Source organism: Megascapheus bottae, chromosome 21 (assembly GCF_031878675.1).
Source record: "Megascapheus bottae isolate mThoBot1 chromosome 21, mThoBot2.hap1, whole genome shotgun sequence".
Taxonomy (NCBI): domain Eukaryota; kingdom Metazoa; phylum Chordata; class Mammalia; order Rodentia; family Geomyidae; genus Megascapheus; species Megascapheus bottae.
In genome coordinates, this window is record NC_143529.1 from 34,744,356 (window position 1) to 35,023,492 (window position 279,137).

Here is a 279,137-nt window from a genome sequence, read left to right on the forward strand (position 1 = left end):
CGCCGGGTAACAGCTGCCGCGGCCGACAGCTGCCCCGGGCCGGCCCCCCGGGAGCTGGCTTTCCCCACCCCGGCATCTGCACGACCGAGGCGCGGGGGGGGGGGGGAAGGCTGCTTCCGTGGTGAGCGGACTGGGTCTGGACCAGGCCCCGAGGCCAGGTTGGAGCCATGATGGGATCCTAGGACAAGCGGGGAGCGTCGAGCCCCCCCCCCCCCCCCGCCCGGACGCTCCGGGGATCCGAACGTCCTCGGCAGGTTGAAGCGGGGCCTTATGGTCAGCCGGAGGTGTAAAAGCAGTTTCCCACGAAGCACCCTGAGCACTTCAGTCTCGTGTGGCTGGAACAGAGATGGAGCGGGCACGGAAGTCCGGCGGGTGTGAAACAGATTGGATGCCCGTGTCTGGGAAGCAGTGACTCTGCTTTGCATTTACCTGGTCCTGCTCCCTCCCTCCTCCTGCCCGCCCCCCCACCCCTCTGCCCATCAGTTTCCTGAAAGTCAAAGCACTTGAACACACTTAGTCTCTCTGTAAGAAAGGTGGTAAGTATATCCAGTATGAGTTGCAAGAAACGAACGGTCTCGAACCTCCAAGTGGCTTCTCTCCAGTGCTGTATCACTTGGATTACAAACAATTTTAGTTCACCGTGTTGTATTCTAGGAAGGTGTTTTTTTTCCCTTATGTAGTGTCTTCCTTTTTTTTTTTTTTTTTTTTTAGATCGGAATGACTACCTAGATTAGGAAGGAGATTTTTTTTTTATTATTTATTTATGATCACCCACTCTGTTCCTTAACTTTAATGGTATTGGCTTCAAGAGCTTGGCCTTTTGGTTGGGACACAAATGCTCTCATTCATTGATGTGTTTTTTAAAAAAAATTTTTTTTTATGTGTTTTACCAGTCAGTGTAGCAGCTTTTGGATTGCTTAAATTGGAATATGTACTTTTTGTTACATCAGATGTTACATCAGAGGAGGACATTGGAAAAATAATTGAAAAGCGACATGTAGTTGGGGAAATGGCACTTGATCCTTTGACAACATAGGGATACACAGGTGATGATAGTAATTTACTAGAAAGGAAAAAGACTTCGCACTCTTTTAGTACTTGACAAAGCACATTAGAGCTTTGAGGTTTGGGAGAGAGAAGGGACTGTGTTTCCATTCTTTCATTCACTTCTTTGATAGACATTTAGTTCTTATCAATACAGAACTGTTGAGTGAGGAAACAAAAAAAAAATCCTGTCTCCTTGAAGTTTATTTCTAGAAAGGTAAATTCCTAGGTAAGGTGCTCATTGACAAAATGATGAGGCTATGTTCCAGGGAGTTCCAGGGAGGCTTTTTTTCCCCCTGCCAAGGGCCATTGGAATATTCATAACATCATTATGGACTGTACAAAATTATCAATATAGGCAGATGGACCTTGGGCAGCCAGGGAAAAGCATTATGTGTGTGTCTTGTCATGTAACCAAATGACTTTTCAGGTCTTCTATGGTTTCCTACCCCTGAACCCATTTTGAGTTGAAAATATTGTATTAGTTGAAAGCAACACACTCTACTGTAGAATCTTGGCTATTTCTTATGATAATTGTATATACTGTCATTGGCCGTCATTACCAAGGAATATTGTACTACATATTGCTAGCCTGGGAAAGTATCAAAATTCAAAGAATGGTTTCTGTGGAGCACATAAAGTTCTAAATTGAACAATTGGAAGTTGGTGGTGGTGGTGGGGAAATAGGATAGGGAGTTGTGGGAGGGTTTTTGTTTTTTTTTTTTTTTTTTTTAATTGGCACAGTACTGTGGTTTGAACTTAAGGCATTCTGCTGGCTAAGCAAGTACTGGCCTGGACCACAGTCCTGTCTATGCTTCCTGCTATAGCGGAAGGTACACTTTGCCATACCTTTTTCTGTTGAGGTGGGATCTTGAGAATTTTTATGCCTGGGCTGTCCTGGAACCTAGATCCTCAAAATCTCAGCATCTGGAAGTACCTAGGATATAGTTGTGATACCAGTATCCAGCCCAGGAGGGATTAATTTTAAGTTGAGGCCCAAGTCCCTGAAAGGGTAAAAAGGTGACTTTTTATTTTGATGATGGTGGTATTGGGGTTTAACTCTTAACTTGCTAGATAGATGCTGTACCACTTGAGCTATACTGCCTGCCTGGAAGCTAACATTTAGAAAGAACCGGAGGCTTCTTCTGAGGCTAGTCTAGGCAGAAGAGCAGGAATGAAAGGGAATCGAATGGGAAATATGTGTACACACTTGTTTAGTATAAAGATGAGATGGCTCATTCACTGTCCCTTATGAAATTTGTATCTTTTTCTCTTAGGACTTTTGGTTTGAAACAAGGTCTTGCTGTGTGGCCAAGGCCTTGTACTGCCTTGATTTGTAGACTAGGCTGGTTTGAAACTTGGAACTTGTGATTCTTCTGCCTCTAGCTACTGAGTACTGAGATTTCATTTTGACTCACAGAAAATCAGCATTCCCCACCCCATTTGGAAAAATTCAGGATGTTCATAAGAACTTTCTCAGAAGTGGATTTTAAAATGAGATTTCTGCTGGACTGCAAGTATTTTTCAAAAGGAACATTTTTTGTTTTTGTTTTTTGGTTGGTTGTGGGGCTTGAACTCTGGGCCTGAGTGCTGTCCCTGAGCTCTTCAGCTTAAGGTTAGTGCTCTACCCTTGAGCCACAGCCCCATTTCCCGTTTTCTGGTGGTTAATTGGAGATAAGAGTCTCATGGACTTTGGTGCCCGATGAGGCTTTGAACCGTAATCCTCAGATCTCAGGCTCCTGAGTAGCTAGGATTACAGGCATGAGCCATCAGTGCTTCTTTAAAAACCATTCCTGGTTCTTAGTAGAGTGCCTCATGCCTGTAGTCCTAGTTACTCAGATAGATCAGGAGGATCATGGTTTGAAATCAGCATGAGCAAGAAGTCCACCAAACTCGGTCTACAAAATAATCAGCAAAAAGGCAGGCTGAAAATGTGGCTTTAGTGGTAGAGTAGGCAAGCTGAGTGAGGTTCTGAGTTCAAACCCCATTATGGCTTTAAAAAAAAAAAAGGATACCTTCAGAAATTCTAGAATATTTGGAAACGTAAGGAAATGCGGAATTCCTATTGAAGTGTTTAGACATAGGAATTCAATTAGGTAATACCATCAGTGTGTTAAGTTATTAACCGTTTAGTCGTTTCTTTTTCTGTCTTTCTTTTGTGTGTGTGTGTCATGGGGCTTGACCTTGGCCTTGGCACTGTCGTTGAGCTCTTTAGCTCAAGGCCTACCTCTGGGCCTGGGTATTGTCCCTGAGCTCTTCAGCTCAAGGCTACCACCCTACCCTTGAGCCAAGCTCCACTTCCCAATTTTCTAGAGGTTAATTAGAGATACGAGTCTTAGGTCCTTTTGTGCTTGGGCTGGCTTTGAACCTTGATCCTCAGATCTCAGCCTCCTGAGTAGCTAGGATTACAGCCGTGAGCCACGTAGCAGTTTCTTGTAGTAGTTTCTTTTAATTCTGTATTGTCTCGTTTTTAATACTTCAGGGACTTTCCTAATTTTGTGTAAATATCCTTTATAGAATTTTATATGTTTAAAACTTTTTCTGCTTTTCATTCTTCCACTGTTGCCTTTTAGACTAATTCTTAGATTCATCTCCTGTTTAATAAACCAGGGAATTATTTTTTATTCTATTTTATCTCCAGTTTCTTTTAAGCATTCTCTTTCATTTTAGTTTACTTGAGGAATTTAACATTTTGGTTTTGAAGCATTTTTGCTGAATAAATTGTCTATATGGAAAATAATTTGTAGCAGACTTGCCTCAAAATCAGGTGAAGATGGGAATTACAAGGTCAAGATATGAATGGAGCTTCTGGCTTGTAGAGGACATTGATGGTAGTGATGAGGTAGTGTTTGAACTAATTACATTTCTTCCTCATGTTTCTTCGTTGGAATTTTGAAATGATATTTCCAATTTATGATCTCAATGTCATATCAGCTTGTGATTCTGCATTTTAATATTCCATATGTCTATTCTGTTTGTTAACCTTAACGATACAAGATTACACTATTGAAAGTTGCTATTTGGGAGGTCTTTCTGGGTAAAAAAGTACTACTGTTCCTAGTCCTTCTAATCTTTGATGTGTGTTGTTTTTAAAAACTGACTTTGTAACTAATAGCCTCTACTGATTAAATTTTCCATACTTTGTTTTCTTCTATAGTGGGACCAGTCTCATTAGGTTGAATCTACGGCCTACGTTGGTGTTAATCCACATAACTTAGAGGCAAGTTGTATGTCCATTTTTCTTTGACAATTTAAATTGCCTTAACATTATTTAGTCATTGTTATGAAATTCTGAACCTGAACTTTTTTTCTTCTCCTTGAACTCTCACTAGCTCTGAAGATGTGTGCGTGCGTGTGTGTGTGTGTGTGTGTGTGTGTAAGTGTGTGTAAGCAAGTGTGTGTGTGAGTGCACGCTCCTGATACTGGGGCTTAAACTCAGGATTTCATGTTCTTCCTTAGCTTTTTTGCTCATGGCTAAGTGTGCTGCTACTTGAGCAACAATTCCAGTTTAGCATTTTGCTGGTTAATTGCTAATGAAGTCTCATGGGCTTTTCTGCTTGAGTTAACTTTGAGCTGTGATGCTCTCGGGCCTGGCCTCTTGAGTAGTTAGCATTATAGGCATTAGACACTGGTTTCTAGTTCCAGAATTTCACTATTCTTGACTGTATTATTATTCTTTTTAAATTTTATCACTAGTGGGAAATATACTAGGTTAGTTTTTTTTTTTTTGGGTCAGTTCTGGGCCTTGAACTCAGGGCCTGAGCACTGTCCTTGGGCTTTCTCAAAGCTAGAGCTGTACTACTTGAGCCACAGCACCCACCACTTCCAGCTTTTTTCTATGCATGTGGTATGGAAGAATCGAATCCGGGTCTTCGTGCATGTTAGGTAAGCACTGTTAACATTAGGCCAAACTCCTGGCCCATACTAGGTTAGTTCTGCAGGAACAGAAAATTATAATGTTGAATTGCCTTTAATTTTATGTAACGTTGGGAGAAGAGGAAGGGATTTGAAAAACAAAAGATTATTCCCTTTAGTGGCCAACTTCATTTTATAAAAAACGTTTTCCAGGTATTTCCCTAACTGAAGTGATTTAGAAATACAATTTTAGATTGCTTTATTAACTATAAGGTTTTATTAACTTGTGTTTTGTAATAGGAAGTACCCTGGAGCTAGTTCTCTTAGGCCCATGGGAGAATTTTTCTAATCTACCCACTTTTCCTTCTGTTGTAATTGGATGAACTTTTAGAAAACATGACTGCTTTTTGCAAAATTAAATCAAAGGTATAAGTGGCTGTGTGTGTGTGTGTGTGTGTGTGTGTGTGTGTGTTAGTCTTGGTGCTTGCACTCTGGCCCTAGGCACTGTTTTTGAGTTTTTGTGCATAAGAGTAGTGTTCTACCTTGAGCCACCACTTCACTTCTGACTTTTCTGGCAGTTAATTGGAGATAAAAGTCTCCTGGGTTTTCCTACCCTAGGGTTGGCTTTTGAACAGTGATCCTCAGATCTCAGCCTCCTGAGTAGCTAGGATTATAGGCATGGGTCTAAAATTGTCAACTTGTAATTGTTTACTTAGTAAAAAAATAAAAAATAAACAATATTTAAAAGTGAAAGGAAAACCTTCATAGGGAAAGGGGCCCCCAAGTGTCCAATTTTTTTTTTTTTTTGAGATAGGGTGTTGTGACACCTGTTTCAAACTCACTATCCTACCTTTTCTTCCCCAGTGTTGGTATATGTCATCATGCCTAACTTGCTATTTTAAAAATAGCATTTAACACATTATTTGATTCTGGCTAAGAAACCACTTGAAGTTATTATACTTGAGCCTTGTCATTTGAAGTATCGTCTTGAAGAAATAAATCCTTCCCGTCTTTCCTCCTCTCTCCACCTTTCTCCCCTCCCCTACTTTTGGTACCTAGTACTAGAGCTTGAACTTGTGTATTGGTGCTAGATTTTTTTGCTTGAGTTTTGCACTCTACCAGTTGAGCCACAGCTCCCAATTCTGGCTGTTTACTGCCTAGGCTAGCTTTGAACTTCAGTTCTCAGCTCTCATCTGTCTCAGTATCTGGGGTTATGGGCACGAACCACTGTGCCTGGTTTCCTTCGCCACCGCCCCCTCCCCCCCCCCTTTTTTTTTTTGTTGATTCCTGGTCCTGTATTCAGGCTTCATTCTTGCTCAGCTTGCTTGCTCATAGTTGGCACTCTACTTCTTGAGCCACACCTTCACCCTGGTGTTTTGCTTGTTAATTGGATATGGGAGTCTGGCAACTTTTTGGCCCAAGGTTGTCTCCAACCTTCATCCTTAAAGCTCAGTATCGTGAGTGGTTAGGATTGCAGACAAGTGCCACTAGCATCTGTCTATCTTAGGTTTTTTTTTTTTTGCGCCAGTCCTGGGGCTTGAACTCAGGGTTTGAGCACTGTCCCTGGGCTTTCTCAAAGCTACCACTTGAGCCACAGTGCCACTTCTGGCCTTTTCTATGTATTTATACCAAGGAATCAAACTTGGGTCTTGGTGCATGCTAGGCAAGTACTCTACCCTAGACCAAACTCTTGGCCCCTATCTTAGATGATTCTTATCAACCTAACATGAACAGGTTGTGATTTTGCAGCAGGAAGCACATCTGGAGCTTTGTTCCTTGGATAATTTGATAGTGGCCAAATTTCTGGGTACTTGATATTTGTATAGGACTTACATTGCTGTGATGCTACTGTCTTTTGGTTTTCTATCATATCTTTTAAGAGTTAATGACATGCACTGCTGGCTCATGCCTGTAATCCTAACTGTGCAGGAGTCTGAGATCTGAGAATTGTGGTTTGAAGCCAGCACAGCAGGAAAGTCCATGAGACTTTTTTTTTTGCCAGTCCTGGGCTTGAGCTCAGGGCCTGAGCACTGCCCTTAGGCTTTCTCAAGGCTAGAGCTCTACCAGATGAGTCTCAGCACTACTTCTGGCCTTTTCTATGTATGTGGTACTGAGGAATGTATGCCTATGTATGCTGGGCAAGCACTCTAGCACTGGGAAACTCTTGGCCCCATGAGACTCTTCATTTCCAGTAAATTACCAGAAAAGCTGGAGGTGGAACTGAGGTTCAGGTGGTATCTCTGAGCAGAAAAGCTCAGAGACAGCGTCCAGGTCCTGAATTCAAGTCCTATGACTGGAACAAAAAGTTTATAATGCAGTGGTAATGAAGTCCTATAATACATGATTTTGAATAAAAATCCCAAACAGCAATCTCTCCAAGGCACTATAATGCTCAGAATCACTTAAGACTTGGAAAAGAAAAGAAAAAGAACAATACATTTTTCATCCCTCTTCTGCCTCTTGATGAGAGTGAATCTAGGCCTCCCTGCCTCCCTGCCTCCCTGCCTGCCTGCCTGCCTGCCTGCCTGCCTGCCTGCCTGCCTCCCTGCCTCCCTGCCTCCCTGCCTCCCTGCCTCCCTCCCTCCCTCCCTCCCTCCCTCCCTCCCTCCCTGCTTCCCTCCCTCCCTCCCTGCCTCCCTCCCTCCCTCCCTCCCTGCCTGCCTCCCTCCCTCCCTCCCTGCCTCCCTCCCTGCCTCCTTGCCTCCTTTTCCAGTCCCCCCTTATTTTCTTTCTTCATTCCTCTCTCCTCCCCTCTCTCCTCCCACTTCCTCCCCCCTCCCCCCAGGTCTTGAACTTTTTTTTTTTTTGGCCAATCTTGGCTTGAGCTCAGGGCCTGAGCACTGTCGTTGGGCTTTCTCAAGGCCACAGCTCTACCACTTGAGCCTCAGCACCACTTCTGGCTTTTTTCTATGTATGTGGTACTGAGGAATTGAACTCAGGTCTTTGTGCCTGCTAGGCAAGCACTCTACCACTAGACCAAACTCCTGGCCCCAGTCTTGAACTTCTAGGCTCAAAGGATCTTCCTGCCTTAGTTTCCCAAGTAGCTGGAATTACTGACATGTGCTACTATGATTCAAATAATCTAATTTATAAACATACTAGGTGATTCTAGTATTTTAACAAAGTTTGAAAACCAATTCCTTTAAAATTCATGCTGAAAAGCTTTCAAAGTTTCCTAAAAGAGTGCTAGGGACCTGCTGGGTATGATGGCTGACACCTGTAATCCTAGCTACTCAAGAGGCTGAGATCTGGGGATTGCATTTCAAAGCCAGCCCAGCCACTAAAGGACTAAAGACTGTGAGACTTATCTCCAGTTAACCACTAGAGAACTGGAAGTGGCACTGTGGCTCAAGGGGTAGGATGGTAACCTTGAGCTGAAGAGCCCAGGGACATCAACCAGGCCCAGAGTTCAAGCCTCATGGCCAACCAAAGAAAAAAAAAAGTGCTAGGTGATTTACATTAATGCTTTTTATTATTTACAGTGTTAAAAGAACCTGAACAGTCTACTCAAACCTCTTGCTGTGAACCAGCAGAGCTTTTGAACAGGTAAGTTGGAAGAAAAGCACAAAGTTGGAGACATATGCAAATAGATGATTTGAAATAACATTTTTACAAATTTTGGTAGAGCTACAGATTGAATCCAGGACTTTGCACAAACAAGGCAAGAACTTTTGAGTTGCACTCCAATTCTCACCTAGAGATAATTTGCTTTTATTTTTGTCCTATTATTGCTGTGAGGTTATAGGTAGTAGAAACTTCTTTTCTTGTGTCTCAGCAGAAGCAGCAGTCGCTGCTCCTCCTTTTATATTTATTTATTTATTTATTTATTTATTTATTTATTTTTGCCAGTCCTGGGCCTTGAACTCAGGGACTGAGCACTGTCTTTGGGCTTTCTCTAGATTAGCGCTATACCACTTGAGCCACAGCACCACTTCGGTCTTTTTTCTGTGTATGTGGTATGGAGGACTCAAGCCTGGGCCTTCATTCATGCTAGGCAAGCACTCTACTAACTAGGCTATACTCCTGGCCCTCTCAGCTTCTTTATGAACCAAATAGTCAACCTTTCTGCATTTATAGTGGTATGAATTTGTGTCAGCCTGATGCTGTGACTTCTGTTTTTGTTGCTGGTCCTAGGTGTTGAATTTAGAGCCTGAACACTGTCTCTAAGCTTTTGTGCTCAAGACTAGTATTCCACCACTTTAAGCTACAGCTTCATTTCTGGCTTTAGTAGTTATTGGAGATTAGAGTCTCAAGGACTTTCCTGCCCAGAGTGGCTTTAAACCGTGATCCTCAGTTCTCAGCCTCTTGAGTAGCTAGGATTATGGGCTTGAGCCGCTGGCATCTAGACTGGAATGGTGCTTTTTGAAGGCAAGGAACAGGAAGAGGAGTGCCTTGAGGGCAGGTAGGCAAAATATTAGAAGAGAACCCTAGAGCAGTTGACTGTATGATGGACATGAATAGGATGGTAGACGTATTCTCAAGGTAAGCTAAGTTAGGTAGGTGTGTTCTTGCTTTCTTTTTGGTGCCTGTCTTTGTTATCTTTATTTCTGTATGTGTGTGTGGTCTTTTGCACTTTAACAAACATGTGGAAGAAAATGGATGCTTCATTTCTGAAGCCTCATATGAAGCCGAGCTCTCGTGTTACTAGCCAGCTCGGTATTCATATTTCTGATCAGTTGTACTTGGCTCAAATTTTTCTTAGTATTTTACTTCATTTTAACATGAGTTTGGGGTCTAGTTGTGCAAACAGCTGAAAAGGTCTTCCTCCAAAGTGGTAAAAACAGGTAGAGTTATGGCTATTAAAAGATTTCTGTAGAAGTTTATAGGTATTTTTTGTTGTTGTTTCTAGCATTCTGTATGTATAATTTTGCAGTTTTATGTTTCCTGAAAAGTTAACATGTGCATATTTTACCAAGCATCCTTAGGACTTCTCAGTTTTTTTTGTTTTTAATTGTAATTACAGTGGTTCCTAGTATAATCTGGGCTTCTCTGGACTCTCAGATTGTGAGGATTGTGGTTTGAGGCCAACCTGGACAAAAAGTTCACAAGACTCTTCAACCAATAATGAGGTGTGGTGGCATGTACTGTAGTCCTAGCTACACAGGAGTTTAGATCAGGAGTGTCTCCATTCTAGATCGGCCTGGGTACAAAACTGGTTTCCCAGATGGTTTCCGTCAAAACAGGTGGGCATGATGATGGGCTCCTGGGCCTACCATTTTGGGTACAGCTCAAAAATTGGGATTGCTCCTGCCTGTTGCAATATTGCAAAAAGAAAACCAAAACCCAAAATAGTTGAAAGTAACTTATTTGAAGCTCTTGGTGACTTTTCCCTGTACGGGCTACTTAGGAGGCTGAACTCCAGAGGATTGTGGTTTGAAAAAAGGGCTGTAGGTATGGCTCAGGTAGTTTGCCTGCCTGGCAAGTGTAAGACTCTGAGTTCAAGGCCCATTACTGCTAAAACGTGTAGTTAAAGATGTTTTTGTGGTGTGGGGGATTAGAGTCTCCAGTATGCTAGGTCAAGTATGTTCTGTCAGTAAGCTGAAATCTCCCTTCTCTCTAGCTCTTTTTATTTTGATATAGTCTTACTGAGCCAGGCTGCTTTTGAATTTGGGATCCTCCTTCCTAGCCTTCTGAGTTAGTGGGATTACAGATATGTGCCACCAGTGCCAGGTTTGGGGTTGGTTGATTATTTATTTAGTCCATCATGGGGCTTGAACTGTGGGCCTGGGCACTGTCTCTTACTCTTCAGCTCAAGGCTAGTACTCTACCACTTGGGCCACAGTACCACTTCTGGTTTTCTGGTGGTTTTAATAGTCTCATCTTTGGAGTTTAGAAGACATACAATTTAAAGGGTGGATTTTGTAGACTGTATTCACATTATTGGAATTAGAGTGAGGACCTTTACTGTTGGAGTAAGGTCCTTGACATAGTATGAACTTTTGAAATTATCTCTCTCTCCCTTTCCTCTTTCTCCCTCCCCCCCCATCTCTATCTCTCTATGTTTTTTTGTTGGTCATGGCGTTTAAACACAGGGCTTGGGTGCTGTTCCTGAGCTATTTCGCTCAACATTAATGCTTTGTCACTTTGAACCACAGCTTCACTTCCACTTTTCTGGTGAAGATAAGAGTCAGATAAACTTGCATGCCTAGGCTGGCTTCAAACTACAGTCCTCAGATCTCAGCCTCCTGGGCAGTTAGAATTATAGGAATGAGCTGCCATGGCCTGGCTTAATTAATTAATTAATTGCTTGCCAGTCCTGGGCTTGAGCTCAGGGCCTGAGCATTGTCCTTGGACTTTCTCAAGGCTAGACCTCTACCATTTGGGCCTCAGCACCTCTCTGGCTTTTTTCTATGTATGTGGTACAGAGGAATCGAACCCAGGCCTTCATGCATGCACTCTACCACTAGGCCAAATTCCTGATCCTAAATTTTTTATTTTTATTAAAGAATCTATTAACGTTGATTTTTACATCATATTTCAAATGATGTGTTTAACAAACAAGTATTCAGGAAGGGAATCTATATATATAATCACTGGTACTTAGATTTTAGAACATAATTAAAATTAGGCCGAGGGTTGGTATGTCATAGATACATATTAATCTATGTAATAAAATACTATGTCTGTAGAGTCGTAAATCTTTTTGTCTATGTAGTTGTGTTTATATTTCCAATACTATGTCCATAGCATCGAGTATGCAAATATTGAGTCATTGTTCTTATATTGTTTGGGGTAATAGCCACATATTAAGGATATGTGCTTTTTGTTAATTTGGTCTTGACTTAATCTCACTCAACATGATTCACTCTAGATTCACCTACTTCCCTGTGAATGCCATTATTTTATCTTGTCTATTAGCTATGTAGAATTCTATTGTATATATATACTACATTTTTTGTACCCATTCATCTGCAGTAAGGGCATCTGGATTGTTTCCATCGCTTGGCTATTGTGAGTAGTGCAGAGATAAACATAGCTGAGCAGGTGTCCTTATCACATCCTGGGTTATGATGTTCAGGATAGATGCCCAGGAGTGGTATGGCGGGACCATACGGAAGGTCTGTTTTCAGTTCTTTAAGAAACCTCCACACTGCTTTCCAGAGTGGCTGAACCAGCAGTGCAATAGGGTTCAACCCCGCCAGCATCTGTTATTGTCTGCATTCAGAATCTTGGCCATGCTAATTGGGGTAAGGTAGTATCTTAGGGTTGTTTTTATTTGCACTAAATTTTTATATTCTGGAATTATTATATAGTGGTAGAGATTGAATCCAGAGCACTGTCCATGTAACACATATTATTTACTATTGAGCTCTGTTCCTAGTCCCTAAAGTAGACTTTTTTTGGGGGGGTGGGTTGGGTTGTCCAGGGCACTTGAACTCTGGGCCTGGTTGCTGTCCCTGAGCTCTTTTTTAGAAGGGTTACATTATATTCACCAGATAGAAGATGCATTACTTCACAAACATTGATACCCTTTCTCATGTCTTGGTCCCCATTTCCCTCCCCCCACCCCTCATCTTATTTTCCCCACTTCCCTATCCTATTTCAAATAACCAAATAAGCATATATACACTATATCAGATAACAAGGTAAAATACTGTAACAATGTGAGATAACCAAGATTCCCTGAGCTCTTTAGCTCAAGGCTAGCAGTCTAGCCCTTGAGCCACGGTGTCATTTCTGGTTTTCTGGTGGTAGACTTTAGTGCCCAAGCTGGCTTTGAACTGCAATCCTCAAATCTCAGCCCTTCTGAGTAGCTAGACTTACAGGTGTGAGCCACTGGTGCCCAGCTTAGACTTTCTTTTTTGAGGCAGGATCTTTTTCCTTGTACCTCAGGCTCACCTGAAACTTGACATCATCTTTTCTTTCCCTCCTAAATGCTGGGATTATTGATGTGCCCCATCATGCCTCATTATATACTTTTAAAAAGTTTATAGATGTGTGGTGTATATGTTTTTATGCATATATATACACATATGCATATACGCATACACAAGACACAATACATATATATATACATACATATTTATGTATGTGTAATATATGTGTGTGTGTGGGCAGGGGTGTGGGTGTGGGTATGGTGGTAGTCCTGGGTTTGATCTCAGGGCCTGGGTGCTGTCTTTGAGCTTCTTCTGCTCAAATATAGTGCTTTACTACTTGACCCATAGCTCCACATCCAACTTTTTTTTGGTTTGCCAATCCTGAGGTTTGAACTCAGGGCGTAGGCACTGTCCTTGGGCTTTCTCAAGACTAGCACTCTACCTCTTGAGCCACAGCACCAATTCTGCCTTTTTCTGTGTATGTGGTACCAAGGAATCGAACTCGGGGGTTAGTGCCAGGGGTTAGCACTCTACCTGGTGCCCTAACTTTTTTTTTTGTTGTTTTGGTAGTTTAAGGGAGATAAGAGTCACAGATTTTGCTTCCTGGATTGGCTTTGAACTGTGATACTTAGTGATACTGTGATTGTTTTTTTGTTTTGTTTTGTTTTGTTTTTTTGCCAGTTCTGGGGCTTGAACTCAGGGCCTGAGCACCATCCTTGGGCTTTCCTAAAGGCTAGAGTTCTACCACTTGAGCTGCAGCACTTCCGGCTTTTTTCAGTGTATGTGATACTGATAGATTGAACCCAGAGTGTTGTGCATGATAGGCAAGCATTCTACCACTAGGCCAAACTCCTGGCCCTAGATACTGTGATTTTTAGTGGATAGGGTTGCAAGTGTGAATCACAATACCCAGCAAAAATTTGTATTTTTCTTTCTTTCTTTTTTTTTTTTTGCCAGTCCTGGGGCTTGAACTCAGCGCCTGAGCACTGTTCTTGGGCTTTTTGAGGCTAGCACTCTACCACTTGAGCCACGGCACTTCTAGCTTTTTCCATGTATGTGGTACTGAGGAATCGAACTCAGATCTTTGTGCATGCTAGGCAAGCACTGTACCACTAGGCCAAACTCCTGGCCAGAAAGCTTTTATATTTATTTATTTTTGTGGGTGGGCTCGAACTCAGCCTGGGCACTGTCCCTGAGCTCTTCAGCTCAAGGCTAAGGCCCTGGGCCTAGGCCTGGGCCTTGTCCCTGAGCTCTTCAGCTGGAGGCTACCGCCCTACTCTTGAGCCAAGCCTCACTTCTAGTTTTTTCTAGAGGTTAAGTGAGATAAGAGTCTCTGGTCCTTTTGTGCTTGGGCTGGCTTAGAACCTTGATCCTCAGATCTTAGCCTCCTGAGTAGCTAGGATTATAGGTGTGAACCACTGTAGCTGTCAAAAGTTTGTTATTTCTGAAGTGTTATTTATTTTGTTTGTAGTGTCATGGGTACATGTTCTGTATATATTTTTTTTCTAGTTCTGGTGCTTGAACTTAGAGCCTCAGTATTGCCCTTGAGCTTTCTTTCGAGGCTGGTGCCCTACCACTTGAACCACAGCACTACTTCTGATTTTTTCTGAGTATGTAGTACTGAGGAATCAAACCCAGGGTTTTGTGTATACTAGGCAAGCAAACTACTATGAGGCCATACTTCCAGCCCCTGTATAATTTTTTTGATGGTTTATTGAATTTTTATTTTATGTACAAATATGGTCTTTCATTGGGCTTGATGTCTTAGATAATCCACTCAAGAAACAAGATTGCTTAGTCCAGCTTAATGAAGTCCTTGGCATACTGGTGGAAACACTGCTAGCCCATGTTGAGCCCATACTTCTGGATCAGGCCATTAGCATACACATGGCAAGAGCAAGATCCCTGGCCGAATTTTCAGGGGTGATTCCAGTAGAGCTGCTGGGTCATGGGGCTTGAAATGTGGGCCTGGGCACTGACTGAGGTTTTCAGCTCAAGGCTAGTGCTGGTTTTCTGGTAGTTAGTTGGAGATAAGGGTCTCAGGGGTCTTTAGTGCCTGGGCTGGCTCTGAACCTTGATCCTCAGATCTCAGCCTCCTGAGTAGCTAGGATTACAGGTGTGAGCCACTGTGCCTGACTGGTTACTGATCTTGCTTCCACAGGTCCAATGAGGGAAAAGCCTCCTGTATAATTTTTTTGGGGGGGTCAGTTGTGGGGCTTGAACTCTGGGGCTTGGTGCTGTCCCCTGATCTCTTCAGCTCAAGACTATCAACCTACCCCTGGGTCTGGGACTTGTCCTTGGGCTCTTCAGCTCAAGGCCTTACCCCTTGAGCCATAGTGGCACTCCCATTTTCTGGTGCTTAATTGACGATTGAGAGTCTCACAGTGTTTAGTGCTCGGACTGTCTTTGAACTGTGATCCTCAGATCTTAGCCTCCTGAGTACCTAGGATTACAGTGTGAGCCGCAGCGCCTGGCTAAAAAAAATTCATTTTTACCCAACAAATATTTGACTGTTTACTTCAGGCCAGGTTCTAGACTGGCACAAGTGGTGAGCAAAACACACAAACACACACTGTCCTATCTTCCTAAGCTCCAGTGGGAGAAGATACAATTATTCACATGATAAGTCTTCAGCTTTGAAGCCTTTCTGCTCTTTGAAAAGATACAGTATCAAACCCTACCCTACATACTTTGTGTCAAGTTTTAGACCTGTGTGTTTATGTGTGTGTATGTGTATGAGTATGTTGGGCTTGAACTCAGGGCCTGGGCACTGAATTCTTTTTTTTTTTTTTTAAGTGTGGGTCATGGGGCTTGACTCTGGGCCCTGTCATTGTCCCTGAGCTCTTCAGCCCTACTCCTTGAGCTACAGCTCCACTCATTTCGATAGGAGTCGCTTGTCCATCAATGCCTGGTCTGTCAGTGTCCAGCCTGTCAGTGCCTGGTCTTGCTTTGAACCTCGATCCTCAGATCTCAGCTTCCTGAGTAGCTAGCTGTGCCCGGCTTGTCCCTGAATTCTTTGCTCAAAGTTACTGCTCTACCACCTTTTTTTTTTTTTTTTTTGAGTGGGTCATAGGGCTTGAACTTGGCCTGGGCACTGTCCCTGAGCTCTTCAGCTCAAGGCCACCACCCTACCCTTGAGCCAAGCCTTACTTGCCACCTGGAGATAAGAGTCTTAGCTCCTTTTGTGCTGGGCTTGCTTTGAACCTTGATCCTTAGATCTCAGCCTCCTGAGTAGCTAGGATTACAGGCATGAGCCACCATACCGGCTACTGCTCTTCCACTTGGAGCCATAGCTCCACTTCAGATTTTTGAGTGGTTCATTGGAGTTAAGAGTCTCAGGGGGCCTTCAATGTGACCTAGTGGTAGAGTGCTTGCCTAGCATGCATGAAGCTCTGGGTGCCACATACATGAAAAACCAGAAGTGGTGCTGTGGCTCAAGTGATAGAGTGCTATAGCGCCTTGACAATGCTCAAGGTCAGTCCTCACGCCCTAAGTTCAACCCCCCCCAGGCCTGGCCCCCCCAAAAAAAAGTCTCACAGGGATTTTTTTTTCTGCCTGAGTTGGTTTTGAACCCCAATCCTGAGATCTCAGAAGCTAGGATTCTTTTTTTTTTTGGTGGGTCATGGGGCTTGAACTGGGCCTGGGCACTGTCCCTGAGCTTTTCAGCTCAAGGCTAACAACCTTTCCATAGGCCTGGGTGTTGTCCCTGAGCTCTTCAGCTCAAGTCTTGAGCCACACCCCATTTCCTTGATGTTAATTGGAGATAAGAGTCTCAGGTCCTTTTGTGCCTGGGCTGGCTTTGAACCTTGAGCCTCAGATCTCAGCCTCCTGAATAGCTAGGATTATAGGCGTGAGCCACTGTACCTGGCGAAAGTTTGTATTTCTGAAGTGCTATTTTTTTTTAAAGTGAAACCTAATCTTCATCAGTGAATTTTCTTGATTTGTAATTTTGTGTGTGTGCGTATGTGTATATGTGTGTGCCAGTCCTTGGTCTTGAACTCAGGGCTTGAGCACTGTCCTTGGTCTTTTTCCATGAGGCTAGTGCTCTGTCACTTGAGCTACAGCACCACTTCCGGCTTGTCTATGTATGTGATACCAAGGAATTGAAACCAAACTTCCAATCTGATGTTTCTTTTTTCTTTTTGCCAGTCCTGGCTTGAACTCATGGCCTGAGTATTGTTCTTGGACTTTCTCAAGGCTAGAGCTCTACCACTTTCTAGGTATGTGTTACCGAGGAATAGAACCTGGCTCTTAGTGCATGCTAGGTAAGCATTCCCCCACTAGGCCAAACTCCCGGCCCTGTTGTTTCTTTTGTAAAATTTTACTTATCACAAAGGTGACATACAAAGGAGTTAGAATTACATAAGTCAGGTAATGAGTGTGTTTCTTTCTGGACAGTATCACTCCTTCCCTTCTAGTTTTTCCCTCCTGTCCCTATGCATAAGTTGTATAGTTCATTTTCACCATAGCATATAGTAAGGTTTATTATATTGTTATTATTATTTTTTGCCAGTCCTGGGCTTGAACTCAGGGCCTGAACACTGGCCTTGGACTTTCTCAAGGCTAGAACTCTACCACTTGAGCCTCAGTATCAATTTCAGCTTTTTCCTATGTATGTGGTACTGAGGAATCGAACTTGGGTCTTTGTGCATGCTTGACAAGCATTCTACCACTAGGACAAACTCCTGCCCATGATGTTTATTATTTTTTAAATATCATTTTATTACTAAGGTGTGGTACAGAGGGTTTGCCATTTTATAAGTCAGCTACTGAGTACATTTCTTTTTTTTTTTGGACAGTGTCATTCCTTTTCCCTATCTAGTACCCCATCCCCACGTTACATAGTTCATTTTCCAGAGTGTATAATGAATAGCATGATTGTATTTGTTCACCATTTTTCCCTCCCTTTGTGTGCTCCCTTTGACCCTCCCCCTAAAGAATCCCCAAAGTGAAAACAATGCTACCAACAATAACAAAAAAACCTGTATGTTTCTATTTCCTGAAGTTTGTATTAGGCAGCAGTTTTAGAAACGCATTTGTCTCGGCCCAGAATTTGGCCTAGTGGTAGAGTGCTTGCCTAGCGTGCAAGAAGACCCCAGTTCGATTAGTGGTACCACATACATAGAAAAAGGCCAGAAATGATACAGTGTAGCCTTGAGAAAGCCCAAGGACTGCACTAAGGCGCTGAGGTTAATAAGCCCAGGACTGGCAAAACAAACCAACAAACTCATTTGTCTTGGGTATTCTGTGGCTACTGCATAGAGCATTAAGAAAATACTCTGAATGTCAACTTCCATCAGACAAGATTTTTAAAATATTTTGTATTAATTGTAGTAAGTGTCTGAGTATTAGAGAACTGTCAGACTGGTAGTGGTGAATAGAAATTTTCTAAGATTTTAACTTTTTTCTGAAATAGTCTGTTGCCTTTTCTTTCTTTTTTCTGGTCTTTGGGCTTGAACTCTGAGCCTGAGTTTTTCAGCTCAAGACCAGCGCTCTGCCACTTGGAGTTACAGTGCTACCACTTCTGGTTTTCTGGTGATTAATTGGAGATAAGAGTCTCAAGGACTTCTGTGCCTAGGTTGGCTTTGATCCTCATCTCTCAGCCTCCTGAGTAGCTAGGATTACAAGTGTGAGCCACCAGTACCTAGGTTTATATTGATTTTATTTATTTAATTTTAAAGTAACAGTTTTGAAAAAATTGCTAAAGACCCGAGTCTGATAATCCTATTTGTGTGTCTGCTGTTCTTTCAAGAGAAAATGATTTTCCGTGGAAAAAAGTTGCTAGGTCACAATTCTGAACTGTGGCATGTTCCCATGATTTGGTATGTAGCAGAAGTTCTGCCTGCTTCCCATTGGAAATGTGTATGTACAGGTAACAAGATTAATGCAGTTTATACTGTTCACTGAGTTGCCAAGTGCATTCTTTTTTTGGTTGGCGGGGGGAGTGAGTCACAGAAGGGTGCTGGTACTGAGGCTTGAATTCAGGGCTGGATTGCTCTCCCTGGGCTTTTTGGCTCAATGCTAGTCCTCAGCCATTTGGCTTTTTTGTTTGTTAGTTGGAAATAAGTCTCTGGGCTGGGTTTGGACTGTGATCCTCAGATTTCAGCCTCCTGAACTGTTAGGATTGCAGGTGTAAGCCTCCAATGCCTGGTACCAAGGGCTCCTTTTTTTTTTGGGCGCATCATGAGGCTTGAACTAAGAGCCTGAGCACTGTCCTTGGGCTTTCTCAATGCTAGTGGTCTGCCATTTGAGACACAGTACCACTTCTGGCTTTTTCTATGGATGTTGTATCAAGGAATTGACCCTGGGTCTTCATGCAAGCACTCTACCAGTAGGCCAAACTCTTGGCCCCTGTTTTATTTTTTGTAATTGGTTCTTTTTTCCTTCCTTCCCTCCATCCCCCCCCCCTTTTTTTTTTTTTTTGCCAATCCTGGGGCTTGAACTCAGGGTCTGGGCACTGTCCTTGGACACTTTTTGTTCAAGGCTAGCACTCTGCCACTTGAGCCACAGTGCCATTTCTGGCTTTTTCTGTATGTGTGGTACCCAGGACTCAAACCTAGGGCTTCATGCATGCTAGGTGAGCACTGTACCACTAGGCTATGCTCCCTGCCCACCAAAGACATTCTTAAATGTCCTTTTTTCTTTTTGTGAGTACATAGCACTAATAGAATAACTTCCAGTAAAAATGTGGTGTCATTAACTTGAGGATGTTATCAGTAGTTTTACCCATCATTATATGATCACTACAAGAGCCATAATGAAAAAGGCAGGAATTTCTTAATAGGATTAGGATGAAAATCTTTTGAGCACTACAGAAGTTCTGAAAGAGTTTGTAGGCCATACTTTGTGAATAACTACTTGGGGGAGTTGAACAGTTCTTTTTTAAAATTTTTTCCTGTGATTAGAACTTATACTCAGTGCTTTCTCTCATTGGCTTGTGTTCTACAAACTGAGTCATGCCTCCAACCCCTAGAATAATTCTTAGCATTACAATATATATGCTATATGCATTTTGTTTGTGTGTATGATACTGGGAATACACCCAGGGCCTCATGCATACTAGGTAAACTGTTTACAACTGATCATATCTAGTCTAGAATGAGTTTTTAGAGTTAATTTAAAAATTGAAATTGGATGAACATATCTTTGAGGTTTAAGAATAATTTTGGTTCTGGGGATTGAGCTACATGCCTTATAGATAAGCACTTCCTCTGCCACCAATTGAGAGGGCCTTTTAGTGCTTAAGAGATAAAGATTTGAGGTAGTCCTGATCTGTTATAATTCCTTTAGAAGTAATTTATACCAGTACTGTCTCAACCAAACTTGTACCTAGGTTAAAATGTCCTCTCAGTTTACACCATCTTAAATATTATAGCTATGTACACAGGTACATTGTTGAACATATGAAATATGGCTAGTATGATTAAGGAACTTCCTTTTTTTTTTTTTTTTCCAGTCCTGGGCTTGAGCTCAGGGCCTGAGCACTGTCCTTGGACTTCCTCAAGGCTAGAGCTCTACCACTTGAGCTTCAGCACCTACTTCTGGCTTTTTTTCCCCCTATGTATGTGGTACCTACTGAGGAATTGAACCTGGGTCTTGGTGCATGCTAGGCAAGCACGCTACCATTAGACCAAACTCCTGGCCCCTTGAACTTTTTTTTACAACAAGTTCTTGTTATGTAGTCCAGACTAGATTTGAATTTGTGATCCTCCAGCCTCAGCTTCTTGAATATTATGATTGCAAGCTTGAGTTACCATGCCTGGCTTACATTTCTTTAGATTTGCCTAGTGTCTTTTTTTTTTTGAAGATCTCATCTAGGATATATTACATTTAGTCATGTATCCTTGGCTTTTCTTGAGTCAGCTAGTTCCCTTAAGACTTTACCTTGTTTGATACCCTTGAGTTCAAAGACTTTTGCAAGTTACGTATTTTGTAGAATACCTCTTTCTTTCTTAGAGTTTATTTGATGTTTTTCTCATAATTTGATTGGGGTTGTCAATTTTTGGATAGCTCCTAGATGAGGCAAAGGGCATTTCTGCCATGTCATATCAAATTCATGGCTTTGTCCGTGCTAGGCGAGCACTCTACCACTAGGCTATGTGTCTAGCTCCTGTTACTGAACTTTTGTGCTCAAGGTTTGTGTTCTACCACTTGAGACACAACTTGCTGTGGGTTTTTGGTGGCTAATTGAAGAGTGTCCCAAGTAGTTGGGATTGTGGGCTTGATCCACTGGTACCTGGTTCTCACTTCTTTTTTTAAGACTGATTCTCACCGTTTGCTATCTTTACTCTGGTTGGCTTCAAACTTGATATCTTTCCTCTAGAGTAGTTTGGATTATAGGTGTGTACCTGTAGTCTCTTTTCTTCTCTCTTTTTTGTGGCTTATAGGGCTCTTTTTTTTCCTTTGAGGTCACCAGTGACTCCCATTATTAAAACCAATGAAGACTTTGTAGCATTTTCTCACTTAAATATTTGATTTTTTTTGCATTTTTATTAAAATTATGACTGATCTTTATTTTACACATTGATATATTTCAAACCAATTAGGAAAAGTGTTACCTATGGTTCATTCAGAAGTGAAGGTTAGCTGGGCTTGGTGGCTCACTCCTGTAATCCTAGATGCATTAACAGGTAATCTGGTTAGGTAGTAGCGGATAATGTTACTAGCATCCATCAGATTTTTTTTTTTTTTTTTTTTTTTTTTGCACCAGTCCTGGGCTTGAGCTCAGGGCCTGAGCACTGTCCTTGGACTTTCTCAAGGCTAGCACTCTACCACTTGAGCCTTAGCACCACTTCTGGCTTTTTTCTATATGTGGTACCGAGGAATCGAACCCGGGTCTTTGTGCATGCTAGGCAAGCACTTTAACCACTAGGCCAAACTCCAGGCCCCATCCATCAGATTTTTATGTTGGATCAAAGAAAATATTTTAGCACAGGATTTCCTTTAGAAATCCTATTCTTAGATATTTTGGTATGTGAAATGTGTTATGGAAAATGTTAGGGTAAACCCTTGAGTATTAGAGAACTTGCAGGCAGCTTGATCTTTAACTGCTTTGTGTGGTTGTGCATGTGAATAGGTATGCATGTATATATTTGTATGTGCTAGTCCAGTGTCTTGAATCTGTCCCTTAACTCTCTCACTGAAATTGTTAGAATTGGAGCTCTACACTGGAGCCATGTCTCCACTTCCAGCTTTTTACTAGTGAATTGGAGATAAGTGTCTGAGTGCACTAGCTTCAAACAACAATCCTCAGATTTTAGGCTCTTGAGAAGCCAAAATGCCTAGGATTGTAGGCATGAGCTACCTGTGTGTGGCGTTTTAGTAGTGTTTAATATTCTTCACTCTTGTACTTGGGATTTAAGATCAAGACTTGATAATTGCTGAGTAGCTCTACCATTTAAGTCACAACTCCAGCTCCTTCTTCCTAGTTTGTTTGTTTCCTCCTCTTCCTCCTCCTCTTCCTCATCTTCTTCTTCCTCCCTGCCCCTCCCTCTCTCCCTCCTTTCCTCCCTCCTTTCCTCCCTCCCTCCCTTCCTTCCTTCTTTCCTTCCTTCCTTCCTTCCTTCCTTCCTTCCTTCCTTCCTTCCTTCCTTCCTTCCTTCCTTCCTTCCGCCCTACCCTTGAGCCAAGCCTCACTTCCTGTTTTCTAGAGGTTGATTGGAGATGAGAGTCTCAGGTCCTTTTGTGCTCAGGCTGGCTTTGAACCTTGATCCGTGAGGTCAGCTTCCTGAGCAGTTTGGAATTCCTGTAGTTTTTTTTTTTAACTTCTGTTTTTAAAAATATAGAATGTTTAATTGTAGTTGGTAACCTAATTTTATAGATCATTAGGAAAATTCAATTCTTTTCTCTTTGCAACCATAACCGGTTAGGAATAATAAATTAAAAATGTTACAAAACAGGGCTGGGAGTTTAGTCTAGTGGTACAGTGCTTGACTAGCATTCCTTGGTACCACATACATAGAAAAAAGCCAGAAATGGTGCTGTGGCTCAAATGGTAGAGTTCTAACCAGCCTGTGATTGTACTGTGTACCTTAAGAAAAAGAAGTTGAAACAAATGATGGTGGGATCTGGAGAAAGAAGAACCCTAGTGCACTGCTGGTGGAAATGTAAACTAGTACAACCACTCGAAGGCAGTTTGGAGGTTCCTGAAAAAACTAAAAATAGACCTTCCCTATGACCCAGCCATACCACTCCTGAGCATCTACCCTGAGCATCATAACCCAGGATGTGATAAGGACACCTGCTCATCCATGTCCACTCTGCACTATTCACAATAGCCAAGTGATGGAAACAACCCAGATGTCCCACTGCAGTTGAATGGATACAAAAAATACATATATACAATGGAATTCTATATAGCCAACAGTCAAGATAAAATAATGGCATTCACTTGGCAGTGTATGAAGCTAGAGTAAATCCTGTTGAGTGAGATAAGCCAAGACCAAAGGAACAAAAGGTGCATGGTCTCCTTGGTATGTGGATATTAGATCCAAAGAGTACAGGAGTGATGACTCAGTACTCAGATACTCAAGGTCGTTGACATGAACTTGGAGATATAAATATAATTATATATATGTATAAATCTATGATGGGATATATATTCTATAGACATTGTTATATAGATTGATATGTATCTCTGACATACAAATTCTCAGCTTAATTTTAATTTTGTTCTTAAAATTTATGTTCCAATGATTGCATAAATTCCATTCTATGCAATCTTTTAATAAAAAAGACAATTAGGCCAAAAGAATTAAATAAATGTATGAGTTCTACAGTGAGGGTAAAAAAATGTTGAAGCTGGTGAGGTGGCTCACAGTTGTAATCCTAGCTACTCAGGAGGCTGAGATCTGAGGATCAAGATTCCAAGTCAGCCCAGGCACTAAAGTCTGTGAGACTCATCTCCAGTTACGCAGCAGAAAACTGGAAGTGGCGCTGTGGCTCAAGTGGTAGAGCAGTACTCTTGAGATGAAGAGCTCATGGATAGCGCCCAGGCCCAGACAGAGTTCAAGCCCCATAACTGACCAAAAACAGAAAGAAAAGAAAAATAAGTTGATAATGTGCTATGATTACACTGCAGATAACCTATTTACCTTGTGTCATACTTAGGTTCTGTCATACAAAATTGATCAAGGTAGTGCCTGAATTTATAAATGCTCATGGAGCCAGATATTTAAACTTAAATATATTATTTAGCATGCTAAAACATGAACATTCAACTGAATTTTTTTTTTTTTTTGCCAGTCCTGGGCATGAGTTCAGGGTCTGAGCACTGTCCTTGGACTTTCTCAAGGCTAGAGCTCTACCACTTGAGCCTCAGCACCATTTCTGGCTGTTTTCTATGTATGTGGTACGGAGGAATCGAACCTGGGTCTTTGTGCATGCTAGGCAAGCACTCCACCTCTAAGCCAAACTACTGGCCCCTCAACTGAATTCTTACGGTTAATTTTCTGAGTTTGGACCATCCTTTTCTTTGAAGTAATTTACATAATAATTGCAGAAATGAATTTTTGTAAATATTTTAGAAACTAAATTGACATTCTGTTTTTTTGGGGGGGGTCGGTCGTGGGTCTTGAACTCTGGGCCCTCTATTGCCCTACCCCTTGAGCTACAGTGCCACTTCCAGTTTCCTTGTGGTTAATTGGAGATATGAATCTCAAGGTCTTCAGTACCCAGGCTGGCTTGGAATCTTGATCCTCAGCTCTCAGCCTCCTGAGTAGCTAGGATTACAGGCGTGAGCCACCACCCCTGGCTTTTATTTATTAATATTTTTGTAGCTCTTCTAAATATGTTAATTGTGGTAACAACTTTAAAAGTTGGGCTGGGAGCATGGCCTAGTTAGTAGAGTGCCTGCCTTGCATACATGAAGCCCTCGGTTTGATTCCTTGGTAGCACATATTTAGAAAAAAACTGGAAGTAGTACTGTGGTTCAAGTGGAAGAGCTCTAGCCTTCTAGCCTCGAGAAAGCCCAAAGATATAGTGCTCAGGCCCCGAGTTCAAGCCCCAGAACTGGCCAAAAAAAAAAAAAAAAAATTGGGCACCAGTGGCTCATGCCTGTAATTCTAACTACTAAGAAGGTTGAGATCTAAGGATTGAGGTTCAAAGCCACCCAGACAGAAAAGTTTGTGAGTCTTATCTCCGGTTACTAGCCAAAGTTGGAAGTGGAGGCTTGGCCCAAGTGGGAAATAAGTATTTTTGGACTAAGTGGTTTCAGTAGATTCTTGGTGTTGTACAGACCGTTCCAGTGGTTGGCTTCTGTGAGAAAGGAATGGTGTGAGTACCTACGAAACAAGTTAGAAATGCAGAGGATGACAATAGAAAGTTCTTATTGGTGTTGAGTTGGTAGGTAAAGAATAGATTGAGTTGGGAGGCATAGATTGTTACTGGAGTCTTGATTATGCATAAAATATTTTTAAGAAAGCAGGATAGGCTGTTGCAGACTGGGACTTCATGGAAAGAAGTTGGGGCTGGAGGTATGGCCCATTTAGTAGAGCAGTAGCCAGTGAGCAAATGCATCAGGTATGGAGTTTGAGTCTCGGTCTTGGACCTTGAAAAAAGAAAACAAAAGAAAAGGATAGAAAGAATAGAGAATGAAGTTGATTTTGAGGCTGAGTCAGAGAAAGTAATAGGATTTAGTTCCCCCTCCCCCAAAGGTCTCACTGTATAGACCAAACTGGCTTTAACTGAATGTGTGTGTAGCCCAGGCTGAGCTGAATTCAGTATCTTCTCCTCAGTGCTGGGATTATAGACATGTATCACCTATCATTCCTGGTAGACATGAGATGAAAGAGTTGAGAACTATAATGAATCACGCAAGAAGAATCTTCAGGATTTAACCAGATCTCAGGGAAAATGACTAGACGAAGGATAGAGAACTCTGGGGAGGAGTTTCAGTTGACTGGCCTTTTGATCGTGGCTGACCAGTATAATGGTGAAATATGTTTCCTTCAATATTTATTACCTTTCTTCCCCTTCAGAGGGTCATTTGGAAGTTAGTGGGAGAATTTTTCATTGCTCTCATTAATATTTTCCCATTTCCTCCATGCTCTTTCTGCTACTCCACAATTTTTTAAGTTGCTATTATAAGGGTGATGTATAGAGGGGTTATAGTTATGTAAGTCAGGCGGTTTTTCTTTGTTTGGTGGGTTGTGGGCTTGAATTCTGAACCTGGGTGTTGTCCTTCAACTCTTCAGCTCAAGGATACCCGCTGCCCCTTGAGCCACAACGCCATTTCCAGTTTTCTGGTAGTTAATTGGAGATAAAAGTCTCACAGACTTTAGTGCCCAGGCTGGCTTTGAACCTTGATTCTCAGATCTCAGCCTCCTGAGAAGCTAGGATTACAGCCATGAGCCACTGCACCTGGCTCCCTCTTATCCTCTTGACTAATGAAGATTATAGCTGTTACCAAGCCTCATAAATTGCTTTAACCCCTTTAAATACTTCCGTGCAGCTACATGTGACTATTTGGATTGTATAGTGTCATATGAGTAGTATCCATAAGTCTTCATTATACTTTCCCTCACCGTCTTCTTTGCCTCCTCTCCCTTCCTCTTTTCATTTTTATTATTTTTTCCCCTCACCCTCCCTCGTTTCTTTGCTTTCCTTCTCTTCCTCCCTCTCCTCCCCTTTCCCTTTTCTTTTTCTTTTTCTCTGCACTTGGGATTATTCTGCCCTATGCCATTAATATCCCTTTGCTTCCCCCTCCCCTTTGTGTCATATAATAAATTTCCTTTTTCTTTTTAAATATGATCTTTTTGGGGTGGGACAGGCACGTCCTAAGCTTTGAACTCAGGGCCTGGGATCTGTCCTTGAGCCTTTCCGTGGTCAAGGCTACAGCTCTAACCACTTGAACCACAGCACCCCTTCTTCCTTTTTCTTCTGTAGGGGGTACTGAGAAATCAACTCAGGGCTGCTTGCATGCCACTAAGCCGTATTCCTAGCCCTTATATATAACCTTATTGTTAATATTGAGGTATTGTATAGAGAGTTACCATTCATAAGTCAGGTAGTGAGTACAATTCTTTGAGGACAATGTTACCCTTCCTTAGATTATAAAGTTTATTTCAGTGCAATCTTCTAGTAATTTTTGAAGCTATTTAGGCAGTAGTTAGAACCAGAATTGCTCATGTGCAGACAGCTTAGCCAACTATACCCCAGCAGTGACAATTGTAACATGATATTTAAGAGGCAATCTAACTTCAAAGAAATTAAAATTAAGAAAGAAAGCATCAGGTTGTTTTTTTGTTGTTGTTTGTTTGTTTTTTGTCAATCATGGGACTTGAACTCTGAGTCTGGACATTGTCCCTGAGCTCTACAGCTCAAGCCTACTGCCCTACCCCTTGAGCCACAGCATCACTTCCCAATATCTATGGTGAATTTGAGTCTCAAAGGATTTTAGTGCCTGGGCTGGCTTTGAACCGCAATCCTCAGATCTTAGCCTCCTGAGTAGCTAGGGTTACAGTTGATTATGGAGATTAACATACCTTGACTTTTATTCCATTCCCTCCTTCCCTTTTTCTTCCCCTCTTTTGGTACTCTGGTATGAACAGAAGGAATTATGTTCTTGGTGTGTGTGTGTGTGCGCGTGTGTGTACATGCGTGTACACATACACACGTGCACAGGTTGTGGAGCTAACTCCAGGCCTGGCAACTGTCCATGTGTTTTTATGCTCCAGTCTAACACTCTGCCAATTGAACCACATCTCCACTTCTGACTTTTTCACTGGAGATAAGAATCTCGCAGACTTTCCTGCCCAATCTGGCTTTGCACTACGATCCTTAGATCTCAGCCACCTTTGTAGTTAAGAGTATAGGTGTAAGCCATTGGCCCCCAGCTCTTGCTTAGCTTATCATTTCCTGACTTTTTGGTGGCTGATTGTACATATTCATCTCTTGGATTTGCCTGCCTGAGCTGGCTTTGAATCTTATCTGCAGATCTCATTCTCCTGAGTAGATAGAATTATAGGTGTGAGCTACTGGTCGTTGACAGCTTCCTTTTTAGAGTCTTGTACATACTAGGCAGGCACTCTATATCTCTGGCCTACATGTCCAGCCTCCTCCCCTATATTTATTATTTGTCACTTTTTTATTTGTTGTTTTTGCTTTATAAGGTCTCACTATGTTGCCCAAGTTGTTACTAGACTTGGCATCATCATGCCTCAGGTTTCTAAGAAGCTAGGATTATAGGTGTATGCCACTACACGTGGTTTATAATTGCTTCTGAAATGTCACTTTTGATTTTTTTTTTTCTTTTTTTTGTCTGTTTTGGGTCTTGAACTCAGGGTCTGGACACTTGAGCCACAGCACTACTTCCAACTTTTTCTGTTGATTGTTATTGAGGAACGGAACCCAGGACTTCAAACATGCTCGGCAAGCACTCTACTTACTGCTGAGCCACAGTCCCAGCTTGGCTTTATCATTTTAACCCAGATACCCAAGATGATATTTTAAAAGCATCTGCAAGGTGCAAATTGGTAACCAGTAAGTGAGAATGAATACAGCAGATACTGTTGAGATAGGTGAGGAGGTCCTTAATAATAAAGTGGCACATGCCTATAATAAGCAGGGAGGTGAATCCCCTTGTCTCTCAGGGTAACATGGGGATATTCCAAGTCAATAAGAGGAACTTAAATGTGTTTTATTCATGTCCGCTGCTCTAAAGCTAATAGAGAAGATCCTTAATTTGTCTGCTTCTGCTTGCTTCACTAGTTGCTGCTATGTAATGCCTTCTTTCTCAGATAAAAATAAGAAGATGATTAGTTTGGAGAGTAGGGTAGATTTATTAATTTCAATTTTCTTGCTATATTGCTATAAGTAGGAATTAAAAAAAATCTGATTCTTATGATTTCAGTTGAGAAAAAAAACTATAAATATGTACTCTGCTGCACATTCTGGCATTTTCTGGAATTTCGCACTTAATCTTGATTAATTGTATGGAGCTATTTTTTCTCTTCAGCAGGTTTCTTCACATATAGAATTCTTTGTAAAAGTACAGAGAAGAATGGCAGCGGAAACTCAGACACTGAACTTTGGACCTGAATGGTGAGTTTTCAGTCTCATTCTACTTGCTAGTACAGTATATAGTAAGTTAATGATACAGGTACTGGGTAGTCTATATATGTGCATGTTTTTGAAGTTTTGCTTTATGTGCCTAGTTGAAAACAGTGTGGCTAGGTCAGTAATAAAATTATATTTGGCAAATGACTACATTCCATATTTTATTGATTTTTCTTTTTCTTGGTCTGGTTATGTGTTGATAATGGAATTAAAACTCACCATAATACACCATCCTAGAACATTATATTTTGAGTCTTTGTCTAGGTACATATACAAGTTTATATAAGTAAAATGTAACAATTTAATATCTATATGTTTTCTGCTACAGTTCTGTTTCATAATTGCTATTCATAGACTTGTTTGAGAAAGTAGTTTTAATGAAGGTGTTGAATTTTATTTTATTGGTGGGCTAGACAGGTGGTCCAGAATTATACTGGCTATTAGCAATAGCCCATCTAGTATTGAGTTAGCACTTGCCATAATAACAATTAATTGACCTTTGAGTCTCTTACAGATTATTTGGACCCGAATATGGAATTCTCATGGAATTTTGAGATCCATCACATTGTAGTGTGACTTTCCCCCCCTCTTCTTCCTTTTCCCCAAAAGTTGGTGATTGAAGATCCTCTCTTCAGTGGCGTGAATAATGATAGTTACTTTTTCCATTCATACTTCGAACAACCCTTGGGGTAATGTCAGAGACAGTATTTATAATATACAAGTTGGATTAGTGCCTTAAACATTCATGGTAATCTAGGTGATTTGATAAGACTTTCTGTAGTAGTTCCTGATTTGAGGATTCTTATGACAACTTACCCAATGGTATACATTTCTCTTTATCTGTAATTCCTTGATTTCCTTAACCTTTATAGCTATCATTTAGAGACTGAGGAGAAATTACTTTTTGTAGTTTTGAGGATTGATGCAACTTCTGAAGTTTTAAGAGTTTTATTTTTTAAAATGCTGACCCCAATGATGCTGCACTTGTTTTAGTACTTTCTATTTTAGAAAGCATTTTATTACCAAATTAATTTTTACCAAAAAAAGCAGACATTATAAGATAGAAGAGAAGGTATAATAGCTAAATGTCACCATCTTTGGTAATCTCTGTAAATATCTTGGTGTATTTTTCCAGGTGGTTTTATGTATCTTATTTGTGTATATGTACACTTATTTTCACAGAAATGGGATTATACTGTAACTCAATTTTGTAACTTTAAAAGATATCTAAGTCAAAGCCATCATTAAAAAAAATCAATAAATATTTCTGTTCTGTTAAATAGTTTCATTGTATGGTTGTACTATCATTTGTTTAACTAGTCCTCCAGATATAGTATGCAGAGGCTGTTGTCACTTTTGCATTATAAAAATATTTTTAATGGTTTTTTTTATAGTTAAATCTTGATTCATGCCTTACTAACTTGTTTTAACAGGTGGATTTAAATTCATGTAGTTCACGTTGCAAATTACTTTGTGTGCAGCTCTTCTGTTATTTGAATTTATAATTTTCTTACATAATATAATTTTCTTATATAACCTTATATCTTTTTCTTTATTAAAACATAGTTAAAATCCTTAAGTAGTTTAAGAAGGTTTTTTTTTTTTTTAAATTAAAAAAGTCTTTTAGGATGGGCGCATGTAATCCTAGCTACTCAGGAAGCTGAGATCTGAGGATCAAGGTTCAAAGCCAGCCTGGGCACAAAAAGACCTGAGACTCTTATCTCAAGCCTCATGACCCACCAAAAAAAAAAATCCTTTAGGAAGTGGGGCTGTGCCTCAAGGGTAGGGCCCTAGCCTTGAGCTGAAATGCTCAGAGACAGTACCCAAGCCCAGAGTTCAGGCCCCATGACCCACCAAAAATAAATAATCATAATAAAAAAGTATCCCACTATCTAGATAAAATAGCAATAGCAGGCACTAACAAAACCGAAACGAACTGATAATACTGTTGTTATCTGACATTTAGCTTGATGTTTTATATCATAGGTTGCCAAACTGCAGTCCATGGGGCTGTGAAGCTTTTGTAAAGTTTTGTAAAATTTTATTGCAATACAACCATACTTATTTGTTTCTATCTTCCCTGGTTACTTTTATGTTAGTTTGAAAGGTCTAGTAGTTACATTAGTTTTTCAGGGCTTAAAAAATTTCTCTGCCCCTGCACAGAATAATTTGGCTGGCCCCTGTCCTGTAGTATATATTCCTAAACAGTAAATCACTTCTAGGTATTTCTGTGTCTTTGAACCATTTGTCAGTAGTCCCTCTGCACCCTCATTTTCATTGGTATTCTGAAGTTTTGTTTGATGGTGTTTTGTTGTGTTTTAAACCAAAGCTCAATTGAGATAGTTTTAGCAGTGGGCAGTAACTAGTCCCATCCTAAAGCCAGTTGTGTTATCAGGTTGTGATTTCTCTTACCCTGCAGGAGTTGGAGCTTAGCAGCTTACTTTAAGTCACAGACATTGCTAATAAAGTGAGGGACGAAGGTTTAAGTTGGCACTATCTTATTGGTATCATTTATCAAAATCCTTGAAGCTTTTAAAGCAGCGATCTGACCCTGAGCTAGAAAGCACAGAATGAATAGGGACTACTGTCACATTTTCTACATGTAATGTATTCATTCTGGATCCCGAGGAAAGGAGTGTTCCAAACCATCAGAAAATGAAGGGTTGCAGTGATTGCACTGAATTGATATGTATCTCCACTGGTACAGAAACATTTAGTGGTGTTCTCTTCAGGAAGGTCTTCATTCTTGTAATGAACAATGTAAAATATGTTCAATAAGAGATTTATAAAATAAAGAGATTTATTTGTATCTGGGGGCAGTTGTGAAGATGGGAGAGCTTTGAAAATTGTGGGGATAGAATACACCTGTAGGCTTGGACTTGACAATTTATAAAATCAGTAGGCTGCAGATTATATTTGGATAAAGACATTTATTACAGAACCATCAAAACAACTTAAAAGCATGTGATAGATTTAATGGACAAGTAAATCATTTCTAGGTATAAAATAGTCACCTTTTAAAGCCTTTTTAAAATTCTACTACCTTAGAACTTTCCTAACCATCTGTACAACTTGCCCCCTGTCCCTCCTACTTTCTATCTCTAATTCCTTCAGTAGTCTATATAAAATGTTACATGCCAAAAACCCTGTGCACGTATTTTCTTTATTATTGATAGCTCATCCTCTAATTCCCACTAGACTGTGAGCTCCAATGAGGGCAGATATCTGGACTGGATTTTTGTATAGCTTGTTCATTGTATCTTCAGTGCCTGGCACATAGTTAGGCACTCAATAAATGTTTATTAAATGAATGAGTGAATTGTTGGAAAGTAAACTTATTTTTAATGTTTTGCTATTGTAAGTAATATGTACATATACACATCTGAATGGTTTTGTTTGTATTCTGATCCTTTTCCTTAGACATGCCTTGGAGGTAGAATTGTTAAGTCAAAAGTTTCATTTTTAGGGTTTTTGGATGGTATTTGTGCAGATCCTGTGTCTTTATCTTTGATGAAATACTTAAGTGCTGTCTTATTAACAACTTTTTTGTGTATATGTGTGCTAAATCCCTTTGGGAGTTGTTTATAGTAACAAACATACCCATTCCCAAAATCTGGAGGAAATAGTAAGAAGAAAACAAAATCTAAATTACCCTTAATACTATACCCCCAAGAGCCTTTGCTAGGGTTTTGTTTTTTTATATCACTCTTGTTTCTTTTCAAATGTATATTTTAAGGCATATAAGAAACCAGCCAATAGTTCTTGTTTAATAATGTGTTTTTGAGAATCAGAAATCTCAGTTTTAGTCGAGGTGAGGACTTTGGAGATATTGCTGTGTTATGTAGCTTAGGCTGGCCTAAAACTCCCTGCTCCAACCTTAGCCTCTGAATGCTGGGATTAGAAACATGTACCACAACATGTGATCTAGACAAAGATTTTATTGTAGAAAGAATTATTATAGTTACTTGCCTACAAAAGAATGTTTCTTTTTGAGGTTTCTTGTGTCATATCTCTGTGGTCTTCAAGAATTCTTTCCAGATCTTTCTTTGCAAAAGAGAGATTTTCTTTTTCCCCAGAGCACTTTGTTTATACCTCTGTTAAAACAGTCACCTTTTTGTGGTTTATGTCTTTTGTATATGTATTTGCATTAGGAAAACTAATTACATTGTTAAAAAACATAGTATTTCTCCATTTAGTAAGCTGGTAGTTTATTTTAGTGCTTTAGTCAGAGGTAGACACAATATGTTTGGTTGAATGTATTTGGTAGAGTGTGCTTGGGGGAAAGAGCATGTAAACCTGAGATTGATGGTTTATTATCTGGGATTTTTGTGGAGAAAATGGGAGATGTTTTGGAGGGTAGAATATATAATTCTTAGTTTACAAAAGAAGTGAAAGGGTAGTAAGCTTAATGAGGCAGCAAAGGAGATATTATCCAAGAGTATGTTAGAAGAGAATATTAAGACTGGTTCAGATAAACATTTTACCAAAATGCTTGCTACATTCTGTATATCTAGATCTTACTCTGTCCTGCCACACTCCTACTTTACTTCTCTGTTCTTCCCATTTAACCTTTCTTCTCCCTAGCATCTCCTCCACATTGTTGAAGAAGGTTTGGAAAATATTTCTGCAGCAAAAAGGGCATGTTTAAAGATTAAAGTGTCAAGAAATTGCAAATTTAAGAGAAGTACTCAGATGTTTGCCTTTACAATACTATGAAGTGTAGGAGAAATGTGATTGGGAGCTGGCCTTTTATGTGAAGTCTTTGAGTTTTATTTGGTCATTGTGTGTCAGTGAAGTATTGGAGAGATTTTTTTAAAAATTCATATTTGCATTTTAAGTAAGTAATTTGCTGTAACGTGGAGGATGGACTAAGACTAGTTATGCAATTGAGGATACTGTTACTATAATAAAAGCATTAACAACAATAAAGTTGCTGGATCAAGAGATTTAGATTTAGTGAATGGGTATAGGAAAAGTAAAGGATGAATCCCTTTAATTTAATGTCCTTTAATTTAAACCCTTTAATTTAGTGTTCTTAACTCTGTGACTAGAAGGAGTAAAGAGTTTGGGATGAATAGACGGGTAAGAACAAGATTTGGGGCATTTGGGGTTTGGTTGACTGTATGTATGAATACTTGTCACCGTGTCAAAAGTCATCTGGATTTGAAAATCATGTAGAAAAAAAATTTTTTTTTTGGTTGTTTATCTTGTCCTGGGGCTTGAATTAAAGGACACTGTCCCTGAGCTTATTTTTGCTCAAGGCTATCACTCTACAATTTGTGCCACTGTTCCACTTCTGGAGTTTTCTAGGTAGTTTATTGAAGAGTCACATGGACATTTCTGCCTGGGCTGGCTTTGAACTGTGATCCTCAGATCTCAGCTTCCTAAGTAGTTAGGATTACTGTTGTGAGCCACTGTTGCCTACTTCTTTGCTCAAGTTGGGAGCTTATCACTTGAGCCACAGCTTCATTTCTGGCTTTTTTGTTGGTTAATTGGAGATAGGAATCTCCACCTTTTTTGCCTGGGCTAGCTTTGACCTTGGTTGTGAGATCTCGGCCTTCTCAGCAGCATGAGCTACCAGTAAGTAGTATATCCAGATTGCTTAAGCTGATGTCTGTGCCTTGAGCAGCACTCAAGTGAAAATTTGAGGGATGTCATGAGGTTTTTAAGATGGTTGGTGGTACCATTCATTGCTACTTAAAAGTAGAACTGGGCCTTCAACAGTGCAGGTCAGGGAGATGATGACCTTGAAGACAGAAAATTTCTCTTGGTTTTAGCACTGGGTTTTGAAATGACAGGAAATTGAAGATACAGAAATGAGGAGGAAAGTTAAGCATAGTTGGAAGTAGAATGTTGCACTAAACAAGTCACTAAGGTATGTTTAGAGTTTGAGGGGAAAATATATGGTGAGAAAATGACTGTTTGGAGGTGAACGTTGTATGGAGGCTTTTAGCTTTCCTAAGTTTGTGTAGGTAAGGGGCTTTGAGGAGAATTTGTTGCCTGTTGAGTCAGCACACCCGTCATTCTAACATAGGCACTCTTGATTGGCTTGGTCTCTTCAAAAAAGCAGGAGAAATCTTTGATCATGTTACTCAGTAGATCTGGTTCTGGTAGAAAGTGTTCAGTCCTGGATATTGGTAAGCCATTGGGAGTCTGTCTGTTGGATGGGACTGGTAAGATGAGTTTAAAATCTTGATGTGAGGAGTAATTCAATCTAGAATAATTTTTGAGAGCGCTTGTATACAACCTTCAGTAGTAGAAACTATGGGGAGCATATTAGCTTAAAGAAGATACTTCTGAATAATTTCTGATAAAAAATAAATGAACATCTTCAAGTTAATGTTTGACAATCAGTAGCTCTTTTAAATATAATGTTGAGATCAGTCCTTTTAGCCATAAAAACCTAGATTTGAATTTTAGATTTTTGGGTATGACCAGTAAGCAAGTTATTTATTAACCCCTCAGCTTCTAGTTTTTTCTTAGCTTTCTTCTCCTTTCCCTTCTTTTCTTTCTTGTGTGTGTGTGTGTGTGTGTGTGTGTGTGTGTGTGTGTGTTCACATATACATTGAACCACTGAGCTTACCTTCTCAGTCCTTTACATTTCACTATTCATGTCTGTTATATTGGAGTTTTTATGAAGTTGAAGTGAGATGAAACAAGCTAACATATGTATAAGATTCCCTTGAGTTCTCAAGAGATGTCAATTCTACTTTTCCTGAAAAGAGTCTAACTTTACAGGATTGATGACAGTTTCCTGGAAGATTCTTCAGCAGTGATTGAATAGCTCAACATGTTTTCTAATCTCCTTGTTGAACTTGGTTTAACCTCTTAGCCTAGGAGACATTTGAAATGAAATAAAGGTGAAGCCAGTAGTAATAAACACTTCTAGCACCATAACGTGATCTTTGTGTATACTAGAGAGAATCAGGGCTCCTTGGAAAAACGGTGGATTCTAGATCTGAGGCAAAAAATAGCATAAGACGAACCTGGGACATTTTGACATACCAGAAAGAAAAGATGTCTAAGGCAACTAGGATCATGTCAGAAGGAACTGGAGCCAGTCCAGTTTTCCTCAGGTCAATAATGATACAGTTTGAAGATTGTTAGGAATAATTGCTGAGGACTGGAACATATTAATAAATTGTTACTATTGAAAGATGCCAGTGAGCCAAGCTGCTGTTTTGAAAATGAATAAATAAGCTATTTTTCTTCCTTTCCTGTATAAACTGTATTACTTGGTAACTGTACCAAATAATATGAGAGGTAAGTTTCTCTTTGCAGAAATGCTCCAGCAAGAAAAAAGAATGATAGAATAGAATCACTTTACCACTTTAGTGAACTTAGTCATCCAAGCATTGATTGTCATTAACTAGGGTAGTAGCATTACAGCCAAGCACTATGTGCCTTTGATGGAATAATATACCACTCTCTGGGAAGTATTAAGATAACCCACATCTTATCAAGAATCTACACCCAGTTACCAATTTGCATGAAATACAGAGGACAAAGAAGCATTTTAAATTACACTATGATAAAACCAGCAAATCCAGATTCTAAAAATATCCATGTTAGTGAAAATATTTAAAAATTTGTATTGATGGAATAATAAGCCAAAATTTTCTTTCGAATAGTACCAAGAGAGGCTTAGCTAGGGTACTAAATAATATATATATATGTATATATATGTGTATATATATATATATATATGGGTTTCTTAATGTTTTTTAAATATGTTCCAAATTGTTTATAATATGCTAACATTGATGATTTAGAAGATAGAAATATTGGAAAAAAATCTAGCCTCATGTATATTCTTACACATTTTTGTACTAGTCACATACCATTTTTTTCTTAAATTTTACAATAATTTGCAAGTATTTACTGTGCTTTAGCTGACCTTCATACTCCTTTTTATTTTGTGTTGGTACTGGGGCTTGAACTCAGGCCATCAAGCTCTCGTTTGGCTTTTTTACTTATAACTGGTTCGCTCTCATTTGAGCCACACTACCATTCCATCATTTTGCTAGTTAATTGAAGGTAAGAATTTTTCATATTTGTCATCCAAGGCAGGCTTCACGCCTTGATCTTTAGATCTTTGCTTCCTGAGTAGCAATTATATAAGCATGACTTATGTAAGCTGGGCCATACCAGCTTTTCTATGTGTTACAATTTAGTACATCTTTCCTATCCTCTTGATTTTTGGAATAAATATTTTAGTGCTTTTATTGAATTTTCCCTAGGAAATTCCCTAGACTTAAGGGGAAATTCAGTGAATCAGAATTAAGCTCTGTCCAACTGAATTAAGGTACTGCAATCTCTGTTAGCCTTGGTATTACAGAAATTCTAGCAGCACTAGACTCTGCTAATCTCAGTATTAGTTCTCCCAGTATTAGTTTTTTGGTATAGTCCTGCAAACAGGCTACTTAATTTTTTTTCCCCTCTGCTTTTTTCTTTTAATGTCTTTTTTTTTTTTTGTAGTAATGGGGTTTGGCCCCAGATCTTTGCTTATGCCAGATAAGCATAAAATTAAAGGAGATCAGGCACTGTGACTCACATTGTAATCCTAGCAACACAGGATGCTGAGATATGAGGATCATGGTTTGTTTGAAGCCTGCCCAGTCGGAAAGTTCATGAGATTATCTCCAATTAATTACCAAAAAGCTGAAACTGGAGCGATGGTTTAAGTTGTAGAGCACTAAGCCTTGAGCACAAAAGCTTAAGGGGCCAGTTCGCAGGTCTTGAGTTCAAGCCCCAGAACTGGGAACCAGCCAGGTGCGGGTGGCTCAAACCTGTAATCCCAGTTACTTAGGAGGCTCAGGATTGGGGTTTGAAGCCAATTGGGGCAGTAATGGTCCTGAAACTCTTCTCTCTAACCACCAAAAAAGCTGGAAGTGGACTTATTAAGGTCCAAGTAGTAGAGTCAGACAAGCTAGTACCAAGACCCTGAGTTCAAGTCCCAGGACGGGCACACAAACCAAACAGTTCCTTTACCCCCAATTCTTTTCTTGGATGTGCCTTGTTAGCTTGGAGTACATTTAAAGTTTTTTCTTTTGAGTAATAATTAGTTTGTCCCATACTTTATTGCTGCCTTTAATTCTTCATACTGATTTTTTATTAAATTATAAAATAATGCAATTATTTAACACCTGTCCACTTATGGCCAAGCTGAAAAAGGTATTATAGATGCAAGTATTATAGGTACAATTGAAGTCCCTTTCATACTTCCCCTTGGAGATGATAAAACCTTATCCTTGATGGTGTCTTTGTTATTCCATGATTCTTTCTGCTTTCACCTCTTTTTGTATGTCTATAAAGAGTTAAAACCTAGATGTGATTTATACATTTTATTATGTATAAGCTTTTAAACGTTGCTTATTTTATGAGATACATATTACCAAATACCCGATTAGTTTTTATATAATTACCTATTACCTATTACCAAATTATTTTTGAAGTGTTCTGATTCATAATATAAACAGTACTTTAGACTTTTCGTTGTTTTACATCCTTACTGATAAGTAGTAGTGACACTACTTTTTAAATCAGCCTCGTAGATAAAAAGTACCTCACTTTTCTATATTGTTCTTCCCCCATCCTGGGGACTGGGGGATGTCCTTGAGCTCTTTTTTGCTCAAGGCTAGCTCTCTATCATGTGAGCCATAGCACCATTTCCAGATTTTTCTGTGATTAGTTGGAGACGAGAGTCTTAATGGACTCTGCTGTCTGGGCTGGCTTCAAACTACAATCAAACCTCAGATGTAAGCATCCATTGGCATGAGCCAGTGGCACCTGGCACACTTTTCTCTGATTTGATACAAGAACATCCCCTTCCTAGCTCCCAAGCTTTTAGGGATATACTATGAGACCTTAAGTTGAAAGATTGCCACAGAGTTGAGTACCACACAGTGAACTTGTCATATAGTGTGCCATGACACATAAAATCTTTACTCCCTTAAGATAATCGGGGCTCTTCCTGGTTGTCTCAAGAACTAAAACCATTTTTTCCTTACAGTTTATCATATGAAAAGTTCATAGTGCTAGGATATCTGCCATTTTATATTGTCTTCTTTCCTCTTCTAGGCTCCGAGCTCTGTCCAGTGGCGGGAGTATCACATCCCCTCCTCTTTCTCCAGCACTGCCGAAGTATAAATTAGCTGATTATCGCTATGGGAGAGAAGAAATGTTAGCACTTTTCCTTAAAGACAACAAGGTAAAACAGTAGAAAAAGAGTTTAGAATTTTGGCTGAGACTTTAGGGTGGTATTTACAATGATACATTGATAAAATGAATATATATTTCAAATATACGTTCTATCTATATGTTGATTCATGTTTTTTTCTTTTTTCCCTTTTCCGTGCACTGAAACATACTGTAGTTAACAATGGGTCTAAGTGTAATGCCTCCTCCTTAAAGAAAGCCGATGATGTCATTATAGAAGCAGGTGGCTTCCTGGCAACAGGACAGTCAGCACTTCGTTTCTTCCTCCCCTTCCCCTCTTTGCTTTCTGTCCCTGTTGGTTAGCTGACAAATGAAGGATTTCTTTCTTTTGGTGTGTGTGTGTTCCAGTTGTAGGGCTTGAACTCAAGGGATGGGGTCTGTCCCTGAGCTTTTGTGCTCAAGGCTAGTGCTCTATCACTTGAGCCACAGCTCCCTGTCTCTTTGCTGGTTAATTGGAAACCAGAGTCTTTCAGACTTTTCTACCCAGTTGGCCTCAAACTATGATCCTCAGATCTCAGCCTCCTTGAGTAGCTAAGATAACAGGTGTGAGCCATCAGTTCTTGGCTTCCAGTCTCTTTATTACACCTTTTATTTTGCTGAGAAGGAAAAATGAGAGTAACTTCCCCTTTTTTCTCTTTTAAGTTAAATATGAAGTTGTCATTAGAGAGAAGTCTTAAAGATATAATACGGTTGTTTCACTTATAAATGGTCAAACTGGAAAATATAAGGTAGTCGTATCTGGCTAGGGAGACATTTTCTGTTTTTATTTTTTCTTCTTTTTTTTCTTTTTGGTTGGCCGTGGGGCTTGAACTCTGGGCCTGGGCACTGTCCCTTTTCTGTCTTACTCCATATACTTCGTTCTTAATTTATTAACAGAGAATCTTGAGTTTTAGGCATGGTTGCTGAGGACAGATAATTGCTTTTGAAACTCTCTTACCATCTGCACTGAGTTAAACATGGAGATTTTTACTCCACGTGTTTTCTGGAAATAGAGTTAATGCTGAATCTAAAAAGGGTGGACTGATAGGAGGAGAGTGGCTTTAGTTTTTAACATTTGCCTATCTTCAAATAAGTATATACCAGATAATCAGCACAAGTTAATTGTAGCAAGATAAGTTTAAATTAAATATTCACACAAATCAGTTACATATGAACAAAGAAAATATTTTTTCTTGGTTTTGTCTTTTTGTAATTGGAGGAATAATATTAATCTTTGCATCATGTGTTTGCTGTACAGATACCTTCAGATCTTCTGGATAAAGAATTTCTACCTATTCTACAGGAGGAGCCCCTGCCACCATTGGCTCTAGTACCCTTTACAGAAGAAGAACAGGTAAATGCCTAGCTCTAGATCTCAGATCAAACTCTTTTTTTTTTTTTTTTTAATTTTTTATTTTACCTCTGAGGGATGAAATCAAGAAGCTACTACTTAGACCCTAAAGATTATGTTGAGTTCTCTTAAATCTTCTTTCTTCATGGTATTTCTTGGTATATAGATGCATCTGAGTGGCTCTATTAAGAACTTAAAAAGATTTTACAAAAATTTGTGCTGATTTTCAGCATCTTTCATATAACTAGTTTTGTTCATAGGCTCTTCTAAGTCACTCTAGTTCCATTAAGGGGCTGCTGAGCTGTACCTTGAAACTTGTTTCACTGATTATTTTTAGGATAAGTTTTACTTCTCTCCCATCATGCCCCTGAGCTGAGATCTGCTATCTTTTAGGCTTCCTATTATTGCTTGTGTTTCACAAGTGTGAGCTACTATCTCCAGCTTTCCTTACATAAAATGGAGACTTGTGGACTTTTCTGCGGCTTGGCACCATGATCTTCCCAGGTTCAGCCTCCCCGTGTAGCTTGGGATAGCAGGCATCTGCCAGTGTACCCAGGTGTGAGTTGAGAAGGGTTCCCACAAACTATTCAGATTTCAAAAAATCTAAGATTATAAACGTGAACCATCAGCACTTAGATCAGACTGGCTCTTTTTTTTATTCATAAAATCCAGAATATTGTAGTGTCATTAGCAGATATTTTTATGTAAATTTATGTGTCTATGTATGTGTGTGTGTGTGTGTGTGTGTGTGTGTGTGTATTTTGATACCCCTCCTGGGGCTTGAACTCAGAGCCTGGATGTTGTCCCCAAGCATTTTTTGCTTAAGGCTAGCACCCCACCACTTTGAGATCCATAGCTTCACTTCTAGTTTTTTCAGTCACATAGACCTTTTGCCTGGGCAGCCTTCTAACCTCAATCCTCAGAGCTCAGCCTCCTAAGTAGCTAGGAATAATACTGGCACTTACTTTCTCTTTAGCTTTCTCAACCCCCTATTGATTCCTTATGCCTTCATACATAGTTGCTAATTATTTCTAAATTTTCACCCTTCATTGTTTTTCTTCCTTTTTTCTCTCTCTGTCTCTCACTTTTGTGCCAGTGCTGGGGTTTGAGCTCAGGGTCTGGGCAATGACCCTGAACTTCTTCTGCTCAAAGCTAGTATTCTATCACTTGAGCCATAGCTCTACTTCCAGCTTTTTTAGTAATTTATTGGACATAAGAGTCCCACAGACTTTCCTCTCTGGGCTGGCTTCAAACGTGATTCTCAGTTCTCAGCCTCCTTATTAGGTAGCATTACAGGCATGCCACTGGCACCTAGCTCTTCTCTCTTTTTTAAAAAATGTGTTTTATTAAAAGAGTGTATTATACGCACTGAGATGGGTGTTTCTTTCATCCAACATGAGCAAGAGTGGTTCCTTTTCTGAAATGTTGCTGTCCCAGAAACAGTAATACAATAGATAGGTAGATGGATAAATAGATAGATCGATCGATCCAACAATTTTCAGTTGGAACAGCATACATGTCACATGCATAAACAAGCATAATAAATATATATATATATATATACACATGCATATGGATTTGGATAGATAATGTGTTTAGAGACATTTATGGGCATGCATGCATTATCATCGAGAAATACACACATACAAGCACATATCACAGCCATAATTATGCCTGCCTACAGATACTGGCATTAATATGCACATGGCATACATAGTCACACACTCAGCTACTCAGTCACATTGTTATATACAACTGTCACATATATCTGTATATCAGCTCATGCATACAAATTTGTTTATACATTCACAAACAAAAAACATTCACAAGCTCACATCCACAATTGTATACGTATGCACACACTTATATAAGTGCATATACATTGGGGGGGGGTGCTGGTCCTGGATACTATCCCTAAGCTTCTTTTGCTCAAGGAGAACACTCTACCTCTTGAGCCATAAGGCCACTTCCAGTCTTTTTGAATAGTTTATAACTATGTCTGAACAAAACCTGTTGACATATGTGGGAATACTATGAATATGATCAATTATGGCATAAAAGTTGTGACATAATGCACTGCTGATAGAATGTTGCTGAGACCATTGAACATATTCATATGAGTATAAAAGTAAGCATATTGTAAGATATATTATTAGAGGAATAGTTGAAGGTGGAAAAGATATAGGATTAGGGATGTATAACACCTTTCTGTTTCTCCATGAACCTAAAATAAAATAATAGCGGCATATTAGTATCAGGTGGTATGCAATGGCAAGCAAGTCAAGGGAGCAATAAACAATAGAGCCAGAGAAATATTGAACTTCAGATTTATAAAAGAAATAAAAAAAAATTTAAAAGAGTTCTAAGCAAATTCAGTGGGGAAGTAATAGTCCTCCAGCAGGGCTGCAGGAGAGAAAGAAATTGGAAAACCTAGGAAGCTTCATGGGCCCACACACTGGGACTGGGACTGTTTAAGGCAGATTAACCAAGTAGATAGACACTGAGCTGTGAAGGGCAATCACCCTAGAGTGAGGGTTGGCTTATGGTGCTCGACAGGATCATCGTCAGTTCCAACCTTTTTTTTTTTTTTGCCAGTCCTGGGCCTTGAGCTTTCCTTAAGACTAGTGCGCTACCATTTGAGCCACAGCGTCACTTCCAGCTTTCTCTGTGTATGTGGTACTGAGGAATCAAACCCAGGGCTTCATGCATGCTACGCAAACACTCTACCAACTAGGCCATGCTCCCAGCCTTGCTTCTGTTTTTTTTGTGGTTAGTTAGAGACAAGAGTTACAGACTTTCCTCTCTGGGCTGTCTTTGAACTGTGATCCTCAGATCTCAGCCTCCTGTGTAATATTTATTTTTTATTGTTATTATAAAGATGATGTACAGGTAAAAGAGTACATTTCTTTTTAGACAATGTCACCTCTTTCTTCACTGTCTCCAGTTTTTCCCTCCTGTTCCCTCCCACAAGTTATGTAGTTCATTTTCAACTGAGTATCATCATTGTTGCATTTGTTCACCCTCTGTCCCTCCATTAGCTTAATATAGTTTTAATTTGCATTTTATTTATGGCTAAGGATGTTGAACATTTCTTTACATATCTATTAGTGATTTCTACTTTTAAGAACTCTGTTCAGTTTCCTTTCCATTTAACTGGTTGAATTATTTGTTCTTTTGCTGGTTGAGTGCTTTGAATTCTTATTATATTCAGGATATTCATCCTTTATATATTGATTAGGATTTCCTCTTATTTTGTGGGTTGTCTCTTGATTCTGGTCATTGTTTCTTTTGCTGTGAAGGAAGTTTTCAATTTGGTGCAATTCCATTTGTCAGTTCTTAATCTTTTCTGGGCAATTAAACTCCTATTAGAAAATAATTACTTATGCCTTTAACTGTCAGAGTTTTGTGTATGTTTTTCTATAATAAATTTAAAGTTTAGGTGTTACTTGGAGTTCTTTCATCTATTTGGAGTTTTTTTCCCCCCCAGTCCTGGGCTTGAGCCTCAGCACCACTTCCAACTTTTTTTCTATGTATGTGGTAGCGAGGAATCGAACTCAGGTCTTCATGCATGCTAGGCAAGCACTCTACCATTAGGTCAAATTACCCCCCCTCCCTTTTTTTTTAAACAGAGTAATTGATTGGCTTCACATTTCAGTCTTCTACCATGGGCCAGGTTATAGATGTATATCTATAATCCTAGATATACTAGAGACTGAGATCTGAGGATCAAGTTCAAAGCTATGTTTGGCAGAAAAGTCTATGAGACTCTTGTCTCCAGTTACCAACCAAAAAGCTGGAAATGGATTGGCCTGAAAAAGGTAAAAGACAGCACCTTGGCCTAGTATTGGCATATGGACACACATAAGGTTTTAATCAAGATGCTATTTTTCTCAAGTAAATGTATATTTGAGGCTCTTTGTTGAAAATTAGCTGAGTGTAATTGTGGTTTTATTTCTAGACCATTCGTTCCATACCATTCCACTGGTCTTGGTACTTTTTTCCTCCTCCTATCGTGCTGTTTTGTTCCCATAGCTCTGTGGTATTATATGAAGGCTGGTATGGTGATATAGGTCCAGTGTTACTTTTTTTTTTAATGGAGATTTGCTTTGGTTGTGTCGTCTATGGCTCCATGTGAATGTTTTGGTTGTGTTTCCCTTTCTGTGAGGAATGAATGACATTGGGATTTTGATGAACATTGTAGTGAATTGGTACATGGCTTTTAGCAGAATGGTCATTTTCACACTATTGATTGTTCCAACCCATGAGCACGGGAGGTCTCTCCATTTTCTGGCTGTTCCTCAAGCATTTATAGGTATGATTATAAAGGGCTTTTACTTCCTTGCCTCAGTCTAGTACTGTTGTATTTTTTTTTTGTTGTTGTTGTATTGTTTTGAGGCTGTTATGAATGGATTTTTTCCCGATTGCTTCAGCGTCTTCATTACCAGTATATAGTACTGAACATTTTTCTTTTCTTTTCCTTTCTTTTTTTTGCCAGTCCTGGGCTTGTGCTGAGGGCCTGAGCACTGTCCTTGGGCCTTCTCAAGGCTAGTGCTCTACCACTTGAGCCACAGCACCACTTCTGGTTTCTTTTCTATGTATGTGGTATCAAGGAATGGAACCCAGGTCTTCGTGCATGCTAGAGAAGCACTACCACTTGGCCAAACTCCTGGCCCCATTTTTTTTTCTTAAAAAATTTTTTTTTGTTATAAAGGTGATGACTTATAGTTATATAAGTTAGGTAAAGCCTTAAATGTCCAAAATTTCTTTTGAACATTGTTACCCCTTCCCTCATTCTCAGTTTTCCCCTTCCCTCCCTGCCTACAAGTTGTATAGTTGCATAGTTAGTGTCTAGTGAGAATTACTGCTGCATTTGTTCATCCTTTGTCCCTTCATTTTTGTGCCCCATCCGTGACCTCTTAAAGGCAGGCAAATGCACAAACAATATACAACACAGAAAACAGAAACAGCAATGAAGTACAAGCCTCTTGTTCTCATTTATTAGAGTTCATTTAGAGAGATACTGTTTTATATAATGAGATGTACATAGACATTGTGCCTTGGTGTTCATCTGCTACGACTATCCTCCTTTGGTCTCACTGTGTGTGAATGCCTAGAATCCTGTAAAAATACAGTATGTTTTAGATATAAATTCTGCACATGACAGAAAACATGTGCAGTTTGTATCTTAGCTAACCTCACTTAACATTATTTGTTTTAAGTCCATCAATTTCCCTGCAAATGCACAATAATATTCTTTGTAATGCTTGTATAAAGTGCCATTGTGTCTAGGTATGATATTTTTTGGATCTATTCATCTGTTGTAGAGCATCCGGACTGTTTTCATTATATGGCTAGTGTGAAGAGTGCAGCAGTGAACATAGGTGTATAAATGTCTTTATGGTATCCTGGTTTTTGATGTTCTAGGTAGATGCCCAGGAGTGGTATGTCTGGGTCATGAGAAAGACTCCTTCTTTCCTCCCTCCCTCCCTCCCTCCCTCCCTCTCTCCCTCTCTCCCTCTCTCCCTCTCCTCCCCCCCCCCCCTTTCTTGACAATCCTGGGGCTTGAACTCAGGGCCTGGGCACTGTCTCCAAGCTTCTTTTGCTCAAGGCTAGCACTGCTACTTGAGCCACAGCGCCACTTGTAGCCTTTTCTGTTTATGTGGTGTTGAGGAATTGAACCCAGGCTTTTCATGATTGCTATGCAAGCACTTTACCACTAGGCTACCACTCCTGGCCCTGATCATGTGTTTTTTAGTCCCTCCTTTTTTCTCTCCCCACATGCTTCCTTCCTGCTGGTCCTGGGGCTTGACTTCAGGGTCTGTGTGCTATGTCTGAGCTTCTTTTGCTTAAGGCGGTACCACATGAGTTATATAGGGCCACTTCCAGCCTTTCTGAGTAGTTTATTGGTGATAGAGTCTCATGGAGTTCCCACTACCAGGCCCACTTTGAACTATGATCTTCAGATCTCAGCCTTCTTAGAAGCTAGGATTATGGGTATGAACCACTGGCACCTAGTATTTTTGTTCTTTTGTGTGTGTGCCAGTACCAGGGCTCTGTCTTTTAGCTTTTTTTGTTTTAGCCTGACCCTCTACCACTTTTGAGGTTTTGATGGTTAATTGAAGTTAGGAGTCTCATGGACTTTATTACTCAACTGGCTTTGCACCGCAGTCTTCAGATCTTAGTCTCCTGAGTAGCTAGGCTTATAGATGTGAGCCATTGGTATCTATAGCTACAAAATTAGTTTCAAAATCAGAATGATGCCTCAAGTTAAGCAGACTTGTTTATATAAATTTGGGCTCTCACCTCAATGTTTCTATCATTCTTTATGATTTGCCTCTTTTCCTTTGCTGTTTTTGACAAGTGTTTTGTGTATTTGGTCTGTTAACTAACTATAATATGTCTAGGTGTCTCTTCTTTGACCTTGTTTGGTGTCCTGTAAGCTACCTTCACTTTTGAATATTCTCAAGTTAAAGGGATTTTTTGTTCCTCCCGCCCTTCCTTCTCCCTTCCTCATTCTTCCTTTCTCTCTCCTTCCTTCCTTCCTTCCTTCCTTCCTTCCTTCCTTCCTTCCTTCCTTCCTTCTTCCTTCTTCCTTCTTCCTTCTTCCTTCTTCCTTCTGTCTTCTTCTTTGCTGGTCCTGGGCCTTGAACTTAGGACCTGGGTGCTGACATGGGTTCTTGTGCTCAAGGCTAGTATTCTACCTCTTGAGCCACAACTTTATTTCTGGCTTTTGGTGGTTGATTACAGGTAAGAGTCTCACAGACTTTCTTGCTTGGCTGGCTTTGAACTGTCCTCAGATCTCAGCCTTCTGAGTAGCTAGAATTATGGATGTGAGCCTGGCTGAAAGAAGTTTTTAATGAGGTACGTTTTTAGAGAACAATGTATAGATGTCATATATCAACTAATTTAAGGTCAAAATAAAAAATTAGAGCCAGGCATGGTGGCTCACGCCTGTAAACCTAGCTATTCAGGAGGCTGAGATCTGAGGATCACAGTTCAAAGCCAATCTGGGCACTAAAGACTGTGAGATTCTTTTTTTTTTTTTTGCCAGTCCTGGGCTTGAGCTCAGGGCCTGAGCACTGTCCTTGGACTTTCTCAAGGCTAGAGCTCTACCACTTGAGCCTCAGCACCACTTCTGGCTTTTTTTTCTATATGTGGTACTGAGGAATTGAACCCGGGTCTTCATGCATGCTAGGCAAGCACTTTAACCACTAGGCCAAACTCCCAGCCCTGACTGTGAGATTCTTATCTCCATTTAACCACCAGGAAGTGGCACTGTGGCCCAAGGGGTAGGGCAGTAGCCTTGAGCTGAAGAGCTCAGGGACAAGTTGTAGGTCTAGAATTCAAGTTTCACAAGTGAACTCCCCCCCCCCAAATAGTGGAAAATGTTTAGGACTAAGAAACATGAATTGATTTGCAAGATTGTTACTCATCTCAACTCTGAATGTTCTATTCTTCTGCCAGGAGGGAGCATAGCTTATCTAGGCCCAATCTTTCTTTTTGTTTTCATACTTTTCCTGTGTATTTTTGTGGCTGACCTTATGTAGATTCTTACCTTTCCCCGTGCACTTAGAAACTTCTTTGTACTATGTATTGAATCTATGGCTTTGTGCTTGCTAGCAACCACTTACACTTGAGTCATTCCCCGTCCTCCCTTCCACACCCCAGTCCCGTTCACTTTTAGTGTTTTAAGGTAGGTCTTTGCTTTTGCTCAGGCTGGCTTTGGACCTTCATCTTCTGCCTCTGCTTCCTGAGTCGCTGGCTCTTCATGTATGTACCACCGTGCTTGGCCATCACTAGTTGCTTTGATCCCCATCATTCTGTCAAGTACTGCTTGGAGTTTCTAATTCATAATTGTTTAGGCTGAACATTTTCCTCCTCATGCTGCTCTTAGACCTTTTTATGACTCCCTGTGATTTTTCACTAAAGGCTTAAAGGACTAAACCAATTCTCTTTTACAATTTGGGGTTGTTGCCTATTTACTTTATCAGCATAGCAGTTTGTTTGTTTGTTTTGCATGTGTATTTCCTCAATAAACATAGTATTGTATAAGGTATTGGTTGCCAGTTTTGTTGATCTGAAATAATCATAAGACCAAGTTTTGGCTGAAGTCTGTGTCAGTGGTTCCCTATTGCTGGAAGTGAACAGACACTGTTTAATAGCCAGAGGAAGATTAGGAGAAGTGTACAGTTTTATACATGTTTTATCCTTTCTTTTTTATGTTTTGGCAGAGAAACTTTTCCATGTCTGTAAATAGTGCTGCTGTCCTCCGATTGACAGGACGAGGAGGAGGAGGAACAGTGGTGGGGGCTCCTCGAGGTAGAAGTTCTTCAAGAGGCCGAGGTGAGCTTTCACTTGAAAAAAGTAATCACAGAGGAGGCTAGGGAATCTTAACGACATATTTTAATGATTTTATTTTTAAAACCTGGTCTTTGGTGTTAACTGAATACTAAATGTTTTTGTTTTTGTTTTTGTTTTTTTTTAACCATTTCTTAAAGGTATCTTCATCACAACTCCTGATTAGGAGCAGAGGCTTATAATTCTCGCTGAACAGATTGAGTTTCAGGAAATCTACACAGTTCTACTAAAATTATCAAATTCTTACATTCCCTTTCCATAAGAAGCCTTGAAGAAGCTCTAGAGAGCTAGAGCATTCTGACTCATAGAGAAGCAGTAACGTCCCTAGTGACCTTCAGTTTCTGTGTAAGGGCTGTGAGCCAAAAGGGACCCCAGTCATAGAGGATTAGAGTCGAAACCATATCATTAATACTTTGGAGGGACTAGAACAAGAAATAGTTAGGCAGTATTTACTTATAAATATATAGTTTTACAGTTTTATGAATTTGAATTCATAATTGCTTGGAGATTGCTCCCTATTTTGGGTTGATTTTGTGTGTGTGTGTGTGTGTGTGTGTGTGTGTGTGTGTGTGTGTGTGTGTTTGCTAACTGAAGAATATTTTTGCAGTTTACAGTATACCTACTTGAGTATTTTACATTAGTATAAGCATGCCTTAAAATTTTCTCTTAAGAGTTGCTTAAGAAGAATTGGATCGTTTCTGGGATAGAGGCCATCATCTTCACATCTCATACAAGCAGACTGGTGTGACTGAATAATTTTTTTTCAACTTTATTTTTAAGGTTGTATCTTATGAGTACAGTGATTTTTATAGAATCTTTATAGAGAAAATTGCCAAATAGGTTTCTTTCAGTAGTAGTTAAAATGTGTGTTATGATTAATGAAGAAGAGATAATTAATCCCTCTTCACCTGTTTTCCTAGGTATTATTGTTAGCTAGTTGTATTTTTCCCCCTTTTATTTATTTATCATTAAAGCAGTAGTTTTAAGCTAGGCACTGTGGCTCATGCCTGTCATTTTAGCCACTCAGGAAGTTGAGAACTGAGGATCATGGTTTGGAGCTAGTCTGGGGCACGATCGTCAATAAACTACCAAAAAAAGCTAAAAGTGGAGTTGTAGCTCAAGTGATAGAGCACTTTCTTTGAGCACAAAAACCTGAGGGACAGTGTCTAGGCCCTGAGTGTAAGCCATAGGACTAGAGAAAACAGCAATAACAACAGCAAAAACTAAAGCAGTAGTTTGGTGGTTTTTTTTTTTTTTTTTTGGTGGGTCATGGGGCTTGAACTTGACCTGGGCACTGTCCCTGAGCTCTTCAGCTCAAGGCTACCTCCCTACCCTTGGGCTACAGCCCCACTTCCTGTTTTCTAGAGGTTCATTGGAGATAAGAGTCTCAGGTTCTTTTGTGTCCGGGCTGGCTTTGAACCTTGATCTTCAGATCTCAGCCTCCTGAGTAGTTAGGATTATAGGCGTGAGCCACTGTGCCTGGCTGAACCAGTATTAATGTAAGGAGTAAACATTGTAAAACATGTACTTAATGCTAGAGATATTTGTATGGTGACATCTCAGTATATCTGCGTGTCAAAAGATTTTTAGATGGCTTAGCTTCGCACACTTGGTTAGCTTCAGTAGTATAGAATTTTTCCAGGATTTGTGCATCTCAGTGATACAAAAAGCTATAAGTAGAGTTTTGGGCTCAAGTGGTAGAGTGCTAGCTAGCCTTGAACGAAAAGGTCACATATGGCAGTCAGTTTCTATATAAAGGCTCTGAGCCAAGCCCCAGCCTTTGAGTTCAAGCCCCAGTACTGGCACCCCCCCAAAAAAAAATGGAGAAAAACCCCAACAACAGCAACAACAAAACCAAATTAAAACCAGATATGATGGCGTGTGCTTGTAACAATAGTACTTCAGTAGATTATACAGGAAGGCAATGAGAGAGGCACAAACTGGACTACCTAGTGAGATTCTTTCTCAGAAACCCCCAAAATTAAAAAGCAAAGCAAATCCCTGTAACTGTCACCCACGCCTTCAGCTTTTTTGTAAAGTAAGCATGTCTGTATATATCAATATGCAGTTTTGGTAGTACTGGAGTTTTGAACTCAGGACTTCATGCTAAGGCTCCACCATTAAAAGTTTCACCAAATTGAGCTATACCTTCAGCCTGTTTTGCCTTGGTCATTTTTGAGGTAAGATCTAGTTCTCCTTGCCTCATCTGGCCTTGTTCCCTTGTTCATGCTTCCTGCCATAGGTGGAATGACAGGTCCACACTCCCATGTCCAACTACTGGTAGAGATATGGGTGTCACTAACAGTTTTGCCTGGGCTGGCCTTGAACTGCAGTTCTGATATCCAGCTTCTGAGTAAGTAGGCATAGGTGTGAGTTACTAGCACACAAATATACATGCATACACACATGTGCGTATACATATACATATGTATGTATGTATATTACAATGTGTGTATGTATATATACATATACACACATGTATCTTTTTGGGGGGGCGGATTTTTACTGACTGTTTTGGGAAAGTTTTTTTTGCTTTGGACCATAGTCCTCCTGTTAACGCATCCCTCTGTAGCCAGGATTGACTAGCGATTACAACTAGACATAATCTTTTATGTTGATGGGGTCTTGGGCACTTTTTTGCTCCATGCTGCCTCCAACTGAAATCCTCTTGAGCTTAGGCTGCCATAGCTGGGACGACAGACACACACCACTGTGGCCACCTGATGGTTGCGAAGGGTGGTCAGGTGACCTTTCTGTATGGGCAAACTTGAATTATATCTTCCAGACTCTTGTCTCTTCAGTCGCCCACTAGTGTGTTGTAATCCCCCAGAGTGAGTTGAAATCTGAGACTATAGAATACTCCTTTACATATTTTTAGTGTTAAGAAAAGTACATCATGCTGAAAGTTGTTGTTTATCCAAATTTGTTTTGCTGGGAGGTTTTAAAATATAATCTTTTAATATATTCCACCAGTAAACATTAGCAGTTTCATAAGCAGAACCACTGCTTGCCATATTGGCAGAAAACTATTTTTACATGTGTTTTCCTTTTTTTATGGCATACTTTTTTTGTATTCATGTTTCTAGAATTTGTTATCTTTAAGATGATACTCATGTAATGAGTTCTGAAAATATTTAGTACTCAAGACATTATGTTAAAAAATGTGAGTGGGGATAGGAACTGGAAAAACTGGGGTAGGGGGGAAGCAGGGGGAAGGAGGGAGGAAAAGGGGAGACATTGTCCATAAAGAAATGTACTCTTTCCATAACCCCTCTCTCTGTATATCACCTTTATAATAACAATAAAAATTATAAAAGTGATATTGACACTATGGAAGATAGTTTTAGGATTGAAGTTGTTCCACTGGGGTCCTTACTCCCATTTCATAGACATGTTTCTGACATTACCCACATCCAATTCTGTGCACTATTTCCAGATTTTATACTATGGTTACCAAAATACCGCTATATTTGGAGTCATTTCTTGATGTAGAAATAATGACTGGGTATTTGATATGACTTTTCCTTTGATTGTATTTGGTTTTGGAATGCATTCATGTTTTTGCTGAAAGCCCATCATTGGAGGTACAGATACAGTTTATAGATAGAGCATTTGCCTAGCACATGCAAGTCTTGGGTTTAGTTCTCAGAACTATATTTAAAAAAAAAAAAAAAAAAAAAGAGCAGGGCTTGGTGCCACACGCCTGTAACCCTAGCTACCAGGAGGCTGGGATCTGAGGGTCAAGGTTCAAAGCCAGCACAAAAGGACCTGAGACTCTTATCTCCAATTAACCTCTAGAAAATGGGAAGTAGGGCTTGGCTTGAGGATAGAGCAATAGCCTTGAGCTGAAGAGCTCAGGGACAACGCCCAGTCCCAGTCCAAGCCCCTTGACCCACCAAAAAAAGTAAAATGAAGATGAATAATTTTCCTTTGAGTTGTTTTATACTATGGGAGAAGTTGAACTAGGGATGATGGCTAAGATTTCTCTTTCTTCTTCTTCTTTCTTTCTCTCTTTCTCTTTCTCTGTTTTTCTCTTTCTTTTGTTGGTTGTGGGGCTTCAACTCTGGACCTGGTCGCTGTCCCTGAGCTCTTTAGCTCAAGAGTAGGACTCTACCACTTGACCCACAGCGCCACTTCCGGTTTTCTGGTGGTTAATTAATTGGAGATACAAATCTCATAGACTTTCCTGCTCGGCTGGCTTTGAACCATCATCCTCAGATCTCAGTCTCCTGAATAGATAGGATTACAGGCGTGAACCACCTGCACCCAGCTTTCTTCTAGGTTTCTAATATACTAATGTGTTGGTTATAAATTGTGTGCCTTATCTAGGAAAGCTATACAGAAAGTTTAAAGCTAAAAGTACAAATAGCTTTCTGCCTTCAGATCTCACAATGTGCAAGTTTGTCCTTTTTGACCCTAACTGTTCGGTGATATTTATATAAATGGAATACTTCTAATGTTTTATGGTATATTATCATTCAATAGCATGATCTAAAGATTTCAGTTAAATATGCTTCCTAATGGTCTACATATTCATATAATTGTTTATGTATGTGTGTTCGTATACATGCATGAGCATGTGTTTGGGCATGCATGATATACCAGTCCTGGGGTGTAAGCTCAGTTTCTGGGCACTATCCCTGAGATTTAATTTATTCAAGGTTAGAGCTCTACCACTTGAGCAATAACTCATTTTCTGGCTTTTTGGTGGTTAATTGGAGATGAGAATCCTATGGACTTTTCTACCTGGGCTGGCTTTGAACTGTGATCCTCAGACCTCATTCTCCTGAGTAGCTAGGATTACAGATGTGAGCCATCAGAATCCAGTTTATAAGTTGTTTTAATCAATTACAGCTTACGTAGCCAATTAGAGTATTAATTTTTTAAATTGCTGGGAACCTTTCTTATAGAAAATCATACTTATTTAACAGTGGAATACATTGAGAAATGCATCATTGATTTCAATTTCATTGTTGTGTGAATGTATATTTACATAAACATAGACAGCATAGGTCAGTTACTTGACTTACGGATGTATGGTGATGCTTCCTATCTAATATGGTATACTGCTTTCCAGTAAAATTCTTTTTTTTTTTCTATCAGCATAAGTAAGCTATACAGGAGGTAGTATCATTGTGACATTTCCACATATGTATATGATGTATTCTAGTCATCTGGCATCTCCTTCATTGCTTTCTCTTACCTCCCTTTCTTTTACAGTTTCAGTAGGTTTCATTGTTCTGTTTTCATACATGTTGACCATCTATTTTTACCATATTCACCCTTTTTCATCCTCATTAATCCAGCCCTCTCTTGCTTTGTCCTTATCTGAGCATAGTTTTTTATCTCCTCATACCCCAATTAATTAACAGCTTTCATTGAGGTTCTTAAACGGTTTGTCTATATAGTTGAATTTATCTCAAAATTATTCACCATCTTTTCTTTCCATTCTTCTAAGTTCCTTAGATTCATGTAAACTTAGGGAAAAAAAAGAGTAATTTAGATAAAAATGGCATATGGTAAACATGTGAATCAGTAACATTGTCATTCTAATCAAATACTGTGTATGGTTGTTTGTGTCACATTTTTTTTTTTTTTTTTTTTTTGCCAGTCCTGGGCTTGAGCTCAGTGCCTGAGCAATATCCTTGGACTTTCTCAAGGCTAGAGCTCTACCACTTGAGCCTCAGCACCACTTCCGGCTTTTTTTCTATGTATGTGGTACCAAGGAATCGAACCCGGGTCTTCATGCATGCTAGGCAAGCACTTTAACCACTAGGCCAAACTCCCGGCCCCATTGTTTCACATTTTTATATGACTGGTGATACAGTAAGTTTGTACAGTACCATCACAAACGTCTTGGTAATGTTTCTAAGTGATAGATGTTTTCATTTCCATTGTTATCTAATGGAACTATGAATGTATAAGCAATCTATCATTGAAGTGTTATGCATTGCATAGCTATGTTTGCATATTTTTGCAAGTACTGTTGGTTTAAATTCTGAGTAGAATTATTTAGTAAGGACTTGTGTATTTTACAAAATAGCAAGGGTTGATTTATTTTTGAACTATCAGTGTCTCTAAACCCCTACATCTGTTCATGTCTGTCAACTATTTAGTTCTGATACTTTTCTTACTTCAAAATTTGAGTAGAGGACAAAGGATGTGTTTTATCTTATAAGGAGATAGTTGGATATTGGAGGTTTTAGAATCAATTAAGTTACCTCTTTATGGGATTAGAGTACTTTATCATTTGTGGATAACTTTTTATTGTTTCTTTTTACAAACTTCAAATTAAAAATTTTCCATTTTATTGAAAATATCTAGTTTAATATTATTTATTTACCCCTTAGTGATATAGTATTGGGCTTTTAAAACCAAGCTTAATTTTGATTCTGTGTATTGTTCACCATTGAGACTCTTCGATTTGTTTTTAAATTTTTTTCTTTCAACCTGTGTTCCAGCTACTTCAGTGCCATCATTGATCTCACAGGTAAATTCTTCAGGCCTTGCCAAGCATTTAAATGTAGATATTACGTTTTATATGGAGGCAGAAGTTTAGAGATGAATCTTTCATGTTGAATATGTGCTAGATCATTTTTTTTTCTGTTTTCTTATTTTTAGGTAGAGGTAGAGGTGAATGTGGTTTCTACCAAAGAAGTTTTGATGAAGTAGAGGGTGTGTTTGGTCGAGGAGGTGGCAGAGAAATGCATAGATCACAGAGCTGGGAGGAAAGGTAATTAAAGGATCCAGATGTTGGTGTGAAGCTATCTTGGCATATAAAACAAGTCAGACACAGTGGTACATACTTCCACCCAGATACTTGGGGAGACCAAGGCAGATGTTTGCAAGTTCGAGGCCAGTCTAGGCAAACTTAGCAAGACTTCATATCAAAAAAAGGACTTTTTTTTGTTGTTTGTTTCTTTTTGAAAGGAGTGGGACTATAACTCAACAGTAAAGTCCTTGCCCGGCACCCAAGAAGCCGTGGTTTTAATCCTATAATAGACCAACGAACAATGGAATTAACTTATTTTCTGCTTTTTTGCAGAGAAACCTCTATGTATTGTTGTGGCATTTCATTTTTTTTTCAAGTGCTGTTAGTGAATATTAAATAGTATGTTGGCATTTTTTTTTTGTTAATATAGAAAGGGGGCAAAAGTTTTACCAAAACAGGTTAAATTCCATGTTTATCAGGTATTGAATATTAGGAGCTGGTGGTGAGCATGTATAATCTTAGCTACTCAGGAGGCTGAGATCTGAGGATTGTGGTTTGAAGCCAGCCTGGGCAGAAAAGTCTATTAGACTTTTATCTCCAATTAACCATAAAGAACTGGCAGTGGAGATGTGGCTCAATTGGTAGAACAACAGTATATAAAAGGCTAAGTAAGAGCTTGAGGCCAAGTTCAACCTCTAGTACTGGTGCACGCACACACACACACACACACACACACAGAGACAAGAGAAAAGAAAAAAGTGATTCTTATTTAAAGTTTAAAGCATTATAGAGAAATAGACTAAAATGTTTCTGTCATTATGGATAATGGAGTTTGCTATCACTTAGCATTTCAGGAGAAGCATTAAGCCATTTTATTTGTTGTTTTTAGAAGTATCCTCTCATTGTTTGTGACTTTTGTGAAGTCTGTCCAGATGAATGAAGGCAGTTGCACAAAGATGGATGTTTACAAGGCTGTTTACTGTATTGATACTTATAAAAAATTGGAAACAGAGTCTGGAGTGTGGCCTAGTGGTGGAGTGTTCACCTAGCATGCACAATGCCCTGGGTTTGATTCCTCAGTATCACATAGACAGAAAAAGCCAGAAGTAGCACTGTTGCTCAAGTGGTAGAGCGCTAGTCTTGGGCAAAAAGTGTCCAAGGACAGTGCCCAGACCCTGAGTTCAAGCCCCAGGACTGACCTGCCTCCCCCCCCAAAGAGGGGGGTGGTGAACAAACTATGCAGACTGATAACTGCATATTGTAGAATACCAGATAACCATTAAAGTTAAGGCTAATTTTGATCATATTTAGTAGAAGCTAGCTTTTCACAGTGTGATAGAGTTTTTGTTGTCTTTCAACTTTTTCTGTAGTTTCCAAAATAGTAGGCAGTGACTATGTCTTTTTTATATAACTTGAAAACCCCAATATTAAAGGAAATATAGCAGAGTGGGTGACATGGGAAATTGGTATTATTTTTCAATCCTTGTTTGAAACTTATTTTGTCTTTTTTAGGGGTGATAGACGTTTTGAAAAACCAGGGCGAAAAGATATAGGTAAGGTTCTTGTTTTGAAATATTGCCTGGATCTCTGTTGTGGTATTGCTTAATTAATAAGGCTCACATATATGGATACTTATAAAACTTTCAGTTACCTACACTTCTCCAGTAGATGGGGTTGTAGTGTTACTTTCACTTAGGACTCCATGGTTCTTTAAGGCTTCCATTGTATGAAACTAGGGGTGATCCAAAGTAATTACTATGATTTATCTCAACAGTTTTGATTCATATATTCTCTGAAAGATAAATGTTCTCCATTAGGGTCCCTGAACTGAGTTAGAAATCAATTTGTTAGCTCCTTTTCCAGCATGAATTCCTTCTTGGAGGCCACAAGGCCTAGGGAAAATCTCAAGCCTTTGTTTTGGTATTAGAAGCTAAAACTGGTTTTATTGTAATCATGTAATCAATCTATTTTAGCGCTTCCTCTCCCTTCCCCTCTCCCTTCCCCTCTCCTTACACCCCTTCCCCCCAGAGCTTGAACTCAGGGTCTGAGCACTGTCCCTGAGCTTTATTAAAGCTCAAGGCCAGCACTTTACTACTTAAGCCACAGCTCCAGTTTTGGCTTTTAGTGGTCAATTGGAGATAAGTCTCATGAACTTTCCTGTCTGTGCTGGCTTTATCCTTAGATCTCAGCCTCCTGAGTGGCTAGGATTATAAGTGTGAGCCAACAGTGCCACTCACTTGGTTTTTTACATCAAATAAGCATGTTATCAAATACTGGGGCTAGAACCTTGTGCTCTTCCTTTCCTTTTTGCTTGTGGCTGGTATGCATTCTACCACTTGAGCCACACCTCTCGTCCAGCTTTTTTTTTTTGGTTAATTAATTGGAGATGGAATCTTGTGAATTTGCTTCTCAGACTGACTTTAAGCATCCATTCTCTAGGTCTTAGCAGCCTGAGAGGCTAACGGGTGTAAGTCACCAGCACTTAGCTATCTTTGCTATGTACTTCTCTTTCACTGTGAGATGTTAGTGAGGAACATAATAAGGGAAGTAGATTTCAGTGTTCGAGAAAAATAAATCATAATTTATGTAAAAGAATTAATGTGTTATTGTAGTCATAAAAATGATAATTTCTAACTTATTAAAAGTTCAAAAATGTTCATCAGAGTGTAATTAAATGTGACAATAATAAACATTTCTTATAAACATATGTGAAGTATATAAATACCATTTACGTAGGCAGATTGTAACAACCATTTTAATATATCAATAATTCAGGTTCATCACTCATCATTGATCAACACAATGTTGGGAAATCTTGGTTTTTTTACATTAATAAGATAATAAATGAGTATAGTGTGCAGAAACTTGAGTCAGTCTAGGTTGATCAATAATTGTAATCTTTTGTTTCTGTACTGGGGCTTGAACTCAGAGCCTCATATTTTCACTTAGCTTTTTGCACTCAAAAATAGAGCTCTACCAGTTGAGTCACCCCTCTACTTTTAACTTTGCTGATTAATTGTAGGTAAAAATCTCAGATTTGTCTGCCCAGGCTGGCTTCAAACAGTGATCTGCAAATCACAGCCTCCTGAGTAACTAGAATTACACATGTGAGCCACAGGTACCCAGCCAATTTATTGTAATCTTTACCCACATGGCAGTATAATCTTGAGGCTCTTGTTAGGACCTCTGCTCCCATTTTTGACTGATTCAGGAGTTTACCAGAATATATAGAGAGATACTGACCACTAAAATAAGTTTACAGGGTTTGAATTGGAAGATCCTAAGTATTCTGAGCTCTTAAGTATTAATTAGATTCAAAATAAAGTGAGTTGCCTTCTGGAATTTATAGTGTTAAATAATACTGACTTTGCTTATTAGTTTATTCAATAAATACTGAAATTTGAATTTTCTGACCTTATGCTAGGTACTAAGTCTAGGTGCGGGGCCTTTTATGGAAGGACATTGTTGGGTACTTTCAGACTTTCATATCAGTCTGTGTTGAAAGGTATATTATGGAATAGGAAAGTTTGGAGTTGATCAGATTTAAGTTGGAACTTAAAAGACTGAATCTAATTAAATGAAAATTTAACAGCAGAAAATACAGTCTTATATAAGCATAATACAGAATTTAGAGTATAAAGTAGCCATGTGTAACAGCAGCTGGGGAAAGATTTTGCTCTTGCTCACTGGCTCTCACTCCCCCCCGCCCCACTGTGAGCTTCATGTCATATAGTAGTATAATGGTTTCCTCAGAACATAGTCACATTTGCTAAGATTTAGTATCCTTAGGAGTCAAGTGATGAAGAGTCACATTATTTTTATGTTGTCACACGATAGCCTAAGCATCTTGTGCACTTCTGGGGCTACATTGTGAAAGAGTCCCAAATACTAGTGGTCAAGGCACTTGAAGCCTGTGATAAAGACTATATAATGGAATTGATGCAGTATAGATGGGAGAGAAGATTGTGGACAGGATGAAGATTTATAGTATCATTATTTGCAATTATTTCCTTAATTATTATATAAAAGAAATATTAGATTTGGCATAGATGAATTTCAAGGGCAGAAAGGGGTGAAATGATAGAAGATTTTGGGAAGCAAGTAGTATTCTTAAAAAAGATGTAATAATTAGAGTTATCTGAAATGATTGGGTTGCCTTGGAAAGTGGGTTAGTTCCCTGGTAGAATGCCTTGATTCTGACTGGACATGTATTTACATGTTGAGTAGATGAGTATAAAGTTAAATTTTCATCATTATTTTTGGTATGTTAATTCAATTTATTTTCCTAGCCAGATTCTATTAGGAGTAAAGACTGTTTCATTACAATCTGTATTCTTGAAACACTGAGCTCCATAAAAGTAATTTGGCATGACATGTAAAAATATTAAGGAGGTCAATACACCAACTACAATTGTATTGAAATGATGGGGCTTGCTTGCCTGGTACTGCCCCTGAGCCCTTCTGCTCAAGGCTACCACCCTACCCCTGGGCCTGAGCATTGTCCTTGAGCTAATCAGCTTGAGACTGCTGACCTACCCTTGAGCCAAGCCCCATTTCCCATTTTCTAGAGGTTAATTGGAAATAAGAGTCTCAGGTTCTTTTGTGCCTGGGCTGGCTTTGAACCTTGATCCTCAGATCTCAGCCTTCTGAGTAGCTAGGATTACAGGCATGAGCCATCTTGCCCTGCAAAATGACAGAACAGTTTGTACAATGTGTGTGTGTGTGGGGAGGTCTGAATTTTTTTTTTTTTTTTTTTTTTTTTGTCAGTCATGGGGCTTAAACTCTGGGCCTGGGTACTGTCCCTGAGCTCTTCAGCTCAGGGTTATCACTCTGCCCATTGAGCCACAGTGCCACTTCTGGTTTTCTGGTAGTTAATTGGAGAAAAGGTCTTTTGGAATTTTGTACCTGGGCTGGCTTTTTGAACCACAATACATTTGGCTCAAATTAAATACTTTTTGATAAGATGACTTCAGGTTAACTGCCAAGGGTTGTGGTGTGTTTGTTTGTTTGGCCAGCCCTGGGCTTGAACTCAGGGCCTAAGCCCTGTCCTTGGACTTTTTTAAGGCTAGAGCTTTACCACTTGAGCCTCAGCACCACTATTGGCTTTTTTTTCTGTGTATGTGGTACCAAGGAATCGAACCTGGGTTTTCATGCATGCTAGGCAAGCACTCTACCACTAGGCCAAACTCCCGGCCCAGGGTTGTGGTTTTTTGTTTTTATTAGCTTCATTTTTTGAAAGTAATATAGATTAAAAATGCTTATAATTATATCTCAGCACAGTACAAGAATAATGGCACTGATACATTGATCAACTGCAATACCAGATGTACAGTATCGAATTAGGAAAAAGAATGTTTTTTGTTTTGTTTTGTTTTGTTTTTGCGAAGTGCTGGTGGCTTGTGCCTATAATCCTAGCTACTCAGGAGGCTAAGGGCTGAAGATAAAGATTTGAAGCCATCTTGGGCAGGAAAGTCTGCAAGACTCTCATCTCCACTAGTAAACTGGAAGTAGAGCTGTGGTTCAGAGTGGTAGAATGTTAGCCTTGAGCAGAAAAGCTCAGGGATAGTGCCTAGGCCTTGAGTTCAAGCCCCATGACCGGCGACGAAAAATAGAATGTTTTTGTTCATTTTTAAAATGAGAGATTGTTCATGCCATGTTTTTTTGTTTTTTTTAAATTCATGAGGATCAAATCCAAGGCCTTGCTCATGTTCTCTACTACAGAGTTGCGCCACCCCCCCTCCCCTCCCCACGCGCGCCTATGTGTACTTCCATTATATGTGAAGGAAAGTAGAATTACAAATCTGAATAAGACTTATACATAACCCCTGGGAAATTTATGGGATAATGTAGAGATAGCAACAGCCTCTGATACTGAATTTCAAATTCCTGTTCAGTAAACTTGATTAATGTACAAAGGAGATCAGTTTCTATGATCATCTTGTAGTTAGTTTCCATGAAGATGAAGAGTAATATTAATAACTGATCAAGGTGAGCACTGATTATTCATTCCTGTAATCCTAGCTACTCTGGAGATTGATATTGATTAGATTGTGGTTCAAGGCCAGCCTGGGCAAAAAGAAAAAAGTTTATTAGCTTCCCTATCAGTAGAAGATGCTAAATCCGGTATAGTACACGTACATGCCTGTCATCCTAGCCACTGTATGGACAACATTCATGTAGAGGATGGGGAGGAGGTGTAAGACAATGTTGGACACAGAACCTATCTGTGCATCGGGAATGGGGCCTAGTGGTAGAGAGAGCACTTGCCTACAGTGCATGAAGCCCTGGGTTTGATTCCTTGGTACCATATACACAGAAAAGGTACCACATACACAGAAAAAGCCAGAAGTAGTGCTGTGGCTCAAATGGTAGAGTGCTAGCCTTGAGAAAGGATAGTGTCCAGACCCCAAGCCCCTGGACAGAGAGAGAGAGAGAGAGAGAGAGAGAGAGAGAGAGAGAGAGAGAGAGAGAGAGAGAGAGAGAGAGAGAGAGAGAGAGAGAGAAATTAAAAAGGAACCTAACATAAGTTGGGTACTGGTGACTCCTACCTATTACCCTAACTATTCAGGAGGCTGAGACTTGAGGATTGAGGTTCCAAGTCAGCCCAACTAGAAAATTCCACAAAGACTCTGACCTCCAGTTAACTACCAGAAAACCACAAGTGGTGCTGTGGCTCAAGTTGTAGAGCAGTAGCCTTGAGCTGAAGAGCTCAGGGATAGTGCCCAGACCCAGAGTTCAAGCCCTACAGCCAAAAGAAAAGAAAAAAAAAAGAATTGAGTAATTGCCTATCAAATACAAGGGCTTGAACTTAAATCCCAAGACTACCACCATAAATAACAACTAAATCGACATATATACACAGTACACCATTATATTATGTCACACACATTATATAATGCATATATAGTGAGTATGATCCAGGTATAATCTGGAATATCGCAATTTGTGTTGTGTCTAGGCAAAATAAAACAACAATAAAAGTGCTGAACCTGGTGGCCTTTGCCACCATGCAGCTAGGATAAAGCTGTATAGAAGCATAAATTCAAGAATCGTGGTCCAGGCTGGCCTGGGAATTAACACACCACTGTATTTTTAAAAAAAGCTAAAATAAAAAGGGCTCAGGGCATAATTTAAATAGTGGAATCCACTTGACAAGAATAATTCCCATTACCACTCACAAAGTATCCATGTTCATATAGCATCAGCCATTAGGCTGATCCAAGCTGGATATTGATGGATACATTTACATTTTGAAATGAAATACTTGGAAAACTTTAGGCAATTTGATTACAGACTTTCTGGAAGTTGGTAATATAGGCCATTATAAACAAAAATACAGGCTCTTAAGATTCTTTTCTTTTCTTTTTTTGGCCAGTCTTGGACTTGAGCTCAGGGCCTGAGCACTGTCCTAGAGTTTTCTCAAGGCTAGAGCTCTTCCACTTGAGCCATAGTACCACTTCTGGATTTTTCTATGTATGTGGTACCAAGGAATTGAACCTGGGTCTTCGTGCATGCCAGGCAAGCACTCTACCACTAGGCCAAACTCCCAGCCCAAGGCTCTTAAGATTTTTAAGAATGATTTGTCTTTAGTGTGTTAAAATGTCATGTCTATATTGGTGTCCAAGAGTACGTTACATTATTTCTGAAATGATCTTCCTGATCACATATATGAGCTCTGTGGTGGCCAAGTTAGGAAATGCATAGCGCAGGAAGGCAGACTTGACATTCTTCTCAGTCATTTTCTTTTTTCATAATACTCTTGTTTTCTTGAGGGGATAATGGTCTTTCAGGAGTGTTTTTATCCTATCAACTTATTCTTTGAATAAGGGAAAGTATTACTGAACAGTGCTCCCACAAGCTTTCAATTCTCTAGACAAAAGTTTTGGGTTACATTTCTCATATGGAAATGATTAAATAGCAGTAGATTACTGAGAGATTTTCATTGTTGTTGGTTTTGTTTTTTTGGCACGTAGAAGGAAGTTATAGTTAGTTTCCACATTTACTTAATTTTCAGATTAATTTTAGTTTTTATGTTCACCCAAAACAGTAAATATGAGAGTCATCTGGCCTGAGTAGGGAACATGAAGCATCTACAGGGAGATCTAAGTTCCATGTCTCTTAACACATTCACTTGCATTACCTTGAGCAGTTTCATTTAACTGTCGAAACTATAATCTGTGTAATTGACATAGCAATCCTAGGAAGAAACATACCATGTGAATCTTTGATACTACTTTTATTTTCACAAGTTATGTGACTTGTTCTTTTATTATAGGTAAAAGAACTTCGTCTGTCTTCATGTGTTACAGCAATCTTGGGTTGGAAAAAATGTGTTTACTAATTAAGAATAAATGTTAAGATTTTCAACATTAAGTTCTCACAATAATTAGGCATCTGTGTTCTTGATATTCTTCTGCTTTATCAGTCTTAGACCTTGCCAAGATTCTTCTTTACTTTCCTTTTGGTCAAACAGTAGAAAAATTTAACTTGCAGCTATCTTCTGCTCTTTAAAACTTCTGCCTTTACTCAGCTAGTGTTTCAAGAGATGATTCCTGCTTGGGTCACCCAGCAGTGGGGAAGCTTAGTCTGTCATTCTTCCCACATTATCCTGAATAAGGGAAATTTCAGGAAAGCCGAACAGCTACAGATCTGTTTGAAACCTGATAGGGTTCTTGTTTTGCTAGCAGCCAGTCTCGATTTTTTAATTGAAGTAAGAATTATTCACCAAACTATATTAAGTTAAGCTGGATGTAAGCGAAAATGTTTGTCTTATTTTATATAGAAAACAGGCAGAGAAGGATAATTTTCATGAAGCGTTAGAGTTGGAAAGAAATAATAGAGATCATTTAGTCCAACCTCCTACTGGTGAATAAACACCCATTTTGTGTTTACAGAAAAAAAGACTATTTGATGTTGGGAACAAGAATTTGAGTTTGAAAATACTTCGTTGTCTAATTATTTTTCCCCTAGTTGACTTATATCTAGCCTTTGATTCTAAAAAACTTAAATATATTTGTATATATGTAGTATTTAGAGCCACCATGATTTTTAAAGTCATTGAATGGGTCATAAATAAGAGAAAAATTTTCCTTAAATTGTAAATAATTCAGGTGACTATGTAATTATAGTTTTTAAATCACTAATTAGGTACTAATAAAATAAGTCTAATTATTAATTATTATACTACTAATAGTTTTAAAACAGATGTAATTTTGGATATTTTTACCAAAAATATCCTGCAGGTTGGTGCAGAGCTTTACTTAATTGCTCTGATCACTTTCTACTGTGGGCATAGGAACACACACATGCATTTAGGTGTCATGCTCAAATGCTTTTAGGGTCTCGTGTAAATTTTTGCTGGGTGAGTTTCTTTTGGGGGTTTTTGGGTTTAGTTGTTAAAAAATTAAGGCGATAATACTTACCCTAGTTTTGCAGTATAAAGAGCCAAAAGAATGATCTTTTCTCTCTTGAAAAAATAAAAGTTTTTAAAGGTTGTTCACTAAATATTGTGAAATCATCTTTCCACCCAGGGAGCTATGTTTGAAACTAGACTGTTGCTTCAGTTTGCAGATGAAAATGAGAGACTTGTAGTTGATATTCTTGGAATTCAACTATGTTATTAAACTTCACTGTCCATTTTGCCTTCATTACTGGTATTATACCAAATCGTTATAAATTCATGAGCAACATTTCTATTAGGAATATCTGTCAAGTTGAGTTGTATTGATTTCAGTAGATAACCATAGATTAAAAATTTTGTAAGGATGTTTTCAGTATGTGTATTCTGTTCTGAGTATCTGTCAAGTTGAGTTGTTTTGATGTCAGTAGATAAAACGTTACAAGAATGTTTTCAGAATGTGTATTGATAGTGCAGCCATTTTTTGTGGACAGAGGCATGATTACCTTGATGTAATCAGCATTGAAAAAAGAAAACATGAGATACATTGAAGGAAAAGTAACTGTATAACTGTCTGGGATATATTTAATACATTAAAAAATAGGATGGCGTGGTTAAGTCTTACTCTGTTAGTCCTGTTTCAGAGATCTGAAAATTGTCAATGCTTTGTCCATTGATACGGATGTCAAGGTCAGTCCTGTGTGGGCTCTTAGGGACCAGAGGAGTTGGAAGTTCAGGAACAGTCTTGTCAAAATTCTCCATCTTGACTTGGTGTTCACCTTTGGAACCTCGGGTCATCAGAGGTGCAAAACAGTGGTGTAACATGATCTCGGAGGGTAGGTAGGATGTCCTCCTTTGGCAGATTTCACCAGTACCTTCCTGCATTGCTGATAGGAACACAACTAATTCGAAGTGGTGAGGGTTTTCATGCTGGAGTAGAGTTGCCAGAGGACTTGATGGTGTAATAGAATGGTAGTAGGTTAGTGGAAAAATAAAGAATGGACATTCTTCAGAACTGATGCCATCAAGGTGAAAGTCCACACTGGTCTGGTAGAGTTTGCTGTTTTCCCTTTCCTGATAGAGTACAGCTGAGACTCGGACACTGGTCAGAGGGCTGGGCCGGATGTTAGCCACTTGGAAGATAAGATTAGGTTTGCCATCTATGTGAGCTACTACCGCTAAGTCAGTAAAGCGAATTGAGAAAGCTCGATTTTTTGGCCGGGCAATCTTCGCCACAAAGGCACCTAAATTAGAAACCATTGAATTTTTTTTTAGAATGATGTCACTATATATCCCTTTTCTAAACGAGAACACTATATCAAGTTCCTGTACATATACCTAAAATTTATCTTCTTTCATGTGAAGTCAACACACATACACATATAAAGACCCGTGTTTTTTTTTTTGTGGGTCATGGGGCTTGAATTCAACCTGGGCACCATCCCTGAGCTCTTCAGCTCAAGGCTACTACCCTACCCTTGAGCCCAGCCCCACTTTCTATTTTCTAGAGGTTAATTAGAGATAAGAGTCTCAGGTCCTTTTGTGCCTGGGCTGGCTGTGAACCTTGATCCTCAGATCTCAGCCTCCGGAGTAGTTGGGTTACAGGTGTGAGCCACTGCACCAGGCAAACACCAGTTTTTTTACATATATATTACCTTACTTTTTAAAAAATGTTTGGCCTAGTGGTAGAGTGCTTGCCTAGCATGCACGAAGACCCGGGTTCAATTCCTTGGTACCACATACTTAGAAAAAGCCAGAAGTGGTGCTGAGGCTCAAGTGGTAGAGCTCTAGCCTTGAGAAAGTCCAAGGACAGAGCTTAGGCCCTGAGCTCAAGTCCAGGACTGGCCAAAAAAAAATGATAGGAGCTGAGTGCCAGTGGCTCATGCCTCTAGCTAATCCAGAAGGCTGAAGTATGAAGATCACAGTTCAAAGCCATCCTGGGCAGGAAAGGTTGTGAGCCTCTTATCTCCAATTAACTACCAGAAAACTGGAAATGGAGCTGTGGCTCAAAGTGGTAGAGAGCTAGCCTTAACCAAGAGCTCAGGAGCAGTGAACGCCCAGGCCTTGAGTTCAAGCCCCATGAACAACAAAAAAATAAAATTTAAGGACAACATCCAGGCCCTGAGTCCAAGCCCTAGGACTGGCACATACGCACAAAAAAGTTATAGATGATGAATGCAATGTAGTTATAATTAGATAACGAGAATCTTAGTTTAATTAGAGATTCAACTGACAATAGGATGATTTGGGGGGAGGGGACTTGCAGAAAGGAATGATACACTGAATTTTTTTGGGGGGAGGGTGGTCCTGGGGCTTGAACTCAGGGTCTGGGCACTGTCTCTGGGCACTTTTGCTCAAGGCTAGCTCTCTGCCAATTGAGCCACTGCGCTGATCCTGGCTTTTTCTGAGCATGTAGTCTGTTCTTGGGTATCAAACCCAGGGTTTTGTGCATGCTAGGTGAGCACTCTACGCCTGGGCTACACTCCAACCACAATGAAAGATTTTTTTTAAACTTTGAAAGTTAGGTACACTTTACTCTTTTTGGGGAACACTAGCTATAAGTTGATTTCTTTTTGCTTTGCGAGCACCTCCCCCTCGTTCCCAGCTGTGGAGGAAGGTTTTCTAACCGTGCACACACTGCAGAACTTGCTGGAAAGCTGGTGGGGCCTGTGGGGCCCTTTCCACAATTACATTTTAAATGCCAATATATAAATGGGAACTGAGGAAAACAGATATTTTCAAATTCAGTTGAACATTTAAAAAATAATATATAGCAGCATATTGCTTTATTAGTGCATTAAATAGCAAAACCTAATACTGTGTTTAATTTTGTGATTTTTGCATTATTGTGATTTGATAAGAAAATAGTTCATTTCTAATTGGACCAAGATACTGGCAGTGCTAATCTATAATTGTTGTTATAGTTGTATTCATTTTAGGAAATTCAAATTAAGTTAGGGGTGGTTAGTATATAACATTTTTCCCCACCTAATTTAAGAGCTTCCCTCAGTTTCATAAGAAGTGACACTATATATCTTTTTTTTTTTTTTTTTTTTTTTGCCAGTTGTGGGGGCTTAAACTCCAGGTCTGGGCACTGTCCTTGGGCTTTCTCAACTTTAGCTTGCCCTCTACAACTTGAGCCACAGCACCACTTCTGGCCTTTTCTGTGTATGTGGTGCTGAGGAATCAAACCCAGGGCTTTTAACATGCTAGGCAAGCACTCTACCACTCGCCACACTCCCACAAGTAGATACCTTGTAGATGGAAAGTTGTAGAGCTAGTTGAGAGCACACTGGGATTTCATTCCAGATTACTTGTTATGTGGTCTAAAGCTTACACTCTTAGACTGTTACTGAATATACATTAAAGCCAAGGTTTCTACTTATTTTTCTTTTCAGCTTTATATCTCACATAACATGAAGACTAACTCTATTAGAGGCTTAGATATTATCAGTTATATAGCAAAATTCCATAATCTTGGTGGCTGTATTTTTAATGCATTTTACTAACACATACTGCTATCCATGGTCCTTGTGTGTTTGCTTGTATTCAACGGCTACTGACTGTATGGTTTCAGAGGAGAAAATGGTAGTAGCACATCAGAAAAAAAAAAATGGAATTCCTATTTGTAGCATGATAGGTGGTTAAGACATACCTTGAACTTATTCACTAAGTGTTAAACAAAATACTAATTTTAGAACAACTGTAGAGTTAATATCTTAAGGAGTTTCAGTAGTAGTAATTAAACAATAAGTCTTAGATTCCTTTTATGTTTCTATTGTTTGTCCCTAGAATTTTTTTCTTCTTCTTTATGTATGTATGTCACCGTCCTTCCTTAGGCATCACCTCATAATAATACAAATAGATTAGAACAGTGCTGCTTATAATTAAATATACCCTTGTCAAAGTTTTTGCATTGTTTTTTGAAAGAACAAAGACAATTACCTGTGATAAAAGCTTCTAGCATGAGGCCTAGCAGCATTTGTATGGCAAGTAAGGCGATTGCACTTGGACAGTCACCACTGGGGAACATGGTACCATAACCAATTGTGAGTTGCGTCTCCAGGGAGAAGGAGAATGCAGCTGTAAAACTGGTGATGTACTTGACACAGATAGTGTGGTTTTCAGGTGGGGCATCATGATCTAGTTCCAGATCACCATTCATCTCAGCTAGAACATACCAGAGCACTGCAAAGACAAGCCAGTGGACAACAAAAGAAGCAGAAAAGACCAGCATCATCCAACGCCAGCGCATGTCCATTAGGATTCCCCAGGCATCTCGAAGATAGGCAAGGCCTCTTTGAGCACCATCCATCTGAAGTGTGCTGTGGCCATCTTTGGTGACCATCCTCCGGTATCTCTGACTTAGGAGAGGTGTGATAACTTTGCAGTTACTGCTGTCCATCCTCTGCTTTGATTCTCTGTAATCAGAAGTAAATTAGTTAGCCATTAATTGCCTTAGTATTCATGAACTCTGAAGCTATCTTTTCTGCTTTTTTGAAAATGTTCTGTGACTATAATTTAGGCAGGCCTTTTCTCAAACTACTTATATAAAAGGGCAATTATCATCCAAGTCATCCATTTGTTGGCTAATTACCTTGTTCTAATAGGCTGTCATTTTTCTGACTGCCAAAATATTATTTGGTATTTTAACATCTTCTAAGTATATTTTAGAATTCCCAACGAGGAGGTGAGGGTTATGATTACTGTTTGTTTAACATATCTGTATCATCTTTGCCCAAGTCCAGGTATTACTTATTTGATTAAATGTTATATGTAAATAATAGCTTTTAGCAATTAACTTATGAATAGTTAAAAAGGAATAAGTTTTAAGTTTACCATATAAATAAATATACATCATTTGGAACTTAGCCTTAAACACTGTTATACTTGACACTTGCTGCTTACTTCACAAGTAGTGAAAAAGTGCTGCATACTTTTTCATGCTTTTTAAGATGGTCTCACTGGGTAACTAAGGCTGGCTTCTAGCTCATGATCTTCCTGCCTCAACCTACAAAGTGCTGTGATTACAGATGTGCCCTATCTTCCATCCTGTCTATTTAATGACACTTAAGTATGGCACTGGATTTATATGCAACAAAGTTGTTGCTTGGTATTTCTGGATCCTTTGTGGTTTAGGGATTGGAGATTGCTTTTCTGGCTTTGACCAGTGCGTTATATGCAACTTGAAGTAGTCTCAGGACAAAAAAGAAAGTTGCGTACAACCATTATTAACTTTATTTATGACTCTTAGGATGACAATCATTGTTTGTTATTTGCTAGAAATCATACCAAATATTTCACAAATATTCACTCATGAGAAGTCAATAGATTACCTGGCGAGAGTAAGTGCTCAGTAAATAGTAGTTGCTTTTCTGTGACTTCTAACTTTTATATTAATAAGTACATATGGAGAATGAAACTGAGGCACAGTGACTTTTCTATGATTACAAAGATAGTTGATTTCATGCTTTCCAAGTCCAGAGCCAGCCTTATGTTGCTTCAAAAATGAGACCTTTGAGCCTCATCAGAATATTTGTTCTTCAGTGATACTTATGAGGTTATTTCCATGTTTTTCAATTAAGGAAGACTTCATACAAGACTCTGAGGTTAGTACAATCAGAAGTATTGGTCTGTATTTTGCAGTACAGAATTTTTGGCAGTAAGGTTGGACCTCAGAGCTTCGTGTTTGTTTGGCAAGAGCTCTACTACCAAGCCACATCTCTTATTACTTATGTAGTATTCATAAACCTAGGTGCCAAGAACATAATTAAAATACAAAATACTATCAGCATAATTTTACCAAAGGAAAAATGCTGACACTGAAAAAAGGATGTGAGAACGACAGGATATAAAAAAATAATAAAAAGGACATTTGTTTTCTTTCCTAAAGATGTGTGAACATCTTTGTTTCTTGCTTCCTGCCTATGTGAAGTGTATCCTAATGACTGCTGCTGTTCAGTGTTTCACAAAGCTTGGGGAAGAAACAGCTGCATGGTCTCGTCTTGATTTCAACCTGATTTCAATTTATAAATGCCTAAACTTCCTTTCTTTGTTTCTCGATAGACTTGCAGATTTCTCATTTGAGCCTTTTCAGCATCCTTACTTGTTACAGGAACACTAAGATCAGAAAGAGAGTGAATAGCGTTCTTATTCATAGCGTTCTTCCTCCATGAAGCTTTGTAGTTTGCTGAATTTATTTGGATAATGTTGGCAAGTGGTTGAAAGAAGTTACATTTTTATACTTAATGGATTACCCAGACTATTTTTTTTTTTAATTCACGTAGTCAGTGTACAAGATAGGGGAAACTAGACATCTGCTACCATCTAGTCCAATTGAACAGATTTTCTTAGCTTTAAAATAGATGGAGAGGAGGAGAGAGAGAAAAAATAAATAGGGTGAGCCACTGGGTGTGGTAGCTTAGGCCTGTAATCCTAGCTACTCAGGAGGCTGAGATCTGAGGATAGCAGTTCAAAGCCAGCCGGGCACTAAAGAACATGAGACTCTTATCTCCAGTTAATCACTAGAAAATGGGAAGTGGGCTGTGTCTCCGGGGTAGGGCAATAGCCTTGAGCTGAAGAGCTCAGAACAGTGCCCAGGCCCAGAGTTCAATCCCCATGACCTCCCCCCCTCCCAAAAAAAAAAAAAAAAAGATAAATTGATCCATTAAAGCCCTGCAACGTTGTTATTTTCAGTTCCCTCAGCCGATAAAGCTTTCCTATGAAAATTTATTTTTTAAAGTAATTTATATCTGCTTCCTTTAAAATGATTTTAGGTCTGCTTCTTTCTAAATAATTTTATGACTTCTTTAATAAAAGTTATATTGGCCGGGAGTTTGACATACTGGTACAGTGCATGCCCAAAGAACCAGGTTCAATTCCTCAGTACCACATACATAAAAAAAGCCAGAAAGTGGTGTTGTAGCTCAAGTGGTAGAGCTCTAGCCTTGAGGAAGCCCAAGGACAGTGCTCAGGCCCTGAGTTCAAGCCCCAGGACTGCCCCCCCAAAAAAAAGTATATATCTTATTGCCTTATACTTAGGATCTTTGTCTATCAAATGTAAAAGTGTCTAACAGACATTGTATACATACCATTACCAAATAATTTTTAAATGTTAAATCCCCACAGATACAAGAGTATTTTTCAATGTACTTGTCTTGATTTGGATTTATATTATTCTTGTCAGCTGATCCTAACACAAAGTAGAAAAGAAAATCAGCAAAATTTGCATGGTTTTTTTTTATGTGGGCTCTAATGGATAGAAAAAGTAGAATTAACTACTAAAATGTTTGTTTCTAGTAAAAGTAACTGATTTTATTCTACTCATTAAGTTGTCGCCCTCAGTTATTTCTTTTGTATTGTTATTTTAGAGTAGTACTATAGTACATGTTAAAATTAAGATTCAGGTTGTATTTACAAGGATTAAATTAGTACAGTATTTCTCCACATCTGATGTAAAAGTCTTTCAGACTAAGAGTCATCTCTCCTGCTCTCCGTAATTAGGTCAAATGATGTGGATTCTAACCCTGTTATGTAAGCTCAGATTCTTTCGTATTTTAATTTTTTTTTTACTACTATTTGTACTTACTACTGATTTCAGTAGTAATTCTATGCTTGAAAAGAAGTTAAATTTGAATACTGATTCTTTTTCTTGAGAAAAACATTGTAATTCATTTTACATTTATTTTCATATGTCTATTATAAATTCATTTATTCTCTCCCAATAGACACTTTCAAAATTTTATCTTAAAGCCTTTCTGCTGTATGCATTTATGTATTATAATGGTGAATAAGTGTACATTAAGAGTCACAGTAATGCTTTTGGTAGTGCTATTGTTCAAGTTCTAAAATTTAAGGAAAAAGAATAAGACATCTTGATTGAAGAGCCTATAAATAGGTGTTGGAAGTTGGCTTGGTTGGTAAGTGCCAGCCAGTGTCAGGTATAGAGTGTGAATCCTAGTCTTGAAACAAGATAAAGGAAAATAAAGTCATATATATTACATCTTCTATTTAAAGTAATCAAGCCCTGGCCCTGTTAACTGGTTAATTTTTTCCCTGTTCCCCTTAAGGAAGGAAAAATAAAAATATTATTTCATGTACTCACCTCTTCTTTTGCAAGTTCAGCCTGAAATGTAGGTTCCTAAGGAAGCCTGCAGATGTCTTTTTGATCAGGTAGTTTTAACCTACAAGTCTAGTTCATAGGTTTTCTTCTTGGACTGGCTTTACAGCTTACATTCCTGTGTTTATAATGTCCTGGGAGCTGGTTTCAGCTGAAGATGATGTGATTGGTCACTTAGTCTGCAGGGGGGCCAATTAGCTCTGATCATGTGGAAAAGAATGCTGGTTTGTTAGGAGGTCTTTCTTTACCCAACACAAACCTTAACAACTCTGGAGAAAGCCTCCAGAGCTGACTTGGAGAACGGGTGCATTTTTTCCTCTAATCAGGACCGGTTTTTAGTAAGTTTGCATAATCTTACTTAAGAGTTTATTTGAAAGTTCAAAGGGATAAAATTCCCTGAAAGATTTCCTTTCAGCCATCTTTCCTTATATAGCATGTTGAAGTGTGAGATATCTCCTTCACTAATCTTTTTTCCACCATTTCTTGGGGGAAGATTAATTTGGATAAGGTTGTTTAGATATAAATTATAGATCTGATTTTCTTCATTTTCTTTTCATTTCCCATCTCATTAGAATGACTAGTAAGTAAAGGTGATTTAGTTACCTGAAGTCATTCTCTTTTTTTTTAATTGCAAAGGGACAGACTTTTGTAAGAAGCTATGAGAAAAGGCCTCAAATAGGAGTAAAATTAGTTGTACTTGTACTGTTTCTGCATCATACACCTCTGTGAAAAAGCTGAAGAACTTTCTTAAATCTTGCTTTAGTGTTATTTAAAGGAAGATTCCTTTAGTGTGATGAAATAGAATAGAATAAAACATAGTGTTTAGAACACATAGAACTAAACATTTAAGTCATGTTTTACTGGAAAATGTCTGTAATACATAATGAGCTGAGATATGGCTTTGTATAATGCTTTAGTGAGCAGTATTTTCCTTATTTTAGCTGTTAATTTTAACGTTTTGATCAAATGTCACATGTAAGAGGATCTGAGAAACAAAGGCTGTAATTGTTCAAAGTATAATCATGGAACGCCTGCTGGGAAACTTATTAATGTAGACCAATATAATGCTACTTAGAAAGGGAAATCCGCCTTGTAGATACTTCTCCCCCCCATCCCCCTAACTTAAAAAAATACATTAATTCCTTCTTTGTTTTATTAATGCCAAACATTTCAGTACAAGTTCAGACACAGCCATCTAAACTTTGACTTTTAAAACTGGAGAAGGTAAGGATTAATGATGGGCTTCTATCCAGCCTAAGATGGGTCAACAAATAATTCTGATCTTTAACTTACCACCAAACTCTAGAGGTAATTCGGAAAACTACTCTTGGGACAGTGACTCAGCCCCATGGACTGACCCTGGGGAGAGACTTTATAGTGTTCCCAAGCCGATCTTTTTGTAGTCATTTTGCAGCCATCTCAGAAGGGCCTGACTAACTTACCAGCCCCTGAACTTTCATTGAACCTATGAGGCCAGTGATTCTCATGAAAACAAGGCCTTGTCTGACCAATTCTGAGAACATGGACTATCAGACTACCTAATACCACCTCTAAATCTGCTTGTGACTGTGATTGCTTTAACTATGCATCTCTCACACCTGACCCTAGTTCTTCCTGTTTATCATAAAGCCAATGCCTGTGTCCCCGAAGAGAGAAGAATATGATTGAGGATGAACAAGGTGCTCATGGCATCATGCCATATAATATTTCTTGCTGTGTTTCTTTTCTAATTAACTTTCCTGTTATTTCAAAGGAAAACAAAAAACCAAAACTAGAGAGAGTAAAAGCTCCAAGGAGGAACTTGTGGTTTGAGGCTGATTTCCTGCATGTGCTAATAGAAATTAGACTTTCTATTAGCTGATTGGGGAGGGAAAAAAAATCCAAACCAACCAAAATGCCTTCCAGAAAGCTGAAACACTTGAATGGCTCTGCTGGTGGCAGATATGTTCAAGACACATGTCTTGAGTGGTTACTGAGTAGATGATATGTAAGAAAGAACATAGAGGCTACAGTTTGGCATGGTGGTGTATCACTACAGTTCTAGCATTAGAGGAAAGGCAGGCAGGCAAATTAGAAAAGGATTTTACTCAACTTAGAGTCTTCTTTCTGCAAGATGCTCCATTACAGAACGTATGTAAATATCCTTAGTTGAGCTGGTCACCTATGGCTCACGCCTGTAATCCTAGCTGATCAAGAGACCACCTGGAGAATCCAAGTATGAAGACATCTCAGGCAGGATCTGTTTTCTGTGTTTGCTTCCCCTTATTTACTTAAGGTGTTTTTTCTTTTCTCCTTCAAATTTCCTACAGCTTCTTATGTGTAAGTAGTTGCAAATGCCCATTTAGATTTGCTGATGAACTTAGAAACGTATTAGTCCTTCTACTCTGAGATTTATTCTTGATGATATCCCAGGAGAACTACTTTATTTTTACTTTCCAGAGTAAATACCCCAAAGAGGTGTATTGTGTGTTTTCTCTCCCTTCCTCCCTCCCTCCCTCCCTCCCTCCTTCCCTCTCCCCTCCCCTCCCCCCTCCCTCTCTTCCTCCCTCTCTCTCTCTCTCTCTCTGTTAAGAATGAAATATATTTTTTTCTCTGAAAAAGTTTTTGACTGCTTAGATTTTTCCAGCTCGATAGTATGCCCTACACAGTTTTGTTTTGTTTTTTTGGTGGGGGACAGTCCTGGGGCTTGAACTCAGGGTCTGGGTACTGTGCTTAAACTTTCTCAAGGCTAGCACTTCACCACTTAAGCCACAGCACCACTTCTGGCATTTTCTGTGTATGTGGTACTGAGGAATTGAACTCAGGGCTTCATGCATGCTGGGCAAACACTCTACCACTAGGCCATGCTCCTGGGTGTAGACAACAATTTCTAATTGCTAACTGCAGATATGATGGAACAGCTCTGAAGCACCCACCCTGTGATGCAAACACAGTATTCCCTTGCTAGTAGTCTGAACCTCTAAGCTCTTTCTGGTTCAAGTTGCCAGGTTATCTTAATATTGGCACAGATCATATGCCAGCTTCACCTTAAATGTACAGGCTTCCAATCTAAATGTAATCTTCGATTTCTATTTAAGATAGCACAGTAAGGTTAATTGGAAATAGCTCTAAAACTTATTTTTTCTGAGTGAATATCAATATATATCAGATACTTTTTCATTAATTGATTTTTTAAAATTCAGGATTACGCTGATTAAATCAGATGCTTATTGTATGTAAATGATTCCTCATTAAATCCATTTTTCTGTCCCTAAAAATATTTTCTCTTTTCAGCTGTAATCTAGCCCACGATCCACAAACAATTCTAACTTTTTGAACTGTGCTCTCCTGCCTATGTATATAGGTGCTCGTTGATTTGGTCTCCCCCCTCCCCCCCCACACGCACACACGCTTTTTTTTTTCTAAGCAGGATTGTGGTTTGCAGCCAGGGTGGGCCTGGAATTCAATCCTTCTGCCTCTGCAAATGTTAGCATTATAGGCATGGACCACATATCAGGCTGTGGCTTCCATGTTCTTTTTTGGCCAGTCTTGGGCTTGAGCTCAGGGCATGAGCACTGTCCTTGGAGTTTCTCAAGGCTAGAGCTCTACCACTTGAGCCTCAGCCCCACTTCTGGCTTTTTGCTATGTATGTGGGGTACCGAGGAATCGAACCCGGGTCTTCGTGCATGTTAGGCAAGCACTCTACCACTAAGCCACACTCCTGACCCTTCCATGTTCTTCCTTACATAGCTTTGTACTTAGCTTTCTTTTGAAAAGATCTAGTTTTCTGGCTTTGCATGTTCAAGCCTTCCCAGTGATTGCCTTCCTGGAAGATTTCAAGTGCTCCTGAGTATGTGGCAGCAGACAGTATGCATGGGAGCGGGGCTGGAGCAGCGCTGTGGGAGGTGATGTGCACAAATGAAGTGTGGTTTTCTTTAAAGAGATTCTGACATGCCATAGCCTTTCCCGTCCCCGAACCAGGCACTGCTGTTTTCTGGACTGTGATCACCAGCAGGGCAAGTATCTCCTCAGGGGTTAGGGTGGGAGAAAACTTGCAAATCAATGGATATAGAACTTAAGTTTATGATCCTAGCCACTGTTTTATTTGTAAGTATTTTTTATTTGTAAGTAGAGGCATTTGACAATAAATAGCAATAGTGGGGCGGGATTCCCTTTCAGTGTTTGAGGAATAGAAAGTTACTTGTTACAAAAATTTGCACATAAACAAGCTTCAAAGTCTGTCCCATAATTCCACTTTTGCTTTTGGAGATTGGGCACTTGGAAGCTGCAGGTCTCACAGCTGTAGATTTTGTTGGCTGAGTGCCTCTCTGCTCCATTTGAAGTTTTCCATAAACACCATTTTTGGCTGTGAGTCAAACATGCACGCAGGTGCCCTTTTACTGCTCTTTCTCCTTAGGAAGTCCATTCAGTCAGACCAAGCAAAAACCAGCACTGCATTTCAATTTCATTTTAGTTTTAGAAAAATTCTTTTTTAGTTTAATATACTGAGGCGGAAACATGTATCTACTATCATTGGAGACACTAAACATACTATGTATGTTTGTTTGTTTGTCAGTTAGTCCTTGGGCTTGAACTCAGGGCCTGGGCTCTGTCCTTGGACACTTTTTGCTCAAGGCTAGCACCCTGCCACTTGAGCCACAGGATCACTTCCGGCATTTTCTGTAGTAACAAAGAATTGGACCCAGAGCTTTGTGCATTCTAGGCGAGCAGTCTGCCACCATGCTATGCTCTCAGCCCTAAATATACTGTTTGTTTAGCACTTACAGTGATGCAAAAATACAAAGTATATAGTTTCTCAAAAAATACTGCTTCATTGAACAAAAAATAGTGCATTTTATGTTTGTAGGTGTTGTTTTGGTTTTTGTTTTTCTCTTTCGAAAGCCCTAGATAAACTTAAGGCTCTGATGAAAGCCTTTAAAACCCTTTTCCTAAAGAAACAATAAGCATTCTGTCTTATAATGCATCTCTAGTTTAGAGATGAGTCCTAAGATCATTCATTGATTGTATTTGGTTCAGTTATGAATTTGCAAATTGTTCAATTAGATTTATTTTTAAATCATCTTGTCGATTTGTTAAAAATTTTAAAATAAGCTAAAGTGTTTTAGTTGACCGTGTTGTGCAGGTATATTATATAAAACAGACTTGGAAATAGCTTGATATCATATTTAAATTGCTCATGAAGAACTTAAATATTTAGCATTTATTGTTGAAACTTTTGGAAAGGAGAAAGGGAGGTAGCCTGGTAGAGGGAATGAGATTGATTGTAACATATTGTAAATAAATATGGAGCTGTAACAATGAAATTTCTGTATAACTAATGTAAGCTAATGGAAATTTTAAAATAGCATTTATTTGAAGATTGCAGTATGTTTTATTCTATCTCTCCCTTTTTAGAGATAATAACAAACTGTATCCTCAAGTAACACTCTGCATGGCGTATCTACTGCCTATTTGAAGCCTGTGATGCTTAGATCTTCTTCCTAGTTATTTTCTTTTTTCTAAAATTTCTGGCTTCCTTCACTGGTTCTAATTTGTGAGTAAACCACTTAGAATAATGTAGAGGTGGGCTAGGAAGTTGAATGACGGTGTTTTTTTGGGGGGGAAGGGAATCATGGGGTTTGAACTCTGGGCCTGAGGGCTGTCCCAGGACTACCCTGCCCTTGTGCTGGGGCGTTGTCTCTGAGCTCTTCATCTCAAGACTATGCCCTACCCCTGGAGCCATGCTCTCAGCCCCCAAATCACAAATTGTAAGTTGTGATTTGTGCACTTTTGTAAGATGTATTTCAATTAAAAGGGTTTTTGGGGTCAGGAGTTTGGCCTAGTGGTAGAGTGTTTACCTAGCATGCATGAAGTCCTGGGTTCAATTCCTTGATACCACATACACAGAAAAAGCCAGAAGAGCTGCTGTTACTTAAGTGGTAGAGCTCTAGTCTTGAGAAAGTCCAAGGCCCTGAGTAAAAGCCCCAGGACTGGCCAAAAAAGCAAAAACAACCAAAGGTTTTTTTTTGAAGAAGTTAAATCCATTTCTAAATTGAGGCTTTTCACCCATTTCTAATGAAAATGACTGATCCCCCAAAGGGAAAAACTAAAACTCTCCTACCTGTGTAATTAATGTAAGAACTATTTATGTTTTCTTGGTTTACCAGGGAAAGCAATCTAAATCGATTATACTTATGTAATGTTTGATATGTAAAGAAGTGCAATTTAGGGATTTCTTTTGTGAAACTGCTCACTTCTGTTCCAAAATTTTTACTGGTTTGTTGATGTAAAGTCATGCAACCTTAACCAAACCCTCCTTCCATATAAGAAGTTAGAAGATTTGTTTTCTAGTCATTGTAATATGAATTGGACTTAAATTTAAAACCTTAAGTTTAGATTTCATTCATTCATTTATTGCTGTGCAACTAGAGCTTGAATTCAGGGCCTCATACCCTTACTTGTCTTTTTTTGCTCAAGATTAGTGTTTTACGACTTCTCAGCTTATGCTTTAATTATGACTCCAAGCTTATTTTTTGTTTGTAGTTGAGCTCCTTTTTATATGCAAATTTCTGTGTTCAACATTTCGTTTTTGCATCAGGAACTGCATAAGTGGATATTCCAGTGTGATTTTCCAGCAGTTTAAGAATTACAAGATAATTTTTCTATGAGTAAGAAAACCAGTGAGGTACCAGTGGCTTAGCACTGTAATCTTAGCTACTCAGGAGTCTGAGATCAAGGTTTGAAGTCAACTCAGGCTGGAAAGTCCATGAGTCTCTTATCTCTAGTTAGCCACTAAAGAGTTGAACATGGAGCTGGGACAGTGCCCAGGCCCTTTGTTCAAGCTTTAGTACACACACTAGTGTGTACTGGTTTGTAGTGTGTACTAGTTTGTTTGTTTTAAGTTTACTTCTTTTTACCTTTTCCAATCATTTGTATTAATATATTTTTCTTACGTATTAATAGAAAATAATTTTCAGGACTTGACAGTTACAAAGATGAACCTGTGGCTGGGAGCGTAGCCTAGTGGTAGAATGCTCGCCTAGCATATATGAAGCCCTGGGTTTGATTCCCTGGTACCACATGCTCAGAAAAAGCTGGAAGTGGTGCTGTGGCTCAAGTGGCAGAGCTCTAGCCTTGAATAAAAAGTGTCCAAGGACAGTGAGTGCCCAGGCCCTGAGTTCGAGCCCCAGGACTGGCCCCCCCCCCCCAAAAAAAAAGGAAGAGAGAAAGAATGAAAAAAGAAAAAAAGAAACTTTTAGGTAAAATATGACATGAGAGATTTTTAAAAATTAATAATTTTATTTTTAATATTTAATTATTATAAAGATAATGTATAGAGAGGGGTTATTGTTATATAAGTCAGATAATGAGAACAGAAGTAATTTTTAAAATAATCTTAAGGAAAAAAAATCCAGCCAGGTGCCATTGGCTCATGCCTATAACCCTAGTTACCTAGGAAACTAAGATATAAGGATTACAGTTCAAAGCCAGCCCTAGTATAAAAGTCAGTGACACTCTTTTCTCCAATTACCTACCAGAAAATTGGAAGTGATGCTAGTTAGCCTTGAGCTAAAGAGCCCAGGGACAAGCTCAGGTCCAGAATTCAAGCCCCATGACACCTCCCCCCCCCCCCCAAAAAAAATCAGACTTGAGCCACATTGATGTGGCTTTAAGGTAATGTCGTATCAAGGTATTGAGAGTTTAAAAATAGTTGGGATTGTTGCTCAAGTGATAGAATTACCTGCTAGAGTTGTGGCTGTTTGGAACTAAGGTCTCAGTCTGGTAGAAGAATTTACCAAGGGGCCCTGGAGCATGGCCTTGTGGTAGAATCCTTGCCTAGCATGCACAAAGCTCTGGGTTAGATTCCTTGGTAACACATACACAGAGAAAGCCAGAAGTCATGCTGTGGCTCAAATGGTGGAGTGCTAGCTTTGAGAAGTCTTGTGTGGGTCACTGTGGTAACTGGAAGTCACTGAGTCTGGATGGAGGTATTGTCTTGATCCTGGAGAGAGGAATCCATGGGAAAATACTGTTAAAAGTGAGGTAGTGTGATTAAAAGTACCCGATGGGGACCTGTCCAAATAGCCTTTGAAATTCTTTTTTTTTTTTTTTTTTTTTTGCCAGTCCTGGGCTTGAGCTCAGAGCCTGAGCACTGTCCTTGGACTTTCTCAAGGCTAGAGCGCTACCACTTGAGCCTCAGCACCACTTCTGGCTTTTTTTTATGTATGTGGTACCGAGGAATCGAACCCGGGTCTTTGTGCATGCTAGGCAAGCACTCTACCACTAGGCCAAACTCCTGGCCCCCGCCTTTAAAATGCTTTACCTCCAAAAAGGATTTTAAGATATGTCTAATCTCTAGGCTCGAAAGGTAGGTTTTAGCCAGTATTGGGACAGCCTTTGTATTGGGGCTTGAAATTGGGGTCAGTGTGCTCTTCCTTAGCTTTTTCTACTCAAGGCTAGCGCAGTGCCACTTGCAGATAAGTCTCAGAGAATTTTCTCCCTTGCTACCCTGAGACAATGATCCTTGGATCTCAGTCTCCTGAGTAGGTAGGATTACAGGCATGAGTTACTGGCCCCCAACTATAATTGTTGTTTGTTGACAGAGGTGCCCATGTTTAGAATTAATTTCAGTTAAATGTATTAATACAAGGGTTAGAATCAGTCTCAGTACTTTCTTATTATATCCTCATGTTGCCAGAGTCCATACTACTTGATAGTATTTAAAGCAAGAGACCTTTTTGTTAGGATTACAAATAAGAATGTCACGTGCTGGGCTGGGCATTTAGCCTAGGGGTAGAGTGCTTGCCTAGCATGCACAAAGACTTGGGTTTGATTCTTTGGTACCATATACATAGAAAAAAAAAAGCCGGAAATGATGCTGTGGCTCTAGTGATAGAACTGTAGCCTGGAGAAAGACCAAGGACAGTGCTCAGGCCCCGAGTTCAAGCCCCAGAAATGGCAAAAAAAAAAAAAAAAAAAAAGTCATTAAAAAAAAAAAGCATGTCATGAGCATGTAGTAGAAGGACAGACTGAAGAGGATCTTTGTTTGAAAGATCCTTTGCCTAGGGCCTGACCAAAATCTAAGGGTTATCTGTGGCAAGATTTCCCTTCCAGGGCAATCTGACTATCCAGTTTTGTCCACTTTGAAGCAGATAGGAAGTGAGAGATTCAGTATACTGGAATGCAAAAGAAGGCATCCTTCAAATTGAACACTATAAACCAGGAAGCTCTTATGAAGTTGTGACTTAATAGAGTAGAGTGTCTGTGGATTAGGGATCATTGGGTAGATGGTGATAATTGCCTTAGTAATAGTACTGAGATTTTGTAGTGTAAGAACTATTTCTTTGCTGCCAGCCAGTGTGTTAAAGGGGGAGATCTAAGCACATAGTAAGCCAGTGGATAAGAATTTAGAAATAAAGGCTGAAGTTTTCTTTCTACCTCTGGTGTAAAGGGGATATTGGAGGTGCTGAGGGAAGAAGTTGGGATCGTCTAGACATATTTTAACTGGAGGTATAGAAAGTGAGAGTAGTGTTCCAGACCTCAGGAAGAACTTAGCGAAGTATGGAGTTTATTCTTTCCTGGACACTAAGGCTAGTGCTCTGCTTCAATAAGACAGACACTACAGCCTAGGAGTAGGATAGAATTGCAAGACAGTAGCAAGACAGAGTGAGTAAAGACAGCGGTTTCTGGTAAGCTAACAGGCTGGGGAAGTAAAACATCCCTGTCAAAAGTTTTCTTTGAGGATAGGGGATTGAAAAGAGGGGCCATAGAAGTAATTATGGAAGAATATGAAGCACTTTTTTCTGCCGTGAGGGTGGTTTTTAATATCCTGCCACACCTAGGGCTGCCCAGGACTAGAGATGAAGAACTTGGGTACCATTAGACCCCATCAGTTGAGCTATTGGAAGTGTCTCCTGTCTCGGTTTCTCATGGTCCAGAAATTGGGTCATTGTCCATAGAAGTCCTGGGCTTGGGATGACCTCTCCTTTTGTTGAGGGGACAGTCCTGTCTGTAGTGTGAACACAGGCCTGATGGAAGACACGGATTTTGACAGTTGTGCGTCAAATGTTCCAGCTGGCAGCAATTACAGCTTTCCGTTGAGAGTCCTTAGAGAGCTTGTGGTTATTGGCAACCCTTAATCAGTCCAATAGGGTGGATATGCCGAGCCTGACATACCCTGCATAGGAATAGAGTTGGCGGTTGTTAAGGCCATCGACTCAGCCTGCCCACATCCCCCCCCCCCCTTTTCTTTTTGTTTAATTGTTCCTAGTGAAGAGTTGTACAAAGGGGTTACAGTTCCATAGGTCAGGTAATAAATACAGTGCTTTTGGACAGTGTCATCACATCACCACATCCTTCAGTTTCCCCCATTTTTCTCCTCCTGATGCTGTCCACAAATTGCATAGTTCATTTTTTTACATAGTGTATATCGAATACAATGACTACATTTGGATACCCTTATTTCCTCCATTCATGTGCCCCTCATTTGTCCCCCTAAAAAATGAAGAACAATAAGAAAACAAAAATGTTTCCATTTCCTGGAATTTGTTTTGATAAATAGTACTTTGGATGTTGAGAGGAGTTTTGCCATTCCTCCCCTGAGGGTATTCTCCTTTAGTCAGTTTATGTCTAAATACATAGAGCCCTTTATAAGTTCTATCCAGTTGCAGTTTTGATCTGCCTTTACATATGCTTTGTTTGTCTCACTGAGTTTGGCTTACCTCAATTAACATGATTTGATCTAGATGCATCCATTTCCCTACAGATAACATAATATTCTTTTTTTTTTCACATTGGTCAGGAATTTTTATTTTATTTTTTTCATATATTTTTAATTGTAATTAATAGAAGGGTTACATAATATTTGCCAGATAGATGGTGCATTAATTCCCATACATTGATACCCTTTCATAATATTCTTTCTTATGGACAAGTAAAATTCTATTGTGTATATGTACCACTTTTTTTGGATCCACTCATTGTAGGTCTGTTAGGGGCATCTGGGGTGTTTCTATAACTTGCCTAAGTTGAACATGGACCAGTAAGTGTGTGTGTGTGTGTGTGTGTGTGTGTGTGTGTGTGTGTGTGTGTTGTTTTTACTAGTCCCTGGACTTGAACTCAGGGCCTGGGCACTGTCCGTGGGCTTTCTCAAGGCTAGCACTCTACCATTTGAGTCACAGAACCTTTTCTGGGTATATGGTACAATTGAACCCAGGGCTCCATGCATGCTATTCCCATGTTCCCAGTCAAAGCAGATGTTTTTCCTGCATCCTGACTTGTAATGTTCTGGGTAGATGCTCAAGAGTAGTATGTCAACCTACCTATTTATTATTATTTTTTGTGGGGGAAGTCCTGAGGCTTGAACTCTGGGCCTGGGCACTGTCCTGAGCCCCTTAGCTCAAGGCTACCACCCTACCCTTGAGCCACAGCTCCACTTCCCATTTTTTAGTGATTAATTGGAGATAAGGGTGTCAGGGGTCTTTAGCACCGGGTGGCTTTGAACCAGGATCCTCAGATCTCAGCCTCCTGAGTAGCTAGGATTGTAGGTGTGGGCTACCACACCCAGCTAGGCCTGCCTATTTTAAAGGTGGTTTCTAGTTAGGTTGGGAAAGGAATTTGGGGGTTTAATGAAATCATTTGGGGGTCTCCTTTTGGCATTTTTTTTTAATATTTAGTGAGGACTGGCTAGTAAAATGCTTGGTTGATACTGCTAGACCTTCTGATACCTCCAGGTTTAAGGTGATATATTTGTATATACTCTTTTTGCCCTGGAGTAAAATTTATTTTCAGCAGAACCTTGAGTAATTTCCAAAAGTTGTTAACAGGTCCCCCTACCTGCCCTTCAAGGAACAAGTAATCATCTGATTTCCTTGATCTCTGCACCTCAATCCTACCTCCTAGTCCCATGTAGCCCTTCTTGGGAAGGCATTTCTTCTAGGAGCATTTTAGGTGTGAGCCTCACCAGCCCAAGTGTCAGCTAGTGATTGACTTTTCCTCATAGATGCAGCAAAAGTTAAAAATGACTCAAATGTCATTCCAGGAAAGATCAGAGGAAACTCTTAGAGCTGAAAGAGCCATGCCTAGCTGAGACTTTTATCTAGGTTGGACATGGGAAAGGAGACATGCACACATGTCCCCTTGACTGAGAGGGTAAAGACCTTTCTTAGCTTATCTTAGAATGTCTTATATTCAGGTATTAAATGTTCGACATGACCTCGTGTTCTGAGGAGGCCAGCAGGCCAGAGTTTTCTGCATGAGCAATAAGGGCAGATGGCCTCCAAGGAATTGAAAGAAGTTTAAAGAAAGGGCAAAGGCTGTGAGGAGCTGGGGGTAGGGATGGGATTCAGCTACCCTTGAGATCTTGGAAGAAGAGGGAGGAGGAGAGATCCATTTTAGACTGTGTAGGAGATACAGAGGAAGAGAATAATCATTTAGAATATGTGAGTCTTCAGCTTTAGAGAATAAGGTCAGACATAACCACCGTGTGGTCTAGATCCCGAGAGACAGACAGACAGACAGACAGACAGACATGAAGGACCTGTCAGGAGTTACAGCAAAATAGATCAAGTTGCAGAATGGTCTTATGGTTAAGAGTGTTGTTTTGGAACTGAGTGTTGGTGATTCATACCTATAATCCTCTAGTCAGGAGGCAGAGATATACAAATCGTACTTCTATGACAACTAGGCAGACAAATCTCTGAGATCTTTATCTCCAATTAACCTGCAAAAAGCCGAGCCTGGAAGCATGGCTCAATTTATAGTTTACTAGCCATAAGTGAAAACCCTGAGCCCAAAGCGCAAGGCCCTGATTTCAAGTCCCAAATACCAGCATCCCTTTCACCCCCACCCCTCCCAAAAAAACCCCAACAACATTGTTTTGTGACTAGAACTTTCTACCTAGCAGTTTGTTGTAAGCTGGCCAGGCCACATTACATAGAAGTATTGTTTCTTTTTAACAAGGGTAGTCTAGGGGGTGAGAAAGGAATAAAGAGATTTGTTCCATATTGAGGAGGGGTTTCCAGTGCTCTGAGTCTTCTATAGGTGTCTTAGCAAGGGTACAGAATTGGGGAAATCTGCTTTGATGGATATTTGCCAATGAGAGGGTCCCCAAAATTGGGGCACAACTTCAAGGATGGAGGGACTCCTGGAATGCAATTCTTAAAGTTGGAAAACCCTAAGTCGGGGTGCTATTCTGGCCAGGACAGTGGAAACTTACTTCTGGCACCAAGTCTCCTTCCACAGGTCAAGAATAATCCTTTCCCAGAATATAAGAGGATTTGGAAGTAAAAGTAGGAGAGAGAGATAAGTCCTCTTGCAGATTGGAAATGGGAGCTTGAAATGAAGTTGACAGGCTCTTTTACCTTAGAGACTGTAAGCAGACCCTCTTTTTGCTGGTTTTGATTGTGGGGGGAGGAGGATTGTCATTAATGTTGTTGTTTCACCAGAATTGCCCTGATCCAGAAATCTGTAGGTTATTCACCCCTAAGATCACTCATCCCTTAGAGCTATGAATTCCTACCAGCTTAGTGCAGTACTAGTGATGGTCCTGATAGAAGGCTAGAAGCAATCTCAAGTATCCATGTGTAGACTTAGATGTGGGTAGGGAGCTGAGGTTGAGGATAGTAAAAGTGATTTACCAAGACAGGACGATAGGAAAAACAAAGGTTTATTAGGATGCCAGTTGGGAGTGGGGTTTTGTCTTTGGTTGGATGGGCCATTTTTGATGGACCATTGCATTTTGTGGAACCAATTGATTAACTTTCTCTTATACCATGACATATTTCATGTGAGCAGGAATGGCTTGATCTTTGTTCCATCTGGCCTACTTCCTGGCTTTGACTCACTTCCGCATTCCATCTGGATCTTTTTAAAATTGATTTATTTTTATTGTTATTAGAAAGGTGATATACAGAGCCATTAGTTACATAAGTCAGGTAATGAGGACATTTCTCTTTGGACAATGTCCCCCCCACCCCCACTAGTCGGACAGTTCATTTTCAACAGACTGTCTAGTGAATACCACTGTTGTGTTTTTCATTTCTGTCTTCCCAAAGACAGATAAACAAGAAAGAAAAAAAGTAAAAAAACCTTTTGTTTCCATTTGGATCTTGAGAGTTCTTTGTCCACCATGTCCTCATTGTAGAAGTAGTCGCCTTCCTTCTTTCTTTTTTCTTTGCCAGTCTTGGGGCTTGAACTCAGGGCCTGAGCACTGTCCTTGAGCTTTCTCAAGGCTAGCACTGCTACTTGAGCCACAGCACCACTTGTAACTTTTTCTGTGTATGTGGTACCAAGGAATTGAACCCAGGGCTTCGTGCATGCTAGGCAAGCACTCTGCCACTGGGCCACACTCCTGGCCCCACCAGGTCTTCTTAATTGAGGTCTCTTTTGACCCAGGAAGCTTAAGGCCACGAGTGTTAAATCCTAATACTTCCAAAACCAAACAAAAATAGCATCATTCAGTGTTAAGAATGCTACTAGTAAAATGTTTGGGTCCTTTTTTTTTCTTTTCTCCCCCCTTTTTAATGTAGAGGTATGTTAGTACATTAAGCCTGTCATTTAGCCTAGTAGTTTCACAGAAAGTAATTGAAAAAATGCAAAGTACACATGGTGGTAATACTTTTTGTTCATTGTCTGTAACTGGCAAAAAAAAAAAAGTTACAATGTACAAGAACCCAGTTCATTATGGTATAGTAGCAGGATATAACTGGCATGCCCCTATTTGCATTAGTAGAAAGCTTATATAATCATAGATAAGTATTTGCTATCATAAGTGAAAAGTAGATATATAGTAGATATATAGAGGCAACTATATAAAAATGTTATACTGGGCATGGTGGCATGTACTTGTACACTTCAGGCCTGTCTGTGCAACATAAGGAGATTTCTCTAAAGGAAGGAAGATGGGGAGCTATCTCTGATTAGCTTTCACATAAGCTCCCTTCCCCTTTTTTTGAAATGAAATGTCACTGGGTACCTTAGATTGGCTAAAACTCTGTATGTATCCCAGGTATGTACCACCATGCACGGGTAGATTTCTATTTTCAATATTCATACATCAGTTACCAATATAATAATTTGAACCTTTTAATATTAACTTTTAATTTAACTTTAATATGTTAGGAGAAGTGCTAATAACTGGTTTTAATGAATTATGCATTTTCCATTAGTGCTGTTGTTTACTTTGGTACAGTTAGTACTTTTCTAGAAGCTTGGGGTGAAAGTAGATGATGGAAGTGAGTGGTTCAACTAGCTTAATAATCATGTGATTAGCATTGTGTGGCCAAATTGCAATTCAGCCCTTGAGTGGACTTCTCTGTGACTGATTGATTATAGTGGTAAAAAGCCATTCTTCATTATTTTCCAATTTATATATGTTGAGGTTTCTTCCTACCCCTGTTTGTCCTCTACTATCCATTCCTACCACACCCTCACATTATAAGTTTCTTTGTTTGAAATTTCTCCTGCAAATGTAGCTGCATTTTTCTTAAAGTCATATAATGAAAGTAGTGCTTTATGGAAAAAGATTATCTCCTTTAAAAATTTTTGAAAATATTTTTTGTTTTAAAATCACAACTTTTTTTTTTTTTTGCCAGTAACAAGGCTTGAACTCAGGGCCTGAGCACTGTCCTTGAGCTTTCTCAAGGCTAAAGCTCTACCACTTGAGCCACAATGCCACTTCTGACTTTTTTCTATGTATATGGTACCAAGGAATGGAACCCAAGGCTTCGTGCATGCTAGGCAAGCACTCTTACCCTTAGGCCAAATCCTGGCCCTAAAATCACAACTTTATTATCATATAATTCACCTACCATAAAATTGAACCATTGTAGATGTGCAGACCATTGGGTTTAAGTCAGTTTTCAATTGTGCATCCATTAGCATAACATAATTCTAGACCCACATCAGCCCCATAAGAAGGTCTCATGCCCATCTCTACTCGCCACCTTCACCTTCAACAACTGAGAATGCTGTAGGTATTAGCTTTTGTGTACGGGCTCTGCTGTCGTCTGTTAAGGCTCTGTTAGGGTTAGGTCCACTTTTTAAACTTACCTTGTGGTGGCAGGCTTCAGTTCTTGGTAATGTAAGATTCTCCCCTGGGCTATGCCATGGCTCTGTGGCTGGCTCTCCTTAGAGAAGGTCTCTAAGATGCAAGTCAATGTCTTTAAATTTAGTATCAGAATAGCACTTCACCACGCTTTAGTTGGATTGTCAGGGGTAAGTTTTACACAATGACCTGAACTCAAAAAGAATTTGCTGGGGCATTCTTAGTCTCTACAGACCACTATACAAAAGCAGGTAGGGTTGTGTGCCAGTGACTTATGCCTATAATTCTACCTACTAAGGAGGTTGAAATCTCAGGATAAAAGTATAAAGCCAGCCTGCTGGGGAAAGTCTGTGATTTCCAGTCTTTTATCTTCAGTTAATGAAAAGCTAGAAGTGGAGCTGTGGCTCAAGTGGTAGAGTTTTGGGCAACAAAGGTTAGTGATAGAAACCAAGGCCTGAGTTCAAGCCCCGGATTGTGGCATACACTTTAGTTTGCTTGGTAAAACTAATAGGTTACACTGATGTAACTTTTAGGGGGAGAGGGGATATTGGAAGTGATAGGAAAGTTTATTAGAAAACATACACTTTCAGTGAACTGAAAGCAATTGCTTTTACTTTGGCACAAGTTTTTGTTGAAGTGTAAGGGTCTTAGAGATTTAGTTGACCCATCATAGGCTAGATTGAAGCCTTTCATTAATTCTTTTTCTTTTTAATTGTAATATATAGAGGGGTGACATTTACATTCGCCCGACAGAAGGTGCATTACTTCTCACACATTGATACCCCTTCTCATGTTTTTGTCCCAATTTCCCTCCCCCCACCTGCCTTTCATTAATTCTTAGATAAGTGGAATGCTCAGAGAACCCATCTTATAGCCTGGTGCTGGATTACAACTCATACCTGTAATCCTAGATACTCAGTGAGATATTCTTATCACCGATTAAGCATTAAAAAAGCCAGAAGTGGAGCTATGGCTTAAGTGATAGAGAACATTGGCCTTGAGCACTAAAAGCTAAACGACATGTGTGGGGCCCCTGAGTTCAAACCCCTGGACCAGGTGGGGTGGGTAGTACCACATCTTATGAAGTTCCAGAACCTTGGTTACCTTTAAGTTGAAATGCTTGTTTCCTTTGCATTTTCCCATTGCTCATGCTTAACTGCTACCTCTCATTCCCCTTCAAAGCCTTGAGACCCTGAAATCTTTGTGGGGTGATAAATTGGAGTCACTCTGGCTGCTTAGGCTGCCAGGTCTCTTGCCCTCAGTTTCTGTGGAGAGCAGTAGTCCCAGTTGGGAATTATCCAGAAGGCTCTTTGATGGGCAGGCAGGGGGTTCAGTCCTATGGCTTAAACTCAGGATTTGGGCACTGTCTCTGAGCTTCAGTTGTTCAAGGATAGCCACGTGTGACTTTTTTCTGTGTATGTGTTACTGAGGAATTGAACCCAGGCTAAGCAAGCACTCTACCACTAAGCCACATTTCCCGCCCAGCACACTTATTTTAGTAATACTTCATGAACATTAAAATGGGCAGGCTTGGGCCGGGAGTTTGGCCTAGTGATAGAGTGCTTGCCTAGCATGCACGAGGACCCTGATTCAATGCCTCGGTACCACATACATAGAAAAAAGTCGAAAGTGGTGCTGTGGCTCAAGTGGTAGAGCTCTAGCCTTGAGAAAGTCCCAGGACTGGCAAAAATAAAATGGGCAGGTTTGAGGGAAGCATACTATGAGCTGATGTATTTGTTCTTTAGAATCTTTACTTCAAGGGCTTACGTTTATTTACCATTTTCTTGTTTTGTTATAGTGAGACCAAATTTTGAGGAAAGTGGACCAACATCAGTGGGAAGAAAGCATGAATTTATACGGTCAGAAAGTGAAAATTGGAGAATCTTTAGAGAGGAACAAAATGGAGAAGATGAAGATGGAGGCTGGAGATTAGCTGGATCAAGAAGAGATGGAGAGCGGTGGCGGCCCCACAGCCCTGGTAAGTATTGTGTTATAAAGCACATGGGAGCTCGGAATTAAGGGAGAATTTGATGGAATTGCTCAACATTAAAAGGAAAATGCAGATTGTTAAAAACAAAACTAAACAGAAGAGGGTTATCTATGCCAATATATTCAGCCTACTGTTATTATGTGAAAAAAATTCAGTTAACTCCTCAGTACATGCAATTCAGTTGATTGAAATCACTTTTATTTCCTGGGATATATAATACAGTTTAATAGACGCACCTGTCTGCAACTCAGAAAAAAAAGATAGGAGGTGTATTGAGTTTTATCTCATTCTGAATCTTTAATCCATCTTTAGCATTGTTTATAGCATTATGGGGAAACACTTTAAATATAAACTTGGGAATATAGATTCTCTCTATTAGTATTTTTCCTGAATAAGAAAGGATTTATTCTTCTACATTTTTTTCTTTCTGAAAATAACATTTGTCCTTATTTGAAGAATGAACTTTAAACCTGAGTCAGAGACAATCACAAATTTGTTCATTTGTCATTTTGACTTTAGGAAAGGGAGAGAGAATAATAGTGATCAGTAGTGTTTTAAGTTCTTCTGTTGGATTGTTAAGAATGCTTCATACTGTTCTTCTCGGACGTTAGATGTGCTGGTAGTTAAGGACACTGTGCCTTGTGGTCCCATGCCTCATGGTAATCACATGCAACTGTAGCTCATGCTGAGGGGTCAGTGAATGTGTACACCTTATGCGTTTTATGTGCATAGTCATATGTTCTAAATATGCCAGATAAGCTTACTTTTAGTGGAGGAAACCACAGTGTAATTTCCTTTTACTTTTTAAAATTGTTTTATTAAACCAGTAGCCTGTGTCTTAGGAAAGAGTATAATAGGCATTCAGACTATTTTATGGAGTTGTAAGTAGGTAGAAATATACAAAAGATAGTCTTGGTGTAAGGTTATGATGTATTTACACCAGGTCTTTGTGGTTGCCTCTTGGGCAAGTTTTCAGTCATTAGTAGGCATTGTTTACATCATAGGATCCTAGGCAGTTTTCATCAGTCTGTGTCCTGGGCAACCAAATGCTAATAGTTCTCTTCAAGGCATTGCAGCATTTTGTGCTGAGCTTGCCTGTAAGCAGAAGGGATTGTAGACTATGTTCCCAACAAGTCGTCAGTGAAGAATGGACCGGATTTGGGCTGAGCAAGAAGAGAAATTCCAGCTAGTCAAAAACAAACAAGGTGAATGTTTTGGAAGATGAACAGTGTTTCTGAGACCAAATGTGTGATGTTGATTCTATTAAAAGGAGTTAAACAAGTCAAGTCCACTTTTAGTGTTCTACTATTGCTTTTCCCCCACAACCCATCTACAATTTAGAATTTGGTTATAGATTGTCTTTCTCACCGTTTTAAAACGTTATTCCTTAATTTGACTTTTATATTTTGTCATGAACTTGACAGTCTTCCAAATTTTTTATCAATATATTTAATTATGTTTTGAGGAGTCTAAAGATACAGAAAGTTTGAAAAAAGTAGGTACATTTTGAAAAGCAGAAAGCCATTTGCTTTTTAATGTAGTATAATGGAAATTTAGTCTTAATTATATCCGTTGTTATTAGGTTAACTATTAACTCTTAGATGATTATCTTGTAGAATTATTAAACATTTTGACTAATTTATGAACATAGAGCATCTTAAGCTTAGATGTAAAACAATGTTAAGCCTTAATAAGCTGTCTGCCTTACCTGCTATATTTAGTTTCATGAGTAATGTTTTATTAGCTTTTGATAAGACAGTAATAGAATTATGGGATGTAGTTTTATTAAAGTAGGACTTATAGCTGGAGATAGGGCATGGAGGACAGTGAAGCATCTACTCTGGGAACTGAATTTAGGAAACTCAGGAAGCTGGGGTTAGTGGAGGGAGTAGAGGGTGATACTAGAAAGATAGATTCCTATCATAGTACATATACTTAGACTATTTAGAAATGATAGGTATAGCTGGGCTTGCAGTGGCTCACGCCTGTAATCTTAGCTACTCAGAAGGCTGAGATCTGAGGATTGTGGTTCAAAGCCAGCCCTGGCACTAAGAAGTCCATGAGACTCTTATCTCCAATTAATTACCTGAAAACTGAAAATGGCGCTGTGGCTCAAGGGATGATGTGGTAGCCTTGAGCTGAAGAGCTCAAGGACAATGCCTAGGCCCAGAGTTCAAGCCCATGATCGATCAAAAAAAAAAAAAGAAAAGAAAAGATAGGTATAGACAGAAAACTTGGGAATTCAGCATTTAATATAAGATTCCTTTTAAGTAATAGTTCTAGGTTTACCTTTAAGTAATCTGCGTATAACAATTTTTTTTTTGGTATCTTATAAGATGCTACTAGTGTTTGGCATCATACTGTTTTACCCTTTGTTCTTTAGATTGCTGGCTAATTGGGTTTTAATAGTAAGACCACTTCACTTTTTCATTATTAATTTGTGTTATCTCCCAGTAGAGTAAGCCATGGAAAATTCTCATAGGTTAAAACTTCCTTTTAAAGAATGTTTTACTCTTAGATTTGAAAGATTTTTGACAAGAATTTCTTTCTTTTTAAATAAAATAGCTTAAGTAGAATCCTTCATTCTTAGGCAGTCTTTTTTTTTGATGGAACATAGATGCAGTAAATAGTACGCTAGCTTAGATTTAGGAATGCCCCTGAGGGTGGTACACAGAAAGGAGGAATTAAAAGATGAGAAAACGGAAAAGGAGAGTAGGCATGTTATTGTGGAAAAAGCAGCAGAGGATGTAAAATTAGATTCAACTTTACTTTGTCATTGTGCCAGTTACATCTGTTGTCAGGGTTTTAGTTTCTGCTTAATCTATAAAATTAGGATAGTGAGTTATATATCTCTTCCAGCATATAATCTGCTGCAATTTTGTAACGGTTGCAAATAAAAATTACAAGAGCAAACTAGTAAGTAGACACAGTGTGTTTGATGGTAAGAATTAATATGGGAAGCTAGTGTTATCCATAAAGACTAATATTTTCATGGGAACAAAGTTTCTTCTGACCAAGGGAAGGCTTAAACTTCAGTTTCTGAAGATATTAAATGCTTTAAGTCTTGGCTAGGAGTAGAATATATGTGTAGCTAATTGCTTTACTTTCTACAGCTTTGAGTATATGGGTATGTATACTGTGAGCTCTGGACTTTCTCTTTAGGCCAGTTCATCCATTTGCATGTGCTGTCAATTAAAAGTTTGTTCCTTTATTTTCTATCTATAATTTTGTTTTTCAAATAGTATTATAAAACTTTTCTAAAAGTTATGTCCTTTCTCACCTTAGATGGCCCTCGCTCTTCAGGCTGGCGGGAGCACATGGAACGCCGTCGGAGGTTTGAGTTTGATTTTCGAGACCGAGATGATGAGCGGGGTTACCGAAGAGTGCGCTCTGGCAGTGGGAGCATAGATGATGACAGGGATAGCTTGCCCGAATGGTGCTTAGAGGATGCTGAAGAAGAAATGGGGACATTTGATTCATCTGGAGCATTCCTTTCTCTAAAAGTAAGCGATTTGTTTTTTGTTTTTGTGTTTGCTTTGTTTCATTTGTGCTGGAACTAGGGCTTTGGACTCAAGGCATCGTGCTCTTAGATAGCTTTTTTTGTCCAAGGCTGGCCCTCTGCTACTTGTGCCAGTTTTTTCACTTCTTGCTTTTTGCTGACGATTGGGGATAAGTCTTTTGGATTTGTCTGGGTAGGCTGACTTTGACTTTTGAGATCTTCATATCTCAGCCTCCTGAGCTGGAATTACAGGCATGAGCTACTAGTTCCTGGCAAGAAATTTATTTTAAATGTCAGGACAGGCACCGACATGATACCAAAGCCAAATACGTTTGTTGACTTGGCTTTATTTTCTTGCTATAGAAAGTACAGAAAGAACCTATTCCTGAAGAACAGGAGATGGACTTCCGGCCTGTGGAAGAAGGGGAGGAGTGCTCTGACTCTGAGGGTAGCCATAATGAAGAGGCCAAAGAACCTGATAAGACAAATAAGAAAGAGGGAGAGAAAACAGACAGGGCAGCAGTCGGTAAGACCCGTTTTGTCTTTTATCTTCCCCCCCACACCCCCCATCAAACCAAACTTCACAGAATTAATTTAAGATTAATTCGTGTTCCAGAAGCTAGTGAGGAAACACCCCAAACTCCATCTGCTAGATCAGGGTCTCCTTCAGACCATCAGCCTCAGGAAGCACCACAGTGTGAGAGGAAAGATGAACCAACAACGGAGCAGATGGAAGAAGCTGAAGAGGAGAGCCGGACAGAAAGTAGTTTACCAGCCAAGGTGCCCAGCAGAGGGGATGGTATGTATTTGTGAGAGTAGACAAGCTAAGTTTTTATCCATTCCTCTTGGAACTTCTTCTTGGGGGTCAGTTTTTAGAATAGATTCTTTTACCAGTACCCTCAGTCAAGTACATTGTATCTGTCTTAGAATTCACTGTATCAGGGTTAGGATCTGCGAGGACACTGTTGTAGATTCTCACTTCCTAAGGTCTTATGATATAGCTGCCTTGACAGCACCTGAAGGTTCAGATCAGATCCTCTGCATTAGTTTGACTCCCCTAGCAAACAGTTAACTTCCTTTCTTGTAACAGTATTTCTGTAACTGTCATCACACTAAAATGTCATTGTTTCAAAACTGGCTAAAAAGAATACGTAGAATAATCTAGAAGTCAATCACCTTTGCTACAAAATATGCTTATGCATTATATAGCTCCTCCAGTATTACCTTATTTGGTCCAAAATCTTTTTTTCAGGCAATATACTGTTCATTTCTTTTTCTTAGGGAATGAGTACATCTTCATGGGTTTCATCATGACATTTCCATACATGTATAAGATGCTCCATGATTAAGTATCTTTAAAAAACTGCATAACACTTGATATTAACAGATTAGTTGATAAATTCATCATGAAAATTTATACCTTGTGATGCCTTGTATTATCTTGCATCTGTGTTTCTTTGTGCAGTTTGTGACAGTCTTATATAACCCTTGCTTACACTCCACTCATTGGCCTCAAAACCTTTCAGATCCTGATTTTTACTGTTTTCTGTGTTTATGCTTCTTCTCTTTCTCCCCTCACTTCTATGTTTATGCTTCTTCTTCTCTCTCTCCCCTCATGTGCCCCCTCTGGTCCCCCACCCCCACCCCAGGCTATGGAACCTGAACTCTAGGCCTGAGCACTGTCCCTGAGCTCTTCAGCTCAAGGCTACAACCCTACTCCTTGGCCTAGATGCTGTCCCTGAGCGGTTCACTCAGGGCTACCACCCTACTCCTGGAGCCACAGCACCACTTCCAGTTTTCTGGTGATTAATTAGAGATAACATTCTTACGAGTTTTTAGTGCCTGAGCTGGCTTTGAACCATGATCCTTAGATCTCGGCCTCCTGAGTAGCTAGGATTACAGGCGTGAACTACCTGCCCAGCTTATGCTTCTATTGGAATTTTCTTTATCTAAATCATCTAATTTGTGTTACCATATTTTCCTGTTTCCTAAACAACTAGCATTATTTCTTCTTTTTCTCTTTTCTTTCCTCCTCCTCCTCCTCCTCCTCTTCTTCTTCTTCTTCTTCCCTCCTCCTCCTCCTCTTCTTCTTCTTCCCTCCTCCTCCTCCTCCTTCTTCTTCCTTCTTCTTCCTTCTTCTTCCTCTTCTTCTTCTTCCTTCTTCCTTCTTCCTTCTTCCTTCTTCTTCTTCTTCTCCTCCTCCTCCTCCTCCTCCTCCTCCTCCTCCTCCTCCTCCTCCTCCTCCTCCTCCTCCTCCTCCTCCTCCTCCTCCTCCTCCTTCTCCTCCTTCTCCTCCTTCTCCTCCTTCTCCTCCTTCTCCTCCTTCTCCCCCAACTAGCACTTTTTCTAACACAGAATGACAAAGAATGATTTCTTTTCCCCAGTAGACAATGTTGAAAACTTAAACCAAAAATTTCTTCTCAGCATTTTATGCTTAGAATAGAGTTGAGGAGCTGTGAGTTTTTCCTAGTGGTAGAGTGCATGCCTAGCATGCATAAAGGCCTGGGTTCCATTCCTCAGCATCAGATACATAGAAAAGGCTGGAACTGGCAGTATGGCTCAAGTAGTGGAACTCTAGCCTTAAGAAACCCCAAGGACAGTGCTCAGGCCTTGCCCAGGACTGCGGGGTGGGGCGGGGCTATCTCCACTTACCTTGTTATTAATACCTCAAAGCAAACATTCAGAACTGAGTTTATTCTCTCCTCTCCCAGTGGGCACTTCAGTTTCCTGTGAAGGGCACCATAACCTTCTCAAGCACCTCAGTCATCTTTGACTCTTCTCTTCCCTGACCAAATCCAAGTTGCAACCTCCCGTGCCAGTCCTAGGGCTTGAGCTCAGGGCATGAACATTGTCTTTGGACTTTTTCAGTGTCCGCCAGTAGTGAACTATCATTATTCTTTGCCCTTGGGACCTCCCCGTAATCTTAACTCTCAGGAGGCTAAGATAGGTGGGTTGCAAGTTTGAGGCTAGCTTATATACTACATTATAAGATCCTGTTTCAATAGATACGAAACAAATATAATCAGTAGACTGATTAGAACAACAGATAATTCCAGTTGTAGTTGAAGGGAGAGGAAGGGAAAAAAGAATAATGCAAATAGTGCAGTCAGGAGAATAGAGTGCAAGAAAATAGGAAAGGAGAAGTTGTTATTAACCCAATTCTAAGGTGACATCAGATGTGACAAAGAGATTGGATCATGAGGATGAAGAAGAGTCTCTGCTTTGCATCACCGTATTATCTTTGAGAGAGCTGGGAATTCAGGTCAGTTGGCAGTTAGGTAGTAGTAAAATGAACATTGTCCATTAAAGTCTGATGTAGAGTGAGAAGAACAAGAATTTGGAGAGGCTATTTGTAATATAACAAAGTCTTCAAAGGAGAAACAGCAATTGTATCTAGTTACTTCTGCCTCCCTATTTCCACCCTCCTCCTTAAGTTCTGCCTGTGATATATAGACATGTTGTAGAAAACCTTTGAACTTACTTTTTGTCCTATTGACATAATTCTGTCATTCTTGGAGAGGAAGATTATACTTCTCAAAGAATGGCTTCAGTGCTCATGGCAGGGTGCACATTTCAGTTTGGCTCATCTTTTGCAGCTTAATAATGTAAAGTTCAAATCTGCATATTTCCAAAGATCTTTATCGGTCTCACTTCTTTCCCCCCTGTAGAAATGGTTCCTGATGTCCAGCAGCCCCGGACACAGCTCCCTCCAGACACAGCCTCTTCTCTTCTTATCCTTCCACCTCCTGTTTCCACTCCTAGTCCTGCCCTGCAGCCAGTTGAGCAGCCTGCTGTCGATGCTCCTGGTGTGGGGAGTGTTTCCACAGAGCCAGATGATGAAGAGGGCCTCAAACACTTGGAACAGGTAGATCACCTTCATTCTTGTCTCCCCCAAACTGCCGTTAAAAACTGGAAAGGCTCTAATGAATATTCACTTAAAGAACTTTTATACACTGGATTTTTAATTTCCTAAAAGTTGGGCTATTTAGTATTTTTGTGAGTAATTGTCTTTCAAATAATTTCATGCTTATAAGTTTCTGCTATGTAGTAGCCATTATGTTAGGCTATTTTTTGCTCTTCTGAGGTTGCCCTTAGCTGTTTTCTTTTTTCTTTTGGACATGAAGGAATGCCAAAAATGGTGAATACAGCAGCTGTGGATGGTAACTGATTTCTAAGGGTGTTGCTATTCTCATTGTTGGCGCTTTTGTTATTTTCATTGTATTTTTACTAAAATACAGCAGGGAAAATAGTTCTAAGGTTATCAATATCTTAATGTCTCTAGATTTCTCTCCTGTATACTATTGTTGTAGCTAAAATGATAGCTTGCTTTTTAAAACAAAAAACAGAACTTTATATTTTGTGGTACTGGGGTTTGAACCCAGAGCTTCAAACAGTAGCTTGGTTTTTTTTGTTTGTTTTTTTGTGATAAAATTCTTTTAATAAATCTTAACCAGGGCCCATTCAGCATCCCCAGCACTACAAGATCTTACATTTAGAAAGCATCTAGATTGACAGCCCAAGAAGCTGAGGGAGTTTTTGTACCTATACACACTGCTTGGCACTCAATCAATAGTTGGCTCTTGTAGAAGTTGAGATTTCAAATCTCTGACGATTCCATTTCATGGAAGTCTGTAATAGATGCTATCTCTGTATATTACCTAATGCTCACCTTCACTCACCTGCTGTGCCTTTTAGAAGGGACCTTATCTTCCTCCAAATACATGGCAAGTTCATCCCACATTGCAAGTGCCCGATCAATGCAACTTTCCCTTACTATTTCCTTAGCCGGGCACTGGTGGCTCATGCCTATAGTAGCTTGCTTTTGTACAGAACAATTTCCCTTCCTGTGGGATAAGAGGATTAGAAGTAGGATATGCTGAGGAATGGAAAGGGTTATTATTACCTTACTAAAACTCGTTAAAGATTTTATTTATGATTGTGTTGGTTGAGGCTTTTGTATTATTAACCATCCTGACTAAACATATAGGGTTTGTTTACACTGTTTAGAATTGGCCGGCAGCTTAATAATTTAGAAGCTTTTTAATGTATTGATTAGAAGTCTGGGTTTAAATCCATAAACAGTTTTCATTTGAGTCTCAGTTAGCTTAATTATTTTGAGATCTTGATGAAAACTTAATGCCTTTGACTGTAGTTTCTTTCTGTATAGAATGGGTTCTCCTATTGTATATTTTGTGCTACTTTTTCAGAGTTAAATTGTTACCTGCTGTGTTCCTTAGACAGTGCCTGTCTAAGCAAGCAAGTAGTCTTAAGAAGAGACTGTTATTATTACTACATGTCTGAGTATTAATTTAGGATTATTTCTTTCTTTTTTGTTGTTGTTACTGTTCCTAGCAAGCTGAGAAGATGGTGGCTTATCTCCAAGACAGTGCACTAGATGATGAGAGACTAGCATCAAAACTGCAAGAACACAGAACTAAGGGAGTGTCAATTCCATTGATGCATGAAGCAATGCAGAAGTGGTATTATAAAGATCCTCAGGGAGAAATTCAAGGTAAGTTACTACTTTTTCCTTGATCACAATGTCTGCCATTGCCTCTAAAATGTCTTGGGAAGGAGATCTGTTGTTGTTTAAACTACAGTTCAACAAGCTTTCCTTATACATATGAAGAAAAAGTATTTGGAAATGGAAGTAATTTAACAGTGTTATACTCTCTCTTAGCTCCAACATCTAGTTGGAGGTGGTAAGTTACTCATCTTTGTTCATTAGTCTTCAAGACCATTGCAAGGGGATGGAAGCCACGAATGGTAGTACAGGAGTGCCAACCTATAATCACACACTCAGAAAGCTGAGGCAAGAGGATTAAGACTTCCAGGCCAGCCTGAGCAATATAAGTGAGACAGTGTCTCACAATAAAACAGAAACTTGGTGGCAGCAGTGTTGGAGGACTTGAATATTTTACTTAAGTGAAATTAATATAAATAATGGAGAATACTACAAATATGCAATAAGCCACTATTATATTACAAACGAATCTTAAACTTTTCAGATTATAAGATAGAGTGGGAAGAAAATCTTATAAAGGACACTTGTATATTCTTCAATTCTGCTTTTAAGATCTTTGCTTATAACCTGAAATTGGTTGCTGACTCTCTCTCCCTGCCCCCTTCAGTGTGCAATGCTTTCTGAATTTTCATATCATCCATGCTACTCTCCTCTGTATTGTTCCAATTTTAGTATATGTGTTGCCAAAGCAAGTGTGCTTGTTAACTCTCTTTAGTGTCAGTTTCATGATAAAATATGTGACCAAGTGGATCTTGTGAGCCCTCTCAGCCTTATAACCTCCTTTCGTTCTCTTATCTGCCTTAGGCCTTTGTAGCAATTATTACTATCTGGCATTGTGTTTATTTGTTCATTGTTTACATCCTTGCATACGATATCGGAGAATAGGGCTTCATGTGTATGCTTGCTTGTTAATTAAATTCTTTGGGGATAGTTACAGCTTATATGTAAATTTCACCCAACAGTAAACTCTTAAAAAACTGTAAGTCAGTATCATAACCAGGATATGGTTGTCTATACAACCCGCAATGATTTCCTTTTTATACACACTCTCTTACTAATCCCTGGCAACCACTAATCTGTCTTATATGTGTGCAGTTTATAATTTTAGAAATGTTATATAAGTGAAGCCTTAAAATATGTGACCTTTCAAAGTTGGCTGTATTCATTTAGTATAATGCCCTGGAGATCCAGGTGGCCATGTATATTAGTATTGTCAATGAGTAATACTAGATGATATCAGTGTGTTGTAGTTTCTGTTGAAGGACACATGAGTTGTTTAGTTTTTGCCTACTGTGAATAAAGCTTTGTTCTGATGTTACAGAAAAAAGTTTTGTTCTTAGTTCTGATGTTAGAGGAAAATCATTGTTTTTCACCTTCAATATAATATTTGCTGTGAGAGGTTCATATGGTTTTTATTATTTGAGAGTAGATCTATTTCTTTTCTATTGTAAGTGTTGAATTCTGTAAATATTTCTTCTATATTGAAATGATTATGTAGTTCTTCTTTATTCTATAACACAGTTATCATCTACCCTCCCTCTGTCTTTCACTTCTTTGTCTTTCCCTCCCTCCTCCCTGTTCCCCTCTTTCCTTCTATCTCCACCCCACTTCTCTTTAGTTTGTTATGATATAGTCTGGTGATACTCCTCCTTCACTTTCCTGAGGCTAGAATTGCAGGCAGTTATCACCAAGTTTGGTTTCCATTGATAAATCTTAATTTTTGATCATCCTTGCATTCTAGGAGTCTCATTTAGTCAAAGTATATAATCCTTTTCATATGCTCCTGATTTTTGCTTGTTTTTATTTTATTCAAAATTTTTATGTTATTTTTTGCAAGGGATTTTGGACTTGGGTTTGTTTTGCAGCACTGGGGATTGAATTTACAGTGATCACAGAAGTTACACCTATCACAGAAGTTATATTTCAGAGACCCCTGCAATAGGTGAAAATCCTTGAGGTAGCAATGTGTTTTATTTATTTATTTACTTGTTTATCTATTTATATTTAAGAGCTTTATAAACCCTTCCCACTCTCTTATAAAACTTTTTCACACTTTTATAAACACTTCCTGTGCTCTCAAACACTTTAAACACTTAATTTTAATTTTTTTAATTTTTTTTTTTTTTTTTTTTTTTTGCCAGGCGTGGGGCTTGATCTCAGGGCCTGAGCACAGTCCTTGGCCTTTTTCTCAAAGCTAGAGCTCTACCACTTGAGACACAGCACCACTTCCAGCTTTTTTTTTTTTTTCCTATGTATGTGGTATGGAGGAATCGAACCTGGATCTTTGTGCATGCTAGGCAAGCACTCTACCACTAGGCCAAACTCCTGGCCACTTAATTTTAATTTTAACAACATGTAGAATTCTACAATATAGTCTTCTGGCTACTGGGGAAGCTTAAACCTTGAGCCATGTCTCCAGACCTGATTCCTCTTTTTTCATATCAGGATTTGATACTGTAACTTTTTCTCTCAGTATCTTTGTCTCCAAAATTTGGTGTATATTTCATTCATTTCTGTATATTTGAAATTTTTTTTTCCTTTTTGGTCATATGAGGTATTTTTAGTTGGCAAGTGTGTGGAGATTTTCCTTTTATCTTTTGTTGATATCTAGTTTGTGTTTTCTGTTGCAGTTAAAAAAAAAAAAACAAGCTGGGTCCAGTTGGCTTACACACGTATAATCCTAGCTACTCAGGAGACTGACATCTGAAGATCACGGTTCAAAGTCAGCCAAGGGCTTTTGAGACTCTATCTCCAATTAACCACCCAAAAACCGGAAGTGGTAGAGCGCTAGCCTTCAGCTGAATAGCTCAAGAACAGGACCCAGGCCCAGAGTTCAAGCCCCAGGACCAATCTCAAAGCAAACAACCCAACCTAGTCTGCATGATTTCAATCTTGTGTGGTGTATGCATGCACCAGTCTTAGGGTTAGGGTTGAACTCAGGGCCTAGACATTGTTCCTGAGCTTTTTTGGTCCAAGGCTGGTAATCTACCACTTAATCCATAGCTCCACTCCTGCTTTCTGGTGGTTAATTGGATATAAAAATCTCACATACTGACTTGGAACCATGATCCTTAGATGTTAACCTCCTGAGTAGCAAGGATTATGGACTGCTTGCATTACAGAACTGCAAATGAAAAACCAATAAGTGAGACCTATTTCAATATTGTTTTTGTTTTGTTTATAATTGTTTCTGTTGTAATTTGCCTTCAGAGATAAATTAAGACACTATGAATTTTTTTCTTAATGTATTTGCTGACTTAGGCCCTCCTTAGTTTTTTTCACTCAAGCCTACTTCTCTGTTACTTGAGTCACAAGTGCTATTTCCTGTCTTTTGCTTGCTAATTGGAGGTAAGCGTCTCAGATTTTTGCTTGGGCTGGCTGTTTCTATCCTAATATCCCACCCTTTTAAGTAGCTAGGATTACAGATGTAAGCCACCAGCACCCGGCACTATAAAATTTTGTAAGAAGATCAGACCCAGACTTTTTTTCCCCTTCTTTCTTTGTGACTGAAAGGATTCTTATTGCCCTGTTGTTTCATTGGTGCTCTCATAGGTCCCTTCAATAATCAGGAGATGGCAGAATGGTTTCAGGCGGGCTATTTTACAATGTCTTTGCTTGTGAAGAGAGCATGTGATGAAAGCTTCCAGCCTCTTGGTGACATAATGAAAATGTGGGGAAGGGTGCCTTTCTCCCCAGGTCCAGCTCCCCCTCCTCACATGGTAAGTACCTCCAACTGCCATTTCTTTTAAATACAGCAGCACTCGTTTCTCTTTGAAACACAACCACATAATTTTATCTATGGAGAAAGCAGTGTTAGTTTTTTTGAAATTAATTCATTCTCTCTCACTGAGAGGCTGAATACTAAGCTATAATGAGCCTTTGACGTGTGTGTGTGTGTATGTGTGTGTGTGTGTGTGTGTGTATGCTTGTGTATGCCCACGTATGCCCGCGTATGCACGTGCTTGTCCTGGGCTTGGACTCAGCGTCTGTGCACAGGGGCTTTTCTCAAGGCTAGGGCTCTACCGTTAAGCCACAGCACCATTTTCTGTGTATATGATATGGAGGAATCGAACCAGGGCTTCATGCACGGTAGGCCATGTTCCTGGACCCTATACCAGAGCTTTTTTACTCAATACTAGCATTCTACCACTTGAACCATAGTTCTATTCCTGGCTTTAGGGGGGGGGGGGGCGGGGTGGTGTCAGTCGTGGGGTTTGTGCTCTGGGCCTGGGCGCTGTCCCTGAGTTTTTCAGCTCAAGGCTAGCGCTCTACCACTTGAGCCACAGTTCCACTTCTGATTTCCTGGGGGTTAATTGGAGTTAAAAGTCTCATGGACTTTCATGACTTGGCTGGCTTTGAACCTTGATCCTCAGATCTCAGCCTCCTGAGTAGCTAGGAGTAGCACCTGGCTCACTTCTGGCTTTTTAGCTGGTTAACTGGAGATAAAAGTCTCAGGGACTTTCTGTCCAGACTGGCTTTGAACCACAATCCTCATATCTTAACCTCCTGAGTAGTTAGTATTACAGACATGAGCCACTGGTTCCCAGCATTGTAATGACCTTTTCAATACATGGCTGTTGTCAGGAATGCAAGCAAGCACACATGTACAAATGTGGACATGTGTGTGTACTCACACACAGTAAAACATACCCCATTGGCTGAGATCTGAGGATCACAATTCAAAGCTAGTCCACGCACCAAAGTCTGTGAGACTCCAATTAACCACCAGTAACTATAAGTGGTGCTGTGGCTGAAGGTGTGAGACAGTAGCCTTGAGTTGAAGAGCTCAGGGACAACACCCAGGCCCAGAGTTCAAGTCCCATAACTGACGCGCCTTCTCCCTCCCCCCACCCCAAAAAGGTGACCTTTAGTCAGAAATATTTCGTGTGAACTCTGATTTTTATAGTCACACACTGTAGTTGATGGCCTATCATTAATTATATATTGAGGTCCTTTGTGATAAGTTCTTTTATTTTTACAAAGTTGATGTACAGAGGGGTTATAGTTATGTAAGTCAGGTAAAGAATACATTTATTTCTTTTTGGACAGTGTTACTTCTTTCCTTCCTCTCTGCCAGTGTGGTAAGTTCTTAACGAGATGAAGATTAGTATTACATAACCTCTGTAATGTAGAGAATTTGTAGGTAAGCACAGTGGATCTCATACCTTGCCTTGCCTGAGACTCACCGATGAAGAGAATTAATCTAGTTGTTTTGGTCTAAAGAAAAACTATACTATATATTGTTGTTTATAGACTTACACACCAAATTTGAGGCTTATTTCTTGTCTCTGAAGTTGGGTTTGCCTATGTAAGAAGCTAAAAGTTCTCACTTGGACCTTGCTTGTTCCCATTCATTTCCAACTTACGGCACACACGGGCTGAGCCCCAACAGAGTCTCTACTCACATAGGAAAATTTTGGAAAGCTCTACTTCCCATTGAATACTGCCTTTCTTTGATTTAAGTAGTACTGATATGAGAGCCTTTTTGATCAATGGTCCTTGAAATTTCAGGTTTCATGTGTAAGTTTTAGTTTGACCCAGAGTAGCTTCTGTTCTGTGGTATTTAATGAGGAAGAAAAATCTTCCTAAAGTTCAGGTTATCCCTGCTTTAAGATAATGTGTATCACCTTAGCATTTTATTTCAAGCTATCATCAGCTTACTAGAAAGACACCAACTATTCATTCATAATTTACCTAGGTTTAGACTGTTTGGCTGTGTGCTTTTATTTCTTTTATGATTCATATTTTTTTCCATTTTGAATTTTTCAGAATCAAAACTGAGTTTACCACAGGTTATTTTTTGTAACTCATGATGTATTGATAGCAGTAGAAACACCTGGGTTTTTTGGGTTTTTTTGCTACAGTGTTCAAACTTCCTTTCATATTCTCAACATTATAAAGATATTCATATACTAGCTTATGTCTTGATCATATGCTATTGCAAAATTCCTAACATAATATTTCCTTTATTCTTTATGTACTCTCTCCTTTGCCTTAATTGCACACGACTCCAAATTTAGAATTTTTAAAAAAAATTTTGCCAGTCCTGGGGCTTGAACTCAGGGCACTGTCCTTGAATACTTTTTGCTCATGGCTAGCACTCTGCCACTTTCTGCTTTTTCCATGTATGTGGTATGAGGACTCGAACCCAGGGCTTCGTGCATGCTAGGCAAGTCTCTAGCACCAGGCGATGCTCCTGGCCCTAAAATCACTTTTAAGACTGGGTGTAATGTGTCATTTTTTCGGATGGAGGACAGTTCAACATTCAGCATGAAGGGTAGGAGTGGGGAAGAGCAGATGAACAAGGAAGGACCCATCCTTCCCTTGCCTTAGGGAATCTCTTACACTGTCAAATTCATTTTATCCCACTAGATGGCATTGTTTAGTTGTGTGGAGGGTAGGGGCGGAGGGGTCTAGGTTGTTTTGTTGTTTTGTTTTTCCAGTCATGGAGCTTGAATTCAGTGCCTGGACACTGTCTCTGAACTAGCTTTGTTGTTGTTGTTAATCCTGGAGCTTGAATTCAAGGCATTAGAACTGTACTTGGGCTTTCTCAAGGCTAGCCCTCTACCCCTTGAGCCTCAGCACCCCTTCTGGCTTTTTCTATGTATGTGGTACCAAGGAATTAACCCAGGTCTTTGTGCATGCTAGGCAAGCACTCTACCACTAGGCCAAACTCCCGGCCCAATTCTTGGACTTTGTGTGTGAGTGTGTGTGTGTGTGTGTGTGTGTGTGTGTGTGTGTGTGTGTGTGTGCGTGCGTGCGCGTGTGTGCCAGTCCTGGGCTTGTGTTCAGGGCCTGAGCACTGTCCTTAGTCTTTCTCAGAGTTAGAGCTCTACCACTTGAGCCTCAGCACCACTTCTGGCTTTTTTCCCCCTATGTATGTGGTACCAAGGAATGGAACCCAGATCTTCTTGCATGCTAGGCAAGCACTCTACCACTAGGCGAAACTCCCGGCCCTAGTACTTGGGCTTTCTTTCTTTTTTTTTTTTTTAATATTTCTTTTTTTTATTATAATTAATAAAAGGGTTACATGATATTTGCCATATAGAAGGTGCATTAATTCACATACATTGATACCCTTTCACATGTCTTGGTATCCTTTACCCTCCCCTCCACCCCCCCCCCCCCCGTCTTGGTTTTCCCCCCTTCCCTATCAAATTTCAAATAATCAAATACAAATAAATTCAATATATCAGATAACAAAGTGAGGTATTGTAACAATATGAGATACCCAAGGGACAGCAAAGGAGATGAGAGATAACATAGTACATTAAGAACAACAATCATTCGTTATATGGCTTTTGTTTCAATATCCTGGAGGTCCTTTCAATTAGCTTCATACTATATGGCCTTATGTATCAAGGTTTTGCTCTATTGCAGATCTCTGCTAGTAGAGCCCCTAAGATTCCACCTCACTCCAGTTAGAATGGCCAGGATCAGGAAAACGAATAATAACAGATGCTGGAGGGGATGTGGCCAGGAGGGATCACTACTACACTGTTGGTAGGAGTGCAAACTCATTCAACCACTATGGAAAGCAGTATGGCAGTGCCTCAAAAGGCTAAACATAGAACTCCCCTATGACCCAGCAATTCCACTACTTGGCATTTACCCAACCATCCAGAATCTAGGGCATACTAAATCCACTAGCACAACAATGTTCATTGCAGCATTATTCACCATAGCAAAGATATGGAACCAACCTAGATGTCCCTCAGTTGATGAGTGGATCAACAAATTGTGGTATTTGTACACAATGGAATTCTATGCTGCTGTCAGAAAAAACGATATCGACCCATTTGTTAGGAAATGGAAAGACTTAGAAAAAATCATATTAAGTGAAGTAAGCCAGACTCAAAGGAACTTAGGCTCAATGGTTTCCCTCATTTGTCATAACCAGTAGAATACTTGGGCTTTCTTAAGGCTAGTGTTCTACCACTTGAGCCACAACACCACTTCTGTCGTTTTCCTGTGTCTGTGATATGGAGGAATCAAACCCAGGGCCAACCACCAACACTAGGCCATGCTCCCAACCCCTGAGATAGCCTTTCAGTAAAGGTTAGTGCTCTATCACTTTGAGTCACAGCCCCACTTCCTGTTTTCTGAATTAAAGCTGAGTCTCCTAGACTCCTGCTTGAGCTGACTTTCAACTGTTGTCCTCGAATCTCAGTCTCCTGAGTAGCTGGTAAGCCACCAGCACCCAGCTTGTTTATGTTTTAAATGTGCTAGTTTCTAGTTTGGGGAAAAGGATTGAGTAAGAAGGAGTTGAAAGTGTTGGATTTATTTTACTTTCAGATAAGCAGACCAGGTAACTTTTATGCCCTTTGCCATTTACTTACTGGTGTTTCTTTCTCTACCTCTTTATTACCAGGGGGAACTGGACCAGGAACGCCTGACCAGGCAACAGGAACTCAGCGCCTTGTACCACATGCAGCACCTTCAGTACCAGCAGTTCTTAATACAGTAAGGACAATAGTGATGCAGTATTACATATGGCAGCACCAAAGGAGCCTGAGATAGATCCGCTCAAGTCTTTCATGGCGAGATGTGACGGCTTCCATGACTTTCTAGTTAGCCTATTAGTGATATATTTACCACAGGACATCTTTACATTTATTTCATCTGACACAACAAAAAACAAAGTTCAGGAAAGCACCCCCAAGTAGCACCATTGGAAATAGCAATCAAGGCTGGGAGCATGGCCTAGTAGTGGAGTGACACATATTTGTAATTTTCAAGATCTTTCATAACTAAAGAACCAACAATCACTTTAAGAACTTAAGTGCTTTCTGAGAGGCTCAACTTTAAAGGACACAGAGAAAAAATAGTGGTGGATGGGAAGAAGTGAAACTTTATCATATTAGGAATGGCGAAATCACTCAGGTTCTTTGTCCCTTTTTAGTCCTTACCCCTTGATTTTATCACAGATATTATAATACTGTGTCTGTGTTTTCTCTGTGTGTGTCCTCTGCCTGAATACTTGCATATGAATTGAGTTCTATGTGGAGTAAATCACAGAATTTTCTGTGTGGCTACTGTTACAAAAAATGGTAAGATATGTTTGATTGGGCCTGTCCCCAGGCTCTTCAGCGCAAGGCTAGAGCTCTCCCACTTGAGCCATAGCACCATTTCTGGTCTTTTCTGTGTGTGTGGTACCAGGGAATTGAACCTAGGGCTGGACAAGCACTCCACTATTAGGCCATGCTCCCAGCCTTGATTGCTATTTCCAATAGTGCTATTTGGGGGTGCTTTCCTGAACTTTGTTTTTTGTTGTGTCAGATGAAATAAATGTAAAGTCATGCCTCCATTTGTTTTTGTTTTTGTTTTTTTTCAACTTTCTGAAGACAACAGTATGCACAGGTTTTGACTCAACAACAGAAAGCAGCTTTGTCATCCCAGCAACAGCAACAGCTAGCTCTACTTCTCCAGCAGTTCCAGGCTCTGAAGATGAGGTTGGTGGTCATTCCATACTGTTGCTGCATTGTGTGTGTGTGTGTGTGTGTGTGTGTGTGTGTGTGTGTGTACGCGTGCGTGCATGCCTTTGCCTAAAAAAGGCAAAAGGAAATTTTGTATAACATGTAGATTCTATCAGACTATCCACACGTAACATACCACATACTGCATGTAAAAACAATAGATAAAGGTAGACATTTATTCATTGTTTTTCCTCACAGATGATACTTTTTTGTGTGCCAGTTCTGGGGCACCGTCAAGGACGCTTTTGTTTTTCTTTGGGGCGGGGCAGCTCAAGGCTAGTGCTCTACAACTTGAGCCACCCCTCTATTCCGCCTTTTGGGGGGTTAACCGGATGAGTCTCACGGACCTTACTGCCTGGGCTGGCGCATTTCATGCTCCTGGGTACCTAGGATTACAGGGGTGAGCTGCTTGCACGGGGCCTAGAGAATGCATTTGGAATACTAACCAAAAAGTAGTAAGAACACTTGAGAAGCATTAGGGACTCATAGAGCCTGTAGCAGAAGAATTATACCCTGAGTTTAATTGCTTAAATAAGCAGTTATGCTGTTAATCTGAAAAAAGACTGCATAGGATGCTACATAGGATGTGGTCTTCACAACATTTTTAAATCTTCAGAAAAGGTAGATATGATAATAGTGTCAAGTTTCTGTTGTTTCAGACCATACGGCTTATGTGCCTTAGCTCCTGAATATGTATATTACTGCTCCCGAAGTATACTGTGTGTTCCCTTTAATCAAAAGTGACTTCTATTTCTCCTTTGAGCTCTAACCCATGTAGCAAGTAGACAGTGGAGAGACCTCTGTTTTAAAGTTATGCACACTCTGATTCTTCAAGGCAAAAGGACTTAATGAACCTAATATAAGCAAAATTCCAGAGGAAACTAATACAGTGCACCCTGTTTCCTATAACTTTCATTGACCTAATTGGGATTTCTGTAAGAAGTGGGTATGCCCATCAATTAGAAGTATTTGGGCATTGGAGGCCTGGCTCAGGTGGTAGAGTACCAGCCAGTAAGTGAGCCTATCAGGTAGATAGGTTCCTCTCCCAATTCCTTTTGTCGTGTTAGGTTTTATTTAGGGTAATGAAAGTTTTCTGACCAAATAATCTGGAAGACTGGCCCTCAAGTAACATAGAGAATCTCTTTGTCTTATTTTTGCAAGTAACCAGAACATATTCTTGTTCATTTTCCATTTTACAGAATATCTGATCAGAACATCATTCCCTCAGTAACTAGGTCTGTGTCAGTGCCAGATACTGGCTCTATATGGGAGCTTCAGCCAGCTGCTTCACAACCCACAGGTAAAAACAAGGATTTAGACCTTAATAATAGTTTTATGATTCAATTGAAAATAAATTTTTAATAAATCCGAGAAAAAGATTGCATACATATGTTGAAAATATACTTTGCAATTGTTAGAAATGATTTGCTATATTTTTATTAAATATTTTGAGTCAGATTTTAAAAATGTTATTTTAAAGCAATGTGGAAATGTCTTTTCTTCCTGCAGTATTGGAATTAAATGAAGGTCTTAGTGAAAGCTAGACAAGTGCTTTATCTCCAGCCATAGAAAAGTCTTTAGTCATGACGTGATGGGATGAGAGGAAACAGAAATGAAAACCTAAGTAACAGTGATCTCCACTTTTGTGCTGGTACTGGGACTTAACTTGGGCCTAGCCATCTTGCTTGGCTTTTCCACTCAAAGCTAACGCCTTATCACCAGGAGCCAAATTTTCACTTCAATGGTCTCTACTTTTGAATTAAAGATTGTAACATATGTTAATTAATACTACATATTTTCAATAATTTGAGGGCGAGAAAAGCCTGTTTTGAAATGAGTACCTTTCTTGATTATCTAATCTTTGGAAATTTTGAAAAATTAGAAGTCATTAAGAAGACATAATTGAGTTTGGAGATTGTCAGACTTTCCTGAGGTATTGGGCCAACAAGCTGTAATTCTCTTAACAATGATTCTGAAGGTTGTGAGAGTAGTCTCCAATGGAAACTATGTATAAATTATTTTTTTCCTAGTATTGATTTCTAGTTAAGATGTTATAGAAATTCTAAAGTAGTTTATTAAATAATTTTTTTGAGCTTGTATTCGTCCAAGGTCCTTAATAGAGTCCATAGATTTTGTTTTTATTTACTTATTTTAGTTGGTTGTGTGGCTTGAACTCACGGCCTAGTCACTGCCTCTGAGCTTCTCTGCTCAAGGATAGTACTCTACCACTTTGAGCCACAATTAGACTTCTGGTTTTCTGGTAGTTAATTGGAAATAAAAGTCTCCAGTTAAAGCCTGCTTCAGCAGGCTTTGTACCTTGATCCTCACATCTTGGCCTCCTGAGTACCTAGGATTACAGATGTGAGCTACCAGTACTGGGCCATAGATTTACTAGATAACATTTAATAGTCCCATCAATAGATTATTGTAGAAATTTAGAAGAGACTTTCAAAAGTCCAATGGAAATAAGAAAAGTATCCTTAGAAGCCTTTGTTTATTACTTCTTGATCTGATCCTGTGTTGACTTTTAAGCCAGCCACACCAAATGTTTTCTGTAGGACCTAGCCACTCTTTCCAGTTTCAGCTGTAGTATACTTACTGTCTTCTCATTAGGATGAAATTTACACTTTTAATTATTTTTTAATGAATTAACAATTACAGTGGAAGTTAATATGTTAGAGCAACTACCCAGTATGCTGGAGTTGAAATCCTGGAATTGTGACATGTTCAGCAGGTGCCCTAATTGTTTTAATTTTGTGTTACTGTTGTTTATCAGTTAAGATGTGCAAATGAACCCACTGTTGGACTTTTCAAGGATGAAATCAGTTTCCCATTAAAGTTCTCATATTTCCTTCCCCCCCCCCAGTCCTAGGCTTGAGCTCAGGGCCTGAGCACTGTCCTTGGATTTTTCTCAAGGCTAGAGCTCTACCACTTGAGCCTCAGCACCACTTCTGGCTTTTTTCTATGTATGTGGTACCGAGGAATCGAACCCAGGTCTTTGTGCATGCTAGACAAGCACTTAACCACTAGGCCAAACTCCTGGCCCCATATTTCCTTTCTTATAGATGTATTTATATAGGTAGAAACCATAGCCTACTTATAGTTCAGTGTACTTAAAAGAATAACAGCTGGGCACAGTGACTCAGGCCCTTAATCCCAGCTATTCAGTAAGCTGAGATCTGAGGATTGTAGTTCAAAGTCAGCCCAGGCAGGAAAGTGTGTGAGACTCCAATTAACAGCTGAATGACACATCTCTGTAATCCCAGCACTCAAAGACGCTGAAGCTAGAAAATCTTAAGGTTAATGCTAATCGGGGCTACATAGGAAGAATCTGTTTCAAATGAAAAAGCAAAATGCTGGTTGCTAATACTTAACAGCTACAATCCTAGCTACTCAGGGGCTGAGATCTGAGTAATGTGACTTGAAGTTAGCTGAGCAGTAAAATCCACGAGACTCTTATGTCCAAAAAGCCTCAGGTGGAGCTGTGGCTCATAGTGTTAGAGCCACAAAAGCTCAGGGTCAGGACCAGCACACAAAAAGACCAAGTCAAAACACCAACATGAGCCAGATAACAGCGGCTCACACTTCTCTCTAACACTAGCTACTCGAAGCTGTGACCCTATCGTGCCCAGGCAGGAAAGTCTGTGAGTCTCTAATCTCCAGTTAACCACCCAACAGCCAGAAGTAGACCTATGCCTCTTTTGCCTCGGCCCTGAGTTAAAGTCCTAGAACTTGTGTGTGCACACATACACATAACATACAAAACCAATGTGTGTCATGTGGCTTATTCAAGCCCAGAGAAGGCTTTTTTCAGTATGTTAGTATGTAACCTCTTGTTTCCATCACTTGTACACTTGTTTACAGTTTGGGAAGGCAGTAGCGTGTGGGATCTTCCCCTGGACACTACAGCACCAAGCCCCGCCCTGGAACAGCTTCAGCAGCTAGAAAAGGCCAAAGCTGCAAAGGTCTGAAGCGCATTCTTTCATGTTGGGGTACAACTCACAGTTGCAAAAATAGCATGTGTGTTTACTAACTTCTTATCCTCTTCCTCTCCCCCCCTCCCAACCCCTTCCTTTCTCCCCTCTTTCTTTCTTTCTCCCCCTCTCTTTTGCTCTGGTCAGCTGTAAATTTCCTTTTGGTTAACTTCTGTTGTATAAGTACATTTAAAATGTATCATTCTTCCATTTTTTTTTTCTAAAAAGACCTTAAACAATAAAATTAATGTGTAAATGTTGGTTGACATATATATTGATCATGATCATATAAATAGTTGTATTATTTGTGTTATGAACATTTTGTAACTGCTAACACTGAGAAAATTGTTTATTAGACTCATGATCTGACATGAACCTTCCCACATTGAACCTTTATAGTCATTTTCTAGGATCTCCCGTGTATGAAACCATTCATTGTCTGGAGTAGCTAGAATCTTTTATTTCGGTTTTAATATTTGCCAGAAGACAATGTCTAAATTTGCTTGGTATAATTATAATGATTTCTGGATTCTCATCCTTTTGAGAAAGTCTGTTATAATTTTACACTCAGTGTGTTTATTCCCTAAGGTAGTGACAATCCCTTTGGAGTACTCAGAATGGAAAGGTCCATGGTTAGGCCATCTCATTAATGATTCATAACTTTGGAGTGTCAGCGCATTAGAAACAAAGATAATAAAAGACTGGCTCATTCAGGCAGTTTTCGGTCTGGGGGAGAAGCATGGCGGACATAGATCCACAGCAGTCACAGTTGCAGAGTGATGAAGACTGTGCAGTCCAGCTAGCCACTGACACTTTCGACAGACAGCACTTCCTAAGTTAATTTTCATTGGAACACCAGTAGGGTTTGGGATAACAAGGTGAAATAATGAGGTGAAAATTAAATTACATTTGAAGGTAATAGTACCAATAAAGTCTTAGACGTGTGAGAACAAATTGAACTCATAAAACAGCTAGATTCAGGAATGCTGGGGCTGATAATTACTTCCTGACATTTACTGCATAGGTACTAATACCTTGTAGCCACCACTGCTAGATCTTCTGTCAGAAAAATCTTTTGTAATAATGAGTAAAATAATACCAATCAAACCATCCCACGAGAATTCTGATGTTGCTGTCACTGGACACTTGTGGTCACACACACACATACATGATGTGATAGAGTGTGAAGGGAGGAGGTGAGCAAAGTGAGAAGCATTAAATGTAGAAGAATGTACAGTACAGTGCAGTTATTTAACATGGTGTTTGATCACCCACTTGTAGGACAAATAGCTAAGCGAATGACAGTACCTGTATATCCTAGCTTCTGTGATAATTTGACTCAGTGATTTTTGGGTTGTTCCTCTCCTGGCTTTCATGTGTTTAAGAATGCTCTTCTACAATCCCAGCTAGAGCAGGAGAGAAGAGAAGCAGAAATGAGGGCAAAACGGGAAGAGGAGGAACGAAAGAGGCAAGAAGAGCTCCGGAGGCAACAGGAAGAAATGCTTCGGAGGCAGCAGGAGGAAGAGAGGAAAAGGCGAGAGGAGGAAGAGCTGGCCCGAAGAAAACAGGTAAATCTCTGCGACCTCAGAGTAGCTCTCGGTGAGAACTGCAGTAGTCTGCACAGCACATACCACATCCATGAGATAATAGTCCCAGCACCCACTGCAATACTATTCCTTGTTCTTGGAATTGATGTTCTTTGCATAATTTCTTGCATTTTATAAATGAGTTAAATTTCGACTCTAATTCTGCATTCCATGTTAAAAAAAATTTGACATAGGAAGTGGCACTGTGGCTCAAGTGGTAGAGTGCTAGTCTTGAGCTTAAGAGCTTAGGGACAGCACCCAGGCCCAGAGTTCAAGGCCCCCCCCCTACCCCCCCCCCAAAAAAAATTGGTATAACTAGGGTTTTATACTTAGGGCTTTTTTTCTTGCTGTGTGTAAGCACACTGTCATTTGAGGCATGCTTCAAACCCATTTTACTTTGGCCGATATCAGACTGTGATCCTCTTATAGGTAGGAATACACACGTGAACCACTATACCTGGCTTGTTTGTTGTGATGACTCCTGCTAACTTTTTGCCCTGTTGGGCCTTGAACCATGATCCTTTTGATCTCTGCCTCATGAGTAGTTAGAATTATAGGCATGCATCACCGTGATTTATTCTTAGTACTAAAAACATAATAATATAATATCTGGCACATAACATTAAATTTTATGTTATTTATAAGGGTAAATGGCCTTTTAAAAAACTGTCGTAGGCCAGGAGTATGGCTTAGTGGTAGAGTGCTTGCCTAGCATCCACAAAGACCCGGGTTTGATTCCTTGGACCACATATATAGAAAAAAGCCGGAAATGGTGCTGTGGCTCAAGTGGTAAAGCTCTAGCCTTGAGGAAAAAGAAAAGCCCAAGGACAGTGCTCAAGCCCTGAGTTCAAGGCCCAGGACTGGCAAAAAACAAAACAACAAAAAAACCCCTGTATGAATGGCATGAGCCTGGGGCTTACACCTATAATCCTATCTACTCAGGCTGAGCTATGAGACTAGAGGTTCAAAATCAGCCCAGAAAACTTACTGATAATCTCCAGATGACCACCAAAAAGCTGGGTGTGGAACTGTGGCTCAGTTGGTAGAGTGCTAGCCTTAAGCAGAGAAGCTCAGGGAGAGCGCCAAAGCCCTAAGTTCAAGCCCCAGATCACACACACACACACACACACACACACACACTAAAATGTATCCCTCCTTCACTCCCTACCTCGTTTTTCTGTCTGGCAATGAACTGCAGGCCTTATTCTGACACTTATATTTTCATTACTGAGATCCCTCCTTAGTCTCCTTTATGAAAACATTACCATCTTAAGCACCCTCTATCCACCCCTAGTATTGGGTTTGTACTCAGGGCTTCACACTTGGTAGGCAGGTATTCTGCCACTTGAACTACACCCCTGATCCTTTTGCTTTTGTTTCCCTGCTTACCTCAAGATAGGGCTCAACTTGCTTTGTGTAGGCCAGCCTCTACTGTGATCTTTATACATCCCACTTAGCTGAAATGGCAGATGTGTACCATCACACCTACTTCTTTTCACTAATACTTCTCAAAAACTTTTTGCCCGGGCTAATAAGCTTTAACCACAATTCTCCAGTTTCTGCCTCCTTAAGTAGCTGGTATTATAGTCATGAACCCTGTTCCTGGCTGGTCTTAAGGGCTTGAAGCCACATTCAGTGACATTACATACATTTATGTTGGTTGTATAACCCTCACCAGTATCACTTCATCTTTCCATCTGCAACTCTGTATCCATTAAACAAGGAGTCCCACTTCTTCCTGCTGCTTCTGGTAACCACCATTCTGCATTTTGTTTCTATGCATCTGACCATTCTGGTATCCCTTGTAAGTGGAATTAAACAAGTAATTTGTCTTTTTGTATGACTTTTTACACTTAACCATAAAACAAACCATAAAAGTGTTTTTTTATTTTTAGGGCATAATAAGAAATTTTAAAAAGTATATACACATTCAGTTTAAATATAATTTTTGTTTCCCAAATATTTTCAGTCCATAGTTGATTGAGGACCAGTCATGTGCCTTTCTCTCCCTCTCCCTCCCTCTGTCTCTCTCCCTCTCCCCCTCCGCCTCCCTCTCTGTGTCGGTTGTGACGCCTGAACTCTGGACCAGGGTGCTGTCCCTAAGCTCTTCAGCTGAATGCTTCTGCCCTACCCCTTGAGCCACAGCACCACACTCCAGTTTTCTAGGGGTTAATTGGAGATAAAAGTCTCTCTAACTTTAGTGCCCCGGCTGGCTTTGAACCATGACTCTCAGATCTCAGCCTCCTGAGTAGCTAGTACTGCAGGTGTGAACATCTCACCTTGCTCCATGTGCTTCTTTAAGAGTTATGTATCAGTGGTAGTGGTTTTTGTTTGTTTTTGGTCATGTGGCTTGAACTCAGCCTGGGTGCTGTCCCTGAGCTCTCTTCAGCTCAAGGCTATTGCCCTATCCTTGAGCCAAGTCCCACTTCCCGTTTCCTAGAGTTTAACTGGAGATGAGTTTCAGGTCCTTTTGGGCCCAGGCTGGCTTTGACCCTTAATCTTCTGATCTCAGCCTCTTGAGTAGCTAGGATTACAGGCATGGGCCACCAAGCCTGGCTCTTATCATAGTGTTTCAGAACCTACTTTTTTGACATTGATGAGTTTTGTTATTTTCATGTCATAATGTACATCTACAAATTTATATCATATTTACTAAGTGGAACTGCATCTAAGTTTATATTGTAGTCATTCCCTAATATCATAATGCTTGTTCCTAAGTTTTCACTTACATCAGAGTGCTTGAAGGTCCTTTTTGCTAAGTCTTCATGTATTTGTCACAGTGAGGTTTAATATTTTTCATGAATTTTCACTGCACTTCATTTTGGGAAATTCTGTTCACTCACCTAGTCCATTTTCTTTTTTTCTTTTTTCTCCCCCCAGTCCTGGGTTTGAACTCAGGGCCTGAGCACTGTCCTTGGCCTTTTCCTCAAGGCTGGAGCTCTATCATTTGAGCCACAGCACCACTTCTGGCTCTTTCTATGTATGTGGTATCGAGGAATTGAACCCCAGGTTTTCATGCATGCTAGACAAGCACTCTACCACTAGTCCCTTGGTCCATTTTTCTGTTGGGGTTTTGATGACTCTAGTTCAATGAATCTCCTCTCTAGTGGTCCCAAAGTCTAGCCCTTGCTGAACATTTCACACTTGTCAGCTTCAAGAAGTGCACGTAAGAACAAAGGGGACTGTGTTAAGATGAGAACTACTGTCACGTTTTAGTTACCCTATGTGTCAGTATAAAAGAGTGACAAAGAAGTATTATCAGTAAGGAAATGCACTTAATTCTGTAGTATTCAGTGTTCCTGAAATGATACAAATAGGATCCCTTTCCCTGTTGTACTTTCATAATGGGGGTGGGGGGAAATGGGAGAGTGTTCTTCAGAAAATGTTTTGGGACACATTCTCTCAGTACTTCTGACTAGGAGAGTAGTCAGGACTACTCTGGGACTTTTGCCTGGATTGTTGATTTGATCTTTGGTTTCTAGTTGATTAAAAGAGACCAAAGGGGCATGGAGTTTGACCTAGTGGTAGAGTGCTTGCCTAGCATGCACAAAGACCATGGTTTGATTCCTCGGTAGCACGTACATAGAAAAATGCTGGAAATGGTGCTGAGGCTCAAGTGGTAAGAGCTTTAGCCTTGACAGAGTCTAAGGACAGTGCTCAGGCCCCGAGCTCAAGCCCAGGAATGGGGCGGGGAGAGAGCAGGGGAGCACACTCTAACCGAGAGACCAACCAACCAACCACAGGAACCAGTGGACAAACCAAAGGCAGAGCTCTAGTGTAGTCTTCTATAGGCTATAGAGTTAATGAATAAATAGTGTAACTGCTTTTTTTTTTTTTTGGTGCCAGTCTTGGGTTTGAGCTCAGGGACTGAGCAATGTCTTGGGACTTTCTCAAGGCTAGAGCTCTACCACTTAAGCCTCAGCACCACTTCTGCCTTTTTCTTTTTCTATGTATGTGGTACCAAGGAACCGAACTTGGATCTTCGTGTATGCTAGGCAAGCACTCCACCACTAGGCCAAACTCCCAGCCGGTGTAACTGATTTTTAAATCAGATTAGACTTCCTGATGTCTTGCAGTCTACTAGCATTCTAAATGTAGGACTTGTTTGTTTGTTTGGGGATTTTTTTTTTTTTTTTTTGTGGGGGTGGTGGTGCTAGTCGTAGAATCACAGCTCCACTTGCCACATTTTGCTGGTTAATTGGAGATAGAATCTTGTGGACTTTACTCTGAGATCTTAGCTTTCTGAATAGCTAGGATTACAGGCATAGACACCTAGCTTTTGTTTGGCTTTTTATTCTTTTTTTTTTTTTTTTCCCAGTCCTGGGCTTGAGCTCAGGGCCGGAGCACTGTCCTTGGACTTTCTCAAAGCTAGAGCTCTACCACTTGAGCCTCAGCACTACTTCTGGCTTTTTTTCTATGTATGTGGTACCGAGGAATCGAACCCGGGTCTTCATGCATGCTAGGCAAGCACTTTAACCACTAGGCCAAACTCCCGGCCCCTGGCTTTTTATTCTTAATGTTCCAACTCTGCATCTCATATATACCGTTCACTCTATATCTTGATTATATTATCTTATACTTACAGAGATTTAGTAGCACAGAAACAGTTCCTCTTCAAATCGTGACGTATATTGATTGCTGGACCCTGCGTTTCACATATAATCTCTCGCATTCTTTTTTGCTTAAGGAAGAGGCTCTACGACGCCAAAGAGAACAAGAACTTGCATTACGGCGCCAGAGAGAAGAGGAGGAGAGACAGCAGCAAGAAGAAGCTCTTAGAAGACTGGAGGAGAGGCGGAGAGAAGAAGAAGAGAGGCGGAAGCAGGAGGAGTTGTTACGAAAGCAGGTGGCCAGATACTTACTCTTTTAAGTTGTTGCTTTAAGTTAGGAAACTTAGTCATAAGGACTTAATAGGCTTGTTAAACCTCCTCAGGGTGCTGAAAATTGCCAGAAGAGGTAACTGGCTCTTGTTATTTTTGTCTGAATACTTCCTTTCTCTTTAAATAATAACCTGTTTTGTAGGGGGAACGTAAAATCTTATCTTCCTAGTTTTTGTTCAGATACTTTGTGAAAAATGTAAAAGACGTATACGAAATAGACAGTTACATCAAATTTCCATAAGTCATTCCTAGCTTCAGTGGTGCTAACGCAGTTTGGGGAGTATAGTATGTGCGTGGTCGAGTTTCATTCTCCTGCGTATGAATATCTAGTTTTCTATCATCACCTACTGAAGAAGACTGTTCTTTCCCCAATTGTATGTTCTTGGCATCTCTATTGAAAATGAGTTGCCTGTAAGTAAATGCATTTATTTCTGGGTTCCAAGTTGCATATTTTTTTCTTGGTGGCATGCTTTGAAACAAAAATTTAAGCTTTAAATTTTGATGATGTTTAATCAAATATTTAATAATTTTGTGTGTTTACTCACTTAGACACAGAATCTTCATATTCTGAATATGTGTGTATTGGGGGATTTGGAAAGCTTGTTTTACAGGTGTTCTACCATTTAGGCTATTCCCCAGCCCTTTGTATTTTAGTATTTTGGAATGCTTATGCCTATGCCAATGTAGGCCTAGATTTCTATCTTTCATCCATAGCTGGGTGAACAGATGTGTCCTACCACACAAAGCTATTGGTTGAGATGGGGTCATGCAAGCTTTTTACCCCAGCTGGCTTAGAACATCATCTGCTCAGTCAGTCTCCACTTTGATTAGCTAATGGTACAGGCAGGCATAAGTCATCACACCAGGACCTGAAGAGATAGTCTCTGATAAATACTTTGCACATATTTTTCCCTTGTGCTATGGCTCATATGTTTTCTTCTGTTAAGCAGAATTTTTGTTTATTTGGTTTTGTTGGGTATGTGCCTTGATTGCAAGACTAGGAGCTGTCCCTGAACTCTTTTTCCTCAAGGCTTGTGTTCTATTAATTTGAGCCACAGTTCCACTTCCAGTTTTCCTGTGGTTAGTTGGAAATGAGTCTCACAGACTCTCCTGCCGGGGCTGGCATTGAATCACCATCCTCAGATCTCAGCTTCCTGAGTGGCTAGGATTACAGGTGTGAGCCACTGTGCCCGGCTTCACAACCCTTTCTTACCCACAGCTGTGCACTAGTGCAACAGACCTTGTTTGTAATTTTGATGTGATATTTTTCCCCCCTTCTTAGTGAATCTAGCTCCGCCCTACCCCTGAGCCACAGCCCCGCTTCCTTGTCTAGAGGAGATAAGGGTGTTGGTCTTTAGTGCCTGTGCTGGCTTTGAACCGTGATCCTCAGATCTTAGCCTCCTGAGTAGCTAGGATTATAGGTGAGAGCCACCCCACCCAGCTCAGCACTCATTTTTAGAATCTGTCTTTTCTCCATTTAAATTTTCTTGTGCTTTTTGTATAGATATGGGTCTTTCTCTAGATTTTTTTTTTTTCCCAGTCCTGGGCTTGAGCTTAGGGCCTGAGGACTGTACTTGGGCATTTTCAAGACCAGAACTCTACCACTTGAGCCACAGCACCACTTCCGGCATTTTTGTGTATGATACCGAAAAATCAAACCTGGGTCTTCATGCATGCTAGGCGAGCACTCTACCACTAGACCAAACTCTGGGCCCCTTAGACTTTTTTATTCTCAGATCACCTGTCTATGTTTAATTAATAAAGTGTCTTGATTACTGAAGCTTTATTTTAGTTTTGGAGTCAGCCATCACTTTCCAGATTTCTTTTATTAAAAATTGCCTAATTGTCTTAATCTTTAGCCTTCTCATTAAAATTTAATACCATCTTCAATGTTATGAGTTCCGTGGACCTACAGCAGGTCCTAGTTCCATTGGAAACTTTTTTTTTTTTTTTTTTTTTGCTCCAGTTGAACTCAGGGCCTAAGTACGGTCCTTGGGCTTTCTCAAGGCTAGAGGTCTACCACTTCTCTTGAGCCTCAGCACCACTTCCGGCTTTTTCTATGTATGTGGTACCAAGGAATCAAACCTGGGTCTTTGTGCCTGCTAGGCAAGCACTCTACCACTAGGCCAAACTCCTGGCCTTCCATTGGAAACTTTAAAACAAAATGTAGCATCTAAAATCTGATGTGTGACAGGAGACTTTCTCTGTAAGAAAGAATGCTGAAAGGAGTTAATGTTGGCTAGATAGAAATAGAAGCTAAACCAGGCACTTCTGGCTCAAGCCTATAACCTTAGCAACTCAAAAGGTTGAGATCTGAGGATCATGGTTCAAAGCCAGCCCATGTAAGAAAGTCTGTGAGACTCTTATTTCCAGTTAACCACCAAAAATACCAAAAGTGGTGTTGTGACCAAGTGGTAGAGTGCTAACCTTGAGGGAAAAAGCTTAGGGACAGCACCTAGACCCTGAATTCAAATAAAAGGGAGAGAGAGCAGAGGGGAGTTGAGGGGTAGTTGGGAGAAGGAGAGTGAAAAGCTACACCAGGAGGACTGGGAGTGGGTCCCTTTGTATTACAGGATGCCAGGCCAATGGATATTTGGGCATTGTCGAAGGGAAAATCTGCTTTCCCAATATTTGTGAGTGGCAGGATGGGAGGATGTTACAGTTAACCTAAACTTTGGAGAACACATCATCTGGACAAGACAGAACATTGTAGACAGAGTAAACAAAGCTATAAAGGTGAAGAGATGGCTGAATAGTGACACAAGTTGCCATGGGCACAGTGAGCTAGTTTCAAAGGAAAATAGCTGAGGATATCTAATAAGCCCAGGTAAGGGGACGGTAATAGAGGATAAAGAGAGAGAACTGGCTCTGTGGCAGGAAGGGAGGAAATTAATGAGGTTGTCTTGCCTAGTAGATGCTTTGATTCCACACATGCCCCACTACCCTCTCCAGATCTTGGTAGCTCCTCAGATAACACCCTGCTTGGCCTAGAATGTGGGAGTGGTACTTCCAGGATGCTCTTGAAGCTGGTGGTGAGCCTCTATGAGATTTTGGATTTCACGGAAGACTTTCAAAGTGATAGCTCTGTGAGCTATTAGAGTTGGACTCTAGAACATATCTTTGTGACCACAAACATACTTTTGTTTTGAACACTTTTTTTTAGCTTACCTTAGTTATAAAGGGGAATTTTTATTGTTAATTTCCACACATATTTACAATATCCCAATCAATCTTACCTCCTCTATCACTCTCCTTCCCAAAACATTTTCAGTGATTTATCTTGTTCTTATAGATTTAAAAAAAATTTGTTACATGTTATCCTAAATAAGGTTTCCACTTTGTCCATAGTTTCTGTATCGTACTTGGAAGAAGCCTTCAAACCGGATTCATTTTTTTCCCTATAACTAATAAAATCTTTTCCTCTTTCATTTTTCCTTTTGGAAAGGAAGAGGAGGCTGCCAAATGGGCCCGGGAAGAAGAAGAAGCTCAGCGTCGGTTAGAAGAGAACAGGCTTCGAATGGAAGAGGAGGCAGCCAGACTCCGGCACGAGGAGGAAGAACGGAAAAGGAAGGAGCTGGAGCTGCAGCGACAGAAGGAGCTGATGCGCCAGAGGCAGCAGCAACAAGAAGCCCTCCGGAGGTTGCAGCAGCAACAGCAGCAGCAGCAGTTGGCACAGATGAAGGTAGAACCCTAGGCACAGCCAGAGGAGCCTTTACTGACTTGTATTAAGGCAGATGCTGGCAATATTGGTAGCTGTGAAACCACCCTCTGTCATTAAATATTACTGGTGGATATTCGGGTAATCAGTAGAATATGATGTGTATATACTTTGGGTTAGGCATTTAAGCCAGAGAAGCAATACAAAGAAGAGGTAGGACATGAGCTATGATATAGACATAGACAAGGTAGCTGTTTGTTTCATAAGTTTGATAGGGAGCCATGGTCTTTGGAATGCCTTTCTGTACCAGTACTAAGACAGAAGAAGGTCATCATCTTCCAGAAAGAGTTTGGATTTCAAAGAGTAGAAGAGCTTATTCAGCATGTGAAGTGTAGTAATGTTGAAATGTATACTTAGAAAAATAATGTAAGCCAGGTGCTGGTAGCTACTCAGGAAGCTAAGATCTGAGGGTCTGGTTCAAAGCCAGCCTGGATATGAAAGTCCATGACACTCTTACCTACAAAGAACCACCAGGAAAATGGAAGTGGTGCTGTGGCTCAAGGTGATAGAGTGCTAATGTTGAGCTGAAGAGCTAAGGGACAGCACCCAGGCCCAGAGATCAAACCCCACTACCAACAAAAAATAGATACTTTTTTTTTTTAAATTAAGAAAACAAACAACAGGGCTGGTGGCCTAGTGGTAATAGTGCTTGCCTAGCATGCACAAAGACCCAGGTCCGATTCCTCAGTGCCACATACATAGAAAAAAGCTAGAAGAGGTACTATGGCTCAAGTGGTAGTGTTCTAGCCTTGAGAAAGCCCAAGGACAGTGCTCAGGCCCTGAGTTCAGTCCCTACGACTGGCAAAAAAAGAAAAGAAAACAACAACAACAACTAAAAAAAAAAAAAACAAAAACAAAAACAGCCAGGTACCAGTGGCTCACATCTGTAATCCTACTATTCAGGAGGCTGAGATCTGAGTATCACAATTCAAAACCAGCCCAGGCACAAAAATCCATGATGGCACTTCATGCCTTTATGGGTTAAAAATCCTTGTCAGTGTAACCATTATTTCGTTACTGCCATTGTGATTATATTTTGTGATATGTGATAATGCTAGATATAATGCTAGATGTAACTAATTTGCCACCAAAAATGATAAAGCAAGTATAAATGTGTGTGTGTGTATTTTTTTTTTCAATTTGTTTAAAATAAACCTGGGTCTGGACAATTGGTTTATAAAAAAAAAACAAGCAAACAAAAGTATGAGAAAGGAATAGACAGATACTTAGTGAATATTGCAAATGCTGAGGGAAAAAATAGATTTTTAACTGTACTTAATTATGTCTTTGTCTCCTATTTACATTTCCTCAATATTTCTGCCTCTCCATTTCTTTTTAGCTTCCCTCTTCTTCAACATGGGGCCAACAGTCGAATACAACACCATGTCAATCCCAGGCCACGTTGTCATTGGCTGAAATCCAAAAATTAGAGGAGGAAAGAGAACGACAGCTTCGAGAAGAGGTAATTTGTAAAGAGAGATCTGCCTGAAAATCCTTCTACAAGATGGATTAATGGCTCCTAAAGATGGTAGTCACTGTCTGAATTGGTGTGTGTTTGATTTGCATACACTTTTACCAAATACTTTAGCCTATAATTTGGTCAGCTTGGCATATAATTTGATCATTATTTAGCCTATAATTTGGTCGACTTCAAGAATTTAATAGAAATAACATAAGATTGAGTAACATAGATGTTCAGTTTCCTTAAACATTTTTTTGTAACTCTTGGTCATAACTCATAAAAGCACATAGATTGTTTAGAATTATAGGTAAGTTTTGTGGTGATACGAATTATATGAATTTAAATGTTTATGATACATATTATGTTAAAGGGGGTAGGCATTCTTGACTGGCCTAGAATTTTTCTTTTCTTTTTCTTTTTTTACCAGTCCTGGGACTGGCTTGGGCACTGTCCCTGAGCCTCTCTGTGTTCAAGGCTAGCGTTCTAGCACTTCGGCTCCACTTCAGTTTTTCTATTTATGTGGTACCAAGGAATCAAACCCAGAGTTTCATGTGTGCTAGGCAAGCACTCTACCACTAAGCCACATTCTCAGCCTAGAAAATCTTAAAATGGGGGCCAGGAGCATAGCCTAGTGATAGAGTGCTTGCCTAGCAAGTCCTGGGTTCAGTTCCTCAGTACTACATACACAGAAAATGCTGGAGTGGTATTGTGGCTCAAGTGGTGGGGTACTAGCCTTTAAAAAGCCCAAGCACAGTGCCCAGGCCCTGAGTTCAAGCCCCAGTACTGGCAAAAAGAAAAATCTTAAAATGTGACAAAATCAAGTACTACTATATTCTAAAGTTCATCATACTTTAGGAAGGATATAAAATAGTTGAGGAAAGATGGTATGGATAAATAACAGTTCTCAACAGAGGAGGAAATAGATGAATTTATAAGAACAGCTATTAATGTTTCATTCATTGATTCATTTAGTACATATTTACTAAGTACTTAAAGTCTGGGGTTATAATTGAGGATAAAGCAAAGAAAACACCTGATAGTTGGGAAGATGAACAATAAACGTTAAATAAAGAATACATGGTGGTAGGGTGGCTTATTCTTGTAATGCTTGTAGAAAGTCCGTGAGATTATTTCTTAAGGAAAAAAAAAAAAAAGAAGCTTGGCACCAGTGGCTGATGCCTGTCATCCTAGCTACTCAGGAGGCTGAGATCTGAGGATCAAGGTTCAAAGCCAGCCCTGGCATGAAAGTCCGTGAGGCTTATTTCCAAGGGACCACAAGAAAACTGGAAGTGGTGTTATGGCTCAAAGTGGTAGAGCACTAGGGCTTGGGGACAGTGCCCAGACCCAGAGTTCAAGCCCCATGACCAACAAAAAAATAAAATAAACTTATAAGAGAGAAAGCTTCCCTGGAAGTATAGCTTAATTACAGTAGAGCACCAATTGGGCAAGCAAACTGAAAGTTCAGGCTCAGAGTTCAAACTCCAGCACCAAAAAACGTCAACAGTGTTGGAGAGAGGGAGCACAAGTGCCAGAGAAGATACTGTGGGAAGGGCAATGTGAAGGTCAAGATGGTGCTGGAGATGCCATGGTGGCTTGTTCCCTTTTGGGTCTTGTGCTTTGGGAAAGCCTCTGAAAAAGGTGCTAATATAGCCAAGTCCTGTAGAAGTTGCTTTATGGGTATATAATTTGAATGATCAGTTGGTTAAAGATTGTAGGTTGTTTCTTTTGAATCTGGGTTGTGTTATATACTGAATTAGAAGACCATGGATTACTAGAGCAATGGGAGTTTGTCTAGGCATATTTACTGTATGAAGTGCTTAATGTCATCTAGTAAGTTAAAATGTTTCTTCACCTTGAAAGTTGTTTTTTTAAGAGTTCATAATTGTTTAATTTTTTTATTGTCGGGATAATGTATATAGAGGGATTACAGTTACATTCGTCAGGTGGTTGGGGTACATTATTTCTTGAAACTTGATACCCCTTCTCATGTTTTTGTCCCTCTTTACCTTACCCCACCCCTCCCAGTCATCTTGTTTCCCCCTTCCCTTCCCTATTTCAAATAAACCAATAAGTCTGTATGCAGTATACCAGTATACAAATTCAGATACATTAACTTCATGAAAAAACATAAAAGGCGGGGGAGGGTGAACTTTTTTTTTTTTTTTTTTTTTTTGGTCAGTCCTGGGCTTGAGCTCAGGGCCTGAGCACTGTCCTTGGACTTTCTCAAGGCTAGAGCTCTACCACTTGAGCCTCAGCATCATTTCCAGTTTTTTTTTCTGTGTAGTGGTACTGAGGAATCAAACCCATGTCTTCGTGCATGCTAGGCAATCACTCTACCACTAGGCCAAACTCCCCACCCACTTTTTTTGTTTTGTTTTGTTTCGTTTTGTTTTGCCAGTCCTGGGCTTGAGCTCAGGGCCTGAGCACTATCCTTGGACTTTCTCAAGGCTAGAGCTCTACCACTTGAGCCTCAGCACCATTTCTGGCTTTTTTCTATGTATGTGGTACCGAGGAATCGAACCCAGGTCTTCGTGCATGCTAGGCAAGCACTCTACCACTAGGCCAAACTCCCAGCCCCCCCCCCTTTTTTTTTTAAATTGATTGATTTTGCTGGTACTGGACCTTGAACTCAGGCCTTTCACTCTTGCTTGATTTTTTTTTTTCTTTCCCCTCAGAGTTAGAGCTTTGTCACTTGAGCCTCAGCTCTTCTGGCTTTTTTTATGGTTATTTGGAGATCAGTATCTTTTGAATTTATCTTCCCCAGAGTGGCTTCAGATGGATCCACAAATCTTGGCTTCAAAATTTTCTACTTTGATTTTTAAAAAAACAAAAACCATCTTTCTCTAATAAATTATCAGCAAATGGATGCAGAGTTAGAGCATCTTCAAGGCTAGAAAGCCCTTCAATAATTTTGATTTCTGCTGAGTGAAGAATTATAGTGGTAATGAGAAAAATCATAGCATATGTTCTTTCCCTCTTTTCCTCTCCTCTCACCTCTCTTCCCTACTTTTGGTCCCTTGATCTTCTCTTTCCCTCTTCCTCTTTCATTCATTAACTTTCTTATGTTCCTTCCTTCTTCCCTCCCTCCCTCCCTCCCTCCCTCCTTCCCTCCTTCCTTCCCTCTCTCCTTCTCTCTCTCCATTTCTCTTCATCTTTTTTGAAGTATTTCATCCATTTTTCCAGTTCTGTTTTTTTTTTTTTTTTTTTTTGGCCAGTTGTGGGGCTTGAACTCAGGGCCTGAGCACTGTCCTTAGTCTTTCTCAAGGCTAGAGCTCTACCATTTAAGCCTCAGCACCATTTCCAGCTTTTTCTATGTATGTGGTACTGAGGAATCAAACCTGGGTCTTCGTGCATGCTAGGCAAGCACTCTACCACTAGGCCAAACTCTCGACCTCTCCATTCCTTCTTTTTAGCTTTTAATATATGGTGTCTTGTTTTGAATTTGTCTGAGACCTGATTAATTGATTGATTGACGGTACTAGGGTTTGACCTCAAGGCTTCATTCTTTCCAGGCTGACAGGAGATCACTGAACTTTACCTCTAGCCCTATTTTTCACCTGTTTTTTAAGGTAGGGTCTCACTCTCCCCCTGAGCCTTGGTCCACCCAATTTCAGACTTCCCTTCATTGCTGTGATTTCAGGCTTAGTCTTGCACTCAGATCTTAGCCTTTTATACACATGACACTGTGCCAGGCTGTAAGTTGAAAAAGAGGTTCCTTTTGTTTTTTTCTGCATAGGTACGCATCAAACCACTGTTCTCCCATTCTCAACCTCCCAAATAGCTAGTCTTATAGGATGAGCTACTGATGGTTGGCTTGTTCTTTATTTTTATAGCTTTGTACTCTTGCACAAATACTTTAGTGGATACTTTGTATTCACTAAAACAAACAAGAGTTTGTTTTAGTAAATATATCATCTTATTACTTACAATAGGTTCATCAAATCAGAAGTTTTCCTTTTTTTCTCCCGGCCCTCTTTTTTCTTTTCTTTTTTTTTTTTTTTTTTTTTTTTGTGGGTCATGGGACTTGAACTCTGGACCTGGGTGCTGTCCTTGAGCTTTTCAGCTCAAGGCTATCGCCCTACCCCTTGAGTCACAGCCCCACTTCCTTGTTTTCTAGTGATTAATTGGAGATAAAAGTCTCAGGTCTTGGGGCAGGGAGTTTGGCCTAGTGGTTAAAGTGCTTGCCTAGCATGCATGAAGACTCAGGTTCGATTCCTTGGTACCACATACATAGAAAAAAGCCAGAAGTGGTGCTGAGGCTCAAATGGTAGATCTCTAGCCTTGAGAAAGCCCAAGGACAGTGCTCAGGCCCTGAGCTCAACCCCAGAACTGGCAAAAAAAAAAAAAAAAAAAAAAAAAAAATTCTCAGATCCTTTAGAGCCCAGACTGGCTTTAAATCATGATCCTCAGATCTCAGCCTCCTGAGTAGCTAGGATTCCAGCCCTGTTTTCCCTTTGTTTCTCCTCTGAATTTTCTGTTGTTTTTGTGTTTGGCTCTTATCTGAAAAACACATATTAAATGTTTGGTAATTTCAGTTTATCTATAATAAACTTGGTAGTAAAAGCTGGTTAGGGGTCTGGTGGATTTCCCACAGAGGTGTCTGAAGCTGTTTTCTGTTGGGGAATGCCCACCTATTTATCAGTAGGTGTGATTATGTGTACTTGCTAGTGTACCCATACAGTACCCTGCCCATCTGATTCAGCCTTTCCAAACAGAACACTAGGCAAACGTTGTCTGGCTAGGTTAGGGAAAGTCTGCTTCTCAGCTTACTGCTTTTTTTTTTTACAGATTGCCATCTTCCTCTGGGGTATACCTCCTTTTCCTGTAGGATCAGCCTGTTCCTGAGCTTCCTTTGCTTATTGGGCCTGTCAGTGCTATTTATCATTATGTGCTTTCCATGTTTTTATTGTTGTTGCTGTTGCTTTTTGGTTGTTTTTGGTTTCTGTGCTGGGTCTGCTGGGCACTGGCCCTGAGCTTCTTTGCCAAATGCCAGCACTCTACCACTTGAGCTGTACTTCCACTTCCGGCTTTTTGGTACTTTATTGGAGTTAAGACTTTCATGACCTTTTCTCCCTGGGCTGGCTTTGATCCTCGATCCTCACTTGTGCACAGCTTGCTTTCCAGTTTTTTTAAATCTGTTCTTTGTCTTTACTGGCTGATGCTTTTTAGACAGCATATGCTTACTGTGATTTTGACGGACTAGGAAGTCAACATGGACGTTTTATTTTTATGCTTAGATAAAACACCTTTTTAATTAGTAAAAACTAATTCCACACTTGATCTTTTTAATCTCTTCTGTATGTCTAGAAGCTTGCATCTTTATTTGCAGCAGAAGGATGAGCCCTATCAAGTTGGTTGTCTTTAGCTGCTGTATGTTAGCACTCCATATCGCGTATTGCGCTCAGGAATCCTGAGCCAGCTTCTGTTTTTCTCCAACAGCAAAGGCGTCAGCAGAGAGAACTCATGAAAGCTCTCCAGCAGCAGCAGCAGCAGCAACAGCAGAAACTCTCAGGTTGGGGAAACGTCAGCAAGCCTGCAGGTTCTACAAAGTCTCTTCTGGAGATCCAGCAGGAAGAGGCCAGGCAGATGCAGAAGCAGCAGCAGCAACAGCAGCAGCAGCAGCAGCAGCAGCACCAGCAACCAAACAGAGCCCGGAATAACACAGTGGGTTCACTTCCCTAAGCTGGCTTTCTTAGGGCCTGCTGTTATATCTCATCTTTTCAGTATGTGAACCATACTCATTTGTGTTTCTTTGACAGCATTCCAACCTGCATACCAGCATTGGGAATTCTGTTTGGGGCTCTATAAATTCTGGTCCTTCTAGTCAGTGGGCCTCTGACCTGGTCAGCAGCATCTGGAGTAATGCTGACTCTAAAAACTCCAACATGGGATTCTGGGATGATGCAGTGAAAGAAGTGGGACCTAGGAACACAACAAGTAAAAATAAGAACTCCAGTCTCAGGTAGGGCTCCGCGTGACCACCACCCTTTCATATCTTGATGGGGTGCGGGGCTGGTAGAAGTACGAGATGATGGGTGTACTGAGAGTGGAGTTAGTTTTCATCTGTGTCCAGGCACATAAGTCATTATTATGGTGATCCTTTCTTCCCCATGGAAGCACATCTATTTACATTGCTTCTTGGGATTTTCCTACTGCTGAGCACTTAGCCACTCCCCTCGCATTTTCTAGATGAGTATTACCTTAAACCTTTCCGTTTTTGTGACAAGTTAGTTACATTTCGTCTTCATCTTTCTTTCCTCAGTTAGAGTGTTGTTGAACAACCGTGGGTTTCAGCACTTGATGCATAAACTCATATCCTTACACTACCACTTTTTAGCTGTGTGACCTTGGGCAGAAGAGATGCTCTTTTGAGCCTCAGTTCCCTCATCAGTAAAAGGAAGTTAATGATTAAATCAGTGTGTGTGAAGTCATTAGTAAAGCGCTGGCACATGGTAACTACTTAATAAATGGTAGTGTTGTCAGGATTTTTTTTTTGATTGACTGCTTAAGAACAATAAATGCATGTTAGTTACTTGTGCATCATTGCTGAGCACTGTGCTGTAGGGCTTTGCATAACGGTGTTTTTATTCCTTACAACCCAAAGTATTCTTAGCGCCATTTATAAGAAAACTGACCACGTAAAATGAAACACCTTACCAAAGACAAATAGGAAGAATTACATCTTTTCTCTAATAGAAGGCCTGTGCTCGCAAACTAGGATATGTTAGCAGAGGCTAGATTTAAGGGGTGTTTCAGTCCAAGTGTTTGGACTTTCTCCTTTTATGGAGCTAAGAACTGAATTACTGAACAGCTATCCAGTGTTTTCCAAGACATTATTTATGCTGTTAAAGTTTAATTATGTAGTGACAGTTTCTGGGAATATAATATTGCCCTATTGTTTTGCTTTAGTAAATCTGTAGGTGTGTCTAACCGGCAGAATAAGAAAGTAGAAGAAGAAGAAAAGTTGCTGAAGCTCTTTCAGGGAGTAAATAAAGCCCAAGATGGATTTACGCAGTGGTGTGAACAGATGCTTCATGCCCTTAATACGGCAAATAACTTGGATGGTAAGAATGGGAAGGGAATCCCAGCATGTGAAATGACAGGATGCAATGTAAGGGGCCAGAAATTTAGCCTAGTGTTAGAGTGCTTGCCTAGCGTGCAAAAAGATCCGAGTTCAATTCCTCGGTGCCACATACATAGAAAAAAAACAGAAATAGTGCTGTGGCTCAAGTGAATAAAGCTCTAGCCTTGAGAAAGCCCAAGGACAGTGCCCAGGCCCTGATTTCAAGGCCCAAGACTGCCCCCCCCCCAAAAAAAATTGAAATGAAATGTAAGAAGGCCAGATTCCATACTTGGAATAAGAACTTGGCTCATTATTGTGTTATTTAGGGGAGAAAAGTCTTTAATAGTAAGGTCAAGTAAGTTGTGCATGGTTGCCAAAGAGTATGTAATATTTCAAGACGATAATGATTTTTTTTTTTAAAAAAGACATGCTGCTTGTTTTATGGGGTATATTGTCAGATTCATTAGATTCATCTTGGGGACTGAGGCCAGCCTAGGCAAGAGAGAAGACTGAAGTGATGTGACATCTCCACCTTCTTACCTCTGCAGAGGTGCTGGGATTGACACAGAAAGCAGAGTTACTTGGGGATAAAATTATCTGCAAAATTTTTTGTTTGTTTGTTTGTTTTAGTGAGCTGTTTACAGAGGACTTATCTGGGCAGACTAGTAGGCAGAGGGATCTCTGTAGCTGATACTTCAGGTTGAATTAGTCCACCTCTGATGCCTGGCCTAAAGCCAGAGAGTCTGTTAAAAACAGAAGTAAAGGAAGGAAAGGTCCCTTTGAGGCCTTGTAACAGTATCTAAGGGTCTAAACATCTGCAGAGAAACAACTATAAATAATGGTAATGGCTACCATCCATTAAGCACCTACCATGTGCTAAGCACTATCTAGTACTAACATGTTATCCCAACAATGAAGTTCTGATACTAAATTTTAAAGATACTTTTACAGGGTAGATGGTATTGTCCCCATTTGTAATATTAGGAAACAGAGGCTCCGAATGGTTAAGTAACTCATCAAGGTCACACAGCCAGCAGACTTACAAAATCAAATTTTTAAAACCCATGTTTTTCTAGCTCTGGCATTTGTGCTTTTGTGTAGTAGTCCCACATGATTTGGCATTTTCATTTGATTTCTCTAAACAGAAAATGTCTCAGTGGATTAGGAATTCTGGGAGGACATAGCTATACTTCAGTATCTCTCTTGGTGCCTGGCATAAATTACACACTTAATGTGAACTTATTGAATTAAAGGAGAGCAAGAATGAATCTCCAGGTTACTATAATCCTAAGCAAATAATTGTTTCAATGTGACATTAGTCAAATTAAGCCTTGTGATATGTCTTTGTATCAGGTAATTTTAGACATCACGATAAGTGTTTTTTCCATTTCTACATAGTAGATTAAGTAGCATTTAACCCAGTAGCTACAGAGTTTCCCACAGTGTATTAGGTATATCAGTACCAAAGCCTGAAGCTACTTTTGTCATATATTATACTTATTAATTATTTCACTGTTACTGTCTTGTGTTTTTGCCCCTACCACGTTGCAGTTCCCACATTTGTTTCCTTTTTGAAAGAAGTTGACTCTCCTTATGAGGTCCATGATTATATCAGGGCCTATTTAGGAGATACTTCTGAGGCCAAGGAGTTTGCCAAGCAGTTCCTTGATCGTCGTGCCAAACAGAAAGCCAACCAGCAGCGTCAACAGCAACAGCAGCAGCAGCAGCAGCAGCAGCAGCAGCAGCAGCAACAGGTATAAAGTAATATAGTGCATGCAGTACCTCTAGAATTACTGTGTGGAAGTAATTGAGTAGCCAGAGAAATAAAAATTAGAACAAGAATTCCATTTTTGCACATAACATAATGACAAAACCTTTTTGAAATATCTAGATTTCATATTTTCAGATTACCTGTCTCTGCTAATTTCTCAAATAGAAAATAAATCCATTTATTCTGCTAGTTGCCATTTTCTTGATTCCTGTGTGTGTGCTGGGGAAACTGCAGCTCCGTGTACTCATTATAGTGAACAGAGCCACACTGTTGGTGGATAGTTCAGATAGTGTTGATGGGGCTCTGAAAGATAGAGTGTTCTCTCATTATTGGTTATTCTATAAAGTGAACATTCAGTTGGAAAACATTGAACTGTTGTTCCTAAGGAGGAATGTAAAGAATTAAATTCTGGTTATATTTTCACCATGAATTCCATATATAATTCTGTTTTACATGTATTTCTGTTTTTAAAAATCTTATTTAATATATGCTGATTTATTTATTAACATTTAACTTCTGACTGAACAAAGATCTTCTAAAGAGTCATAGGTATGTAATGGGCTAATGGGTAAATTATGAGGAATGACAGGTATCAATACCTGAACATCACCAGGAAAGATGTGAAGCCATCCAGGAGCACTTAGTGTCTTTGGAACTTGTACCCACGAGTTAGGTGTGTCCTTCCAATGTTTTCTCCATTCCTTCCCCATTGCTGCCATTGAAATGGCCCTTGAGCTAGCTCCTTGAAACTTAAAAGGAATTGGCCTAATAAAGCACGATAAGCATAAAAGCTTGGTGGACTACTTCACAGTCTTAACCAGTTGGCAGTAAGTATTGATTTGCTGGCAAGATCCCTTCTGGAATTGCTGATAGGCATAATGTACAGATGCCTTCATTGATGATATTCTACCAGGTAGCTCTCGGCTTGTCTGTACTCTGTCCCCAAGGCACAGAAAGCTAGGGTAGATGGGAAGGGGTATGCATTATCATAGTACAAGTGCTTGTTTGTGATTATTTACAATGTATTTCATTTCCTAGTGAGTGGCATAGATGGCATGACAGTCAACCTGGCACAGCAGAGTAGAGAGTTTTCCTGGAAAGGTTTAAGTGGGATGTTGGCATGTAAATGAGGCTCAGTGGCCTGTTCTCAGATTTAATGTTTTCAGAGCTATAGTAGGCTTTTTGTCTCTATATGTACTTAATATGATAAGGGCAATTTAGCCAATTCTAAGAATCTTAGGGCTGCAACTGCATCTACAATGTATTCTCAGGTGTGTTGTCTCATTTCACAGGACTCTGTGTGGGGGATGAATCACAGTACACTCCATTCAGTATTTCAGACCAATCAAAGCAACAACCAACAATCCAATTTTGAGGCTGTGCAAAGTGGCAAGAAGAAGAAAAAGCAGAAGATGGTCCGAGCAGATCCCAGTTTATTAGGTAAGCACTGGCCTGGCATCTTAGCTGGTGGTGGGAGGCACGGGTGAGGACAGTGATGAGAAGGGCCCTATTCAGTGTGGTTATGAAGATTAATATTTAAATTGGTTTAAAAGAAGCAGCCAGCATTTCCTGGGCTTCTCAGTGCAGAAGATGTGCCTCACATGTGTTAGGGGATAAGAAAATTACTAACATTATAGGATGCTTTAAACTTTCAATTTAGCTTGAAAGTAATAAGGAAAAGCAATTTAAAAAATTTTGGAATCACAAATGTGATTTGGTTTGGAAGCAGGCTTATGAATCTGATCATGTGTTCAAGAACTGATATTCGTTGATAGCTACCATCTGTATCACATAACCCTTGGATAAGGTGCTGTCCCGATTCTCACAATTAGTAGGCCAAGGCCTGTTTAGAACATTTCCCAGTGCCACAGCTCTCAGTGGAGGAGCCAGATCTTCAGAGCAGGCCAGTTTCTTTTCATTATTTTGTGCTATTCTTGTCTTTCATTGAGGACTAGTATCTTTATGCAAAGCAGTTTACGAGCAAAGATAACATTTGAAAGAATGGGGTTGGTGAGGAATGGACTTTCAAGATTTACAACAAGTACCTCTGTTTCTTAAATGATGGGTTTATAGCCATCTTCTATTTGTGAATGTACAGTAGGTTGCTATAAAACCAAACTGTCTAGAGTAGAGTGAGTTGGCAGAGTTGGCAGGTTGGAGTGTTAGACTAGTCAGGAACCTAACTAGAAGGCTTCAAAGACCAGTGAAGATACACGTGGCCTAACGTAGGGTTTTGGTAGTGGTGATAGGAGAAGTTAGATGAGTTTCTAACATCTAAGGGATGGGATCATCATTTGCCGAAGTAATTTGCACTGGAAATGACACAGATGTAGAGGTGGCAGAATGGGACTGGTTGTGTATGAAATGTCTGAGTTGGGGAAGCAGAAGGCATGTGAGAGCTTGGTAGCTGTCCCAGCAAGAGGCTCTGCCCCAGAGAAGTTTTGGAAGAGCCAAGAACAAAAACCTGACTTTGAAGACTGGTTCCTGAGATTGGTGCCTGAAGGAGGGTTTGGGAATAGAGATATGGTCAGATGCTGGTTTTTTTTTTTTTTTCTGTTTTATGTTAAGAATGGACTGAAAAGTGAAATTTTATTCAGTTTTGACAGAAATAAGTAAATAGATTTCTGTGAGTCTAGTTTGAAGCCCTTGCAGTTTAGTCTGGGCCATGAATTTGGAAGCCTGTCAGGAAATGGTCTCTTGCAAGTGTTGTCAAGCTGCTGGGATTATTCCATTGCTCAGAAACTCTCCTGTGAGGGTGTGCAAGGATGTGCACTTGTACAGATTAAGGTGGAACTTAATCTGAAAGGAGAAGGAAGACCAATAAATCTGTAAAAGAGGAATAGAACTTCAACAAAGTATTGAAAAAGCGTATGCGCAAGTTAGAAAAGGACTGTCTTGAGAAAAGGAATGCTCAGGGCCAGGAGCATGAGCCTAGTGGTAGAGTGCTGGCCTATCATGCAGGAAGCCCTGGGTTCCATTCCTCAGAACCACATACACAGAAAAAGCCCGAAGTGGTGCTGTGGCGCAAGTAGCAGAACCTTATCCCTGAGCAAAAAGTGTCTAAGGAGGGGCCAGAAGCATGGCCTAGTGGTAGAGTGCTTGCCTAGCATGCGCAAAGATCCCCTGGCTTGATTCCTTGGTACCACATACACAGAAAGAGCCAGAAATAGTGCTGTGCCTCAAGTACTTAGAGCCACTAGCCATGAGAAAGTAAGTCCAAGGACAGTCCCCGGGACTGACTTTAAAAAAGGAGGAGGAGGAGGAGGAAGTGGTCATTGCTCATTTCTGCACCACTCATTTCCATTTATTCTTTTTTTTTTAATTTATATATTCCCTATAGATTTACAGATTGGGGAATTTTTAGTAACTGTCCATTAGCCTCAAGTTCACTATGCAGAAAATGGAAAAGTAAGTTTTCATTTCATCTAAAAAAATCCATTGGAAAAAGCAAGCCCTGATTGAAATAAGTGTTCATCTTCTCTGTAACCCCAGCTCTTCAGGAGGTAGAGACCAGGAGAGTCCCAGTTCCAGGATAGCAAGACGCAGGCATGGTGGGGTGATTTACAATCTCAGATGCATGGGATGTAGAAAGGAAGTTCATGTCCCAGGCTGCCCCTACTTGAAAATGAGCTAAAGGTAAAAAAGGGTTGAAGGGGCCAGGAGTTTGGCCCAGTGGTAGAGTACTTGCCTAGCATGCATGAAGACCCAGGTTCCATTCCTCGGTACCACATACATAGAAAAAAAAAGCTGGAAATGGTGCTGAGGCTCAAGTGGTAGAGCTCTAGTCTTGAGAAAGTCCAAGGATACTGCTCAGTCCCTGAGCTCAAGCCCAGGACTGGCAAAAAAAAAAAAAAAAAAAAGAATAGGGAAAAAAAAGGGGGTGGGGAGTTGAAGACTGTGGCTAAACTGGTAGACTGTCTAGCAGATTCAAGGCCCTGAGTTCAAACCCTGGTTCTGTACCATTACCAATATTCTCAGACAGAGCCAAGAAGATTGGGGCGGGGGAAAGAGAGGAAGAGAACAAGAGCTCTTTGCTTGCTTCACTTCTAAAACTAACCAACAGAGGGAGCTCCAGAGTCATTTCCTTTCCGAAACAATCCTCTCTTCTCTGGTTTCATGCTTTAGTTTTTAGAACGGGCCAGTGTGAATCAGTGACGTGCAGTTGGACCATACCTAGATGTCCACAATGCCATTCTCTTCCTTGTGAGGACAGTCTCACTCGACGTGAGTGTGTCTCTTCTGAACCTGGCAGGATGTGATCTGTAAAGTAACCATCATGGGAAATGCTCTCTCCTCTGAAAGGCAGCGGCCTTGGTTTTCATGGCAGCTCGACCAGTTTGGTGGGGTTTTCTTGTTTTATTTTAGGTTTGGGTTTCGTGGGGGCTTTTTGATCTTTGGTTGTTGATGGTCAGGGCCTGGGTGCCGCTCCCGCTCCTCTTTTGTGCTCAAGGGGTTGGCACTCTACCACTTCAGCCACACAGCTCCACTTCTGGCCTTTTGGTGGTTGATTGGAGATAAGAGCCTCGTGGACTTTCCTACTGAGGGTGACATCCATTCACAGTCCTCGAATCAGATCTGTGGAATCCTGAGAAGTCAGGATTGTAGGCCTAACATGACTAGGGCTTTATAAATAGTTACACCGGACTATGCCCTAGTCACCAATACATGCTAGCAATTCATAACAGCCGGGATTGGGGGGGTGGGGGAGGGATTGGCATCTTTCTTCTTGTCTTTGCATGAAAATTAGGTTTCTTTGTTTTTGTTCTTTGTCAGTCCTGGTGCTTGAAGTTAGGGTCCGAGAACTGTCATTGGGCTTTCCTCAAGGCTTATGCTCTGTTACTGGAGTCACAGCCCCACTTCTGGCTCTTGTATATGTGTTGTACGGAGGAATCACACCCGGGTCAAGGACTCTACCACTAGGCCAAACTCCCAGCCCCCAAAATTAGTTTTTAAATCAAGTTTCTACTACTGTTCTGTATGATATTATGTTAAATTGAGGTACAGAGTGCATTTCCTTTTGTATCATGTCACCCCTTCCCTGGCTCTCTCCCAGTTTTCCCCTTTCATTCCTACCACAAGTTGTCTAGTTCATTTTCCACAGTGTCTAGTGAGTACCACTGTTAATTTGTTTACCCTTTGTCCTTCCATTTCTGTGCCTTTCCCTTTTGCCCTCTAAAAGATAAGCAAACAAGAAAAAAACCAAAATGGCAACAAAGAAAAAAATGCCTTATTTCCACTTCCTGGAATTCTTTTCCTTCCTTCCTTCCTTCCTTCCTTCCTTCCTTCCTTCCTTCCTTCCTTCCCTCTCTCTCTCTCTCTGTCTCTCTCTCTCTTTCTTTCTTTTTCTTTCTGGTTTGGTTTGGTTTTTTGCCGGTCCTGGGCTTGAGCTCAGGGCCTGAGCACTGTTCATGGACTTTCTCAAGGCTAGAGCTCTACCACTTGAGTCTCAGCACCACTTGGCTTTTTTCTATGTATGTGGTATCGAGGTATTAAACCCTTGTCTTCATGCATGGTAGGCAAGCACTCTACCACTAGGCCAAACTCCTGGGCCCCCCCTAGAATTCATTTCAATAAATATTATTTTATTTGATCAGAGATAGACTATATTATTTGGATTTTTTTTTTCTTTTTGTTGGTCGTGTTGCTTGAACTCTGGGCCTGGGTGTTGTCCCTGAGCTCTTCAGCTCAAGGCTGCCACCCTACCCCTTGAGCTACATCATCACTTTTTTCTGGTGGTTAATTGGGGATAAGAGTCTCATGAACTTTAGTGCCCTGGCTGGCTTGGAACCTTGATCCTCAGATCTCAGCCTCCTAAGTAGCTAGGATTACACGCCTGTATTAAATACATTAATCACATGCCACCTTTCACAGATTGCTTGGTCTTTAGGTTCTTAGACTTATCTAACTAAATCATTACTTCAAAAACATGAACTAGGCACAGGAGTTTGGCCTAGTGGTAGAGTGCTTGCCTAGTATGCATGAAGACCTGGGTTCAACTCCTCGGTACCACATACATAGAAAAAAGCTGGAAGTGGTGCTGAGGCTCAAGTGGTAGAGCTCTAGCCTTGAGAAAGTCCATGGACAGCGCTCCGGCCCTGAACTCAAGCCCAGGGCTGGCAAAAAAAACAAAAAAACATGAACTATTAGTCACGCATGGTGGCCCACACCTGTAGTCCTAGCTACTCAGGAGACGGAAATTTGGAGATCTGAAGATCGCAGTTCAAAGCCAGCCCATTAAAGTCCATGAGACTCTTAATCTCCAGTTAACCACTAGAAAACCGTAAGTGGTTGGTGCACTGACTTAAGAGATATGGTGCTAGCATTAAACTGAAGAGCTCAGGGGCAACCCAGGCCCAGAGTTCAAGCCACACGACCTAAATAAATAAATAAGTAAGTAAATAAATAAATAAATGGCTTTTTGTTTCCAGGGGAGAGCGGTCTTGCAGAGGGGCAGCCGTTGGCTGGGGAGGCTGGGGCTGGGTGTGGTCCTCTCTACTCCTGTGTTACGACTGCTCAGCTACTTCTGCTGCAGTTTTCTTAGTAAACAAGTATGTTTATTTTTTCAAATCATGAAATTTTGAGTCAGTCAATTAAGCTGTTTCATTATGTAAGGCATTCTTGTTTGCTGTTGGAACATTTCAGATGTGTGTTTGTTTGAACGCGTGAACACTGAGATACAACAAGGCGGGTGTGAAAACCCACCCGTGGTAGCAGGCGCTTTGGGAATAGAGGGCCTCGCCTGTCTGCTTTCGGTTTTCGAAAGTCATCTGAAGCGTCAGGGACTCATCCAGGGGAGTAGTGGGAAGGCTACCTGGGAGCCTCTTGCTCAACACAGGACGTGTTTGTTGTCATTTTTATCAGTCTGTGCTTGTGGATGTTATTGAAAGAGTAGATGCACTTGACCCCTGGTGTTGTGTGTTCCGGTGAAGATGGTGTGTGACTGCTGCCTGTGGCCCTCCCTCTGTGTGCCAGTTACTCTAGTGTGTGCACCTGAAATGCTCACCGGCCGGGGTCTGTTTCTTTCTCTCCTCCCTCCCCTTACTGCCCAGCTCAGGTGCTCAAACACTTGCATTCACGCAAGCCTACTACTTAGGAATTGGGCTCTTTGATTATTGGGGTCCTCACTCGTCACCTCTTTTTTTCCCTGCAGGGTTTTCAGTCAATGCGTCATCAGAGCGACTCAACATGGGTGAGATTGAGACTCTGGATGACTACTGAGCCGCTGCTGCCCCAGCCCTCCCTCGCTGCCGCCGACCACACGCTCTCCACTTGGACACATCATGCACTCGTCATTTGCTCTCTGTCACTCTGCAACAAATCACAGAATCGATCATCTCAGGCTTTTTCTTCTAGCCCTTTGTGTCCAAGATTCTTTTACCCGTTTTGTTGGTGAGGATCTCAGGCTGTACATAGTGGACCAGACCCTGTGTCTCAGGGGTGGCAGTTGGGATTGCTCCCCAACAAGGCTGATGTTGGCAGCACGTAGTCACTGTGCCGTGATGTCATCTACTGTCTCCAGAAAGTGTGTTGGGATCTGCTGATAGCAGCTTACTTTCCCTTGTCACCTTTTTTTTTTTTTCCTTCTGTTTTGTTTTCTTCTTCTTTTCTCCCCCTGTAAGGGCAGGTCTAACTGGTGCAATCATGAAGAGAGTTAATGGTTCACAGACCTTGGCCAGCAACACAGTGTCCCATGGACTGTGTCAGCAGAGACAGTCAGAGCTCTCCATCTGGTTGTATTGCCACCTTTAACTTCGGGATTGCATCAAAGAGGCCCCGAGTGGGGTGGGGTGTGGGGTGGATTGGTTTGATGGTGCACAGCCCTCGCCTGCTCTTTGTGAACACCCTTTCGGAGAAAGGACTCATGTTTTCTTCATTAGATAGTGACTTCCAAGCAAGCTGACTTCTCCCCGGGCATACTCCAACCTTATTGGACAAAAGAAACCCTATGGCCTGGGAGAGAGACTTACTCTTAATTTTTCTTTCTTACAAAAACTGATTTTTTTTCCCATAAATATTTTTACTTCAGAGGACTAGGACCAGTTTGTTTTGGGCCCTTCTGTGAAAATTTGTCTCGTTTAAGAGACAGCTAGGATCTTTACCATATGTATGAATTTGTATAATTTCATTTTTGGATAGGGATAAACTTTTGCTTCTGATAAAAGCCCGGAATTTCATCTGGTTGCTCAGAGCATTGCGTGTGTGTCTTGCTATGCCCCCAAAAGGTTTTGTTTAAAGATTCTTGGATGGTAAGTTGCCTGCCTTTTCTGGAGGAAAAAAAGAAAAAAAAATGACTAAACCTGGCCATCTCTAAGACCTTCGTCCATGGAAAGCAGTCTGCTGCTCTGCCAGAGGCTGTGGCGGGGCACTGGGTGAGAGCAGCAGCGCTGCTTCTGCTCACAGCCCCTGCCTCCCTGTCACATCACCTAGAAATGTGCTTGAGCTCTATTTATAAACACTCTTCCCGCCCCACCAGTCTCCGGCCAGCCACGGTGGAGCTGCGGCCGGCTCTGCCGTGTGAGAGGAGCTGTGGGGCCGGCTCACAGGCAAGGCGCTTTTCCGTGCCATCACCGGTGCCTAGCCAGGCTGGAGTGGCTCTGAGAGCAGTTTGGTCTGGGAGGATTCTATTTGGGTTCTATTTTTATTGTTTTGGGTCACCACTCTCCTCATCCCCTCTTGCCTCCCTCCCTCTAAACATGTACAATAATAACTAGGCAGAGACTGCTCAAACTTGTATATAGTTTTTGGATCAAATAGCATGAGGAGATGGGAACCATTACAATTTGGGACTCCTACTCTCCTTTGCTTTGTAAATTCAAAAGTGGGGGGTGGGAGGAGGGATAGTTAAAATGTTTACAAAACTTTAAGCTCCCTCGGACTTTTGCCAGTGTGGAGGAAAATAAAGAACTTAAGTAAACATGTAGTTGTGTTCTCTGAGCGCACCTCTTGTGTTCGCCTTCATGGAGGCAGAGTTTTACACTAAACTCTTCCTCTTGGTACCATGAAACAGCTCCAAACACCGCAGGCTCCCAAGATCTAGAGGAGGCCCCGGCTCTCGGCTGGGGTAGGGCACACTGGCTGGGTCTGTGTTTGAGGTGGAGGTCAAGGTAAACATGGGGAAGCTGGATGAATGACGCTCCGGCCTCACACTAGAGTGTGCCCAGAGCCAGCCCACCTCTTCTAAATACGACTCTGCTGTTTGTTCACCCGAAGTTAAAATAAATTTAAAAAATGTTTGTGGAGCGGGCCATTTTAGTCATGGAAGATTCCATTTGCTTAACTAGGAGAGCAATTTCTTGAAGAGAAGAATTTGTTCTTTGGAAAGCCTGTCTTTCCTTAATTTGCCCTTCCATATTCTTCTTTGTCCACTTTTCTCCCAGGGACCACCAAACTTGCTTCCTTGCCCCTGAGGGGTTTTCTTTCGGGGAAGGGTGACTGTGGTGGGGCCAGGGATCAGGCCCGAGGCCTCATGCATGGCCGTGAAGTGGGACTTGAACGCTGGGCTCCAGCCTCGCCCTTTCCGAGGCTTGTTTGGAGCTGGTACTAGGGAATGAAGGTAAGGCCGGGAGTCTGCAAGGCAGGTGGCAGCGCTCTATAACTTTAACTGTGCCTCTAGGACCTTCAATTTTTGTTAATTTTGAGATCCAGTCTCACCTCACACCTGGGCCAGCCTGGGCTACAGCTGAGGTTGACAGTCACGTGCCACTGTGCCAGCCACTGTGGTGCCCTGTAGCTGGAATAAAGTCTCTTCGTGACTGCAGGGCATTGGTTCTAAAACCAATAACAAATACAGAATCTGTTGGTGCTCAACTCACGAATGGTCATTTGTGTGCTCTATTTCTATAATCTGTACCACCTCATACAGACTTTATAGAGTCCTTTAGTACCTACTGTGCAGCATAGGTGCTCTGTAAGGAAGTCATCACAAAAGCTCTACAGCAGTACGTATACAATATTTTTCTCAAACATGGGTTGAAGATACAGAACTTGCCAGGAGGTGACAAGTGAGGCTTGGCTCGAGGGTAGGGTGGTAGCCTTGAGCTGAAGAGCTCAGGGACAGCACCCAGGCTGAGTTCAAGCCCCATGACCGCTCCCCCACCCCCCACACAAATAGATGCACAACTTATAGGTACTGGGACCGTTTTGTACGTTCTTATTTACCTGGCCTCAGTGCTCTCCCTTTTTTGCTCAGAGCTAGTACTCTACCACTTGAGCCACAGCTCCACTTCTGACTTTTTGACAGTAAATTAGAGATTAAAAGGTCAGGGATTTTTCCTGCCCCAATTGGCTTTCAGACATGAACCTCTGGTCTGTGGCTCTCGGTTTTTCAATTTTCTTCCTGCACTGTGGCTTGAACTCAGGGCCAGGGTGTTTCCCCGTAACTTTTTTGCTCAAATCTAACTGAGGCTTTACTTCTTGAGCAACAGATCCAAAAGCTCTGACTCTTTGGTGGTTGATTGGAGAAAAAAGACTCACGGACATTCTTGTCCTGAGTGACTCTGCACTGGTGCCTGGCACCAGGTTAAAAAACATCTCCAGGCCTGGGCACCGATGGCTCACACCTGTAATCCTAACTACTCAGAAGGCTGAGATCTGAGAATCATGATTTAAAGCAAGCTGGGGTGCCAGAGTCCATGAGACTATCTCCAATTAACCATCAGAAAACCAGAAGTGGTGCTATGGCTCAAGTGGTAGAGTTGAGCCAAAGACCTCAGGGACAGCACCCAGGCCCAAAGTCCGACAACTGACCCCCCCCTAAAAAAAATGTCCAGTTTAATTTTAAAGATGTTTCCCAAGGTAGGTGGTCTGGACACTGTTGCTGCTACATAATATAATTGCCTCTACACTGACTTACAGAGACTTCCTTGTGTTTGTAATGCCCTGCTTTGGAGAGGGCTTCCGCAGTGGCTCTTCACAGAGCCTCTTGTGGTTGTGGTCTTAGGTGAGCTGGGCTTACTTGCTTAAAGGGGAGCTCTCGTGTGGCCAGTGGTTGATGTTGGCTGCGGGCGGCCTAGCATCTTGCTAGCATAGCCTTTTCTTCCCTGCCACGAGGTTCAGCCACGGTGCTGCTCGCGTGCCTCCCCTCTTATGGAAGGGTGTCAGGGTCACGCTGCATGAGACCCTGTGATACAGGAAATACTATGACAGCCACTGTGCAGGAAAATCTGCAGGAAAATGAGTTGATTGATTTGTTGGATCAAGGAGTTAGCATTGACTGAGTTTAAGGCTATCTTGTTTTGTGGTTATTTCAGATTCCAGGATAAATCATGGTGCTCCTAGCTTTATTTTAAAGTTTTTAGGGAAGCCATTTTATTTATACACTTACAAATGTATAAATTTATTTATACACATACACTCCACACTATTTCAAAATTGGCGTGACAAAATTTGAGATAGAGTTGAAGGTGTAAAAGCCAGGCGCGGTGGCTCACGCCTATAATCTTAGCTACTCAGGAGGCTGAGATCTGAGGATCAAGATTCAAAGCCAGCCTGGGCACAAAAGGACCTGAGACTCTCATTTCCAGTTAACCTCTAGAAAATGGGAAGTGGGGCTTGGCTCAAGGGTAGGGCAGTAGCCTTGAGCTGAAGAGCTCAGGGACAGTGACCAGGCAGAGTTCAAGCTCCATGACCCACCACCAAAAAAAAGTTAAGGTGTAAGAAGTCCATGGGTGAATCTAAGGGGACAGAATGGTCCTTAGAAGCGACCACATTTCTATTTGCTGCGTTCCTGGCGCAAAGGGCTTCGTTGAAGGAGTACCTCACCTGTGTTGTGGGCTGTTGTGTCCAAAGACTTCCTACAGGGAAGCAGAGCCTGCAAGAAGAGTCTGCCAAGTGAAGTAATGATTATAGCTCGCCTTTGTGGCTGAGCTCCTTCCCCAGAGTTGCTCTGTCCCCTGAAAGCTGCTGTCCTGGAGGTGGAACTCAGCAATGTGGTGTCCTGACTCGGCTCCCTCCCCACCCGCCAGTTGTGACTGTCAGCGCCTCCACTTGCCTTCTGCTTTGAATTCCTTAGGGGGAGGCAAATGCAGCTGAAAGCAGTTGCTGGCTCCATGTTGAGTGTGTTGTATATAACAGACATCAAGCAACAGTGACCTGGGATTGATTTCTCGGGAGGAGGTGGAGGTCTCACCAAGTCCAGGTCTCAGATCTGAGTCCTCCCTGTGTACCACGCTGGCTAGAGTTTCCATTCTCAAGGCGAAAGGTGGCTGCTTGAGGACAGATGTTTGTGTCCTGTACAGGGCATGAGGAAGGGGTGGCACTCCTCTCTGCTTGGCTCCTTTTAGGGAGCTGATGAAACTAGGCTTAGTTGGAGAAGAAAGGGGAGCTTTTCCATTCCATAAGGGCTCAAATGTCATGATGGGGGGGTGTTAGGGGAATTCGTTTTAGGAGATTCTAAGTACCCACTGGCCACCAATGGGGAGCTTCCCTTTCTGCAGCCCACTGGCCTGTCAGGGAAAGGGGCATGCACAGCGGGGGACCTGAGTTCAAATGATGGGCCTTGTATTGGGGCAGAGTAATTTTGCTGGATTTTCAGAGTTTAGTTTCAGTGGGCCCTGAAGCATCCAGAGCTTGTCATTAAACAGACCACCTTAGCTAATCAAAGGAAATATTTTTTTAAAGAATGGGAACTGCATGCAGTCCTCATGCCTGTAATGCTAGCTACTCAGGAGGCTGAGATCTGAGGATCATGGTTCAAAGCCAGCCCAGGCACTGCAAAGCCGTGAGACTATTATCTCCAATTAATCATTAGAAAATGGGAAGTAGGGCTGTGGCTCTGGCTGTGGCTGTGGTAGGGTGGTAGCCTTGAGCTGAAGAACTCAGGGACAGTGCCCAGGCCAGAGTTCAAACTCCATGACCCACCCCCCCCCAAAAAAAAAAAACGGGGAAAGGAAAGCCAGGGGGGATATAAGCCACTGGCACTGTGGCCCGTGGTGGCATGCCCTGTGGCTATGATGCCCAGCGTGCGGTGCCCAGAAGACTAAATTGCATCATAGATGATGATAAATGTCTAGGTAAAAAGGACCAGGACATGTACAGCTGCACAGTCCTGTGGCTGTAGTGATGATGAGGTTGGGATGTGGATTTGAACTCTTCTCTCAGTCCAATCTCTGCAGTCCTGGCTCATGGCAGGGTGACCCAGAACTCCACTCCTGAGATGCCTGTCTCATGTCATTGCTTGTCATCTTCAATTAATTTCTCCCGAAATTCAGTTTTCAATGAAACAATTCAAACATACAGAGTAGACTTTAATCAACTCCCTAATATGATGAACTTTATTAGGTATTGACATTTTTTTTTTTTGGCCTCTCCCGGGCTTGAGCTCAGGGCCTGAGCACTGTCATTGGACTTTCTCAAGGCTAGAGCTCTACCACTTGAGCCTCAGCACCATTTCTGGCTTTTTTTTCTATGTATGTGGTGCCGAGGAATTGAACCCGGGTCTTCGTGCATGCTAGGCAAGCACTTTAACCACTAGGCCAAACTCCCCGCCTCCAGGTATTGACATTTTCATATAATTATTATAAAGGTGTTGTACAGAGGGTTTACTATTTCATAAATCATGTAATGACTGATTTTTTTGGCAGGGGGTTCATGGGGCTTGAACTCTGGGCCTGGGCGCTATCCCTGAGCTCTTCAGCTCAAGGCTACTGCCCTACCCCTGGAGCCACAGTGACACTTCCTTTCCTGATGGTTAATTGGAGATAAGAGTCTCATGGATTTTTAGTGCTGGGGCTGGCTTTGAACCATGATCCTCAGATCTCAGCCTCCTGAATAGCTAGTGTGTGAGCCACCACACCCAGCTGTATTTCTTTTTTGAACAGTGTCACCACGTTGCTTTCCCTTGGGATATTGATATTTTCTTTTCTCTCTCTCTGTGTCTCTCTCTTTCTCTGTCTGTCTGTCTGTCTGACTGTCTCTCTCTCTCTCTCTCTCTCTCTCTCTCTCTCTCTCTCTCTCTCTCTCTCTCTCTCTCTCTCCCCCCCCCCCCTCTCTTTCTTTTTCCATCCTTGGGGCTTGAACTCAGGGCCTGGGCTCTGGGCTCTGGGCTCTACCACTGGAAACACAACACTACTTCTGGCTTTTTCTGCTTATGCGGTACCAAGGAATTGAACCCAGGGCTTTGTGCATGCTAGGCAAGCACTCTATCACTAGGCCACACTCCCAGCCTGCTCCTTTTTCTTCATCCCACTTTTACTCATCAGAGTATTTTAAAGACAAAACCTAGATACCAGGTCATAAACATTTTTGTGTGCATGGTAAACGCAGAGAATTCATGCAAGGAAACTGTGAAACTGGGACATTGACAGAAAATCTAATTCTGAATTTAGGAATGCATATATTTGTGATCCTTTAAGTTAGGCAGTATTTATTTCCTGTAAATTTGGGCTCTTTGCTGTCCACAGAAAGACTTGCCTGCTGGCGCCATGGCTTCCCGCTGCTATCTGGCACTGGCCAGGTCACAGATGTGGTTTGTGTCCATTGTCATGCCCAAACTGATCGCTGTCGCTGCCACTGCCCGGTGCCAGGCTGTAATGAGGGGCTGAGAAGTAGTGATGTGGGGTGGGCTACTTTTTGAACATAGCTTCAGATTTAGGGACAAGCCATGGAAAGAGCACAGAGGGCTTGGCTTCACCTTGCCTATGTGCATTGCCGACGCTCTAGATGGGCGGTGTGTGGGGGTTGCTGATGATGAAGGACTTTGTGCATTCGGGGCAAGCTCCTCCCGCGCTGTTGTTAATGCCCCACCAGGCTGAGCATCCTGCTGTGTCCTTCCAGGGCTCCCTCCACTAGGTTTCTCTGCATTAACTGTTGCCTGCCTTTCTGGAGGCTGTCTAAATCAAGCCACTGGTTTTCATACCACTGAAGCTTCTTGCATGAGCAGTCATTGGAAACGTGTTTCTCTCTTTGCACACAGCATCTACATTCCATGAGCCATCAACTGACATGCCCTGCCTCCTGGCCTCTGTGAACATGGCTACATCACTGTCGTTCCTTACTTTGACACAGATTATAGACTTGTTCTCTGCTTTTCTCAGACATGGGGTTAGCAACTTCAACAACTCTGACTCGTTCACTGTAGGCAGGGTACTGAGGACCCAAAATCTGGGCACTAGCTATGTTCATCACCCCCCAATCACTGTTTCTCCACTGTCTCCATAGACAGACGTGTGTGCACACAGCTATAGACAGAAGCATACAGCTATCGGGGCTGGAGTTTGGCCTAGTGGTAGAGTGCTTGCCTAGCATGCACAAAGACTTGGGTTTGAGTCCTCAGTACCACATACATAGAAAAAAGCCGAAGTGGTGCTGAGGCTCAAGTGGTAGAGCTCTAGCCTTGAGAAAGTCCAAGGACAGTGTTCAGACCCCGAGCCCAAGGCCAGGACTGGCAAAAAGAAAAAAAAGAAGTATACAGCTATGTGTTCTAGGATTCCTGCTATCTCCAAATACACTGCACCAGGGCTCATTGCATTCCCTGCTCCCACAGATAACACCTGCCTCCCAGAGTCCTTGGTGTGGTCCTTAACCCTTAAACGACATGGCTGTGAACTACATGGGTCTTCTTTGAGCAGGATTTAGGGGCAGTTGACACAGAAGGGGAAAAAAAAAGCCAGGTAGTCTAGAGATAAGTACTGTGGGAAAAATAAAGAGGAATGAATGAATAAAATACCTGTGTCTACAGGACTCTGCACATGCGTGTCAATCCTGAAATTCTACTTGGTCTACGTGCAGCTGTCCGTGAGCGTTCTTCTCAAAGCTCGTTAGTGCTCTACAACTTGCATTACGACTCCACTGCTTTGTTTTCGCTGGTTGATTGGAGATAAGGAGTTTCATGAACTTTCCTGCTTGGCCTGGCTTCAAACCTCAGTCTCAGCCTCCAGAGTAGCTAGGATGACAGGCCTGAGCCACCACACTTAGGACTGCAGGATTTTCAGAGCCACCTCCCACCCTGAGGAAAGGTGAGGGGCCCACTGAAGATACAATCTATCCCCACACCCACGGGAGCAGTTCAGCATTATGGCTTGTATATCCCACGCAGAGGGAATGGCTCAAGTGGTACAGGCCTGGTCCACAAGTACAAGGTCCTGAGTTCAAATCCCACAATGATGAAATGATTTTGCAGTATGATCTTACAGTATTCATTTCCAGGCAATAGTCTGTTGTTAGTAATTATGTTCTGGGGAGCTTTAAAAGGGCTGGGGCCTCTGACCCCTATAATTCTTCAAGTTCTGGGAGATACTGAAGTAGCTTCCTAACTGCCAGCCCATATACCACTCTAGTAGAGATGGAGGAATTCAAAGACCAAGTAGCAAAGTGCCTGGGGCCTTGTGGGCTTCTAAGCTCCTTTAGACTTCTCTGATACTTGTACAATGATGAAAATGCAAAACGGCGGAATTCTCAGAATATATTTCTGTTGGTGAATGAAGGCTTGTTATTGTCTCAGCCATTGTAAAAACTATCAATTTGTAATCCAGAACTTTGTCCAGTCTGAGAGTGCATTTTCCCTCTCCATATGGTTAAAATGATCATTGGAATATAATTCACTGTCTAGAATTCTTGTGTGTGTTGCTGGGTTAAGAACTGTTCTACCTTGAGAGTTAGAACTCAGGGTTTCATGTCTGCTAAGCAAGTGCTAAGCAGTAAATGCTTGAGCCATGCCCCTAAGCCCATTTTTTGCTGTTAAGATCTAGCTTTCCACGCAGGCATGCACAAGGACTTTTTTTTATTTATGAATGTGGTATACAGCGGGGCTGCAGTTCTGTGGCAGGTAACGCGCACCTTTATCTCCTTACAATGTTGCCCCTTCCTTTGCCTTCTCCCACTTTTCCCCTCTCATTTCCCCCCCACAAGTTGCACAGTTCATGATGCACAGGGTCGAGTGAGTTCTACTGTGCGCTCGTTCACGCTTTGTCCCTCCATTTCCAGCCCCTCACCCTTACGTTGATCCACTGTTTAGGCTTCCTGTAGCAGACGACATGGCAAGCATGCTCAGCCATGTCCGGCTTCCTCATGGAAATAAGAGTCTTGCAGGCTTTTGCTGCCTGGTATGGATGGCCTGGAACAACAAGTCTCCCCGTTTCAGCCTCCTCTGTATCAGGATGGCAGGTGTGTGCTGCGTGGCTCGCAATATTAAGAAATTAAGAAGGAGATCTTGTGAGCTTTTCTGCCTCCCAGGTGGCTAAGGGTACAGGTGAGAGCCCCGGCCCCTGGCTCAGCCCCTTAATTTCAGGTGTCAGGAGTGGGGTGGGGTCCCCCATTCCCCCTGCGAAATCCAGTCCACAAGTCCCAGCATACAGAATTCAAGTGTTGGTGATCCTGCTGAGAGCTAGGCATGGTGCTGGATGGGTTCTAGGAAACACGAGTGAAGCCAAACCACCCATGCCACCCTGAAACTTGAGCCACGCAGCATGGAGACAGGAAAACCAGTATGCCCTTCATCCAGAGGCAGCATTGCGAGGCCTGACAAACATTCTTAGGTCGACTTGTTTTAGATCCTAGAAAATATTTTTAAGCCGTTCACGCTGGCTCCGGCCTATAATCCTAGCTACTCAGGAGGCTGAGATCTGAGAATTGAAGTTCAAAGCCAGCCCGGGCACTAAAGACAGTGAGCCTCTTCTCTCCAATTAACCCCCAGAAAACTGGAAGTGGGGTTGTGGCTCAAGGGGTGGGGTGATAGCCTTGAGCTGAAGAGCTCAGGGACAATGCCCAAGCCCAGAGTTCAAGCCTGACCAATAATAATAATAATAATAATAACAATAATTTTAAAATGCTACTATAATAAATGCACAGGCCAAGACCGTGCATTTGTGGTGTGATAAGTATGGAAACATAATTAGTAAAACCAGCTGAGCAGCGGGGACTCATTCCTGTCATCCTAGCTACTCTGGAGGCTGAGATTTTAGGATCACAGTTTAAAGCCAGCCTGGCGCCAAAGAACCTTGGACTCTTATTTCCAATTAACTTCTAGAAAAGAGAAGTGGGGCTTGGCTCTAGGGTAAGGTGGTAACCGGGGGCTGAAGAGCTCAGGGATAACGCCTAGGCAGAGTTCTAGCCCCATGACACCCCCCCCCCACACACAAAAAGTCCATGAGTCTCTTATCGCCTATGAATCCCCAAACACCAGAGTGGAGGTGTGTTAGTGTGTTTGCCTTGAGCAAGAGAGCTTAGGGACAGCACCCAGGCCCTGAGTACACATTCACACAAAGATACAACCCATAAGTACTAGAACCACCAACTAGAGTGGAAAAGACCAGGTAGACTGCTTGAGCCATGCCTCCAAGCCCACTTTTTGCTGTGAAGATCTAGCTTCCCAAACACAGGTGTGGGTGGAGAGCCGAGAACGCTCAGGCTGCATGCAGATGCAGAGCACAAGCAGTTCCAGGAGAAGGCCCTGGGCAGTGACTGTGGCACAGCATGTGCCCACCCTTGGGCGCCTCAGACCCAGTGCCTACAGATGGCAGTGCCTCGTTTACAATAAGCCAGGCCCAAGATAGAGTCACAGAAGCTGAATTCATACAATCCCCAAACTAGAAACCACCTACGTGGGACAAGGACAGATCAGTGAGGGGGGAGGCACCTGGGGCACTGTCCACTCCCAGAACCCAGCTCCATTCAGCGATGCCAGCCTCTGACCTGCTACAGCCAGCATGCAGAATGTGGAGCCAAAGAAGCCAGGCTGTGAGTTTCCATCTGGATTCCACATTCTCCACGTTCAAAGGGAGACAGAACGGGGCTGGGGTGTGGCGCAAATGGTAGCGTGCTTACCTAGCAAACGCAAAACCGTGGGGTCACCCCCAGTCCTGCAGGCTGTGTGGTGGTAAGGGGGGGTGGTCATTTTTAAGGGGTTTTTACTGGGTGGGGCATGGATCCCGACTAATGCTCTGGAGAGGCTTTTTATTTGGGAGGAGCTTACCTAAGCCTATATGATAGAAAGTTCATGAATTTATAAAGAAGATTTGTAGGGTTTGGATATGAAGTGTCCCCCCAAAAGGCCTTGTTCAGGGGCCTGGTCCCCAGCGAGGGGCACTTGAGAGAGGAACTGGCTCTTGAGTATCTAACCACATTTATAGCCAAATGAGCCATTAGGAGGGGTTATCACGAGGGAGTGGGTCTGCGGGGACTTGGGGTGGCAGTGCATGGCTTGTCCCTCCCTGCCACTCCCTCCTGCAGCTTCTGATATTCTGGGCTCCTGCCCTCAATCAAGATTGGTTCACTACCACTTGAGCCACGCTTCCATTTCTGACTTTTGCACATAATTTGGAGAAAGGGGCCTCTAGGGTTTGTTGGATTGGTGGAATCACAGTTCCCAGAGCTGAGCCCCTGGGAAGCCAGGAGTGCAGGTCTGACCACACAGGCATTTTCTTACAGCAATAAGAAGCTGACTAACACACTTCGGTGTGTGTATTCACCCTTGAAAACATTAGTGAAGCATGAGGGGAAAACGGGAGGGGGGAGAGGTGACATTGTCCAAAAAAGAAATGTAGTTTTCTGTGTGCGGGAGGGTGGGTCCTGTAGCTCCGGCTCTGGGCTGGGCACTGTCCTTCAGCTCCTTTTTGCTCAACGGTAGCACTCTACCACGTCAGCCACAGGCTGCTTCTGGCTTTTTCTGTGATTATTGGGGATAAGAGTCTCATGGACTTTCCTGCCTGAGCTACCTCCAAACTTTGATCCTCAGATCTCAGCCTCCTGAGTAGCTAGGATTACCAGCGTGAGTTACCGGCACCCAGCCCAAGAAATGTACCCTTTCTCTGACTTATGTAAGTGTAGCCCCTCTGTACATCACCTGTATACTAATACACAATAAAACTTAAAAGATAAAAAGTTAATGAAAATGAGAAGAGATGGTTTCCTAAAAATATGAGTGCTAAGAAGAAATGAAAGTGATGTGACAAAGCTCCAAGCATGCCTGACGAGCTCAAGCAAGAGAGAGAGAGAAGAGAGAGAGAGAAAGTAAGTTCATTCTGCGATAGGTGCATGGAGGCCTGACTGGACAAGCTAAAGCCTGAGTGGAAGTGAGACAGCCGCAGAGGGACTAGTCTGTGGGGGAGAGGATGCATATGCAAAGGCCCTGGGGCACATAGAGTGTGGTACATGGCGGAAACCTGGCCAGGCCAAGCCCTGGGCGATGGAGCACTGATGGAAAAAGCTGCAACTTGCCTTTTTGCCCTAAGAATGGTGGGAGATTGTGAAATGTGAGAAGTAGCAGAGCTTTCTGAGGGATTAGAGGTGGGGAGTGAGAGAAAGAGAACTTTACTGGTGTGGCCAGGATCTCTAGAAAGGGGAGGCTGGGGTGGGCAAGTGTGAGAGGCCCTGAAAGCTGGACATGCTTTGGTCAGCACACTGAGCTGTTCCTTAGCTCCACCCCAGGTTGCCGTCAGCGAGGCCAGGGTGTGGGCAAGGTCTGGGCTGAAGGTGATGGAAGTTCACAGGTGACATCCATACACCAGGACCAAAGTCAGCCTGGGACAGCAGAGGGCAGAGAAGCCATGACATCGGCATTTTCTGGAAAGACCCATGGTGGCTTGAGTGGAGACTTGTTTGAAAGTGCTTCCGTGACGAGCTCTTCTGAGCACTTGCTCCTGGCCCGGCTCAGAGAACCCCATCGTAAAGTGACCTTGGCTGTGGCTGAGTGCCTAGGGCCACGTCTCCTGGGCCACTCAAGAGCCCTGAGCACTGTGGCCAGAATCTCCCACACTCCCTGAGAGAATAATACACGGAGGTCTAGAAACTTCTCATGGTCAATGGCCTAGCAGTAGCTGTGGGAGATGTATGCCCTCACACATACGTGTGTGGATGTGTGTGTGTGTGTGTGTGTGTGTGTGTGTGTGTGTGTGTGTGAGAGAGAGAGAGAGAGAGAGAGAGAGAGAGAGAGAGAGAGAGAGCGCGAGCGCGGTGGGGGGTGGGGGGGAGTAGATTTCCTCTTTCCCTCTCCAAGGGTGCGGCTGCTCCTGGGTTTGGGACAGCAGGTCTGTTGTGTGTGTGAGTGTGTGTGTGTGTGTGTGTGTGTGTGTCTGTGGGGGGCGGGCACAGTGTCCCAGGAGGACAGACTTTGCATTGATGAAAATCCTTCCCTGCTCTTTGCAGCCTCTTGCCCCTGCCCGGAGGCCCAGTCCTCCTGGTCCCGCTGCTTGCTCACCCCACGGCCAGGATGGCGTCCTGCGTGGCCCTGCGCCTGGTGCTGCTGCTCGCCTCCGGGCTCCTGGCCCCCACGATGCTCACAGGTGAGGGGTGCAGGCCCTTGCCTCTGCTCTCCCCGTTTCCAGGGCCAGAAACTGTGGGTGGCTCGATTCCCCAGGCTTGAGTGGGGTGGCCCTCTGAGCATGCGCTGGGAATCTGCAGGGACCGTGGCTTCTGGGGAGGGGGCATCTGAGTTACTTCAGCACTCGAACTCGGAGAGGAAGGAGAATGAGACACAGGGCAGCTGGTCCCGAGGTTCTGGGGCCTGGGTGGTGGCTGCTGGGGTCTGCAGAGGGCTCCTAGCGGGCTCTGGGGCCCCTGCTGGGGGCTCCTGCTCCAGCCAGCGCCCCCACCCGAGCCTGGGAGACCCGATGGAGACCCCGCACGCAGGCTGTGCTCTCAGGAAAGCCATTCGCCATTTCACAGCCACCTCAGGCTTGCTCGCCTTAGCCCCTGGCCCTAGAATGTTCTAGGTCTCTGCAGCCAGTTCTGGGGGGAACTTTGGACCTGGGGTGTGGGGACTGTGGAGAGCAGCTACGCCGCGGGGACATGGGTGGTGGCGGTGGCCGCAGACCTGCTGCCGTCCCTGGCTGCACCCACCGCGTCCACAGGGCGCTGCAGGCCCCGAGTGGTCACATATCAGTCACGTCGAGCGAGGGGGAGGGTGTGCGCTTGTATCCCCAGCCCCTCCAGCGGGCACGGGGGGGGGGGGTCCTCAGGCGCGACCCTCTCGTGGGCAGGCAGGCAGCAGTGCCTTCCACTGGGGAAAGTGGCGGACAGTGAAGAAAGCTCCTCCACCCTGGGTCCTGGGGCTGCAATCCACGCAGGCCCTACCTGTAGACCGATTCCCCCACCGCCCTGGGCCAGCCCTGCGCCCACCATCTCCTGGTGGCTTATGTCCAGACTCTGGCCGACTCTTCCCTCCCACGGCTCTGGTCAGCCCATGCATACACGACACGGGTGGGTGGACTTTGCCCACGCATGTCTAGGGGCAGCCAAGTCCTCACCTGGCCTCCCCTCCCTCTCCCTTCCCCGTGGCCCAGCACAAGTCGGTAGGGATCCGGGGTGAGCCAGCCCACCCAGAGTCTCAGCAGGGGTCAGGCTGCTGTGCTGGCCATTCTGGAAGGTTCTCAGAACCAGCCGTGGATTAGAAGCTCTAAGCAGGTACGGAAAGGTCTGCGAGCCCCCATCTCTTTCCTGGGCTGGGGTCCTGGAGCAGGCAAGAGGGGAAAGAGCAGCCGGGGGCAGGGGCCCGCGCCCAGCCTGCTGCCCTGCCTGGCAGGGCCGGGGGCCGCAGCACGGAGGTGGGGAGCAGGCCAGGGCGGCGGGCGGGCGGCCAGGGCGGGGATGAAAAGGCTCTTCATGTTTACACAAAGGCTGTCTGTGAGCATGGCGCCTGCCTCAGGACCCTGTGGTCAGAGTGAGTGCTGAACAAACTGACTTACCTAACGGCAAGGCGACTGATGGGAGGGGGACATTGGGAGAGAGTGAGGGGGTGCTTGGGCCTGTGGCAGTGCCACCAGGCCCTCACCTGCCCTGCCAGCCTCAGACAGAGCCTGAAGTGCCCATGACGCTAACCATTCTGTCCGCGGGATATGGGTCTCCTCGGGCCATGGTGAAGACTTTGGGGTTGTCTGCTGCCTCCCCATCCCTGTCCTCTCTGCCCTTTACCCTCACCCTCTTCCTGCTGCCATCTGACTGGAGTCACTTCTGCTCCTGGTCCCTGGGGGAAGGGGTGGGGGGAGGGAAGACGGGTCGCAGCCCTCACACTTGGTCATCCTTCTTCTGGAGAAGTTTGGAGACCACAGCAATGCTGGATCCCACTGCAGTGCCTTCTCTGGCCCCTTGGGGGACAGTTCAGCCTGTGGCACACGCTGCAGATGCCACCCAGGCTGGCTAGGCATGGCTCCCAGAAACTCTGGGCACCTCCCTGGACAAATGCCCAGCACTGGAGGTGAGCTCTGGCGGGCATGGTGGCACAGGAAGGTGTTTGCCTGCCCTCTGTCTTGGGTGAAGGGGCACCAATCAGGGGCCTGTGGTGTGCTCATTTTTTAGGACAAGGACTCTGCAAACTCTCAGGCCTGCCAAGGGCTGGGCAAGCCCAGCCCTTGGCATCCCCCCTCCTCTCCTGGTGTGTGTGGGGCAGTCCAATGGGTCTGGAGAGCCTGGAAAGATGCCGCAAGGCCATGATGGACATACTGACCAGGGGTTTTCCTCTGTTCTGGGGAACAGGACAGTCGGTCCTGCCTACAATCTTAGCCTTGGAGAACCCAGGCCAGGGTTGAGTCTGGGGAGCCAGGGCCATGGTAACATTTGTTTTTGTAGTAAAAAGATTTTAAGTAAATAGAAAAGTTACCAAAAACACCCGACCTCTACACCAGCTCCTGTCATCCTAGCTACTGGCAGGAGGCTGAGATCTGAGCCTTGCAGTTCAAAGCCAGCCTAGAAGGGAAGGTCAGGGAGACTCTTATCTCCAGTCATCCAACAACAAAGAAGCGCAGCTGTGGCTCCAGTGGTAGAGTAGAGCAACAACAAAAAAGGCGCCGGGACCAGCATCCAGGCCTTGAGTTCAAGTCCCAGGACCAGCGCAGCACGAAAGCAAACGGCGGGCCCGAGCTCTAGCAGATGCGGAATTTACCATTACCCACATTTGGCCCCAAATGCCAAACGATCTCAAGATCGCACCCATCTCTTCCCCCCTGAGTGTCTCTGAGTGCAGCGCCAGCGAGACTTCCCCGGGCCCCGAGGTCGTCCTTGGTGTCCCCCAACCAGGAGGGACACCTGCGTTTGCCTGGCCCCGTGGGGGCTCCCGAGGGCTGGGGTAATGGCTCAGGCCTGCCTCGGGGAGGGGGGGCTCATCTCCGACCCTTGGTCTTTCAGCGGAGGGTCCGCAGGCGCCGGACCCCACCCTGTGGAGCGAGCCGGCCGATCTGCCGTCGGGAGCCGGCCCCGTGGAGAGCACGAGCCCGGGCCAGGAGCCCGCGGCGCCCGGCCAGCCGACGGCCACCCCGGAGCCAGGCCCGGAGGACAGCACGGCGAGCGAGCCGCTGGACCCGGGCAGCGGTACGGGGCCGGGCGGGCGCCGGGCGGGAGGGCGGCGGCGCGGCGGCCCTGGGTGACTCGGCCTTCTGTCCCCCCCGCAGGCTCGCTGGGGCCCGGCGCCATCGCGGCCGTCGTGATCGCCGCCCTGCTGGCCACCTGCGTGGTGCTGGCGCTCGTGGTGGTGGCGCTGAGAAAGTTTTCCGCTGCTTGAAGCCAATAAAGGAGCCGCGTCCGCCTCGGCGCGACTGGCTGCGCCGCCTGTGTCCGCGTGGTCCGTGCGTGCGCGCGCGTCCGTGCGCGAGGGGGCGGCGGGGGGGTGGGAGCGCGCGGGGGGGGGGGCCGAGCGGGAGGGGGCGGCGGGGGGAGGGCTCGGGAGGGGGGGCGCGGGGGAGGGGGCGCGCGTCCGTGCGCGAGGGGGCGTGGGGGGCGCGCGGGAGAGGGAGGGCGCGCGGGGGAGGTGGGGAGGGGAGCGCGGTGGGGGGGAGGGCGCGCGGGGAGGGACGGCGCGCGGGGGGTTTGGGGGGAGGGCGAGCGGGCAGGGCCCAGACCCGTGCGCCCTCCCCGCGCCTTCCCACGACGTCTTCCAGACCCCCTGGAGGGAGGCAGGGCCGCCGCGGGCCGGGCTGCTGGGGGACCGCGGGCGGCGTCCCCTCCACCCCCATGGCCTCCCCCGCGTGTCCTCCCCCTCCGTGGTCCCCTCGGTGCCCTGGCCCCTCTGCAGCTCGCCGCCCACGGGGAAGGGAAGGGGCCGTGGGTAATTTGGAGAGCTCTGATGGACGCAGGACGCAGGCCCGGAGCTCGGGCCTGGTGTAGGCAGTGGAGAAGGGGCCAGGCGGGGTGGGGACCCTCCGCCCCCACTTTGCTCTTCACTATTCCCGGCAGCGACCTGGGCTTCCTTGGCTGCCTGGGCCCCGGTGGCATCTTTCCCTGCCGGGTAGTGTACGCCCGGATCCGCAGAGGCTCCGGGGCCCCGCCGGGCAGACCCCGCCCGCTGGCGCCCAGCCGCGCTCCAGCCGCGTGTGGAGGGCTGCGAAGGCGAAGCGGGGAAGCTTTACTGGGGCCTGAGCACCCCAGACGGGCTCCCCGCTCCTCCCGGGGCTCCCCTGACCCTCCCCGGGCTCCCCTGCTCCTCCCGGGGCTCCCCTGCTCCTCCCCGGGCTCCCCTGCTCCTCCCCGTGCTGCCCGCTCCTCCCCGGGCTCCCCTGCTCCTCCCCGGGCTGCCCGCTCCTCCCCGGGCTGCCCGGCTCCTCCCGGGGCTCCCCTGCTCCTCCCCGGGCTGCCCGCTCCTCCCGGGGCTCCCCTGCTCCTCCCCGGGCTGCCCGCTCCTCCCGGGGCTGCCTCGCACCGCCCCTCCTCTCCACGCCCTGCCCACGGAGGCGAGCGCGCGGCTCCCACGCGCCCAGCCCAGCTCCCGCGGGCACGGGGGTGGGGGTAAAGAATACCCCTGCGTGACTTTTATACAGGATGCTTCTTTTAATGCAGCCAAAAAAATGATGATTTGCTTTTCTCAGAACCATAACCGTAGAGGATGCAGCGGCCACCTCGTTCCGTAAAAGACCGCGGCTCCCAGGGCCGGCGGACACGGGTGCCATCGAGTGACATCCAGCCCTGCAGGGCCCGGGAGGCTCTGGGGGCCGCGGTGGGCGGGTGCCGTGCAGCGAGGCTGGGGGGGGGGCAGAGGGAGGGAGGGAGGGAGGGCTGCACATCAAGCTCCTTCAGGCAGTGCCAGCCCATCCGTGCTCCTGGCAGGCGCTGATGGCGTCGGGGAAGGGGGCTCGTGCAGGCCTGCGGTGGCCTTGTCCTCGCCCCCTCCCGGGGACCCCTGGGCCTCTTCCGTCACCTCCTCCTCCAGGGCAGGCGAGGTAATAACGCGGTCAGTTCCCTTCCTCCTGGCTCCAGTGTGCAAGCGCGCAACAGCAAGCGGTGGGAGTGGGGCGCGCGCCCCCCTCCCCGGAGCCCACCAGCTCTGCCCCTGCCCACATCCCCAGCGCCCGGTCCTGGGGTCATTGCCGATTTCTGCTGCCCAGCTTCCTGCGGTCCTTGTTCTGGCTGCGCTGAGGGTCTTCCATCTTGTGGACTCGGAAACATTCCTTGAGGTTCTGGGAGCGGATCTTGGGGTTCAGGATCTCCTCTGTCATGGAGCTGGGGAACCAGCCTCTCTCCTGGTCGTGAAGGCGCTCGCCAAATATCCAGCCTGCGAAGAAGCAGGGTCATGGGGACACCGGCGGGGTTGGGAGAAGACAGCATGGGGACACTCTAGTCCCCAGGCCTCGCGGTCAGCGTGGGGAGGAGGCCGGGTCACCCTCACAGCACAACTCTCCTCACACGAGGCCTGGAGGCTGCAGGCTCTGTCACCAGCTTCACTCTGAGTCCTCCTAGGCTCTTCCCCCCGGGGCCAGGAACCCCCCAAACTCTCCCTAGAAGAGTCAGCCAAGGGACCATGGGGCAGTCCGGGACTTCAGCAGAGCTGCGAGATGGCCACATCAGTCATGAAGGCCCTCTGTCCCTTTCGCTCCCTGCAGAGAGGTAGGGGTGTGTGTTTGCTCGTGAGCTGTGACTGGTGCTTTACCATTTGAACACACCTCCACTCCCAGCTTTTGCTGGTTAATTGGTAATGAGTCTAGCAGCTTTTTCTGCTAGGCCTGCTTCGAACTGTGATCTTCATATTTCAGCATCCTCAGTAGCTAGGATTACAGGCGTTAGCTAGGGAGCAAATGTTTCCACCCAGCCTGCGGAGTCTGTGCGGATCTGGGCTCCATGACCCCATGCCCTCCGGAGGCCACTCAGGAGAGGCTTCAGGCAGAGTGCTGTCTGGGGCATGGAGAGGGGCAGAAACCCCCGGCCCCCCCACCTGGACTCGGTGGAGAAGGACTCCATGAAGGCCTCCTGGTAGAACACGCAGCCTTCCTAAAGCTGCAGGGACTGGAGATGGGAGGGAAGGCTTCTGTATGGGAGTTTGATGCAGAGCAATTCACGTGCAAAGAGGAGCATGATTTTAAGAAGGAAGGAGGGGTGCTGGGAGAGAGCAAGGAGAGGGGTGACATCGCCCCAAAAGTACTCCTTACTTAGTAACTGCAGCCCCTTTGTACATCACCTTTATAATAACAATTTTAAATTTATTTTATTTGCCAGTCCTGGGCTTGATCTCAGGGCCTGAGCACTGTCCTTGGGCTTTCTCAAAGCTAGAGCTCTACCACTTGAGCCACTGGACCACATCCGGCTTTTTTTTTTTTTTTTGCCAGTCCTGGGCTTGAGCTCAGGGCCTGAGCACTGTCCTTGGACTTTCTCAAGGCTAGAGCTCTACCACTTGAGCCTCAGCACCACTTCCAGCTTTTTTCTATGTATGTGGTACCGAGGAATCGAACCCAGGTCTTCATGCATGCTAGGCAAGCACTTTAACCACTAGGCCAAACTCCCGGCCCCCGCACATCCGGCTTTTTCTATGTATGTGGTACCAAGGATTCAAACCCAGGTCTTCGTGCATGCTAGGCAAGCACTCTACTACTAGGCCAAACTCCTGGCCCCTTAAATTTATTTTTAAGAAAAGCAGGAAAAGGGGGCTAAGCAGTAGTAGCCCAGAACTGTACTTCCAGCTAGTCAGGAGGCTGAGAGCAGAATCATGGTTCAAGGCCAACCAGTGCAGAAAAGTTTTCAAGACCTTACCAAAAATAACCGGGTTGTGGTTAGTTTTGAAAATATTTTTCAAAAAACAATATACTTTATTTTCATTTTTGCTGGTGCTGGGGTCTGAACAGGGCCACAATGTTGCCTCCTGAGATTCTCCCGCTCCAGACTAACATCCTATCACTTGAGCCACAGCACTATTTCTGCCTTTTGGGGGTAGTTTATTGGAGAGAAGTGTCTCACAGACTTTCCTGCCCAGGCTGGCTTTGAACTATGATCTTTAGATCTCAGCCTCCTGAGTAGCTAGGATTACAGGGGTGAGCCACCAGTGCCCGGCTGAACAGCATGACTCAAGTGGGGAGAGAGCCAGTTAAACAGCAACCTCGGTGAGCCTGAGGCTCTGACTTCCAATCTCACAAAGAGAAGAAAGGAGCAGAAGAGGCAGAGGAGAAGCTGGTGCTGAGTTCAACAGGGGCCAGAAGCAAACTTCACAGACGGGCAGGATGGAAGCGGCGTATGCCTCAAGTGGTAGAGTGCTTTCCTTGAGCAAAAGAAGCTCAGGGACAGCGCCCAGGCCCTGAGTTCAAGTCCCGGAAGAAAATAAAAGATGGGGAAAAAAATAAAAGAGAAGCATACGTAGGGAGAAGCAGAGTGTGAGCGTAGGGCTGGTGGAGAGCTGGGGCTAGGGTGGCATGAGGATGCCCTGGGTTCTGTTCCCCCAGCGGCAGGCTAGGCGTGCCAAGGGACCCACAGCTACAGCAGCACGGGGCTCTCATGGCCCTGGTCTGAGCCTGGCTGGAGAAGCCCCACTGTGCTCCCCACTACAGCATCCCCTGCCCCCACCCCTTCCTCCCCACCCCCACCCCTGGGCCTCACCGTCCTCCGTCTTCTCTAGGATGTTCAGGATGTCGGCCAGCTCCAGCGTCAGCTCATCGGGCTGCTGGGCCACGTATGGGTGCACGCACTGGACCTGGGGACAGTCTGGCGGGAGGGGAGAAGGGGTGGCTGTCCCACTGGGCGGCCCCTGCTTGCTGAGAAGGCACGGAGTTGAGGAGGGGCGGAGCCTGGGTGGGTGGAGCGGGGAGAGGCTCCCCTGGGGGGGGGGGGCTCTGGTCCCCTGGTCCCTGGGTGGCTGAGTATCTGGGGTGAGGATCGGCAGCTTTTGTCCTGATACAGGTAACTGGCCACCCCCAAACACTGACGTTTGAGCCCAAATGCTAGCTGGTGGGCTGTGGTCCCTGTCCTCCATGCCCCGGCAAATGCCATCTCTTCCAGGCCATGGCCTGGCGGGTGCTAAGCTCTGGGTCAGTGGCTGGCGGGGCTGGTGGAGGCGCTGCACTCACCCAGCAGCCGGGAGGTGAAGGAAACAAACTTGGTTCTCCTGTTGGGGGCCAGCGAGGTCATCCAGCGCTTCATTTCACTTCTGCGGTGAGGAGAGGCGAAGGCCCGGCCCTCAGAGCACAGCACAACCCCACACCTCCCAAGACAGGCCGGGACCCGGTGCCCTGCACCCTTCCCAGCCCCTGCGTTGGCGCCGGGGACCCCTCCACCTGTGGGCTCTTCAGGGGAAGTGCTCATAGAAACCAGCCAGGAAGGGGCAGCTGTCCACGGACTCCCCAAAGGCCACATCTGAGGAAGCCACAGCTGTGGCATCTGGGAAAGGTGGACATCACTCCTGGCGCAGCCCTAGGTCCTGGCTGGCAAGGGCTCCAGGCAGGGTCGTGGGAAGGGAGGGCAGGAGGGAGGGTGGGTAGGTGAATGTTGAGGGAAGAAAGGGGAAGAGGGCCCAGGCAGGCCAGCAGGGAGCTAGGGAGGGAGGGAGGGCCAGCAGGGAGGGAGGGAGGGAGCAGGGAATCTCCTGCAGTAACTTTGGGGTTCCTCCGAAGCTCTGGGCCTCAAGGCAGCTATCCTGGCTGCTCAGACTCAGGGAAGATGGACCGCCCCAGGTGCATGAGCAGGCAGGATGAGGAGGGGAGGTCCCTTCTCAGCTGGGTTACAGGCCTGTCCCCCCCTCTTCACACACACACACACACCCTCAGGAACGTGCAGCCCTCCTGGCCTACAGTAGAGGGATGGGAGCTGGCATGCAGAGCTGCTTGCCTAGGTAGGGCCTGTCTCAGGCCACACCTGCTAGGAGGGTGCCCGGAAGCAGCAGGCACTCACTGTGACGAGGCCTTCAGCATGTAGGTGGCCTCCCTGTCGTCTGCATTCTCCAGCAGCCGCAGGATGAACACGTTTGCCAGTGTCTGGCCCTGGTCCTCCAGCTCCTCCACCCGCAGCAGGCCCCTCGGGGCAGAATCAAACACCTGGTACTTGTCTCTGGGGATCGATGGAGGTAGAGTGGCATGCTGGTCTCTGGAAGTGTGCTGGCTGGGTGGCAGGTCTGGTGCCAGCCCCAGCCACGACTCACCATCTCTGAAATCCTCCTGTCCCCATGCCTGTCCCACCCCACGGTCTGGAGAGGGGAGGCCATTCTCCACCTCCCTATCAGCAAATCCTCAACTCACAGGAGGGAAACTGAGGCTCAGGGAGGTTCTAGAAAGGCCTGAGGTAGGATAAGAGCAGAGGAGAACTCTGAACCTGATTCCGAAGCCCAGTCAGTGCTTTCAGCTGGCTTGACTGCTCCCTGCCCGCCCCGACACACAGATGGGTCAGCCTGCCCTCCCCCCACACCTGCCATGGTCAAGGCCCACGCACCCATCAGCTCCGCTCACCCAGGGATTTGCCGGCAGATGACAAGCAGGTCGTTGAAGAGGAACAGGTAAATCTCACGGAAGAGCTTCTTGGTTCGCAGGGTGCGTGAGGTCTTGGGGCCCGACATCTGCTGCAGCTCCCCCTGCTTCAGCAGCCAGCGTGAGTGGGAGATGATGGGCACCGACTGCAGGGGACGCAGGGTCAGGTGGGCGCCGGGTGGGCGCCCTGCATCCTCCCGAGTTCCCAGAGCCCTGGCTGGAGTGGCACTGGGGCGCCCACGTGCATGGGGCCCCACGGGTCTCGCCACCTGCCAGGCTCCCAGACAAGACGCGGTGTGTGGAAGCCGCTGCGTGAGAATGAGTGTTCCTGCGTGTTGTTTCTGGTGGATGCGTGCGCATACATGCTGCTGCAACTGTGAGCTGTGTGTCCAGTGTGTGTGTGTGTAGTCATGGGTGAACTTCTGAGCTCTTGTGTCTGGGTCCACGTGTGCCTGTTCATGTGAGCCTGGGGTGCGTGTGTGGATCAGCCCTGGGCTGGGCCGGGTGCAGTCAGGCGAGAGGGGAGGCGGAGACCTGCCACTAGGGGGCGCTCTGCCCGACCGTGTGGCATCGTGGTGGGCACCAGATACTCAGGCTCCAGGGCTCCAGAACGAATGAGGTCTTGTGTAAATTTGGGGGAGGTGGCTGACAACTTGAATAGCTTCCAGACTTGAGATTTCCCCAGACAGCCCCAGTCACTATCCATGGAAACTCGAGCTCCAGGTCCACAGCCACACACTGAGCAGGTGGCTCTGGCCCTGGATGCCTAGGGGATAGGGGGTACACTGGGCCCCCCAGGCCTCTCGGGGAGGTCAGGCACCATCCTCCAGGCCCACCTTGATCTTAAACTCCATCTTCTTCTGAATGCTGATCATCTGCTCCGTGCGGCTCATCTTCCTCACGCCCTCATTGCAGGCCTTCACCACCTGAAGGAGGAGGGGTGTCAGCCCAGCACACTCCTGTGACCAGGCAGTGTCTCCAAGGCACCAGTTCCAGGTGGGCTGGAGCCCTTGTCTTGCAAGGGGACAGAGGTCAGGGCAGCCTCTGAGTCCCGGGGGACAGCTGGTGCCCTGTCCCTGCTAGGAGCAGGTTCTGGACACCCTGTGACAAACTGGCCTTTCTGTGGACCAGGCTGCGAGTGGGCCTGGCGAGACTTAGGTTGGCTGCTCCTTTGCTGTGGGGCACACTCAGTCACCCCACTCTCCTGAGAGGCAACCTGGAGGCCTGATGGACTGCATGTTTCTGCTTTTCAGGGCCTTACTCCACACTGGCTGGGGGTGACTGGGACAGAACCGGGCAGTGTGGGGGCTCAGTGGGTGCATGCGGCAGAACTGCCCTGCTGCGCTGCACAGTGACAAAACATCCACAAAACGGCCATCAAACACACTCCATGCAACAATGGCCCCAGGTCCCTGTCTCCAGGAGCTGGGAGTCAGAAACACAAGCAGCTCTGTGTGCACTAGACCCAACCTTGTAGGCACCAAATACAAGGGTGAGTGTGATGCCGAAGCCTCATGCCCTGGGCCAGGAGTTTGGCATAGTGGTAGAATGCTTGCCGAGAAGACCCAGGTCCAATTCCTTGGTACCATATACATAGAAAAAAAAAACTGGAAGTGGTGCTGTGACTCAAGAGAAAGCCCCAGGACAGTGCTCAGGCCCTGAGTTCAAACCCTTGGACTGGCAAGAAGAAGAAGAAGAAGAAGAAGAAGAAGAAGAAGAAGAAGAAGAAGAAGAAGAAGAAGAAGAGGAGGAGGAGGAGGAAGAAGAGGAAGAAGAGGAAGAAGAGGAAGACGACGACTCATGTCCCGTTGCTGAGAACCCAGTCGTGTGCACTTGTGCACACACACATGACATACGAGCGTCTGTTTGGGAGAAGGAGGGACTGGCAGCCTACCATGTCAGCAGTGGTGCCAGAAACCATAGATCTCTGTTATTTTCTTTAGGCTTACAAGTATGTTTATGGCTTGTTTTCTAAGAAGTATCAATTGCTTCTATAAATGAGAAAAATACTTTTTTTTTTCCTTGCCAGTCCCAGAGCTTGGGCTCTGGGTCTGAGTGCTGTACTTGAGCTTTGTGTTTAAGGCTGGCACTCTATCATGGGAGCCACAGTCCTACTTTTGCCCCAACCCCCTTTTTTAACTGGTTAATTGGAGATAAGAGTCTTACGGACTTTCCTGCTGCAGTTGACTTTGAACCATGATCTTCAGATCTCAGCCTCCTGAGTTAAAAATGCTTTCTTTTACAGAGTTAGGCGAGCTAGAGTGCACGTCTCATTAAAAGGAAAGGGAGATGAAATGTAGCTTGACCCCAGGCTGACCGCAGGACGAATGGCCATCTAGGGCGCACGAGCCTCTCTCAGGCCACAGAAGCTACCGGCCACTCCTCCCGTGGCTCAGTGGACTGCTGGCTGCAAAGCTCAGGCCCGGGACAACACATCAAGACCACTTGGAAAGAGGAACAGCCGCCGCTGGACGCTTCCCAGGGCTCAGGTGGAGCCAGTGAATCTGGTCTGGGGCTGTGAGCAGAACCAGACACGGGGCCTGTGGAAGGCACAGAGCCCCACGCTGGTAAAGAATGCCCCACAGATGGGCTGGGAATGTGGCCTAGTGGTAGAGTGCTTGCCTGGTGTGCACAAAGCCCTGGGTTCGATTTCTCCATACCACATAGGCAGAAAAAGCCAGATGTGGTGCTGTGGCTCAAGTGGCAGAGCGCTAGCCTTGAGCAAAAGAAGTAAATAAATAAATAAAGTGTCCAAGGACAGTGCCCAGGCCTTGAGTTCAAGCCCCAGGACTGGCAAAAAAAAAGAATGCCCACAGGTGCCCTGTCACCTGGGCATGTCCACAGGGGCGTGGCCTGGGTGGAGAATGCTCTGCTCAAGCCATGGCAATGCAACTTTTTGCTCCAATGGCTTTTCTGGATTGCAAAGCAATTGCATGCCCCGAGGACACCCTGACAGAGGGAAGGTGGCTCAGAGGGGGACAGTGGGGGACAGTGGACACACTGACAGTGCCGACTGGGACACAGCAGGAGGAAGCAGCTCACCATTTCCAGCTCCTTGTGGGCCTCCAAGGCAGTACACTCACGCTCCGATCTCTCCTCCACCCTCTTCAGAATGTTCTAGACGTGAGGGACAGGCACTAGTCATTCCATCGTGTCTGGCCTTTTCTCTCCCTCCCTCCTTTGAGGTGGCATATCCCCTGCCTGTACTGTGGCGCATCACACAGGGGCTCTGTGTGGTGGGCAGAGGGCAGGGGCCCTCGGGCAGGCTGGGAGCGGGGGATGTCCTGTCCCAAAGCCTTGCCTCGCTGCAATGCCATAAGCAGGAGTCAAAGCCTGACTAAAGCCTGCCTGGAAGGCTCTGCATTCTCTAGTGCCTCAAGCCAGGGCCACAGTCCAAGTTCAGGAGAGGACCAGTGTGGTCCCCAAGGGCCACTCCATGCTTCCTGAACCACTTTCCCCTGGGATTGTCACTGGAGGCCACATCTCTGTGGTTCTGAGACTTTGTTAACCTTGTGCCTTTTCTCTTATCGTCCAGTGTGCCTTCACCTGGGAAGGACAGTGGTGTTGTAGGTAGCTTCTGCCTGGCACCCCTCCCCTGCCCAGTAGACAGCAGGAGCTCAATGATTGTGTGCTGAACACTGGACTTCCTGGAGGCCTGTTGCAGAGATTCCTGGGGAAAGCCAGCCAGCCAGCATGCATACCCGGCGTACCTGGACCAGGAGCTTGAGGCGCGTGATTCTCTGGAAAGGCAGGATGAGGAAGGAGGAGAAGGGCAGGCCCCTGCACTTGGGGTCGAGTTCAAGTTGTGCAATCAGCTCCCGAAAGGCTGCTTTCTCCTGGCTGGGGATGACACAGGGAGTCGGTCTCTGAGCTCTGCTCCTGGGAGAGTGGGGAAGAGGCGCCTCCTCCCCATCCCGTCCTCCCCGGGACCAGACACCTCATGAGCTCAGAAAACAGCAGCAGCAACAAAGTGCTGACTTCTCTCTCTTTATGGAAAATGAACTGTTCATGTGCAAGTCCAACAGCAAGAGTGGCTTCACGTGCCAGCCCATGGAGTGTGTGGGAAGGTGAGAATCCCGTGTGTGGCCACGTCTCTGAGTCACACACACAACTAGATGATGTCACCCAGGAGGAAGCTGTGGCAAGGTGAACCCACAGAGTGACAAGAACAGGCTGTAGACTAGAGACACCTGCCAGGACAGCCAGAGCAGACATGCAGATACTCAAGGGTTACATCTATAGTCAACCCGTGACTGGTGATGAGTCGTGCTCAGAGCTATGGAAACACTGGACCCGCACCTAGCCATGTTCCCCTATAACATGGAGGCGGTGGGGAGCTACTGAGGCCACAGGAACGAAGCCCCACCCTCCCCCAGCAATCTGGACAAACAGCTGTCCTGGGCCTCGCTTGGGACCAAGTTTCTTCATGTGAGCAACTGCGACCTCAGACCAGTTCTGCACAGGAGCCGCTGCCCCTCTGCGCAGTGCCTGCCAGCTCTCTCCAACGTGTGTGTGGATCCTTGTCCTACACAACCTGTCCTGACCTTGGCTTTGCTCTGGAGACCACCCCCCACCACAGGCCACCTGGCCTCTGCGTGTCACACCCTGCACACCTGTCCTCCCTTCCCACTGCTGGGCTCCACTCGCTAGTGATGTGGAGAATTGCCACAGAGAAAGTCCTGTGGTGCGCCTCAGCAGTCAGGAGCGGTAACCCAACACGAAGAATTCAAGTGACAAGTGGACTGTAAAATGACCTTTCCAACTAAAACCCCAGAGAAGGGGGCAGCGGAGCCCTCAGCTCCAGGTCGCTGCTAGACGACCAGCAAACTCTCCTTCTGTGCCCTCACCGCTCATCCAAATCCGCCTTCCTGGTGTCCGGGGCCTCATCTTCTTTCTTAATCCCCCAGAGCCCACTGTCTGGGCTGGACACGGGCCTGGAGGGGCGCGGGGGGATGGGCTAGGCCTGACTCTCTGGGGATCCAAGTTCACTAGTGATGCCCAAATAACTGGGAACCATGCCTCGTGTGATACTGTCAGCGGCCTGGCCAACTTGTTGGCCCAGTGGGACCCTGGGAAGGCAGATGTGGGACAGAGGTGCCCGCCACCTGTGAGCACAGCGGCCCCTCCTGCTGGCCGGCAGGCCAGGGCAGGGCACTCACAGCAGCTGCTTGTACGTCCTCTCCTGGTAGGTCTGGTTGCTGACGTAGGTGATGTAGACGGAAAAGTGGTCGGCAGCGTAGCGGTGCACGATGTCACACACGTCCGAGATCACGACGTTCTCCTCCATGCGGCGCTCCAGCTCCAGCAGGAACCTGCAAGGCGGGTGGAGGGGCTGGGAACGGCTCCCTTGCCTGGTGTTAACCAGCATACAAAGCCGGGGGGGGGGGGATGCATGTTGGCACTACCCAGGGCCCCTCGGGGTTTCCTGTGACAGCATCAGGAGTATTAAAGGATGAGGGAGCAGGGGCTAGAGCCCGCATCCAGCCTGTGGTACACACCGGGATGTGGAGATGGGATCACTAGGGGTTTGCTTTGGGATAGGTCTCCAGAGGGGACGCACCCAATGGGCTGGGTGGAGGGTGACCGAGAACGTGTGGAGACGCTGCATCTAGCTACGTGATGTCACCCCTGCTGGGGTGCTGCTTCCGCTACCTGAGCACAGCAGGCTGTCCCGCAGTCCCCTGGGACCGCCATGCCACACCCCACAGGCTGCAGTGAAACGCTGAGTGGGCTCGTTCTAACACCGTGACGGTTCAGCCTTTCTTCCTGAGACTCAACGAGTGAAGCCTCTGCGGCTCCATCTGGGCTCACTTCTTTCTTTCTTCTTCTTTTTTTTTTGCCAGTCCTGGGGCTTGAGCTCAGGGCCTGAGCACTGTCCTTGGACTTTCTCAAGGCTAGAGCTCTACCCCTTAAGCCACAGCACCACTTCCAGCTTTTTCTATGTATATGGTATCAAGGAATCAAACCCAGGTCTTCGTGCATGCTAGGCAAGTGCTCTACCACTAGGCCAAACTCCCAGCCCCGCACCCCTTCTTTCATAAGCCAGGTGTGAGTTCCCATAATCCTTCCCACCCTTGGTGGTACAATGGGGTGGGGGGGAAGGAGGAGGCAGGCTATGCACTCAGCACCTGTCCCAGGCCTCTGAACACCACACACCTGGGCTCTGGAGGGCCGGGCGGGGGTGGGGGGCTGCCACAGAACCATTGAGGGGAGGACAGGCTGGGGGTGTGAGACACCTCGGCTTGCTCTGACTAGGGTGGGTGAGGCTTCTAGCTCTCAGCTACTGAGGAAAAGGACTCGAGGTGCGGGCTGGTGCCCCCGCTGGAGAGGGCGGTGGGTTCTTGGGGCAACTATTTTATCATGGGGAAGCCCTGACACTTAAAGTAGGGAAATGCACGAGCATGGCCTCGGCAGGCGGCAGGAAGAAGGGCTCACCGCTCGCTGACAGCCATGACGTCGAGGACGTTGGAGAAGAGGATGTGGGCCTCGGACGGGTGCAGGATCTTCTTCAGCCGCTCGTTCTCCATGAAGTGGGACACCAGCAGGTTCAGGCTCTTGTAGTAGGAGGCCTCGGAGGTGACAAGTTCAAACATGGCCTGTGGGGGAGACAGAGGGGGCCCTGCAGTCACCCCAGGAAGCCTTATGGCGCACTGCTTCCCTGTGCCACCAGCAGCCCTGTCCCTGGGTGGAGTGAACCGCGCTCCTCCCCTGGGAAGCTCCCAGACTGCCCTGCGGTCCCCCCTGGGGACAAAGACAGGCCACAGCCGCAGGATGCTGGTTCCATGTATGCAGTGCCATCCAGTTTCCCTGCCCGGTGGCATCTGTCCATGGAGACAGGACCTTAGACACCTCTCAGTGGCTGGCACACAGCAGCAGGCTTCCACGCGAGCCACGGGGAATCCATCCTGGCTGAGCGCATTCTACCACCACTCTCCCCCTCCACATCCATCCATGGCCCCTTTGAAGTTTCCTGTATGGTGGTATGAATTGTCTTTTCCTTATCAATACGCTAGCCTTTCCAGAACCACACAGACCTGGTTCTGCCCACCCAATCATCCCGGGCCTACAGTGGGCATGCGCGCATGCCTCTGTGTGTGTGTGTGTGTGTGTGTGTGTGTGTGTGTGTGTGTGTGTGTGTGTGTGTGTGTGTGTGTGTGTGTGTGTATGTGCGTGTCTGAATTACAGGCTCATGTCTTCAAGTCTCGGTCCCCAGCTGGTGCTACCATTCTGGGCAGCCGTGGAGACTTTAGGACATGTGGCAACGTTAGGAGACCTGGAGGAGACAGACGGCTGCGGGAGTGTCCTGCTGCCCTCCCTCTCCCTGGCGTCCACGGGGAGGGGAGCTGCTGTGTGTTCTACAGGCTTCCGCCATGATGACCTGGCTTCCTGCCACATCCTGGAAATGGAACTGCACACCACAGACCCAAACCCTCCAAAACCCTTGCCCAAGCAAGTCTTCCCTCCTTTAAAGTCATTAACACTGTGCATGAGAGTAAGTGTGGAATGCGTGTGAGAGAGTGTGAGCATGTAGAAACCTGAGGGTATGAAAGTAGGTAAGGGTGAGTGTGAACACGTATGTGAGTGTGAATGAACATGAAGGAGAGAGCCCGACGGGAGCGTTGGGGAGGGTGCGTGCGAATGAGGGCACTGGGGTCTGTGAGTACACGGGCACACGTGTACACTCACTCTTACTCCTCCCGCGGCTGCGCCGTGAGCCTGGCTCCTGGGCCTTATCCTCCGGGAGTGTTCAGTTAGACTGACCCAAACTCTATGAATCACAGCTTGCTCTTGGCTCCCTGCCCCCCCTCCCCGGAGGTGGGGCTCCACTACTGCTACTACCAAGCCGTCACCCTGGATTCCTGGGTGAAGACTGGTCAGCCGGGCTCCCGCGGGGCCGTCGTGGGTGGCCTTCATGAGTGGGAGCTGCTGCGACATGTCTACCACTGTGGGCAGTCCTGGAGATGACCGAGGGCCCCAGCGCGAGCGCCAGCTGTAGAAACCTGCTTCCATACGTGCAAAGTGGAGCAGCAGCCCTCTCTCCTCAGTGCTCACCCACCTTCCCTCGGGGGAGAAAGCTGACGGCCTGGAAGGGCGGCACGGGGCTGGGAGGGGGGTCTGCACGTGAGCAGCAGGCCAGTGAGGGGCTATTCCACGGCACTGGTTTGCATTCGAGGTGAAGATGGACTGCAGGGGTGACAAACGTGAATCGTGGCTGCTCCTCTAGCTCCAGCCATCTGTGCTCTGCCTTCCTGTGCCGTCATCACGAAGGCTGTGGAGCAGAGGCCACATCCTTGTCCCTGCAGGGACTCTCCACAGGGGATTAATTTTTCTCTGATACGGTGAGTGGGCCACACTCCTCTGGGCAACCCGCCTCTGTGTGGGGAGGCCAGAGGTCTGGGTTGCTTAGCCCAGAGCCTGGGCAAGAGGCACCAGGACGGCCCTGGTGAGCAGTGCAGCCAGAAACAGAGGAGACCCGACTCAGCAGCAGCAGCAAGGGACGAAGCTGGGCCACCCAGGCAATCCCAGAGGGGGAAGCCTCCTCAGATGGACGAGAGCTCAGACTGGGCACCAGCGCGCTCTATGGTGGGGCTGGGAATTCACTGTGCATCCAGCCATGCTCTGCTTCCTAGAGGCCTGGGGGAGGAGGAGCAGCCTCACCCCACACCCCACACCCTAGAGCAACACGCAGACCACCTGGCCACCAGACCTCACACTGAGTCCCCACAAACCTTTCCCCCTTCAGGGTCGGCCTATCCCAGCTATTTTGTCACAGTAAGAGAAGGGAGAGGTGCGCAGCACGTGAGAAGAGGGGGCTGGCTAGAAACCAACCTCCACCCTCCACCCTCCACCGCCACACTTGGACGGCAAGATAACAAGTGTCTGTTGTCTGCAAGGGCGGGTGAGCTAAGAGACCACTCGACCCCTCTCCAGCCCCAAGAGCTTTTCCTCTGTGGCTTCCGCCTCTAGGAAGCAGCAACGTCAAAGATTAACAACAACAACAACAACAAAACAATTCCTTGCTGCTAACAACCAGTGGTGTTCAGGAAACGGTGATTCCATACTCCCCGCCACGGCCCCACGCAGATGCCCCTGTGATTCTGAGATGCATAGCAAGAAGGCCTTTCCCACCGCAAGCCTCAGGCAGGACGGCTTTCCCTGTCACTTGTCACCCTCGTGAGGCTCACACACAGTGCTTGAGGCTGAGAATGAAGCTCATTGCAGTCACCAGGTTTTCTCTCCTCCATTTCCTTGGCTGACACACCACAGGAAAAGGTGCCAGCACCTTGGGAGGGCTTCAGGTTGGGAAGAAACCCCTGGAAAGTAGGCTGGCAGAGCCCATGCCCAGTCTGTCTGTGAGAGGCCAACAGGGAGTGGGTATGAGACCCTATCTCAAAACTACCTGCAGTAAAAAGGTCTGGGGTGTGACTTAAGGGGTAGCACTCCTGCCGGTCAAGCATGAGTTCAAAGCGCAGTAATGTCAAAAATACAAATATAAATATAGTATTTACTGAGAGTGAATAACATAATAGTCCTAATTTAAGGGTTTGGCTTTTCTCAGTTTGTTATAGTAATGGGAAGGGCGCCTAGCCCCTCTCATGCATGCTGGGTAATTTAGCCCTAAGTAATTTCCCTCTAAAGTGATTAGCCTTGGAGAAGGAAGAAAAGCAAACGCATATAAGGTCTGAGTTGTGAAAGAGGTTTCAACCAACGAAGCACAAAACTCTGATTTCCGAGGTGGGGGGACTCCTACTGTATTGGCAATGCCCCCGCCTCTCCTGTCTCACCACCCCAGCAGGACAAGGCCCGCGTCCGATCGGAGCCTGCTGGGGTCTTGCCACTGCCCCAGTGCCAGCCTGGCAGCCACCCCACTTGAGTGCCCCTCGTGTCCCTGTTCCCCTGGAGATGCTCAAAACACCCATCCTGGAACTCCTTTCCTGCGTGTCCTGGGGACATGCCCACCGAGGCTGGGGGCGTGGCTGCTCCTGGCACTCATGGCTTCCTCTTCATTTCTCCCCATGCCAGGAATCAGGCACAGCACAAACCAAGTCAATTCTGGGCTTTTGTGGCCAGCCATGCCAGTCTCCCTTCTCCCTGTCACACTCCTCCCCTTCGCTCTTTCTGTTCTTCTTGGGCCATTCTGTGCTCCATCTCTCCCACCACCTTCCAGAAAGCTCCCTTTAGAGAGCCCCATGATTTCGTTCTAGCCTTCTTCTTCACCTTTTAACTTGAATATATCCGAATTATTATTATTTTCCCCTCATCCTGGTCCTAGTAGCTCACATTAGCTACTCAGGAGGCTGAGCTCCAGAGGATCATGACTTGAGGCCAGCCTGGGCAGAAAAGTCCTCAAGTCCCTAATTAACTATCAAAAAAGCCAGGCTGAGTAGTGCTGTGGCTCAAGTAGTAGAGAGCCAGCCATGAGTGATAAAAGCTAAGGGACAATGCCCAGGCCCCAACTTCAAGCACTATGCTGCATGGTTCAGGTGGTAGAGAATCAGTCAAGCAAGCTGGATACCCCGAGTTCAAACCCTAGTACTAACAAACAAACAAGACAAAAATGATCCTCCAAAGAAGGGCAGAACTAATAGTTGCAGGCCGAGTCAGAAATCCAAAAGTAGATGAAGTGGGCCGGACGCATAGCCTAGTGGTAGAGTGCTTGCCTAGCATTCACGAAGCCCTGGGTTCAATACCCCAGAACCACATACACAGAAAGAGCCAGAAGTGGTGCTTTGGCTCAAGCAGTAGAGTGCTAGCCTTGAGCAAAAAGTATCCAAGGACAGTGCCCAGGCCCTGAGTTCAAGCTTCAAGATCAGCAAACACACACACACACACACGAAGAAAAACAGACACAGTGGTAGAAACTGTAGACTAACTGTACTATTCTGTTCTTAAGTCTGGATTCTTCCACGACAGATTCAGACTCAAGCTTACCAAAGGGTCATCGTGTGGGTTCTGCTTGTGTAACCTGGAGTTCGCTGAAACTCCCAGAAGCAGATAGGAATAGGCAAGAGGCATGTTTGGGCTTCTTGTCTTGCTTTAGTAAGTCTGAGCAGTCATTGAATAAAAGAGCTGACACAGAAGTCACTGAGTTGGCATACAGAATCCTGTCAGTTTGGTTCCGTTGTTAAAACGGAGAGCTCACGGTAATTTCCTTAGAATCTATATGAATAGATAAACCTTTAGAACTCAGAGCAGAGCAGGGAACTTGGAAGCTTGTGCATTATTGTCAGCCTTGGTGAGGATTTACTCATGATTTCCTAGCTTTTGGCTTCATGGGTTTTTCCTCTAGGTGCATTGATTCTCAGTCTTGTATTGATTACTGCTATTGTTTGGCTGGCTTTGGGGTTACCCATCCCATCCCCACCACTCTTGTCCTATGGAGACCCAGGTTGTTGACTGGAGAATGTGTGTGTCTTCTCAAGGAGCACAGTGCAATCAATTTCCATCTAAACACCACTTTGTGTCTCACCAGTTATAGTATGCTGCCAATTCATTTTCTGTCATTTCAGAACATTATAACTTTCATGAGACTTCCTCTTTGATCCAAGGGTTATTTAGAAGTCTGTTGTTTTATTTTCTAAGTGTTCATATGTTTTCCTGCTCCTTCCCTGAGCTTTCAGGGCTGGGCGTGTAGCTGAGGGAGCACGGTGTCTGAGAGCCCTGAGTTCAAATCCCAGGAAAAGAAAAGTAAAAATAGAATTCAGGCATCATTTACTCATTCTGGTAATCCTGACTACTCGGGAGACTGAGAGCTGAGGATCATGGTTTGAAGCCAGTCTGGTAGGAAAGTTGGAGATGCATATCTCCAACTAACCAACAAATACCTGGAAGTGAAATAGCTCAAGTGGCAGAGTGCTACCTTGAGTGAAAAAGCTCAGAGACAGTGCCCAGGCCCTGAATTCAAGACCCTATACTGGCGCATGCTCACACAGGTGTGTATACACACACACACACACACACACACACACACACACACAGAAATGAAACAGCAAATAGTTACATGAAAAGATACTCAGATATACAAATCATTGAAGACAGGAAAGTTAAAACAAGATACATTTTTGTCCAACAGATTAAACACAGAGGTTTGATATTGTGTGTGTGTGTGTGTGTGTGTGTGTGTGTGTGTGTGTGTGTGTGTGTGTGTGTGTTTGGTAGGACAACTTCCCTTCTGAGCAGACAGAAGGCCTAGCATGGCTCAGAAGGGCTCATTCTAGAACTTTCCAGCTTTGAGTGATTTCCCACACAAAATGAGGACTCTCAGGGATGTGCTTGGGTTAAAACCAGGAGTTCATTTATGTTTTATATTTAGCTTGTACACATAGCCTAGAGGCATTAAAAAATATTCTCTGGGCACTGGTGGCTCAAGCCTGCAATCCTGGCTACTCAGGGGCTGAGATCTAAGGATCGTGGTTCAAAGCCAGCCTGGTCATGAAAATCTGAAAGTCTGTGAGACTTATCTCCAGTTAACCACCAGAAAACTGGAAGTGGCTCTGTGGTTCAATGTGGTAGAGCCTGAAGAGCTCAGGAACAGCGCCCAGGCCTAGAGTTCAAGCCCTTTGACTGACAAAAACAACAAGAGAAAAAATTTTAAATGGTGTCATGCACCAAACCAAAGTTGCATCTTGTAGAATCTTTTACTCATGATAGGTCATCAACACTTAAAATGTGTCCAGGTTTGGAGCATTTAAAACCCAGGCTTTGACCAGGGACACACAGCCTCCACTACCTTTTGGGCAGTAAGTTGGGGGATCCAGCATCCTTCACAATGCGCCTGGTTTTGTTCACAGCCCCTGCTGGGCAGCTGTGCCACAGCAGTCTGGTTGGGGATTGGCTCTTCCGAGCTGCCTGAACCTGACCTGGCTGCTCTGGGCCATACTGTGAGGGTCACCCATTGCGTGGGCAGCCACCGGGCCTGCTGCCTGCCAGGCGGTCACTGTCTCCCTCAACCTTATTTCAGCCAGTTGTTTTCTTGGGGCAAACCTATCATTTAGGGCCGGGAGTTTGGCCTAGTGGCAGAGTGCTTGCCTAGCATGCACAAAGACCCGGGTTGGATTCCTTGGTAACATATACACAGAAAAAATCCAGAAGTGGTGCTGTGGCTCAAGTGGTAGAACTTTAGCCTTACAAAAGGCCAAGGACAGTGCTCAGGCCCTGAGTACAAGCCCCAGGACTGGCAAAACAAAAAACAAAAAAAACCACCCAAACTATCATTTACTACTAAAACGCTATTTCTAGTGCGGAAGGAACCTTTTTTTTTTTTCTTTAAAAAAAAAAAAAGCTAAACTATAATTGTAAAGAAGTGGCTAAAAACCATGACCCAAATGGCTATGGAATAAGATGAAGCCAAAGTGAAAGAAACTCAGAGAGAGGTGTCTATGTCCTTCTATATTTCTTTTACATAAGGAAAACATATTATTGAATACTATAGGCAATTTAAGAATATTTTAAAATGAAGTGGTATCATATCCACACAAGGATGCCTTTAGCTGTACAAAATACTGCATCCTTCTCTCTCTTTTATCCCCCAATAACCATTCTGTCTGGTAACAGGGCATATTTAGTTTTCTAGTCCATTAAAGAACTTTTAGCAATGAATATTTATATTAATTATTATTATTATTAATAATAGTAGTGTTAGTACTGGGACTCAAACATTGGACTTTGTACTTGGAAGGCTGATGCTCTACTGCTGAATCATACAACAGCCCTCTATTTTTTGCTAGTTTTTTCAATTTTAGTTTTTTAGATTGCGTCTTGCTTCCCATCTAGACATGTTCCTCAGCCATAATCTGCCTGCTGTAGGGCTCCCATTGTTTCTAGGATGGCAGGCACATTCCCTCTGTGGAATCTCTTGGACTTTTTATTACCTGCCTCAGCTAGCCTGGTCCCTTGAGTCTCCTAATCTTGGCCTTCCTTGTAACTTGAGGTGCAAGTACACACCAGCACACACAGCGGGAGGCTGAGAAGGGATCTCATGAACCTTTCTGCCCAGGCAGGGTTCTAACTGTGATCCCCTCACTTTCAGCCTCCAACCTAGAATTACAGGTGTAGCCACCAAAGCTCAGCTATGTTTATGGCTGAGGTTTGTTGGGTTTTCTGCCCCCTTGCCATTTGCTGTCTTTCCAATGCATTATAAAAAAGGCCCTTCTTTCTCTCTGTTAGCCCCATTTATGTTGCGGAACTTTATACTATGCTTTTGAGTTCTGCATATTAACATTCATCTCTAAATTACACTAGAAATTTCATTTATTTTTTGCCAGTCCTGGGGCTTGAACTCAGGGCCTGAGCACTGTCCTTGGGCTTTCCACATACCTAGTGCTCTACTACTTAAGCCACAGCACGACTTTGGCTTTTCTATGGTACTGAGGAAATGAGCCTGGGTTTTTGTGCATGCTAGGCAAGCACTCTACCATTAGGCCAAACTCTGGGCTCCAAAAATCTTATTTTAATAAAAGTAAAGCTGTGTGTCAATGGATCATGCCTATAGTCCTAGCTACTCAGGAGGGTAAGATCTGAAAATTGTGTTTTGAAGCCAATAATAAAGGAGGATGCTCCCCCTCAAACACACACACACACACACACACACACACACACACACACACACACACCAGCTTCCGACATAGACGAACAGTGGGAAACACTATTCACTCCTGCCTGTTCTGGCAAGTGAGCCCCACCAGTAACCCAGTTTCCCCCCTCACACACACACCCTGGGTATTACCTCCTGCAGCCTGACTTCCTCCGGCTGAAGGATGTCCAACACGCCGCTGCTCCTGATCTCAGGCAGATCCTGCCAGAGATTGAACCTGGAATGGGGATTACTAAGCAGGCAGATCTGTGGCAGAGCTTTCCTCTCGGGTGGGCTTGTGGCCTCCTCCTCTTCCTCCTCCTCTTCCTCCTCATCTGGAGTGTCTTCCTCTGTTGGGGACTCTGCAATGTCTTGGATTTCTGCATCTTGTTGCCTCCTAGTTTCAATTTCTTGGAGAGTGGATTTATCTCTGTATTCCTGATACAGGAGCCCTGAAATCAAAACAGTTGTCGTAAGAAAGAATTTCAGATAAAGATCATCACATGTCTCTAATGCAAGACTTCTATTTTTTTTTTTTTGCCAGTCCTGGGGCTTGAACTCAGGGCCTGGGCACTGTCCTTGTACATTTTTTTTCTCAAGGCTAGTGCTCTGCCACTTGAGCCACAGCACCACTTCTGGCTTTTTCTGTGTATGTGATTCCGGGATATTGAACCCAGGGCTTCGTGCATGCTAAGTGAGCATGCTATCACTAGGCCACACTCCGGCCCAAGGCTTCTATATATATATATTTTTTTTTTTTGCCAGTTGTGGAGCTTCCACTCTGGATCTGAGCACTGTCCTTGGACTTTTCTCAAGGCTACAGCACCACTTCCAGCTTTTTTCTATGTATGTGGTGCCGAGGAATCGAACCTGGGTCTCTGTGCATGCTAGGCAAGCACTCTACCACTAGGCCAAACTCCTGGCTTCTATAGAGGATACAGGCCAGGAATGGTGGCTCCTATCTATCACTCCAGATACTGCAGAGAGACATAAGGAGGAAGATGGTGGGCTGAGGCCAGTCTCCAAAAACACAAGACCCTATCTGAAAAATAACTAAAAAAGGCTGGGGTTTGGCTGAAGTGGCCGAATGCCAAGAGACCTTGAATTCAAACCAAAGTATGAGCGTTTGTGGAGGGAGCAGGGAGGAGGGCCTGCGGTGCACAGCAGGCTCCAGGATCGTTATTTCTGGGGAAGATGGACACATGTAAGATTCTCCCAACAAATAAAAAATCTATGAATAAGCCGGGCTCGGTGGCTCACGCCTGTAATTCTAGCTGCTCAGAAGGCTGAGATCTGAGGATCGAGGTTCAAAGCCAGCCCAAAAGGACCTGAGCCTTCTATCTCCAATTAACCACTAGAAAACGGGAAGTGGGGTTTGGCTCAAGGGTAGGTTGGTAGCCTTGAGCCAAAGTGCTCAGGAACAGTGCCCAGGCCCTGGGGTAGGATGGTAGCCTTGAGCTGAAGAGCTCAGGGACAGCGCTCAAGGACAGTGCTCAAGGACAGTGCTCAGGCTGAGTCCAAGCCCCAGGACAAAAAAAAAATCCATGAATAGATTCTAAATTTAGTCACACAAATATATGCCTTTTCCATACATGCTGGGCAAAACTAGAATGTAGAACTTGATGTGTTCATAACCATACATGCAAAGTTGATGGAAATGACCCAGTTATGTTTTGATATCCCCACAGGATCATTTCCACAGCCTCAGAATAAAAAGCCAAGTGGATTCATCCACATCTGCAGTATGGAATAGCTGTCACTTTTTTTTTTCTTTTTTGCCAGTCCTGGCCTTGAGCTCAGGACCTGAGCACTGTCCTTGGACTTTCTCAAGGCTAGAGCTCTACCACCTGAGTCTCAGTACCACTTCTGGCTTTTTTCTATGTATGTGGTACCGAGGAATTGAACCTGGGTCTTCGTGCATGTAAGGCAAGCACTCTACCACTAGGCCACACTCCTGAACCCAGCTGTCAAGTTTTTGTACTAAAGAAAGAACGAGGGTTTCATGGAGTGGAAGATTGTAGAGAAGCACTGCATTCGTCAGATTCAGGCCTGTTCCCTGACCCACTGTACTTAAGTGCCTTCCAATGCAGGGGAGGCTTTGGGCTACAGAATAATCAGCACAAACAGCATCCTGCTGCTAACGCCCATCTGGGCTCTCCTGGCCATGGGGCAGATTGCTGGGCACAGACAGGGAGGCGGATCCTGTCTGCCTTAAGGTTGGGGGGAGGGAGCCTTGTTGTAGGCAAGACTCTGCCCCAAGTGTGTGTATGCTGGGGGGGGGGGGAGAGGAACGGAATACAACATGGCCATGACAAGGAGTTAATGTGACAAAGAAAAATGAAAAAGGACAGGAGCGGCTACACTACACACAGCCCTGGTTGTGGAGGTATTAGCCAGGTCTCAGGTCACCCAGAAACCCCTCTGCCACCAGGGTACTTAGTATCCTGCTATGTGGATGCCCTTGGCAAACACTGCCTGGCTGAGCCTGGCTGTACTCGGCCCACTTCAGAGAAGTGACTTGCATTGCCTGGAGGATGAGATCAGAGGATCGAGGTTTGAAGCCAGCCGGGACAGGAAAGTCTGTGAGACTCTGATCTCCAATGAAATACTTAGAAAAAGCTGGAGCTGGCTATGGCTTAAGTGGTAGAGTGCTAGCTTTGAGCACAATAAGCAGTTCACGGACAGCACCCAGGCTCTGAGTTCAAGCCAGCCTTGTGGGAAAGTGGGGCTGCCATATTTCTGAAACCACACGTGGTGTGGTCTGTCTCTCCACCATGCCCTGGCACCCCTGCTTCTGTGCTGGGGGGAGGGGGATATGGGTGAGCATGCGCAGGTCCCATTCTCCAGCAGTGCTGTGTCTAGATGTGGACAGAGTCACACTTGGTGGCTACGGTGTGGGTCAGTGCCCCTGCTCCTCCTCAAATGCCTTTGCTGGGATCTGTTGTCCAGGGTGAGAGTGTCAGGGTGAGGCCCTGGAGGAAGCAATTCCCGTGACAGGGAACAGCGCCTCTGTAGAGGAGGCCAAGAACGTGACTGAGAGGTGAGGATCACAGTTCAAAGCCATCCTGGGCAAGAAAATCCATGAGACTCTCATTTCTAATTAACCACCAAAAAAAAAAAACCAAAACAAAACCAGGAAGTAGAGCTGTGGCTCAAGTAGTAAAGCACCAAACTTAAATGGCAAAAGCTAAGGAACAGTGCTTAGATCCTGAGTTGAAGCCCTAGAATTGGACAAAAAAAATAAAAAAATAAGGGCTGGGAAGGTGACCTGGTGGTAGAGTGCTTGCCTAGCATGCACAAAGTCCCGGGTCCAATTCCTCAATCTCATATACACAGAAAAAGCCAGAAGTGGAGCTGTGGCTCAAGTGGTGAAGTGCTAGCCTTGAGAAAACTCAAGAACAGCACCCAGATCCTGAGTTCAAGCCTCAGGACTGGCAAAAATAAACAAAAAATTAAAATTAAAATAAAATACAAAATAAAGGGGCGAGGAGCATAGCCTAGTGGTAGAGTGCTCGCCTAGCACGCACAAAGCCCTGGGTTCAATTCCTCAGTTCCACATACATCAAGCCCCAGGACTGGCAAAAATAAGTAAATAAATAAATAAAATTTAAAAAATAAAATAAGCAAACACCTGTGACTTGTAAATCACCTGCAGATGGGTTTGAACATGGCCCGCAGAGGTTCCTGTGCTGCTGGTTCACCCCAGCGTGGGGATGTTGAAAGCACAGGGCTGCACCTCTGAACGTGCCCCAGGAGCTCGGCTCAGTCAACAAGGGACTGTTCTAAGCGAGGAGGCCTGGCCCAGGATCCTCGGGCTTCCACCTGGCGGTCCACCCACTTACATCATGATGTGAGGTCCCAACCATGATGTCACCCACCATTTGTGATAGTGCCAGCAACTGCTGGAGCTGCTCACAGACCTCATAGGACCCAACAAACCTCTGCTCTGTGAAAAGTGCCTGCCTCTAGTACTTCACTATAGCCCCACAAAGCAGCTTCAGGAACCCAGTCTAATCCTGGGCCAGAAGAAGAAGAGAGCATCTCTAAAGGCTTCTCAGAAAAAATATCCCTTCCAAAGTACTGCCTCTCTGGTTTCTACAGACCACTGCTCTAGAGCTGTGGCAGCCATCTGGTAACACGAGGCCCAAGAGAAGAAAGGAAAGGAGGAAAAGCCACTGGGTGCTTGTTTGGGTTTATAGTCAACTCTGAAGCTTTCCGACTCACAACATGTTAGCTGAGTCAGGCCTTGTCCATTCTTCAGGATTGCTTTTATGCCCAACATTCTCTTAACTTACAGCCAAAAGGCTTTCAATAAAAGTAACTTCAGGACTTGTATTTTTGTCTGCTTTTTTGGTAGTCCTGGAGTCATAACTTGGGGCTTTGTGTTTGCTAGGCAGAAGTTCTTCCACTTGAGTCCTATCATAGAGCCTTTTATTAGGATTTTTTTATTATTTTGCTGGTCATGGGGCTTGAACTCTGAGCCTGGGTGCTAGCCCTGAGCTCTTCAGCTCAACACTGTCACTCTACCACTTGAGCCACAGTGTCACTTTCAGTGTTTTTGGTGGCTAATTGGAGATAAGAGTCTCACAGACTTTCATTCCTGGGCTAGCTTTGAACCATGATCCTCAGATCTCAGCCTCCGGAATAGCTAGGATTACAGGTGTGAGCTCCTGGAACCTGGTTATATTATGGTTATTTTTTTTTTTGCCAGTCCTGGGCTTGGGCACAGGGCCTGAGCACTGTCCTTGGACTTTCTCAAGGATAGCACTCTACCACTTGAGCCTCAGCACCATGTCCGGTTTTTTTCTGTGTATGTGGTACCAAGGAATCGAACCTGGGTCTCTGTGCATGCTAGGAAAGCACTCTACCACTAAGCTAAACTCCCGGCCCCTATTATGGTTATTTTTGAAATAAGGTCTTCATTTTGGTGTAGGCCAGCCTGGAGTGATCCTCCTATTTTAGCTCAGCCTCATGCCCAGATTTGAGATAAGGTCTTGTAAACTCTTCATTCCAGGTTCCCTGGATTTCCTTCCATGGAACTGGGAGGCAGCTAGGATGACAAATGCATGATACTATGCCCAGCTGTTGGCTGAAATGAGGGTCTCATTAGCTTTTCTCTCAGGCTAGCCTCAAACCATGATCCTTCTGATGTCCACTTTCCGAGTAACTAAGATAACAGGCTCAAGTTACCAGCTCCTACCAGCTCCCCCCCCGGCACCCCGGTTAGTCCTGGAGCTTGAGCTTAGGGCCTGAGCACAGTCCTTGGGATTTCTCTAGGATAGAGCTCTACCACTTGAGCCATAGTATCACTTTTGGCTTTTTCTATGTATGTGGTACTGAAGAACCGAGCACAGGTCTTTGTGCATGCTAGGCAAGCACTCTATCACTAGGCCAAACTCCTGGGACAATTTTAGAGCTTTTAAAATGGCTTCACATTTTTTTCCCCTGAAGTCTATATTTAGGATGTAAAATATATACCTGTGGTATATATTTGGTATATATTTGGTAGGTATATATTTGGCACATGATGTAACCACTTTCTATAACTTTTCTTTTCTTGTGTGTCTGCCTTAAATTCAGATTACCATACAAATATATTTTCTTATTTTAGATTGTGGACACTTAGTAAATACAACTTCACATGGAAGTTAACTCTCCCTGTACTAGGTACAGTGGCCCAAGCTTGTACTTGAGAGGTACAAGGTACTAGGTACTTTGGAGGCGGAGACCAGGGGATGGTGGCTCAACATAAGGTCAAGTATAAAATTTCAGATGGTGCCATCTCAGCCAGTATCTGGGTGTGGTGTGCATGCCTGTTATTCCAGCTATAGAGGAAGCATAATGGGCATTTACCTGGCATCTAGGTGATGGGGAGAGGCACCGATAGGTGCATCACGGTGTAGGCCCACCTCAAAAATACCCACGTGTTAGCTGGGTGCTCATGGCTCACACCTGAAAGTCTTATTTACTCAGAACGCCGAAATATGAGGATTGGGAGTCTGGGTAGGAAAGTCCACGAGACGCATCTCCAATTAATCACCAAAAACCCAAAGTGGAGCTGTGGCTCAGGTGGTAGAATGCTAGCCTTCAGCACTAAAGGATAGGGTCTGGCCTCTGAATTCAAGCCCCAAACAGGCACAACACACAAAAACCCAGACAAAAAAACGTATCTTGTAGGATACTGGTAGCTCAGGTTTGTTAATCCTAATTACCCAAGATGGAAGACGGACTGCAAAGAGAAGGAGCGGTGGTGTGGTTCACGTGGTAGAGTGCCAGCTAAGAAAGCAAGCTGAGTGAGCACAATGCTCTGAGTTTAAACCCCTGTAATCAGCCAAAAATAAATAATTCTTTTTTTTTTTTTGCCAGTCCTGGGCTTGAGCTCAGGGCCTGAGCACTATCCTTAGGCTTTCTCAAGGCTAGAGCTCTACCACTTGAGCCACAGCACCAGTTCCGTCTTTTTCTATGTATGTAGTACCGTGGAATCGAACCCAGGCCAAACTCCTGGCCCTCCCCAAATAAATAAATAATTCTATCTTAGAAATAACCAACATGAAAAAGGGATTGGAGAAGTGGGTCAAGCAATAGACTGCCTGCCTTGAGTTCTACCCCAAGTACTACCAAAAGATATGATAAAGCTTTCCCTTGCACTTGTTGTATGCAAGTGGGATCAGAAGGCCTTGCTTCCCACCTGTCCTAACCCAGGCCGTCTGTACCAGGCTGGCGTCTGTACCATGCTGGCTCTGCTCCCTGCAGAAGGTGAGGACATCCCCAGCTCCTCTGGCTAACGTCCTCAGAGCCATTCAAAGTGCATTTTTTTCTCCCTTTAAGTAAATCCTTGAAGTAGGAAGCCATGGAGGGCAAAGGATTACATAATGAGCAATTTCTTTGTGTCAAGTGTTGTGTTAGGTGCTGTAGACAGCAGCACGTGCATACCCACCTACACACATACACTCACACACAAACACACACACAAGCACACAAAGCCACCCCAGTCACTTGTGCTGACAGCTAGATAGTGTGTTACGTGTAGCCCCAACATAATTCTGTCTGCTCTTGTCGACAGCCACTTCAAAATGCAACAAGCTGCTCTGTGCAGTTCCACAGTCCATTCGACTAGCCATCCCCACCTCCCATTCTTCTAGGTCCCCAGGAACCCATGCCCTCCCCTGACACCTGACAGAGCGCCTCTCCCCAGGCTTAGCACCATTGTCAACTCTACAACCAAGAGCTGTGAGGTGAGCCTGGGGCCAGCTGTGTGCTTTTCCTCCTGTAGAAGAGGCAGCAGGACACTCCCCATGACACCTGCCGGCTCTCACTGGCGCCATGGAAAAGGTCTCAACATCAGAGTTTCCCCTGTCTGACAGATGAGGAAACTGAAGCAGGGACCAGGCTCAGGGACTTGGAGCTCCAGCTCTGAGTCCTCAGGTGTAGTAGCTGGGAAGGAAGCCTCTGCGCCCCACCACACAGCCGGGGCATCTGAGAGGGATCCAGCTCTCTTCCCAGCACTGACCCTAATCTGAGCCACTCAGGCAGACAAGCAGATGTGGTCACGTGGCAGTCCTCACTACACAGGGAGGACAGGTGGGTGGCAGAGAGCTGGAAGGAGGGGGCATTTGGGAGCTTGTTTCAAAACCAGGATTCCCTAACTGGCATCAGTCTGAGAACAGCCCTTCTCTACCCCTCTAGAACACAACTGAAAAACCGCTGGCACCCCCAGCCATGGGGGTGTAATTCAGGGGGCATGAGCTAGGGGCCATGCACACACACAGCCACCCTCACCTCCTCGGCTGGCAGGGCCCCTGGCTCCAGGCGTGACTAGAAAGCTCCCTGCCAGGCAGAGCAGGAGCTGAGAAGCCCCAGGTCTCTTGACCACTGGGAGCTGGCTTCCAACCTGCACACACTTGGTGCCTGTTCCAGCTTTAGGGACTGGAGGGTGATTATATATTTAGGGGAATTTTTGCTTTTTGGTTTTTGCCAGTCCTGGGGCTTGAACTCAAGGCCTGAGCACTGTCCTTGGATTTTTTTTTCTCAAGGCTAGAACCCTGCCATTTGAGCCTCAGCACCATTTCTGGCTTTTTTCTATGTATGTGGTACCAAGGAATTGAACCTGGGTCTCGTGCTTGCTAGGCAAGCACACTACCGCTAGGCCAAACTCCCGGCCCTATTTAGGGGAATTTTTCAAAAATCTAGAATTTTTATTTAAATAAGTGGACTACTGGCTGCTCTGATAACATCAAAGATTATTTTCTAGGCAGCCGGTACCATTTTCAGACGAACAGAAACTGCATTATCCATTCACTGTTGCCCTGGTGACAACAGGAGAACTAGTTTGATGTCACTAGCTTTTTCTTTTCTTTCTTTCTTTTTTTTTGTTTTTAAATGCAAATGCTGGAGTTGTTGGGACACAGTTTCTCCCCTTTGTGTATGCACGGGGCTTCCCCACCTCCCAAGCTTTGCCGGAGTGCATGGCACCCACATATGTTCCTAACGGTCCCCCAGGGGACACATTGTAGGAGAGGCTTTTCTGGAACCTCTGGGCTTCCCCTGACTGGGCGCTGCCTTTCCTGTCCATGCAACGTGCCTCACAGTCCGGCTCTGCCCAGAAGCCCCCGGCCCACATCCCTGTCTTTAGCTCCAACTGTAGCTGGCAGCTGGGGCGGCATGAAAGCCCTCCCCGGGAAGGATAAGCTTGGGGGAGGCCGGAACGGCTCAAGGTGGGTTCCTGTGTCACCTCCTCCTTTTGGGCAATAGCAACAGGGGGGACAGAAAGCCGCCTTTCCGCAGAGGACTGGCCAGGTACACCCCGTAGGCGAAGGGTACACAAGGGCAGGGCACTATGAAGAAGTGCCCGGTTTTGCTCGTGGAATCACTTAGAAGCATAATGTCATGCGCGGCGTGCCACGACAAGGCGCCCCTCAGGGCCTCGGGCACCCACGTTGCGCAGGGCCTGGGGCGCGGGGCGCCGGGTTGTGTGCGCCACCCACCTATCTGCTCGATGAGGTTTCTCCAGGAGTCGGCGGGGATGGGGTGGATCCTCTGCAGGGCCTCGGTGAGGGTGGTGGGGCTGTCGGCCAGCGCTGGGCACTCCTCGGGCGTGGTCGCATTTCCCGGGGTGGAGGACGACTCGCTGCCAGGAGGGAGGAGGGAGGGTTATTTTGAAGCAACGACACACACCTCGTGAGGTGCCTGGAGGTGTCTGCACCTCGGGCTGCCCCGATGGCACCGCCTGGCCACCGCAGCTCCAGATGGGGGGGGGCCCTCCGCAGCCCCCCGCCGCGTTTTCTTCTTTTTTTTTTTTTGTCACCGCACCAGGGCGCCTCGGGTGATTCATCCCCACGCCAGCCCGCCCAAACCTTCATGTTTTCGAGCTTGCGGGCAGACGCTGGAAACTTGGCGCGCCCTGCCCGCTCCTGGGCGCCCGCCCGGAGGCCGCCCCGACGGGTCCTGGGTCCCTCGCTCCTAGCGACCACCCGACCCCAGCCCCTTTCACGCTCCGATCCCCCAGCCCCAGGGCGCCATGCGCGCACAGGGGGCGCTGAGCAGGACGCGAGCGCCCCGGGCGTCTGGGAAGCGGGCGCAGAGGTGACTCCGGGCAGGGGGCCGGGGGCCGGCGGGCCGGGCCAGCGCGTGCCCGACCCCGGACGGACGCGAATCCGACGGCGGCTGGGGGCCGCGGGCCACCAGGCGCGGGGATAGGCCGCGCGGGGCCGGGCTGCCCGGTGCGCTCTCGGGGCGCGGGGCGCAGGCCGGCCGGGCTGGGGCGGTCGCCGTCCTCACCTGCCGGGCAGGTGTCCCGCCGCCGAGTCGCGCGTGTCGCTCTCCGAGGTGGAGCTGTCATGGTCCACGGCGCAGGCGGCGCTGAAGGCTGCGGCGAGCAGCTCCATGGGGCCGACGGCGAGGCGGGCGCAGGGCCGAGGGGGCGCCGCGCTGGGGACCCGGGGCTCCGTCCGGAGCGAGGTCACGGCGCGCGCGGCTGGAGCGGGAGCCGGAGCCGGAGCCCGAGCCCAGCCGCCGCCGCTGTCGAGCGCTCCCGCGGGCGCGCGCCCGGAGCTCCAGGGTTGCCACGGCAACGCGGGAGGCGGGACCGGGGCGCGCGGCGGGGGCGAGGCCGCCAGCGGCGGGGCGGGGGTGCCGGGCCGGGCGCCGACCCTACCCCGGACCCCGCTCCCGCCGCTCCCCGCTTCCCGGGGACCACTCCGCAGAGCCACGCGGGGGCCGACGAGGACCGAGAGCCGCGCCCGCGCTGTCCGCCCCCTCCGAGCCGCGGGCCGGGCTGCCGCCGCTCCGCCGCGCGCTCCGGCGGGGACGGAGCCCTGGGCGGCCTCCCCGCGCCACGCACCTGTCCGGGCCCCCTCGGGACAGCTCCTGCTGGGGGACCCCCACCCCTCCGCAGTTCACGGCCCGCAGGGACCCTGGTCTGAGCCTCACGACGGAGGCCGCCAGCGCAAGGACCAGATGCGCCATGACAGCGACGCGGGACCCCAGCGGCCCTGGATGGCTCCAAACTTCTGCCTGGTTCCCTCGTCCCTGCACCTTCCCATTCGTTCCGGGGCTCACTGGGGGGACACGGTGGCCAGGGAGCGAAATTGGGGAAGTAGAACGGAGGGGGAGCAACTGTTTTCTTGGCAAGGTGGGAAGGGCATGATGGCAGCTCAGGGGGTCCAGAGAGCCCCACCCAGAAAACGGGGTGGGGGGGCACATTGCCCAGTGCGCTTTCCTGGGCCCCGGGGGGAGGGGGCTGGGTTTGGTGTAGAGGAACACATAACTCATCGTTCTTTGAGGCAAACACTTGTGATGTCGCACTGGATCCTTTCTTCGGTCTCAGATAAGGCCACGTGGGCGGGTAAAGGAGAGAAGGAAGTTTTGTGTTCCCATGCCCACCTTTCTGCCCTTTGGGGATGCCAGAACTCTAGGGAGAAAAGGCCAGGGCTGCCACTCCTCCCGGCTTGCCCCAGGAGCCGGACACGCAGTCTGCTCTCTGGTTCTCAAGGCCTTGGGTTAGACTCGAGACAGCACCTGGCCACAGGTGCCTCTGATCAGCTTTCCTGGCCTCCGCCTGCAGCATCCCCACCCATAGGCATTTCTGGAAGCCATCCCCAAATCCTGGTGCCCCATGTGGCACAGTGCTAGAAGAGAAGTGTCTCTCTGGTCAGACTCCAGCCCCATGCTGTCAAAGTCTCCTGGTGCTGGTCTCACTGGGGTTAATGGGCAGGGCCATAAGCGTTCATACCATAATATTCTGCCCGGGCGTCTCCCACGTCACACCTTCACTTAGGGAACATTCATTCCATCTGGAAGAACCCAATCTTAATGACCAGGTGGGCTTCTCTTTAGCGAGTCAGCTCTGCTACCTCAAGTCTCATCTGAACATCCTCTCAAGAATGGCAGACTGGGGGATGTAGCTCAGTGGTAAAACGTGTGTCTGGAAGCAAGGTCTCCGATTCCACCCCCAGAACAAGGGTTTACAAAACACATCAACAATCAATCAAGTATGGCTGACACTCAGATGCGACTTACTCTGTAGTTGTGAGCTTTTGAAACCAAACAAGTCATGTCCTAAAATGCAGTGTTAGGACAGCAAGGGGTAGAGGCTCCCAAACCCCAAGGGAGAAACACATGGGAAGGAAGGAGCAGGGGACAGATAGGTCTCCAGGAAGTGAACACCTAACAAGGCCTCTTCCAGGAGATCTGATGGGGTGGGCAGAGACCTTTCTGGCTTGGCACTAGTGGGTCCACCTCACTTCCTACCATAGCTCTGTGTGACTCAAATCACAGTTTTGAAAGGATGGTGGAATAGCTCACTCCGGACACTGCCCTGTGGCCTGCCAGGAGGCCAGGGAGACTCTGGCTTGACTTGCCTGTCCCCTGTCACTCCATGGGCTAATGGCTCACTGAGCTGCCAGGACCCCCAAACTTCCCTATAGCTCTCCCCTTCCTCCTCTGCCTAATTGCTCTCTCTTCCCCCCAACCCCTAAACTATGGCTCTGATTTTAAAAGCTGCCCCTTGGAATTCTATCACCTGAGGCAGAAGCCCCACCTCCTCCAGCCGTCAGGAGCTCTCCCCAGTGCTTCCCACAGGCTTGCTCTTGAGGGGCACAGAGGGGTTGGGCTAGGGAGGGAGGAGGGGGCAAGTTGGCCACGCCCTTCTCAGATCTCCAGAGGCTTTGCGGCCTCTCCCCCCAACTTTCACAGGCTCTGGGTTGTTCCCTCCACAGGATTGGCCTTCCACGTGGAAGGCCACCTGATCTGAAGGGTCTCTGTGAATTGGGTGTGCTGGGGCAGTGCATAGAGCTGCTGTGGTGCCTGCCATGGCTTCCCTAAAATCTAAGGTGACAGGAGATGGAGGCTGTCACCTTCACACTGAAGAGCATCTAAAAATCGGGAACTACTAAAGTAAAATTACATACATTAATATGAATATCAAAGTCTTCCAGTTGAAAAATAGGCTAAAAATATCCTCTGATTATAAAATCAGTTTAGAAAGTCACTGAGTTCTGAGGCATGTAACCTTAAGCTAAATTGCCCATGTTCTATTTTTTATCATATTTAGTGCTTATTAGGCAGGCTATTATTAAAATCTCCACTTTGCTGACATTTTGCTGTGAATCATTCACAAAATAAAGTCTTAGGAATAGTTTCAAATATTTATACCTGGCTGGCACACAGTAGGTTCTCTATAAATATTTGTGAACGGAACAATGGCTTGTTTTCTTTTTTAATGAAATATAATTTGGTCTTTTAGGCATTTTATTTAAATGATTTTTTGTGTGTGAACTAAGCACCTTGCAATTGCTAAGCAGATACTATCACTGAACCACATCCCTAGCTTTTTTTTGGGGGGGGGGTTATGGGGTGGATCTCTGGGCCTGGGTACAGTCCTTGAGCTCTTCAGCTCAAGGCTACCACCCCTACCCCTTGAATTAAAGCACGACTTCTGGTTTTCTAGTGATTAATTGACAATAAGAGTCTCATGGTTCTTTTGTGCCCTGGCTGGCTTTGAACCTTGATCTTCAGATCTCAGCCTCCTGAACAGCTAGGATTACAAGTGTAAGCCACCGTGTCCAGCTTTCCCAGCTCTTTGTTTGTTTTTTCAGGTCTGATCTGGCATTTTTTCCCCCAGCGCTGACTTCTGTCTATGATCCTACCTGTGCCTCCTGCTTAGCTGGGATTACAGCAATGTACCACTATACTCAGCTTATCACTGAGATACAAACTTGCTGTTACCCAGGTTATCCTGTGATCAGAATCCTGCCAATCTTCCTGTTACAAACAGCTGGAAGTGGACCGCCATGGCTGGCTCAGGGCCGCTTGCACGCCAAGCAAGTGCTGTAGTAGGTCCCAGGAACTGCAAAGTTCTATCTGTTTATTCCATTTTCCAGAGTCCTATGCACTGCCACCAGACTCTTCCACCTCACAGAAAGATGTTTTGGCTTGGTTTTTGTTTTGTTTTTATATGTGTGCTCGTCTGAGGCTTGAACTCAGGTCCTGTGTGCTGTTTTTGCTCAAGGCTAGTGCACTACTATTTGAGCCACAGCTCCACTTCTGGCTTTTTGGTTGTTAATTGAAGATAAGAATCTTAAAGATTCAAAAAAATCTCAAAGACTTTCCTGCCTGGGCTGGCTTTGAACCTTAATCCTTAGAGCTCAGCCTTCTAAGTAGCTAGGGTACTGTTTTGTTTTTTTTAATGAGAAAACATTTGTTCCTCAAATACATATTGTAAACTTCTAGAAATAGTCATTTGATAGCTTTTAATTAACTGCATCCCTAGATCCATAAACACAGTAGTTTATTTTTGTCACTCTCAGAAGACTCTTCTACTTGCTTTGAAAATCAGCGAATTTAACCCACATAGACAGCAACAGAAGTCAATCCACAAAAGCTCCAGAGTTACTCAGATACCCCACCCCACTCCACCCCCCCAAAATACCAAAGGGAGGAAGGAAGGATGACAGGGCCCAGACAGTCAGACTTGACAGATGGAAAGATCTCACCCCAGCAGGGCTTTCCAACAGCTGATTGTTCTGGTGTGTGCCTGGGAGTGTTTTTCTGGTGGGCTGGAGCTTAGGCTTGCTCCTGAGTTTGCCTCCTGGGGATAATTCCTAAGCACAGCATTGTATGGTGTTTTGGAAATAAGTAACACACAAAATCAGTGTAGCCGGGTATAAAAAATAATTGTCTGCATCCCAAGACAGCTCTGGTTTTGGCCCGGGGCTCCTGGGGAGTGAATTCTGAATTGTTAGGCTATTTTAGCAAGTCCTTGCTTACCTGGAGGACTCAAACTATGACAGCTGAGGAGAGGGATACTGGGTCACAGGATACAGGTGCAGCCACTGCACACTGGGAGCAGCCCCCAGGGAGGCTCTCATAAGCGCTCTGGCTGAGATCATCTCACGTGTACTGTCTCTCAGGGCTGCTGCCTCTGAACCTATGGAGGGAAGTCTGCATCCTGCATCTCCTCCCTTGGCTGCCTTAACTTCTTTGCTGGGCAGGAAAGAGTAATTGTGAAGATAATGACCCCCAGTGCATTCTGGGAGTGTTTGTAGTGGATTATGGAAACCCAGGGAGACTTCGTGGTTGGACTGAGTGGAAAGAGTGGTCTAGTGGTGTCCCCTTCGCTTTGCCCTGAATCTGATGTACAGCACAGAGACTACAGCCTTCTACCAGCTGCCCTTTCCCTGCCCTTTCTTTTGCCTTCCACTTGCTTCAAACATGGCTGCCATGTGGTCTTTCCTCTAATAATATTCATTCAACCTTGAGCAGCTCTCTGGTTCTCTGCTAGAAATTCATTGCTTGATGAGTTGGTGTCTGGTCTAGGTAATTGGGGCTGCCAGATAGAAGCAGAGTGTGTGTGTGTGTGTGTGTGTGTGTGTGTGTGTGTGTGTGTGTGTGTGTGCGTGCGCGCGCACGCGCGCTGGTATTGGATCTTGAACTCAGGGCCTGGGCACTGAGCTTTCTACATTCAAGGCTGGTACTCGAGAACTTAAGCCATAGCTCTACTTCTGGCTTTTTGCTGATTCATTAAATATAAGAATCTTACAGATTTTTCCAGCCAGGGTTGGATCCTCAGATCTTAGCCTCCTGAGTAGCTAGGATTACAGGTATGAGCCACTAGAGCAAACTTCTGACCACCTATTTTAGAAAATGTATTCATCACAGTAATATCCAGACTTCAGCAAATTAAGCCATAAGACTGCAAACCTCCTTTGCATGGCCATTGAAACTCAGGCAGCAGTCGATCTGAATCTCTTCTGTCTGGCCTTTCCACACTTAACCAAAAGTACATCACTCCATAGCAACCACATTAAAAAAAGGACAAGAAAACCAGAAAAAAAAAACACTGCCCACTTCACCAAAACACTGAGTCCTGTCTCAATGGGTTTGAAGACCCCCAACAAACCTCAGCCTCTGCTCTCCGGCCTGGGGCACACACAGAAACATCACCTGCTAGTTCCCAGAGGGCTCAGCGGAATATGCCAGGGATGCAAAGGCCAAGGTATTTGCCATTCCAACAATGCTAAAGCCACACCCAATAACCACAGGGGGAAGATTAGAACCCCAGGCGCGGCCCTGCTGCTTTTCTCTGTTTATGAATCCCTCGCTCCTGTCTGTACCTCCTGGATGTGTTAGCACTGAGGCTTGTGGAGGTAAATGCTACGGCCATTGTGGCCCCCAAGACACCCAGTGAGAACAGGTGGCACAGGAATGCAGGGCAGGGCCTTCGGAGCTTTCAGAAGTGCCATCCATTGGGTATTATGACTCAAACTTATAATCTTGCTCAGGAGGCTGAGAGCTGAGGACTGTAGAGCAAAGCCAGCCCACACAGGAAATGCTGTGAAACTCTGACCTCCAATTACTGCCTAAAAAGCTGAAAATGGAGCTTGGCTCAGGTGTTAGGGAGCCAAGTGCTTTGAGGGGAAAAAGCTAAGGGATAACATCCAGGTCCTGAGTTCAAGCCCCAGTACTGGCTGGCGCGCACGCGCACGCACACACACACACACACACACACACACACACACACACACACACACACACACACAAAGTCTTGGGATTCAAGCTATGGTGATGTCCTAGGGTTTTGTTTTTTATTTTTGTCTTGGGATTTGAACTCTGGGCCTGGGCACTGTCCCTGAGCTCTTCATCTCAAGGCTACTGCTCTACCCCAGCTGATGTCATAGGTTTTTGACCAGTAGGAGCATCATGGAGTGAGGACACTGAAGAAGAGCATACGCTGAAGAAGGAATTCAGAGTAAGTCGTCTTAAGAGTTGTCTAGATACAACACGGTACTTACAGCTTAGGTTGTAGCAATGGAAGAAACATATCCTTGATTTAGAATTGAAATTATAGAGAAAATAAGCACTTCCCTTCGTTTAGACTGAGTCATTGAAATGCTCCTAAAATTATATAGTTAGATCTAATTTAGTCTATTATCCTAGCATCTTACACACAATGGCTTTGCAAACTACTGTGTATTATGCAAAGACTTCATCATCATCATCACCACCACCACCACCATCATCATATAGGTAGGCTGCATGTAGTGCAAAAACACATTATTGTAATGGAGAATTACTGCCCTACTTATTACCAAATACAGCAAGACTGACTAAGCTGAGTGATGGAGCTCCTGCCTGTAATCTTAGCTATTTGGGTGGTTGAAATTGACAGGATTGTGGCTTCCGGGGCAGAAAAGTTCACGAGGCCCATTCTTAGCAGGGCTGTATGTGGTAGTGCACGCCTGCAGGGGAGGCTGAGATCTGGAAGCCTGCAGTTCTAGGTGAGGCTGATTCTTCAAGACTCCATCGCAGTGGAAGAAGCTGGGGGGGGGGGGGTGGTTCTTATCTGTCAACCCAGCTGTAGTAGGAATGGAAAGTCAGGTTGAGGGTGGGTGGGTGGGAGGGTGATGGGTACCAAGACATGTGAAAGGGTATCAATGTATGTGAATTAATGCACCTTCCATCTGGCAAATATCATGTAACCCTTTTATTAATTACAATAAAAAATTATTAAAAAAAAAAAAAGAAAGTCAGGTTGATCAGTTAGGCTTGTACCAGACCTAGAAGTGATACCCTATCTAAAACCAGTGCAAAAAAGGGCTGGAGGTGGAGTGTGACTCAGTAGTAAAGAACCTGTGTAGCTAGTACAAGGTCCTCTCTCTCTCTCTCTCTCTCCTCTCTCTCTCTCTCTCTCTCTCTCTCTCTCTCTCTCTCTCTCTCTCTCTCTCTCTCTCTCTCTCTCTCTCTCTCTCTCTCTCCATAAGCCTGTATAAGGCATGAAATGACAAAGAAAAATCTAGCTATTCATAAACAAAGTAGACTTGAAGGAATGGCATGTAGTTAAGAAAATGAATGATGGGGCCGGGAGTTTGGCCTAGTGGTTAAAGTGCTTGCCTAGCATGCACAAAGACCCGGGTTCGATTCCTCGGTACCACATACATGTAGATAAAAGCCAGAAGTGGTGCTGAGGCTCAAGTGGTAGAGCTCTAGCCTTGAGAAAGTCCAAGGACAGTGCTCAGGCCCTGAGCTCAAGCCCAGGACTGGCAAAAAAAAAAAAAAAAAGAAAATGAATAATTAGAAATGGTTCGCTGGGCGTGGTGGCTCACGCCTGTAATCCTAACTACTCAGGAGGCTGAGATCTGAGGATCAAGGTTCAAAGCCAGGCCAGGCACTAAAGATTGAGACTCATCTCCAATTAACCATCACCTTCTGGTGGCCCTATGGCTCAAGGGGTCAGTAGCTTGAGCTGAAGAGCTCAGGGACAATGCCCAGGCCCAGAGTTCAAGTCCCACAACCAACAACAACAGCAATAAAAGAAACTGTTCACACGGGGGGGGGGGGGGGGGGCCGGGGGGAGGGAAATGGGTACCAAGACATGTGAAAGGGTATCAATGTACGTGAATTAATGCACCTTCTATCTGGCAAATATCATGTAACCCTTTTACTAATTAGAATAAAAAAATGCAAAAAAAAAAAAGAAACTGTTCACACAATCATTTTTGAAAATTACAAATAACTGGATTTTAGAGAAGCGCTGTTATAACAAGAAGTAAGGAAGTAGGATTCTTTTCATTTCCTGATAAAACAGTCTCTTTGCTCCTAATCATGCAGAATGTTCTTTGCTGAGTTGCCGGCACTAATTGTTCAAGGATTTAAGGTCATGTGGAAAGATCAATACGTTTTTTGGTGGCCACAGATCACATGAGACCAGAGGATACAGAAACGTGCCACTCAAACACTCCATCCCAGGTCAGAACTTCAGCTGCTAACATTAACAGAAATCTTCCCTGGGATCCCAAGTTTTGGGCTACTACTAATAGTTTTATTTCAGAGTCGAAGAAGCAGTGTATAAATTAGCACAAAAACAAGTGGAGTCATAGAGGGGGGAAATGCATGATATTTCAGTAATGTATCGGCAACATAGCAATCAAAGGGCTTGGGTTTTTGTTTATTTTCCCTGTTCAGCCTCCAGCTGGCTAGGTAGGTGCTCTACCACTTGAGCCACTCCCACCCCACTCAGTCAGAGAGAGAGTTTGGAAGATGAATAGCCAATGGCTGTTAAAGTATGAATTGATCCAAACTTTCCACAGTCTAACCTGGTAACAGACACAACTCTATGAATGTGAAGAAAAGAGATGCTACCTCTACGAATATATTCTGACAAACTAAGTCTGTGAAGAAAAAAGAATAAAAAAAGAAAGGAAAAGGGGCCAGGAGTTTGGCCTAGTGGTAGAGTGCTTGCCTAGCATGCACGAAGACCTGGGTTCAATTCCTCAGTACCACATATATAGAAAAAAGCCGGAAGTGGTGCTGAGGCTCAAGTGGTAGAGCTCCAGCCTTGAGAAAACCCAAGGACAGTGCTCAGGCCCTGAGTTCAAGCCCAGTACCGGCAAAAAAAAAAAAAAAAAAAAAAAGAAAGGAAAAGAAAAGCTGCAAGCAGGTTTATTAGGATTATTTATAACAGGGTACTATTTGGAAGTATATAAAATGCAGTGGCAGAAGAATATGTAGATTATAATAGCTTGCCTATGAACACTGTACAGTTAAAACAATTTTAGAAAAAGTATTTAATAATCTAGAAAGATATTAATCATATTTTAAATAATGAAGCAGAGCTCCAAACTGTATGTAGCCAGGTCTTATTGTGTTTAGGGGTAGAATTTTTTTTTTCCAGTCCCAGAGCTTATACTTGGGCCTGGGTGCTGTCCTTGGGCTTTCTCAAGGCTAGCACTCTACCACTTGAGCCACAGCACCACTTCCAGCTTTTTCTGTGTATGTGATACTGAGGAATCGAACCCCGGGCTTTGTGCATGCTAGGCAAGTACTCTACCACAAGGCCACACTCCTGGCCCAGGAGTAGACTTTTATGCATGCAATTTTAACCATGCATATACGCTTTATCATGTGTATGCCAGTACTGGGGCTTGAACTCAAGGCCTGGGTGCTGTCCCTTAGCTTTTTCACTCAGGCTGAACCACAGCTCTACTTTGGGGTTTTAGGTAGTTAATTAAGAGACTTTGCTGTCCAGGCTGGCTTTACACTGTGATCCTCAAATCTCAGCCTCTGAATAGCTAGGAGTACATTCATGAGCCAACAACTGTATGTATGTCTATATACTTTAAAAAGGACCAGCAGACCCCCACAAAAAAGTCTTTTACATTTCTTAAGCTGGCTGATTAGATTCTGGGGAAACTTTCCTCTTTATTTTTTCATGTGTTTGAATTTTTTTCTACTAAAAAAGTGTCACTTACATAATAAGGGGAAAACAGCATCAACCCCTGCATGCGCATAAATGTAAGGTGGGAGGGTCCGGAGTTTGGCCTAGTGGTAGAATGCTTGCCTAGCATGCACAAAGACCCAGGTTCAATTCCTCGGTACCACATACATAGAAAGGCCAGAAGCAGTGCTGTGGCTCAGGTGATAGAGCACTAGCCTTGAGGAAAGTCCAAGAACAATGCTCAGGCCCTGAGTTCAAGCCCCAGGACTGGCCAAAAAAAATAGTGTAAGGTGGGAGCCGAAGGTGTTGGGGGCCTGTGAACCCTGATGAGCTTGGAAACTGGGCAGGGCAGTTTTACACTCTCCTGATTGACGTGGGGATGATCTCCTGAAAAGCTCTTTAGTTTCTAAAGAATCACGAATTCAGATTTTCCAGTAAGTTACTCCCTGACATCATGAAAGCACTTTCTTGACATTCTAATCAGTCTGCTTTTATGTCCAGAAATTCCATGAATTTCTTTGCCTTGCATGAATTCACGTGTACAAGTCCTAGCCAGAATGCCTTTTCCATTTCACCTGAAGCCAGAGCCACATACATGGGAGGCGGGCAGGGAAGACGGGGGAGGGGGGCCCTCTCTACTCCAGTCTAAGATGTGTCCCAGCACCTCTGGCCCTTGCCTCTGTCAGCTTGGATCCAATCCTCTTCTATTGTGGATTCTCCTGCCCCAGGAAGCCCCCCTGATTTCATCCTGTAGCCGGCTGAGCTTCTCTTAAGGATCTGGTCATTTTATTGGAAGTTAATTCTTGGCCCTGCTGAATTGTGCGTGGGGAAGAGGGCGTGCCCTGCTGGATGCTCTGTGTGAATGAGTCGCAATGTGCAGCAAATCACAGCCACAAAAACACTCAACAGCCCTTTCCCTTTTGCCCATGAATAGAAGCCTTCTCTCCTCTGGCTCCTTTAAAGGGCAAGTGCCCTTTTAGCTAGAGTACTATTCTTTTCTAGGGAGAAAAAGTTTGTCAATTGGGGTGTGCGTGTGTGTGTGTGTGTGTGTGTGTGTGTGTGTCCCATCTTCTGCTTGCCCCACCTCCTGCACTGACCAGTAGTTACTGCTTTCCCTAACTGTACAGCCTTGTCTCATTTTTTCCATTCTGTGAAGATTCACAGTGAAGTGATTGCTATTTCTAAAACATTACTCAGCACTTGAAGTGCCTCTGATTTCTCACAGAGGACTCTCTGTCTGTTTCTCCGTTTCGCTTTGGCTAAAAAGCTGGTCTTTATTTTGTAATAGGTTCTCCCCTTCTTTCCTTTTTGGTGAGGGTTGTCAGTGGAAGGTCTTTGGCCCTCCACAAATACAGGTTTCCGCCATCCCGGGTGGACCTTACAGCTTCGAAGTAAGAAAGTAAATGAGACAGGCCCTAGTGGGTCACAGGCTGCATGCGTCCTGGAAGACATGATGGATTTCATTAGGAGAGGGGGAGCCTGTTCCAGGGGCGCTTCCTCTGGAGGACACCTGAGGGCCACCCTGTCCCTTATCCACTCCAAACTTTCAGCTTTAGCACCGAACACACCATACTTTTCCATGATCACTGCAGCATCATAAAGATGCGTGCCCTAAATTTCCTGGACTGAAATCCCTTATGGTCACAGAAGGAAAATCTAGCGAAGCAGCCTGGCTTAGGCTGCCATTGGGAGAAAGTCACCCAGCAGCCACTTGGGGAAGGGAACTAGATGGTTACCACTACGAGGTAGGCACTTACCCTTTGTCCTAGTGTTCTACCTCTAAGAATTTACCCAGAGGCCACAGTTCTGGAAATCCATACAAAACAGGCCCAGGGAGAGTCTTCTTAGTGCTCCTTTTTGAGAGCCATATGTTACAACCACGCAAGGCTCATCCCAAGTAGACCCAGTGGGACAGTTTTACTCGCTCAAGTGAGGAAGTAAGCTGCTGAGGAAAGAAGCATGAGAAAGGCACGACTGAATTGCAGTGATTTACCAGGCAAAAAGAAAGAAGCCAGGTCTGTGCAGTATGTGGCTCTGGGAGCAAGGAAGGGGAACCTAAAAAGATCTAGGAAAGGGAACGCAGGAAGCTAATAAACATGATTGCTTCTGGAGTGGTGTAGAGGTCTAGAGTTTTCTGAGCTACCTTACAGTGGGGTTTTTTGCCAGTCCTGGGCTTGAACTCAGGGCCTGAGCACTGTCCTTGGACTTTCTCAAGGCTAGAGCTCTACCACTTGAGCCTCAGCACCACTTCTGGCTTTTTTCTATGTATGTGGTACTGAGGAACAGAACCCAGGTCTTTGTGCATGCTAGGCAAGCACTCTACCACTAGGCCAAACTCCTGGCCTGTGTTTTTTTTTTTGTTTGTTTGTTTGTTTTGTTTTTTTGTTTTTTTGTGTGTAAAGGTTACCGAAAGGAGATTGCCATGAGGTTTGGGCAGAAAAGAGTTTATTGTGGAAGCCAAACTACCCGGCTGCACTCTAGAGTAGGGTGTGGCAGCTGGAGAGATTATATGGGGTGAAAAGGAAGTGTGACTACAGAGAGTGACCTCAGAGCCTGGGGACCCCCCCCCACTGCTCCCAGGGGTTATGGGTGCTGGGGAGGGCAAGTGCAGCTTTGTGTGGAGAGAGACACAAAGTGGAAGTGGCCCATATGCAGTTTCACACAGGGAGAAAAGGAGACGAGGCCATTTTTCATGGGTGGACCTAACGTTTGTGCTTTGTCTTTGCTTTTCCTGTGTCAGCACTAGGGCTTGAACTCAGGATCTGGGCCCCGTCTCTTAGCTTTATCACTCAAGGCTGGTGCTGCACCTCTTGAGCACCTCCATTTCCAGATTTTTAGAGGTTAGATGGAGACAAGAGTCTCGTGGACTTTTCTGTCTGTGCTGCCTTTGAACCACAATCCTTAGATCTCACCCTCCTGAGTGGCTAGAATTACAGATATGAGCCACCAGTGACCAGTACTTTTAAAATAGTTTTTTTTTTTTTAATTGTTGGTTGTGGGGCTGGAACTCAAGGCCTGAGTGTTGTCCCGGAACTTCTGTTCACTACCACGTAAGCCACAGCACCACTTCTGGTTTTTGAATGGTTAACTGGAAATATGAGTCTCCTGGGAATTTTTCTGCCTGGCTAGCCTCGAACCACGATCTTCAGATCTCAGTTTCCTGAGTAGCTAGCATTACAGGTATGAGCCAGTGGTGGCTGGCTTAGATAGTTTTGACTTGTCAATCCTGCAGAGGTTTTTCCCAATTCATATAATTAAAGACAATCTACAGGTATGAGAGTATAACTCAAGTATGTATCAAACTGATAGTTGCAAAAATTAGGACTGAGGATGAAACTTGGTAGGGGGATGTGTACAAGATATTGTGAGTTTGATCCCTTCAACGCCAAGAAAATACATTAATTGAACCAATTTAAAACATAGCACAATGCCCTTATTGAAATCCTAAATGAAAAATCCTTATTCTAATCTAAAATTAAAATAAATCAAAGAAAGCTTATAATTTGCTTGGTAGCAGGTTGGATTGTGTTGGTAGGAAAGATATTTGTGACACACGCATGATCTTGTGGGTTCCACACATAGCACATACACAAAAAAGCAGCTGGAGGAGAGGAAGGAGAAAAAGCAGCATAGTGGAAGAGCTGAATAAAGGAAGTCCTGATGGTCAGAGTGGTGGTCTTGGTGAGGAGTGAGGTGTGAGATGCCAGGGGGATTTGGGGCTGAGGAAGGAAAGGCTTTGCCAGTCTCCAACTGAGTTCAGGAGCTCTGGAAGCCAGGACTGCTGGAATGGGAGCCCCACAAAGCAGAGATTTCCATCCTTTTGATGCACGGCTAGGTTCCCAGTGCCAGCACAAAGCCTGGATCATAGCCCATGCTCAGTAAGCACTTATCATTGGACTGGGTAAACTGGAAACTGCTCAGTGACAAATCTCATTGTCTGGCTTCTGAGTATTTCCTCAGGGTAGACACAGCTCAAAGGCTCGAACCTTCATTGTTCCCCCACTGTATGATGAAGTTACTGAAGATTAAATTGGTTTGTACCTTGCCAGTGTCTTCTTCCTCTGAATGCTTTCCACTACTCCGCTGTTGTTTTTAAAGTCCCAGTTTGATAGACGAAGATGACATCTTGTTTTATTTTGTATTTTTCTTTACTAGTAAAGTTGATTTTTAACGCCTTCTTCCCTCCTCCCCGCCCATGTTCTTGGTTTGTAAAAATGTTTTGCTTGGTTTCCATTTTCAGGTGTTTATGGTTTCCAATGGATTTGCAAATAGTGTGCTCTATTGCCGCTATGAATATTTTATATACATTTTTTCACATGACCCACTTCCTAGGAAAGGAGCTTACTTGGAAAGGATGTGTGACTCAATGTATGGATGAGGGCTGTGAGAGTGGGCGGGACCAGCATCCTGCCCCACCCCCTGCCCATGACTCTGCTGAGCCTGGGGCTGAGGATGGATGGGGGTGGAGGGTTGCAGAGGGACGAGGAAGGGCAGAGAGTCATTTGGACCTGCCCTGTCTTCACGCTGGGAAGACAGCACAGTTTTGATTTTCCAGTGGACAGCCAAGGCAGCAAGAGCTCTACTGAGCACATATCACTGCAGGTTCCTGTGGTTGGCATGTGTGACTTGCGGGCAAGTCACTTCCAGGGGCTTCAGTCACCATTGAGTCTCTCCTCCTTCTCCAAAGACAGTGTGATCTGAAACCATCACTACCCAAACCAGATCTGTGCCTGTTGGCTCAGCCTCTTTCGCACCAACTTGAGGTTGAGGAAGGATGAACAGCTAAAATGAAGCCATGCTTCATTAGCTGCCATGAATGCTGGAGGATGATGGGCGTTCTCTATGCGGGAGGCCCCAGAGGAAGGCCAGGCCTTGGTCGGTGGGGCTGGCGGCGGTTGCTCTCCAACGCCTGTGGTGCAGAAGGCCTGAAGCATTAGCTTTGGGATGCAGCTCATGTCCCCTGGGCACAGTCTGAAAAGATTGGGCTCTGGGGGATCTTCAGCCCATCTTCAGATCCTCGAAAGAATATATTTTCTTATCTTCTCACAGAATAGAGACTTAATTTTTTTTAATGATGAGACAAATCACACATTGAATGCTGAAAATGTCTGTTTTCCTTGTTTTTTTTTTTAAATCGGTTTCCTTAGTGGTGAGAATGGAGGCCTTTCTTTCAGAATCTGGCTCCTTGTGAGGGAAAGTTCTTGGTGAGGCATGACAGCTGTTCTTTTTCCTGGGAAGCTGAGTCAGGGGCTCATTAAGGCAGGGTTTCAGGAGAAGCCATGGAAGAAAGAGGAAAGAGAAGCAGGGCAGGGGGGAAGGGAGAGGCCAGCAAGGGTGAAAGGTCCCAGTCCCTGGTCCTCCCCTCAGTTTGTCTCCACATGGAGGAAGCTGGGATTTGTTGCTGTGGCAAGAGTCAGGCACCCCTCAGGACTGTGAGGAACGAGAGTGAAGTCACGTCCCAGGCACTGAGAACAGGAGGAACCAGGGCTCAGATTGGGGCTGGCTTCACCTGGCAGGAGCTCTAGACAAGTGGAAGTCCTTCTAGAACACTGCTGGTAAACTGGGTTTTCTGTTGCTCCTGTGTAACAACCTGCCCCGAGATGCAGGACGGCTCAGATCCTTACCACCTGGCCTTTCCATGGGTTGCCATTGTCCCCAAGCCACAGGAGGACGCAGGAGCTGCCTTCCCAGTCTGGCAGGGAAAGGTGCCTCGATGTCTCTAGACCTTGCCTGGGATTCTCATCCCATCAAGTCCCTCCTGTAGTCAGGGCGGTCACCCAGTTCTGCCTACTCATGGACAGGTGACCATCAGGGATCAGTTTGGAGGTGAGCCACGGCACAGCCCTTTCACTGTATGCTGGAGATACCCATGTTGGCACCTGACCCAGACCCTTCCTGTGCTCCTCGTTAGATGCAACACAAGCCTGCAGGCCGCCATGCCTCCTGCTCTCCGGCTCTCTGGTGGTCTGTCCTCTGCCCCCTGGCATTTCTTTGGCTCACACCTACTTCTTAACTCTGTCCACACCCCACATGACTCTGCAACCTGGGAAGAGCTGGGTCCTGGTGTAATAATTAAAAGCCCAGGCAAGGACAGAGCATCCTCTTATTCTATGCTGCAGAGCCAAGGCCTTAATTTGGAGGTTTTACAGCTGTGACTGGCAGTGTCGGGATTCAAGGCCGACAGCAGCAATGACACACAGCAGAGAGAGACAGGAAGGGGGAGAGCGGGAGCACTGTGTGCTGGCTGCAAGAGCCACCTGGGTGTCCAGGCCCACACCCGCCCCTCTTGTCTGTCTCTTTGGCACTCCCTGTTCCCCAGGCTTTGTGGCAATCTCAGTACATTGTTTAGGGACAACACAAGTAATATTCCCCCCGGTTCTTGTTGTCTGTGTGTCAGTACAGCAGCTTGAGCTTGGGGCTTGAATGTTGCCCTTTGGTTTTTTCATTCAAGGCTGGGGCTCTACTATTTGAGTTACACCGTCACTTCTGGCTTTTTGGTGGTTAATTGGAAAGAAGAGTCTCACAGACGAGGTGGCATGTGAACTGCCATTCTCGATTTCAACCTCCTGTGTAGCTAGGGTTACAGGTGTGAGCGACTGGTGGCCAGCTTTACTTTTTCTTTGTTTAATACATTTTAGAACTGGTGGCGTCCCTCAATGCTACAGTACTTGCTATTTGATATGTCTGAGGCCCTGGGTTTGATCTACTATTTCAAAGAAATAAGCTTTAAAAAGTAAACGTAGTAAAATTAAAATTTTGTTTATACTGGGATTTGAACTCGGGACTTTGCATTTACTTTGCTTGCTTGGTTCAGCTAGCACTCTACCACTTGATTCATATTTTGAGTGCAGTTTTTTCACTGGTTATTTTATGTCTTAATTAATTTTTTTGTACCAGTACTGCAGCTTGTACTCAGGGACCTACACTTTTGCTTAGCTTCTTTGCTTAAGTCTGGCCCTCTCCTACTTGAGCCACACATCCACATGCTGGTTATTCTGTCTCTTCTTATTCTGTTGGTGAACTGGAAATAAGAGTCTTGGATTTGCTTGCCTGGGCTGGCTTCAAATAGTGACTCTCAGCTCTCAGTCTCCTGAGCAGTAAAGATTACAGGAGCCACCGGCTCCTGTTTTTTCAGGCTATTTTAGAGATAGAGTCTCAGGAACCCCTCCATCTGGACTGGCTTCCAACTTCAGTCCTCTAGATTTCAGCGTCTTGAGTAGTTAAAGCCCAGCTACACTTTTTGTCATGGAAAACTTCAAGCACATATACTCAAGTAGAGAGGAAAATGACTGAATTCCATGAATACTTCACAGTTCTAAACTCACGGCCTATGTTGCATCTCCACCCCCTCCCACTTGTTCCTTGGCCAGACATCCTATCATCTCATCCAAAACATTTCAGAATGTGTCTTGAAAAGATACAAAGAATTGTGCATGCCTTATAAAGAATTATCATACCCTCAGTGTGCCCAATAAACTTGACCATGACTTCTGAACATATAACTGTCTGAGCTATGTTAAAAATTTCCCTGGTTATCTCCATAATTAGTTAATTAATTCATTTGTTGATACTATGGTTTGAATTTAGGGTCTCAGTGTTTTCTTTCTCTCTCTTTTTGGGGGGTGCTGCTGATTCAGCCTCAGGATGTAATCTCTCACATATGCCTCTCCAGTAAATATATAAATTACCATGCCTGATCCTGATCTTGGGTCTCTCTCCCTCCTCCCCCTCTCTCTATCGCTCGCTCGCAGTCTCTGTCTCTGTCTGTCTCTGTCTCTCTCTTTCTTCCCCATACCTATCTAGGGTGGGGATTGAACTCAGGCCTCACACTTGCTAAGCAACTGCTCTTCTTAAGCCACTCAGCCCTTTCCGTACTAGTTACTTTTCAGTCAAATTGTATCTCCTTCCCACCAGATCCTTCTACTTACAGCTCTGGAGGAGCACATTTGGCTTATCCCGTGATCTCCTGACAACCTCTACCCTCAGCCATAAAGGCACCCTCCTCCCTGCATGTTCCTGCTTGACCTAAACATTCCTCCCGCCGGCTGCTTGTCTGAAAGAAGGATTTAGACCAGGTCTACTCATTACAACCTGTGTTTGTATTTCTTGGGTGTCTTCTGATTGCCTTTTCCCTCTCTTGCTTTTCTCTATGCACTTGGTTTGTTAAGAACCTGAAGTATGCATACCATTTGTTCTGGTGGATTGCACTTCCTCTCTCTGTCAACTGGCAGTTAGACCTAGGACTTGCTTGAAGTCTATGACCCAAATGATTGCAAGTAACTTAACCCCCAATTCGCTTTCTTGAATGAAAGGGGCAACCCCATGAGTATGCTAGGAGTACATTATATATGAAGGAGGGGGCAGGGAGGGAGAGTTAAGAAAGCAATATAGAAAGTAAATCTGGTCAAAGTAACTTATATGCATATACACATGTCATCATGGAAGCTCCTGCGCAAGTAATTTTTTTTTTTTTTGCCAGTCCTGGGCCTGAGCTCAGGGCCTGAGCAGTGTCCTTGGACTTTCTCAAGGCCAGTGCTCTTCCACTTGAGATGCATCACCAGTTCCAGTCTTTTCTGTGTATATGGCACTAAGGAATTGAACCCAGGGCTTTGTGAATGCTAGGCAAGCACTCTACCACTAGGCAATGCTCCCGGCTGTCCTTTAGCTTTTCCACTCAAGGCTAATGCCTTACCACTTGAACCACTGCTCTACTTTCAGCCCTTTTTTTCTAGTTAATTGAAGATAAGAGTCTCATGGACTTTTCTGCCAGGGCTGGCTTTGAACCACGATCCCAGCCTCCTGAGATCTTTCGGTGGCATGAGCCTCCAAAAGCCTGGCTGCTAATGAATTTTTTTTTAAGAGGCAGAATGCATTTGCCGTGACTCAATGTTTGTCCCTGTGTTTACAAACTTCCTTACTGTAAGATTCTCCTAGTAACAACCCAAACTAGCATTGATGGACATCTGACAAGCTGCCTGCAGGGGAGCTGGTAAGTGGTGCTTGTATGTTTCCATGGAAACGGAGTTTCCATGTGGAAATTGGTCCTTGGCCAGCATTCACATCAAATGCTTCACGCATGAATGTCAGGTGGCAATGGGGAATTCACAGCAACGACCTTTGGAGAGGGACCCACATGTGACAGCTACAGTATTAGATAACCAGGAAACGAGGGCTCCAGCCAGGAGCCTTAATTAGCCACTTAGAGAGGTTGTTCTGATATCCTCTGCCAAGTTCAGCCCTCGGGTGACTAGCGTTTACAGCTGGCTAGTGTCTACTGACAGTCTGCAGTACCACGAAGAACTCCTATAATGTCCCAGCAGGAAAACAGGGAGGTCAGAAGACACATATTTTAAGAAGATGTGTGCACACAAGGTCAATAGAGAGTAATTCCCCAGGTGAAATTGAGATGAAGCTCAACAAATACAAGTTTTCTTCCTGCAGCCCCTATAAAGGACATCTTCTATGGCGACTGCCCTTCCTTTTGCCACCAGGGCAGAGCACCACGGCTCCCACTCACTGCTTGATGGCCACAGAAGAGGGATCCCAGAACACTCTTGAGTGGGCTGCAGATAGCTCTAGAATCTCTGGAGGAGAAACTTGCCAGAGAACCTTACACGCCCATTACACCACATAAAGCTTCTCAAAAACTGGAGGTCCAGTTCCTGTACCCCTTCTGAAGCCTCTGAAGTTCCCGGCCTCCACCCTTCTCACCTCCACCTGCTGCTTCTCACCTTGCACATGTCCCTTCAGGCTTGAAATCAGAACTCTAATGACACTGCACATGCTTTGGGGTGTTGGCTCCCTCCTTCTCCCAGAGGCCAGGCCTCACTGGTAAAGTGGGAAAGGCCCGTTTACACACACACACACACACACACACACACACACACACACACACACACACCTGTCCTTTTAGCTGATTAGTCCAGAAATAAACTCCTGACCCAAAGATGGCCAGCCAACTCTCTTCTTCTAGGAATTCTTCCCCAATATTAGACACAGAAAGGAGTTTCCATTGGCTGTAGCAAGAGAGGCTGAAAGGTTGTGATGATGATGATGGTGATGGCTGGCATTGTGTGCAAGCTGACCGGAAGCTAATCAAAGGAGAGAAACAGGACAAAGCACTCTATAAGAGAAGCAGTAAAGAAGGAGCCCGTGGCCAGGAGAAAATGACCAAGAGGCTCTGGTTCCATTCCCGAGAAGCATGGCTTCATATCTTATTGGAGTTATTTGAGATTCCAGAACTCCTAAAATATTCCTCTTTTCTTGAAGAAGTTGGATGAGGCTTCTGATCTTTACAATCCAAGCTGGCTTGACCAGGGAATAAAATAAGGATGCCTACTGCCACCACTATTCAACATGGAAATGCTTGCCAGGGCAATAAGGCAAGAAAAAAAAATAAATAGAAACAGGCATTTGGCTCACATCTGTTACCCTAGAATGTGGAAAGTGAAGGCAGCACAATTGTGAGTTCAATGACAGCCATGTTAATCCTGAAGCAAAACAAACAGCCAAACAAAAAGAAAGAAAAAACAAATAGAAAGTATGAAGATTCGGGGAGGAGGTGGAGAATGAAACATAGTCGGATTCTGTGCATAGAAAATTCAAAAGAGAGTTAATGAACAAATTTATCAAAACCACAGAATTATTCTTCTACATACTATCAAATTAATTATAATTTATATGCTGCTGATGTATTTTATTTACCAATAAACATTTGGAAGATGAAACTGTGAAACATTAGTATTTAAAATAGAATTAAAAAGGGGCCGGGAGTTTGGCCTAGTGGTAGAGTGCTTGCCTAGCATGCATAAGGGTTCAACTCCTTGGTACCACACACATAGAAAAAAGCTGGAAGTGGTGCTGAGGCTCAAGTGGTAGAGCTCTAGCCTTGAGAAAGTCCAAGGACAGCGCTCAGACCCTGGGCTCAAGCCCAGGACTGGCAAAAAAAAAAAAGAATTAAAAGGCATGAAATGCCTTCGAACAAATTTAATTAAAATATGTATAAGATCTTTACACTAAAATCCACAAATCATTGGTAGATTAATTTTAAACATCTAAATAAATGGAAAGTCAGAATGTATTTACAGGTTAAAGCAATTAAGATGCCAATAATCCCCAAATTTATCTATAAGGATAATGCAATTTCAACTGAAATCCTAGCAGACATTTTTAGGGTTAGAAATTAACATAATGATTCTAAAATGTATATGACAACACGAAAGACTTAAAATAGTCAAGACTATCTTCAAAAAGAACCAAGTAGGAGGGCTTATACTACCAGATTTTAAGATTCACATCAAACTGTAGACTTCAAGACTCTGAGGTTCTGGCACAAGGTAAACAAAATTAATGAAACCGAATACAAGTACAAAAATAGACCTATGCATCTGCAACCAATGATTTTTTTTAAAAAGAAATTCATCGAGGGGAATAGGAAACCTTGTTTGGGCAGTGCCAGTTTTGAAGTCAGGGTCTTGTGCTTGCCAAGTAGGCATTCTACCTTTTGAGCCATGCCTCCAACCTTCTTTGCTCTGGTTATTTTTCAGTTACGGTCTTGCTTTTTGTCTGGAGCATCTTGGATTGTCATCTTCCTTTTTACACTTGTTACATATATAGGATGGCAGGCATATGCCAATGCATTTAGCTATTGGTTAAGATGGTCTCACAAGCTTTTTGCCTGGAATGTAAAAGCTCAGGATCTCAAACTTCCATCCTCCCACTGTCAGCGAGCTGAGAAGCTGGGATTACAAGTGTGAGCCACCACATTCAATTTAAAAGATCTTTTCATGAATGATGCTAGAGCAGCTAGACATCCGTATGATCCTAGAAACATAAATGTGAAGGTAAACACGTAAAATTCCAGTTAAAAAACTGGAAGTTGGGTGCCGGTGTCTCACGCCTGGAATCCTAGTTACTCGGGAGGCTGAGATCTGAGAATTTTAGTTTGAAGCCAGCCAGGGAAGAAAAGTCTATGAGGTTTTTTTTGTTTGTTTGTTTGTTTGTTTTTTTATCTTCAATAAACTATTCAGAAAAAGCTGGAAGTAGTACCGTGGTTCAAGTGGTTGAATGCTAGTTTTGAGCACAAAGAAGCTCAGGGACAGTGCCTATACCCTGAGTTCAAGCTCCAGGCCTGGCAAAAACAAACAAACAAAAGCCAAAAACAAATGGAAGCATATTTTCAAAGCATCAAATACTCTTCAGAGAGCTAAGCAAATGACAAACAATACAAATGGCAAAGATAGTATACATCAAGATTTAAAGATCTCTGCTCACTAAAAGATAGGAAGGTTAAAAGATAAGACATATACAGACTTGTAGAAAATATTCAAATTACACATATCTGACTAAGAAGGTTTATTTGATATATAAAGAACTACAAATTTAAAAATAGTGAGTCATAGTGGTGCAAATTTATAACCCCAGCATTCAGGAAACTGAGGTGGGAGGATTGCAAATTTGAGGCCAGCCTGAGACACATAGCAAAACTCTGTTTCAAAAACTAATTAAAGCTATAATCCTAGCTACTTAGAACACTGAGCTCTGAGGATTGAAGTTTAAAGCCAGTAAAAGCAGGAAAGTATGTGAGACCGTTATCTCCAGTAAACCAGCAAAAAGTCAGGTGTGGCTGGGGCCAGGAGTTTGGCCTAGTGGTAGGGTGCTTGCCTTACATGCATAAAGACCTGGGTTCGATTCCTTGGTACCACATACATAGAAAAAAGCTGGAAGTGGTGCTGAGGCTCAAGTGGTAGAGCTCTAGCCTTGAGAGAAAGTCCAAGGACAGTGCTCAGGCCCTGAGCTCAAGCCCAGGACATGCAAAAAAAAAAAATGTGGCTCAATGGTAGAGCATTAGCCTTGAAAAAAAAGCTCAAGTCATGAGTTCAAACCCCTATCCTCCATGCAGGATATAAATAAATAGCAAATGATTTGAACAGACACTACATAAGCAAAGACACATTGAGTCAGGTGTCAGTGGCTCATGCCTGCAATTCTACCTACTCAGGAGACAGATATAAGGATTGCAGCTTGAAGCCAGTCTGGGCAGAAAAGTCTATGAGTCTCTGATCTTAATTAAGCTGCAAAAACTACAAATGAAGCTGTGGCTCAAGTGTTATAGTGCCAGCCTTGAGAAACAAAAGCTAAGCAAGAGTGTAAGGTCCTGAGCTCACATTTATACATACATACTCTCTGTCTCTGTCTGTTTCCCCCCCCCCCACACACACACTAGAAGACACACCAAAGAACAAAACATAGGAACAGATGCTCAACTTTGGAATTCATCAGGGAGCTACAAAAAAACTGCACTAAGAAACCCTAATGTATTAAAATGAAGAGAGCTACAAAGCCTGACAATTGCCAGAGTTGGCCAGAAGCTGGAACAAGTAGATATTTGCTAGTGGGAGTATAAAATATTACAATTGCTTTGGGAAATAATCTCACAGTTCTAATAAAGTAAATATATACCTACCCGAGGATGCAGCAGCTCTACTCTGGGGGATGCACCTGAGGAAAACAAGTTTCAAGCCAAGCATGGAGGCTATAATCCCAGCTACTGGGATGCAGGTGAACAGGAGCTTGAGTTTGAGGCGAGCCCAGGCAAAGTTATCAAGGCTTGTCTCAAGAATAAAATAAAAAGAGTTGGGGTGTAGCACAAGTAGAAAAGTGCTGGCTTACTGCGAGGCACTGAGTTTAATCTTGAGAGGAAAGGAAAGAAGCGAAGAGAAGTGAAGAAAGGGGAAGAGAAGGGAGATGAAGGAGGAGGGGAGGGAGAAAGGGAAGGAGAAGGGAGAGGTGGGGAGGACAGAAAAGAGAAGGGAAATGAAGGGAAGGCAAGGGGAAGGAAGTGTGCCCAAGCGGGAGAGCAGCAGTCCAGCAAGCACGAGGCCCCAAGTTCAATCTCCAAGATGGCCACAAAAGAAAAAGAAATAAACAATAAATAAATCCAATATCTATCAAAGAGAGACATAGATAAGCAAAGAGTACAGGGTCTGTATCTTGTATTGGTCTTCAAAAATATCCTCTTAAGACACAGGCACAGGCAAAAGATTCCTGAACAGAATCCCAGGGTCACAACAGATTGGAGAGAGACTCGATAGATGGGACTACCGAAAAATAAAAAGTTTCTGTACAGGTAAAAACATAGTCACAAAAGTAGAGAGACAGCCAACCAACTGGGAAAGGATATTCACCAACAATACATCTGACAAATGCTTAATATCCAGTATCTACAGGGAACTCAAGAAACGAATCCCCCCCAAACCCAATAAACCATTCACTAAATGGGCAAGGGAACTAAAGAGAGACTTATCAGAAGAAGAGATTAAAATGGCAGAAAAGCATATGAGAAAATCCTCATCATCCATGGTCATAAAGGAAATGCAAATAAAAACATCCCTAAGATACCACCTTACCCCAACAAGAATGGCCAAGATTTTGAACTCAGACAATGACAGATGCTGGCGGGGTTGTGGAGAAAAAGGAACCCTACTGCACTGCTGGTGGGATTGTAAACTAGTTCAGCCACTCTGGAAAGCAGCATGGAGGTTCCTTAAAGAACTGAAAATAGACCTTCCCTACGATCCCGCCATACCACTTCTGGGCATCTACCCTGAACATCATGACCCAGGATATGATAAGGACACCTGCTCAGCTATGTTCACCTCTGCACTATTCGCAATAGCCAGGCGATGGAAACAATCCAGGTGCCCTACTGCAGATGAATGGATACAGAAAATGTGGTGTATATACACAATGGAATTCTACACAGCCAACAGACAAGATAAAATAATGGCATTCACAGGGAAGTGGATGAATCTAGAGCGAATCATGTTGAGTGAGACAAGTCAAGACCTAAGGAACAAAAGGCGCATGGTATCCTTAATATGTGGCTATTAAATCCAAAGAGTACAAGAACGAGGACTCAATAACTGCATACCCAGAGCTATGGACATGGTAATGGAAATATAAACATTACTATATAGACATAAAAACCTATGACTCTATAGACACAATGTTTTACTTCATAAATTAATGTTTCTGTGACATACAAACCCTTAGCCTAATTTTGATTAAGTTCTAAATACTAAGTCCCAGAGATTATAAATAGAGATTCCCTCCTTGAACACTTGTTTGTTAAACTTGTCATTCAAAATATGATGTAAAAATCAATGTTAATAAATTCTTTAATAAAAAAAACTTTAAAAAATATCCTCTTAAAATTGCTTTTATGAAACTCTTGACTTACATTTACAGTTGTGAAAGCATGGAGAGATGCCTCTGCTTGAACTAAATGTTCTAGTTCTTCCTCGTTGTTACCAGTTCGGGGGCCTAGTAGCATTTTGGGTGGTGGTGGTGGTTAAGGTTATTGCCTTTACAGGCATAGTGCAAGCCAGGAGGCCGCTGCAGCTTGAATGAGACCCCTGTGGAAGGCTGGTTCCCAGCTTGTGGCGCTAAGGAGATGTGGTGGGTGCTTTGCAGGGGAGTCTAGTTAGAAGTCTCCTGGCATGCATGGGAACAGGGACCCCAGCCTTCCTCTTCCTCTTCCACCAATGCTTCCACTGTGCTGCATGTCTCACCATGAGCCACCAGGAATCTAAATAAACCTTCCTTTTTTTAAAAGCTGATTCGTGCACATGTTTTGTGACAACGCTGGAAAGCTGATTAGTACAGAGATAGTGATATTCATGGTTAGAGCCCAAGGTCTTCCACAGGAATGGAGAAAGGCTCTGGGAAAGTGCTAGCAACTGGAAAGTACAGAGGGGAGCCCCCCCCTCAACCCCGAATTCTGAGTCTCTCATCAAAGTCAGAGACAATGGTTCACTGGAAAACAACTCATCACCCTCCAGGATGACAAGCTCCTATTTGGAACTTTATCTCCAACAGCAAAGCTTTCAGAGCCCCGCAGCTCATCCAGAGGTTTCAATCGAGGAAACATGGCCACGTCAGGCTGTGGACATCTGGTTCTAGGAACACAAGAGACAGATGGCAGAGGTGACCCAGATATTCACAAGACCTCTGCATGCATGGGTGCACGTGTGTGTATGTACACGAGTGTGCACTGTACACGTGTGTGCATGCCTGTGAGTGTGTGCATGGCTGAGACTGGAAGAATAGAGCAGTATCAGTAAGCGGAGGCTTCTCTTACACGGACACGGGGACTCTATTTCTCCCAGAGATTAAGATTTCTCTGTCAGTCAGGGTCTCACAGAGACTGCAATGCTTAAGGAATTTCCTTAAGGGCTGGTGGGAGCTGGCATGGTACCACAATGATATTTATTGCCCATAGGCTTACAACGAATGGCAACATTTTGAAGCTCCCTTGGGCCAGGGGCTGCTGTAGACTTTTCTAAACCCTTTCCCCTTTCTCCTTGATCAATCAGTTTGCTGAAGACAGAAACAGACCTGGCTTGTAAAGAAACACATCTAACATAGTCTTAACCAAGGGCAATGTAAGCAGCCATGGCTGAATGGGCTTTAAGGAAGCTCCTCAAAAAAGGACAGATTCAGCTGGCCTGTATCCCGCACCCTTTGCTTTTCTCTTTCCTGCACTAGAGCTGTGAGAGCTGGAGCTCTGGTAGTCACATGAACAGTCCAAGGCTCTGAAGGCATGAAGGAACTGCAGGCCCAGACATCCTTTCCTGACGAGCTAAACAGACTTCTAGCATGTCAAACTGTGGCATTAGGGGAGAGTGCTCATGGTATTTGGGGGGGAGGTTGAGTCTTAACTGATTCATACCCAAGCGCCAACAACCGGAGCATGATAAATAAAACATAATCATAGTCATTCAATAGTTGTGTAGATACAGGTTTGGCTAAGTAGGTTGCAGAATGAGTAGGACAATCTGTCTCATGAAAGAAGTATGTGTGAGACATGGAAAAGACTTGAAGCACATTGACAACTCATCTTTCCCCCTCTCCTCCTACCCTCCCCCCTCCCCCCCCGCCCCAGGTCCTTGGGCTTGAACTCTGGCCCTGGGTGCTGTCCCTGAGCTGCCTTTCAGCTTTTTCTGTAATTTGCTGGAGATAAGAGTCAGACTCATGGACTTTCCTGTCTGGCTGACTTGGATTTCAGCCTTTGTGTGTGTGTGTGTGTGTTTTGAGACAGGATCTGTGTGGGTCAGCTAACTGGAGACTTACTACGTATCCCAGGCTGGCCTCAAACTGCAGATCCTGCTGCTTTAGCCCCCTGAGTGCTGGTATTATAGGTGAGAACAGTACACCAGCTTCATTTACAACACACTAGAACCTAGAGCATAAAGATGTGAGGAACAGGGGGTAATGATGTGAAAATACTAACATAAAGAACACGATGTGAAAATAATGACAATGACTATGATGTGAAAATACGAGAACAACGAATATGATATGAAAATACTAAATGAATATGATTGGAAAATACTAATCTAATGAATGTGATTAGAATGAAAAAACAATGGGATGCAACACAGCTAAAATACTTAAAGAAATATATTGCCAATCTAAAGGTATGTGGACATGGGAGACAAAACCAATGCAAGGACACATAGAACCGCAACCATAGGAACGGTCAGGAGCATACCTTACAAGATAGAGTAATCATAAAATACCTGGGCAGACACCTGGGCATAGGAGATAGAGCAGTAGCTAGGATACAGTACCAGCATATCTCTGGGCACCACTGACCAAGGATGTAACCAATCCAAATCAAGCAAGAAGTCTGGGCCAGAGAGAAGCAGCCAAGGACTGATCTAAGCAAAGGACCCAGAACGAGGGATGGCACTTCTGCTGGCCTTAGCCGAGACTGTGGCCTGCAGATCTCTGGCCTGCAGAAGCTGCTCCTTGCCAGAGAGAACGGACAAGGACTGGAGTGGCCCGGAGCTCATACCGTGGCAGGACTGGGAGCTGTGTCTAACAACTGACTGACAGGCAGGCCCTGTTCCACTTCTGGACTAAGAGATGTCAGAGAGGCGAGTCCAGCACATGCGCTGGATAGGCAGGATGCACTTAGGCAAGTTAGGACTAGAAGATAGTAAATAGAACACAGTGTTAACTCTGCGAAACTATGTTAAATCAACAAACTATGTTACATCCTATTACCTGCTCATGACAGTGGTGGTAGAGAGCTTTGTCTTTTTCTCTTTCTTTCTTTCCTTCCTTCTTTCTCTCATTCTCTCTTTGTTCTTCCCTCTTCCCCTCCCTCCCCTTTCTCCCCCTCTCTTTTTCTTTCTTTTCTTTGTTACTCCAGTCCTGGGGCTTGAACTCAGGACCTGAGTGTGGCATTCTTTTTGCTCAAGACTACCGCCTTACCTTGGGAGCCACAAGGCCACTTCCCATTTTCTAGTGATTAATTCGAGATAAGAGTTTCACAGTCTTTTGTCTTTAGTGCCTGGACTGGCTTTGAACCATAATCCTCAGATATCAGCCTCCGGAGTAGCTAGGATTACAGGTGTGAGCCACCGGCCCAGTGGAAATTGTGGAATTTTTAAAAACAAGAAAGTTCATTATGTCTCTTTATCTTTTTCTTTTGTGAACACAACCCTGTATAGCCCCATCAGGCCGCTGGCACTGACCGTTATCTCACCTTGGTGTGTCCAATCTCGTTCCCTGGGCTCCAGGGCCCGTCTGCATTAGCCTTCTCCAGTGAGGCCTAGTCTGGGGCAGACCTGAGGGCTCGCAGGCAGGTTTCCGAGTTTCCGGGGACTCTGTGATGTTTAAGGAAAGGAACAAGTTGGAAAGGACACATCTTCCACTTTCAGGACAGCAGTGATGGCCACTCTGAAAGGGGAGGCAAGTGACTGAAGGAGGGCTGTCCAGCCTGTCACTCTCCCTAGGGGCCACATTTGGTGGTCTCTCTTGGTGGTCTGGACTACCATCTCTATGGAGATCATAATTATGATAGGAAACTTTGTGTATGTGGACATCTACATTGTTGGTATTAAAAAAGGAACACTGGCCAGGTGTGGTGGCTCACGCCTGTAATCCTAGCTACTCAGGAGGCTGAGATCTGAGGATCGAGGTTCAAAGCTATTCTGGTCACTAAAGTCCATGGGATTCTTATCTCCAATTAACCACCAGAAAACCAGAAGTGGGGCTGTGGCGCAAGGGGTAGGGTGGTAGCCTTGAGTTGAAGAGCTCAGGGACAGCGTCCGGGCCCAGACTTGAAGCCTCACGACTGACCAAAAAAAAAAAAAAAAGGAATATTGGAAACAAAGATCTAGACACAGTTATCTGGGTAAAGTGGCTCATGGCTGTAATACCAGCTACTCTAGAGGTGGCGGTTGAGAGGATGGTGGTTTAAAGTCAGCCCAAGGCAAAAAGTTCATGAGATCGCATCTCTCAACCAATCAAAAGCTGAGCATGGCGGAACACACCTGTCGTCTTAGCTGCACTGGAGAAACATGACTAGAAGGGCCATCATTTAAGTAGATCTAGACAAAAAGTGAGATGTTCTTTGAAAAATAAGGGATGACTCAAATGGTAGAGTACCCACCTAGCAAGGGCAGAGCCCTGAACGCAAACTCAGGTTCCATCCATTAGAAAAAGAAACCCATACCTATAGACTTGGTTATGTCATAAGCATTGATATTATCATTAATGATAATTGCCATCACACCTTTTTGTGTGTGTTTGTGTGGGGGTCATGGGGCTTGAACTTGGACCTGGGCACTGTCCATGAACTCTTTAGCTCAAGGCTACTACCCTACCTCTGGGCCTGGGTGTTGTCCTGAGCTCTTCAGCTCAAGGCTACTGTCCTACCCTTGAGTCACAGCCCCACTTCCCATTTTCTAGTGGTTAAATTGGAGATAAGAGTCTCATGGGCTTTAGTGCCCAGGTTGGCTTTGAACCACAAGCCTCAGATCTCAGCCTTCTGAGGAGCTAGGATTACAGGCATGAATCACTGTGTCCGGCGACATCTTTTTGATGAATACCAAGTCTTTTGCAGGTGGTTGATCTCCTCAGATGTGATCTTACAAAGAGTGCACCCTAATGACTGATGAGTGCTAACTAACTCCAGCCTGGTTTCTTTCCTGGAGTCTGTCCCATCCAGTTGGGGGGCCAGGCCATACTCTGAAGGGTTTGAAAACATCCCCTTTTCATGGGTCCCACATTGTACGTGGCAACCACAAGCAGGAGCCTCCCCCAGTCATAGGGAATGGACAGGGAGGCCTGGTGACTGGCAGTGTTGTCTGCTCACCTCCAGGCCTCTCCTGCCCTGCTCAGTGAGGCAGAGCAGAGCATTTCCCCCTGACTTTCAGATCAGGGAACCAGCCTGTCTGGAGGCAGGTATTTTAACCACAGAGATGAGACTGTGATGGGCCGGACATGGTGGCCCCTTTGGGGGTGGCTGGAAGGAAAAAGATTCCTGCTCTGTTCTACATTGCTCTAGCAGTCATGGCTTGGTTTTGGGAAGCCACAGCTCTGAGGTTCTTTTCCCACTGGTTCTTTCTTCATCGTCATCTCAGACATAGCCTGATCTCTGCTTTTTGGTTTGACTCTGGCATGTTCTGAGGCTTGAACTCCGGGCCTTGCATTCTTGCTTAGATTTCTTGCTCAAGGCTGTTTCTCTACCACTTTAATCATACTTTCACTTTCAGTTTTTATTATTATTATTAGTTAATTGGAGATAAAAATCGCATGGACTTTTCTACCTGGACTCACTTTGAACCTTGATCCCCAGATCTCAGCCTTTGGGGAGCTGGGATTATAGATGTGAGCCACCTGTGCACAGCCACGCCATGTTTTCCTGTGAGTTCTGTCCCTGCTCTGACCAACAGCCATGTGGGATTCTTGCACACTGGAGACGTTGCCAGTGTGACTGAGAAAGTGCATTCTCTACTTCATTCAACTTAATTTAAACTTCAGTGTAAAAACTTATCCTTGATTCAATGATTGGAAAACTTACAAAAATATTGAAACCAATTGTGTATGTAAATCTTTTTTGACTGCACATTTTACAAAATCTAAATCTAGATTGAATTTTTCCAGCAAAAATGTGGCAGGAGAATCGAGAGGGGCCATCACAGAAAATATCCTAGAAATTCAAAGATAGTACAAAGAAGACATAAAGTAGCTCATGAATAATTATCTTTTGATTCAGAGATTTGTGCTGCCACTTCTCACCACTGTTAATTTTTATATTGACAGGACCATGATTATAATGATAATACTTTGGAGGCATTATTTTGGGTACATTATTGAGTTAAATAAAATATGTTAAAGTCAACTCCCTGTTTCTTTGTAGTGTGTGTGTGTGTGTGTGATGGTCCTGAGGCTTGAACTCAGGGCCTGGATGCTATTCCTCAGCCTTTTGGCACACAGCTAATGCTCTACACTGGAGCCGCAGCTCTACTTCCAAATTTTTGCTGGCTAATTGGAGATAAGAGTCTTATAGATGTTCCTGCTTGAGCTTGCTTCAAACCATGACCTCAGCTCTCAGCCTCCTGAACAGTTTGAGCCATGAGATCACTCATGCCCAGCTCTTTGTATATATATATATATTTGGGGGGGGGTGGTTCGGTCATGAGGCTTGAATTCTGGGTCTGGGCATTGTCCCTGAGCTCTTCAGCTCAAGGCTAGTGCTCTACCACTTGAACCACAATACCACCTCTAGTTTCTGGTGGTTAATTGGAGATAGAGTCTCATGAACTATAGGGCCTGGGCTGGCTTTGAACCGTGATCCTCAGATCTCAGCCTCCTGAGTAGCTAGGATTACAGGTATGACCCGTTGTTGCCTGGCTCTGTATTTTTTAATGTGGACACTGCAACAGTTGAAAAGACTGCTATGGCTAGTTTGAATTAGCTTCTGCTAACCCCTTCTCTACCTGCCCAGGACAGGTGATGGAGGACCTGAATTGCACATACCACACTTCTCACTAGCTGTGAGTGAGGCTGGGTAAGCGGCTCTATCTCTCTGGTCTGTTTGCTTGTTTTTTTTTATTATTTGTTTGTTTTATGGTGTGTGTGTATAGGATAGCTTGACCTCAAGGCCTCATGTTCTCTTGTTTGGCTTTATTAGCTCTACCATTTAAGTCACACAGCCAGTTATTTTTGCAGGTCCATCAGAGATAAGAATCTGTTGGATTGAAGATAATCTCTTTTCAGCCTCCTGCATATAGCTAGGATTACAAGCATGAACCACCAGTGTTTTAAAAAAAAATCTGCAAAATGAGTATGTTGGTCATGCTTTTTTATGGGGGGGGGGGGGAACCATGATCTTGCTATGTAGCCTGGACTTGAGGCTCTCCTGTCTCCACCTTCTGAAGGCCAGGATACAGGCCTGCTCTATGCAGTCCAGTCCACGAATAATCTTGCAGTGTCTGCCTAGAAAAGTCACTGGGGAACTATGTGTGTCCAACCCAGTTAGCTCTTGCCATGAGTTGGCTATGACCTTTCTCATTCTCTAAGACTCATCCGAAATGGCACTGCGGGGTGAATGGGCCAGGGCCAGCCTGCTGGAAGATGAGTTGCCTTTGGAACAGAGAAAAGCAGTCCCCACTGGCTAAGGTGCCCTTGGGCTATCATCTGCCAGCGGGCAGCTGAGCGAGGCTGCCCCTACCGTCCACCCCCAGGCACACAGCCCATGAGCAGTGGAGGCCTGAGAAACTGGCCCAGAAAGGAAACCACCAACCAATCCTAGAAGCAAGAGGAAATAACAGATCGATTGCCATTTTAAGCTGCTTGACTTAAAGCCAAAAGCTCATTGATATGAGGGCTTAGTGAATGGTTAATGAAGGTTGGACCTAGAGTAGAGTGACCTCAGGGAGGTGACAGCTGCCTGCCCCAGGGTGGCCACACTATCTGGTGGCAGCTGCCGTGTCCCAGGGCTGGGAAATGGTCCCACACTCAAAGGAGGCCTGACCCTGTTCCATTGGTAAAGGGTGTGAATTTTCTTCTGCTCAAGATGAATGACAAAATGTACTAGGATCTGATCTGAGTGATTAAGGGATCCTGAGGTCTTCACCTCTTTTATGTTCAGGACAGCAGAGACTTGCACGGTGACAGAGTGCACAGCAGGACAGAAGGCTGGGTGTTCAACATGTCCCTGCTGAGGAAATTCACATTTCCAGGTGCCCCCAAGTGTGGATGGCTGTGAGTCTCCCCCACCGCACCCCAGGAATGTGTGTCTATCAGGGGAGTGTCGTCTAGTCTTGTAAGTAGAAGCTGCGTGGTGGCCTGGCCTGGACCAGCCACTTTTCCTGCAGCAGACACATAGCATATTGGAGGAAGGTAAGTCATTCGATAATGGATTTTTACCTTGTTGGATCTATTCCTGTTTTGGGGGGGGGCCAGTCATGGGGCTTGAATCAGGGCCTCAGCACTGTCCTTGGACTTTTCTCAAGGCTAGAGCTCTGCCACTTGAGCCACAGCACCACTTCCAGCTTTTTTCTATGTATGTGGCACCAAGGAATGGAACCCAGGTCTTTGTGCACGCTAGGCAAGCACTCTACCACTAGGCCAAACTCCTGACCCCCTGACCTTTTTTGTTTTAATTTTGATTTATTTATTTATTCTGGTACTGGTCCTGGAGCTTGAATTCAGGGCCTGGGTGCTGTCCCTGTGCTTTTCTGTTCAAGGTTAACACTCTACCACTGGAGCCACAGCTCCGATTCTGACGTTTTTGGTAGTGGAGATAAAAGTCTTACGGTCTTTCCTGCCTAGGCTGGCTTCAAACGGTGGTGCTCAGATTTTAGCCTCCCGAGGAGCTACAGTTATCGCTGTGAGCCTCCAGCACTGGGCTCCCGATTAGTTTTAAAGCTTTTATTTTTTATTTAATGACGTGGTCCTAGTGCTAATAACTAAGTGGGTAGAAGGTCTGGCAAGACGGTGTCCCCAGCACTGACCTGCCTGGCAGTGGGAGCCCTGCCCAGGGCTGTCCCTGGCTCTGCTTCTGCGTCTCATGGTGCGATTGAAGATGGAATTTCTCTGAATGGGGATGTGCAGGCATTCTGTGTCCTGTATCTCCGGGTTGGTCTGGGGACCCTCCTGCTCTTCTGAGAGGAGCTCAGGCCTTGGCTGGCTCCACTCATCACTGACTTTCCATGCCCCACTTTCTGATTTCCTCCAAGGACTTTCCAGATCTTCAGACCTCGGGGTCTCCATGGCAATGGACTTGATGGTGAGTCAGGAGAAGTTTTGAGAGCTTTGGAAGAGAGAACAGTTTTCAGTGAGAGTCATCCCAAGTATGGAATTCACATTTCATTCGGCCTTCATGGAATTTGGGATTCATAGCTTACCCAACCATCCACAGCTTTGTCAATGAAAATTGCAGCTGTAACCACTGTAATTCGGATACATTCACACATCATTTTATATAATTGAGGCGTGTTTATATCATTCATAAGAGGCACTTTGGAGAAAATGCTTAAAGTGGGTTGTATAACTAACTTCCAAGTAAACATCTCCTGCCTATCGCTAGAAAAAGTACCAAAAATAGTAAGAGGATGCCAGGAGAGCAATCTCAGGAAGCATTCACACACAGAGAAGGAAGGAGCCACAGGAAGATAAGAGAGGGGTGTCTGGCTTGTGATAGATCTCACAGAAGTGCATTTAAGGCTAAGTAGCTTTGAACCCCTTGAGGGAAAATCTCTTACAATCACCTAGTGGTCAAGTGTAGTTTGTGGACTAATGGCCACTCTGATAGAATCCTGTATAACAGTTGAGGTACAATAAAGGAGCCTATTGGTGTCCCTGAAGTCTGGAGATACAGGAGTGCCACTTCCCTCTGGGGTGGCCATCTAACCTGTCATCTTAGCAGAGACACTGTCACAGAGAGAAAGAGGGGGGGGGTATAAGGGAGGGAAGGCAGGAGAGAAGGAAGGAAGGAAGGAAGGAAGGAAGGAAGGAAGGAAGGAAGGAAGGAAGGAACTCAGAACTGTCCAGGCTAACCCAGGTCTCTCCTCACATAGGTCTCTTTCCCAGGTCGGGGTCCTGGGATAGTGGAGGGCCTGGCACCACTTCGGTTGAGTCCTGAGCAGATGGGACAGTGTAGGATCCCATGGTGGTTTCAGGGTACAGACAAGGGCTGTCTTTTGGGAGCTTGTCCACTTTGGGGGTTGCAAGTTAGTGCTTGGTAAAAAGTGAAGAAGCAGCTCTTTCACTGTGGCCCCTTGTATGAAAGGGAGAGTAAAGGGCTGAACCTAAGACATCTTCCTTTTCTACTGACTGTACCCCTTTTCTCACTCAGATATTTCCTCTAGCCCAGCCCAGCTCAGCCACACAGCTCAGACGGAGGGGAGCCAGGATGAGTGTGGGGGGACCCTTGTGGAGGTGAAGAACAGCTTTGCTCATCATCTGAGGCAGGAGTTGTGGCTCTCTGAGTGAGGTAGGCCAACTCTGGGTCCCAGAGCCACACAGATGGCTGCCTGCTTCACATTTAGCTGACCAAGCAAAGGCAAGCATTCAGGCATTGGGCAGAGAAAGGGGCAGCTTTGGAGCAGCCCGAGGGCTTGGTGCCAGGGAGCCTCCCTTCTGAGCCTGGTATCTTTCCTGACCCACGGAAGTCCTGCATCCACTCTGAGATCATCTCACCCAGCCGGGGTGGGGGGGGGGGAGCAGTGCAGAAGCTGGGATCACATTTAGGTTGGGCAATGGATACAACATTCCTTCCGAGAGGACCAGAGGGACACTTGTCATGTGTCACCAAGTCCTGACTCGTGACCACAGACTGTAGCCCTACAGGGTGGTTTTCATTCACCAAGTTCAGCCTGAACTTGAGGTAAAAGTTCAGCCTGTAGTTGTGATAAAAGCTAACCTGGTTTTGAACACGTGCAAGAACAGGAGATATAGGAGGCCTCTGTCCTTGTCCCATGAGCTGGAGACCTGCCCGGCTTCTCTAGGGAAGGCGAGCTGTAGCCCCAGGGACAGAGGTGTGAGCTCACCCTTGCCACCACCTCTCCTAGGTGCATGGAGAGAAGGCCGAGGTGCAGAGCAGACTAACCTCAGGGCAGAGAAGGACTTGGAATCTCAAAGCTGTTCCCAGATGGGGCTGGGATGCACTCCTAGACAACATAGGGCTAATCTCAAAGCGGGGGGCCCTTTGAGATTTTAGGGTTCAGTGATGCTTGTTTGCCCTCCTTGGTATCCTCTTGCTTTCTCCCTTTCTACTCTTCTTTCTACCCTGGCTCAACTCCTCTTCTCTTCTTTCCCTCCCTCTCTTCCTTCTTTCCTTCTTTCCTTCCTTCCTTCCTTCCTTCCTTCCTTCCTTCCTTCCTTCCTTCCCTCCCTCCCTCTTTCTCCTTCCCTATTTCCCCTCCCCATTCCCCTCCCCTCTCCCCTCTCTTTTTCTTGGGGTACTGAGTTTGAACTCGGGGCCTTGTGCATGCTCTGTGGCTTGAGCAATGTCCACAGTCCTTTCACACGACTCTGTGGCTGAGCTGGGATAGTAAGAGAGCTTCTAGGCTGGGATTTTGGGGGTAGCCACTGTATGGGGTGCTGAGTCTGCTAAGTCTCTGAATACTGTTGGTGCCTGGAGGCCTTTGAAGACCCTGAGTGAGCAGATGGCAGGATTCCCAGAAAGCCCTGGGCAAGCGTGTCTAGGAGCCAGTGAAGGCTTGCTTATAGGTGTGGCAGGCGGGCCCCCAGATCAGGGTAGGGCTGGGCAAAGATCAGGAGGAATCTAGGGTTGAGACACACGACAGTTTGGGAAGAGAGAGCAGGGAGCCTGGCTACCGGTAGCTTGGGAAGTAACAGTGAGGCCAGTTTAGAGTTAGAGCATGTGAGGTTCCGTATGAGGCTAAAGAGGACAGACTCAAGGAGAACCTCTGGATCAAAACTACATTAGAGAGACACATCTAGAGACACAGGAATCCTTCAGAGAACGTTCTGTATGGATGGAACCAGGCAGTGGGGCTCGCTATCCCAACCATTTTCTCTGTGAGAAGGCTCTGATCCATGAGAAAGTACCTCAATACCTTACCTGCTTTAAGACCACACACACACACACACACACACACACACACACACACACACACACACACACACACACACACCCCATACTCAGTTGGCTTGAAGTTCTGTGTCTTTCTAATATCGAGGTGACTTTAGGGTGGACATTCAGGGCAACAGCTTTACCCCTACTTACTGAATAGACATTTGCCAACATTTGCTGGTTACAGCACACATCTGTTTTCTGTCACTCCTGTTCCCTGTTCCTTTGGGGCAGAACGTGGTCCAGGTGGTTCCCTAATAATGGACACATAGCAGCATCCTTTAAGTCTGCGGAAGCAATAATGAGTGAGTGGATGGTGCCCGTGGCTGAGCCCTGGATCACTCTGTAAGGTCCTCACAGAATTAAGCTCCCTTTGTCCACAGGGTCTGCAGCCAGGAAACATCAGTGATGGTTCCAACGCCACATTGCTGGTAGACGGTGTGGCCCGGACCACACCCCATCTGCCTGACTCACTGTTGGGTGACGTGGTCCAGACACTTCTCAATACTGGCCGCAGAGGGGCCTGGATGAGTCAGAGGCAGGAGAGGCCCCGCTCCTCTGTGCCCCTGGTCCTCTCTGTGTGCCTCAAGAATGACTGAAGTCTCCCGGTGCTGGGCTGAGGGCCAGAGACCTGGGTGAATCACTTGAGGAGGGGGTGTGAAGGGAACCACTGTGGCACCGATGGCCAGGAAGGCCAGTGTTCTGCAGACATTCCAAGGCAGAAACAGCCCTGGGTCTTGTTAACACTCGGATTCTGACTCAGGAGAATCAGAAGGAACCTCAACATCCATGGACAGAGAAAGAAAATAGCCCTTTTCTGTCGGTAGGCCAAGGCAAGCCTTGACTTTTACCTGCAGAGAGGCTAAGCTACTGTCAAGGACCAGAAATGATCTTGAAATGATGCAGATGGCCTGAAATCATCCCCCTTGCCTCTCCCTGGCGGCCCCACAAGCCCCAACTACCCAGAGAAACTGCCTGCTGGCCCCCCGACCCTGTGGCTAGAACCAGTGGGAGGAGGCTTGTCCCTGGCCTTGGGTTACATGGGCTATTGAACTAGTGCATTAGGAAAGGAAGCTGGAGTGTGAGAGAAACATCTGGTGAGAGAAAGAGATGGTGTGATTTTCAGGAAGTTGGAACTGGAAATAGTCCATCCTGTCAGGGTCCAGCCTAAGCTTAAATCAAACTAGAAAATTACCTGGAAGCTTAAACATTAATTGCTGTGGAACTGAGCACGAACTCAGTGATTAGTCCTTCTCTCCTCTCCTTCCTTCCATTTTATTTTTCCTTCCTTCCATATTTGCTCTGTGTGGGTGTGAGTGTGTGTGTGTGGGGGGGGATGTGGAAACCAGAGCCTGCCGCACACTTAGCAGCCAGCGATCTGCATGCCAGCGATTTCTCATCCAAACAGCATGGCCTCACCCTAGTTAGTTATAGCTATTATCCCAAACACAAAAGATACCAAAGGTTGGTGAAGATGTAAAGGAACCTTTATACACTGTTGACAGAAATTAGCATAACAAGTAATTTAAATGCAAAATAAATGTCAATTAGTGAGGAGATTCCTCAAAAAAATTTTTAAAAAATAAGGGATTGTGTATAGGTTAGTAACATAGTACTTATCTAGCATGCAAAACACTCCAGGTTTAATCCTCAATATTGAAAAAAATTAAAAATAGGACTAGTATGCCACAGTTAGTTTAATAAATATAAGCAATCTATATAAAAGGAAATACTTAAAAGATTAGGCTTGGGGATATAGATTGTGGTAAAGCACTTGCCTAGCTGGGTTTGATCCCTAGGAATGGGGGCGGGGGGGGGGAAGAAACAAAGAAAAGATGAAAATGAATTTTATTTGGATTAGAAAACAAAAATATGTCAAAGGGGATTATTGTGATAAAAATATAATAAAGAGTTTGTGTGAAATACCATAGTGAAACCCCTTGCATACAGTTAATACATACTTTTTATAAGTGACAGGAGAGTTAAACAGGCTCTCTTGGGGAGGAGGGGGCAGTGGAAGAGGGGAGGGTGAATAATGGAGCAGACCAATGAGCATGAATATAGCTGAAGAACTTAGATGCATGCATGAAAATAGAGCAATGAAATCCATTGGAATTGTTTTAAACATGGAGAGAGAAAAAATAGTGATAGAGAGGATAAAATTAATAGACTAAATTGTATGCATATATGGAAATGTTACAACAATCCTCCCCTTGTACAACCAAGGTATGTTAATTTAGAAACTTCTTTAGAAATATGTGAAGTTGAGGTGGAAGTAGATGTAAGAGTTTGAGACAAGCTCAGGCATTGTTAACAAGACCCTATTCCAAGAACAAGATACAAAACAAAGCAACGGGGACTGTAGAAATGACAGAGCCAAACATGAGGCCCTCACTTCAATCCATAGCACTACCAGAAAAAAAAAAGAGCTTCAGTCCTATTTCCCCAAACACTTATGTCATGTACATGATTGACATACAAGATAAGCTCAAAGTTTTGTGCTGGGAGCGTGGCCTGGTGGTAGAGTACTTGCTTAGCATGCATGAAGCACTAGGTTTGATTCCTTGGCATCACATACAGAGGAAAAGCCAGAGGTGGTGCTGTGGCTCAAGTGGTGAAGCACTAGCCTTGAGAAAGCCCAAGGACAGTGCCCAGGCCCTGAGTTCAAGCCCCAGGACTGGAAAAAAAAAAGATTAGCAAAAAGTTTCGAGAAATACAAGCAGCAAAAAAGAGTCTACTTCTCTCATATATCATACAAGTGCTACAGTAATAAAAGAATAAGGTATATTGTTACGAGGTCATTAGTCAATGAAACAAAAATGAAATAAAAATATTAAAAAAAAAAACAAACAAAAACCTTAAAGCTGGGCATTGTGGCTCAGGTATATAATCCTAGCTACTCAGGAGACTGAGATCTGAGGATCAAAGCCAGCCCGAACACTGAAGTCCATGAGACTCTTACCTCCAATTAACCACTAGAAAACCGTGGAGCTGTGGCTCAAGGGGTAGGGTGGTAGCTTTGAGCTGAAGAGCTCAGGGACAGTGCCCCGGCCCAGGGTTCAAGCCCCATGACTGAGAAAAAATTAAAAAACAAAACAAAACAAAATAACAAAATAAAAATATTATTTTATGCCAGAAGCATCATGAACATAAAAAAGAGCTAGAAACCTAGATGAAATGTCACAAGAAAACTATAGACCAGCAAATCTTATTAATATAAAAGAAAAAAAATCCATGATAGAATGTGAGACCATTGGATCCAGCAATACATAAAAGAATTATAGAATGTTATCAAAAGAATTTATCTTAGGAATGCAAGGTTAGTTTAATCTGTAAAACTAACGTAATGCACCATAGGAGTAAAATCAATTCAAAAACCACAGGGCCACCTTTCTGGACCTAGAATAGTAAACAGAATCTGAAACACTTCAGATTCCATCATGATAAGAACATTGTACAACTTGGTATAGAAGAAAACGTCCTGAACTTGATAAAGGATATCAGCAAATTTTATAAACAAGTGTGGACATTTAGAAGAAATTCTAAAAAATAAAGATGACACACAATCTCCACTAACCATCTTGCAAAGTGAAAGAAATTCCTCTCAAATGACACCCACTGTGACTGTTTACGGTTGAGACATCCAGAATGCAGAATCCAGAGGCAGAAAGTCAATCATGTTTGCCTGGGGCTGGGAAGGCTGTGGCAATAGGAGTGAATGACTAGGTAGAATGATGAGCAAATGTTCTAAAGCTGATTTAGCAACTCTGTCAGAGCTCTGTGAATATACTGAATACCCTTGATTGTACACTCTACCTATGTGAACTAGAAATGCACTCAAGAAAATGGTTAGTAAACAGAAAGGATCGTAACAGAAATTTGGAACCATAGTTAACATCTGGGTGGGAAATTCAGTTCAGATACTCAAAATAAATTCCCCTAAATAAGCTCCAAAGGAATTGGAAGCACAATTTTTTTTTCCTTTTTTTTTTTCTTTTCCCAAGCTGGGCACTGGTAGCTCATCCTTGTAATCCTAGCTACTCAGGAGGCTGAGATCTGAGGATCATAGTTCAAAGCCAGTCTAGGCAGGAAAGTCCATGAGTCTCTTATCTTTAATCAACCACCAAAATGTTGGAAGTAGAACTGTAGCTCTGGTGGTACCCCCCTCCCTTGTCCCCCTAACCCCCAAGCAAAACAGCTAGGGATGGCAACCAGTCCCCGAGTTCAGGCCACAGGATGGGCACCAAAAAATAATAAAAAATAATTTTTTTTGAACAACATAACCTTTTTTTGAGAAAGTCTTCAGTGGGTCTGGACCTTGTTGTGCAACACTAGGGGTTGCTGTAGACATTGAGGGGCAGCCAGCAACACGGCCACTCAACTGGGCTTGCTCCTCATTGGCTGTATGAGTTGGGGTGTTTGGCTTCCCAGGAATATCCCAAGATGCAAGACTAATGAGAGCCTGCAAAGGAGTTTGTATCTGATACAGGGAAGATCTTGGAGTTCTAGGAGAGGCAGGCTGTCCATTGGCCTGTGGTAGGCTGTCTGATCAATATTTGGTGGCTTGTATCTAGAAATTGAGCTTCTACATATAAACTAGAGGTGGCTAATCTATGTGGCCTGTCATCTACCAGTTCTGCATAGACCAAGGGAGAAATAAGGCATGGAGCCATGAGCGTCCTTCCGTGGGGTCAAGGCCCTGGAACTTTCTTGGCTTGTTTTTTTGACTACTTAACCACAACACTGACGTAAAATGAGCACAGTAGGTCCTGTCTCTCACAGGGTGATATCCCGGTCACCCCTTCAAGAGAAAGTCTTTGTGACATCCTTACCTAGCTTATGGAGTAAAACAGCTCCTTCTCTGGAAATAGTATGTATGACCCAGGAAAAATGTGGCCACCACAGAATTTACCAAAAATGGCAGAGTTTTAGCTTGTGGATCAAACAGTTTCTTCTCTCTGGTTTTAATTAGCCAGCTTGGCCTGTAGTTAGTGGAAGCTGGTTTTTTGTTGAATTCATGAACCTTTTTCAGCCAAGGATAAAAAAAGAAATGTCCAGCTTTTTTTTTTTTACTCTTTCAAAATAATTTTATTGTCAGGGTGATGTACAGAAGGGTTAGAGTTGCATATGTAGGTAGTGAGTACATTTCTTTATTATTATTATTATTATTTAATTGTAATTAATAGAAGGGTTACATTATATTCACCAGATAGAAGCTACATTTCTTGCTCTCTAGAGGGAAGGAGTGTGGAGAGGAGGGAGGGAAGAGGAAGGAGGAGGAAGGCAAGGAGGCTTAGGTCATCTCCATGGGATTTTGGCCAATTATTAGGTGGCAGTGGTGGCACTTCTGGTTAACCCCTTCATCTGTTTAACACCTAAAAAAAAAATCACTAAGCTACAGCTGAGTGAGTAAATGCAATCATTATATAAAAAATGAACTATGGGGCCGGGGGGAGGGAAATGGGGACCAAGACATGAGAAAGGGTATCAATGCTTGTGAAGTAATGCACCTTCTATCTGCTGAATGTGAGTAACCCTTCTATTAATTATAATAAAAATATAGGAAAAAATGAACTATGTAATTTGAGGGTAGGGATGGAAGGGGAAAGTGGGGGAGAACAATGGAAGGGGTGATTACAGATTGTAACCCCTTTGTACAATTACTTCACAATAATAAAAATTTTTAAAAAATAGCAGGCTAGGGGCTGGGAGTTTGGCGTAGTGGTAGAGTGCCTGCCTGGCATGCACGAAGACCTGGGTTCGATTCCTCAGTACCACATACATAGAAAAAACCAGAAATGGTGCGGTGGCTCAGGATAGAACACTAACTAGCTTTGAGGAAAGCCCAAGGACAGTGCTCAGGCCCTGAGCTCAAGCCCAGGACTGGCAAAAAAAAAAAAAAAAATAGCAGGCTAAAGAAAGTGTCCATACTAAGTAAACAGATAGCCAGATGTTTACAAACTGAACTTGCTTGTGTGATCAGGACCAGATTCAAAAGGAGAATCTTAGAAGGCTTCCCAGAGTCCCCTTCCTGCCCGCTCAAGGATAGCTCTGACAGCTAACAGCATGGAACCCTCTCTTCCTCACCCCCCAGCCTACACACTGGTCCTATTCAGAGTCTTCTCCCAGTAAGCTGGGTGCTGGTGGCTCATTTCTGTAATTCTAGCTATTCAGGAGGCTGAGATCTAAGGATTGCTGTTCAAAGTCAGTCCAGGCAGGAAAGTTGGTGAGATTTTGACTACTAGTAACTAGGGAAAAAAAGCCAGCAGTAGATGATGTGTATCTGAAGTGGTAAAACGCCAGCCTTGAGCAGAATCAGTTAAGAGAAAGTGTAGGTCCTGAGTTCAAATCCTAGTGCCTTGTATACAAAAAAGATGCACCATGGGTCCTCAGTGGGCAGAGTCTGGGCAGGGTCATGCCCACTGAGCTAAACCCAGGTCCTCAGTGGGCAGGGTTATGCCCACTGAGCTAAACCCGGTCCCTCTGTCAGACATCATGAGCCACCGCAGACCAACACAAGAGATTTCTAGACAAATAGGAGTATTTCCCTCCTCCCTCTGTTTTTCCCTTCTGGAAGCTTCTGTAGTTACAAGGACTAAGTGAGCTTTCAGTGCCTGATACCACATGCAAAAGCTGTGACTAGGTCAAGCTGCTCATTTCTTCTTGATGGCTACCCAAATGCCCTACTCCTTTCCATTGCTTTTTCTTCTTGGAGAATGAGAAACAAAAAGTTTCTCTCTCTCCCCCTCTCTCTGTCTCTCTTTCTCTCTCGCTCAATATAAAAAGTTCACATTTTAAGAAACAAAACCAGTAGTTTGTCAGAACAACACTCCCTCCCCGCCTTCCTCTCCCAGACTGAAGTCTGTCTGTGCCAGGCCTCCTGGCCTGCAGATGGAGGAGTGAGCGCCTGTCCTACTGAGCCTGCGCGTGGAAGGCCTGTTTCTTCAAGCAAAGTCCAGGGCAGCAGCGGCACTTCCTGGTCCCCACCCTTCCCTAATCCCCACCCTCAGACTAGGTGTAAGCCCTGGAAGGAAGGAGCTGGAGAAATGGTCACTGGAGGGCCACTACCCTTGGCAAGCTCCATACCCATCTGTGGGCAAGGTCTGCTGTCACTGCCAGAGGGCAGACAGCCAGACTTGTGGAGGGCTCTGTCACCCTGAAAGTATCCACTCTCCATAGCCAAACAAAGATATTTATGTGCAGGGGACCATGGACTCGACACTGAACCTTTGTTGGGCTCTAGTAGTGGAATGTTTGCTTGTCCCTAAAAATGACAGGGTCAATATTGGTGTCTTAGTCCACTAGGACTAACAAAACGCCCTAGCACTGGAGGGCTCAGGCAACAGACATCTACTGTCTCCGGTCTGGAGGCTGGGTGTCTGGGATGAGGGATCCAGCTCGGGTGTGGGCCCTCTGTCCAGTTTGCAGACAGCCAACTACCTTCCCTCGTACCCCACATGGCCTTTCCTTTGAGGGTACAGGGCAGAGAAGGGGGCGCTCTCTTGATTTTCCCCTTCTTATATGTACTAGCTCATCAAGGAGGCCCTCCCCTCATGACCTCATCCAAGCCTACCCACCACCCAGTATCCAGCCACAGCTGCAAGTGCAAACTAGATGCACAAGAGACAGTGTTTCTAAAGCAGTTTCAATATGAACAAAGTGTGCTGCCTCTGTCCCATCCCACCTGCTTCTCACTCCTCCAGCGTGGGTAGCCTTCTGTAGACCCTGGGGAGGAAATCCTCAGAAGGGACCTGATTAGAAATTAACAATCAATCGGAAGGTCCCAGGAACTGGGACAATAAAAAGTTACCTTCCAAGTAGCTCATTATCAGAAGAGCAACCAATCAGAGCACAGCGCACAGTATGAAAACCCCTAGATTTGTCAGAGGAGGGGTGCTGAGAATGCAGTATCTTCACTGGACATGCTTGCCTTCTGAGTGAAGTTCTTACCTTCACCCTTGCTTGTCTGTGAAGGTTGTTTGTTCAATTCCTGAGACAAGAACCCAAGAAGACAACAGCAGCTGCCACCAGCACTGATATTCTAACACTGGCAGGTGTTGTCTACTGCTGAGCTGCAAACAGCAGCTTCACCCCTAAAGGTCTGATGGTCTCTACTGGTTTCAGAACCAAAAAAGCTTTGCCACAAACAGACTCTGCCCATTGAGAGCAGTGGAAGAAACTGGCATCCCAAAGGGCATCACATTGGAGGTTAGGGGTCCAACACGGGAAGTTTGAAGAGATAGATTTTGTTCATCACAGCTGGAGAAAGCAATAAAGCATCAGAAAAAGTTCAGACCAACATGACTTCTCAAAATACTACCGTGAACCAGTGTTTGTCGCAAAGGTGTCTACCCTGCTTTCTGTGTTCCGGACCCCTTCCCAGGAAGTGTGTACGGCCTTAAGTCTGGACCCTGAGGTTAAGCCACAATCTTTTGGCCTTGGCGGAGCAGAGCAGCGTAGAGCTTTGCCCCTGGAGGACTCAGCCACATGTGCCCAATAAAACAAAATAATAAAGGAATTGTCAGATTTGGTCCTTTGTCCCCCTCCCAGTGCCAGGGGACTTAAAGTCATAGCTATGCAGTGAATTTAGGAGGCCCATTGATCAAATATTCAAAAGATGAATAGTTAGGCATTTTAAATGTTCTCGAAAAAAAAATAAATCCTATTACAACAGCCAAGCTAGGACACTGCAGACATTTGTGCTCAGGCTGAAAATGAATGAAGCGAGAATTGAGTTTAAAATGAGTCCATGGGAAGTCTTAACAATGTGGGCAGCATGTGTATAGGTCACAAATCATACATATGGAAACAAAATGACACCACGAAAGGTGAAAAGGAAAGGAAGATTGCAGTGAATGCAGCGTGGAAGCAACACTGCAGGATGGAACTGGAAGGCCAGGTGCAGGCTGACCTGGCCCTGGCCTCTGTATGAACTTCTGTCATGTCTACTCGTTAACCAGAGATCTGCAATGACATAAACGTGACAAATAAGCTGTGCTCAAGAACCACTCAAGCCTGGGAGACTCTTGCTCTAAGGACACTTCCATTCTGCTGACATGTGCTTTTCTATTTCTGATTTGTCTTCCTTCAGCCACTCAACTCCTATGCCTGCTCACTGTACAACCTAGCTCTCTGTGCCTTGCTTGGATGCAAGCACGGGACTTTGTGTCTCCAAATTGCAATTGCTATAGCCCCAAGTGAAGTTTTTTGTTGTTATTTGTTTGTTTGTTTGGGTGTTGGTCCTGGGACATGACCTCAGGCCCTGTCTACTATCTTCAAACTTTTATGCTCAAGGCTGGAACTCTATCACTTGAGTCACGGCTCGACTTCAGGCTTTTTTGGTAGCTAATTGGAGAAAAAAAGTCTCACAAACCCTCTTTCTCTGGCTGGCTTTGAACCGAAGTCATCACATGGCAGTCTTTTGAATAACTAGGATTATAGGCATGAGTTCTCCACGCCTCGCCCCAAATGAAGTTTTGTTGTCGTTGTTTGCAGTGCTGGGGATTGAACACATGGCCTTGCACATTCTGCTGTTGAGTTACTTGCCCAGTCCTTTACCTTTTTGATTTTTTTTTTCCATCGTGGGGCTTGAACTCTGGGCCTGGGCGCTGTCCCTGAGCTCTTCAGCTCAAGGCTACTGCTCTACTACTTGAGCCACAGTGCCACTTCTGGTTTTCTGGCAGTTAATTGGACTTAGACTTTAGTGCCTGGGCTGGCTTTGAACCATGATCCTCAGATCTCAGCCTCTTGAGTAGCTAACATGAGCCACTAGCACCTGGAATTTTGTGTGTATGTGTGTGTAATTGGTAGGACTTGAAGTCCAGAGTCTGGGCACTATCTCTGAGTTCTTTTGCTTAAGACTAGTGCTCTATCTTTGAGGCCTTGAGCCACAGCTCTACTTCAGGTTTTCTAGTGGATAATTAGAGATAAGAGTCTCAGACTTTCTTGCCCAGGTTGGCTTTGAACTTGCGACGATGCCCATGCTAGCCTTGCTTCAGATTCTTGGGCCTCAATCCCATGTGCTGGCATTATGGGTTTATGCCACCACACCTAGCATCTAAGAGCCTTTTTGCTTTTGCACTTCTGTTGATGACTAGTAAACACTGGATTGAACCATCCAGGCTCACACCAGCTTTGAGCTAACAGCCGTCCTGACCCAGGCATTTCCCTGCCTGCTGGCATGGCACACTTGAATAATAGCTGCAAGAGATGTTTCAGAAATATGGATCTTGGGCCCTGCCAGGAAATCTTGGGCCAGGGCCAGGCCCAGATATAAGAAATCCCTGGGGGCTGGGCACTGGTGTCTCACCCCTGTAATCCTCACTACTCAGAGGGCTGAGATCGGAGAAGCATAGTTCAAAGCCAGCCCGAGCTGACAAAACTGAGAGATTTGTGCCTCCAATAACCATTCGAAATTCAGAAGTGGAGGAGGAGCAAGTGGTAGAAAGATGAGGATGAGCTTGAGGAGGAAGAGGAGTAGAAGGCTGTCTCCAGGGGTTCCTATGAGTCCCTGGTGATTCAGGCCTGTGGAAATGCATTGGATGGCCAGGAGTGTGAATTGAATCAAGTCCCAGGAGGGCCAGAAGTGGTCTTTGTCTGAGGATCTTGCCTCTGACACAGTTACCTGTGTCCATGAGTCCATATGCTTCAGACACAAACTACCCAAATCCTTCTGGGGACTGGCAGAGTTTGCATGGCAGGTCTCCCCATCGAGGACATTCTTGGAGCACACGCGTGCGTGCATGCGCTGCTTCTGAGGTTGACCCAAGGCCTTGGGTCCTCACTGCTGGTGCTCTGCTATTTCAGCTGTTAACTGGTAACTGTATCAGGCACTTAGGACAGGCTGGGGGCTGCCTGTCAGCTACCATCTGTGATTGGGCTAGGGTGGTACTGACAGCAGACCCCGACCCCCGGGGCCAGGACCCCAGAGGCTCCATCTTGCCACACCCGGGGTTCCCAGCACAGAGGCTCCTGTGCTTCTCACATGGTCCTTCTCTGCAGCCCTTCCCTTCCCTGTCTTCCAGCCTTCGCCTTTTCCTGACCCACACATGCAGGTGGGCAAGTCTCCTCCATACACATGCAGGTCCCTGGGAGAATAATGCAGGCACAGACCGAAATTACTTCTCACCATCCTTATTTTAAAGCATTCTGACCTCAGCCACCTTCCACAAGAAAATGGCTTGAACAGTTGCTCTGCTTTGAATCTAAAGTTCCCAGAAAGTTCTCTCTCATAGGCTGGGTTACTAGTGGATGGGTTTCAGGAAGGGATTGGATCTTGAGGGCTGGCTTCATCAATGGATTAATCCATTAATGGATTTACAATTGAATGGCATTATTGGGAGGTGAGGGGAAGTAAAAGGAGGTGGGTTGAGCTGGAGGAAGTAGATCACTGGGGATATGCCTTTAAAGAGTATAACTTGCTGGGCCTGGAGTTTGGCCTAGTAGTAGAGTGCTTGCCTAGCATGCACAAAGACCCGGGTTCGATTCCTCGGTACCACATACACAGAAAAAAAGCTGGAAGTGGTGCTGAGGCTCAAGTGGTAGAGCTCTAGCCTTGAGAAAGTCCAAGGAGAGTGCTCAGGCCCTGAACTCAAGCCCAGGACTGGCAAAAAAAAAAAAAAAAAAAAAGAATATAACTTGCCTTAGGGAAGTGGGGCTTGGCTCAAGGGGTAGGGCAGTAGCCTTGAGCTGTGTGCCCAGGCCCACAAAAATAAAATAAGTGCTCAATAAGAGTATAACGGGCCTCTAGTCTCTCTCTCTCTCTCTCTCTCTCTCTCTCTCTCTCTCTCTCTCTCTCTCTCTCTCTCTCTCCCTCTCCTCTCTCTCCTTACTCTCTCTCCTCTTCTCACTCTCTCTCCTACTCTTCCTCTTTTCCTCTTCTCTCCCTCCTCTTTTTCCTTCTTTCCCTCCTCACTCTCTTTTTCTCCTCCTCTTCTCTCTTTCACTGTCTTCTCTGTCTCCCTCTCTTGCTTCCTGGCTGCCATGGGGTGAGCAGCTCTGTTCCACTACATTCTTTCACCATGATGTTCAGTCTCACCTCTGGCCAACGCAATGGGCTAGTGGCCATGGACAGAAGCCAAGAAACCTTCCCCTCTTTAGATTGTTCTTTTCAGATATTTGTCAATGTCAGAAGACAGCATTAAGAGCTCTGAGAAGGAGAGTAAGATGACAGGCAGCGATCCCCGAGGTTTTACAGGAGAATTGCACTGGCCTCTGTGTCCAGTGTCTGTCAGACAGCACAGGTTTTAGCAGGGACAAATCAGGGAGACAAGCAGCACAACTGGATGCCCAGAGAATGGCCTGAGGGAACTCAGGAGGACACTGGGAAGAACCCAAGGCTGCTCAGGTAGAAAGATTCTGTTCCCTTCCCCATGCTACATCATTCTAGCAATTTCTATGCTGTGTCTTCCAATGAGCACACAAGTCAACTGTAATATTGTTTCCCCAAGCAGCCAAGATGGGTCTATTTCTCTTTGAACTTCAGAACAGCCTTATTTTGACCATGTTTTAGAAACTCCATTTCTTGCCCGTGGCTTGGACTCTAAATCAGCCTACTGCAAGGAACATTGCATTTGCCTCAGAACTGGCTCTTAAGTGGCCAGAAACTCCACAGAAAGACCCAGGCGGCTGCCTTGGTATCTCTGTCCTTGGAAGACTTGTTCCGGGGCCAGGTCCCCTTTTTAATCCAGAAACAGTGAATGAGAGTCATTGTTAAGATTCAACTCTAACTTCCTAAAAAGGAGCTCACAGACAAGAAGCTTTCTCCACTGCTCAAGAATCCATTTAGGCATGGTTGTTATCGCTCAGCTGAAAGCACAACATGGCTTTATAGATGCACACATTTTCCTGAGTGAATTCGCAAATCAGAGAGCATCTTAACAAAACACAGCCCCCGTGCCAGGGTTCTGAAACCTGGAAATACTTGGTGCGATTTCATGGGACTCTCTTGGGACACAGGAATGCCAACTGAGTATCAGGTCTGGTTAGGAAATGGGATTTTGCAGGCAACTTGTTTGCATAGCACAAGAGGAAGCAGCTGGGGGCGGGGGTCTGAAATGAGAGTGGGGAATTGGAGAGAGTGGCACAAATTCTCTGCCCTCTTGTTTCTGTTGGATGCTGAGGGCCCAGAGTGCTGTCCTTACTTGCTGATTGGCTGGAGCATCTAATCTTTACTTGCTGATTGATTGGCTGGAGCATCTAATCTTTACTTGCTGATTGGCTGGAGCATCTAATCTTTACTTGCTGATTGGCTGGAGCATCCAGTCCTTACTTGCTTACTGGCTGGATGCATTTCATATTGGAATTTGCTGTCATGGTGAACTGAAATATTGATCCGAGCAGATGGCCTCAGTTTGGATCTTCATCTGAACCATGCTTGAGTCAGCCACGAGGCACTACCCCTTGCCACCTGAGGACAGGACCTGGAAGTCAAGGTTCCAGGCCCATGCTTGCCTTCCTTATTGACTCCCACTGGTCTCTGTCGCAGGAGTTTCTAAGCCTCTTTTACCCCTTTTAAGGGCACTGGTTCAGATTGCTTATCTTTTGTTTTGAAGTTAATTCCTGATAGGAAATCATACTCATTGGGTCATAAATCAGTACGCCCATTTGTGTGTGTGTGTGTGTGTGTGTGTGTGTGTGTGTGTGTGTGTGTGTGTGTGTGTGTGTGTGTGTGCTGGTCCTGGGGCTTGAACTCAGGGCCTGGCTGTTGTTTATGCCCAATGCTATCACTCTACCACCTGAGCCACAGCTCTACTTTCTGGCTTTTTGGTGGTTACTTGGAGATAAGATTCTCACACTTTCCTGCCCAGGCTGACTTTGAACCATGATCCTCAGATCTAAGACTTTTGAGCAACTAAGATTACAGGTGTGGGTCACCAGCTTCTAGCTAGGAGTGTGTATTTGAGCATGAATGCTATTTAAAGAACTAGCAGCATTCAACTAAGGTGAGTATTAAAAAGGTTACTATTACTATCTTTTTTCAGGTGCAATTACCCTACTTTACAATACATAAAGCCAAATCATCAACTGTCTTCCTTCACCTATAAATGAAAGACGAAGTGATACAGGATTGTTTAATGCCAAGGCTAAGGCCTTTCTCTTTCTCCATACAGGGTTCCCTGTTTTGGCCATTCCTTTTGCATCTCCACTCTATCATAGGAATGTGTGAATTTTTCTACTGCATATATTGGAGGTACAAAGACAGTGAGATGGCCTGACCTAAGTTCCCAAGTGGCAACCGAGAGAGGTAGGCCTCAGAGATTGCTGCCACTCAAAGAAAATGGAAAATGGGTGTAAGAGGAGCTTAAAAGCTACCTTTTCTGGGTTCATGAATTAACTAAAAACAGGGAAAGAAAAACGTAGCTCTGGTTCACGTAGGTCTCTGCTCTAAGCGATTCTCTCTTTGCAATCGCTTTGGAATCCAGAAAGCACCCGCCTGATCGATGACGTCATCCAGAAAATACAGGCCTGATCAATGTCATCTTTATGAGGACAGGAACTACTCTTAAGAAACCAGAGGGTCTCATCAGGACAGGTCGCTCACCCCCAAGCAACTATGACTTGTTTCTCTCAGGCAGGGAGGAGAACAGTAAAAGTGTCTCTGAAACCCCGACCAAAACAAGAACTGAAATGATGACCAACAGAGCCATATTTTGATCAGGACCATTCAATAACTATGCACGCTTCCTTCTTCCCAGTTCTCTATGGATATAAGCTATAGTTCATGTCTGTACCCTGAAGATGACTGCAGACGGATTGGGGGGGGGTATCTTATCTTCTCATGGCTGCCATGTTGTAGCTACCCCTTCTCTGCCCTTCATCACACGTCTCTTTATTTGGGGTGAGTAGGGAGACCTGACCCGTGGAACTCGTGGAGTTTGGCCTAGAGTGTCACACTTCCGTTTCTGGGGAACAGACCGATGGTCACGGGGTCTTCGGGGCAGAGGCTGACTTTTTGTACATGGTCTGGCTTCTCCAAAAGTGATCAGAGTGGCCAAAACCTACAGCTCGGCCTGGCCCACAGACCCCCCAGTTGTGAGGCCCAGTAGTCATGGCAGCCGGGTGCTCTGCCAGCCTGAAGAGCATTGTGTGCCACCTGTGACCCAGTCACACTTCCACTTCTTCTAAACGCTTGGCAGTTAGTCGAAGACATGAAGGGACTTTGCTGTTGGAATGGCACCAGTGGGCAATTCCTGAGAATGAGTGTGGATTGGTTACTGGGAGAGGCTCATGGAGAGGGCCAAGGACAACTGTCATAGGAGACGCAATGTCTTCAGGTTGGCAGCTTCCTTGGCTTCTTGAGACATACAGTGGCTCCTGTGTGCCAGCTTGGAGCTGGTTTGTTCACCTATGTAAGCTTTCATAGGGTGAAGTCAGAGGATTCGGAGGCAAAGTGAGGTTTGCAAAGCCTCCATCTTCCTCAAGGCCAGGGCTGTGATTTCTACTCTCAGTGTCTTTCCTCTGGGGGCTCTCACCTAGGGATGTTCGAAGACAACCTGGGCTCGGGAAAGGGTGTGATGGAAGAAGAGGTCTGCTGTCTACCTAAGGAAACCAGAAAGCTCAAGACCAGAGTCTCCAGGAGGCACTGGGCACCTCTACTTTCCAAGATATGGGTAGGAGAAGAAGAAGGGGCAATGCTGAAATAGGAGAAGGGAAGGTATGAGGGTGTGGACAGGGGGACGTGACAAAGGACACCGTGGCGTGCTCCTGGAGGTCTCACTGCCTTAAGCATTTTTTCCAGAGGCAAAATGAAAAAGAAAAATTGCAATCAGCGGAAGATGGCAGAATGGTCAAAAGTGCACAAATCTTCTGTGTGCAGTAGAAGCTACGTGACCATTCCCAGCACTCACCCCACAGGTCAGCAGGGAGGGCAGGGACCGAGGCAAGCACCACAGGGGGTGTCCCCTCACAGCTGCCGTCTGGGCTCCCCAAACCCACTTCTTGACTCTGAGATTTTAGCCAAGGTCATGCAGGAACCAGGCACTGCACAGGCTATGCAAGCACTTGAGCCCGGGGTGGCAGTATGCCAACTGGGGCGGTCTCAGGGCCCCATCCTACGAGAGTTCCTTAATTCAGTTGATGCTGCTCTTATGTTTTAGCCAGTGGCCTTGCACATTCATAGTTCACAGGGCCCTACGAGTTTTGCCGCCATTCTCATTTATTGTTTCACTTGTTCCCACAGCCAATGTGGGGACAGAACATGGGAAAGAAACAACCTAATTCATAGGTAGGGAAACTGAGACCCAGGAGAGAAAATGGCCAAGTAACACAGACTGTAATCAGATCCTGCTGCTTCTCCACACGCCTACCTGTTCCCTCATCTCTTCTTTGATCACATTTTATATTAAAATGCCCAAGCTAACCAGACACTGGTAGCTCATGCCTCTCCCCCTAGCTACTCAGGAGGCTGAGGTCTGAAGACCATGGTTTGAAGCAAGCCCAGGCAGGCAAGTCTGACTCATCAGCACAAAGTCAGACTGAAGGTGTGGCTTAAGCGCCCAGGCCCTGTGCTCAAGTCCCAGTACTGATACACAAATGTGCACACACACACACACACACACACACACACACACACACACACACACACACACACACACACACAAATTGCCAAAGCCATTTTCTTACCTGTCAGCCAGTTGCTCCTGGGTTCTCAGTCCCCAGTGACTCTTCCACTGTCCAGACCAGGTGCTTCACAACAGGATTGTGTGTCCCCAGCTAAATTCACAAGCTCTCGGCTCTGCCCCAGAGAGCTGCAATGATACACTGTCGCCTCCCGAGAAGCATTCCTGACCTTCAGACCTGCCTTGGCCCTGAGCCTTGAGCTGGGCCCATGCCCTGACAGTCACTTCCTGGCTGGGTATTTACCTTGCAGGGCGCCCTGGGTCTAGCCAGAGTGGTGGCTAGTAGATACGTGTGTGTGTGAGTGTGTGTGTGTGTGTGTGTGTGTGTGTGTGTATGTGTGTGTAGGAGGGGAAGAGGCTGAGTGGTGCATGAGGACACTGTCCTGGTCCCCCGTTTTCATCTGCCCTGGCAGAAATCAGCCAGGCTACTTGAGACTGGGATTGAGGAAAATGGTGCATGGGGGTGGGGAGGTGGGGGGATAGGTGGGTGTACTCTAGGGTCCTCTCATTTCCTATAAAAGTCCCTCTGTCCCCATCTTGGTCACTTCCAGGTAGGAGACACTAGCTGCTTTGTGAGGGGAGTTTGGCTTCATCATCATCATCATTAATTCTTTGCTACTACCTTCTGTCTACTCGGTTTTACTACATGACTAAGCAAATGCATAACCTCTTAGCAAAATCCTCGCACATCCAATACGAGCAGAAAATTAGACTCATTTTCAAGAAACACGTTCACAGAACTTGATAATCAAGTTCATCTTGCCCAACACTGCACAGCTTATAAACTGAAAGTCCAGGGTTCAGATCCAGCCCAATAGGGATCAAAATCTGGGCTCTTGGCTACTACTATTTATTGGTCAAGCTTACCGGTTACAATACCCACTCTTATAAAAACTCAAACAAGCCATTGTTGCTTCTGGTGGCTAGTAAAAAATTAACCCAAAGTACAGCTGTGTGAAGCAATTGACAGCTGTAATCTCAGTGTTTGTGGGCCAGGAATGTGGGCAGAAGTTGGCTGAACTCTCTGCTCAGGTTTCTCACCAAGTGAAATTGCAGCTATGGTGGGGGCCGCGATCTCCTCTCAAGGCTGTGTTGCACAGGAGCTACTCTCAAGCGGATGGGTTGTTGGTAGGTCTGCGCTCCTTCCTTGAGGGTGGCTGGTCTGCGGGCGTCAGTCCCCCCTGGCTGTTGGCTGGAGGACTCTCTTGTCCTTTGCCACATAGATCTGTCTGTTGTACCCACGGACTTCATCAGTACGAGTCTAATCATGGCAGCCACTGTTTTGTGAGCTGCTCCCAAAAGTGACCTTCCATGTCGGCATGTTCTCCTTGCCAGAAGGACGTCATCAAGATTAGACCAGCACGATGGTGAGAAGGGATGGGTGTGGCCCTCGGATTACTGCACAATGTTGGTTTCAGTTTTGCCAGTGAAAACCAGGTGAAAGAATTTTCATCCATCCATCCGTCTATCCATCATCCATCCACTTGTCTGTTATCCATCTATCTACCCACCCATTATCCATCATTCCTTTCTCCCTCCTTCTGTCTATCATCTCTTCAGCTATTCATCCATCCATCCCTTTATTCACTCAAGAAAGAGCTTGCCACACATTAGTCTCAGAAAAGATTAGAATAAATACAACTATTCCCTCTACGCCTTCAGCATCCGCTGCCACCAAATGCTAGCTGTAGAATCTTTGTGTATGTGGGTTTGGGGACATGTTGCTGGGTTCTCTGCCCTCAAGAGACTCAGCTTTCTTGCAAATGATCCTCACATATTACATTTCTGAAACCCTTGTCCTCCCGTTCACTCTCTCCATGGCATGGTCTCATTTATTATTTTTTTTCAAAAAAGGAAACAAACTGAGATTCACCTAAATGTCATGGTAAGTAGCTGGTTGAGTGTGAATGTGCATGAGTGTAGGTACGTGTGAGTACATATAGATGGTTTTCTTGGCTCTCTATCCCTTTCTCATTTGTAATTTCCTCCCTTTATTCATTTATTTTCTGACCATCAGGATTCAAACAGTATCTGACGTTTTCCCTCTATAGCTAGCATTCTACCACCTGAGCCATGCCTCCAACCCCTAAGCATTAAAGAAAGGCAGGACCTGCATGGGTTGTAGATACTGAGGCCCGGGGCCCAGCTGAGTGCCACCGGCCATCGCCCTCCACTGAGGGGCTGGCACAAGGGGCAGTGTGCTGGAGCAGGGCCCAGGGGTACCTGAGCCCAAACCTGCACCTGCCTGCATGCCTATGTCCCACCCTGTCTCTCGAGGCCTAGGACTGAGGGAATGAACACAGGGTGGCAGCTTGGAAACTGGAATTGTAGCGGTCTTTCATAAGAAGACCATTTCAGACATGTGGTGACCATTTAAGGGGGGCCCCTTGGCTAAGTCCTGAGCGGCAGTTGGGGTGGTTCTAAAGTGAATCTGGCTCCCTTTCTTCTCTATCCACTGCTGGCATCGGAGAGGGGGAGCTGCATGTTAACTCCTTTAAATGGGAATCCTGGATTCCCTGCTTCCAATCCTTCCACCTATCCTATTCAATTCTTGTGAGTCTGCAGGCACAGGCTTGCTTTGGTCACTGCCTCTCCTAAAGCACTGTATAGAGCCTCAGCACGGAACCAGGATTCTGCTCACCATCTCCCTCTCATTTGTTCTCTCATCTTCTCCCCACTTGTATACATCCATATCCTCTGTCTTGTTATGCTATACTTTGTAGATTATTTTTTCTGTCCAACACACTGTAGTCTCCACTGTGTCAACAGCTGTCTGTGGTTCTGGTGTAGTGATATTCTAGAATATCCCAAGTCCTGGGTGCCTTTGACTGAAAGCATTGATGATGCTTTTCTAAGTGATCATTTTAGGCACATGACTATTTAGAGATAATAAAAGTAGTTGCTTTAAAATGGTTCTGATAATTGTGCATTGGCAGGAATTGCATATTCAAGTGTAATGAGTTCATTAGCAGAGATTATAAGGATAACTTCTATGCTGTGTTTGCTTTGAGAGGATGGAAGAAGAGCTGAATCTAAATGTTCAAGATTTTATATTACCATAGTTAAAAAAAATTAGATGAAGCTGGCACTGGTGCCTCACACCTATGATCCTAGCTACTCAGGAGGCTGACATCTGAGGATCGTGGTTCAGAGCCAGCCCAGGGCAGAAAACCAGAAGTAGTGCTTTGGCTCAGGGTTAGGGTGCTCAAAGTGTTAGGGTCCTAGCCTTGACAAAAGAGCTCAGGGAACAGTGCCTAGGCTCTGAGTTCAAGCCCCATGACCAATCAACAAACAAAAAATTATGTAAAGATAATGGACCAGACCTAGAATGGATGAAAAATAGAAATACACATTCATGTGCTACTCACGAGCCAGATCTTGTCCTATATTCTTTACTAGGATTTCCTCATTTTTATTATTATCTTCAAATAGTTGTTCATGGGCGTTTCAATGTAACACGCGTATTGATGTGCACAGTATATCTTGATCAGAGATACCCCGTGTCCATAGAGTTTTAGGATGAGGAAGCCAGATATATAGAAATCAGATTATTTGCTTAAGGCTTCACAAAATTTCCTGAAATACTTGACATCTATCTTGTGATGTGAATATACATATATTTCGGTTCAAATGCAAGAAAGGTAAACCTCCAGGTGACAAAAATGAATAGACAGTTCTGTATTTACCCTAGGTGAGCTAAGGACTCTCCCACTGTTTCACGTGTCTTCTATAGCGTTGATTTGTTTAGATGAAGAGCTGTGATGAAACAGAAAGCTAGGGCTTGGCCTGAAACAACAGGAAACTCAAAGAGAGATTATAATACAGAAGTTTAAAAAAAAAACAAACAGCTATGAAAAGAAATGGGATTACCTACAAGAAATAGGAGGACAAAGCTGAAGCCTGACAGGACCCCTAACTTTCAGCCACTTACAATGTGCAGAAACTCCAAGATGGAAATGGAGGAAAAAAATTGAGAGCTGCTGAATCCTAAAGACCTAGGTAGAGGCAAGTTTATATGGCAATCTCCCCAATTCAGGAAGGAAGCCATTCCAGCTTCACATCAGAACCATCATCCCCACAAAAATCATAAAACATTTGAGAAAGGCCAAGGTGAAAAACATATTTTATTTAAAATGTATTATAACAAGTCGTGAAGCATTCAAAGCGGCCCTATGGAGAGAAAGAAAATCTCACAAAAAATGGGAGAGTTGGCAAACAGAAACAATAGAACACACACATTTCAGAAGCAGAATTGCTACCTTCATAGGATTCCAAAGGTTGGCAATTAAATATCTTCTCAGTGAGGCTAACAACAAAACCTGAGCAGAGCTAGGGATCCACAATGCTTGAGCTTGGTTGGAGAAAAAGGTGAGAAAGGTTTGTACGCAAAGATAGTGGGTGTAGTGCTAGGCTTGCCATAACAAAATACCACAGAAATCTATTGCCCCGCGCTCCTGGAGGTCAGAGTCTAGAACCAGCAGGTTTGGTTACTTTTGAAGCCTCTCTCCTTGGCTTGTAAATGACTGACTGCCTTCTGCCTGGGTCTTCATTTGCTTTTTCTTCTCTGTGTGTGCTCCTCTCTGTCAAATCTTTCTTTATAACATCAGTCATGTGACATCAGGTTCTACTCCTCTAACCTCATCTTTCCAAACCTCATCTCTAAATACAAGTCATACTGGGACACTAAGAATTAGGTCGTCTGTGTAGAAGTTTTGGGGTTACCCAGTTCACCTCATAACAGCCCAAGGTCCTTCATTTCTAAACAAATCCAGTTCTACAAATTATTAATTGCATACAATCCATAATCACACTGCTTCATTTCCTCTTTGGTAAAATAGAAATAAAAAATAGCACTTGCTTGAGAGAACAATGGAAGGGATGACACTGATCAAGATGCATTGTATCGATAATTAGTACAATTCCGCAAATCAGTGTAGCTACTTGATTAAAGAAAAACAAAAATGTTTAAAAAGTAATTTTCATAGAGTGGCTGTTCAAATGAAATAGTGTAGGTAAAAATCTCACAAAGTGCTTAAAGAGATGAGTAAGAGCTATTTTTTTTAAAAAGAAAGAAAATTCAAAGAACTAAGGAAAGTTGTATGGATAAAAAAATGCATTTTAAAATTCTAGCATGAGGTTTCGTGAATTAGAAGACAGGTCTAAGAAAATCACTGAGTGAAGCACTAGGAGGCAGAGAAATGGAAAATATAAAAGAAGTAAAATAATATACACACAATACAGATTTAAAAAAGAAACGTTGGTAGAGAACTGAAAAGGGAGGAAAGGAGATATTCAAAGAAATAATGACTAAGTATTTTTCAGAATTAAAGAAAGACCTGAATTCCAGATTTGCAAAGGCATGCGGCAAGGTAAATGAAGACAAAATTGTACTGGCTGACCCAGAGCAGAGCTGCGGGACATCAAAAATAAAGAACACCCCTAGGAAATGGGGAGGGGAAGAACACCCCTAAAAGCCTGGGAAGAGACCTTCCTGCCGTGCCTGTGAACCAGGCTCTTCTGGGTTGTCGTGGCACCCATTGCTGAGCTTCTTGCCTCCTTCCTGAGACGGCTCTCTCTGCTTCTGATTGCTTTGTTGGCTTTGCCAGCCTCACCCAGATCTCTCACTTGCCTTAGGAAGGCTTCCTGCCCACACCTGCCCACACCCACTCACACCTGCCTCCCATCTCTCACTGGCTCCACCCCTGCCTGGAGTCCGCCCTGAATGCAAGGTTTCTGCCTTCTCTGGCGCCCAGCCCCACAGGTTGGTCTCGTTCCCACAGGAGAGTTTACTTGCATCCTGAGACTTGATCTGGGACTTTTCTTGTCTCCTCCTCCCCAGTTAACATGGTGTTTGTTGTATAATGTGTTCAATGAATTTGTGGGGGGGGGAGGGGTGCATCATGGGGCTTGAACTCTGGATCTGGGCATTGTCCTTGAGCTTTTCAGCTCAAGGCTACCACCCTACCCCTAAGCCACAGCCCCACTTCCCATTTTGTAGTGATTAATTGGAGATAAGAGTTTCGAGTTCTTTAGTGCCGGGACTGGCTTTAGGCTGCAGTCCTCAGATCTCAGCCCCCTGAGTAGCTAGGATTACAGGCGTGAGGCACTGGCATTCAGCTGTTCATGAATATTTTTGAACACTTACTGAATTGCTTCTTTTGAATCAAATATGTTATATTTGCACATGGAATCAAGCCTATTTCTTTTCTGTTTTTCTCTTTCTTTCTTCTTGTCTTTTTCTTTTGCCAGTCTTGGGGCTTGAACTCAGGGCTTGAACACTGCCCTTGCGCATTCTCAAGGTTAGCGCTCTACCACTTGAGCCACAGCACCCCTTCTGGCTTTTTTTCTGTGTACCAAGGAATCAGGGCTTTGTGCACGCTACCACGAGGCCATGCTCCCAGCACTAAGCCTGTTTCTATAAGCTCTTTAACGAGGTTGTGTGTGGAAGGGGCCGTTCTGTCCTCCCCTTCTTTTGGTTTATTTTTCACATAGGTTTTCTCTCTTTTTGTCTGGTACCAGCCTCAAACCTTTGCCTCCTGATCTTTGATCTCCAGTCTCCCTCGAGTAGCTAGGATTACAGGTGTTTGCTACCAGGCCTGACTTACAGCACTTTAAAGGCCATCTTCCATGGATCCATCAGTCAGCTGGCAGGAAAACAAGGATGTGAAGGCGTCACCTTCAAAGGGATCCTCGACCTCCCGTGGGTGGTTTCCTGAAGCTCTTCGTGTGGGCTGGCTTTGGGTGAGGCTTCCAAACACCAATTCCAAATCAGACTGTCTTGTCTCCATCTCTGGCAATAGGGCAGGCAGGACCTGGGCAGGCAAAAGAGGACCCAGAAGAGACCACCCAGGGATCCCTTCCAACCTGGGGAGCAGATGACCTCTCAGGAAAAGAAGAGCTGAGGTGTGTGTGTGTGTGTGTGTGTGTGTGTGTGTGTGTGTGTGTGTGTGTGTGTGCGCGCGCGTGTGCTTGCCTGCCTGCCTGCCTGTCTGTCTTGCTCTGAGCCAGAGAACCTTCTAGAGCTGAGCAACCAACTGAAGATGGGTAGAGTAAAAGAACTTGGTCTAGAGGAGAAAAGGGGACAAGCAAGAATGTGGTCTCACACTCTCTGGTTCCAGACTGAAGACAGATGGTGTGATTGAAGGCACGTGCAGGCTTTCCAGTGCCTGTAGCCTGGTCTGTCCTGTGTGGCAGAGGTCAGGATGGGGCATTTTGCCTTTGTAGACTGTTGGCCAGCTGAGCATGTATGCCCCTGAGGAGGGCAATGGGGGCTGGGACGTGGTGATGGGGAAGGCAGAAGAAAAGAGCTTGTCAGTAGGGGCTAAACCTGAAAGGTCTCTAGCCTACTACCTTTCTGGGTTAAAGATCCTGAAAGGCTGTCTCCTCCAATCCCCATGTCTGCCTCATCTGCAAGGGCAGCATTCATTCTGACTAATGAGTGCGGGGTGGGGGGGGGGGGGGGCTCCTGTAGCGGTCCCACTTTGTAAGAGAAGATAAGGTAGGGAGGGGGGAGAGGAAGAAGAGGAAGACTAGAGATACGAGAGGTGTGGGAGACTCGGTGGGTCATGAAGCTATGTATGAGGGTATTCGAAGGGGAAGGAGTAAATGGAAGCTTTTAAAGACAGAAGGAGGATCATCTAAGTTATCTTGAAAAAAAATCCTTGCCTGGAAGGACCAGTCACACAGGTGTCAGCGATCCACGTGGGGGGACAGATGTTCTTGTGAAGGATTTTCTGTGAACGTGTGGCCACCAATCGTGCTTACTCGCAGACTTCCATGGACAAATCTTCTTCCTTCAGACCCTCGGGGTTCATTTGGTACGATTGTTGTTAGGGTGTAATAAAAAGAGTCCAGTTTGATTCTGACAGTTTCCACCTGGCTAAGAGTCTAAGGGAATTGTTACCTCCATTTTTCAGTTAAGATCTCAAGGGAGGATTGGGAGATGCATCTGTGGCTCACGCCTGTAATACTCGCTATTCAGGATGCTGAGATCTGAGAATCAGAGCACAGAGGCAGCCTGGGCATGGAAATCTGTGAGCGTCTCATCTCCAATTAACCAACAACAACAAAAACTGGTTCAAGTGGTAGAGTGCTAGCCTTGAGAGAAGATGCTAAGGAACAGTACCCAGGCCCTGAGTTCAAGTACCAGGACCTGCTCACAAAAAGAAGAGGTGATTGACTCAATTGCTACGTGACTATTGCCTGCTCCTCCCTTCTCCTGAGCTTCCCTGGTCCCAGAAGATCTGTTTCCCCTGAGAGCAAACTTTGCTCAATCAATGCATCTACTTTGAAGAGATGGACTTGACTCAGGCTGCCTGCGGTCATGTCTGAATCAGCCAGCTTGCTGGCTAATGTGAGGTTGCATCCTAATTAAGCCAGGAATGACCAGGATGGCGACATGGTCCCTTGGGGGAAGCTGAGTGGGAGGGAGCCGGGTGGGGGGTCCCTTGGGTGTATATAGCCTAGCATGAGGTGAGGACAGTCACTACTAGAGCCACACAGGCCTTCTAGAAGCCAGGATCCCACTGCCTCTGCTCACATCCGACTTTCCATCCAGGTGCCAGAGCGAGCTCAGAACGTCATCTCCACAGAGGGCCGGCTGACCCCGAACTCACCCACACTTCTCTCTGGTGATGCAAGCAAGGTAGCTATGTAATGATAGGGTGACGAGTGGGAAGGCACCAACACATGCCGCATGGTACCTCAGCTCCCCACTGGCTGGGCACCCTGCTCGGATGGCTAGATGCCAGGCGGGATGGTGGGGTAGGGGGTGGCATGTGGGAAACTCTTAGAGCAGCTGTTTGGGGGCACTCCTTGATTCTGTTCTCAATGGATTGCTGGTCTGAACTCCCCCAAAAGTGCTCAGGTGTCCTATGCCAGCATGGACGCCTGGAGCTCCTGTGGGTGTGGGGTGACATCCCAGCAGACACCGGGTCTGTCCACGCTGGAAGAGGGAGGGGAGGAGGCAGAGAGCTTCAGCTGTGTGCCTTCAGGAAGGAACTCCGTGGAGGACTGGCTGTGGGCCTCATGGCAGGAGCACTTGGTGGTTGGCAGTGGGGCTGTGGAATCTCAGAGATCCAGGTTCAGGTCCACCCACCTGTAGCACCCCAGACTGGGCGCTCCTGGGGAGTCAGTCACCACCTTCCTGACTCACCTCTAAGGTCCCTATTGGGGTGACAGGACACCCACGCTTGCTTCCTGTGTGTGGGGGGGGGGAAAGGGAGCTGGAGCTTCCTCCTAGAAAATACCTGACTCTGGGCCTGGCACCCATAAAGCCAGAACAATGGCAGCCTTCGGTAGCCTTAGGGGAAACCAAACAAACTCTCAGCTAGGTCATCATTTTGAGCTACAAAATGGCTGCTTTTCAGAGATCACCCCAGTAGTGCCAGCTGTCTCATTGCCTCACTACTGCAGTGCAAGCTTGGTTGGTGCTGAGGCCCCAAGGTCCCTGGCAGCCCTGGGAGGAGCCATGCTTTGCCCCTCACCTCCTCCACTCTCACCCTCTGGGTGTAAGGGGCTCCAGGCTGCTTCTCCAGATAAGGACATAGAAGCCAAGGAAGTAGGTTTGTGCCCAGTGATGCACAAACTGTTGGAAATGGATCCAGAACCAGAATTCAAGTTTTGATCCTTGTCTGAGTTCTGGTCCTACTGAGCAAGGCCTGGATTGCCAGTGTTTGGAGTCAGAATTGTTTCAAGATGTAACCAGCCACCATAAGGGGCAAATAACCTCCCTGGGAATTTCCCAGGGAGGAGAAAATGGCAGTTTCTGGGCTTCTCTGGTAGGAAATGCTGCAGAGGATCACAAGTGCCTTTGTTGTTGAGCAGTGGCTCCTGCTCACAACCCCAGCTACTCACGTTGCAGAGATCAGGGAGATAGCAATTTGTAGCTAGCCTAGGCAAAAGGCAAGAGTCCCATCTCAGCAATGAACTGAGCATGATGGTGTATGCCTCTTATCCCAGCTACACAGGAGGTATAGATAGGAGGGTGATCCAGGCTGGTCCCAGTCAAACACACAAGACCTTCTTGGGAAAATTGCTAAAGCAAAAGGGCTGAGGCATAGTTGGAGAAAGCAAGCAAGCAAGCAAGCAAGCAAGCAAGAAAAGAAAGAAAGAAAGAAAGAAAGAAAGAAAGAAAGAAAGAAAGAAAGAAAGAGAAAGAGAGAAAGAAAGAGAGAAAGAAAGAAAAAAGTTTTATAAAAGAAAAAGTAATAAAACACCAAAGCATGCCTTTTGCCTCGGGATGTCTGCTTGTCGGGGTGTCACAGGGTTTCAGTGAGTAAATATTCGTAAGTCATCTTGTAACAGGATTGGTAACTACAGTTTGCAAGCATTGTCTCGTAAGCATGGATAAACACTCAGTTCCCAGCACTAGGTGTGCGGCATCTGCCATGTGTGAGGATTAGGTTGTGCTGTGCCAGGGCCTTTGGACCAGGGTGAGTGATGCAGGGAGAGAAGGATCGCTCCATCTGACCCCAGCTCACCTCCCTGACCGCCAGCTGAGGTTCTCTTTGCCTGCCATGGGCCCAGCTCTCTAAGCGCTCAAGGACAACTTAGAGAGGCAGTGGAGGCATCCCTCGGCCTGGTCGGTGGGTTTGGTGTGTAGGAAGGGGCTGGTATCAGTTTCTAAGATGGTCTCCTGCAACTGCACAAGGGAATAAATGCAGCTCACATGGCTGAAGGGACAAGCAGGGCCAAAGTCTCTCCCTTGAGTCCTCTCCTAAGAGCCATGACCTCATCTGTGAGGATGTGACAGCCCATCCTTAATCGCCTCCCAAAGCCCCACCTTTCATACAGTTGCACAAGGATTCAGTTTTCCACAATAGGAGTGGTGGTTATGCACATGAAATTCAGATGCCACAATATGACTGAGCCTTGGAAACAAGCTAAAAGAAAGAAGGCAGCTAGATACAACGGCTTGACTGTATGTATAGGCAATGTCTGAAACAGACAAATCCAGAAAGCCATAAAACTGGGTGCCAGTGGCTCACGCCTATAATTCTAGCTATTCCAGAATGTGAGATCCAGAGAATCTCCTTCCACCAATCCTGAGCAGAAAATCTTCAAGGCTCCATCTCTAAAATAGTCAGCAAAAAACTTGGCTGGAGGTATGGCTCAAGTGTTACAGCTTCAGAGTAAGTGGGAGGCCCTGAGTTCAAGCTCTGATATCAGCAAAAAAGAAAGAAAGAAAGAAAGAAAGAAAGAAAGAAAGAAAGAAAGAAAGAAAGAAAGAAAGAAAGAAAGAAACTTGTCTATCTCTGAAGGATTGAAGGATGGACCAGCCCAGAGTTCCATTTGCTGGTTCAGGTCAGAGGCTGCCATGTTCTCTCTTTTCACCATCTTCTTTTCTCTAAGCTATAAGCTGCCAACTCTTGCCACACAAGTCCTTAAGTTTCTCCAACCCCCTTTTTCTTTTCTTTGCCAGTTCAGGGACTTGAACTCAGGGTCTGGGCACTGTCCCTAAGCTTCTTTTGCTCAAGGCTAGCATTCTACCACTTGAGCCACAGCGCCACTTCTGGCTTTTTCTGTGTTTGTGGCACTGAGGAATCAAATCCAGGGCTTCTTGCATGCCAGGTAAGCACTCTACCACTAAGCCAACTTCCCAGCCGCCCAGGTCCTTTTCTTAGCTTTTGTCTAGACCCTGATCTTGCCAGAAGCTGCCCCTTCCTCTTCCTGTCAAGGACCCTGCTCTGCTCTCCCTCCCCATCGGTTCTGACTTCTCTCATCTCTCTTCCCCTTTGGAATTGCATAGGGGCCTATTGCCTGCCACACTGGTACAGAAATCAGTTCACAGTCACAGACAGACTTCTTGGGCCCAAAGAGGGCCCAATGTTTACACATAAACATTGAAATGTGATTAGGCTGAAGTTTCATCAAGGATGTGCCTTCTGGAGCAAAGTTATGGCACTGAAATGAGCACACAATGGATTTTTAGAAGCATCACTCTCTTCCTCCATTTCCATCCCTTTGCTTGATATCAGATTTGGTTCACATTTTATAACAATTATAACCATCTCTGTTTTCTCACATTGCAGTTTGCTGGCCTAGATTTTTATGGGGAAGACTCAACGCCTCTGCCTTTAGACATTTTTTTTTCTTTGTTGGAATTTACCCTTCCAAGTGTCATGTCATCACATTGTCTAATAATAGTGTTTGTTATGGACTGAATGACAGATGCATAGGCTATTTTTTTTTCAAAAATTGTTAAATTTAGTTTTAAACAGATAATGCATGAAAATATAGGAATATGGTAGAAAAAAAGTACCAAATGGCTATACAAAGGAAAGATTTTATTCTCATCTTTGTGTGTGTGTGTGTGTGTGTGTGTGTGTGTGTGTGTGTGAAGTACTGAAACTTGAACTCAGTGCCTCACACTCCCGCTTGATCATTTCCATTCAAGGCTGAATTCCTTGAGCCATAGCTCTACTTCTGGTTTTAATCTGGTTAATTAGAGATAAGAATTGCATAGACTTTTCTGCCTTAGCTGACTTTGCAGTGGGATCCTCACAGCTCAGCCTCCTGAATAGCTAGGATTCCAGGGTGAGCCACTCCTGCTGCTCAACTTGGGTTTCATCTCCTGGAGCCCACGTTCCCAGTTCTCCCCAGAGTTATGTCCTCAGTGGAGCCCCTCAGGAAGCTGGCTGTTTCTTGGCAGGAAGTGGATCAGGGCAATTGGGTGTAGACAGTGCTGGAGTTGGTGAATGCTTATATGCAACACTTGTAGGGGTGACCTTGGGAACCCTTCTTGTCAGTCCTCCTGAAGGGAGATTTTAGCCACTTACTCTCCCCCAAGGGACCTCCTACATTCCCAACCCTTATTGCTGTGGTTACTTACTCTCTCCCACCTCTGGGGGCTCACCCCATTAGCAGTCAGCTCCTCTGCCTCCATGGCTGCCTGGCCCCGCCCCCACGGCTGCCTGGCCCCAGCTCCGGGGGGCTCCCACACAGTGGGGGCTGATGGGCTCTTGCCAAAGGCAGCTGAGAGAGTGGAACCTAGAGAATTGAGAGGCTTTCTTTTCTAAAACAACTTTCTAGGGCTCTGAAGTTATAAAAAGCTCCCATGTGTCTTTGCCTGGCAATTGGACAGCTACAGAACGCCACTTAGGGACCAGCTGATCTGTCCTGCCCAGGCTTAACCATTAGACTGATGTGTTGCTTTTGGCAAACGCAGTCTTGAAGGTTTGCATGAATCCAGTGGAAGGAGATTCGGTTTAACTTCTAGCAAAATCTAAAACAAAATGGACTTTCCCAAGCATTTGCCCCTAACCTCATGTCTTCTGAATGGAGTGCTCCAAGCCGACTGAAGGCCTGTCCACAGCCTGTGGGGTAGACTCCACCTGGTCCTGGATACAGGGGCAACGACAAACACTGTGTTCTCCCCCCTTGCTTAGTCCACAGCGCCATGACAACCTGCCCAGTCTTGCGGAGGGAAAAATTGTTTCAGTCCGGAGTCCACGCCTACAGAATCCCAGCTCTGCTGTATGTGCCTTGGCATAAGACCCTGCTAGCCTTTGCAGAACAGCGACTGAGCAAGAAGGACGAGCACGCAGATGTGCTTGTAATTCGCCAAGGAAGCTACAATGTGGCCACCAGCCAAGTCCAGGTTAGACAGAGTGGGCCCCCAGCCATTCTATGATGATGATTCCATGTATACTCTTTGCTGGGATGTGGAGTGGAACTAGGGCTAGATCTCATAGGACACAAGGGAGATTCCATTCCTTAGTGGCCAAAGTCTGGGGCAGATCTAGGAAAGACACACAGAAGCTCAGGAGGGACCAGAAAAGAATTCAAAAGTGGAGTGCTGGGAAGGAGCCCCAGTGACCACTCATCTGGCTATCCTGCTGGAAGTGTTACCTCCTCCATTGTGTGATTGGCCGTGAGTCTCGGCAGCCTTGAGAATCTGAGGGAGAAAGTATATTATCACAAAACTGAGGTGCGGGGATGGGGGGTGGGGGGGTATGGTCTTGGTGTGAGATTAGCCTGGAGCGCTAGGGGTTGAGATGACTGCTTATGTTTTGAAGTTCCAACTTGTAGACCAAGTAGCTAATAGCAATAAAGATATCCTGGACTGCCAGATGCTAGAAGTTCGTTCTTGGAATGCTAGCTACTCAAGAAGTTGAGATCTGAGGATTGTGGTTCAAAGCCAACCTATACAGGAAGGTCCGTCAGATTGGCTCAAGTAGTAAAGTGCCAGCCTTGAGTGAAAAAACTAGCAGCACCCAGGCCTTGAATTCAAGTTCCAGGACTCACTCTCTCTCTCTCTCTCTCTCTCTCTCTCTCTCTCTCTCTCTCTCTCTCTCTCTCTCTCTCTCACACACACACACACACACACACACACTCACACACGCATATGCACAGAACCTAAGATTGGCCTTCCATATCTGAAGGCCTAACGTTATTACCATGGACTCACAGTCATGGTACCTGCATGCTCGCTAGTCACAGCATTCGATGCATAACAAGTGTACACTCACGGGGATGGGCCTGGATTCAAGTTCTGGCTCCATCATTTAAGCAGAGAGCTTTGGGCAGCTCACCTACCTTATCTAGGCTTTCCTCAGGGCGAGACAGAGGATATTAGACTTCTAAGACAGTGTCAGTGTCGGAGTCCTTTGTGGAGCCCCTGATGACAAGGAAGGCAGATGGCATAATTGTGTCATGCGTGCCAGCCATAGACATTGGCAAAGCTCCATGCAGGTTCAGTGTGAGCCTCAGTCCTGTGGGGCTGCACCCTCCTAGGATGTGCTAGCCAAGCACTGTGTGTGGAGAATGAAGTGGTTACATGCTGGGGTCATTGTGGTTTCTATGAAGAGGATCCTCTCAAAAATACCCAGCTGAGCCAGGCATTGGTAGCTCATGCCTGTAATCCTAGCTTCTTGGGAAGCTGAGATCTGAAGATCATGGTTCAAAGCCAGCTGAGTTAGGAACAACTGTGAGACTCTTTCCTCCAGTTAATTACCTAAGAGTCACAAATGGCATTGTGACTCCATGTGGTCGCGCACTAGCCTTGTCCATAAAAGCCCAGGGACAGTGGCTAGGCCCTAAGGCCAAGTCCTACCAGTGAAGTGGAAAACACACAAACAACATACAGACAAACCATCATCAAACACAGCCAGATAGACTGGGCTGGTAAGAGGAAGGAACCAGGGTGAGATTGGGAGGGGATCCCACCTGAGTCATCTTTGTGTCTTGGTGGGATCAGAAGTAACAATGTTTCTGGGAAAGATGGGAGGCCCTGGAGGGCACTGAGAGGAACCCAGGCCCTGTAGCTTGGTAGGGAGTGCAGTGGTAAGTAAAGAATCCCCATCAGTGGCCTTTGAGACTGTCCCCAGGGAACATTCCTCCCCCCAAAGCCCTGGGGCGGAGCCAACTGTGTCAGGACTGTGTTCTTCCTCCCCCTCCCCTCTCCAGTGGCAGGAGCAGCGAGTGGTGGTGGAAGCCCAGCTAGAGAACCATCGGTCCATGAACCCATGCCCCTTGTACGATGAGCAGACGGGAGTCCTGTCCCTCTTCTTCATCGCCATCCCGAAGCAGGTTTCTGAGTCTGACCAGCTCCGGAGCAAGGTCAATGTCACCCGTCTGTGCCAGGTCACCAGCTCCGACCTAGGCCAAACCTGGACCCTCGTGAAGGACCTCACGGCGGCAGCCATTGGCGAAGACCATCGGAACTGGGCCACATTTGGTGTGGGTCCCGGGCACTGTGTGCAGCTGAGTGACCGGCAGCGAAGCCTGGTGGTGCCGGCCTATGCCTACCGATCCATGCAGCAGGGGCCACCCGTCCCCTTTGCCTTCTGCTTCATCAGCCATAACCATGGCTTCACGTGGGAGAGGGGCAATTTTTTGAGCGAGAAGTCTGGGGAGTGCCAGGCGGCCGAGCTTGGGTCTGGGAAGAACAGGCTGGTATATGTCAATGCGAGGAGCGCCCTGGGAGCCAGGATGCAGGCCCACAGTGAGGATTTGGGCCTCTACTTCCAGCCGGCCCAGCTGGTGAGCTCGCTCGTGGAGCCTCCCCAGGGCTGCCATGGGAGTGTGGTGAGCTTCCCCACGCTCAGAACAGGCCTGGACTCCTGGGACAAGTGGCTACTCTACACCCACCCCACAGATGCCCAGCTCAGGACCAACCTGGGGGTGTACCTCAACACACAGCCCCCAGATGTCACAACCTGGTCGCCCCCCACCCTTCTGGCCACTGGCAGGTGTGCCTACTCTGATCTGCAGTGCATGGGGCCCGGCCCGGATGGGTCTCCGCTTTTTGGGTGTCTGTATGAGGCAAATGATTACAATGAGATTGTTTTCCTCATGTTTACCCTCAGACAGGCTTTCCCAACTGTGTTTGAAGCGCAGTGAGCCAGCCCTCCCTCCCTTCCCCCTGTCCCTCCCCCCTCCTCTTCCCTCCCTTCCTCTCCCTTCCTCCCTTCTATCCCCATCCTGCCAAGTCCCTCTGGACTGCTGAGTCCTTCATTGAGTGTGCAGGAAGGTCTGCCTCAGGGCTCTTTGCCTCCTTCCTCCTCCACTTTTCTAGAAGATTCTATTTGTAGCCTAAAAAAAAATTTTTTTTTTAACAAACCACTTTTCTTGGGACACACTGTGGCTGTCACTCAGCACAGCGCCTGTCATGCTGCAAGGCTCCTAGCTTCTGTGGCATGCTCTACGGATTCCTTCGTCTAAACCATTTCTTCCCCTGGAGATGGTCACTGTGTCCCTGGCGGGAAAAGTCCAAATGTGAATTAGCAGTGTGTGTGTGTGTGTGTGTGTGTGTGTGTGTGTGTGTGTGTGTGTGCTGGGAGGAGAGGAAGGTACTAGAACAATTAAGCCAGTCTGAGCTTTTTTTGTTTTGCTTTTTTGTGGGGTTTTTTTTCACTCATGTTTAGCACTCTACCATTTGAGCCCACCGCTCCACTTCTGGCTTTCTGGTGGTCAGCTGAGAAGTCTCACAGATTTTTCTACATAGGCTGGCTTTGACCAGCAACCCTCCGATCTCAGCCTCCAGAGTAGCTAGGATTAGGAGTGTGCGCCATTTGGTGCCTGGCTTTAGAACATTTTGAATTCAGCAGAGTGGTATCTTTGCCTAGGGGAGGGGGCGAGGCTGGAGGCAGGGATTTGATCCTGGGTTGGGTTCCAGGCACTGCCCCAACCAGGGTGCTGCTTCTGGATTTTGACACTGCTGGAGAGAAGAGAGATTCGAGTGTGCAGTGGGGAGTCAGGCTCTCCTGTTTGGGGAGCCATCTGCCTGGCATCTGCAGTCACGGGTGAGCCTGGGAGCAGGAGGCGTGGCGTGCAGTCAGGCCAGCAGACTCTGGACTCGCTTCAGCTGAGTGACCTTTCTGGGTGCTATGCAAATCCAGACACTCCAGAGTGCATTGCAAAGCAACTGCTAAGGACACCAGACCAGTGAGCATTAGCAGAACTGCCCAGCAAGCTGTGGGAAGGAAACAGACGTACTGAAGACTGGCCTCACCTACTGAAGACTGGCCTTGCCTCCTAGAAGAGCCACCACCGGGTAAGGCTTTGTGGAGATGAGATACCCATAGCACCAGGCACCTGTCACCTAGACAGAATATCACCTGCCTAAGCTCTAGGCTTTTACAGCAGGCCAGGGTCCCCTGGGGAGTTTTCCCTCCTTGACTCATGGATTCAGAAGTGCTATGGGCGCAGGCATGGCGGATATCATCTCCAGAATTCCTTCTAGTTCTAGTCATATGAAAACTTTAAAGCCCTCTGATTTGGATCAAGGGAAGAGAAGGAAGAAAAGGATGTTGAATAATTTCAAATAGATTGCAGCTAGTTAGAAGATGGCAAAGGGAATCTTAATGAAAACTGTTGATTGGGAAGGTGAGGGAAGAAATCAACAGAAAGGGGTTGTTCTGATTGAAATATTATATATGCATGTCTGCGAAGCCCTTGGTGCTATTATATACAGCTAAGAAATTGAGAGGGAAGGAAGGAGAGAGGGAAGGAGAGAGGTGACCAATGAGTAGGAGGGGAATGAGGATGAATATGATGGAAGGAATTCATCTGCATATATGAAAATAGAACAATGAAATGGGGTGACATTGTTTTAAGAAGGGGTGGGAGTGGGGAAAATAATGATGTGGATCCATTTGATTGAGAGACATTGTATGTGCATATGGCCATGTCACAATGAAACTACCCCCTTGTGCAGCTAATGTATGCTAATAAAAATTCATTTAAAAGAGCAATAATTGACTCAAGTTGATACCAGTAAAAGTGAGAGAAAACCATCAATGGGGGGAAGATCCTTGAAAAAGACGTGTAGCTAATGTATAGCAAGAATACCCACAAATCAACAACAAAAAGACAATCTCAATCCAATTTAATAATAAAGCCCAAAGGCTTGATTCAGCACTTCACAAAAAGAGAATATCCTAAAGGCTGCTAATTACATGGAAAGAAAATATTCAGAATCCTTGGTCATTAAGAAAATGCAGATTAGAAGTAGGAGATGTTTCTCCACCAACCATCTCCTGATTAAATGATTAAAAGGCTGACTATCTCACGCATTGTCAGGGCTGTGGAGCCATTAGAACTCGCATACATTTCTGGAGGAAGAGTCACTGGATCAACTAGTTCAGAAAGCTGTTTGGAAGGATTTCCTAAAAGCAAACATTCACATTCCTCCGCTGTGCTAACTCCGCTGTGAAGTAGACACCAAGAAAAATACGTGCACTTATCTACCAAAGGGACATACAGGTAACTCCAGCAACTTTACCTGTAAAAAATTTTTTTTTCAACTTCTTAAAAAAAAAAAACAACTTACATGTCCATAAAAAATAGACTAGGTGGGCCGAGAGTTTGCCTCAGTGACAGAGTGCTTATCTAGCCCTCACAAAGACATGGGTTTGATTCCTTGGTACCATATTCCCAGAAAAAGCCAGAAGTGGTGCTGTGGCTCAAGTGGTAGAGCACTAGTCTTGAGGAAAGCCCAAGGACAAAGCTTAGGCTCTGAGTTCATGTCTCAGAACTGGGGAAAAAAAAAGCCAAATAGGCAATTCAATTAGGGAACATTCATTCCGCTGGAATAGTATATAACAGGAAAGAATAACCCACACAGGAACCAAAATGGTATGTAGACTTCATTCTGAGTGAAAACGGCCAACATGGTACAATCCTTGACACTAACATACACACTTTCCACTTTCATAAAGTTAAAAATTAGGTAAAAACTAATCTCTGGAATTCAATTCGTATAATGGCTACTTCTGGGGCAAGAGCCATGGACTGAGAGAGGGCAAAAGACAGATTTCCGAGTGCGGGGAATGTCACATTGTGTAACCCCTGGCCTGGGAATTCCACTGCAATATTCCATGTGGAATAATAAGACATCCACTTTGTGCACTTTATTATTTGTGTATTATATACCTCAATTACAAATAAAAACTAAGTCAGATGCCAGCGGCTCATGCCTATAACCTAGCTACTCAGGAGGCTCAGGTCTGAGGATTGTGAGTCAAAGCTAGCCCAGGCAGGAAAGTCTGTGAGACTCTTATCGCCAATCAAGCACACACACACACACACACACACACACACAGCAGCCAGAAGTGGAGCTGTACTCAAATGGTAGAGTGCTAGCCCTGAGCCAAAGAAGCTTGAAGGCTTGAAGACAGTGCCCAGGCCCCCAATTTAAGCTCTAGTATTGGCACGAAAATGAAAAATTAAATGAAAATAAAAGCTAAAGTGACTAGTGGATTTAATAGCTTAACTTTTTTTGTGTGTTGGAGCTTGGAGCTTGAATTCAGGGCCTACGTGCTACTCCTGAACCTTTTTGCTCAAGGCTCTACCAATTGAACCACAGCTCCACTTTCAGCTTTTTATGGTTAATTAGAAACATAGTCCCGTGGACTTTCCCGCCTGGGAAACTGTAATCTTCAGTTCTCAGCCCCCTCAGAAGCTAGGATTACAGGTGTGAGATATTGGCACTGGCATTTTACTAGTTTAGCTTTGACAGTACTCTGTTGGGCCTTTTTAATCTTGGAATGTAATTTTTAATAAACTTCATATTTTGGAAGATTTTTAAATTTACAAGAAAATAGTAAAGACAGAATAAAATGTTCTCTTACCCCCACACTTGTCTCCCCTGATGTTAAAGTCTCATGTAACTGTGGTGCTGTCATTAACGCTAAGACATTAACACTAACCTTAATCTGCATATTAACTGAACTCTGGATTCTTCAAATTTCCCACGATTTTCCAGGAACACGCTTCATCTGTTCAAGGATCCAATTTGGGAAACAGTTAGCAGGATAATTTTTACTGTAACAAATCTGTGTCCTAGAAACGTATGTACAGGGGAGGGAGGGAAATGGAAGAAGGGCAGGCAAACCCAGCCATTATGTCCAGTGTCCATACTTTATGGGATAAGTTGAGCTACCTGACTTGAGGGTATGGATGGGTTTGGGAAAGCAGGGGAGAATGATGGGAGGGGTGCCATCGTACTCAAAATCTGACTTGTTGACATGAAAGCCCTTAAAATAAAATAAGAAGGGCACGTGAACACACCGATTGATAAACAGATCTAGTGGGCCCCCCCTTCTCTTACGTTCCCAGAAAACCACTTCCACAAATTGAGGAGTGAATGCAGAAAATGTGTGCGCGTGCCCGGACAGCTGGTGGACACGTGTCAGGAGCTGTGAGGCCTCTGGAGCTCAGGAAGGTGGCCCTCAGCACTGTTGGGGACACTGGAATCCCATGCCATTTTACACACACACACACACACACACACACACACACACACACACACACACACGTCTACTGCATGTTTATTTCCACTGGAAGCTGTGCGTGGCGCCTCCCATGAGAAAGGGCCTGTGTAGACACGACTGGTCTAAGCGTGAGTGGGGCAGTTGCTCGTGTTCCTCAGGTGGGATGTACAGGTGAGCACAAGCCTCCTTGTAAGCAGAGGCAGAGGAGGTGAGGACTGCGAGGAGGCCATGTGGCCTCTGAAGCCAGATACTGTGGGCTGGATCGGAGGGTGGTGGGGCGGCCAGCACGCATGCAGCTGTAGATGCAGAGAAGCAAGGGAGGAATCTGCCCAGAGCCTCTGGGGAGCGGACACACCTGGACGCTGGCGCAGGGAAGCCGAATGTGGACCTTCATCCTTCTAGACTGCGAGAGAAGATGGTGAGCTATGCTAAGCCACTAAAATTATCAGCTGTGTGAAGGCCTTGGTCAGAGCCACCATGATGTCAGGCTACAGTAGGAATTGTCTGAAGTTTGTCCAGGTAGAAAACGAGACTTCCAGAATCACGGTCCAGTGAAGCTGACCCAAGCCATGTCAGATATTCCTCTTCACCTAAAAACAATCATTCCAAAGCCACACACATGCATACATATGTGTGATGCACATATATTCATAATATGTGCACATACAGACTCAAATGCACTTGTGTGATGTAAGCTTGGGTGCACAAGATGCTTGTGCATGGCACGCACACATGAGCATTCATGCAGGCACATGAGTGCAAACACCTTACAACACAATATACACGTGCATACACACATACTTGTACAAAGGCATGTGTCTACACAAGCTTGCACGCAAGACACGTGTGCACAAAATGAACCCATATGTACGCTCACATGCGCAGATATGTGTACATGAATGTGTACACATGTACACAATATGCACTCACAGAATAGAGATGTCCACAAATGCATATTAGCATGCCTACACACTCATGCGTGCACAGGCGCATATCCATGCTGTGTGTGCATAGATGCATACACATGTATATAACTGCATTGCACACACGTATAGGTGCTCACTGTTGAGGGCAGATTTGCTCTCTCTTGTCCACAGTCTAAGAAAGCAGTGACTAAAGAAGGCAGAGCTGGAGCTGTCAGTTCATAGAGGCCCCTGGCCCACACCTTAGAACTCCGTGCAGCAACCACTCGACCACCCACAGCTTACCGCAGCAAGTGACGACAGGAAGGGAGCCAGGATTTAAAAGTGCTGCTCCAAGAAGAAGTGAGAAAGCTGACTGTACTTTTGGCAAGAAATTACTTTTCCAAGTTCCATTTTTGTGCTGCTTCTAGAAAGGAATTTCAAGGGGAAAACTGCCAAGCATTCGGAGGTATAAAGAATTAGGGGAAAAATATCACCCAGAATCACACTGCCCATATTTTCACCTGGTTTTTCACCAGTAAAATTTCCTTCACCTCCCAATCTAAGAGCAGGCTATACCAGGCACTGGGGCTCATGCCTGTAACCCTAGCTACTGAGGAGGTTGAGCTCTGCGGATTGTGGTTCGAAGATAACATGAGCAAAAAAAAAAATCTATGAGGCTCTTATCTCCAATTAACTATCAAAAATAAAAGCATAAACAGAAGCAGAACTGTGGCTCAAGTGGTAGAGGCTAGCCTTGAGTGAAAAAGCTAAGGGATAAGCTGGGTGCCGAAGGTTCACTCCTATAATCCTACCTACTCAGGAACTGAGAACTAAGAATTGCAGTTTGAAGCCAGCCTAGGCAGGAAAGTGGAACACGTATCCCCAAGTAAACACCAAAAAGCTGGAAGATGAGCTGTGGCTCAAGTGATAGAACGGTAGCCTTGAAGCAAAAAGCTCAGAAACAAAGTCCCAGGTCTTGTGGTCAAGCCCCAGGACCAGAACACACACACACACACACACACACACACTAAGGGACAGCACCCAGGCCCTGCATTTAAGCCTCAATACTGGCGCAATCAATCAATCAACAGCATGTTGCAAAATTAAACTAAGAAAGAGCTTTCACCCCTACTTTTCTACATGTGATCTGCCCCATAAAAGGTAATGTATCACATCATGAATTAACCATTCATATTTTTTTTGCCAGTCCTGGGGCTTGAACTCAGGGCCTGAGCACTGTTCTTGGGCTTTCTCAAGGCCAAAGCTCTGCCACTTGAGCCACAGCACGACTTCTGGTTCTGAATTGAACCAGGGTCTTTGTGCATTCGAGGCAAGAACTCTACCACTAGGCCAAATTCCCGGCCCCTCATTTTTAAAATGTTTTTCTGTTATAAAGAAAACTGAGATTGGAACATCTCTGTGAGTAAATACTGGTCTTTACTTGGGATTATTTATTTCTATAACTAGAATCATTTGTCAGTAATTATAGAGGAAAGAATACACATGTGAGATCTCTTGAGATGGGTTCTTTGTGAATATGAAGCATAACTCCCGATTATGAGTTTTAAAAGTAACCTGCAATGGTCATTTTTAAAATACTTTTAAACATCTGAGTTCCCAGAAATATTGATTGCATTCTTTCACTTCTAATCCATGGTTAGTAATCTTTCCTTGGTGTGGTTTATAATCTAGATAAAACACCAGAGGTAGAACTAGGCACTGGTCGATCATGTTCGTAATCCTAGCTACTCGGGAGGCTGAGATCTGAGGATCAGGGTTTGAAACCAGCCCAAGCAGTCAAGTCCATAATACTCTGATCTCCAATTAACCAACAAAAGTGGAGCTGTGGCTAGCATGCTAGTCTTGAGCAGAAAAGTCCAGGGACAGCGTTCAGGCCTTGAGTTCAAGCCCCAGGGTCAGCATCAACCCCCTCCCTTCCCACCACCCCTAAAAAAGACCAGAAGTAGACAAAGAGAAAAGGTTTCAGAATCACAGTATCCAAACGATACTGTGAAAAATTGCATCACCAAGATTGTGTCCTCTGTCCCCATAATCTTGAAGGATGGGCCCATGGATGGGGAGGGAGAAGTGAAACAACAAAGACTTATTGAAGAAAAAGATAAGCAGAGCACTGGCCCAGAGAGGCTTCCCAGGGGGCAAGGTGCAGGGAGTGATGAGGTATCTTAGGGAGAAAGCTCATTGGACAGCCTGTGGGCCCTGCCAGGCTCCAGGACCAATCAGCGCCCACACACACATCAGTCAGCCCTCTGATTGGGTGCTCCTTCCGGCAGTAGTGCACACCTCTGGGGTCCAGTCAGCTCTGATGTTCACATGCAAGTCTGCCTGGGCCAGTTCCCACTGGCAGCCTAACAACCAGGGACCTCCTGCACAGGTGGTTGCTCCCCCTCCCCACGCCCCAAACCCCTCCCCACCCCACTCCTCTAGGGGATAGGGGATGGGAGATTTGGTCTGGATTGCCCAGCCAGGCTCTTTTTCTATCCTGGGCATAACCTGCCTTTGACAAGGTTCAGATGGAGACCTGGAAGGCTGGGTAACTTGCTGGAAGCCCCACAATCCAGAAGTTCAAGTCTCAGCCCCTGACTTCTGCCTCTTTCTCCTCCCTTCACCCTCAGGGGATGGCGCAGACAGGCCATTGCCTCTGTGCAAGGAGCCCAGAAGGTGTCCACGGGGGGATGGTTACCTGGCCCAGTGTAGTGGCACACTTCCCTTCTTCTAGACCATTCCTGCAGCTTCTTAACCTCTGGGCCGCTCGGTTTCCCATGAGGCTCTAGATTCCAATCCACTAACTACATAGACTCTTTTTCCTCTGTTAATCTAAGTAACAGACATGCATTGAATACACACTATGGGAGGAAACCAGCAGAACAGCCCCCCGCCCCACCATGACAGAGGTTCATCCCTCCCACACCACTGGAAGTGGGCTGTCACAACGTGTCCACCCAATCTGTGAGTGAGTTCCAGAATCAGATGCTGGCACGGTGGTATTGGAGGCTAGGGGGCGTGGGAGGGAGGGTGGGTAGATGGGGAAAGGCTGGGAAGGGATGGAACTGAAGGAGCTTCCCCAGATTTGCAGGGGGCAAACCCAGCAGGAGTCAAACAGCCTTAGATTTGCATTCTGGGAAGATGGAGAATAGAGTTAAGAGATGTGAGTGGAGTGGGAGGGATGCTCGGGGAAGGAAGAGCTAGGGAAGGTCCTCTCGAAATAGCTCAGGGACAATGATGCAAGGGCCGGATGCAGACAAGGCCAGCAGGGATGCAGGGGAGGAGGTGGTCTCTGGATGTGGGTGGTGAGAGAGGGGGAGAGGATGAGGATCTGGTTTCAGTCTTGGAAGATTCCCATTTGGTGGCAGTCATCTCAGTGGGTGGTGCATGTAGCACAAGTGTTTGGTGGAAAGGTGGAAAGGAGATGAGTGCCTATGGAGTTATTCACAGAGACAGCAGAAAGCACGGGTAGGTGCGGGAATGGTGTTGAGGTTAGAAATGAAGTCTTGAGCCCAGTTCCAGTGGCTCACACCTGTAATCCTAACTACACAGGAGAACGAGCTCTGAGGACCGCAGACCAAAGCCATCTCAGGCAGGAATGTCTGTGAGATTCATATCTCCAATGAACCACCAAAAAGCCAGAAGTGGAGCTGTAGCTCAAGTGATAGAGCTCTAACCTTGAGCCAAAAAGCTTAGAGACCACAGCCAAGGGCCAGGAGTTTGGCCTAGTGGTAGTGTGCTAACCTAGCATGCTCGAAGACCTGGGTTAGATTCCTCCATACCACATATATAGAAAAAGTCAAAAGTGGTGCTGTGGCTCAAGTGGTAGAGAACAGGCCTTGAGAAAGCCTAAGGACAGTGCTCAGGCCCTGAGTTCAAGCCCCAGGACCAGCAAAAACAAAAAAGAAAGAAAGAAAGAAAGAAAGAAAGAAAGAAAGAAAGAAAGAAAGAAAGAAAGAAAGAAAGGAAGGAAAGAAGGAAGGAAGGAAGGAAGAAAGAAAGAAAAAAAACAGACTTTGGAGGCCACTGGTCTTTTGAAAGGATGCCCTCCAAGAGAAGAGGAAGGCCCAGCCAAAAACCCAGGATGGGATGGTTAAGAAGGAAGGCCGAGGACTGGGGCAAATAGAGTGGGGAGGGTGGGAGAGACTGGCAGGGTCTACTCAGTGACAAATGGGTGTGATAAAGACCCTGGGCTGCTTGGAGGTGTTGATGGCACAGTAGAAGAGAGCAGTCCAGGCTACATGGGAAATGGTGAGTCTCTGGTTGAGCACAATTTATTCGGGAAGGCCACCAGTGAGGCTGGAGACAGGGCAACAGTCAGGCAAGAAGGAGAGCTGAACTTCTTGGCTTTGACTAGTTTTAGAGGCTGTGGGGCCCAGGATCCACCACTCTACCATCTGTGGGTCTCTCTTTCAGTCTCTCTCTCTCTTTCCTTCTGGCTGTCCCAAGGTTTGAACTCAAGACTTTAAGCCTGTTCACTTGGCTGCCCCTCTACCATTTAAGCTATCCCTCTAGTTTGGCTTTTTGCTGGTTATTTTGGACTTTTATCAAGGGCTTTTATATCCAGTCTAGGTTTGAACAATGATCCTCCAGATCTCAGCCTGCTGAGTAGCCAGGATTACAGGCCATGCGCTGCCCGTGCCCACCTAGAGGTCTTGATTCCACAGGCCTGGGGGGAGACCTTTTATACTTACAGCCAAGACTCAGAACCTCATGCAGGTTGGCTTTTAATTTTTATTTTGCAAGATGGAAAAATTTGCAGCCTGCCTCTAGGATGAGGGAAACGAGTAGGCAGAGGGGAGAGGGAGAAACTACAGGAAGCAAGAGGCTTTGGGAACTGGTCCCAGCCAGGGATGAGAAAACTTGGGTTTTCAGCCTCCAGAACAGTGGGAAATGAATGTCTGTTACTGAAGCCACCCAGCCTATGGAATTTTGTTATGTGGCCTGAGCTAAGACAGGTGCCCATTACCTTCCAGGTGTCAGGGGACAAGAGGTGCACAAAGGGCTATGCAAGTCATAAGGTGAGTGTAAAAACCAGTTTTAGATATAGTTTTTTTTAGGCCCTCAGCCTTTCCCCCAAATTGGGTGATGTGACCTGTGCTGTCCCCCCTCCCACACCCAGTCCTGAAATTGCAAATTTCAGTTCTGTGAATCAGCTTGTTCACAAGCAGGATCAGAGATTTGGAACTCCTCCCCCCCCCCCAACCCCAGAAAATCCTCTCTGAAGGACTGAGTTCTGTCTTATTCTCCAAGGTCAAGCAAAGCACCAGGTACATGTTCACGAGCTTGTCTGCAGGCAGCTGAGTCTGCCCTGGTCCCCACACCCAGGTGGAGCTTTCCACTGTGGGCCTGGCCGAGGACATCGCCCCGGCTTCAAGAGACCACCACCCATCTTTTAATCTTCCTCCTTGGTTAAGCCCTACATAAACCTACCCCCAAATCCAGTCCCTAACACAACCTCCAATCCCACGAGGTCTGTGCCCCTCGCTGTTCATCAATAAACAGTCCTCACCTGTGGACAATCGAATCCGCCCTGTTCCTTTTCCATTCTCCTCCATTTTCCTTACACTATGGAAATATCAAAGTTTTGTAAAATGTTGTGGGGAATCCTCTGGAAGGCCCTGTCGGAATGGGAAAGATCCAGCATGGAGAAATTATATTGAAATTAGGTTCTGAGCGTAGAAATGGGGCTGGCAGGACCCTCAGCGTCTTGGCCAAGGCCTGCTTGACCTTTGCAAAGGAGAAGAGAAGTCTAACGATAGAGATGTAAATTAGACCAGTCATTCAGTTTGTTAAACCAAGTTCTAGAAGAAGGGAAGGTCAATCAAGGAGATGAATTGTAATTGTAATTGTAATCACTTAACCACTCATCTTGCTTGCTTGTGTAAATGGTAAGTCCATTTGTGTAAATGCAACAGCCATTGGCTGTCTAGATGCCTATGTAGTGTAAAGCCACTGGCCACCTTCATGGGGAATGGCTTTGTTTTTTCCTGTGTTTTCCCGCCGGTGTGAAATAGGGCCAATGAGAGATGTGCTTCTGTGTTTGGTTTAAAAGGATGGGTTATCATTTTCCCTGGGGTCTCTGCATAAATTCCTTGCCTCATGCAGGAGGGCCCTGTACCGAACTATCCCACGAGCGGGGGGGGGGGGGGGGGCAGCCCCCGCAGTAAATAAAAGACTCTTTGCTGTTTTTCTGAGTCTGGCAGTATTTTAATTGATGGCGGTATTTTCAAAAATTAGGGCTCAACAACAAGAGGATCTGTGAGTTGTACGGGTGGAGGGGGGCAGAAGATGGCTGACAGCAGAGTGACGCGTGCTTCCAGCAACCCGTGAGGCTGGAACAACCCTGAGAAAAGGGGATATAACCCAGGGTGGGGCTGGGGCGGGCCCAGCAGGGTGGAGAGCCTCCAAGTTCAGGTTAATCACCTGGTCAGCACGTCATCAGGACAACCCAGGGCCCAGCAGCTGGAGGGGGGGGAGGAGGAGAAGTGCAGGGGTGAGTCTGGGAAGAAGAGTCAGAGGAAAGCAACAGTGGGGAGGGCTAGCATCTGTTAGGAGGACTCCTGGCTGAGAAAGCGAAAAGGAATGGAAAGCGAAGCTGGGAGGATGTGACACGTAGTCACCACGGAAAGCCAGTGGCTGTTGGCAGGGAATGTGGCAAGGAAGTGCTGTGCCAAGCCCTGCCAAGGCAGGTTGTCGTGATTCATGCCTGGAAAGTGCTGGAGGCCAGAAGAGAAGCTGGAGGCGGGGCAGGTAAAGGAGGGACTCAGGTGTGCCCTGTGGCAGCCTGGAAGATTCAGTGGGCTGACCCTTCTGGTCCGTGGCCAGTCTCGGGATTCCAGTTGGGTGAGTCTCAGGATGAGAAAGCTGGCATTTCTAGAAGTTTGTATCACAGCCTGGCTTGCTTCGCATGCCAGCTATTGGGCTCAGGACAACAAAGATTCAAAAAGCTTGTCAGGGCAATTTCTTGTGCAGAGCAAGGGAGAGAAGCAGGTAGCTTTCTAGAAAGTGGATGTGTACATTTCCTTAAAAATTAAATTATGAGAAGAATGCAAGGAAGACAAGTAAAAACTAAGTGGTGGGAGTCAAGAACTCTTTTGAAACAAAGCCTTCTGGGCCTGTTCTTTAAAAATCTGTTTCAGGGCTGGGAGCATAGCCTAGTGGTAGAGTGCTCTCCTAGCACGCACAAAGCCCTGGGTTCGATTCCTCTGTACCACATACACAAAAAAGGCCAGAAGGGGCACTGTGGCTTAAGTGGCAGGGTGCTAGACTTGAGCAAAAAGTGTCCAAGGTCAGTGCCCAGGCCCTGAGTTCAGACCCCAGACTGGCCAAAAAAAAAGTCTGTTTTAACACTGGACCCTGACAAATGACACAAAACTCCAGGCCTTCACACAACAGTGAGACCAAAGGTGGGAGAACACACAGACAGGCAGGCACAATGCTGAAGTGTCTCTGATTCTATAAAATCATATTATCAAAACAAACCATGGAAACAAGAGGTTTTTTCATTGTTGCTGGTTTTTTTTTCTTTTTTTCCTTGTTTCCTGGTTTAATCTGTCTTTGGGAAGTTAAGACTAGAACAGACGTGGAAGCAAGGAAAGGGGTAACATTGTCCAAAAAGAAATGTACTCTTAGCTGGGTGCCAGTGGCTCATGCCTGTAATCCTAGCTATGCAGGAGGCTGGGCAAAAAAGTCCCCATGAGAGTCTTCTCTCCAATTAACCACTCCAAAACCAGAAATGGAGAGGTGGCTCAAGTAAAAGAGTACTAGCCTTGAGTAAAAGAGCTCAGGGTCAGCACATAGGCCCTGAGTTCAAGCTGCAAAAGGGACCAAAAGAAAAAAGAAAAAAAGAAAAGTGACCTATGTAACTGTAAGCTCTTTCTATATAATAACATTTATAATAACATTATAATAACATTTTTATAATAACATTTTAATAATAACATTTTTTGCCAGTCCTGGGGCTTGAAATCAGGGGCTGGGCACTGTTCTTGGGTTTTCTCAAGGATAGCACTCTACCGCTTGAGCCACAGCACCATTTCCAGCTTTTTCTGTGTATGTGGTACCAAGGAATGGAACTCAGGGCTCTGTGCATGTTAGGCAAGCACTCTACCATTAGTCCATGCTCCTGATCCCTATAATAGCATTTTTTTAAGTTTAAAAAAAAAAGTGTTTGCCCCAGGATTGGAAGAAAAAAATTCAGATGGCAAAAAATAAAAAACACATGGGGGGGGGGGCGGGAGTTTGGCCTAGTGGTTAAAGTGCTTGCCTAGCATGCATGAAGACCCGGGTTCAATTCCTCGGTACCACATACATAGAAAAAAGCCAGAAGTGGTGCTGAGGCTCAAGTGGTAGAGCTCTAGCCTTGAGAAAAATCCAAGGACAGTGCTCAGGCCCTGAGCTCAAGCCCAGGACTGGCAAAAAAAAAAAAACAAAAAACAAAAAAAACACATTGGGCTGGGAGTTTGGCCTAGTGGTAGAGTGCTTACCTAGCGTGCAGGAAGATCTGGGTTCAATTCCTCGGTACCACATACATAGAAAAAGCTGGAAGGGGCACTGTGGCTCAACTGGTAGAGCGCTAGCTTTGAGGAAAGCTCAAGGACAGTGCTCAGGCTCTGAGTTCAAGCCCCAGGACTGGCAAAAAAAAAAAAAGGTTTTTTTTTTAATAAAATGAAAACACCTTTCTAAAATGTTCAGAAGCACTATAAAGTGAAAAAAAATCAAGGTGCCCAACAGGAAGAAAAGGAAGGAAGGAAGGAAGGAAGAAAGGAAGGAAGGAAACATCTTGCAAAAAATAATGTTGTATACTCAGAAAGTTCTAGGAAATTGCATCAAATGTTGGCTGTGGAAGAATGGAGATATAGTACTGGTGCCAGGAGCACTTCTTTTGCACTGCAATCCACGACCTGCATGTAGCAGTTCCCAATTAAAAGGAACGATTTCAGCTAGATGGCTCATACCTGTAATCCCAGCTACTCAGAAGTTTGAGATCTGAGGATCAGGGCTCAAAGTCAGCCCAGGCAGAAAAGCCTGAGATCCTTATCTCTAATTAGACACCAGAAAGCTAATAGAGTTGTAACTCAAGTAGTAGGGTGTCAGCCTTGAGCAAAAAAAGCTAAAGGACAGTACCCAGGCCCTACGATTTTTCTTCAAAAATCCCTGTCTTCAGTGGAATTCTATGCTGCTGTCAGAAAGAATGACATCGCCCCATTTGTTAGGAAATGGAAAGACTTAGAAAAAATCATATTAAGTGAAGTAAGCCAGACTCAAAGGAACATAGACTCAATGGTTTCCCTCACTTGTCATAATCAGTAGAAACCTTGGGCTCTACTAGCAGAGATCTGCAATAGAGCAAAACCTTGATATATAAGGCCATACAGTATGACGCTAAATGAAAGGACTTCTAGGATATAGAAACAAAAGCCATATAATGAGTGATTGTTGTCCTTAATGTACTATGTTATCTCTCATCTGTTTTGCTATCCCTTGATTATCTCATATTGTTACAGTATCTCACTTTGCTATCTAATATATTGGATATATTTGTATTTGGTTATTTGAAATTGGATAGGGAAGGGGGGAAAACAAGATGAGGGGTGGGGGTGGGGGGAAGGAAAAAAAAGAAAAAAAATCCCTGTCTTCCCTAAGAATTTTAAGAGAAGTTTGACAGGGGTGGGTGAAGTGTTTTTCTGGGGTGCAATAAGTCACCCACACAAAACCAAGCCCTTGAAATAGGATTTCATTCATACCATCCCAATCTAGACTGTCTTTGTGTTTACTTCATTATTATAAGTATGCCACCTGACTCACTTCTTTTCACTTTTTCCGTAGGTGGAATCATAATGTCTCTAACTGGTCCCTTTTTGCACTTAATTATCATATTATAAATATTTCCCCATATCTTGACAAAAGACAGGACTTGTGGCTGCGTCTCTCCCTTTTCCAGTTCTTCTCACACTCCATTCTAACTCTCCTTGCCACAGTTTCAATCGAGTTGATTTTCTGGCCTCTTCCGTGTCAAGGCAGAGCTGCTGGCTGCTGGGCTCTTGGCATTCCCGATGTCATGGCCTGCCGAATGACACAAGAACTGTGCTCTTAGATGGAGATGGAGGCCAGAGTTCAAGGCGCCCCCTGGTGGCCTGGAGCGGCAAGGCTCTGGCCCTTACATATTATGGACCTTATATATTATGTAAGGTCATGTCTTTGATCACCTCTTTACAGACATAAAGGGAGCTTTGGAGACACTCAGTGTTAGCCACAGAGCTGGGGTGCACCCAGGCTTTGCTTGTGTGTGTGTAATTCCAGCTCTGCCAAAAGAGAGTTCTTGGAAGCACAGAGAGGAAACGGGGAGACTTGAGATTTCTCCCTCCTGGATGGTAGGAGCCCTGGAAGCCGGGGGCCCACAGGAAGGTCGGGGAAGGCCAGCGTGTCCTTCCGAGGACGGTGGTGACAAGCTGTGTGAGACTGAAGGCAATCTGTCTCAGAGCCTGAGTGGATCCAGAAGGCTGTTCAGCAGATGCCAGCAGCAGAACTGCAGGGGGAGGAGATGGATGGCACCAGCAGGAGAGTCAGGTGTCCTGACAGAACTCAGGGAAAACTTGGGGGGCCGTGCTGGGGGTGTGGACGGAGCTGAGTGGAGGGTCGTCCCTTTCTGACCATGTCCAGCAGTGTGGAAGTGCCCAGCTGGGCGAGATTTCTCCAGTGGGTGGATGTGTGGGCTCCTAATCAGGGGCTGGGGCCGCCTTCTGCTCCCGCTCCTCACGGTGACCTTGGGGTTGGGGAGGGCTAAGGGGGAAGAGGAAGACAGACACAGGCTCCAGTTCATAATATCCGGTACTGTCTGGTTTTCTGTGATGGCCATCTTGCAGTTAGGAAGCAGGAGGCAGAGACTGCTCCCTGCCCTGGGCTCCCTGGCTTAAGAACAGGAGGTCTTAACCACAGGAGGCTGTCTGCCATGATTACTGCCCTGCCCCCACCTCCAGAGCAAGATAGTGTTGGGTGAAGGGTCGTCCCCTCCTGATTACACTAGCCAGGGAGCAGCGTCCCAGCATGACGGACCAGCACACGCTCCTCTGTTTGCTGGAGTCGTCCAGAGAAACAACCCGTGGGAGCTGTGAGTGCAGTCGTGTGCTGCTGATCCAAGAGGACATGCCTTCGTCATTGTGCGGCTGTTACAAGATGTGCTTTCCTGAGCACAGAGTGTGTTCAGCCTAAGGGTCCCAGAGCCACCATGACTGACACAACGAGATGAAATCGAGCACAAGAGAAAACAAGGTAGCCAAGAAATGCAGTGAGAAGAAAAGTATGAGGGTTGAGGGTTGTTGGAATGGCTCAAATGGTAGAGCACCTTCCAGCAAGGGCAAGGCCCTGAGTTTAAACCCTAGTGCTGGAGAGAAAGAAAGAAGGAAGGGAGGGAAGCGGGGAAGGGGAGAGAGAAAAGCGAATAAAGAGACAGAAAGAGAAAAAGGAGAGAGAGAGACAACAAGAGAGAGTACTTTGTAAGTATTGTGTATGCACTATCAAATAATGACAGTAAATTCAGAAACCAGTATGGCAGCTGTTATCGACATGGCAAAGTGCTCTGTGCTGCACACGTTCTCACGCTGTCTGTGCATGGCCAGCCGTGCAGTGGATTGTTTGCACCAGCATCAGCGCGCCCCTGGGAGACATGCACTGCACCATGCCATGGGGAGGACTGGCACACCACTCCTAAGTGCGCAAGGCCACTGTCAGGCCCTTGGTCCACTGCTGACTGACATGTCACATGGCTCCTATGTTGTCAGGTAACACTTCTGCAGCTGAGGAATTTCTGGAAACTTTCATAAGGGAATTGTGGCATCCATGTGTCATAGTCCATCTCCAGTGGAGACGAAACCTCCTGGTTCTGGAAAGACTGCCTGAGGACGGGTCAGCTCCTGGAGGCTGGGTGAGGGTGTTTGTTTGTTTGTTTGTTTGTTGCCAGTCTTAGAGCCTGAACTGAGGCCTTGAGCACTGTCCTGAGCTTCTTCTGCTCAAGGCTAGCTGTCTACCACTTGAGCTACAGTGCCACTTCTGGCTTTTACTGAGGAATAGAACCCAGGGCAAGCACTCTACCACGAAGCCACATTCCTAGCCCCAAAGAGAGGGTCTTAAAACCAGACCACAGTCTCACTTTGGGGGATGTGGCAGACTACAAATTGAGGCCCTATACAATCAGGCACAATGAGAAGCCCAGGGCCCTCACACAGTTAGTCACACTCCCATAGTGTATACAGTATGCATACAGATTTGTTGTCCAGGAAACCAGGCAATAAAAATCAGCTAATGATACTTGTTTTTCTCAGAACATGTTGTTTAGGAGCACATAACTATAACATACACACACGCACACACACACACACACACACACACACACACACACACACACACATATCGTGTGTGTATGTATAAACTCTGCCAAGGAAACTTACTCTTAACACAGCTCTGTCTGTTCTGCCCAGAGCTTCCAGAGGTGGCCCAGTGCCCATGACTGAAGCCTGCCAGACCACCCTGATGCTGCTCACTGACCCAAATTCCCAAGAAATTTCCATCTCCCTCCAGTGCTGGGGACTGACGATAGCTGGCAGTGCTCCTGAGTGGGTCTCCATTGGGTCTAGCCCTGAGCCCACAGGAGTGCTGCCCTTATTCTCCCCCTCAGCTGCTTTCCAGATTTCTGCCTACATGTGGGGTTGACCAGATGTCCCCAAGGAGCACTGAGACTGACTGATGAAATAATCCTGGGGCCCAAAGGTGGAGTGTGGCTCCTGGGGGCCAACTGGGAAGCAGATCACTCTTTCTGCGTAGGGCTGAGCTGGGATGATGGTGGATGTCCTTCATCCTCTGTGTTCTGGGTCATCACTCTCCCATCGTGAAGGTTCCAGGTGTCAGATGGCCATGAATTTTCCAGTCAGTACCCTGTCCTGTGGGGCATCTCTGAGCTCCTGGCCTAACATATGAAGAATGGAGTTGCTCTTGTGTAGAAGGCCAGGGTACAGCCAGCAGTAGTTACACAAGGCTGAAATCTAGGAATGCAATGATGAGGCCTAAAAACAAAAAAAGGTCAAGTGACCATGCCTGGACAATGTGTGTTCCATGTTGGAGCTCTATAGTTCACAATGGAAAACTGAATATTGGAAGATCACAAATTATGACTCACCTTTTCTTGCATGTTTTATAGTCGTCAACAAGATGAAGGAGCAACCTTGAGGGTTATCGTGGGAGGCCATATTATGGGTGATGTGAGTCATGCTGGAACCACCAGTGAATTCGTGGCATCAGAGAAGAGCAGAAGGCAAGCAGTCCATGCGATCTCAGGGCCTTGACTTTGGCAGAGGCCTGGTATCATGAATGACACCAGCCTGATGTCCTCAACTCTGCAGAGGCACGGAGCCAGCAGGACAGTGTATCTGACAATGAAAACCCATGAGGACCTGACTCCTAGAAGGTAAGAGGAAGAGAAGGTAGAGCTATCAGGAGAATGCCGTGTAGGCTGACTGGATGTCCAGCATTCTTGGACTGGCCTCCTGCCCTGCCATTACTATAGATCTTCACTAACAGAGCACAGTTCCATAAACTTCATAACATTTCCATCAAATTATTGAAATAGACAAGGGTCCTGCCCTCCTCCCCCATCCTCCAGCTTTCCCTACCATCAGTGCAACGTTCTTGGGGATTTTCTGAAACTGGACAGCAGGAACAGGGGACAAGGTAGCCACCTGTGTTCATGTCACAGGCAAGTGAGCAGGGTAGGAAGTAAGCATGGGATGGTAGGGCCAGAAGCCTGAATGTGTCTCCTGTAGATCATGCATGTGTCATGTATGTTCCAGGCCACCTCATTTGGTCTACAAAGTAAAGAAAGCAGGAATGAAGGCCGGGGAGAAAGGTGAAAAGCTGAGGGGTGTGAAGGGAAGTTTTCCTTATACGGAACACTACGTAGTGGCATCTTACACAGAAGAGCCAGGATTAATCCAAGCATAGCAATGCACACGTGTAATTCAAGCACTCAGGAAGCCGAGGCTTAAAGATCACAAGTTTTGAGGCCAGCCTGGAATGTATAGCATGTTTCAAGCCAGCCTGGACAACATAGCAAGACTCTGTGTCTTTAAATTTCAATAAATAAAACTTCAAAAATAATGAAGACTGCAAATGGATCCTGCTGATGGGCAGGTTTTGAGGCAGAAGGCAGTGACGAGGTCAGTAGAGGCTAGCCGGGAACTGGGAGAGGGTACTGACAGATGCCTGGAAGGGAGCAGAGGAGGGAAACGGAGGCATCAGATAGACATGAGAGGCCTCCACGTTGGGCCTGCTGCAGAGCTAGAATCCTTGGCTCCAGCTGGCTGGAGAAGGACAGCCATATGAGACCCAGTTTTGTCACCTCTGTGTTCCCATGCCTGGCATAGGACCTGGCCAGGGGGCCCCCATTGAGGGCACTCTGCTGTGGGTGGAAGTAGAAGGGCTTATTTAGAGTGACCACAGCATAGTTCCACACACTTGAACTCTCTTCAGAGCCACATCTCTCAAGTTAGAGAAAAGGAAAACCAGGCTGAGAGAGATAAGAAACTTGCCTGAGTGGGCCTGATGTCTAGCTCTGGGGTTGCTCTGTCCTGGGGCCACTGCTTCTGTCGTCAGTCAGCACTGGCCCGCTCCACGTTGCCACCTGACCAAAGGCAAGGATGGCAAGTTCTGGGTCCCAGGAGACAGTGTCCTCTCTGGAGTTCTCAGAATGCTGCTGGTGGCCTGTGAGTAATGGACAAATGGACCCAGTCTGACTGGTCACTTGAGACTATCACAATGCAGGACTATCAAATGGCTAGCTTGTCTGAGTCCTTCCCTGTCACTCATTTCCTGAGTTCCCACCAGAGGCCCAGAGGAAGCACCAGCCTGGGCAGGGGAGTGGTCAGTGTCTAGCTGTCCAGGTGGGTCAGCCAGGTAGAGGTAAGGAGCACAGGCTGCCCCAGGAGGGTGCATAACAGAGCCACAGAGCTGTCCCTGCGCCCTTGGTACCCTCCGAGGGTGAAGTCATGAAATTCTCCCAGCCCAGGGGCCTGGATGCCCATGTGTCTCCATCAGACTCTGTTCTGGGGACAGACCTCAGTCCAAATGAAAGCACTGAATCCTTGAAGGAGACCAGAGGCTCAGGGCTCTGACCATGGCACGACCATCTCATGTGGGCATCAACACAGGTGTCCCTGTGGCAACTATCTTCGACTCATCCCTGCCTCACCCACATAGAGCTGATCCTTGAACCA

The 279,137-nt window shown here is 44.7% G+C and overlaps 5 protein-coding genes and 2 pseudogenes across 10 annotated transcripts; 3 read left to right on the top strand and 4 right to left on the bottom strand.

Annotated features, from left to right (window-relative positions):
- Positions 1-8,370: 8,370 nt before the first annotated feature.
- On the top strand, positions 8,371-141,174 carry Gigyf2 (GRB10 interacting GYF protein 2). 5 transcript variants are annotated; one of them, XM_090355052.1, is made up of 28 exons: positions 8,371-8,445; positions 28,675-28,757; positions 38,853-38,982; positions 40,228-40,323; positions 48,552-48,663; positions 55,300-55,411; positions 56,903-56,943; positions 90,729-90,908; positions 94,206-94,423; positions 94,783-94,945; positions 95,036-95,218; positions 98,088-98,284; positions 99,772-99,931; positions 103,496-103,662; positions 108,315-108,406; positions 109,288-109,395; positions 110,619-110,719; positions 113,284-113,384; positions 114,800-114,961; positions 119,667-119,825; positions 123,305-123,541; positions 124,917-125,039; positions 130,479-130,703; positions 130,799-131,001; positions 131,949-132,103; positions 133,654-133,856; positions 135,166-135,313; positions 141,024-141,174. In XM_090355052.1, the coding sequence occupies exons 2-28, from the start codon at positions 28,717-28,719 to the stop codon at positions 141,089-141,091; spliced, it is 3,885 nt and encodes a 1,294-aa protein (XP_090211178.1). In that variant the 5' UTR covers positions 8,371-8,445; positions 28,675-28,716; the 3' UTR covers positions 141,092-141,174. The 5 variants fall into 5 exon arrangements, with proteins under 5 accessions (XP_090211178.1, XP_090211179.1, XP_090211181.1 ...); XM_090355053.1 differs by having other exon boundaries at positions 133,654-133,846; positions 135,162-135,313; XM_090355055.1 differs by lacking the exons at positions 55,300-55,411; positions 56,903-56,943.
- On the bottom strand, positions 14,511-14,666 carry LOC150048928 (small ribosomal subunit protein uS14 pseudogene; annotated as a pseudogene).
- Kcnj13 (potassium inwardly rectifying channel subfamily J member 13) lies at positions 63,638-73,008 on the bottom strand. 2 transcript variants are annotated; one of them, XM_090355057.1, is made up of 3 exons: positions 72,892-73,008; positions 68,733-69,208; positions 63,638-66,031 (listed from the first exon to the last, which is right to left on the bottom strand). In XM_090355057.1, exons 2-3 carry the CDS (start codon positions 69,190-69,192, stop codon positions 65,409-65,411), a joined length of 1,083 nt encoding a protein of 360 aa, XP_090211183.1. In that variant the 5' UTR covers positions 69,193-69,208; positions 72,892-73,008; the 3' UTR covers positions 63,638-65,408. The 2 variants fall into 2 exon arrangements, with proteins under 2 accessions (XP_090211183.1, XP_090211184.1); XM_090355058.1 differs by having other exon boundaries at positions 65,891-66,031; positions 68,969-69,208.
- On the bottom strand, positions 100,546-100,635 carry LOC150048930 (U6 spliceosomal RNA; annotated as a pseudogene).
- A 13,397-nt stretch (positions 141,175-154,571) lies between the features above and the next one.
- On the top strand, positions 154,572-158,297 carry Snorc (secondary ossification center associated regulator of chondrocyte maturation). The gene is made up of 4 exons (XM_090354418.1): positions 154,572-154,634; positions 154,952-155,088; positions 157,925-158,107; positions 158,188-158,297. The coding sequence occupies exons 2-4, from the start codon at positions 155,016-155,018 to the stop codon at positions 158,295-158,297; spliced, it is 366 nt and encodes a 121-aa protein (XP_090210544.1). The 5' UTR covers positions 154,572-154,634; positions 154,952-155,015.
- A 1,248-nt stretch (positions 158,298-159,545) lies between these two features.
- On the bottom strand, positions 159,546-189,020 carry Ngef (neuronal guanine nucleotide exchange factor). The gene is made up of 13 exons (XM_090355059.1): positions 188,792-189,020; positions 187,999-188,141; positions 179,168-179,466; positions 170,878-171,038; positions 169,602-169,754; positions 168,153-168,282; positions 167,485-167,559; positions 165,279-165,368; positions 164,425-164,588; positions 163,874-164,029; positions 163,054-163,133; positions 162,587-162,691; positions 159,546-160,280 (listed from the first exon to the last, which is right to left on the bottom strand). Exons 1-13 carry the CDS (start codon positions 188,896-188,898, stop codon positions 160,090-160,092), a joined length of 1,854 nt encoding a protein of 617 aa, XP_090211185.1. The 5' UTR covers positions 188,899-189,020; the 3' UTR covers positions 159,546-160,089.
- Positions 189,021-255,645: 66,625 nt separating this feature from the next.
- Neu2 (neuraminidase 2) lies at positions 255,646-258,617 on the top strand. Its single transcript, XM_090354419.1, has 2 exons — positions 255,646-255,846; positions 257,655-258,617. The coding sequence occupies exons 1-2, from the start codon at positions 255,646-255,648 to the stop codon at positions 258,588-258,590; spliced, it is 1,137 nt and encodes a 378-aa protein (XP_090210545.1). The 3' UTR covers positions 258,591-258,617.
- Positions 258,618-279,137: the final 20,520 nt, after the last annotated feature.

What these genes read in the sequence shown, in the direction of transcription:
- Gigyf2 (XM_090355052.1), top strand. Translation starts at nt 28,717, where the DNA reads ATGGCAGCGGAAACTCAGACACTGAACTTTGGACCTGAATG. An exon ending in TTCCAGGCTCTGAAGATGAG is followed by an intron (nt 109,396 to 110,618) that starts GTTGGTGGTCAT and finishes TCCATTTTACAG; the next exon opens with AATATCTGATCAGAACATCA. An exon ending in AATAAGAACTCCAGTCTCAG is followed by an intron (nt 131,002 to 131,948) that starts GTAGGGCTCCGC and finishes GTTTTGCTTTAG; the next exon opens with TAAATCTGTAGGTGTGTCTA.
- Snorc (XM_090354418.1), top strand. Translation starts at nt 155,016, where the DNA reads ATGGCGTCCTGCGTGGCCCTGCGCCTGGTGCTGCTGCTCGCCTCCGGG. An exon ending in GGCCCCCACGATGCTCACAG is followed by an intron (nt 155,089 to 157,924) that starts GTGAGGGGTGCA and finishes TTGGTCTTTCAG; the next exon opens with CGGAGGGTCCGCAGGCGCCG. An exon ending in GCCGCTGGACCCGGGCAGCG is followed by an intron (nt 158,108 to 158,187) that starts GTACGGGGCCGG and finishes TCCCCCCCGCAG; the next exon opens with GCTCGCTGGGGCCCGGCGCC.
- Neu2 (XM_090354419.1), top strand. Translation starts at nt 255,646, where the DNA reads ATGACAACCTGCCCAGTCTTGCGGAGGGAAAAATTGTTTCAGTCCGGA. An exon ending in TGGCCACCAGCCAAGTCCAG is followed by an intron (nt 255,847 to 257,654) that starts GTTAGACAGAGT and finishes TCCCCTCTCCAG; the next exon opens with TGGCAGGAGCAGCGAGTGGT.
- Ngef (XM_090355059.1), bottom strand. Translation starts at nt 188,898, where the DNA reads ATGGAGCTGCTCGCCGCAGCCTTCAGCGCCGCCTGCGCCGTGGACCAT. An exon ending in GCGGGACACCTGCCCGGCAG is followed by an intron (nt 188,142 to 188,791) that starts GTGAGGACGGCG and finishes CCCTCCTGGCAG; the next exon opens with CGAGTCGTCCTCCACCCCGG. An exon ending in CCTAGAGAAGACGGAGGACG is followed by an intron (nt 160,281 to 162,586) that starts GTGAGGCCCAGG and finishes GCTTCTTCGCAG; the next exon opens with GCTGGATATTTGGCGAGCGC.
- Kcnj13 (XM_090355057.1), bottom strand. Translation starts at nt 69,192, where the DNA reads ATGGACAGCAGTAACTGCAAAGTTATCACACCTCTCCTAAGTCAGAGA. An exon ending in GCTAGAAGCTTTTATCACAG is followed by an intron (nt 66,032 to 68,732) that starts GTAATTGTCTTT and finishes TTTCTAATTTAG; the next exon opens with GTGCCTTTGTGGCGAAGATT.